This window comes from Ceratotherium simum, chromosome 15, assembly GCF_057802395.1.
Source record: "Ceratotherium simum simum isolate JZ-2026a chromosome 15, ASM5780239v1, whole genome shotgun sequence".
Lineage (NCBI taxonomy): Eukaryota > Metazoa > Chordata > Mammalia > Perissodactyla > Rhinocerotidae > Ceratotherium > Ceratotherium simum.
The window spans coordinates 16234072-16480791 of NC_141914.1; the positions used below are offsets into that span (position 1 = coordinate 16234072).

General features: G+C 39.5%; 4 protein-coding genes and 1 pseudogene across 18 annotated transcripts; 4 read left to right on the forward strand and 1 right to left on the reverse strand.

The window, feature by feature from the left end:
• Window positions 1–28017: 28017 nt before the first annotated feature.
• Window positions 28018–122302, forward strand: GRAMD1C (GRAM domain containing 1C). Of its 8 annotated transcripts, XM_087439614.1 has the most exons (19): window positions 28018–28051; window positions 30185–30334; window positions 49298–49382; window positions 58003–58106; window positions 58697–58792; window positions 64154–64234; window positions 80031–80149; window positions 90755–90887; window positions 94223–94385; window positions 95554–95586; window positions 101218–101355; window positions 107633–107751; window positions 109449–109591; window positions 110374–110477; window positions 111816–111992; window positions 113393–113450; window positions 115141–115251; window positions 115478–115583; window positions 120583–122302. In XM_087439614.1, exons 1-19 carry the CDS (start codon window positions 28025–28027, stop codon window positions 120661–120663), a joined length of 2028 nt encoding a protein of 675 aa, XP_087295740.1. In that variant the 5' UTR covers window positions 28018–28024; the 3' UTR covers window positions 120664–122302. The 8 variants fall into 8 exon arrangements, with proteins under 8 accessions (XP_087295740.1, XP_014647725.2, XP_087295735.1 ...); XM_014792239.2 differs by lacking the exon at window positions 95554–95586; XM_087439609.1 differs by lacking the exons at window positions 58697–58792; window positions 95554–95586.
• A 756-nt stretch (window positions 122303–123058) lies between these two features.
• On the forward strand, window positions 123059–135644 carry ZDHHC23 (zDHHC palmitoyltransferase 23). Of its 5 annotated transcripts, XR_015554432.1 has the most exons (6): window positions 123059–123225; window positions 123751–124021; window positions 126442–127152; window positions 128973–129140; window positions 130466–130725; window positions 131019–131120. XR_015554432.1 is itself a non-coding variant. In XM_087439619.1 (5 exons), exons 2-5 carry the CDS (start codon window positions 123879–123881, stop codon window positions 131284–131286), a joined length of 1281 nt encoding a protein of 426 aa, XP_087295745.1. In that variant the 5' UTR covers window positions 123061–123225; window positions 123751–123878; the 3' UTR covers window positions 131287–135644. The 5 variants fall into 5 exon arrangements, 4 of the variants coding, with proteins under 4 accessions (XP_087295745.1, XP_087295742.1, XP_087295743.1 ...); XM_087439619.1 differs by lacking the exon at window positions 130466–130725 and having other exon boundaries at window positions 123061–123225; window positions 128982–129140; window positions 131019–135644; XM_087439616.1 differs by lacking the exon at window positions 130466–130725 and having other exon boundaries at window positions 123062–123225; window positions 131019–135644.
• Window positions 135645–136217: 573 nt separating this feature from the next.
• Window positions 136218–207850, reverse strand: CCDC191 (coiled-coil domain containing 191). 2 transcript variants are annotated; one of them, XM_004436616.3, is made up of 17 exons: window positions 207708–207850; window positions 205606–205644; window positions 201454–201595; window positions 197078–197221; window positions 193608–193786; window positions 191917–192140; window positions 188816–188969; window positions 177345–177535; window positions 169356–169605; window positions 165326–165783; window positions 164443–164555; window positions 162398–162480; window positions 161561–161662; window positions 145465–145608; window positions 141383–141535; window positions 140294–140439; window positions 136218–137931 (listed from the first exon to the last, which is right to left on the reverse strand). In XM_004436616.3, exons 1-17 carry the CDS (start codon window positions 207795–207797, stop codon window positions 137787–137789), a joined length of 2757 nt encoding a protein of 918 aa, XP_004436673.2. In that variant the 5' UTR covers window positions 207798–207850; the 3' UTR covers window positions 136218–137786. The 2 variants fall into 2 exon arrangements, with proteins under 2 accessions (XP_004436673.2, XP_087295741.1); XM_087439615.1 differs by lacking the exon at window positions 197078–197221.
• LOC106802836 (ATP synthase peripheral stalk subunit b, mitochondrial pseudogene) lies at window positions 145856–151114 on the forward strand (annotated as a pseudogene).
• A 234-nt stretch (window positions 207851–208084) lies between the features above and the next one.
• On the forward strand, window positions 208085–232080 carry QTRT2 (queuine tRNA-ribosyltransferase accessory subunit 2). Of its 3 annotated transcripts, none has more exons than XM_087439621.1 (9): window positions 208085–208181; window positions 213895–214115; window positions 214878–214933; window positions 216846–216922; window positions 218495–218707; window positions 223744–223943; window positions 226056–226207; window positions 228632–228749; window positions 230422–232080. In XM_087439621.1, exons 2-9 carry the CDS (start codon window positions 213916–213918, stop codon window positions 230651–230653), a joined length of 1248 nt encoding a protein of 415 aa, XP_087295747.1. In that variant the 5' UTR covers window positions 208085–208181; window positions 213895–213915; the 3' UTR covers window positions 230654–232080. The 3 variants fall into 3 exon arrangements, with proteins under 3 accessions (XP_087295747.1, XP_087295749.1, XP_087295748.1); XM_087439622.1 differs by lacking the exon at window positions 208085–208181 and adding an exon at window positions 208191–211991; XM_087439623.1 differs by lacking the exon at window positions 213895–214115 and having other exon boundaries at window positions 208099–208181.
• The last annotated feature ends 14640 nt before the right edge of the window (window positions 232081–246720 follow it).

Genomic DNA, 246720 nt, shown 5'->3' on the forward strand with positions numbered 1-246720 from the left:
TATCCCAATATCTTCAGGTTATTAGTTTTAATGTATTGCTACAATATAAGAGCACAAAGAAAGGTGCCAACTTTCCCAAGCGGAGCGTGATAAAATGCCACTGACGTTGTTCTATGGGCTTCCTCTGAGTTTGAGTTCCCCCAGAAGTTTACTCTAAGACAAGTGTTAGAGTGCAGGCAGTTTATTTGGGATGTGATCCTAGGAAACACGAGTAGAGGAGTAGAGAATTGAAGGAAGCCGATGAAAATGTTCATTATCAAGCAAGTCAACACTTTGGACTATGGAGCACAATGCTGCGGGGGGGTTCTGGGAGCAATTGAAAAATGTGCACCTCAATTATCCCAGGGTGCAAGGGAACTAGAGTACTGTATCAGTCATTGACAACCAGCTCCTGTCAATCATCGCTTGAAGGCTGTTCCCACAAAGACAGGGAGAGTCAATGCCCAGCACATGCATGGAGGTGAATCAGGCACTGGTGGCCACAGAAAACCGTCTGCAAAGAGATTCAGGTGTGGGCCTTCGGGAGGTCAGGCTGCACTGAAATGATCGTCATGGCCAAGAGATTTAGATGGGCACTACCAGCAACTGCTTCAGGCTTCTTAAGAACCCCGGGGAAAAAAGAAGATCATTCGATCAGTAACTGAAAAACCATTGTTACGCAAAATAAGGAAGCACTCTGTAAAAGGATCAGGATGCTCTTTGAAAAGAGTTTTTTAAAGAGAATCTCTTTTTCAAGAGAAGGTGTTTTTTTAAAGAGCAGATAGTATGCATAACAATTCTGGTTATAAATAGGCAGATGTGGGGTTTAATACTCCCGAAAGTAAAGCAGCTTCTTAGATTAATGGGGATTTTGATTATTCCAACCCCCTCATTAATACAGAAGAGGAAATCAAAGTCCAGAGAAGTCGCTCAGTGTCACACAGCTGCTTAATATCAGAGTCCAGTCCTCATGATTCTAGTGTCTCTCTGCAGTAAATGATACTGTAGGTCTTTTCCTTAGGTAGGCACTTTTCACTCAGAACCAGGAAGTTGGGTTGAATGAATGTGAGATAAAGTAACCAGAAGAAAAGTAAGGAGAAATGACTGGTTAGACAAGGTGGTCATGGGCAGTGTGATGACTTATTTATTTTAAGAAGGAAAACAAGACTGAGAAACAGAGTTTGAGCCAAAGTTTAAGAAGATGAGTCTAGAAATAGATAACCATTTTTACCAAAATTACATAGAAGTCTTCAAAATGGGTAGGAACAAAAATATAAACACTAATAAATATCTTGCAAAAGACTTGTATCCAGAATATATAAGGAACTCCTACAAGTCAAAAAAAAAAAAAATGACAGATCTTAATAGATAAATGGGTAAAAGACTCGGACAGGCACCTAACAAAATGGCCAACTAATATAGGAAAAAGGTGCTCAGCATCTAGTCATCAGGGAAATGCAAATTAAAATTACAGTATTATACCATTTCATACTCACCAGAAGGACTAAAATGGAAAGGACAGAGAATACCAAGTGTTGGTGAGGATGTGGAGCAACTGGAACTGTCAGACATTTTTGGTGGGAGTGTAAATTTGTACAACCACATTGGAAAACTATTCTGGTAGTATCTACAAAGTTGAATTAGGAATACCTAATCATGTATGAATCCCATTCCTAGGTCTATGCACAACAGAAATGCATACCTACATGTTCACTAAAAGACACACACCAAAATGTTCATAGCAGCACTATTTATAGTAGTCCCAAACTGGAAACTACCTAGATGATAGTTTAGAAGAATGGATAAGTAAATTGTAAAATACTGTAGAGAAATGAGAGTTAATGCAACAACATGCATGAATCTCACGAACATAATATTTAAAGAAGCCAAACAAAAGGAGACATACTGTATGATTCCATTTCTATAGAATTCAAAAACATAAAGCTAATATATGGTTTTTTAAGTCAGGATACCAGTTGTACATGGTGGGGAAGGGGAGGTTAACAACAGGAGGGTGGCACATGGGGGGACTTCTGGAGTGTTGGGAATGTTCTGAGTCTTGATGTGGGTCCTGCTTACATGAGTGTGTTCATTTTGAAAAAATTCACATGATTCAAGCATGTTTCTGTATGTGTGTCATACTTAAATAAAAGTTTACCCCCCCAAAAATAATAGTAATGATTACACTGAAGAGACTTCTGTTCACTTACAGTAGTTTTGCACTAAGAACTGTACAGTGGTGATTTTAAAATGCTTTTAAATTTTAGCTAATAATAAAATGATCACGTTTTTATTTGTTTGATTTTTAGACCTGTACTTTTCTAGCAGTGATGATAGAGTTGAATTTTTCAATTCAGGAACTCTCAGTTCTCTTTGCAACCAACAGCTTTGTCACACAGCTGACCAGGATTTGGAGAATAGTCTGTTCTTGGAACAGAGTGAAGCTAAGCAGACCACACATTCAGAATGCTGTTGCCTCATTACCAGTGCCCGAGCCAGGCGCATACAAATGTGTCTTCAGGCGTCCATGACTACGTATCACAGTCCTCAAAGCAGCAGTGGATGACAGGTAAAAGAAGGTTTGATGTTTCAAATAATTGTACATATCTTAATTAGCCGTTTCCCAAACTTGTCTGAATATAAGAAACATATGGGACTGCGTTAATGATACAGATTCCCAGGCCTGAACAAAACCAACTGAATTGGAACCTCTATTCTAGGGGAAGGATGTGGGAGTCAGTTTAACAAACATATCAGATAATCCTTACCATGGGGCAAGTTTTAGGAAACAAGTATCTTTATTCAATGCTTAGATATGAGAGATGACACAGGAGACTTAAGTTTAAATAAGTATTCAGAGGAATGTTAACTCGTTTTACCACAATCTCAGTATTATAAGATTTTGCTGAACCATTTATCCTTTAAGACATCCCTTGTTACTGCCTTTAAACAGCGCTCTGCTGAGTCACACGTATTCTGACTTAGATTCAGTATAGTCTGGCAGTAAGACAAAGTTTTTCCAAATCATGAAATGTGAAGCAGTAATCATTGTTATCCCTATGCATTTCAAACAAGACACTGTTACAGTAGTTTCAGGTGTTTACAGAATGGACCAGCCGTTTCTCTTCTGCCCATTTCTTTATTTTTTTAATTTTTTGTGAGGAAGATCAGCCCTGAGCTAACATCCTTGCCAATTCTCCTCTTTTTGCTGAGGAAGACTGGCCCTGACCTAACATCTATTGCCAATCCTCCTCCTTTTTTTCCCTTTTTCTCCCCGAAGCCCAGTAGATAGTTGTATGTCATAGTTGCACATCCTTCTAATTGCTGTATGTGGGACGCCGCCTCAGCATGGCCAGACAAGCGGTGCATCGGTGCGCACCTGGGATCTGAACCCCGGGCAGCTAGTAGCAGAGCGTGCGCACTTAACCGCTAAGCCACGGGGCCGGCCCCATCTCTTCTGCCCATTTCTTTATACGCAGGAGATTTCAAAAAGGAATCAAAATTCTGTGATGTATTTGATTTTGTCACACACAGGCTTAGCTTGCGAATGTAGTTATAAAAGATTATAATTGAGTTCCATTTTTTAAAAATAGCATTTGTCCTGGAATTTAAAATTCCTTTTTCTTTAAGCCATTAAGATAATTTTTAAGCATGATTTCAGCCATCATCTGAATAGTTCTTGTGTTGTTGTAACTTCCAAATAGCTAGTGCATCTAGCATTTATGAGAGGACTTAAAATTGCACTAAGAGTTTTGGACACCTTGTATAAAAGCCAACTTGCCTTCAATCACATAAAATCCTATTCACTGCCTTTATTTTTAAATTGCATGCTTTATTTTAAAGTCTTTATAAAGACCTATTGACACTTGTCCTAAAAAAATGATTTAGGAGAGTACTTCCTCAAGCATGGTGTTGCAGGTTGGGCTCTTTGGAAACAGATGCTGAGATGGAGATGGGGGTACAAGTTGTTTATTTGGAATCAACACTCAAGAAGGGAAGGTGACAAAGCAGCACTGGGCATGGAGGAAGTCAAAATACAAAGCAGGCCTGACAAAGACTTGGCCACTCCAGGGGGGAAGCTCTGGAGCAAATATTGCTGATCAGAGTTGACATGCAGCAGGCTGAAATGGCCCGGCCTTATTACCCCTGCCTCTCTCAGAATCCAGGTTCAGGCCGCCCCGTGAGGAGGTAACCTCAGGTGAGATGGCCTTGGCAGACCTGACCTAGAAGGAGCTGACAGCTGGAGGCTGTCTGCTGACCACCCTCCTGTCATCTGGGCATCAAGTCTTTCCTTGAACGGGGATCTGCACAGCACAGCTCTGTGGCCATGAGGTGGTTTTCAGAGAGAGACAGATGATTTAAGGTATAGAGGCAAACATTTAGTGCTTTATATCCAAGATTTCAAGGATGTGCTTGGGGAGGAGGCCAAACTAGTAAATATTTTTTAAGTGAGTCGTTTTTAAAGGAAAATATTAAGTACAGAAAATTACAGGCAATAAGAAGATACAGCAAAAATCATGAAGGCAGTCATGAAACCAGAAATTTTAGCAACTCTGGTTGTAAGTTAAAAGTTGGACAGATTGTTTTAGTGCCTGTTAAAATGTAAGTGCTTACTGAATACTTTTAAAAGGCCCCCAGGTAAATGCTGGCCTGATTCCATAGAGAAACTCATCATCAAATGCAAAACTCTTCAGGATGTGAGTAATTCAAAAATAATAAAACATATTTCTTGACAGTTGAATCATGTGACTGTTACCTAGTCAAAAAATTAAAATTAAAAATTAAATCAAATAGAAAAAACTGACCAGACACCTTTTCAAATATATTTCTTTCCTGTAGCAGCACCTATTGGATTACTTTGATTAAACCACTGCCAGGTAAGCTTGAGAATTCACTCTTACTATGTATGCTCTTTTGTGATAACTATAATTAAATAAATCCCTGTTGTTCATAGAGTTGCTCAAGTAAGAAATAACACAATGTACCTCTGTAGCTGCCTTGTTTCTTTGAGGTGTCTTTCAGGCTTCCCAAAAGGAATTTGGCCACATTGCCTGTGTTTTATCCCAAATTCAGTGACCAACTTATTTGAGACCTCCATTCATTAGATTATAACTTTAATTACAATTCTTTGCCCATAAAAAAACGGCCTATCTCATAGAAGAGTCGCCTATTCCATATCCTCAAAATGTATTTTCATGAGAAAATTAAACTAAACTCCAGAAACTTTGTAAACAGAAACACGGACTATTGAGTCTATATATTAAGCAGAAGAGGAAACATGCACCTTGATTTTACAGCAAAATGGGTTGAAATATAAGCAATAGCAATTTAAATATTATGAACTGAAGATTTTAAAATTACATTTCATTAAAATAACTTATTCCATAAACAAGACAGAAACAAGCAAAAAAGATGAGTTTGCTCTTTTGGAAAAGAATTCCTGAATTACAGTTACATACTATGTTTAACTAAATGTGTACATATATGTGTGTGTATTTCTTTCTAGAGCTTTAAAACATAGGTGTTCTCATTACCATCTCCATCATCTCCCGAGAACTTTGCTCCAACAGTTATCTCCTACTTAACATATCATCAATTGCTCCTGTTCCAGTAGGTTCTTATTTTTTTTTTTAGATTTTACAGTTTGGCTTCTTTTTTTTGCTTTTGTTCTTTTGTTTTGTTTTGTTTTGTTTTTGAGGAAGATTGGCCCTGCACTAACATCTGTTGCCAATCTTCCTCCTTTCTTCTCTTTTTTCTCCCCAAAGCCCCGGTAGATAGTTGTATATCATAGTTGTACATCCTTCTAGTTGCTATCCCATAGTTTCTTACCCCTTTATTTATTTATTTATTTTGTGTGTGTGTGTGTGAGGAAGATCAGCCCTGAACTAACATCCATGCCAATCCTCCTCTTTTTTGCTAAGGAAGATTGGCCCTGGGCTAACATCTGTGCCCACTTTCCTCCACTTTATATGGAACGACGCCACAGCATGGTCTGACAAGTAGTGCATCGGTGCACACCGGGATCCGAACCTGGGCCGTCAGCAGCGGAGCGCGCGCACTTAACCGCTCCACCACGGGGCTGGCCCCTCTTACCCCTTTATTTAATAGGGACAAAATATCATGGTCGGTAAGAGAATAAAGTCTTAAGTTAGAGTATCCAGTTTCAAATCCCAGCTCTGCTACTTATTAGCTGTACAACCTTGAGCAATCAACTTAACCTCCCAGCTTTCTCATCTGTAAAATAGGGATGATAAAAATATCGACTTGTTTCAGTTGGAATTAGGTTCAGCTTGAGTGACAGAAATCCAAAATAATGTGGTTAAAATAAGGTTGAAGTTTATTTCTTTCATATAAGTAAGCATTTCAGGTAAGGTGGATGATGATCTTCAGGTACCCAAGTTTGTTTGTTTGTTCTTCTCCATCCTCAGTACATGTCTTCCATCTTCTAGTCCAAGATGGCTGCTCCAGCTCCTGCCATCAAGCCTACACAGCATGTTCCAAACATCAGGAATAAGAAGAACAGGTCCTTTCCCTTTAGGGGCATTTCTGCTAACACACATTCGGCCAGTACTCAGTTACAAGGCCATGCTTATCTGCAAGGGAAATTGGGAGATGTAGCGTTTCTTCCAGGCAGCCATGAACCACGACAAAGATCAGGATTTCTCAATGATGGTGGCATCATCCCTAGGGGTTTTGGAAATTTATGAAGGTCTTTAAAATTTGTCACAATGAGTGTGTGTGTGTGTGTGAGTGGGGAGTTCTTTGCCAGTGATATTTAGTGGGTGGGGCCAAAGATGCTAGATATTTTGAAATGTGAAGGAATGAAGAATCACCCTGTATCCTCCATGAATTTCACATATTCTCCCAGACATTTTCATAGACTAAATACTTGTTTATAATTATCTGTACCTACATGAATAGAAGTCCTAAATTTTAATATCGTCAAATTTATCCCTCCTTCATGATTGATACTTTTTTGTGTCTTGTTTTGAAAATCCTGGAATTCATGAAGATATTCTCTAATATTATCTTCTAAAATGCATATTATTTGTCTTTCACATTTAGGTGTGATGGAAGGTAGAAGAATCCAGTTTCATTTTTCCACATGAATGCCCTATATTCTCAGAATCAGTTACTGTGAAGTCCACCCTTCCCTAATGGCTATGCAGTACCACTTCTGTCATAAATCAAGTGTTCATATAAGTGGGGAATTTCTGGGTTTCCTGTTATTCTTCATTGGTCATATTTGTCTATCCCTGTAATATTACTACTCAGTCTTTGTTACTATACTCTTATAATAAGTTTTGATATATAGTAGGACAAATCTTACCTCTGTGTTGTTCTTCTTCAAAATTATCTTGGCTGTTTTTTGCAATTTTATATAAATTTTAGAACAAGATTGCAATTTTAATTAGAATCACATTGAATCTAAATTTGAGAGCTATTTGACATTTTTTAAAAATTTATTTATTTTATTTATTTAGTGTGTTTGTGTGTGTGTGAGGAAGATCAGCCCGGAGCTAACATCCATGCCAATCCTCCTCTTTTTGCTGAGAAAGACTGGCCCTGAGCTAACATCCGTGCCCATCTTCCTCAACTTTATATGGGACGCCGCCATAGCGTGGCCTGACCAGCGGTGTGTTGGTGCCCACCCGGGATCTGAACTGGGGCCGCCAGCAGCGGAGCGCATGCACTTAACCACTACACCACAGGGCTGGCCCCTTGACATTTTAAAATATTGAATATTTCAACCTATGAACATGGTACATCACTCCATTTATTTTTATCTTCTTTAAAGTCTCTTAATATTGATTTACAAAATTTTTAAAAAAAAAGAAGCCTGGTACAACTCTTGGTAGATTTAGTCTTTTTTTTTTTTTTTTTTTTGCTGAGGAAGACTGGCCCTGGGCTAACATCTGTGCCCATCTTCCTCCACTTTATATGGGACGCCACCACAGCATCGCCTGACAAGCACTTAATTTTTTATAAGCAATGCATATATTTATTTATCTATTTAAAAATATATATTTTTAAACAGGCATAAGGAACAGAGACGAACAGATATTTGTACACCCATGTTCATAGCAGCATTATTCACAATCACCAAAAGATGGAAGCAGCTCAAGTGTCCTTTGATGGATGAACAGATAAATAAAATGTGGTATATATAAATATATATACAATGGAATATTAGTCATCCTTAAAAACAAAGGAAATGCTGACACTTGTTACAACGTGGATGAACCTTGAAGACATTATGCTAAGTGAAATAAGCCAGTCACAAAAGGACGAATACTGTGTGATTCCACTTACATGAGGTTCCTATAGTAGTCAAATTCATAGAATAGTAGTCAAATTCAAAGTATAATGATGGTTGTCAGGAGCTGCGGGGAAGAGGTATGGGGAATTATTGTTTAATGGGTATGGAGTTTCAGTTTGGGAAGATGAGAAAATTTCTGGAGATGGATGGTGGTAATGGTTGTACAACAATGTGAATGCACTTAATGCCACTGCATTGTATACTTAAAAATAGTTAAAATGGTAAATTTTATGTAATGTATATTTTACCATAATAAAATTCAAAAATGAAAATAAAAAACTAGCACAAGGTATACTCCACAGAGGTGACTATTTTTGTTTGTTTATACTTCTGGAAATCTCCCATACACACAAATATATACTTAAAAGCACTCAGAAGCATAACATACATGGTATTCTATATCTGGTTTCTTTTTTACTTAACAATATATGTTGGAGAGCTAACCATTTAGCTGCATAAATTTCTATATCATTCCTTATAAAGGCCAAGTAATGTTACATTATTTGGCTATGTCACTGTTTATTTTATTTTTATTTTAATTTTTAATTAAATTTTCTTTGAGATAATTGTAGATTTACATACACTTGTAAGAAATAATACAGAGATAACACGTACCCTTTATTCAGTTTCCCCCAATAGTAACGTCTTGCAAAACTTTAGTATAATATCACAACAAAGATAATGTTATTGATACAATTCACCAGTCTCATTCAGATTTCACCAGATTTACTTCTGCTGTGGTGTGTGTGTGTGCATCTAGTTCTTTGCAATATGATCACATATGTGCTTCAGGTATTGACCACCAGTCAAGATACAGAACAGTTCCATCACCACAAAGATCCCTGCTGCCGACCCTCTGTAACCACACCTCCCTCCCTCCTACCATCGTCTTGCCTCCCAACCCATCCCTAACCCCTTGTAACCACAAATCTTAATTTTTACAAAATTTTTATCATGAAAAATTTCAAATATACAAAAAAGTGGAGATAATAGTATAATGAACCCAAATACGCCAATTAACTAGATTGAACAATTATTAATATTTTGCCGCTTTTATTTACTATTTTTGCTGGACTATTTTAAAGTAAACCATACATATCATGACATTTCTCTGTTAAATATTTCAAAATCCATCTGGAAAAACTAAGGGCCTGTTTTTTTACATAACCACAATACCTAACAATTACATAACCACATAACCACAATTATCATACATAACAAAAATAGTGCCTTAATATTATTTAATACACAGGTGGTGTTCAAATTTCCCCAATTGTTTTTAAACAAATTCTTGGATTTGTTTTTTCCAGTCAGAATCCAAATGAGATCCAAACATCACATTTTGTTGTTACGTCTCAAGTTTTTTTAAATCTAGAGTAGACCTCCCTTTTGTTGATGTCATTGATTTGTTAAAGAAACTGGTCCTGTGTCCTGAAGGAAGCCCATATTCTGGATCTAATTACTTCATCATGGTTTTGTTTATTTTCTTACTTCATCTACTTTATATTATGTGTTAGTATATATGGTATCTCCTTCAGCAAATGTCTTTTGTTGAAATGTAACGTACAAACAGAAAAGCGCACAAATCTTTTGTGTGCAGCTTGAATTTTCACAAAATGAATACCCATGAGTAAACAACAACCAGATTTACAATTAGATCATTAAGGACACCCACAAGACCCTCCTAGTCACTAACCCACCCCAAAGGTAACCACAATACTGCGGTCTAATGACATGGCATGTATATTTGAATCTGTGTGTGTGTGTGTGTGTGTTTGTGAGGAAGCTTGGCTTTAACATCTGTTGCCAATCTTCCCTTTTTTTTTGCTTGAGGAAGACTGTCACTGAGCTAACATCTGTGCCAATCTTCCTCTCTTTTGTATGTGGAACACCGCCACAGCACGGCTTAATGAGTCGTGCATAGGTCTGCGCCGAGGATTGGAACCCATGAACCTGGGCTGCTGAAACAGAGCATGCAAAGTTAACCACTATGCCACCAGGCTGGCCCCTTTATTTGAATTTTTTATGAGTAGGATTATAAGAATGTTTCCCTTTTATCTGGCTTCTTTGATTCTGAATTATATTTGTGAGAACCATCGATGTTTTTGCATGTAGCAGTTGTTATTTTATTTTCATCAATCTATATATTCAATTGTGTGGCTGTATCATTATTTGTCAGTTTACTGATGCTAAATATTTGAGTTGGTTCAATTTGGGGGCTATTGCAAATAATATTGCTATGAATATTCTTTTGCGCACTTGCGTCTTTGGCGCACATTTGAATGCATATTTAGCCCAAAGAGTGAAAACGCTATGTCATGGGTATGCTTATGTTCCACTTCAGTAGATATTGACAGTTTTCCAAGTGTTTGTACCAATTTACCCTCCCAACAACAGCAAATGAGACTACCAGTTCTCTACATCCCCATCAACACTTGGTATTGTCAATCTTTTTAATCTAAGCCAGCTGTGGGTGGGTGATGACATATTGTTTTAATTTGTGTTTTTCTGATGGTTAATGGGATTGAGCACAATTCACAATGTTACTTGGATATATGAAACACCTGTTCAAATATTTTGGCCATTTTAAAATTGAGTTGTCTTGCTTTTTCGTGTTGACTTGTAGTTGTTTTAGATTATGGATGCAAGTCCTATGATGGTTATATGTGTTTAAAAAACAGTGTGTGTGTGTGTGTGTGTGTGTGTGTGTATTAAAACTGATCATAGGTTTAAATGTTGTCAGCCAATCCATCCACTTGAACGTCTTCAAATTTCATCTAATGGTTTTAGCAGCCGTTGATGATCATTGTCTTGACCAGGGCTGCCCAGCAGAACTTCGAGTTGATGGAAATATTCTAAATCTGTGCTGTCAATACGGCAGCCACTAATAAATTGAGCACTTGAAATGTGGTAGTGTGACTGAGGAACTGAATTTTAATTAATTTAAATTTAAATAGCAAATTGTGGTTAGTGGTTACTACATTGGAGAGTACAAGTCTAGATCCATTATTTCATACTCGTGATATCCAATTTTATCATTCCTTCTATATTTATTAGCTGGGATTCTTCTGTAAAAAAGGACTTCCAGGATAGTTTTGAACTAAATTCACAGCTTGAAGTTTCTTTGGACCGTCTAGGTAGTGTGAATATGGTCCGCAAAGCAGCATAGTGGCTGATTTATAACTACAAATTTTCAGGTATGTGCTCCCCAACCCACCTTCTACTCTCTTGTAGGTGAGAGTGTGGGATGGGCTTTCTTCAAGTTCACTCCCGGCTTTATGGGGAGGTAGTTTCCCATTAGACTCTCCACGTTGGGACTTTGTCTTCTGTCATTCTCCTTACCAGGCCTGGAAAACTAAACCTTAGGGTTTGGACAGATTTACGGCAAAAGCAAGTTTATTACTTCACTCATTTTTTTGGGTTTCTTGGACATTGGCCTGATAATTGTTACTATCTTGTCAGCTCTCTGATGATTTATAGATTTTTGAAAAATATTTGACAAAGCATTTTTAGCGGGAAGGTTGGTCCAATTACGTGGCCCACTCTACTGTCAGAAAGAGAAGTGGGGGGCCAGCCCTGTGGCTTAGTGGTTAAGTGCACGCGCTCCGCTACTGGTGGCCCGGGTTCGGATCTGGACGTGCACTGACGCACTGCCTCTCCGGCCATGCTGAGGCCACGTCCCACATACGGCAACTGGAAGGATGTGCGACTATGACATACAACTATCTGCTGGGGCTTTGGGGGAAAAAAAAAGGAGGAGGATTGGCAATAGATGTTAGCTCAGAGCTGGTCTTCCTCAGCAAAAAGAGGAGGATTAGCATGGATGTTAGCTCAGGGCTGATCTTCCTCAGCAAAAAAAAGAGGAGGATTAGCATGGATGTTAGCTCAGGGCTGATCTTCCTCACAAAAAAAAAAAAAAAGAAAGAAAGAGAAATGGAACTCTATCACGTATTCTTTAAACCTCATAACAACTCTAAGAAGGGGTTACTATTGTTACTCCTCTTTTTTCCAGATGAAGAAGCAGATGAGACACGTAGAAGAGACTAGCACACAATCATAAAGCTAGTGAGCACTGGAGCCAGAACTTAAATCCACTTCTATTTTACCCAAAGCCTTTTCCCTTAACCACCCAATCATATGCCTTATTTAGACTGAAGATTTTCAGTGACTTTTTTGAAAAGTAACTTAACCTTTTTATTTTGCTTTTTGAAAGTATTGGATAACAATGAACCCAGATGATAAATAAAAAGATGTTTAAATATTAGAATCCAGTTTCATTTTTAACATATTAATGGCTACTATCAAAAATGTTCTGGAGTCAAAACTTTCAACTAAAGTACATGGTGAGGTTTTAGCATAAAAGAAAAGAGAACACAAATAAAAATATTACCTGTACTTGACCCTGCCAGTGAACTGCCCACAGCCTGTTTACCAGGCCAGTCACATCCTCCAATTGAGTGTTGACTGCGAAGAATTCAGAGCAGCACATTTGTACTGAAACTTGCCCTCAACCGACAGGAGGTGCCACATCTGGAAGGTTAAGCACTGTGTGTCTGCTCCCCCACCCCACTCTGTCAGCGGTCCCAAGTCAATATGAGAATATCAAAGACCAACCTTCTTGCCTCAAGGTGAGACCAGTCTGTGAGGACAGTCAGGCTCTAGAGCTCCCGGTGGGATCAGGCTGAGGATAAACTTTAGCCGCGCCCACATCAGCATCTACTTCCTCTCTCCTTTCCTGTCTCCGTCACTCCCTTGTAAGTTTCAGCTGCCTGCACTCCCTCAATAAGTCACTTTCACAGGAATCTCTTTCTCAGGCTCAAGTTCTAGGGAACTGAACTAAACACATTACTTTTCATTTATTCCCTTGGTATCATTTTGTCTTCCACAGAAATCCTCATTGAGTAGAAATAATTACTATGATTCTTCCAGCCATGTTGAACATGGTCAGACGAGCTTGGTGTTCTGAGAAGTTTTCGCTAAAGGAAGGCTTTAATTTTTTTATTTATTTTTTTCCCCAAAGCCCCAGTAGATAGTTGTACGTCATAGTTGCACATCCTTCTAGTTGCACGTCATAGTGGGACGTGGCCTCTGCATGGCCAGAGAAGCGGTGCCTTGGTGCGCACCCGGGATCCAAACCTGGGCCGCCAGCAGTGGAGCGCGTGCACTTAACTGCTAAGCCACGGGGCAGGCCCATAAAAGAAGGCTTTCAAATTCTGGCCTTCATGTTGAAAGAATTGAGAATTCAAGTCCACATCTTTTTCTTCTGTGTCTTTCTTCTGTTCTGGGATCTGAATCTCGTACAGATGCTGTTTTCCAGGGGTTGTACTTACTTTCAAACACACTGTTGTGTGGTCCAAGGTAAGATACTCACTGATACTAGTATTCTCTTCTCTGTTTCCAACAAACATAGCTACACAAAAAAATACTACATATTTTACAACTTATATATATTTAACATTGGGTTCTAATCATAATGAGCACAATTTCTATTCTTATCTTTAGTAGTCAGAATTAACACTTATCCATGAATTATAACTGCTAAATTGCTAATGATCTCACTAGAGATTTAAAAGAAATAATACTCCAGCAGCCTGTTAGATTCAATAAAAGAGACAGTATAGTTTCTAAATATGTCTAATTTCCAGGAAGAGTATTATATAAAGGAAAACGTTGTCTCAACATGTTTGCTGACCTCCGAGTTTAATTACGGTATCAATAGTCTGTTAGAAAACACTTCCTTATATCTATGTAAAAGCAAAACATTTCTACTTAAAAGCAATGCTAAAATTGTGAGGTTAATAGATATTAAAACAAAGGAATAGGAGAGGGGTGTGAGACAGCAGGTCAAATTCAGGTATATTTATTTATTTAACACCATAGGTTATAATGCTGCGTTAGATAACATAAGGCATCCCTACTCAGAAATTGCCTTAAGGTGGATTTAAATAATTCACAGTTTAATGAAATGAAATCTAGAAACCCAATACCTTTAGTAAGTGGCGTAGGAACTCTCTCAGCTTGCACTTCTCTCTCTAAAACCCCATTGCCAGCTTCAACTTCGCACGTATCCTTGGCTTTTACCAGTCTCTGAAGTTGTTCTGTCCAATGGATCTCATCCTACTGTCCCAGGAAATGTTATCTTTTTCTCTATCTTAAACCCCTTTTTATCTATTGGTTCTTTCCTATTAGATTAAAAATATATTCCAGCCACTGGCATCTGACAAAAACTATTCAAATCAAAGCCAAAATCTTTCCATCAATCCAACATTCAACAAGCAACATTTAAATAAAAAGATGATTATTTTTGTCTGATTATTTTGATTATTTTATTTACTTAAAAATACTATGAAATGTATCATGCATACAGAAGGATATATGATATTTACATGGGCAGTTCTAAAAATAACATAAATATGTGTGTGCCCATTACTCAGATTAAGAAATAGAACATTCAAGTAACATGGAAACCCTCTGTGTCCCTCCTCAATTGCATCATCTTCCTCTCCCCAAAGTTAAATTTTGCTCTGACTTCTGTGTTAATCAGTCTCTTGTTTCAATCTATAGATTTACCACCCACACGTGTATTCCTAAATAGTATATTCCTTAGTTCAAAAAGAAAGAAAAGAAGGGCCAGCCCAGCGGCACAGTGGTTAAGTGTGCGCGCTCCGCTTTGGTGGCCTGGGGTTCCCAGGTTCAGATCCTGGGCGCAGACCACGCACCACTTGTCAAGCCATGCTGTGGTGGCGTCCCATACAAAGTAGAGGAAGATGGACACGGATGTTAGCCCAGGGCCAATCTTCCCCAGTAAAAAAAAAAAAAAAAGGAGGATTGGCATTGGATGTTAGCTCAGGGCTGATCTTCCTCACAAAAAAAAAAAAAAAACAAGAAAAGCTGAGTAGCAAGCACCAATCTTCCTGTGTACAGAAAGGGCGATGTTGCCACTATCAGATAACGGCTTCTAGGAGAAAACAAACTGAACAGTCGATGGTCATGATTTGGAGTCAGGTTCTCTGAGCATTTATGAGAATCTCTTCTAGGGAAGTCAGTGGGCAAGGGCCTTACGGAGTCCTGGCAAGCAGAGGGCTCACCATAGCTGGGGCTCCTGGACCAGATACTAGACATTTAGCAAAAATATGGTCAGAGAGAGTGGACCATAGGCAGAAAGCTGTGGAGCGGAGCCACAGAGCATGGAGGGAGAAGAGGAACTTCACAAGCTGAGTATGGAAAAGAATCTGAGCAAGGCCCATGGGGGGATTCTGTCCTCAGCTGGAAAGAAGGCAAATGACAACAGGGATCCTGAAGAACACAGCGCTCAGTCGGTTTGTCTGAGTTACACTGCCCCTATCTAAACTGGTGGCCTTCTGTACCTCGTCCCAGCTGTCATTCTGGGATCTGCCTTCAGCATCCTCTTGGGGATTCCCCTCATCTCTCTCCTGGTTCCATTTCCTGTTTTTCTGTATCCCACGTTTTGTCTTTCCTGGTTTCCTTTTTTGTGTGTGAGGAAGATCAGCCCTGATTGGCCATGCCAATCCTCCTCTTTTTGCTGAGGAAGACCGGCTCTGAGCTAATATCCATTGCCAATCCCCCTCCTTTTTTTTTCCCCAAAGCCCCAGTAGGTAGTTGTATGTCACAGTTGCACAACCTTCTAGTTGCTGTATGTGGGACGCGGTCTCAGCATGGCCGGAGAAGCGGTGCGTCGGTGCGCGCCTGGGATCCGAACCCGGGCCACCAGTAGTGGAGCACGCACTTAACCGCTAAGCCACGGAGCCGGCCCTTTCCTGGTTTCTCCATGAGCAGTTTCTCCAGTAGCTTCTTTCTCCAGTAGGGTGGTAAACTTTGTGAGACCTTGCACAGCTTAAAATCACACAGTTGCCTAGCAGCCTAGGGTGCAGAGGTGATCTAGGGATACAACTGCTTCTCAAACAACTTAGACCCTCGTCCTCCTTATTTTAGCTACTCTTCACTCCTCTCCCCTTCTTATTTATCACCAGTTCCGAGGGTATTTGGTGCTGCCAATGCTCCTGTCTTTTCAGGATTCTGTGGTATCAGTTAGATCAATCCTCAGTTTCCCCCACTGTCAGTTTAGGACTTGGCTTTCTCAGTTTTTAATTCAGTTCCCACTTGGTCCACTGGTTTCTAGCTGAGAAAGTTCCTTGCTCTTGTGTCCTTGTTCCTTGCTCTTGTGTCCTTGCCTGTTCTCCTTCTCTGTCCACAACTCCTCTTATTGTAGTTTTGGTGGGTTTCGGGAAGGAACAAAATCAGATACATACATAGAGATATGTTAACTCACCATTTATGCATTAGCGGCACTAGAAAAAAGCGATAAAAATTGAGTGGTATTTTCCAAGGATCTGTGCTAAAACCAGTCATACGGAACATTAAAAAAATTTGAAAGAATGAAGTTTGTAAACTCCTTAAAACTCTTTTTAATAATAAAATGTAAGTGAGAGAATTATACTTCAGGAAAATTTCACTTAGCAAAGGGGCAAAAAGTGGCATACATTTTTTCTTTCTTTTTTTGGCTTGGCCTATAGGGCTGAGTGGGAAGGAATGGGGAGGTGGCCCCAGGACCACCAGTATGTGCTCCTGGCAGTACCCATCTCTATTTCCTTAACACTTATATTGTCACTGCAACCTCAAAGTCATTGTGATGGTTAATTTTATGTGTCAACTTGGCTGCATCACGAGGTGCCCAGATATTTGGCTAAACATTATTTCTGGGTGTGTCTGTGAAGGTATTTTCAGATGAGATCAGCTTTTGAATCTGTAGACTGAGTAAAGCAGATTGCCCTCTTCAATATGGGTGGGCATCGTTCAGTCTGTTGAGGGCCTGAATAGAACAAAAGGCAGAGGAAGGGAGAATTTGCTCTCTCTGCCTGAAGGCTTGAGTTGGAACATCAGTCTTCTCTTGCCCTTGGACTGGGACTTACACCATCAGCCCTCTAATTCTAAGAACTATATCATTGGCTTTCCTGGTTATCTAGTTTGCAAAAGGCAGATTGTGGGAATTCGCAGCTTCCATAGTGACATAAACCAATTCCTTATGATAAATCTCTCTCTACTGTGTATATATATAATCGGTTCTGTTTCTCTGGAGAACCCTGAGTAATACAGTCATCAAGACTAATCTTGTTATGTCTTATAGTTATTTGTATCAGTCAATATAAGAAACCCAAGGCTTCCAGGTGATCCCTCATTCCCGTTCCCCCGACCCCCAAACTCTCATCACCAGTCAGCTCTCTCCATCCTCTTGTCTAATTCCATCTCCCCCATCGCCAACTCTCAAATTCCCTCTTGGTGTGCTGTGGAATTCAAGATCAGATATAACAAAACCCCCTATATCCTAAATTCTTGGAGTTCTCTCTGAAAATTCTCTAAAATTTCTCTTCATTTTGCTCTAACTGAAACCTGGCTTTCCCCTAAAGATGCCGCTTTCCCCACAGCCCTCTCAAGTGGTGGCTCTTTTCTCTCCCACGCTTTTGTACCATTTGTGGTAGCTATCCTCCCAGAAGGTCTGCAATGATCCTGGCCTTCTGGGACTCATGCGCTGTGCAGTTCCTCCCACACTGAATCAGAGCTGACCCTTGAACGCAATAGAGGGTGGTGTAAGTAACGGTGTGTAACTTCCAAGGCTAGGTTGGTCTTAAAAGGCAATGCAACTTTCACCTTGGTCTCTTGTAGCAACACGCTCTGAGGAGAGGCACTGCCATGCCATAAGAACTCAAGCAGCTTCTTGGAAAGGCCCATGTGGAGAGGACCTGAGAACCCACACCAACAGCCAGCACCAGGTTGCCAGCCATGTAAGAGGATGTAAAATGGATCCTCCAGCCTCAGTCAGGCCTTTTGATGACTGGAGCCCCATATGACTACTGAGGGCAACCTCATGAGAGACTGTGAGCCAGGAGCGCCCAGCACAAATCTGCTATTGAACCCTTCTAGTGAATTTTTCATTTCAGTTATTGTACTTTCCAAATCCAGGAGTCCTGTGTGGTTCTTTTGTAATTTCTTTACTGACATTTTCTATTTGGTGAGACATGGTTTTCATGGTTTGCATTTTTGTACATGGTTTCCTTAGCTCTTAAGCTATATAAAATATACGCTGATTTAAAGTTTTGCCTGTCCAATGTCTAGGCTTCATTAGGGACAGTTTCTATTAATTTTTCTCCGTATATGGGCCATACTTTCTTGTTTCTTTCAAGCTTTGTAATTTTTTGTTGAAAACTGGACATTTTGGGGGCCAGCCTGGTGGCGCAAGTGGTTAAGTGCGCGCGCTCCGCTGCGGCGGCCTGGGGTTCGCCGGTTCGGATCCGGGCGTGCACAGACGTACCGCTTGTCAAGCCATGCTGTGGCAGTGTCCCATATAAAGTGGAGGAGGATGGGCACGGATGTTAGCCCAGGGCCAGTCTTCCTCACCAAAAAAATAAAAGAGGAGGATTGGCAGATGTTAGCTCAGGGCTGATCTTCCTCACAAAAAAATAAATAAATAAAAAGAAAACTGGACATTTTGAATATTATAATTCGGCAACTCTGGAAATCAGATTGTCCCCCTCCCCAGGGTTTGTTGTTGCTGCTTGTTCTAGTACTTGTTGGTTTGTTTAGTGACTTTTATGTTCTTTGTTTTGTTTAGTGACTTTTAGTACTTTGTCTAATGACTTTTATGAACTATTTTTTCTTATTGTGGTAAAATACACATAAGGTAAAATTTACCATTTTATTCATTTTAAGTGTACAGTTCAGTAGCATTAAGTGCGTATTGCTGTGCAGCCATCAATGTCATCTACCTTCAGAACTTTTTCACCATCCCAAAGTGAAACTTCACACCCATTTAACAATAGCTTCCCTTTCTGCCCTCCCCCAGCCCTTGAAACCACCATTCTACTTTCTGTCTCTATGAATTTGACTACTCTACGTGCCCCGTAAGCTGAACTAATTTGGTAAAGATTGTTACCAAATCTTTGCACATTGCACATTGCACAAAGAGCACATTGCAACGTGCTCTTTGTCATGTATGGCCACAGAAATCTCTGTTCTGTTAGCTTAGTGATCAGCTTGCGATTTGACAGAGATTTCCTTAAACTCTTGGAACCAAAAAGAAAGAAAGAAAGAAAAAAGACCTCCCAGTCTTTGCAGATGGGCTGTGTGTGTGTGTTTTGGCATGCTTTCAACACTCAGCCAGAGAGTTTACAACTCTGCCTTAGCTTTCCCTTCCTGCTTGCACAGAGCTTGAGGTCAGCTAGAGGGGAGAGCTGAGGGCTTTCTTGGGTCTTTGCTGTGCATGCTCCCAGCTCTGGGCATGCTTGTGGCTTTCTAGATTCTCAGGAATTTGTGGGAGATTTTCAAAGCCCTTATTCCCCAAAGCATCTCATTCCCCAGCCTTTCCTCCCAAAGTTTTCAGATTGTCTATTTTTTGCCTCAACTGTTAACCCTTGCCCCAAGTAGTAGTGGCTAATACATTTGCCTTCGATTTTTTCAACAAATGCTGCCCTCCTCCCCTGCTTTAGGTAGCTGTCCCCTCCCTGGGAGAGTTCTGAGCTAGGTGAAATAAAGGCAAATCCTTGAGCTGGTCCTTCAGGGAGCAAGCAGACGGGTCAAAGCAAACAACCACAATTCTTTAATAAGTTCTGTGCTACTCCTTTCAATACCAGAAACCAGTACCAGGAAAGTGGGCTATTGTGGCATGGAGGATGGTGCCATGGTGAATTAAAATGTCACAAAGCTCTCTAACTGAGACTCAACTGTTTTTTTCTTAATTAAGCATTCCCCTGATTATTGCAAGCTCTTGGTTGGATTCCAGAGTTCCAAATAAGTTGGTCCTGACACGTCTTGCCAGCTTATTTGTTGCTTTTGTAGAGGCACGGACTTTCAGAGTTCTCTACTCTGCCATTCTTGTTGATGTCATGCCCTATTACTCTTTTTTTTTTTTTTTAAAATATTCAACATGGAATTCCAATGGATGGAGGTATGCACATAGTTTATTTAGTGAGGCCTTCATTGATGAACATGTGTTTCCAATGTTTGCTAATGCTAACAATTGTTCAATGAATAATTTTACATATTATTTTGCATGTGTGCAATTAAATCCACAGAAAAATCCCAGTAGTGGAATTTCTGTAAGAGTATACGCATTTTATAATTGTTATAGCTATTGCCAAAGTGCTATATCACTTGACACTCCCTTCACAAAAGTTACTGTCTCCCTAGTCTTGTCAACAGAACGTGTTATCAAACTTCTGTACTTCTGTCAATCTAATAGGTGAAAAATGGTATTTCAGTGTGCTTTTCATTTCTATTTATTTGGTTCTGAGTGAAATTGAGCCTCTTTTTATACTTTTAAAGAGACATTTGTGTTTCATTTCCTGTGAACTTTCTGACATATACTTTATTAATTTTTTACTTGATTGTGGTTTTTCCATATCAATTTCTAGAAGCTCTTTATATATTAGTGTGATCTCACTTTAAATACATGACCATGAATCTCAGTTAGGCATTTGTGTAGCCCAGTCAGTCTACTCTTTCCCTAATTCATTAGTCATTCATTTTCCTGTGCTCCCAAGTAAGTATTTCATAATTTCTCCTTTCTCCTCAAACTTCCAACAACTTGTCCTCCATATTGACTTTCGGCCTAGTGTTTTATTTCACTGAGGAATATCAATGCCCTTCACTAAAGACCACCAGGAACACACGTGTAGTTGAACAGCTTTGAGTTTATTGACTCATTGCAACGAGGGAGAAAACAGACCAAGGAGAACCATGAGGACATCTCAGTAAAAGGGTGTTAGAAAGGATTTACTATAGGATTTGGGTTTGTGTTAGGTCATTTTTGGGGGAGGACTCAAGAAATAGGGCTTTTCCCCGGATTAGATGTTGTCAAAAGCTGTGGTACTTCTATGATTGGGTATCTTAATAAATCTTATCTGGAAGGTGGGAGGAACAAAGTGAAGCTAAAGCCGTGATTGGGAAAGAAGCCACATCACACATATTAGCCAGTATTGGGGATATTTGGTTATTTTTGTGGTTTGAACCACGTCTACATTTTTGTCTGGGTTTAGACATGATTATGGAGTGGCCTTGTTTCTGTCTTGCTCTATCGTGGTCACAGAGCAGCTCTGATTAACATTGGTGTTCTGTGAAATTTTTTTATGTTCAGTAGAACACTATGGCCTTGCCACACATACTCGCCTTGCCACATCGATTCACTTACCTGCACCTGTGCCCATCTAGTCTTTCTTGATACTAAGGATGAACCGTCCACATTCCTATCCAGGCCACCCGTCCACCTGTGCACTAGATCCAACCCCTTCACCTGTTCAAGGGCTTCACCCAGCAGTTCTCCCTCTCTTGTGTCAGTAATTTACTCTCTGTTGGGTCACTCTCATGTGTATTCAAACATGCTGTTATTGTTCCCATCTTAAAAAACATACCAAAAAAAAAAGCAGAACAACAAACCTTCCTTGACCCCAAATCCCCCTCTAGCTGCCATCCCATTTCCCTGCCCCATTTAGAGCACAGCTCTTCCAATTAGTTGTTTATACATGCTGCCTTCTACTCCTTTCTTTTTCTCTTGAATCTGCTTTTTACTGAAATTGTTCTTCTCAAGGTCACTAACACCTCCAGGTTGCTAAATACAGAGCAATACAGAACTATTCTCAGTTCTCATGTTACATGATCTGTTAGCAATATTTGACCTCTTTGATTTTTCCATCCTCCTTGAAATGCTTTCTTTTTGGCTTCAGGGTGAAGTCCTCTACCTCACTGACCATTCCTTCTCAGAGTCTTTGCTGTTTCCTCTCCATCTCTGCAACTTCTGAATCTTGGAGTTTTCCAGGAACAAGTCATTGGATGTTTTTACTATCTATTTCACTCACTTGGTGATCTCACCCACTTTCATAGCTTTAAAAACCATTGGTATTCTGAAAATTCTCAGATTTATATCCTCTGAACTTCAGGCTTACATACACAACTTCCTCCTCCACATTTCCACCTGCATGTCTAATTGGCATCTCAAACTTACCATGTTTAAAACTAAACTCATAGTTCCCCAAATTGTTCTTCTCTTAGGTTTTCTTATCTCAGTAAATAGCTGCTCCATGCTTTCAGTTGTTCAGGCCAATAGCTTTAGAGTTGTCCTTGACTTCTCTCTCTCATACTATACAACCAATCCACCAGAAAATCATTTTAATTCTTCCTTCACAATACCGTGCATGCAGAATCTGACCATTTCTCACCACTACTGCCACTACCACACTGGTTCAAGTCATCACGTCTCATCTGAGTTATTGCCGTAGCCATCTAATTGGCCTCTTTGATTCTGTCATTGTCCCTTCATCAGCCCTGCCCCTGACATTTGTGGAGATTGGGGCAAGACTATAAATGGATGCCCATATTTGCATAAATTTTTAAGTATTATAAATCAATAACTTAAATCTCTTCCACTTCCTGTGTTGACAAATATTCCTCTACAAAGACCTGAAAGACCAGTTTGCATTTAGAATTCTTGAGCTCCTCAGAATTTTATGCTAGAAAGTAAGTGATGTGGAGATAACTATTTCCTGGCTATTAGCTTGCAACTGGCCCTTCTTCTATTCCCTGCTCTGGCTCCATTCCCTACTGCAAGGAGCATTGTGTTCATGCATATGGACACCCCAGTCTACACGTCCAAGCTCCATCCACACCCATTACAAACAGCCACCCCTGGGTAACTCCACAGGCCTAGGGTGTGCACAGCTGTGATGTCATCCATTCTTGGAAGAACAGACCCATGGAGGAGGCATTGGCAGTTCTTGGAAGTGGACGTGGGGCAGTTTGGGCAAGGAATTCCAGAGTTATGGCTATTTGGAGTGTGGTCTAGAAAGGGAGGAATGTAGCCAGAGGAAGCCTAGAGTAGAGCCCTCTAAAGTTCAAGGCGGGGGCCCTTCATATCTGGATATCAGGTCAGACTCCGCTTTACAGTCTATGAGGGGAAAGGACAGAAGCTAGGAGACCAGTCAGGAGACTAAAGTAGCCAGAGTGGCCCTTTTATAAAGTAAGTCAGATCATGACCCTCTTATTCTTGAAACCCTCCACTCGCTTCCACCTCATACAAAGGAAACACTAGAGTCTTTACAATGCCTAAAGGCTCTATGAGATCTGACTTGTCCTCATCTACCTGCCTGACTGATCTCCTTTTCTCTACTCTTCCCCTTGTTTCTTGCTTCTGTTCACACTGGCCTCTCTCATCATTCCTCAGACAGGACAGGCATCCACCAGCTCCAGAGACCTTTGAGCTCACTCATCCCTCTGTCTAGAACCCCCTTGTCCCAGATATCCCCTCTTCCCTCCTGCTTTTATTCAAACATCGCCTTCTCACTGAAGCTCTCCGTGACCTCCATATTCAACATCTTTCTGTCTTTTCCCTGTTCTATTTGCCTCCACAGCCATTATCACCAACTGACATAGGTACAATTTTACCTGTCATCTGTCTCCCCGCTTTAGAATATAAGATCCACGAGGACTTGGATTTTTATCTATTTTATTTATTTATGAACCCCCAGCTCTCAGAATAGTGCCTGGCCCTTACAAGGGGCTTAATGTATACCTATTGAATTAATGATTACAAGCCATTTTACATCTTTTTATTTCAATACAGTGGTGCATAGAGACCAAAAGTAAAATGTGTCACAACTTATTGATATAGTACCAATTTTGTGCTTGATTAAACAGAAATAAATTAGCGTGCATTCAAGCTTAGTCCTATAATAAACTCAGTCTTGTATTTTATGTGAACGCCAATCTCCATTTCTATATTTTAAGTTTAGGAAACTTAAGTCATTAATTCTGCCAAAACCAAATATAGTGCCTTACATATGGTAGGCTCTTCAGAAATCTGTTTGAAACAAATAATGGCTTCATAAGTTTCCACTAAGTCAATATACTATAATTTACTTAAGACTATTCCCATTTTATTATTTTTTTGGATGTTTACTTTTTAATATTTCACAAGTATAAGAAATGGTGCAAAGAATGTCTTGGTGAAGGAAGGATTATTTCTTGAGTATAGATTTCCAGGAAAGGACGTATTAAGTACCAATTTATGCTATCGCACAATTGAGATATAAAAATGGTTTCTCACTTTAAATATGCATTTCTTTGGGGCAGGCCCGAAGGCATAGTGATTAGGCTTGCACGCTCTGCTTCGGCAGCCCAGGGTTCCTGGGTTCGGATCCCAGGTGCGGACCTGCGCACTGCTTGTCAAGCCATGCTGTGATGGCGTCCCATACATAAAGTAGAGGAACATGGGCACAGATATTAGCTCAGAGCCAATCTTCCTCACCAGAAAAAAAAAAAAGGAAATGCATTTCTTTGATTATCATATACTAAGAAGAGCAAATATTAATTGAAAATTTACTGTGTGCGAGAGGCTGTGCTATTTAAATAGATCATCACGTTTGAGCCCACTATGACTTGGTACTTGTAATGGACTGACTGTTTGTGTCCCCCTAAAATTAATATGTTGAAGTGCTAACCCCCGGTGTGGCTGTATTTGAGGACTTAGCAAGAAGGTGCCGTTTGCCAGCCAGGAAGAGAGTTCTCACCAGAAACTGAATCGACTGGAACCTGGGTCTTGGTCTTCTAGCCTCCAAACTGTAAGAGAATAAATTTCTGTCATTTAAGACCCCCAGTCTGTGGTATTTTGTTAGGGCAGTCGAGCAGTCTAATACAGTACTGTTGCTATTTCTTTATAACAAGTGAGGACAGAGGCCACAAGAGATTAGGTGAGTAGCTAATATGTAGTGGAGTCAAAATTTGAACGCAGATAATTTTTACTTTGGGGCCAGCCATTTTTCCTGTCCAGCCAACGGGACCATCACTTACGTCCTTTGTTCATTTTATCAATGAAGGGTCTATTTTTAAAAATTACTGTTATTGACCATTGAGTAGATAGAATAATTATATAATAGAACATATATGAAACATATGTAAGGTATCCAGAACGACTATAAACAATTTTATATCCATGGTCCAGTTTGAAGTTCCCTGTGTACCTGCCTGGTTCTGTCCCCATTCCTTCCCTCTTAAAGTGAAATTTGTGTTTATCATCTTCCTGCTTCTCTTTAGTGTTTTATTATATTTGTGTCCTTTGTGTAATGTTTGGTTTTATATGTTTTGAAATTCTATAAACTGAATCTTACTGTAAGTATTTTTCTGTAACTCGTTTCTGTTGCTTAATGTTGTGTTTTTGAGATTCATCTATGTTATTGTGTCTCTTAATGTTAATAAATTTGTGTCTCTTAATAAATTTCTACGTATCAAGATATCAGGTCTTTGTCTTTTGAAAATATGTACTTTTCCACCTTTGGAATTTTACATTTTAGTGGAAATTATTAAATTTTCTCTTATGATATCCTCCATTGTTTTTAACATAAACAATCTTTACTCTTTAAGAGATTTGATATTCACTTTTATTTTCCTCTTCTTTTTTTAAAAATTAGATTTTAAAAAATTATGTCATTCGTTTTAAATTGGGTCTAAAACCTGAATAGTGATTTGTTCAGCCCAACCTCAGGATCTTCCTTTATTAGGTTATTTTCATTTTTTCAGCTTTTACAAATAGTTTAAACTCCTTAGTGGGAATGGCACTGCGTAGGGTTTTAGTACCTGAGCAGAGAGAGGAGAGTGTAGGATGCTGTGACCGTGATGGCTGGGCAAGTGGTGTTAGGCTGGGATGCACGAGGAGGGAGTCTGTGCAGGGGGCATGTTTCCCACTGCACATTGAAGGAGATGTGGCAACTAATTGTAACACATGAATTGGGGCTAGATTCTTTTGCTATAAAGGACATTATTGGGACAATTGGTGGAACTCTAATGGGGTGTGAGAATTAGAAGGTAATAATGTAATGTTAATTTCCCAATTTTCTTGGCCATATTATGATTGTTTAGGAGAATGTCCTTGTATGTAGGAAATATTCACTACAGTATTCAGAGTTGATAGGGGACAGTGTTGATAGTTTGCTCTCAAATGGCTCAGGGAAAAGTTTATTGGAACATATTTGCAAATTTTCTGTAAGTTTGAAATTGTTTCAAAATTAAAAAAAATTTTAAACAGTTTTAAAATACTTTACGTAATGACCACATTCATCTTGTACCTTTAAAAAAATACTAGCAATATTAAACTCTTTCCATCCAAAGTAGAATTCTTGGTGTGGCTTCTGGTTCAAAGAATAGGTAGTCATTTTTCCTTCAGCCTATTCTTATACACAACACTGAAGGAAAACACAGCTTATGCTAAATTTTGCAGGACAAGGACAAGAACCTATCCTTTCTTGATTATCTTATTAGGCAATTTTTCCTTCAGCATTTAATAGATATTTTAAAAATACACTCAATATCTGACTTTTTGTGGAACTGGATTTGACTTTTCCCCCCTCCTCAACTTGACATTATGATTATTTTCAAACATACAGAAATAGAAAAAGAATCACTGAACAGTGGTATACCCTCCACATAGATGCAATGATTGTTAACATTTTGCTATTTTGCTCTCTATTTATCCATTGTCTTAGTCTATTCAGGCTCTTATGACCGAAATACCATAGGCTGGAATGGCTTAAACAACAAACATTTATTTTTCATGGTTCTGGAGTCTGAAAAGTACAAGATCAAGACACGGGCAGGGCCGGCCCCGTGGCTTAGCGGTTAGTGCGCGCTCTGCTGCTGGCGGCCCGGGTTCGGATCCTGGGCGCACACCGACGCACTGCTTCTCCGGCCATGCTGAAGCCGCGTCCCACATACAGCAACTAGAAGGATGTGCAGCTATGACATACAACTATCTACTGGGGCTTTGGGGAAAAAAAAAAAAAAAAAAGACACGGGCAGATTTGGTGTCTGGTAAGACTACACATCCTGTTCATAGACCCCAGTCTTCTCACGGCATCCTCACATGGCAGAAGGGCATTATGTATCAACATATGAATTTGGGTGGGGAACACATTCAGTCTATGGCGTGTATCTTTGTTGAAGCATTTGAAATCAAGTTGCAGGCATCATGATGCTTCACTCCCACACATACTTGAGCACGAATTTTCTAATAATAAAGACATTTTCCAACATAACCACAAAGTATTAATTATCCATAAGGGAATAGCAATAAACTTATCCATAAATCATTATTATTCTATAACACCAACTGTAATACACATTTCATATTCAGTCTCCCCCAACTGTTCTACAACGTCTTTTACAGCTGTTTTTTAGGGAACCAGGATCTGCAACACTCAATAGCTTTTAATCAGTAACTTCAATCCCTTATTGGAAGGAGCAAGATTTGCTACGCAATTCACTTTTTCTCACTTTGGAGCAGGGTATATTTTGTGAGAAGCAGAGGGGGAACTTTGAGGGGTGACTTGTGCCGAGAAGCCATTTCACGGTAGGCACAGGAGTTTGAGGTTGGGAGGACAGGGTAATGAGAGGGGCTCATCCTGATCCCTAGTAAAGACTGGCCTCCGGGCTAACAAATCAACATTACTGTACTTTCTTGAATTATCCAAAGGCAGGGGTCCTCAACTGCCGCCAGAGGGCGCAAGGCGCGCGGGCAGGACCCGAGGTGGCCCTCGGACGGCGAGCTGGCGAGGCGCGCGGGACCCGGAGCCCGGAGCGCGCGCCGGAGGTGGGCGCAGGGCGCGCGCCTGGCCGCCCCCTCCCCGCGGCGGGGCGCGCGTGCGCAGTACGGCGGCGGCGGAGGGAGCCGCGATGGAGGGTCTTCCGACTCTCCGCCAGGTAAGTGGCCCCCGCTGGGGCGGGTTCCCAAGCGGTGGCTTCACCTGGTAGTTTTCTTGACGATGGTTGCTGGAACCCTCTCAGTTTATGATAATGAATTCCCCCCCTCCTTTTTCTTGGTGCTCCTTGGAGTAATTTGGAAAGTTGTCAGCGAGGAAACGGTTCCTGTGCTTCCTGCGAGCTTCCCCTCGCTGGGCGATGCGGGGAACGGCTGCTTCTGTGTGGGCGCCCAGTGCTGGAATTTGGTCCTGAAATGCCCTATTCCAAGATGTCTCAGCTCAGGCCCCATTGACTCAGGCTCCATTGTCAGGATTCTGACCCGATTTCACGTTGACCCAGTCTCACCCCCGCCCTTACCTATCAGCTCTTGATTAAAGGGCTCAGAACTCTAGATAGTGTAAATCACTGTGCTGTCCACCAAGCTTTTGGTTTCAACTAGTGTTATTACTCGTTTACTATCTTATTTGATAAACGGAAGAACTTACTGATTAATCTTCGGGGCGAAAGCCTACTATTCTCATTAATTTTACATTGGCTATGTAGTATGTATTTTACTTTTAGAGAATTGCAATCAGTGTAATACCTTTTATTTGAGTAGCATTTTACAGTTTGCAAAACTGTAGAGGCACTCAGATAATTGTTGAATGAACCAGTGAATGAATGTCCTATTTCAGTTGATTCTCAAACCATTACTGTGAAATAGGCAAGATAGCTATTCAGGAACCCAGTCAGTCATTCATTCATATGTCCCTGGCACTGGGTGTTTGGGATAAGATGGTGAGTGACACAGACATGATCCCTGCTCTCAAGAAGCTTATTGTCTAGACTAGAAAGAATTATTACCCCTACTGTAGAGTGGAGAAAACAGATTGAGTGACTGCCAGTGAGCGCACAACTAATGAGTGAGAGAGAAGGGATTGTGATGTAGCCACTCTACAAAGCCAGAATAGACCCCCTCCCAAAATTTGATTTGGATATAGAAACTGATGATGCCCCCCACACACCATGAAGGTATGAAACGTTTTATTACTTATATATAAAGGTTTATTACTTATATACTTACATAATGTGGGAAGAGCAGGGCAGGCTTCTCAAGCAGATCTGAAATGACTTGAAAGGGCAAGGAAAGGCGGCTGGCTCTGGGCTTTTATTGTAGTTAGGGGTGGGGGCAGGGGGAGGGTTTCTGTGTGTGGACGGGGGCTTGCTTGGTTTGACTCTCCCACGCACACCAAAGGAGGGACCACCCAAACTTTCTTACCAGCTTGCCAGTTTGAGGGACTTTATAAAAACTTTATAGAGTTTAAAAACCCCAAGCCAAGGTTGAGTTAGACTATCCCCTTTGCTGTGCCACACGGGTGCCATGGGTGCTTTTCCCTGTAACCCTGAGGATCAGGATTTTTGTTACAACAGAGGCACAGGTGGCAGCAGCAGCAGAGGTATTTAGGGTCCTGGTGAGCTGTGTGCTCTGATAATAGCTGCTCCTCCTCCCCACACACCCCCCTTTTCTCTCTTCTTTTTTTAACTCCATAGTGACTGCTCTTCTGTATCTTGCACAGGGTATAATCTTTCCCCTCAGGGCTCTATGGATCGTGGGCCGATGCCTGGTTGAGACATCTGATTTATTTTAGCTCCATTGTTTGTATAAATCAGAATTAATTTACCAATTTCCCCACCAATGGACAGTAAGGTTGTTTCAACTTTCTTAGTATTACAAACATTGTTGACTCCACTTGCACATTAAATTGCTGAGTTGTAGTACATACCCATCTTAGACCCTACTAGGCGTTGCTAATTATTCTCCAAAGAGGTTGTCACTCCCATTACATTGTATTTTTTACAGTTTAACTGTTCCTCTAGCTGACTGTGAACTTCTGAAGGCTAAAGACTTTGTTTTATTCATTTTTGAATCTCTAGTGCCGACTAAACTATCTAAGAAATAGTAGTACTTGGAAAATATTTGTTGCATGTGTAAACGTATGAACTATGGAAGCAAAAACATACTAATTGCTGTTTTCTAAAAGCTTAAATATTGTCCTTTTCAAGTTAATTTATGTATTTTGAACATTAACTCTTTTCTTTTTGAAATGGGCATTTCTCAATAATTGATTTATGTTGTTTGATACTTGTTTCCAGGTAATAAATGAAGGGGACTCAAGCTTTGCCACCGAGTCAAAGGAAGAGTTAGAGGAAAATCCTAGTCCCGTTGTGGATGAGAATAACGTAGTGTCAGCTAAAAAACAGGGGCCAAATTTACATAACTGGAGTGGTGACTGGAGCTTTTGGGTAATATTTTTCCTTTCTCATATCTTCATTTTAATCTTAAATGCAAATTTTCTTTGTCGACAGCAATTCATATAATATTTGTAATATTTTCTTATTAGCTTCTAGATTTTAGTTTTAAGTTTTAGTCCAGAGTCTCAGACCTCTCTGATTATACTCTCCTTTGGCCGCTAGAATGCGCTGTTGTCTGGTTTGATGGAGTGGAATTGTCTGCTTGCGTTTCCCTGGGAGAAAAGTGCACCACAGAACTGGATTCCACTTACAGTGTTGTTCTGTTTGGCAGGAGACTAACGTTATACAGAAACCATTTTTCTAAATGTTACTGAGAAGCCAGCTATTTGACAATTTTGATTTAAAGAATTGGTTTCCGTACCTCAAAGGAAGTTTAACGACGTTTGAGCTGTGATGTATGGTGATTATAAGAAAGGTTTTACAGTGAGGAGTTTCGTATTCTGTTTGCATTGTGCTCACGTGGTCACATAACCTGGCTGTGCTCCAGGTTTCCCCACTGTAAAATGAGACCACTGCCTGTTGATTAGGTGCATGGAGTCTTTTGGTAAGAACAACATTTCTGTTACCACGTGAATGCTGGCATTTGTTGTATTAAAGGGCTCATTCTAAATCTAGCAATTCCTATGAGAGTTATGAGTCTACGATTCTATGAGATAGAATCTGAGATAATGCAACTCTAAGTGAAATTTATATAAGATTATAAGGCATACACAGTTCCAATATTAATTCATTAGAAACCTGATCTCTTGACGATTAGGTATACTTGGTAGCAGAATTTCTTGTAATTTTAAAGTAGACTAAAAAAACCAATATTAACAGGTTATAAAGATTAGTACAAGTACCATCATTCTGTTCATAATTAGCAGCTCAGTTATTGAATGTTACTGAATCTTAAGATGAATAACAGGTTCTTTCTTCCTATTAAGAAAGTTAACATGATTTTTTTAAAACCATATCCTAAGGAAAATATTTAATTGCTAAAAATTATACCAAAATAACCACACATCCTAAAAATTGTGTCATCTATATTGATTATGTTCTTTTTGGTCACAGTTAGAGAAAGTTTATGACTATTGTAGTGTTTTGACCCTTCTGCATTGTGGTTTTTATAGCTTGTTATAGATTGGAAAACCTTTATAGTTCCAAGGGCCATCTACAGGGCTAAACAGTCACTGTGGTTATTCTTGGCAGACTTAAAGCAAGAAAAAGGATAAAACAAGGAAAGGAAAAAGCAAGAGAATGCGGATTTAGAAATAGGAGAGAGAGAAAAAAGAGATATGTGTTCTAGAGCTTTGCTCTCGAAGTGTAGTATTTGGGGCCAGCAGACTTGGCGTCACCTGTCAGCTGATTAGAAATGCAGAATCTTGGGCCCAAGCTCAGACCTACTGAACCAGACTCTTCGTTGTCACAAGATTTCCAGATGATTTGTGTGCACATTCAAGTTTGAGAAGCACTGGTTTAGAGTGTTGAAGGTCTGCTTCGGCTCAGTTTAGGTCTCTATGCTGATTGCAAGCACTTTATTTTGAGGAATTTTTACATGAAATCACATGGAATAGACTTAAAGACAAAAACAACACCTCAGAAGTTTTACTGACTTTTGCAGAGGTCACTGACCCAGAAACCAGAACTATTAGAACTCAGAAGCAAACAAAAGAAGAGCCTGAATAGCTAAATGAAAATTCACGCTGATATGTCCTGTAAGAGGAGAATTCCTCAAGTCTTCATTTGGAATTTCTTTAATATCTTTTCGACATATATTTTGTAAGCCTAAATAAATTGGTTTCCATTTGTAGTTGAATGGGATATCAGAGATAGGGGAGTTACTTGGTGACAACACATGGACAATAGCAAGAAATGACAGCAGAAGCTCAAAAAGTGTAGCAACCTGGGCCTCTTAATGTGCAGGCCAAAGGCCCATGCAGATAAGTTGGCTCTGAGGTAGTACCATAGCTGGTAGAAATGGTGGTTAAGAAGTTTGGGAAATAATTCACTTTTTCTCTGCCATTTTAAATCCATCTGCTTCTACCGCCGACTCCACCGTGTTGCTATTTTCACATTCTCCTGGCAGTAAAGTAGGAATTGAATGAGTACGGTAAGATGGCAGAGTTCACTGAGGGATCCAAAATCAACACAAGGAAGACCGGTAGCAAAACAGGAAAATATTCAGGAGGCATGTGACCTGGTCGTTGAGCAAAGAATTAAAAGAGTGTCACAGCCATTTCACTAGAACATCCAAGAAATCTGGATTTGTGCCTTTTCACTTTGGAACATTTCTACTAAAAGGGACTGATAACTTTATAAAGTTTTGGTATTTAAAGAGTTAAGCTTCAGAGATCTGGAAAATTCACTAACGTAGGATAACTCATATATCTTGGCCAAGTGAACTCACTTGTTCCACAGTTGTGAATTTAGAGGGCAGCATGATATAATTGAAGGAATTGGAGATTGGGAACAAAGCATCTGGGATAGAGTGTATGCTCTGTCCCTGGTGACTTCACCGTGTGGTGCTCTTGAGTATGTTGTTCAACCTGTCAGGCCTCAGGTGCCTCACTTGTAAAAGTAGAGATTGGGGCACAGTATTGCAACACTGGTATGTCTTGAGTCAACAGGAGAAACAAAGGGGGGTGGTTATAGCTATCAAGCACTCAATGTTTACAGTCCTGGTAGCAACATATCAGTCATAAAAAACTCTGGGCATACTCAATGGGAGTGTCATATGGGGAACACCTTTCCTTAAGATTGTCCCAGTGGTAAAAAGGTTGAAAAGTGCTAGATAAGAGGACCTACTATTTGTAATATCATAAAAAGTATTTTAAATTAAAAAAAAATTGTGAAAACTTAGCAGAAAGATACAAGGAAGTGAACCAAAGTTTATTGAAGTCTTTTGTTGCCTTTTTTTTTTGCTGAAGTTAATTTCTTTCAGACCCTATCAATTTAATCTTGTGCTGCTCAACAAACTGGCTAGTAAGTGTCTTTCTGACAGTAGGATTTTAATTTAGAGGAGTATGATTAAATCCGCATAGCAATTGATAGTGAGACCAACAGCTGCAGATTTTCTGTTTCAATCCTGTAATATAAAGATAGGAATGTTAATTGTTATATTTGTTTTATTTTTTATTTTAAAATGAAAATATTTAATCCTAGTATGTGGGAAATGGGTTTTACTATTAACTTTAAATCCTCATATAACAATAAAAATTATGTGAAATAAAGAAATGAAATTTAAAATAAAGCTAATGGCAAATAAATATTTATGATTTTGTCCTTTAACTGTTAGTAAAAATACATAGCAAAAGAAAAAAATCCCAAAAGAAAAAACTGTTTTTCCCACTTAAAATAATGGTATATTGCAGGTGGATTAAGGTCTCAGAGGAAAAGCATACAGAGATCTGTAGCTGATGCATTTATTTAATGTAACTTCTCTTAGTGAGGTAGAGCTAGCAACTATTGGGAGTAGAAAAAAGCCTTTGAGATTTTCTGTTGAGTATGTTTAGAAGATGACATATTTACTTGGATCTTTTCTAGAAGTAATAGTGCTTTGGGTAAAGTACTTAATGTTAACCATATTTTTCTACCTGGGTATTTCGTTAATATTAAGTTCCTTTAAAAATATTTGTCATTTGTATATACTTATTTCCTTAGTAGCTGATTTAGTTGATAATTGCATTTTAAAAGGGGGAGGGATTTATGGTTTTCTGAATTGTAAACTAAAATTAATATTAAGTTTGTTTAGGATGTGTTTTTCTTTGAATAATTGTGTATTTGAAAATCTTTTTTTTTTTTTTTTAAAGATTTTATTTATTTATTTTTTTTTCCCCCAAAGCCCCAGTAGATAGTTATATGTCATAGCTGCACATCCTTCTAGTTGCTGTATGTGGGACTCGGCCTCAGCATGGCTGGAGAAGCGGTGCCTCAGTGCACACCCGGGATCCGAACCCGGGCTGCCAGCAGCGGAGCGAGCGCACTTAACCACGAAGCCACGGGGCCGGCCCTGAAAATCTTGACAAATATACATAGAATAAAAAAGATATGAAATCTCAGATCCCTCAGATCTTTGATTTAGGAAGGGAAATAGGAAAAAGGAAAGATGGAGTAGGAGAATTTTAAAAGAGGCTGGAGTTCACATTTGTCATTTCTTTTATGTATTTGTTCTAAAACATTTTAAGAATAAAACAAATCTAGGTTTTGAAACAGTATCTATACATGTACAAACAATAACTAGTATACTTATGTTTTAATAGAAAATAGATTTGAATTTTTCTAGATAATAATCAAGTTTTTTCTAATTGTACAAGAAATCAGAAGTCTTGACTCTGTGCTTTATCATTGTCTTATAGCATGATCATAGTCATTATTCACAGGTAAGCTTTTTTGCTTGTAAGTGGGGGATAAAACTTGCCACAAACCTGATTTAGAGGCATATAACGAGGATTAATTAATGTTGCACTGTTATATTAAAAAAAAAAAGCCCAAGAGGATTAATTAGTATGTTTGTAACATACTTTGGCAACTTTGGAGAAGAGGTTTCCTGTAATCATGTGTTGTTCTCCACAACGTATCTTGGATTTATTCAAGCTAAAAAATATATTTCAGATTTTGACTTCAGTAACTGATGAAAAAGAATGAACTAATTTTCCAATTTCTGTTGGATTAAAAAATGTATTTTATCCAATTAAATTAATTATAGATAGATATTGTTTGAAAACCTAGATATCTTATAATGCTTTTAGATTTAATTATAAAGCAATAGGAACTAACATTTCTGGCAATATGGAGAGAGGACTGTTTAACTTAAAAGCTCTTCTGCTACAAAGTACCTAGAAATGCTGGATGAAATGTTAAAAACATCTTTTTAAAATGCATATCTGGGCTCACAAAATCGCAAGGAAAATACTTAAGGGCTAAAAAAGAAGTGGGAGCTGTTTACCACAGTTGTAAGCACAGAGCTAATGCTGGGACAGCCCTGAGGAGTTATTAGTCTCAGTAACTAAAGCTTTAATGGCCACACTGGGATAGGAGATGAGGCCGTGGACTTGTGTGAATTGGAACTGAGAACTCTTTATAAAGCCACGACTCTTGAAGAGTTATACCCTCTGTGAAAGGTAGACTAGGAACAAAATCCACCTACATCTGCAGGTTGAAGATGAGGAAGCTTATCTGTTTAAACTTGGGCTTGGAGTGTGGGGGGAGGGAAGTCTTCCTGAGAGTACATAATGGTCGTCTGTTTCTCAGGAAGTTTTGGGACTTGAATTTAATACTTTATGAGTGAACAGAAGGAGATTCAATAAATAGCATATTAGACCCTCCAAAACTTCAGATAAAACTACCAGATAAAGACTGTAAAACAATCACTTGATATTATTAAAGACGTAATAGAAGGGATTAAAAATATGATAAATGGATAAGACATGCTCAAAAACACCTAGCAGATTTGGAAAAAAACCAAATACAACTTATAGAAATGAAAAATTTGGCCATTGAAATAATAATTAAGAAATTCAGTGGACATGGAAAATGGCAGCTAAAGAAAAAATGAGTAAGCTGAAAGATGTATATGAGGAAATTATTCAGACTGTACCGCTGGAAGATAAAGAGAAAATTTGAAAGAGTGGTTTAAGATATAAGGAGGAAAGTAGAAAAGTCCATTGTGAATCTAATAGGGGTTTCAGAAGATGAACATAGAGAATGAGCAAGGGGCAATATTCAAAGAGAATATGCATGAAAAATTTCCACTCTTGATGAAAGACTTCAGACTCAGGAAGTACAGTGAGTCTCTCACAGGATAAATTAAAAGAGTAGTGAGGAGAGACATTATTATCATAGAAGTGGCAAAGGCAGATATATGTGAATTAAGATAGGAATATTCTTTTTTAAAAAAATTATGTTACTGAGGTCATATTGGTTTATAACATTGTGTAATTTCAGGTGAACATTATTATATATCAGTTTCTGTATAGACTGCATCTTGCTCACCACCAATAGTCTAGTTTTTATCCATCACCGTATGTATGTGCCCCTTTACCCTTTTTGCCTACCCCCCCACCCGCTTCCTCTCTGGTAATCACTAATCTGTTCTCTTTATCCATGTGTTTATCTAAGACAGGGATATTCTTATTAGTTCATTTGAGTGTCTTCTATGCACCAGACTGTTCTAAGTGAACAGGACGGTGTCTCTTCCATTTTGGAGCTGGCAGTCCAGAATGGGAGATGGATAGTATACAAATAAGCTAATGTGTGATATTGTGTCAGGTAGTGATAGAAGCTCTGAAGACAATAAGAGAATGTAAGGGTGTAGAGAATCACATAGAGGGAGTAGCATTTTTAGTTAGGATGGTCAGGGAAAGTTTCCATGAGGACGTGCCATTTGAGAGGGCCCTATATGGGGGGCGGGGGGCAAAGAAAGAACACAAGTAAATCATATGAGGAAGGGGAACCGTGTTCTAGGGAAAGGCCCGAGGGAGGAATGAGATTGGCTTGTTCGACAGACAGCTTGCTGATAGGATCAGATGTGAGTGAGGGAAATAAAAGGTCAAGGATAATCATTCCTAGGTTTCTGATCAGTGCAGCTGGGTACATGGAAGCCCCGTTTAGGAGAAGAGAAAGACTCGGGGAGAAGTAGGCTTTGGGAGTTGGGAAATCAAGAGTTTTTTTGGTTAAGTTGGAGCTGCATGTTTGATATACAAATAGAAAGGTCTAGTAGGCTATTGGATATATGACTTGAATCTCAGGGGAGAGATTGAAGCTGGAAGTAGATTTGGGAGACTTTGAACATGGATGGTATTTAAAGACATTTATAAAGATTGGATGAGATCACTTAGGGAAAAAATATGGACAGAGAAGAGCAGTGGACTCTCCAGTGTTTAGACCCTCAGGTGCTAGATTGGGAACTAGCAAAAGAAACTGAGATTTGGCTAATGAGATAAAAGAAAATCTTAGAAAGTGTGGTATCCTCAAAGGCAAGTCATAGAAGTTTTTAAGGACAGAGTGACTTGCATCCTAAGTATATCCTTTTGATTATCTAGAGCAATGAGAAATTTTAAATATTTCATAAATAACAAATCTCAGATAATACAAAAATTGTAGCTCAGCATTCTCTATCTGCCTTTCCAAAAAACTTTTTATTAGATATGAGATGTGAACTCAGAAGTAATGACCTTGAGCCCATGAGCCACATAGGAGAGTAAGGTTCTATTACTCTAGTCACATTTTGCTCAACAATTAAATTAAATTAAATTGTTTTAATTGTGTTAGTTCTCTGGTGAAGATGTAATAAGTAGTAAAATGGCCCAAAGATAGGCAGTTGGAGGGAGGACAAAGAAGACTATGGAGTATTGAACTCTGAATCAGCTTTAAAAGCATTTTAAACATTTCCTCCTCTTATGTACAATTAACACATTTATTTTAATCCTACCAACTTCCTCCTTATTTTACTCTTTTTTAACTTTTAGTTTGAGATAATTTTAGATTCACATGCAGTTGTAAGAAATAATAGAGACACTCTGTACCCTTTTAAACAGTTTCCCCAATGGTAACATCTTGCAAAACTATAATACAATATCACAACTAGCATATTGACATTGATAAAGTTAAGATACAGAACATTTCCATCACAACAAGAATCCTTTTTACAGACACAGCCACTTTCTTCCAGCCCTTCCCCCTACTTAACCCTTGGCAACTACTAATTTGTTCTCCATTTCTATAATTATGTCATTTCAAGAATATTATATAAATGGAATCTTACAGTATGTAACCTTTTATATCGGCTATTTTCACTCATCGTAATTCCCTGGAGATCCATCTATTTTGTGTACCAATCAATAGTCTACTCCTTTTTAATACTGACTAGTATTCCATGATATGGGTGCACTGCAAATGGATAACCATTTATCCATTGAAGAACATCTGGGCTGTTTCCAGTTTTGGGCTGTGATGAATACAACTGCTATAAATATTCATGTACAGGTTCTTATATGAACATAAGTTTTCTTCTCTGGGGTAAATGCCCAGGAGTGCAATTGCTGGGTCATCTGATAGTTGCATGTTTAGTTTTTAATAAACTACCAAACTATTTGCCAGAGTTTTTGAGCTATTATAAATGATATTGTATTTTTTATTTTTGGAATCCATGTATTCATTGCTAGTATATAGAAATACAGTTGATTTTTGTATGTTTATCTTGATCCTGCAACCTTTCTGAACTCACTTATTGGTTCTAGGAGGTGTTTTTGTAGACTCCTTAGGATTTTCTGTTTAGATGATTATGTCATATGTAAACAGGGATGGTTTTACTTCTCCCTTTCTGATCTGTATATGTTTTATTTCTTTTTCTTACCTTATTGCGCTAGCTAGAACTTCCAGCACTATGTTGAATAACAGTGGTGAGAATGGACATTCCTGGTTTTTTTCTGATCTTAGGGAGAAAACGTTAAGTCTTTTACCATTAAGGTATTTTATTAACTATAGGTATTTTGTAGATGGTCTTTTTAAAGTTGAGAAAGTTTCCCTGTATTCCTATTTTTCTGAGAGTTTTTATCACAAATGGACATTGAATTTTATAAAATATTATTTTTGTATCAAGTGATATGGTAATATGATTTTTCTTTTTTAACAGGTTAATATGGTAGATCACATTGATTTTTGAGTATTGAACCAGCCTTGGATTCCTAGAATAAACTCCAGTTGGTCATGTTGTATAATTTTTGTGTGTTGCTGAATTATATTTGCTAATATTTTGTTGAAGATTTTGCATCTATATTTATGAGTGATCTTGTTAAGTAATTTTATTTTATTTTTTGTACTGTCTTTATCTTGTTTTGGCATCAGGGTAATAATAGCTTCGTAAAAAGAATAGGGAAGGGCTCCCTCCCCTTCCATTTTTTAGAAGAGATTGTGTAGAATTAGAGTTAATTTTTTAAATGTTTTATAGAATTCTCCAGTGAAACCATCTGGGCCTGGAGATTTCTTCCTTAAGAGATTTTAAATTATGAATTCAATTTCTTTAATGGTTGTAGGTCTATTCAAATTATCTATTTCATATTGAATGAGTTGTGGTAGTTTGTGTTTTTTGAGAATCAGTCCATTTCATCTAAGTTATCATATTTATATGTGTAGAGTTGTTCATAATATTCTCTTATTTCCTTTTGAGGTCCGTAGGGTCTGTAGTGCTATACTCTGTTTTATTCCTGATATTGAGAATTTGTTCCTTCTCTCTTTTTTCTTTGTCAGTCTTGCTAGAGGTTTGTCAATTTCATTGATTATTTTTAAAGAATCAGCTTAAAAATTTTTTTTCAATGATATTCTCTATTGTTTTTGTGTTTCAATTTCATTGATTTCTGCTCTTATCTTTATTATTTACTTCTTTTTGCTCGTGTTAGGTTTATTTGCTCATCCTCTTCTAAGTTCTTAAGTTGGACACCTAGTTATTTATGTCAGATTTTCCTCTTTTCTAATGTGTGCATTTAGAGCTATAAATTTCTCTCTCAGCTTTAGCTATGTCTCACAGTTTTGGTGTGTTTTATTTTTATTTTCATTTAGTGCAGTGTGTTTTTTGATTTCCTTTGAGACTTCCTCTTTGTCTCATGTATTACTTAAAAGTATGTTGTTTAATGTCCAAGTATTTGGAGATTTTTGCGCTATCTTTCTGTTATTGATTTCTAGATTGATTTCATTGTGGTCAGAAAACACACTCGGTATTTCATTTCTCTTAAATGTGTTGAGGTATGGCCAATTATATAGTCTATCTTGGTATATGTTCCAGTACACTTGATATTATCAGTCTTTAATTTTTTGCTATCCTCATGCATTTGAAATAGTACCTTAGAGAACCTAGATGAACTAGACAAATTCCTCGGAAAACACAAACTACTGAAACTGACTCAAGAAGAATTAGAAAGTCTGAATATATAATAAGGAAAGGGATTAAATCAGTTAAAAAAAAAAAAAAAAAGCCAAAACAAGAAAACTTCACAGAGAAAAGCTCAGTACAAGGTGGCTTCACTGGCAGATTCTACCAAATGTTTACAGAAGAATTAACACAAATCTTTCAAAAATAAAAAAGGAGGGAACACTTCCTAAATCATTCCATGAGGCTAGTATTACCTGATTCTAAAACCAAAATTGATTGAAAATTTATACACTAGCAGTAAACAAATTGAAAATGAAATTTTAAAAAATTTTATTTGTAGTAGCCTCAAAATTGAGAATCAAGTACTTAGGGACAAATTTAACAAAAGAAATTTAAGACTTGTGTATTGAAAACTACAAAACCTCACTGAAAGAAATTTTAAAAGATATAAACAAATGGAAAGATATCCCATGTTCATGGATTGGAAAATTTAATATTGTTAAGATGGCAATACTCCCCAAATTGATCTACAAATTTAGTGCCATCCCTATCAAAATCCCAACTGGCCTTTTTTGTGGCAATTTACAAGCTGAATCTAAGTTCATATGGAAATGCAAGGGGCCCAGAATATCCAAGAAAATCTTGAAAAAAAGCAAAGTTGGAAGATACACGTTTCCCTATTTCAGAACTTACTACAAAGCTACAGTAATCAAGACAGTGTGGCCTTGACATATGACTAGACATGTAGATTAATGGAATAGAATTGACAGTCCAGACGTAAACTCTTACATTTATGGTCAATTGATTTTTGACAAGGATGCCAAAACAATTTAATGGGGGAAAGAATAGTCTTTTCAACAAATGGTCCTGGGACAACTAGATATCTACATGCAAAGGAATGGATTTGGACCTCTACTATACACCTTATACAAAAATAAACTCAAAATGGATTATAGACCTAAATGTAAGAGCTAAAATTATAAAACTCTTAGAAGAAAACAGGTTTAAATTTTCATGACCTTTGGATTAGGCAATAGTTTCTAAGATATGACACCAAAAGCTCAAGTGGCAAAAGGAAAATTAGTTAAATGATATATCATCAAAATTATAAACTTTTGTAATTCAAGGAATCCATTAAGAAAATGAAAAGACAACCCATAGAATATGAGAATATATTTGCAAATCACATATCTGATAAGAGACTTGTACTAGAATACATAAAGAACTCTGATAGCTCAATAATAAAAAGACAAATAACCCAATTAAAATGGGCAAAACTTGAATAGATGTTTCTCCAAAGATATACAAATGGCCAATAAGCACATGAGAAGATGTTCAACATCAATAGTCATTAGGTAAACGCAAATCAAATTATTGTAGGAATGGGATACCATTTCATATCCTCTAGGATGACCATAATAAAAAAGACAGACATTAAGTCTTGGTGAGGATGTGGTGAAATAGTAATCCTCATACATTACTGGTGAAAATGTAAAATGGTGCAGCCAATTTGGAAAATAGTTTGGCAGTTCCTCAAAATGTTAAACATAGAGATACCATATGATCCAGCAATTCCACTCTTAGGTGAAATTGAAACATGTTCACACAAAAAATTGTACATGAATATTCATAGTGGCAGTGTTCATAATAGCCAAAAAATGGAAACAACCCAAATGTCCATCAGCTGATGAATACGTAGATAAAATATGGCATATTCATAAAGTAAAATAGTATTCATCCATAAACAGGAATGAAGTAATGCTTCATGCTGCAACATGGATGAACCTTAAATACATATGCTAAATGATAGAACACAGATACAAAGACCACAATGTTGCATGTTTCCATTTATATGAAATTTTCAGAATAAGCAAAGCTATAGAGACAGAAAGTAGATTAGTGGTTGATAGGGGCTGGGTTGAGGGGGAAATGCAGAGTGACTGCTAAATGGTATGGGCTTTCTTTTTGGGGTGATAAAAGCTTTGTGGAATTAAATAGTAGTGATAGTTGCACAGCTTTGTGAGTATACCAAAACCACTGAACTGTACATTGTAAATGAGTGAATTTTATGGTATGTGAATGATTTCTCTGTTTTCAAAAGTGAATGCCTTGTTGGCATGGAGCTCTAAGTGAATATTTTCTTCTGCATCTAATGGGGATTGCTTTGGGAGAAAGGGGCTCTTCCGGACAGATTCATTACCTCTTCAGTAGTATAATGACTCTTGACTTAGCCAATTAAGTAAATTTAAGTAACCATTAATTCTATTCATCAGTATTTTTGTTTCTTTTCCTTCTGGGCCCATGGTAGATATGTGCTTCCCCATGCTCCTGAAGTAAGTGTGGCAATGTGACAATGTTTTTGTGAGTGAAAGGTGAATAAAACGGTGTGTGTCATTTCCAGGTGGAAGCTCTTAGAATTGGAACACTATTTGCCATGTTCCTGTCCCAGACGGTGGAGGCTTTATTAGCATATATCCCTGAGTTAGGACAGCATGGAGCTAAGCCTCTTGCCAACCTACAATGTACGTGTAGTGCGAGTGAGAAATAAGCCACTGTTCTTGTAAGCACTGAGATTTGGTGATTGCTTATTTCCATGACATCATCTAGCCTTTTACGACTGCTGTACCAAGTTAATTTACTCTTAACTTTTTCACTTTCTCTTATTCCAGTCTGCTACCAAAACTCATAAAAAATCTGCTCGTGAAGTTATGGAGTGTGCTACAGATACTGAGTCACTGAGCCTCTCTAGATTATTTTTGATTAGCTAGTTGCCAACTGTTAGGATTTTTAGACTGCAAGATGATGGTTTATTGAATTTTACTGTGTTCACATGTATAGATATTCACCAAAAAGTGCTGGAATCATTTAGAGCAAGAAGATTGTTATTTTTGAAATTGATTTCAGAGAACTACAGGGAAAGAAGAAATTGAGGCCTTTAAGGACAGAAACTTAAAATGTTTAACTAATTTTGTCTTCTTGAGAGCATTATGCTAAGTGAGATAAGTCAGACAGAGAAAGACAGATACATACTGTTTGATATCACTTATACGTAGAATCTGAAAAAGCCGAACTCATAGAAACAGAGTAGAATGTGGTTACCAGGAGTTGGGGGATGGCAGAACTGGAGAGATGTTGGTCAAAGGGTACAAACTTGTACTTAGAAGGTAAATAAATTCTGACTATGATCAGCCTAGTGATTATAGTCAATAATACTGTATTACATACTTCAGAGTTGCTAAGCAACTAGATCTTAAATGTTCTCACCATGAAAAAAGAAATGATAATTATGGGACAAGATGGAGGTATTAGGTAATGGAACGGTGGTCCTTATATTGCAATATATAAATGTATCAGAGCAACACATTGTATACCTTAAACTTACACAATGTCATATGTCATTTATATCTCAATAAAATTTTTTTTTAAATGGAGAAAGACTAAATGTTTTCTCCCTACAATCAGAAAAAAAACTTTTACCTTTAGTATAAAAGTAGAATGAAATAATTTTGAATAAATTGTAATGTTTCCAAACTGCAGAACTTAAAGTTGTAATTTAATTTTTTGTATGATTTCAATTTTTATAAATTTTATGAATTCTTTTAAATTCAGAAATTGGAAAAATATATAAAGAAGAAAAGTAAGATTACTTTTGTTCCCACCAACCAGAGAAAACTATTTGAGATATTTCCTTTTCATGTTTTCTGTGTATGTGTATGAATTTTTTTCTTTGGCATACTTGGAATCAATATGTCTATAAATATTTATATTTCCTTTTTCTTTAACCTATTGAGCTTTTCCTCAGGCCATTAAAAATTCTTCAGGATCTTGAGTTTTACTGAAAGTTTTATGCACCATCATATTAATGTTTCCAAATTTATTTAACTAGTCTCTTTTTTCCTAGACATTTAGTTTCCAAATTTTTATCATCATAAGCATTGCATTGAGCATTTTTGATTCTCTGTCTAAATGTTTATTTCTTTAGAATAGATTACTATAAGTGGAATTACTTGATTAAAATCAATGTATTATTTGTCTTTTGATAATGTATTGCAAACTTGTTTTTAAGAAAAAGTGTATCAATTTATACACCTGGCTGTATTTGAGAGTATATACTAAACTCATTACACTTTATCCTCATGATGTAATTTTAAAATAAATTTGAAATCTTCATTTTAGTGAAAATCTTTCTAAAATTAGATTATCCTTGATGAAACATGTCATCTTTATGAACACTAATTATTAGGGTTGTTATTCTGTTGTTGCACATAAATGCTTCTTAGAGCATAGGTTGATTTATAAAAATAGAATTAATTCTTTTTTTTAATGAATGGTGAAAAGGATTGATTGCTTTGTTGCCCACAACCACGTACTCACAGTTTACTGAGAGACAGACCTTGGTGTAGGTCAGTATCTCACTTTCTCTAGTTTAGGTGAGGAGTTCTTGACACATTCACAGTAGCACCAATGGTATTCTTCGGTGAGATGTTTCTCAGATAACGCTGATAGATCGTCATCTCTAGAATTTTTGCTTAGAGGCAGTTTTTTGTATACATTTCCTTTGAGTCAGTTTTCTTGAAGTATTCAACAAAATAATATGCATAGTAATTTTTAACTTTCAGGATTCTTTTATTTTTTTGTATTTATTTATTTATTTATTTATTTATTTATTTATTTTTATTGCGGTAACATTGGTTTATAACATTACATAAATTTCAGGTGTACATCATTGTATTTTGATTTCTATGCAGTCATGTTCACCACCCAAACTCTAATTACAGTCCATCACCACACACGTGCCTAATCGTTTCCTTCGCCGTCCTCCCTCCCCTCTTCCCCTCTGGTAAACACCAATCCAGTCTCTGTCTCTATGTGATTGTTTGTTGTTGTTTTTATCTTCTACTTATGAGTGAGATCATACGGTATTTGACTTTCTCCCTCTGACTTATTTTGTTTAGCATAATACCCTTAAGGTCCATCCATATTGTCACAGATGGCTGGGTTTCATCGTTTCTTGTGGCTGAGTAGTATTCAACTTTCAGGATTCTTTACGGCGTTTCTTAAGCCATTCTGGCCAATGAATATAACTCATATCCTTTAACTTATTATTGCTCTCTGTTTATCTTGCTTGGGGTTTATAGGGATCCTTGAACATATTTTGTCTTTCATCAGATTTGCAAAGTTTGTAGCCATTGTTGCTTCAAATATTACATCTACCTCATTCTATCTCCCTTCCTAGGACTCCAGATTCTGTGTGTTAGACCTGCTCACTGTATCCTCAGACTCATCTCTTTTCTTTTCTACTTTCTATCATTTTTGTAGAAACATTTTGAGTCCTAGAGTAATGCTGTCTTCTTCCAGAGGGTATTTTCATATACTCTGTCAAGCAGTCTAAGAACACCTTACACCATTTTTAAGGACTAAGATGACTTGAAACTGGGCTCTAGTCCTTGTGTTGTTGATCTGTAGTTTTAGTCTATTGTTGACAGAGAACATACTTTGTATGGTTCAATACTTTTAAATTTATTGAAACTTGTTTTGTGGTCTAGCATATTTTTTATCCTGGAGAATGTTCCATGTGTGCTTGAAAACAATGTGTATTCTGCACTTATTGAATGAAGTGTTTTATAAGTGCCAGTCAGGTATTGTTGATGGAAATGTTTTTTCCCCCTAGTTTTATTAAGGTATAATTGAAAGAAATGTAAGCTATTTAAAGTGTGCATTGTGCTGATTTGATGTATATATACATTGTGAAAGGATACCTCCCATCTAGTTAATTAACACATCCATCACCTCACATATTAATCTTTTTTTTGTGAGAACGTTAAGTTCTACTCTCTTAGCAAATTTCAGTTTTAATTATACAATACAGTGTTATCAACTATATTCATCATGTCCTACATTAGATCCTACATTATGTCCTACATCATGTCCTACATTAGGTCCATCCATGTTGTCACAAATGGCTGAATAATGTTGTTAAAGTCTATATACTTGCTGATCTTCTGTCTAGTCATTCAATCAGTTATTGAGAATGGGTTATTGATGTCTCTAACTTACGTTGAATGGTCTGTTTTTTCAATTGTGTCATGTCAATTTTTGCTTCATGTATTTTGGGGCTTTGTTGTTTGTTGTTTATACATTTATTATTGTTGATTTTTCCTCATATATTGACTTTTTTATCATGATGAAAGTATCTCCTAGTGTCTGGTAATATTTTTTGTTTAAAGTCTATTTCAGCTGATAGCAATATAGCCACTCAAGTTCTCTGTGATTACTGTTCACATGGTATATCTTTTCCCATTCCTCCACTTTCAGCCTCTTTGTGTGTTTGGATCTAGGTGTGACAGCATATAGTTGGATCTAATTTTATCCAGTTTGACAATCTCTGTGTTTAGTCCATTTATATTTAATGAAGTTATAATATGGTTGTATTTACAAATAGCCATTTTACTGTTTTCTCTATGTTTTATATCTTTTTTGTTCCTCTGATCCCCCTTAACTCTTTCTTTATGTGTCAAATATTTTTTAGGATACCATTTTAATTCCCCTTGATTTTAAAAAAATGTATTTGAGAGGTTTTTTTAGTAATTGCTTGACGGCTTACAGTATACCCCTTAACTTCTCACAGTATACTTCAGATTACTAACTTAATTCTGCTAAAATATTGAACCCTTACTCCACCTGGATCCATTACTTCTCCCCTCCTTTGTGCTATTATTGGCATATGTATTACACCTATATATCTCATAAACTCAACATTACAGTATTATAATTATTGCTTTATAGACTCCCAGGTCGTCTTTTTTCTTTTTTTGTGAGGAAGATTGGCCCTGAGCTAACATCTGCCAATCCTCCTCTTTTTGCTGAGGAAGACTGGCCCTGGGCTAACATCCATGCTCATCTTCCTCCACTTTATATGGGACGCCGCCACAGCATGGCCTGACAAGTGGTGCATCGCTGTGCGCCCGGGATCCGAACCAGTGAACCCCGGGCCGCCACAGCGGAGTGCTCGCACTTAACCGCTTGCGCCACCGGGCTGGCCCCTCCCAGGTCTTTTAAAAATGTTGAGAGAGAAACTGGAAAATAGATTTATATACTCTTTTATAGTTACTCACATATTTCAACTTCTGGTGCCCTTCATTTCTTCATGTAAATTTGAGTTACTATGTTGTGTCATTTTTTGCAGCCTGAAGGACTTCCTTTAGTATTTCTTTAAGGCAGATCTGCTATCTCCATTGTTTATGATGAGGTCAGCCATTAATCATACTGTTTTTTTACCTGTATGTATGAGTCATTTTTCTCTTGCTGCTTTCAAGGTCTCCTTTGTCTTTCAGCAATTTCACTGTGTTATGTCTGTGTATGAAACTTTTTGATCCTACTTGGAGTTCATTGCACCTCTTTGATCTATAGATTAATGTTTTTCATCAGATTTTGAAAGTTTTGACCATTATTTCTTCAAATATATTCTGCCTCCCCTTTTCCTTCTGATACTCCCATTACATTATTTTGAATCTCTTAATGTTATCCCACAGGTCTCTGAGTCTGTTCATTTTCTATAATCTTTTTCATCTCTGTTCTTCAAATAAGATAATTTTTACTAATCTATCTTTAAGTTCACTGATTATTTCTCTGCCATTTTGAATCTTTTGTTGAGCCCCTCTAGTGAATTTCTTATTTCAGTGATTGTAGTTTTCAACTTCAGAATGTCCTATTTTTTTCTTAAAAATTAAAAAAAAAATCTATTTGTTGAGATTCTCTACTTGTTGAATCACTGTTGTCATACTTTCCTTTAATTCTTTAAGCATGGTTCTCTTTAGTTCTTTGAACATATTTTTAATAACTGCTTTGGGAAATGTCTTTGCTAAATTCACTATCTGGGGACCCTAAAGACTCTATTGCCTGATTTTTTCTTTTTTCGTATGAGTCACATTTTTCTGTTTCTTTGCATGTTTCACAATTTTTGTTGAAAATTGTACAATTTAGATAATATATTATAGCAACTGTGGATTATGATTGCATCCACTCTGCCCCTAAAGCTTGTCATTGCTGATTTTTGTTTGTCTAATAACTTAATAGAGTAAATCTGTGAAATCCTTTTCTCCTGTGGCGTGTGGGAATGAATGTTTCTGCTCAGTTTAGTGTTATTGTTTTTAAGGTTGCTTTCCCAGTGGTTACTCCTTATGTCAGCCAGTGATTGGTGAGAAATTGTGCTCAAAAACATAGAGAGCCAGTGAGGCTTTTCCCTTCTGCTGATAGATCTGTGTGTAGATTGGGAAATGCATTCAAATACAAAGAATTTTCAAATTTGCCTCAGTTTTATGTTCCCCTGAGACTTCTTGTGTCTCCAGCCAGGACTATGTGGATAGTTTGGGGTCTTGCTAGTCTCTGCTGCCCACGCATACAGCCTCTGTTTAGCCAGGAATACATGGAGAGTTTATCAAGTTCATCTATGGCTGGCTGTCCTCCGAAATCTCTTTGTTAAGTCTCCTAGTAATCTGCCGGGTTGCTTGTTTCTTGCCCCAATTTGGACTGCAACCTCACAGTTACTTGGGTAGCTTCAGAATTTTCCCTTTCACTTCTGGACATAGGTTTTCTATTTTCAGCTCCGAATCAACTCAACCCCCTCTCTCACCATAGCTGCTAGTTTTCATGGCCTGTTCTATCCTCGTAGAACGACCATACTGACTTAACTGATGGGGAGGAAGAGTAATGGGAGCTGGCCAAGGAAACAGTGCCACAGACTTCCGCTGTTCCCCAGTTCAGTAGAGTTTCATGAACAAACACTTCTCAGTTTATTGTCTGCCTTTGGTCAGTTTCTCATAATCTGAGATGATTGTTTTTGACAGTTTTTTCCCAGCTATATATGTGCTTTTGCAGAGAGGATTTGCCAGACTCCTCACTCCATCACGCTGGAAGCTTCTTTTGCTTCTTTTTGGTGTTTTTTTGAAATGTTTATGTTTTTTCATGCAAAGACCTACAAAATATTGCATAAAAAGCATATTACTTTAAAGTCCATTTTAAATTTATTTTCTAAGGCACTAATTTCAGTCCATCTCATGAAGATTATAATTAATAATGACAGAAATTAAATCTTTTGATTGTTGCAGATTTCGAGTTCCACCTATAAAGACAGGAATGAGGAATACAAAAGACAGTTCACACATCTACCTGACACAGAGAAGTTGATAGCAGGTAAAAAACACAGGAAGTTGCCAAAAAAACAATTTGACCACCTCGTTATCAAAATAGAACTGACGAGTGACAATATTTGTGGGAAATTTAAGCCTTTGTGCTAGACAGAAAATATTTTTTCAGATAAGCAACATGTTATCATTTCTGATTAGACGATGTAAAACTAAGTTGTAATTTGGGGAGGAGTGATTTCTGACTAATTAAAAATATTAAATACTACCTAAGAAAATAGAACTAAAAGGAAATGATTTGTCATAATTTCTTCCAGTGTTTGTTTCATATGGTTTTGTAGGGAAAATTTAAATTTGATGTTCCCCAGAACCTTTATATGACCTTTCCCCAGAAAAAATTACTCCTTAATGGAGTATAGAGCAATTTTATAAAATTTTCTAGGGCTGTGTCATTACTCATGTACTCTTTCAGATAGATTATTTTTGAAATAGACTGTAAGAGGAAAAATTTAGTCATTTTTCTTACAAAAGTGCTTTCTTTATTTTTTTATTGAAGTATAGTTGACATACAATTAGCTTCAAGTTTACAACATAGTGATTCAATATTTATATATATTATGAAATGATGACCACGGCAAGTCAAGTTACCATCTGTCACCATACAAAGTATTACAATATTATTGACTGTATTCCCTATGCTGTACATAAAAGTGCTTTATTTTTTTTATTTTTGGTGAGGAAGATCAGGCCTGAACTAACATCCATGCCAATCCTCCTCTTTTTGCTGAGGAAGACTGGCCCTGGGCTAACATCCATGCCCATCTTCCTCCACTTTATATGGGATGCCGCCACAGCATGGCTTGATGAGCGGTGCGTTGGTGTGCGCCCGGGATCTGAACCCGGGCCGCCAGCAGCAGAGTGCGTGCACCTAACCACTACACCACGGGTCTGGCCCCCCAAAAGTGCTTTATTTTTGATATAGGCTTAACATAGATTCTTTACAATCAAAGTATAGAACTAGGTTTTAGTTTTAATATATATTTCGTTTAAACCATTTATTCATAGAAATTTCTCAGGTTTATGGTACTGTTGGGCAATATTCAATACAACGTAACTGAATTTCTAGATGGTTCAGCTCAGTACTTTAAATATCATAATAATGAATTAAAACAGCTTTTATGAACATTTGAAAGTAACACATTCTCATGATAAAATGTTCAAATACTACATAAGAGCATATAGTGAAAAGTGAGTGGTCCTCCCAACCAAGACCACTGCAACATTCTTCCTGGGCGATAACCACTTTTGGTAATTTCTTATGTATATTTCCAGAAATTTTCTTTATGTATTTCAAGGAGAATATACATATATTCCTAACAGAACTTAAATGGGAGCACACTGTGCTTACTGTTTGAGTCTTGTTTAGAGCTCTTTCTATTAGCACTACCATGGATCCACTTCATTCTTTTAATGGCTGCCTAGTACTCAATTGAATGAATTTTGTACCTTAATTTATTTAACAAATTCCCTATTGAGGGACATTTTGATTGCTTCCTGTCTTTTACTATTACTACTAATGTTACACTAAACCTGCTTGTACGTTTGTTTTGGCACATATGTGCACACATATTATAGGATAAATTCCATGAAGTGGGATTGTGCCAAAAAGGTAATGAGATTTTAAAAGGTTACTGATGCCAAGTTACCCTCCAAAAAGGCTGCACAAGTTTTCATTCTCATCCACAGCATACGTAAGTACTTGTTTTTGAGACTAGTATTACCTAAATACCAAAACCAGACAAAAACATTGTAAGAAAAGAAAACTAAAGACCAATATCTCTCATGAACGTAGACATGAAAAGCTGAAACAAACTATTAGCAAATCAAATTGAGCAATTTATAAAAAGGATAATTGATCATAACCAAATGAGAGTCATTCCAGGGATGCAAGGCTAGTTCAACACTCAAAAGCAATGTCATTCGCTGTAGCAACAGACTAAATATGAAAAGCCATGTGATCACCTCAATAGATGCAGAAAAAGCATTTCACAAAATTTGACATCTATTTTTAATAAAAATTCTCAGCAAGCTAGGGATGGAAGGGAAACTTCTTCAGTTTCCTTAGAAGCAACTATGAAAAACCTACAGCCAACATCATACTTAATGATGAGAGTGAACGCATTCCACGTAAAATTAGGAACCAGGCAAACATGTCCTCTCTAATCACTCCTTCTCAACATTGTACTAGAAGTTGTTAAGTGTAATATACTTGAAAAGGAAATAAAAGGCATACAGATTAGAAAAGAAAAACCAACTTTATTGGCAGAAAACATCATTCATGTAGAAAATTTCAGATAATCTACAAAAAACCTAGATTGAATGAGTGAGTTTAGTAAGGTCACAGAATTGAAAGTTAATTGAAGGTAAAAGAAAGAGTCAAATTATATATACTATCAATGAACAACTGGAATTTGAATTTTCAAAATACCATTTGTGTCAGACCCTCCCAATGATGAAGTGCTCAGGTGTAAATCTAACAATCGTGCAGGCTCTATATGCTGACAACTGTAAAACGTTGATGGAAGAAGATCTAAATAAATATCTATGGATCAGAAGACTCAATATTGTTGAGATCTCAATGTCCTCAAATGAAAATCCTGGCAAGCTTTTTCACAGATATTAAGGTGATTCTAAAATTTATATGGAAAAGCAAAGGAATGAGGATAGCCAGAACAATTCTGAAAGAGAAGAACAAAGCTAGAGGACACACTACTCGATTTTAAGACTTATGAAGCTAGAATAATCAAGACAGTATGAGATTTTCCAAAGAAGAGTTACACCAATGGAACAGAAAGAAAAGCCCATGTATAAATTCATACAAATATTGTGAGCTGATTTTTGACAAAGCTGCAAATTCAATGGAGAAGAGTTAATCTTTTCAACAAAGGGTGCTGGAACAATTAGAAGTCCATGTGCAAAACAATGCACCTTGATGCATACCACACACTTTATACAGAAATTAACTCAAAATGGATCATAGACCTAAATGTAAAATGTAAAACTGTAAAACTTCTAGAAGAAAATATCTGTGTTTTTCTAGAGAAAATCTCTGTGACCTTGGTTTTGACAATGAATTTTTAGATGCAACACCAAAAGCATGATTCATACAAGAAAAAAATTGATTTTTTTTTTTTTTTTTTTTAAAGATTTTGTTTATTTTTATTTTTTCCCCCCAAAGCCCCAGTGGATAGTTGTGTGTCGTAGCTGCACATCCTTCTAGTTGCTGTATGTGGGACTCGGCCTCAGGATGAACAGAGAAGTGGTGCCTCGATGCGCACCCGGGATCCGAACCCGGGCCACCAGCATCGCAGCGCGCGCACTTAACCGCCAAGCCACAGGGCCGGCCCAAGAAAAAAATTGATTAACTGGACTTTATCAAAATTAAAATCTGTTGCTATGCAAAGGTACTGTTTAGAGAGTGAAAATACAAGCCACGGACTGGGACAAAATAATTGATAATCATGTATCTGATTAAAATATATAAAACATATTTATATATATATTTATATTTTTATTTCATTCAATATATTTTTATATATATATTTATAAAAATAAATATAAACTATTCTTAGAAGTCAACAATAAGAACAGAAACAACCCAATTTAAATGGACAGACACTTTACCAAAGATATATGGATGGCAAATAAGTATATGAAAAAATGCTCAACATCAATTGTCATAGGGAAATGCAAATTAAAAGCACAATTAAACTACATTGCTAAAATTAAAAACAATAACACCAACAAAACGACTGACCACACCAAATGATGATGAGGATGCAAAACTACAGGAACTCTCATCCATTGGTGGTGGGAATGCAAAATGGCACAGCTGCTTTGGACGACAGGTCGGCAGTTTCTTGTAAGTTAAACATACGCTTAACCGTATGATGCAGGAATCCTAGTTATTTACTCAAGTGAACTGTAAACTTATGTTCACAAAAGTCCTGTACATGAGTGTTTATAGCAGCTCTATTAACAATTGGAAATAACCGAGATATCATTCCACTGGTGAATGAATAAACGAATTGTGTTCCATCTATACAATGGGATGCTATTCAGCAGTAAAAAGGAACAAGCTATTAATACGCACGGCAACGCGGATGAATCTTCAATGTATTTTTCTAAGTGGAAAAAAGCAGAAGTCAAAAGGCTACATATTTTATGATTCCATTTATATAACATTCCAGCAAATACAAATATATAGGGATGGAAAACAGATCTGTGGTCCCTAGAAGGGCAGAGTGGCTTCACAAGGGAATTTTTAGGGTGTTGGAACGGTTCTATATGGTACTGGGGTGGTGGTTACATAACTCTGTGTATTTGTTAAACCTTTACAGAGGAAACTTTATTGTATAAAAATTTAAAAATCAACCAGCATATATTGGGAGATCCCAGGATGCAATGCTGAGTGTAAGAAAACACTCTAACGGTATTACAAATGAATGACATAACTGCATTCAAGCATGGGGTACTATATATACATCTATTCTCTAGCTGTGTCTGCTGAGATGGCCTAGAAACAGTGATGCTCCAGTAGCAATGAGCACGTTCAGAACCCAGATCTTGGTCTCTAAATACCATTCTCCAATGAAAGGAATGAGAACTCCTTGAAGAAATGGTCTATTCTAGGGCTGGAGCAGTGAAAATACAAGATGAGTGACTGGAGTCTCTTATAGTGCCAGAAAATAAAGAAGTGCTAAAAAAAAGACAGGAGCTAACTTGAAAGAGCTCCCAAAGGTCAAAGAATAATTTGAGCAACAAAATAAATAATGATAATATTGGATTATATCCTGAAGAATAAAATAAATATCCCTGAGTCCATACTGATATAAATAAATGCTTGAATAATTAAATAAATGGAGAAGAAGACACAAATCTTCCTCCGGTAGTATCCCCAGTAATTTATATACACATTAAAGTTGGAGACGCTCTGATCTAGGAAATAACACCTAAGTGCCCTGCCTCAGGGTGAAAGCCTTACTTGGTTCTTTTACTCTCTGTACATATAATAATGATGAAGAGAGTCTCTAAAATATTTTAACCAATCCAGGTATATTGATACAACCAATTTCACCAATGTGATCCCATGTCTAGCATCCAATATGCTGATAAGCAAGCCACTGCTTCACTAATGAAAACCCTCTTCTAATGTGTATATACTAATTAGCCAAACATTTGTTGTTGAACAGTGATAGACAGCTGAAGGGCTTATAGTAGCCCCTGATGGGATGTAGTCCTAATTAAGTTGTTAGCTGACCCATCCCAAGTGTGAATCCCTGAGTAGGGCAACTAACTATCCCTACAATATTTCTAAACATCTACTTTAGCTGGAGTATATATGCCCACTTTTTCACTCTTCATATTCATTTGTGCCTTCTCTTTTTTCTTGCTTAATCTTGGCCAAAGAAAATGTTGCGTTGGGGAAATAGAATTAAAAGCAAAATATACTACCAACCCAGAAAACCTCTCCATGAAAGTAGAAGAGAAAGAAACAGTTTTATTAGTAAGCATTAAACTGGAATGTGCTGTGCATCACAGGTAAATTGTAAAAGAGATTGTAAAGACAGAAAGAAATCTCGCCCTTTCATATAGCCAAGAGGATACCACCCTTTACACATGCCGTAAGGATAAAGGATAACTAGTCCTCAAGTAAGAGGGCTGGACAGCACCATTTGTCACACATAGTTCCTCCTAAATTCACCTGTAATTGGGGTGACTATCTGTGTTAGCTAATTGGGCTTATGCAAAGAAAAAATAAACTCATCTTTATGACAAGAATTAGTTTTCCATCTTGGAGTAAGATGCCCACCGAAGTTAGGCTCCTGCCCTCTCAGAGAGAGACTGGGGTGTTACCTCCCTTGATGTTTATATTTCAAAGCTCCCAGGTCCTTGAGAAAACATTCCTGGGTTGTAAAACTGGCTTATTTTGCTTTTAAAAAGATTCACATACATCTCAAAGGGACTGAGAATTTACTTTTGTTTTCTAAAGAAAATTCCCTAAGAAAAGGGAGGTGGGGGTCTTTTCCCCTTTTTGCACCAGACAAAATTAGTTTTTTTCTTTTTCAATTTGTATTAACCCTTACAGTTGTCTGAGGTAAAACGCAAACAAAATAACACACACACAAATGTAAAGTATAAAAAATGAGAATGGTTATCTTTTGTAATTTAAATACTAAATCTGAAAGCAGTCCTAAAAATGTTCCAAAGAATCCTCTTAAAGTAGTGTTAACGTTATTGGGCTCCCAAAGTTGATTACTGCTAGAAAAGAATGCTTTGGGATGTGTATTTCCTGACATGATTGTTTAAAAACACATTCTTTTAATTCACTGTCATCTCCCTTATGGATAGATATGCCTAAATTCTTTGGTAAAACTAAATAGTACATCTTGTTTATTTAAATATGTGTATACTACTTATTGTGCAAGCTTACTCTAGAAGTGTATGGTGCTGATTCACTCCATCTGTATTCCCACAACACTTCGTACATATTTGCACTGTATCCTTTGTTATATTATAGTTATTAAAATAAATCTTAAAGAGGTGGAGCCTTAATTGTGCCAAAATTGATCATGTAATAGCTAGTAAGTTGATGTTAATACACGCATCACAGTGACCTTTGTTGCTTGGTTAGTTTTCTTAATGTTGTTCTAACATTCTAGTAACCAATCATAAAGTTATAAAATCATAAAACAATTTTTGATAAACATTATTTTCGTATTCCATTCTAGATGAATCAGATTGTTAATATGACTCAAATCAGGTAGAATATTGCCTTCTGAAATGCTCATAATTACGTGTTTGCTTCTCAGTAGGGAAACTGGGAGCCAAAAAAAAAAAAGTAAAATCTCTTTGCTTTTTAAAAAAATTTTCCATTTCTTGCATAGGACATATTGCTGGGAAGCCATTTTATAAACAATAAATTCTATTGAGGTATAAGTTTATTGCAATAAAATACACCTGTTTTAGGGAAACCTTTTTTTTTAAAACCACTGAAAAAAGTCAGTCAATCTATATCAAATAGTCTTCAGTTAAAATAATCCAGGTGGTTCTATAGCTTTGCACGAAGTCAATGTAAAATGGTGCAGTGGTTCCCGTGGTGTGGTCCACAGACTAGCGATGTGGCCATCACCTGGGAGCTTGTTAGGCGTGCAGACTCTTCCCCTCAACACGTTCCATCAGAAACTCGGGAGGACGGGCTAGCAATCTGTATTTTAATAAGTCTGCCAGGTATTTCTGATCTGAAATTTGAGAAGCATTAAATTAATAAAATGTTTCAGTGGTTTAGATAAAAATTTCAGGACACCTCAAGTTGACCTTTAGCCCAATTCATGGCTTAGAGATGCGTACTAGTAAATTAGTAACTCAATCTGCTTAATAACTTACTAGGATGTTTTATTTGGGGGCATCTCAGTTTTGTCTTGCTGAAGGAAGCATTCTAAAGACTGAATTACTTTGCTCAATTTTTAGTATTTGCTTAGAAATTTCACGTGACTGAATTTAAATATTTTGAGGTTCACACCTCAATAACTTTTTCCTAAAATTGCTAATCACTTTATAGTTTTTAAATTTATTAAACTAAATCTCCTCGTAGCAGGTCTTTATATCTTGTATTATTAATAATTTAGCAATACTATTTACATTAGCCAAAGAGCCAGATCTTAATCTTAGAGGCATGGTATTAACTTGTTGGTAGGCAGTGATGTTTACCAGAAGACTCTTGATTTTGCTGGATTTTAGTGCTGAGGTAGAGAAGATCAACTCTGAAACTAAAAATACGTACAATATTTGGAGTCATCCTTGTCCCCTCCCTCACCCTTGTTCAACATCTAATTAATCCCCAATTCCCCATCAGTACTACCTCTTAAATATCTCTGAATCTAACTACTTCTTTCTCTTAATACTGTCATCTCCTGGTCTGAATCACTATCAGTTTTCCCTTGGACTTCTAACAGATTTATCTGAATCCAATCTCACAGTGTGAATTAAGTGGTCTTTAATAATACACATCTAATCATGTCCCTTCCACTTAAAACTCATCAATGGCTTCTCATAAAGTCCACAGTCTACCATGGCCTGTGAGACTTTACATGATGTAGCTTCTCCAGTGTCTCTAGCCCAGACAGAGATCTATGTTTGTGTAGTTGCTCAAATGTGCTATGTTTCTTTCTACCACAGGGCCTTTGCACATGCTGTTCCCGCATGGTTCAGCTGGCCCTTCATTGATCTTTAGATCTCAGTTTAAAGATCACTTTTTCTGAGGAACTTTCCCTGATAGATTCTCTCCTTGCTCCATCCCCCATACCTGTATACACCTTGTTATATTCTCTCATAGCTTTCTCTACACTTTGGTCATTATACTTCTTTTCGTATTTGTTTGTTTACTGTATGCCTTCCCCTCTAGACTGTGTTCCATGAGGGCAAGGTCCATTTCTGATAACTGTAGTGCCTAGCTGGTGTATGGGGCCCAAACTATATGAGCGAGTGAATGAACAAATGAATGAATGAACTAATGAACAGTGGCGGCTTTCCACGTGTTAAAGTAGTATAAGATTTATTAAGTTGCTGGATTTTTGTGAACAAGCTGTTCTTTGTTTTTGTGTGTGTAGATTATGCTTGTGCTCTTCAGAGGGACATTTTGCTTCAGGGACGACTCTACCTTTCAGAAAACTGGCTGTGTTTCTATAGCAACATCTTCAGATGGGAAACTACAGTAAGACCTATTCTGATTTGATTTGTTGATACAAATAATCGCATAGATAGAAATGTATACGGTCCTCCTGAAAACAACGTATTTAGATTCCAAAGTGAATTTATATGTATTTGTATATCTTTACGTGTATACATGTAAATATATTTATGTGCTGTAGAAGTGTATAATATATTTTTCTTAATACATTGAGCTACATTTGCACATATTTAATGCAGTTGGAGAGAGATTTCAGGTTGAAAAAAGCTTGAACATACTTCCTTTTGACTGCAAAAATCATGTCTTACGTGACAGACTGTCTGAATGTTGTGTGTGTGTGTGTGTGTTAATGTGAACATGAACGCCCACATGTCTTTTCACGCTGTATCCTAATGTTAGAGACAGAAGCCGATGAAGGACATGACTGAAGGGAAGGATGTCTGACTGCTTACCATGTTTTTCTTAGAGAACACAAGCATGTGCTTGTTATTATTAATGTCTTCAGATTCTTCAGCTGAATATTCAGGATTAGACTGATGTGACACTTTGTATCTTGTGCTGTATACGTTTTGGAAAAATCCATTTTGCAATTTTTCATTCTTTTGTATGTTTAGATTTCTATTGCTTTAAAGAATATAACCTTCATGACCAAGGAGAAAACCGCTCGACTCATCCCCAATGCTATCCAGATTGTTACAGAGGGTGAAAAGGTGAAACACCGTTCTACCTGTGCTTTTTTACATACTGTGGAGAGAATCTGCCGCATACTGATCATCAGTGTTGGGAATATAGGCAGTTCTTGGAGTTAGGAATATCTAATAGAGATACCTTATATTTAATACTGGATTTCTATATAGTACTTAAATACTTATTGATAATTAACTTTAAATAACTGCTATCATTTTTTGTACTTTATAGTTTACAGAGAACTTTCTCCCATATTTTTCATTTCTTCATTGTAAGATGTCGGTAGGGTCAGCATTAGCAAAACATTCTTATTATTTCTAAATACCCTAATAATTCCATGTTTGTTGTTTAGTCAATAATACCTGAACAATAGCAACTGATAGAAAACAAATGGTTCTGGAGAACAGAGATTTGGGTAGCATACAAGTAAACACATAATCATTATAATATTTTTTTAGGGTAGCAATTATCTTTAACTGCCATCATTTTTATTATCCACCTATAATATCCACCATTTCTTAGTGGGGATACATGAAGTATCTTTCTTTGCCCACCTGGAAAATTGATTAGGGCTCTGTGTGTGACATTAGAAGCATAATGCTGAGAAAGAAAAAGAAATAAGGAAGGAAGGAAAGGAAGGAAGGTATGGAAGGGAACAAGGGGGAAGGAGGGAGGAAGGAAGGAAATGAAAGAAAGTAAAAAGGAGCAAGAAGAAAGAGAGAGAAGGGGGGAGAGAAACACTATCATGACGTTGAATTATTGTACTGATACCTTTTAATCTTACAGTTCCTTTCAAATGCACTTTAAGTTCTATTTTTATTTTTAAATAATCTCCTCCTTACAGAACACTTCCAAGTACAATACAAATAACTTTTCCCCTCTGAGCTGTCTGAGAGTGAGCTGTCACTCTGAAGCCTCATCACCCCAGACATCACCCCAGATATTCTAGCGTGTATTTCCAACAAAGACATTCTCCTACATGACCACAACATAATCATCAAGATCAAGAAATTAACATTGATCATCACCACTGTTCAACCCTCAAACCCTCTTCCATTTCCCTAACTATCCCAGTAATATCCTTTATAGCAAAAAGACCCAGTTCAGAAATACATATTACATTTAGTTGTCATGCTCTGTAATTTCCTTATTCAGGAATAGTCTCTTAGTCTTCCCTTGACTTTTGTGCCCTTGACACTTTTAAAGATTACAGGTCGGTTATTTTGTAATATCTCTCAGTTGTGTTTGTTTGATACTTCTGTGTGATTAAATTTAGGTTATGCAGTTTTGGCAGAAATAACACAGAAGCGATGCTCTGTTCTTTGCATTGCATGCTATCAGATGGCACGTGATTTCACTTTCTACCATTTCTGGTGATCTTCACTTTGATCACCTAATTAAGGTGGTGGCTCCCAGACTTTACCGTAAAGTTAGTCTGTTTTCCTTTGTAATAATATTTTGTGGCAAGCTTCTTTGCAACTATGTGAATATACTATTTCTCATCAAACTTTAAATTTATTCATTCATTTAATTCTGTCAATATGACCTCATAGTTTCCTGTTTTATTCAATGAGTTACAATCCATTACTATTATTATTTATTTTGATGCTCAAATTGTCCCAAATTGGGCCAGTGGGAGCCCCCTCAAGCTAGCTCTGGTGTCCTTTTGACTATTTCAGCATTGTTTGAACATTTCCTTGCTTTCTGGCACAAGATGTTACAGGCTTTCCCTGCCTCAGCCATGGAATCAGTCATTTCTCCAAAGAGTGCTGGTTTCTTTTAGGGGAGACTGATATTTAGAAGCCAGTGTGTTCATTGCTACTGGGGTGTCACTCTTCCTGAGCCCTCTGAGTGGGCAGAACAAGGGTATATATAATGTATGTATAATTAAAGACCCATATGCATACACACACACATATATATCCACTTGTACATCAGTGTTTATTTCTCTATCATCTGTCTATCTATGATAAACCACGACTTCACACCAATACCTCTAATTCCTATCCAACACCACAGAGTTCAGTTTCGTTCTCTCCTTTTCATATTGGTAACTCCCTTCACTGACTGTGAGAGACCAGGCTCCCATTATCCTTAAAATATTTACTTATTTGATCTGGTGGCCCATATGTAACCGATCTTCATCTCCTCTGCCACTCCTTGCCCACATGGATGCCCTTTCACGGGACTTGGTTTCCGACACTTCAGGTCAGGCTGCTGCCCATCCCACCACGACGTAGGTGCTGTCACCATGTACAAGCTCTCCTCACCTTGCTCGGGTGGACACCCCATGCCAAGCACCTTCCCTCTGTTCACTCTGCCCTGCGCCAGGCCACCCCTCCACAGGGATGCCCCCCATTCCCTGCTTGTGCTCTGACATTCTGTGCCAGTCTGTCACTGTGTGTGGTCGCCTTCCTCACCCTGTTCAGAGTCTGACTCCCCAGCATAAAACCACCCTCATCGACTTCGTCACACTGCCGGCCTCACCTGCTCTGGCTCTGACGTGCCTTGTAGGCTGCCCCTGTGCATGGCCACACTCTTCACCATGCTTGGGCTGGGCCACCCAAGCCAGGCTACCCCTTTACATGCTCACCCTCCTTGGGCTCTGACTCGTGGCTCTCATCCGTTCTTGTTCTGACACCGTGCTCCAGCTCACCCTGTATGTGGAGGCCCTCCTTACCCACTTGGGCTCTGACACTCCGCACAGGGCAGCCCTTCTGTGTGGACGACCTCTTCGTTCTTTTCTGGTTCTGACATGCTGCTTTGGGCTCCCGCAGCTCCTCTGCCCCAGCCTCACCTCCAGTGTTGATGCCTGCTTTCCTCTGTTCCGCCAGCTGCTTTAGGGCTGAACTGTTGAGGAAGGGAAGAAGAGCTAAAATAAACTATTCTTCATTTTACGGTTAATACATGTATACGTTGCATTGCTTAACAAAATCATTAAACAGTTCCAAAACTAACATCTTCCTTTCATGCCTGTAATCCCCAATCCCATTGCTTTTTTAGAGGCAAACACTGTTATCATTTTGGTATGTATCTTTTCAGGCCTTTCAGACCTTCTTCCTTTGTATTTATATATATATGCATATATATATAAACATATAGTTTTGCTTTGTTTTTAAGGAAATGCTATCTTATACGTGTTGTTCTTCAGTCCTCCTTTCTTAAAAAAGAACTTAACGTTATCTCTTGGAGTCACAGGTTAGCACATATAGATAGAACTATCTCTGTTTATTAAAGTGCTGGATAGTGTTTCATAGAATGGATTTACCATGGTTTCCTTGACCATGAGTTCATCTCCAATGTGTTGTTATTACTAACAGTGCTGCAATGAGCAGCCTGACCATGCCTTCTTAAACTCACGTGTGACTGTTTCTCACATGCTTGATTTCAGGATCAAGCGTTTTAATTTTAATAATGATAACAACTAGCATTTGCTGACCATACTTTTTCTAGACACTCTTTTAAGTTCTTTACATATATTTTCTCATTTCGTTCTCACAAAAATTTGCTACTCTAATTGTTCTCATTTTGCAGATGGAGAAACTAAAGAAAAGTGACCTAAAGTCATAGAACAAGTGGGAGAGCCAGGACATGAACCAGGCAGTTTATTTGCAGAGACCCTGGTCCTAACCACCTCAGTGATCTCTTTTTCCATCATCATGGGGGAAAATCTACACTATTAGATATCCATCCCTCCCATGTACTCTATGACTAAAGGAAGGCTAATCATGGTACTTTTGGTTGTTTTAGGTTCTAGCATATGTTCTTTGCCCCAGCAGCTTAGAGATATCATTATCCAGAACACCTCCCAAATTAAGGTTATTAATGAACCAAGATTTATTAATAAATTTTTGAAGTTGGATATTGAGCAAAGAATAAAATAAGATGGTAATTTACGTAGATTATCCAGAAGGATGGGCGTGTTAAGTAGTTGAGAATGTGGTGGTTGTATACAAGAGTGGATAAAGTTGATAACAAGGTATTTAGTTTAAGAAGTGAGAATTAGTCAGCCTAGCACAGTGGTGAAAAAGAGATGGACTAGGAGATTTTTCTTATCTACATATCTGAACACAGGGTTGTAAGACCATTACAATACAAAAAGCAAAACAATTTGGTCTAAGAAAAGGAAATAGGGGATAGTAAGTAGTGATTATTAGGTCACATATTACGTATGTGATTCTATTTGGAAGAGCTCCTAGATATATCCTTGTTATAAGAAGTTTTGCTTTATGAAGACTATTATATAGCAAGATTTCAATCTATTAATTGGAAATTAGCACTTTAAAAATCTTTCTATGAAAAGTGTAAACTCTCACAATATTATTTGTTTGACATTTTACTTAATAAATCAAACATAGAACTGAACTTTCTCATTCCTAAAAATAACCACGCAATCATGAAAATTCACTAACTAGAGGATTGGAAGAAATGATACACTGAGACTGTTTTTAGTGCTGCCACTTGTCAGATTTTGTCATAAAAGCCTATTTTAAAATATGACTTTGCAAAAATTAGTTAAATGCAGAGGAAGAGATAGGGCTAAAAGCAAACATAGAATTATAGATCGAAACATGCTGTTTTTCTTCTACAACATTCAAAGCAAAGTTTAGTGTTAACATGGGTGCTTTATATCTATAATTAGTAGAGATTAGGTATGCCTGTATTTTTTAGACGACTATGAAAGATGATATAATTTTAAATTAAGATCCTCAAAATAAACCTCTCTCTAACATCCACTTGTATTCTTTTCTTATTCTTTCTGTATACTTGGCTCAAATGGCTACCAAACATATCTCTGCAAAGTTAATAAATGAAATTTTAATTTTCTAATAAGTTTTAGATTAATTTTAATAGTTGAACTATGATGAACATAAATAGCTACCTATTTCAAGCTCCTTTGTCTAGTACATATTGATAAAATTGTATTTGTTGTAAGATACAGTTGTTTTTTTTTTTTTTTTTGTGAGGGAGATCGGCCCTGAGCTAACATCTGCCAATCCTCCTCTTTTTGCCAAGGAAGACTGGCCCTGGGCTATCATCTGTGCCCATCTTCCTCCACTTTATGTGGGATGCCACCACAGCATGGCTTGCCAAGTGGTGCGCGTCCGGGATCCAGACCAGCAAACCGTGGGCCGCCGCAGCGGAGCGCATGCACTTAACCGCTTGTGCCACCGGGCCAGCCCCAAGATACAGTTTTTAAAGACACTTGTTCATGCACCAGTTACCTGTTTTTTTCCTATTGTTAAAGAAAAATAGTATATAAAGTAGGCAGTAGTGACCTACTAGTTAGCTTTGATCATAGCAAGTGCCAGCAGACCTTTGTGACAGATTCTTTCCTCGTTTTTTCCATGACACTAAAATTGTCCTATTATTTTTCTTTGCAGTTTTTCTTTACATCTTTTGGTGCCAGGGATAGAAGTTACCTCAGTATTTTTCGGTTGTGGCAGAATGTACTATTAGACAAGGTAAGTGTTCATACCAGGGGCAGGTGTTTGTTATAATAGCAACTTCCCAATGTGTCCCTCAACAGTTTTGTGAGTTGAAAAGCTTCTTTTTATTTTTCTGGAGTTAGTTTTGATTAGACTATTCATATTCCAAGAAGAAACTTGAAGACAAAATCCATAGTTATAAGTTAAGATGTTAATTATAATCAGGGTAACCACCAAGAAAATAACTTAAAAAATATAGTAAGAGAAACATCAAGGGAATTAAAATGGTACACTAGAACTATCTGTTTAACACATAAGAAGGCAGTAATGGAGGAACACAGGGACAGAAAAGACATAAGACATACAAAAAACAAATAGCAAAATGACAGATTACATTAAATCATTAAGCATAAATGGATTAAACACTTCAATCAGAAGGCAAAGAAAGGCAGAAATGAATGAAAAAAACATGATCCAACTACATGCTGTCCATAAGAGACACATTAGATTTAAAGACACAAATAGATGGAAAGTAAAAGGATGGAAAAAGATATACCATGCAAACAATAACCAAAAGAGATCTGAAGTGACTATAGTAATATTAGATAGAATAAACTTTAAGACAAAAATTAATAGAGATAAGGAAGAATGTTTTATAATAAAAGGGTCAATCCATCTGGAATTCATAACAATTATAAACTTATATGTACCTAATAACACAGCCGTAAAATACATGAAACAAAAACTGGCAGAATTGAAGAGAGAAACAGACAATTCAACAATAATAGTTAGAGATTTCAATACCCCACTTTCAATGATGGATAGAGCAGCCAGACAGAAGATAAATAAGGAAATAGAAGACATGAACAGAACTATAAACTAACTAGAACTAGAAGACATCTGTGGGACACTCCACTCAAAACAGAATACACATCCTTCTCAAGTACATGTGGAACATTCTCCAGAACAAACCACATGCTAGGTCATAAAACAAGCCTTAATGAATTCAAAAGGATTGAAATAATACAAAATATATTCTCTGACCACAATGGAATGAATTAGAAATAAATAACAGAAGGAAATTTGGGAAATTCACAAAAAGTGGATATTAAACAGAACACTCCTAATTAATATGAGATACAGCTAAAGCAGTGCTTAGAGGGGAATTTATAAACACCTATATTAAAAAAGAAGAATGATCTCAAACCAATAACCTAACTTTCCAGGACCTTAAGAAATTAGAAAAAGGTGAGCAAACTAAACTCAAAGCAAGTAGAAGCAAGGAAATCATAAAGATTAGAACAGAAATAGAAAAAGAGAAAAAAAAATAGAATAGAAAAAGAGAATAGAAAAATAGAAACAATCAACAGAATCAGAAGTTCTTTCTTTGAAAAGCCCAATAAAATTGACAAACCTTTAGCTAGATTGACCAAGAAAAAAAGGGAGAAGATTAAAATTATTAAATTCAGGGGCTGGCCCTGTGGTGTAGTGGTTAAGTTTGGCAGCCTGGGCGTGCAGGTTCGGGTCCTCGACGTGGACTTACACCATTCATCAGCCATGCTGTGGCAGCAACCCACATACAAAATAAAGGAGGATTGGCACAGATGTTAGCTCAGGGCTAATCTTCCTCAAGCAAAAAAAAGGAAGATAGGCAACAGATGTTAGCTCAGGGCGAATCTTCCTCAGCAAAAAAATAAATAAAAGAAGAAAAAAAATTTTTTAAATCATTAAATTCAGAAGTGAGAGTGGTAACATTACTACTGACTTTACAGAAATAAAAAGCATTCATACTAGGAACAATTGTATGCCGACAAATTAGTTAACCTAAACGAAAATGACAAATGCCTATAAAGTCACAAACTATTGAAACTGACTCAAGTAGAAATAGAAAATCTGAATAGACCTATAACAAGAAAAGAGATTGAATTAGTAATCAAAAATCTACACACAAAAGCCCAGGCTCAGATGGTTTCAGTGGTGAATTCTGCCAAATATTTACAGTAGAATTAACACCAGTTCTTCACAAAATATTCCAAAAAATAGAAGAGGAGGGAACACTTCCCAACTCACTCTATGAGGCCAGTATTATCTTGATACCAAAACCAGACAAAGAACATCACAATAGAACTACAGATCAGTATTTATGTTCGTTGCATCTGTGTTCATTGTGTCTATGACTATAGACACAAAAATCCTTAACAAAATATTAGCAAACCACATCCAGTAACATATAAAAAAGATTATATGCCATGACTAAGTGGGATTTATACAAGGTTGATTCAACATATGAAAATCAATCAATGTAATTCACTCTATTAGTTGGATAGAGGACAGAAACCACATGATCATCTCAATCAATACAGAAAAAGCATTTGACAAAATCCAACATCCTTCATGATGAAAAACAAAACAAACTAGGACTAGCAGGAAGTTTCTTTGACTCAATAAGGCTCACAGAGAACATATTTAATGGTGAAAGAATAATGCTTTCGCCTTAAGGTCAGGAACAAGACAAGGATATCCTTTCTTGCCACTTCTATTCAACATTATATTGAAGGTTCTAGCCAGGGAAATTGGCAAGAAAAAGAAGTAAAAGACATCCAGATTAAAAATGAAGAAATAAAACTGTTTCCATTGGCAAATGACATGTTTTTGTATATGTAAAATTCTAAGGAAGCCAGTAAAAACCTATTAGTACTAATAAGTTCAGAAAGGCTGCAGAATACATGATCAAAATACAACAATCAATTATATTTCTATACATTGACAATGAACAATCTGAAAATAATATTTAAAAAAACCAGTTTATTCACAATACCATTGAAAAGAATAAAATACTTGGGAATAAATTTAACAAAAGAACTCTAAGACATACACTGAAAGTTATTCAACATTGTTGAAAGAAATTAAAGAAGACTTAAGTAAATTAAAAGAATCTCATACTCAGATTGGAAGACTTAATATTAAGATGGCAATGCTCCCCAAATTGATGTGCAGATTTAATGTAGTTCCTATCAAAATACCAACTGGCATTTTTTTTTTAGAAACTGACAAGCACATCCTAAAATTCACATGGAAATGCTAAGTACCCGGAATAGCCAAAACAATCTTGAAAGAGAAGAACAAAGTTGAATGAATTAGCCTGTTAGGGCTGCCATAACAAAATACCACAGACTGGGTGGCTTAAACAACAGAAATTTCTTTTCTCACAGTCCTGGAGGCTGAAAGTCCAAGACCATGGTGCTGGCAGGGTGAATTTCTGGTGAGACCTCTCTTGTTGGCTTGCAGCCTTCTCACTGTGTCCTCAGATGGCATTTCCTTTGTTTGTGCACACTCCTCGTGTCTCTTCACCTTCTTATATGAACACCAGTCCCATTGGATTAGGGCCCCACCCTTATAACCTCTATCGTAGTCAGCTCAGGCTGCCGTAACAAAATGCCATAGACTGAGTGGCTTAAACAACAGAAATTTATTTTCTCATAGCTCTGGAGGCTGGAAGTCTGAGATCAGAATGCCAACATGGTTGGGTTTTGTTGAGAACACTTCCTGGCTTGCCTATGGCTGCTTTCTTACTGTGTCCTGACATGGTGGAGAGTGAGAGGGCAAACTCTCTGGTGTCTTTTCTTATAAGGGCACTAATCTTATAATGAGGGCCTCACCCTCATCACCTCATTTAAACCTAATTATCTCCCAAAGGCTCCATCTCCAAATACCATCACATTGGGAGTTAGGGCATCAACATATGAATTTTGGGGGGACCACAATTCAGTCCATAGCAACCTCATTTAACCTTAATTTCCTCCTTAAAGTTCCTGTCTCCAAATTTAGTCACATTGGGGGTTAGGCCTTCAACATATGAATTTTAGAGGGATACAATTCAGTCCAGTAACATTGGAGGACTTGTACTTCCTGATTTCAGTGTTTACTACAAAGCTGCAATAATCAAGGCAGTGGACTTACTGGCATAAGTCTAGACATACAGATTAATGGAATAGAATTGAGAGTCCAGAAATAAAATCTTACACTTATCGACCATAAATGATTTTTGATAAGGGTGCCAAAATATTTGATGGGGAAAGAATAGTCTTTTCACCAAATGGTGCTGGAACAACTAGACGTCCACATGCTTAAGAATGAATTTTGACCCCTACTTCGTACCATATACAAAAATTAACTCCAAATGGATCATAGACCTAAATGTAAGATCTACATGTATACAACTCTCAGAAGAAACTGTAGGTATAAATCCTCATGATCTTTGGATTAGACAATGGCTTCTTAGAATGACACCTAAAGCTCAAGTGACAAAAGAGAAAAACAATACATTGGACTTCATCAAAATTAAAAACTTTTGGGACCAGCCCCTGTGGCCTAGTGGTTAAGTTTGGTGTGCTCTGCTTAGGTGGCCCAGGTTCGGTTCCCGGGTGCAGACCTATACCACTTGTCTGTCAGTGGCCATGCTGTGACAGTGGCTCACATAAAAAAAAAAAAAAAAGGAGAAAAAGGGGAAGATTGGCAACAGATGTTACCTCAGGGCAAATCTTCCTCACCAAAAAAAACAAAAAAAAAAACCAAAAAACTTTTGTGCTTGAAGGAGTCCAATCAAGAAAATGAGAAGACAACTCATGGATTAGGAGAAAATATTTGCAAGTTACATATCTGATAAGGTATTTGTATCCCGAATATGTAAAGAGCACTTCCAATTCAACAAGAAAAAGACAACCCATTAAAAAATGGGCAAAGGATTTGAATAGTCATTTTCTCCAAAGAAGATATACAAATGGCTAATAAGCACGTGCAATGATGCTTAATGTCATTAGCCATTAGGGAAATGTAAATCAAAACCACAACGAGATACCACTTCACACCCACTGGGATGGCTAAAATAAAAAGATAGACATTAACAAATGTTGAGGATATAGAGAAACTGGAGCCTTCATACATTGCTGATGGGATTGTAAAACTTTGAAAAACAGTGGTAGTTTCTCAAAATGTTAAACATAGAGTTACCGTATGACCCAGAAATTCCACTCCTATGTTTATAGGCAAGAGAATTGAAAGTGTATGTTCACACGGAATCTTGCACTCAACTGTTCATAGCATTATTCATAATAGCTAAGAAGTGGAAACATCCCAAATGCCCAACAGCTGATGAATGGATAAACCAAATGTGTATCCATAAAATGGAATATTATTCAGCAACAAAAAGGACTGAAGTACTGATACATATTACAACATAGATGAACCTTGCAGCATTATGCTGTGGGGAAAAAAGCCAGTCCCCAAAGAACACATATTGTATGATTCTGTTTTTATGAAATGTCCAGAATAGGCAAATTCAGAGACATAGAAAGTAAATTTGTTGCCGGGGAGAGGGAGGAATGAGGAGTGACTGCTAATGGATTTGGGTATCTTTTGGGTAGATGAAAATGTTCTAAAATTAGTGGTGATAGTTGTACAACTCTGGATATGCTAAAAGCTTCTGAATTGTACACTTTAAGTGAATTTTATGGTATGTGAATTATAACTCAATAAAGCTGTAATTTATAAAAAAGTCTTGGGGGGAAGAATAACGATTTCCAGCTGATAAGAAAGGCTCCTTTGCAGCGGGAGCTTAAACACCACAGGCCCAGGCCGGAACTTCCCCTTCTCTCTTCCCCACTCACCAGCTAAGCCCCTCCCAGGAGCGGACAAATTTTGGCCTCTGGGGTTCTTTGGGTTGAAGGCTTTCCAACTTTCGGGCAGCTGCTGAGGACAGCGTCGTCCAGACAGTGCCCTACGCACATGCTGTCCGATTCCTGGAGTCCGGAGGACGTGAAGTGGCCTGGGAGTCCCGAGGCGGAGAGGAGAGAGGAGAGAGGCGGGTGGGGGTGAGGGGGCTTGCCGAGCCCAACCCCTCCTCCCTCTCTAAGGGAATAGACAAGGCTTGGCGGGGAGCCAAGTCCAAGCTCCCCCTGCCCCCATGAGTCTTTCTGGGCGTTTGGGCTCCCTGCCTTTCCGGAGCCCCGTGCCCATGCTCCTGCCCGGGGCGCTGCTCCGGGCGGCGGGCCCGCGGGTGCCGGGTCCAGCGGCGCGCGGCAGCCACCTGCGCGAGTGCGGAGCGGCTGCGCAAAGGCGTGCGGCCCCACAGCTCCACGCCGCCCTTCCAGGTCCGGCGCGGGAAGGCTGCTTCCCTTCCCGCCACGGTCGGATGCACCGTCATAATTACAGTGGGCTGCTCTTACTGGCACGGGCTGAAAGCTCTAGGGTTGCCCAAGGGACCTGGATAACCCAACCCCCAAATGCCGAGTGTTTTAAGTGCTCTGGGAATCCCCCAGGTGCATTTCCTCATTGTAACGGGTAACCAGACTGCCACTGCAGCCTACATTTGGCCATGCACTGGATCTGTGTCCTCCCCAAATCACATTTGTGCATGTGAGTTCGGATACATTCTTAGGAAAACAGATACCTCCAGGAAAGTGATCAAGTTCAGATTTACAGATGAGCCAAGGGAGAAACAGATCTGAACTTGAATGAAAAAAGAGAAAAGCTCTTTAAAGTGGGAGGGAAGAAAGGGAATTCCAGGATACTTCTGAGGCCACCAAAGGCCAGAAGTGCAGCATCTGCTGGCTGGGAATAAAATCCAACCCTTTTTGCAAAGATCCTAATGTCACCTGCGTTCTTAATGTGAGCACCAGGAGTGTCACCGTCTTTACTGTAGTTACACCTTGCAAATCTTTGGATTATTTCGTTATCTTGAACACTGAACATGGCACCTCTTGATTTCAAGTGGACACTATATTCTCATTTTAATAAACAGAATGGTGACCATTTCTGCTCTCTACTAAGACAAAAATCAATGTTTAAGCATAAATTATGTAAGTACTATACAGAACTTAGTGAAAGTTGAAAGTGAGATCTCAGTTTTAAAACTGTCTTAACTGGAATTTTAAACATTGTAGAGTTGACCCAGAAAAGGAACTAGAAAACAAAAACAAAAACAAAACTACCCTTCCTGTATTCTCCTAGTGATCTTTGAAGGACAGTTTTTTTTTTTTTTAACGTACTAATATCTGTGACAATAATAGCAGCTCCCATTTAGGAGGTAGTAGGGGCCATGTGCTTGGTACAGTTTCAGTATTGGCTGTAATTTCAGAAGCCTCAGTTGCCTTCCAGTTTTTTAAAGTGATAAAGCCACATTGGTTAGATTTCTTTTGTAAAAGAATCTATTTGTAATACTATTTTAAAAAAAAGAAGAAAAAACAAAATCCTAAAATATACAACATAACTACAAAATTCTATAAAACAATGTAATTTGAATAATAGATTTTACATATATTCAAAATATTTTTAGAGAATTTAAGTTCAGAATATTATATTTATGTTTATTTGTAATTAGGGAATCTGAGAGTAAAAGTATGTCTTACCTTGCTTTTTTCTTGCATGAAAAGTGCTTAAAAACAAATTGACCTAGAAAAAGTATTATTCAGTTACGGTAAATACAGCAAAATGATTTTAAAGTCATCTGTGTGTATGTTCTGTTTATTTCTCCAATAAAATAAATCCACAAAAGGGGAAAAAAGGCTGAAGGCAAATATGGGGCCTTTGAGAAAGAATGCATTTAAAAGTACATTTTTTTCATTGTACTCAGAAAGAACAGTTGATTTCAGGTATTTGACTTACTTAATGTAAGTCCTCAATGTTTAGACATGTGTATAAACTGTCACTGTGGTCATTCGTGCGGTAATTTATAGCCCTTCAGCTTGGTTCACACCCTTTGCATTTAGCACCCTCTTTCTAGGCAGCGGGTTGAGTACCTGGGAAACGTGGGGCTAGAGGACAGTGGCAGCTCCATTCTTTGAAACAGACAATTGATGTTTTCTGTCTTTCGTAAAGAACTGTGGAACCATGGTTTAAGACAAGTCCCTAGGCCCTTCCCCACCCTACCCCCCAGCTACTTCATTTAGTTTAAGCCCCTCCCCCTTCAGGTTCTTTGGAGGAGCCAGACAGACGGTCTTGTCACCTGTTTTTATATGGTCTGCAAAGTAGGAAAGGTTTTATGTTTCTAAATGGTTCTTTAAAAAATCAAAAGAATAATAATATTTCATGACATGATTGTATGAAATTCAAATTTCAGTGTCCATTAATAAAGTTTTATTGAAACACAGCCATGCGCATTTGTTCTGCCTTGTCTGTGGCTGCTTTCACTCTATTGAAGCAGAGTTGAGTAGTTGCAACAGAGACCGAATGGCCCACAAAGCCTAAAATATTTACTGTATGGCCTTTTACAGAAACAGTTTTTCAGCCTCTGAACAATACTACAGCCAAATTTATGTTTTTTTTTTCATTGTATACCTGCTAATATTAACTTCCTGCTTAATACCCATTTTCTTTGGAATAAAAATCTAAAATTTTATTTGGGGACCACATGATCTGGTCCCAGCCCACCACCACTCCAGCATCATGTCACTACACCCTCCCTGTTCTTGTCTTCTTCAATGTTCTGCTTTTTTTTTTTTTTTTTTTCCTGCACTAGGTCTTCAAACACCATCTTTCTGCCTGGTTCTTTCCCACTCCTAGTTCTAACTGAAACTCATTAATAAAACCGAAGTCAGGTGCATTCTTTCACCTTCCTATAACATCTTGCACTTCTCTTTTATAACACTCATTACTGTTATAATTATTTGTTCTACTTCTGTTCTCCTTGCTTCACTATAAACACCTTGAGGCTGAGGACTGTGTCTGTCTTGTTCATTGTTGTGTGTCCAGTGACAAGCTCAGAGTTTACCGTGTAGCTGGTTCGGCATACACCTCGGTTTACCCAGTATAGTCTGGGACCCTCTGGGTTTAAGCCTCTGTCAATGTAAATATTAATAGCGCCCCCTTTAGTCTCAAAAGTATGCCAGTTTGGACAATAAGATATAGGGTTATGTTACACATAGCCAATGCTCCATATATATTTTTTGAGTGACTCAATTTAGTAGAATCTCAATGATTTAGATTTCAGATAATCATTACACAAGACATTTTCAATTCCTTGCTCAAGGAAAAGGCAAAGGATAAGAAAAAAATACAGATAGAAATTTAGTTGCAGAAACAACATTCAGGGTATGCTCTAGGTTCAATGTTCATTTAACTTAATTTCTTAAACCTGTATGTGCTGTGAGAACAAATGATTACCTTGAAACACTAAAGTATCCTCAATTGCCAAAGTTAATAATAATATAGGCAGGATGTGTATAGACTCAAAGTATTCTTTTTGCACTATTTTTCTCTCAGAGAGATAATAGTGGTCCCTCTTGCCAGCACACGGGGGCTACTGGGAAGCTAGCTCTCCATGGAAATTTAAGAGTACATTTTGAGAGTGAATATTTAAATCCAGGGCCTAATAGAGCAGAAATCTGTTCTTATTTTAAATTCTAAGGCTTAAAGAGACAGAATGGCTCTCAGACTTATTCCCTGAGGGCAGAAGGAGGGGACATGTGTCAGAATTAGGGATAAGGTGATCAGGGGACCTTTTTCAATGTATACAGACCCACTCTCTCCAATTCTTTTTTTTTTTTTTTTTTGTGAGGAAGATCAGCCCTGAGCTAACATCCATGCTAATCCTCCTCTTTTTGCTGAGGAAGACTGGCTCTGAGCTAACATCTATTGCCAATCCTCCTCCTTTTTTTCCCCCAGAGCCCCAGTAGATAGTTGTACGTCATAGTTGCACATCCTTCTAGTTGCTGTATGTGGGACGCGGCCTCAGCATGGCCGGAGAAGCGGTGCGTCGGTGCGCGCCTGGGATCCGAACCCGGGCCACCAGTAGTGGAGCGTGTGCACCTAACTGCTAAGCCACCGGGCCGGCCCCTCTCCAATTCTGATATATGTCACTCCTACTTCTATTTTGAGAATTGCTAGTTGAAGGATGACAGAAAAGTGTCCTATTTCTCAAGTGTGTGGGGGGAAAAAAGGGTTTTAAAACAGTCGATTGATTGTATTAGTGTATATAAAGAAAGAGTATGTTAGTCTGAAGGGGGCTTGGCCAGAGTTATGCCAAGAATTTAGGAATTAAGACAGAAACGTAGAGTCACAGAGGCAGATTTTGATCACTAGAGAAATGTACAGACATGAATCATCAGGCCCCACCAACGTCACAGTAAATTATCCCTTAAACTGTCTACCCTTGCTCTGGTTCCATGCTTATCATGAAAATTTCTGATTACTAATATCTGACTTCCAAGGTATTCAGGCACCCCGGATGGTAGAATGAAAGATTTCTGATAACTAGAAAGGACTGTTCCCCTTCTATGCATTAGCATATTTACCGCTGAGCGAGTATATGCTGTTTGTGAGTGTGGCTTGTTTAAGTGAGCCATTCTGAGTGCGCCTCCAGGCCGCTGACGGTGCTGAGGCCATTCTCCAAAGAGTGGTCAGTTTCTGAAGTTAATGTCACCTTCTGAGACCTTTTGGAAGAGTGTCATCCACCTTCTCCTGCAGACTCCTCAGCCTTGTCAGATCCTCTTCTTCTTCCTTATGCTCCTCTCCAATGATCATGCCTTTTGGAGTTACTTGGAAATTTAGAAGTTTTCCAGTAGTGCTATAAATCTAACATGTGCAACATTCAAACCTACCTGGAAAAGATAAATGCACAGTTGCAACTATTTTAGTCACATTTTTTATATAACAGCCTGGCAATGTAGAAGTTTTTGTATTCTTCTATCCCTCTTTTTCACCTTTTTGGTTGGCGAGACTTTCACCTATTTCCGTTTGGTCAGTGAAGTGTATCTTCTCCTACCTAGTCACCAAGCTGGAAACCTGGATGTATCCTTGCTTCTTACCTCTTTGCCAGCCAGGTCATGTTGGTCACCAAGGCCCTCATCAGGTCTAGCTTGAACCATTACAATAGTCTCCTGACTCTTTTTGACACTCTAATCTGTCCTTTAGGTTGTTACCAAAGTAGTAGTAGTTTCAAAAGTGTATCTTTTAAAAACACAATTCTGAACTTTTTGCTTTTCTAGTTTTCTATCTAAAATTAGTAGGTGGCTTTTTATATTTTGACAATGTAAACCACATATTCTTTAGCATGGTGGACAAGGCTCTTCCTGAGCTGGCTGCTTCCCCCTCCCGCACTGACTCTTTCCTTCTCCCTGCCCTCCTTCCCCCCGCCACCATGCCAGTCGTGGGGACTGGCTTGTCAGGCTGCTTCACTGCTCTGCACGCTTGCCTTTGCCCTCCCGGTGCTTATCTCACTTGATCTTTCAGCAGTATTTCACGCCATTGCGCACTCCCTCCATTTCGAAGCACCTTCTTCCCTTGGTTTCCATGACATCATTCTTTCTGGACTTTCCTCTTACCTCTCTGGTATTTTCCTCATTCTTTTTTGCTGGCCACTCTTCTACTCAGTCTTTCAATGCCAGGCCTTCTTGGGGCTCAGTCTTAGGTTTATTTTCCCTCTTAAGCCTACTAAATTTAGCTTTGCTCTGTATACCAATGGTTTACTATAAGGATTGTTATATTCAGCAAAAGTATGTAAAAATCATTTACAGTATAGTTAATGTATACTTTTTTCATATTTGACTATTTGGTTACCATAGTAGAGTAAGGATAGCTATCTACAGTTTCGGTCAATGAGAAATACCATAATGTCAAAAGCACTAGTTTTTAGACCGTGGAAGCTAGCCTCCACTGTGTGCTTTCTTCAGTTTGAGTGAGTGGTTTTCTCCAGTGTCACTCTGGTGCCTCATTGTGCTCTTGTATGAAATGAGTAGATTTTAGCAACCCCCCGAAATGTTGATCCTTATAGTTCATCAAGTAGCATTTGACATGTCTGCACACCTTACTAACTTAAATGGAACGACTAGGTAGAAATTAGGGTAAGCTTTGATTTTTCATTTAAAAGAAAATTTTTCTTCTGGAAAATAAATTGGAATTGGTCAATGAGACTATAAGTGTTTCTTATAGTCCAGGTCCCTGCCAGGAAATTTTTCTGAATAAAGTCAAGAATATTTTTAAACGAAAGAATTATTGAGAGGGGCCGGCCTGGTGGCGCAAGCGGTTAAGTACACATGCTCCGCTTCGGCAGCCAGGGGGTCCCAGGTTTGGATCCCGGGCGTGCACTGATGCACCATTTGTCAAGCCATGCTGTGGCAGCGTCCCATATAAAGTAGAGGAAGATGGGCACGGATGTTAGCCCAGGGCCAATCTTCCCCGGTAAAAAAAAAAAAAAAGAGGAAGATTGCCATTGGATGTTAGCTCAGGGCTGATCTTCCTCACCAAAAAAAAAAAAAAAAAACCACACACGCACAAAAAAAGAATTGTTGAGAAATTGAGATATAAACTTTTCAGTGATGAAAGATGTGCTGAGGGCTTGGTGGAATTGCTCCACCTGAATAGCTCACTCTTCCTGCTGTTTCCTGACATTCCATTTACAATACTCAAGAGATACCATCTTGGATGGTTGTAGAGGGTTAATGCGTCAGTACTGAAGAAGTGGTATATGAAGAAGTAATAATGACATTGCCATTGAATAGAAAGTATTAGCATGGAGAAGAAAATTTAACTCTTAATATATTTAATTTTTACAATGAGATTAAAATAATATTGCAATAGACATTTTACATAACTGAGCATAAGCAAGATATTTTCATTTGCATTTTATTGTTTCTAATCTGTGTGTAGGACAGAAGAAATTGGGAACTGTCCCTTTAAGAAAACCCTGTTTACCTACCCTCTTTTCTAGTAGGCGTGGCTTAGGAACCTGTAGAGTGAGGTATAACTTCCAATTCTGCATTCTGACCTGCAACCTTGGAAAGAGTGCGATACGACAAACCAGGAAGTGACAAATAATGTGCTTTAAACTACAATAGAGCTTGTCTTTTATAACAAAAACCTTCTCATAACAAAACTCAAAGATTGAAGCAGTGGTTTTACATAGGTGTCATTAAATATTTGGAACTCTGCTGCAGTTCAAGACTGTGTATCTTAGAATACAAAGCTTTCTGGGCCAGAAATTGATCTTCTGACTTTTGAGTCTTATCTGATTACTGCTCAGTTCATCTTTATTTTGTTCAAGTACTCTGCTGGCCGGAATGGGGAGACTCTCTGTTGTTTGCAGGTAGGTGGTCAGCCTTTGTTTAAAATTTAGGTTGTGTTTTAAGGTTACTTAACCCTGGTTCTGCTGCTGATTATTGAAAGAATTATGAATATCAGTCTGGGTATATGTTTTAGTGTTTGAATGTTCAGCATGGCCGTAAATAACCACATTTTTGTGACTTCTGGTCAACTTTGTAGAAAAAGTCATTTCTAACAAATTAGTAAATCTATAAGATGGTGAATTAAGTGAGTTCTGTTTTGTTTACCATTAACCTTTTATATATATCTATATGTTTTTAACTAATAGATTAAAGTATATTGAAATTACCCTCTTACTATCCTGATAATATTTGATGATATATTTAAAACATTTATTTATGTAGTCAAATAAAATTGTCTTTTTGTTGTTAATATTTTACTAAGTTTCATTTCTTTCACTCTTAGGAAGCTGTCTGAATATTTATTATTGGTTTATCTAATTGCTTTAGTCTGTTTTTGGATTAGTTTGATATCTATTATTTCAGAAAAGTTTTTATAAAAGGTTAATCTTCCACAAGTATATTGAAATAGTGCTTGTTTCTCTTTATGAAGTTAACTATCCATTTATGAAACTAAAAGTATTTCAAAGATTATGTCTTTGGAAGATTGAGTTAATTAATCTTATGAGCTAATTGCTACTGTGAAAAAAAGTTCACAAATGCCTCTTCTGGAGTGGGAGTCAGAAAAGAAATGAGTGGGGTACCTTTAACTTTCTCTACCTCTAGTGATCCTTTTATTTTTCTTGTCAGGACACTATGCTTCAGAAGACTTTTTGTCGACCAAATAAGTGGTATATATTAAATAATAAAATGTTAGAACATTATTGTTTGTTAGACATACGTTATTTCCAATGAGAGTTTCTTATCAGCCTGCGATAACCATTCTAGGCTAATATAATTCAGCCCCAAACAAAGAGGCCTGACATTTTGCTGAGCTTGAATAACTTTCATGTAGGTAACTGGATAGTTTTGACTTTTTGAAATACTGATAATAATATCTGAATTTCCATCTACTACTCTTGTGGAATCCCAGGAGTCTGGGCATGGCAAATGGGAAACTAGTGGTCTAAAGTGCAGAAATTTTGTTCTTAATCTCTTTGAGGTTCCATGAAATATAATGAAGGTCATCTAGTATAATATAACAAACAAAGATACTGTAGCTACTAGACAGAAGAAACAAGGAGAAAGGAAAAAGGAAGTGGGAGGGAGTATCGGGGGGAATTCAAGGCCTCTGTAGGTTTTGGCCCCATTGAATCTCTCTATATTTATCCCTACTATTCCCAACTTAAATTTTTTACTCCAGTTGGGCTGATAAACTATTAACTGACTTCAAAACAGATATTACTTACATCCTTCATGTATTCATTCTGTATGTGTATGTTGGTTTCCTTCTCCCAAAATTTCCTCATTTCTCCATTTCCCCCATTCATGTCCTTCCTTCAGCTCAGCTGAAGACCCTTCTCCAATGTGAAACCTTATCTGATCACCCCAATCCACAGTAATATTTCTTTCCTTTAGACTTTTGTATCATGTTGATTCCACCAGCACTTTAGTACATAGTAATATTATAGCTTGTCATATTTAACTTAACTCAAAAGTCTCTCACGTTTCTTCAGCTATAAGTTGTTTGAGAGTGAGAAGCTTAACTTGTGCATCATTTTTATCCTCCTTAGCATCTAGTGCAGTGGTACACATTTGGTAGGTTCTAAATAAATATCTGTTGAATGAATGAGAAAAATAATCTTGCCAACAGTTGCTTCAAATGTTATGCTGCCTCCCTCCATCTTGCTTAATCATGTAATTAACCATCTATAATGTTTCTAGAAATCAGATCATTGGTTACCATACTTTTATTGTGTTTGTTTTGCTATGTAATGCATGAGTTTTTTGCATGGGATGATTTTAACACTATGATACCTACAAAGAAAGAACAAGCTGGACTTTATTGAAAATAAATCAAAGGAAATATTCTGAATTCCAGCCTCTTGCATTTTATATTTACAATTTAAAGTTTCCTCATATATAAGGTTTTAAAAATTGTTAAAATATTCAGATACATTATGGATTAAGAGGATAGGTTCTGAATTTATGATTAGAACCCTGAATGGTGATCCATGGTCATGGTCACAGTAGACAGGTTGGATTGCAGAACTTAAATTGCAGATTAGTAATTGCCAGAAACTATGAACAAAATATTTTATAAAAAGATTTTAAACGTCTTACCTCCCATTTACAGTAGTTATTTTATTTTATTTTTTGTGAGGAAGATCAGCCCTGAGCTAACATCCATGCCAATCCTCCTCTTTTTGCTGAGGAAGACTGGCCCTGAGCTAACATCCATGCCCATCTTCCTCCACTTTATGTGGGACGCCGCCACAGCATGGCCTGACAAGTGGTGCCTCAGTGCGCACCCGGGATCCGAACCCGGGCCACCAGCAGCGGAGCACGTGCACTTAACCGCTACGCCACGGGGCCGGCCCCTACAGTAGTTATTAAATAATGCACTTTAAAATCATCATTTTATTTTTTCCCAGTATCAACTCTGTCAGATAAGTTTTGTTAACCCAATTTTTTATAGATACAGAAAACTGACATCTAGAAAAGTCAACTAACTACCAAAGTCACACACCTGGGAGCTGCACAATAGGTCATTTTGACTTCAAAATACATGTTTTGAATCACTATATTATACTATGTTATATTTCCCAATACTCAGTGTAATTTTTCTGTCGCTTTAGAGCTTGACCAGGCAGGAATTCTGGCAGCTGCTCCGGCAGAACTACGGTACTGAGCTGGGCTTAAATGCTGAAGAGATGGAGAACTTGTCCCTGTCGATGGACGATAATCTGCAGCCAAGGTACAGCAAAATGTTTTGAAATGTCAAGTTTTATTAATCATTAATCAAAGCAGAATTATTTTAGACTTTACTAATTCAGAATTTCTGTTAATGTACCCTTGGGTAAAATTTGCCTGTTTTTTTCTCTAGTGGAATGCAGTGAAAGGTGAGGACAGTGAATAGTTTGCTAAATTGGTAAGCAAATAAAGGACATTTAAGGAAATGTTAACTTTGTAACTCTGTCACCTAGGATTTGCTTAAAATGTGGTTTTATTTTTATTTTTTTTAAGAACTGATGATCCTTTTTTTTCTGAGAAAGATTGGCCCTGAGCTAACATCAGTTGCCAATCTTCCTCTTTTTCTTTTTTCTCCCCAAAGCCCCAGTACATAGTTGTATATCCTAGTTGTAGGTCCTTCTAGTTCTTCTATGTGGGATGTCACCTCAGCATGGCTTCATGAGCGGTGAGTAGGTCTGCGCACAGGATTCAAACCAGCGAACCCCAGGCTGCTGAAGTGGAACGTGCGAACGTAACCGCTACGCCGCAGGGCTGGCCCCTAAAGCGTGGTTTTACTAAACCTTTTTATTAAGGATCTGGAGAAGTACCTAGTAAAATCTCTATGCTTATAGATAAGAATAAAGTAAATTAGCTGGTAGGTATTTTGAGGGATACAAAGATAATGTGACTTTTCTTCAGGGATACCCTAGCATAGTGCTTGGCATGTGGTTGGCACTCCATAAATATTGAATGCATTAATGAAAGGAGCTTATAGTACTATGGGGAATGCAAATAATTATGATACAAGGTTGAAAACGATAAGGGCCGAAAGGAGCATGAGATAATGTGATAAAGACATTCAGAGTAGAGAGAGATTATTTTTGACTGATAGGAATTCATTTGGAAGAGTGAACCTGTTTTTATTAACGTGTACAAGTAAAAGTGCATTTTGTCCAATGGTAGCGGAGGTCATAGCAATAAAAACTAAGGATAATACATTAAAATTCTACAGCAAACATTATGCTGAGTGAAAGAAGCCAGTCACAAAAGACCACATATTGTATGATTCCATTTATATGAAGTGGAGTCCAGAATCAGTAAATGCATAGAGACAGAAAGTAGATTAGTAGTTGCCGGGAACTAGGAGGAAGGGAGAATGGGGAATGATTGCTAATGGGTATGGGGTTTCTTTTTGGGGTGATGAAAATGTTCTAAAATTAGATAGTGGGGATGGCGGCACAACCCCATAAACCACTGTATCATACACTTTAAATGGGATGAATTTCATGGTATGTGAATTATATCTTAATAAAACAGTTATTAAAACATTCTATAGCAAATAAATCTTAAAATGTCAGTCTTTCGAAAGTCTCAATGTGTGTACAAAAGTTTTACTGTAAGTCAGTCTTCTAGTTAGCCTGATTCTATTTGTATTGTTTCAGTTCAGCATCAATATTTTACAGTTTTTTTTACAGGGTCGTACATGCATATTTGATTAGTTTTCTGTAAAGTTAAAAATTTTCAGTGTACTGCTCTTCTTGTAAAGTTTACAGGCCTCTCAGGTACTGGAGTTGGGTAGAAAAACAATTGATAGATACTAAGAGCCTTGGATAGTGGGAAAGAAGATCCATATTCTAGTCTGGACTTTGCCAGCAAGTAGCTGAGCAACCTCAAGCAAATTTCTTAGCCTTTCTCAGTTTACTGAAAATCCTCAGTTTACTCATCTGTGAAATGGGGCAGTTACAGTAGGTGATCGCCAAGGTCCCTGCCAACTCAAAAAGTTTCTAGTCTTTGAAGAAGGAAAGAGTAGATATTTGTGACCAGCTGCTTTATCCACTCTAACGTCCAGCTTTTTGAAGTCACCAGAGAAGCTGCTCTTCTCTTCTGGTGATTGAGTGCCGTCTAAGAAGAGCTGAGGCGGGATCCGCGTTCCCTCCTGCTCCTTGGCCCGTTCTTCCCGCCTCTGAAAGCAGCACGTCTGTCTGGAACCTCTCTTTCCTCAGCTCTGCCATCTTCTTGCTCTTCACTTTCAATCTCGCCTTCACTCTCCCTCCTCATTTCTTCTCTGTTTCTCCACAGCTCACCTCCGTCCTTAAAATCCTCACGTGCAGACACTCAGCTTGTGGGCGAGTCTCCAGGAGCCATGTTTCTAGTTTGGTCCCCTCAGAGCCCTGCCATTCTGCCTGGCATGGAGTGACTTGGTCGTGGACCTCAGTCTCATCTGGGGGGAGTAGAACAGGGCTGAAAAGTCCTGTAGCTTTTCTATTCCTTCCTCAGGATAATGTGGCTTAAGGTGCAGGCTGCTGCTTCATTTTAGGAGAGCTTGAAGTCTACACGTAGCAGTGATTACATGGGGATAATAATTGCCCAATAAGGTCGAGCACTGGAAATTAGATCAGTTGTGCTCCTTTTATAAGACTTTCCTTTCTTTTTTCTTTTTTTTTTTTTTTTTGGTGAGAAAGATTGGCCCTGAGGTAACATCTCTGCCCATCTTCATCTATTTTGTATGTGGGACACCACCACAGCATGGCTTGATGACCAGTGTGTAGGTCCGTGCCTGGGATCCGAACCCGAAAACCCTGGGCTGCTGAAGCGGAGCACGCAAACTTAACCACTACACCACCAAGCCGGCCCAGACATTCCTTTCTTTTTTTTTTTTTTTTGTCTTCACTTTATGTTTTTTTTTTTTTTTAATTTTATTTATTTATTTCCCCCCAAAGCCCCGGTAGATAGTTGTATGTCATAGCTGCACATCCTTCTAGTTGCTGTATGTGGGACGCGGCCTCAGCATGGCCAGAGAAGCGGTGCGTCAGTGCGCGCCCGGGATCCGAACCCGGGCCGCCAGCAGCTGAGCGCGCGCACTTAACCGCTAAGCCACGGGGCCGGCCCTATGTTTTTTTTTTTTTAATTTTTTGTTTATTGCAGTAACGTTGGTCTATAACATTGTATAAATTTCAGGTGTACCTCATTATACTTCTATTTCTGCATGGATTACATCAGGTTCTCATGTTCACCACCCAAATACTAATTACAATCCATCACCACACATATGTGCCTAATTATCCCTTTTGCCCTCCTCCCTCCCTCCTTCCTCTCTGGTAACCACCAATCCAATCTCTGTCTCTATGTGTTTGTTTATTGTTGTTATTATCTACTACTTAATGAGTGAGATCATACGGTATTTGACCTTCTCCCTTTGACTTATTTCACTTTGCATAATACCCTCAATGTCCATCCATGTTGTCACAAATGGCTGGATTTCATCGTTTCTTATGGCTGAGTAGTATTCCATTGTGTATATATACCACAGCTTCTTTATCCATTCGTCCCTTGGTGGGCACTTAGGTTGCTTCCAAGTCTTGGCTATTGTGAATAATGCTGCAATGAACACAGGGGTGCATGTATCTTTATGCATTGGTGTTTTCAAGTTCTTTGGATAAATACCCAGCAGTGGAATAGCTGGATCATATGGTAGTTCTATCCTTGATTTTTTGAGGAATCTCCATCCTGTTTTCCATAGTGGCTGCACCAGTTTGCACTCCCACCAGCAGTGTATGAGAGTTCCCTTCTCTCCACATCCTCTCCAACACATGTTGTTTCCTGTCTTGTTAATTATAGCCATTCTGACGGGCGTGAGGTGATATCTCATTGTAGTTTTGATTTGCATTTCCCTGATAGTTAATGATGTTGAACATCTTTTCATGTGTCTGTTGGCCATCTGTATATCTTCTTTGGAGAAATGTCTGTTCAGGTCTTTTGCCCATTTTTTAATTGGGTTGTTAGTTTTTTTGTTGTTGAGATGCATGAGTTCTTTTTTTTTTTTTTTTTAAAGATTTTATTTATTTTATTTTTTGCCCCCAAAGCCCCAGTAGATAGTTGTATGTCATAGCTGCACACCCTTCTAGTTGCTGTATGTGGGACTCGGCCCCAGGATGGACAGAGAAGTGGTGCCTCAATGCGCACCCGGGATCCGAACCCGGGCTGCTAGCATCGCAGCGCGCGCACTTAACCACCAAGCCACAGGGCCGGCCCCATGAGTTCTTTATATATTTTGGAGATTAACCCCTTAGCAGATGTATGGTTTGCAAACATCTTCTCCCAATTGTTAGGTTGTCTTTTCGTTTTGTTGATGGTTTCCTTTGCTGTGCGGAAGCTTTTTAGTTTGATGAAGTCCCATTTGTTTATTTTTTCTATTGTTTCTCTTGCCCGGTCAGACATGGTGCTTGAAAAGATGTTGCTAAGACCGATGTCGAAGAGCGTACTGCCTATGTTTTCTTCTAGAAGTTTCATGGTTTCAGGTCTTACATTCAAGTCTTTAATCCATTTCGAGTTATTTTTTGTGTGTGGTGTAAGGTAAGGGTCTACTTTCATTTTTTTGCATGTGGCTGTCCAGTTTTCCCAACACCATTTGTTGAAGAGACTTTCTTTTCTCCATTGTATGTTCTTGGCTCCTTTGTTGAAGATTAGCTGTCCATAGATGTGTGGGTTTATTTCTGGGCTTTCCATTCTATTCCATTGATCTATGTGTCGGTTTTTGTGCCAGTACCATGCTGTTTTGGTTACTATAGCTTTGTAGTATATTTTGAAATCAGTGAGCGTGATACCTCCAGGTTTGTTCTTTTTTCTCAGGATTCCTTTAGCTATTCGGGGTCTTTTGTTGTTCCATATAAATTTTAGAATTCTTTGTTCTATTTCTGTGAAAAATGTTGGAACTTTGATAGGGATTGCATTGAATCTGTAGATTGCTTTAGGAAGTATGGACATCTTAACTATGTTAATTCTTCCCATCCAAGAGCACGGAATATCTTTCCATTTCTTTGTGTCTTCTTCAGTTTCTTTCAGCAATGTTTTATAGTTTTAGATGTACAGATCTTTCACCTCTTTGGTTAAGTTTATTCCTAGGTATTGTATTGTTTTGTTGCAATTGTAAATGGGATTGTATTCTTAATTTCTCTTTCTGCTACTTCGTTGTTAGTGTATAGAAATGCAACTGATTTTTGTATGTTGATTTTGTATCCTGCAACTTTACTGTATTCATTCATTACTTCTAAGAGTTTTCTGGTGGATTCTTTAAGGTTTTCTATATCTAAAATCATGTCATCTGCAAATAGTGACAGTTTCACTTCTTCCTTTCCAGTTTGTATCCCTTTTATTTCTTTTTCTTACCTGATTGCTCTGACTAGGACTTCCAATACTATATTAAATAGGAGTGGTGAGAGTGGGCATCCTTGTCTGGTTCCTGTTCTTAGAGGGATAGCTTTCAGTTTTTCACCATTGAGGATGATATTAGCTGTGGGTTTGTCATATATGGCCTTTATTATGTTGAGATACTTTCCTTCTATACCCATTTTATTCAGAGTTTTGATCATAAATGGATGCTGTATCTTGTCAAATGCTTTCTCTGCATCTATTGAGATGATCATGTGATTTTTATTCTTCATTTTATTAATGTGGTGTATCATGTTGTTGGATTTGCAAATGTGGAACCATCCCTGCATACCTGGAATAAATCCCACTTGATCATGGTGTATAATCTTTTTAATGTATTGTTGTAGGCGATTTGCTAATATTTTGGTGAGGATTTTTGCATCGATATTCATTAGTGATATTGGCCTGTAATTTTCTTTTTTTGTGTTGTCCTTGTCTGGTTTTGGTATCAGGGTAATGTCAGCTTCGTAGAATGAGTTAGGGAGCTTCCCCCCTCCTCAATTTTTTGGAAGAGTTTGAGAAGGACAGGTATTAAGTCTTCTTTGAGTGTTTTGTAGAATTCACCAGGGAAGCCATCTGGTCCTGGACTTTTATTTTTGGTGAGGTTTTTGATTACTGTTTCGATCTCCTTACTGGTGATTGGTCTATTCAAATTCTCTATTTCTTCTTGATCCAGTTTTGGAAGGTTGTATGAGTCTAAGAATTGATCCATTTCTTCCAGATTGTCGAATTTGTTGGCATATAGCTTTTCATAGTATTCTCTTATAATCTTTTGTATTTCTGAGGTGTCTGTTGTAATTTCTCCTCTTTCATTTCTGATTTTACTTATTTGAGCCTCCTCTCTTTTTTTCTTGGTGAGTCTAGCTAAAGGTTTGTCAATTTTGTTTGTCTTTTTGAAGAACCAGCTCTTGGTTTTATTAATTTTTCTATTGTTTTTTTAGTCTCTATTTCATTTATTTCTGCTCTGACTTGTATTATTTCCCTTCTTCTACTGATTTTGGGCTTTGTTTCTTCTTCTTTTTCCAGTTCCTCTAGGTGCATTGTTAGACTGTTTATTTGAGATTTTTCTTGTTTGTTGAGATAGGCCTGTATGGCTGTAAACTTCCCTCTTAGAACCGCTTTTGCTGTATCCCATAAATTCTGGCATGTTGTATTTTCATTTTCATTTGTCTCCAGGTACTTTTTGATTTCTCCTTTGATTTCTTCATTGACCAAGTCGTTGTTCAGTAGCATTTTGTTTAATCTCCACATATTTGTGGCTTTTCTGAATTTCTTCCTATAGTTGATTTCTAGTTTCATACCGTTGTGGTCAGAAAAGATACTTGGTATAATTTCAATCTTCTTAAATTCATGGAGACTTGTTTTTTGGCCTAATATGTGATCAGTCCTGGAGAATGTTCCATGTGCATTTGAAAAGAACGTGTATTCTTTGGTTTTTGGATGGAATGTTCTGTATATATCTACTAGGTCCATCTGTTCTAGTGTGTCATTTAAGGCCAATGTTTCCTCATTGATCTTCTGCTTGGATGATCTATCCGTTGGTGTAAGTGGAGTATTAAAGTCCCCTACTATTATTGTGTTACTGTCTATTTCTCTTTTTATGTCTGTTAATAATTGCTTTATATATTTAGGTGTTCCTATGTTGGGTGCATAGATATTTACAAGTGTTATATCCTCTTGTTAGATTGTTCCTTTGATCATTATGTAATGCCCTTCTTTGTTTCTTTTTACAGTTTTTGTTTTAAAGTCTGTTTTGTCTGATATGAGTATTGCTACCCTAGCTTTCTTTCATTGCCATTTGTGTGGAGTATCTTTTTCCATCCCTTCACTTTCAGTTTGTGAATGTCTTTAGGTCTGAAGTGTGTCTCTTGTATGCAGCATATATATGGGTCTTGTTTTTTTATCCAATCAGCCACCCTATGCCTTTTAATTGGAGCATTTAGTCCATTGACGTTTAAAGTAGCTATTGATAAGTATGCACTTACTGCCATTTTTTAACTTTTTTTTTCTCAGTGTTTTAGTAGTCCTTCTCTGTTCCTTTCTTCTTCTCTTGCTCTCTTGCCTTGTGGTTTGATGGCTTTCTTTAGTATTATGTTTCAGTTCCTTTCTCTTAGTTTTTGTGTATTTATTATAGGTTTCTGGTTTGTGATTACCATGGGGTCCATATACAGAATTGATCATCTCTTTAGTTTGACCTCTGTCTGAAAGCTCTACTCTTTAACTCCCCTCCTCCCACATTTTATGTTTTTGATATCATATCTAACCTCTTTTTTGTGCATTTGTATCCATTACCCACTTATCAGGGAAATAGATAATTTTTCCTATTTGTGGTCTTCTCTTTTCCCCTTAAATAAGTCCCTTTAGCATTTCTTGTAGTACTGGTTTCTTGGTAACAACCTCCTTTAATTTTTGCTTGTCTCGGAAACTTTTTATCTCTCCTTCCATTTTGAATGATAACCTTGCTGGGTAGGATATTCTTGGCTGTAAGTTTTTTCCTTTTAGCACTTTAACTATATCATGCCACTCTCTTCTAGCCTGTAAGGTTTCTGCTGAGAAGTCAGCTGATAGACTTATGGGGTTTCCTTTGTATGTAACTTGTCTTTCTCTTGTGGCTTTTAGGATTCTCTCTTTATCTTTAATTCTGGACATTTTAATTATGATGTGTCTTGATGTGGGCCTCTTTGGGTTTATCTTGTTTGGTGCTCTCTGTGCTTCCTGTACCTGGATGTCTGTTTCCTTCCTTAGGTTAGGGAGGTTTTCATCTATTATTTCTTCAAATAGATTCTCTGCCCCTTTGTCTCGCTCTTCTCCTTCTGGGACACCTATAATACGGATGTTAGTGCGCTTGATGTTGTCCCAGAGGTCCCTTAGACTGTCCTCAGTCTTTTAAATTCTTTTTTCTTTTACCTTTTCAGCTTGGGTGATTTATTCTAGTCTTTCATCCAGCTCACAGGTCCGTTCTTCTGTATCCACTACTCTGCTTGTGAGTCCCTCTACTGAATTTTTCATTTCCAGTATTGTATTCTTCATTTCTGATTGGTTCTTTTTTATATCTTCCATTTCTTTGTTGACATTCTCACTGAGTTCATCCATTCTTCTCCCACAATCAGTGAGCATCCTTAACACCCTTCATTTGAACTCTCTGTCAGGTAGGTTGCTCATTTCTGTTTCACTTAGTTCCTTTTCTGGGGTTTTGTCCTGTTCCCTTACTTGGAATGTATTCCTTTGCCTCCTCATTTTGCTTCTTTCCCTGTGCTTGTGTCTACGTATTAGGCAGGTTAGCTACGTCTCCTGCTCTTGGATCGGTGACCTTATATAAGTGATGCCTTATGAGGCCTGCAGTGTGCCTCCCTCAGTTCTGAATGTTCCAGGAGTCACCCCTATGTGGGCTACATGTGTCCTTCTGTTGTGGCTTGTTTGTTCTTTCTCTAGGTGTCCAGGGAGGCTGAGCTATGCTCCCGGCCAGCTGTTGTAATGCTCAATTGCTTGTAGTTGTTGTGGGCCCTTCAGTCTCTTTCCTGGGTGTTGGGAGCCCCAGCACAGTTGGCTGCAAGTTCTAATAGCACATTTGTGTTGCAGTATTTCTTTTAAGTGAGTAGGCCCCCAGCTTGGCAGGTTGTTAGGCTCAGGGGCTTACAATTGCTATAAGCCTCCAGCCTTTAGGGCTCACGTCAGCTCTCTGAGGATTGTAGCTGGGTGGGGCGGGCCTCAGGCTCAGGAGCACCCAATTGTTTCAGGCTTTGGAAGGTGGGACAAACCCCCATGTGGGTCTTTGAGAAGCACAAGTCTTCTGCAGCTGACAAGCCCTGCTGCCCACAGGTCCACACACACAGTGTACACAGTCCTGCCCCCTGCGCACATCCCAACCTCCTGAAGTGGACCCAGTCTCTCCACGGGGGGAGCCCCACACACTCCACCACTGCCCCATACTCTCCACTCGCTCCTTGTGCGCACCCTGCCCCAGTGAAGTGGGCCCAGTCGCTAGGCTGCAGAGAATCCACTCACCAGTCTATTGCAGGGCCACAAGTTGCCTGAGGGCTTGTTGTCTGGTGGGGCCAGTCCCTAGGGTGGGCTGCCTGCCTTGCCTGAGCTGGATTAAATCGGTGCTCTAGTGGGTGGGGCAGACCCTGGGCTAGCAGGCCCCAGGGAGAACTCCAATGGTGTCTGCCAGTGTCTGTGTCAGCACGCCCACACCAGGCCACAACAATGGCCACCACTAATGTCCCAGTCCCTGGAGGGGTCTCACTTCTCACTGAGATGCACTCAGACCCTATCAGGTGAGTCTCTTTTCACCAAAGCACTGTGCACCTTTCTTTCTTGTGATTTTAGGTTGCTTTCTCAAACGGGTGAATTTGTGCATGGGCCCTTTAAGAGCCGGTTTTAATTTCTTTGTGAGCCAGCTTTTCTGGGGGTACTCCCCAATGTTTTAGTAGCAGGCAAAGTCAGATATTATGCCACTTGCCTCGATTGTGCTGGGTCCACACAATGCTCCCTGGCTCAGGGCCCCACTCCTCCAGGGAGGGCTGCGGACCTGTGGGCTGCTCCCAGGCAGCCGTGAGGTGCTGCGGCTTGTGAAGGCGGCATTTTTTCTCTCCAGAAGGGAGTTTCTGCCTCTTCCACCTCAATTAGGATTGTCGTTTGTTGCAGGAGTTCCTCTCATCCAGTTTTCAGTTCTCTCTCAGGGGTAATTTTTCCGTGAGTAGTTGTAAGTTGGCTGTGTCCGCGGGACGAGGTGAGTTCAGAGTCTGCCTACACCACCATCTTGACTTCTCTCTCTCTCCTTTCTTTTTGATCCTTGAGAGAGGAAAGGCAGGTCCCAGACATTTCTTGTAATCTTGTCCCTGTGACCATTTGAAAGCTGTTCCTTAAACCTTGTTGTTGGGAATGGGAAGAGCAGGAAGGTGGGCATGGACTGATCAGTGGGCTCTGTGCTCAGACATTGAGAGGTTCCACTTCCAGGAGGGGCTCACCGTCTCAGCTGGGACCGAATCAGAAGGAAGGAGATCTAAAACTGCCTTCTGGTGCTGACTGGCATCTGAGTCAGACACCCACCCTGTACCTTACCAACCTTCGTGGTTGTCCACAACTGAAATTTAAACAAGCAATATCCATTTTATTAGTTGCTGTTACAGCCACTAGTACTTGGTTAATTTCTTAATGGTTTCTAGAATTTATAAAATCTCATATGAACATATCTTATTTTCAGAAATAAAGTCAATTTGTGTGTGATTTAAGAAGATAGCCTTGTTATAAGTAGAGGCATATTTGTTACATTACAGAAAACCATTTGTTGTCAAAGGCTTTATATTGGAAAATATTGGAATATATTGGAAAATATATTGGACCTCAGTGAGGAGACTAAATCACTTATTTGTGTGTAAGTGGCCTTGTTTATGTTTCTGTGATGATGTGTTTGTTACAGAATTCCAGGAAGAAGCAGCTTGGATGACTGTGGGGAGAGAGATGAAAAATTATCCAAGTCAATCAGTTTCACCCGTGAATCAATTAGTCGGCTTTCAGAAACAGAGTCAATCGATGGAAATTCACCAGAAAGGGTTAGTGTATGATATCCCTTTTAAAATATACTTGATGCCACCATGTGTTAATCATAACGTAAGATCAGATAAAAATACAGTATACAAAACGTTTAAAAACTTAAGATGTCAGACTGCTCCTTTATTTTAGGAGAAGAATTTGAAGTCTATAAGTAGCAGAGGTTATATGAGATAATACGTGGTTCTGTTATGAGCTGGATAGGTGCAGAGCTCCCAGACAGTTAGTTCCCTGAGCATCAGTGTATAAGAGGCATGGACATCATTAAAAATACAATAAGATGGAGGAATTCGTAGTTAGCAGAATTTTTCCCAGAGTAGGTAGTGTGTGTGGTGGACAGAATCTGTTTTGAAGGGAGAAATGAGAACCCCCAGCAGCACGGTTGAGGAACAATAGACACTTCTTAGGCAGACCACTAACACAGGCCGATCCAGTTAATTACTGAGCTTCATAGTTAGTTAGTTAGTTTCTTCCTTTATTCTTTCAAGTATCATTATAAGCCCATCAATTTTTTTTGTTTCAATGAGTTTCTATCACTTGGAGTCATTATTTTTTTTAATATTCAGTTTGTCCCCTCTGCCAGCGGGAGCCCCTTCAGGTTCGCTACTTTGTCCCTCTGAAATGATCAGTAATCTTTGATGGTGTCCTTTCTTTCTGGTACAATGATGTGTCCCAGGCACATTTGGTACACTTTCTGTCACAGACTTAGTATCAGCCATTTTCCTAATGAGCCACAGTTCTTAGTGAAGAACGTGAGACCACATTCTGAGTGTTGAGTGCCCCCACTGTAGCGCTTTTGTTCTGCTGATTGGGGATGCAAGTCTGGGCCGAAGCTGAATTTCTTGGTTTAGTGGCTTCAAATTCTACCTCTGCTACTTGCTAACTGTGTGACCTTAAATTAATTAACTTAATTACTTAACCTTTCTATGCCTTTGTTTTCTCAGCTATATGATGAGGACAGTAATACCCTTTAGGGTTTTTTATAAGCATTAAATGGATTAACATATGTGAAAGTGCTTTGAACAGTCCCTGGCACACGTTAAGCTGTCAATAACCGTAAGCGATTATAATTGAAGGTGAATTTGTGTGTGGCCAGCAATGGACCTTTTCTGCCTTCTTCCATGGAGCTCCCAACATCTCCTGTGGATAAATGTTGGGAAAACATGGAAACAAAATATATTTATGTGAAAGGCCACCAAGTTATCAGCTTGTTTCAGGCAACCACCATGCAACTATCTCAGTCTGATTTTGTGTTGTGGATTTCTTTCTTTCTTTTTTTTTTCCCTGAGGAAGAGTCACCCTGAGCTAACATAAATGTTGCCAGTCTTCCTCTATTTTGTTTGTGGGTTGCCACCACAGCATGGCCACTGACAAGTGATGTAGGTCCACGCCTAGGAACTGAACCTGCGAACCCAGGCTGCCGAAGCAGAGTGCTCCAAACTTAACCACTAGTTCACCGGGCTGGCCCCTGTTTTGTGGATTTCTTGCAAAACTTATTCATCATAGAGACTCTTAGGAACTGATCACTGGTGCAGGGGACGTGATTCTGGATGCTCATCTCTTTGTATGTTCTCACTGATAAGACTAAACCACTCAATTTTGGGGAGGTAACAGGACAAGGAATCTCTTACAGTCTCCTTATCCTTTTACAAAAGTCTAACTTTGAGGACTGGGTCCTCAGAACTACTAATGTTAGTTGAGTCCTTTCTGTAGCCTCCTTGACGATGCCTTCTGTACCTGCTCTTGCAATAGTTAACCCATTGGTTCTTGCTTCTAGTTTTATCCCTAAAGGAAGTCATATTTTCTCTAAGGAAAGAGAATGGAATGTAGAGGAATAATTTTATGTTTTAAGATTGATCATTCATTCATTGCTGTGTAGTAGAGATGTTTTCAGGTTGTGGAATACAAGCAATAGAGAAGTTCAGTCCTTTGTTCCCTTTTGCATTCAAGAGCGGTATGGTGAGATAGATTCTCAGATGTCAGCAAATATCATATGTCACCTACTTTCTTTCATTTTTACTTCCAAGAAAGTTGGAAATAGCAAAAAGTCAGAAATAACATTTTTCCAAGATGAAAATAAGTTTTTAAGTTATAAAATTAATACCCTTCTTAAAAATTCAGGAAATAGAGAAAAGTATACAAAGAAATAAAAATTGTTCAGATGCCAACCACTCAAAGATAGTGACTGTTACTTTTCCTATACGTATCTATCTATGTTTTTTATAATAGAGACTCTATCTCAATTAGAAACAACAGGAGAAATATGTGTGGAAACTTACTGTACTTAGCATCGGTTAGGAGGCCCTGGGTCAGCTAAGTAAGCATGTTGCTTTATACTGTGGAACTCCCCAATAAGTCAAGTCTTGATTTTAGCAGTAATCTCTGCCTGAAGAATCAGTCCTCTGACGAGGATAGTTCATCCTTTAATGAATTGTGTCCTGGGTCCCAGTTATTCTGCTTTCTGAGTGGCCACTGGAAACCTGTATCCTCCCTGGGGCTTCTTCTTCTGTTCAGTGCTGCCCAAAGATGTCGTGGGGCAGGAAGTTTAAGGACTGCGTATATGCTTTTTGCTCTCTTTCATCTGCTTACACACAGACTATGCAAGAAAGTACTTTGCTATATAGTTTATTTTTCACAGTGTTCTATTAAGCCTGTAATACCACTCTACTTGAATACTAACATAGCAATAGCATTCATACTTTAATGCCTAACATTAAATTTATCATACAAACATGTGTTTATTAAACTGTTCCCAGAAAGTATCATATAAAGCATCATATAGTGACTGTATATTAATGCCCAATGCCTTGGTCCCTTAATAGCAAAGCCAACTGTCTTCTTACGAGTTTGCTGTGAAATTAATTTTCCCTTTTAATCCTCTCTCCACCACTGTACTCTTATGTGACTCTTATCTCTCTGTTTTCTTTCCCTTTCCCCTTTAGTTTCTGGTCTTGAGAGATGGGTGAGTTCTCTTCCTTGAGATGATGGGGCAGGTACTGTGGGGAAACTAATGGGGTTTGACTCCTCTCCCTTGCCCACCCCGAAGAACTGGCTGTCCCATTACTTTTGTCCTCTTCACCCTTTCCCTTCTGCGTAAGTGATTCACGTGATGTTAAGTTTCTGTGAGTTCATAAATTTATTGTTCATTACTGTGTACCAAGATAACTTTAGAGTGGTGTATATTATTTACCAATATTTTATGGACTGAATTGGAAAGGTGAGGCAAACAAGAAATTTTTCAAAGAACAGTATTTCAAAGCATCTTTATTATTAAAGATCTCACTGTAAAATCTAAGCCTATAATCTGTTTTTTTAAACTGGATTGTTTGCCTTCTAGGGGTTAGGGAAAGAGGAACCCCAAAGTGAGAAACAGATCAATAAGAGTCCTTTACTAGCTTCAGAGAAGAGGTTAAGTAGAGTGCCATCAAAGTCACTGGACTTGAATAAAAATGAATATCTTTCTCTGGACAAAAGCAGCACTTCAGATTCTGTTGATGAAGGTAAAGAATTTCTTATAAATTTTAATAGAATTTCTGCTGTTTTTTTTAATGTTTGATCTTTGTATTAGATGTGTGCAGATTGAGAATTTAGTTGCATCAGATACAGTCTTACTCTATAAAGAACCAAAAAAGGATGGAAGTTGATAGAAAATAGAGGAAAGAGGCTGCTAACTCTAATCCATCTCCACTTTTCAGAAGCCTGGGATTTGAAAATCTCTATAACATTTAGGTTTTAAAAGTCCAAGCCTTAAGTCACTGGAGATGGAGCAGTAGCAGTGGAAAAGCAAATCTGAAGAAAAATCTGGATAATGTTATAGATGCTATAATTGTGCTACTTTCTTTTAACCACCACCAAAAAAAAGAGAGGTATATAGAGATGCATAAGTAGAGAATATAATAAAAATAAAAAGCAGTTGCTTAAATGAAACTTTATAGCAAATCGTGTTCTCTCTACTCTCTCCAAGTTAATAGCAACAAGCTGGGGCTTGTCATACTTATTAAGTGGGCATTTTAAGGAATCTTTTTTTTTTTTTACCTGTAAGATGATTGACATTGAAGTCAGTGAAGAGGGGACACACTGGGAAAGATCCAGGGTAGTGACGACTTTCAAATTTCAGGAAAGGGAACAATGCCGGTGGATTTTTGCTGTACCGGCCTTCCTTCTAGCAGTGCTCAGAATATTGGTGATGGGGACAGTGGTTTGGATCTGTAGGACATGATTGTATTTTCAGGTTAGACCTGGTTTGGGAACCCCTGAAGTCTTTTAGTATAGTGAAAACCAAATCCATGGAAACCAAAACTAAATCCAAGTTAAATCTAAATAAAATCCAAATCAAGTCCAAATCTAAAACCAAACCAAACCAAGACCAAATCCATGGAAACCAAATCCAAAGTAGGTTAGCCTTTGGTTTGGGAGCATTGAAGTATCTTTAATGAAAGCTAAATCCACACTCTTAAAAACATAAATAAAAATCCACCAGTTGCTAAAAATCATAGAATGCATTAAGAAGACAGTTGTTGAGTTCTTCTGAAAAGGTAGTTGAGAGGAAGCTTTTTAAAAGGATCGAGCCACATGAATGACTAGACTCTCTTAGTGTCCTTTCATTCCTGCTTTGGCGTGCAGCTGGTATGACTTAGTTACCCTGCCTGGCTGAACCTCTGACTTTAGGAAGATCTACTCTGGCACCCAGTGGCCACATAGGTAAGTGACACAAAAACAAGGATTTTTTTCCCCTCTTTCTCACCTGCTCTGTTATAAGAATGGTCTTTAAAAAGTAGTTTCCTTATTGAGTTCCTATAAAATTAACATTAATGATAAGTTATATAAAGGATAACATTAAAACTCATATAAGCTGTGTTCATATCTAGAAATAAAGAAAGAATGATAGCGGTGTAGTTTCTGTATTGCTGGTGAGTCCTGATCATCTTTTGCTCCTTGCTTGTGCCCCTTTGAAGACCATTTGGCTTTACAGCCCTAAGACCTTACATGTAACATTCAGGCTTCTGTTTCTGGAGGTTTTCTTTAAGGTGTATGGGATGACTCTTTTTTCTTATTAGATCATCATTAGATAACAAATCAAGTACTCCTATTGCTTTCCCTAAGCAGGTTCCAAAATCTCGGGCTTATCATATGCATTAATTGGGTATTATAATGAATCTATTTTTTATTTTCTTAAAGTTATGAGATTATGAAGACACTTGAAGTCAGTGGACTGGGAAGACAATAGGAAAGGTCAAAAGAAGTAAACCCTCCCAGGAAATCTGGAAATGTATGTGTGGATTTAGAGGGAGCTAGGTAGATCACAGATTACTTTAAACCAAACATTATTTTATTTAACATGATAGTATTTTCATCTACCGTTGTGAGCAGGCTGAGTGAGAAAATGAGAGGATTTCTTTTTTCTCTTTTCTGCCACCTGTAGACTGTAACCTTTGGGAGGAGGCACTGGACTCTTTTGATGTACACCGGGTCTAGAGTCTAGACCTGTGTATCCCTCTAGACCCGTGTATCCTCGAGAGGAATCAACAAAGGAGAGCATCATGAAATTCTCACGGAGGGACCTGAAATAACTTCTAGCACAGTCCCTTCGATGTGGAGTTTAACTGAAGCCCAGATAGGTACAGTTAGCCTAGAATCTGCTTTGACTGGCTCTTTCTTAATGCTCTAACTCTACAGTAGGCAGTTTAGAACCCACCAAGATTGAAGGGTGCCCTTTTTAGGGATATTTCTGTATTTCCAGAAATGGGCTATGGGTGTCCAGTTGCTGAACAAAATGCTAAGCATTGTGTTTTAATCTATTAAAGCATATTATTAACTTAAAACTTTGATATATAATAATTCACAGAGTAAGCTACAGAACTTTGTTTATCTAGAGGGTTGCTGCTGATAGACTTTCTCAGCTTATTAACTACCTCCCTGGTTTTGGGGAGGAGTTCAGAGCATCTGAGAAGATGCTGGGAGTTTCCTGGCAGATGAAGATGAGTTGACACAATGTATCCACGTCCACAAGTACAAGGAAAGTATGGCTGTGTTTTCAAGGATGCAATATTTCCGTTCCTGTCAAGATTTGCTTCTTCCACCTGCCCTGCTCTATCATGTCATGGATAGTCTGTGAAACATTTGCCCCAGGAAGTAGAGCCTTGACTGGAAGCTGACAGTCTGGCTGGTGGCATGAGGCACCTGGGCTGTGTCATGATGACAGAGGTTAAATTTAGTTTTGTATAGCTGGGGTTAGAACTTGCTGTGACAGGGTTCCCTCACCAAAGTCACTGTGCTGGGAATGGAAGCTAAGTCAGACGAAGATTAGGCTGGGGGAGGGGCACAACAGAAGAGCAACATTGGATTCTGTGATCCGTAGCTGAAAGAACACAATGAATTAGAGGCAAAGCCATGCAAAGAGAAACTGGAATCAGAATATCAGTGATGCTTATTAATTAATAAAGGTGAGGACAAGTAGACCTCTAGGGAAAGCCAGAGAAAAAGCCATGAAATAGTCTAGCATTTCAAGGAAGCAGCTAGGAGACTAAAACAGGTAACCCTGACACAGTTACGTGAGTCAGGTGTTTCAACAGCATTCTTAAATTGAACTTGGTTTTTCAGGTGTAAAGAAAGCCCTCAATCTGAGTCAAGAAGACAGCAGGTCACCAGTTTTTAGAAAATGGAAGATATAACAAATTGTGTGTCCTTAGTTACTCACACTCCAAATTACCTGCTTTTCCTGTGTACCTACCTAGTACTTTTTTCATACACCCTCAAAACATTGTCAACTTATGGTTTCAGTTTTATTCATGTCCATGCCCCTCTCATATTTATCTGTCTCACTTTTCCCACCATTTCCATAGGCCACTTTCAAACTGATATGTTTGAAATACTATTTCTTCTTTATTGGAAATAGTTAGTAATCTGTCACCAGGTTGAGCAGTGTTCCTTTCCCCATTTAAAATACCACCCTTTCCCCATTTAAAATACTAGCTTAATATGTTACAGCAGTACCATTGGTAATGCTACTTGGATAGAAGGCTTTAAAGTACCATGAATTTCATAAATAAATAATAAACAGTTTATTTCATGTCCTTACTTCCTGGGACCAATTTACATACAAAAGGTATTATTGTTAATTTCCAGTAGTTGATACCACAAATTCTATTTTGATCAGTCATAATAGAGAACAATTTATCTAAGAGTGGTGTTTAAATGAAATATGAAAATATTATATTGAAATACCTATATGCATGTAATTTGTTTTCTTCTTAAATGTGAACAAGAAACTTACTTTTGAAAAATTATAGTCCCAGGGCTCCTTAGAGAAATGACTGCTTCTAGGGTTAGGGTGGGGAATATACAAACTGAGCCTGGAACACCTTGCAGTGCCAGAAAATGTAGAAGTTCCAAAAAAACAAAAAAAGAGGCATGTCAAAGGACATAGGAGTCAACTTGAAAGAGCTCCTGATGGCCAAATGAAAAAATCTGAGCAACAAAATAAATAATGATAGTATTGGAGTATAGCCTGAAGTATAAAATAACTATTCATGGGTCTGTATTGATATAAATGATTGAATAACTATATAAAGGAGGGAGAAAGCACAAGTCTTCTTAGAGTTCCAAATAATCTATGTAGATGCTCCCCCTTCCAGGAGGTGAGCTTAATTCACCTCCCCTTAAGTGTGGGCTGAACTTAGTGACTCATTTCTAACACAAAATATGGAAAGGGGAAAACAGAAACTTTGCAGTTGAGGAACCTGCCACACACCATCTTAATTTAGTGATCAAGGTGAACATCATCATAAATCGTGGTTTTTTTTTGTTTTGTTTTGTTTTTTGTTTTTTGTGAGGAAGATCAGCCCTGAGCTAACATCCATGCTAATCCTCCTCTTTTTGCTGAGGAAGACCGGCTCTGAGCTAACATCTATTGCCAATCCTCCTCCTTTTTTTTCTTTTTTTTCCCCAAAGGCCCAGTAGATAGTTGTATGTCATAGTTGCACATCCTTCTAGTTGCTGTATGTGGGACGCGGCCTCAGTATGGCTGGACAAGCGGTGCATCGGTGCGTGCCTGGGATCCGAACCCGGGCCGCCAGTAGCGGAGTGCGCGCACTTAACTGCTAAGCCACAGAGCCGGCCCCATAAATCGTGTTGATATGTGTGCCCCCTGAGTTTGATGAGAGGGCACTTCACCTTTGTGATGTTCCTCCCAAAAATCTGTAACCCCAGTCTAATCATGAAACAACCTCAGATGAACCCAAATTGAGAGACATTCTACAAAATCCCTGACCAGTACTCTTCAAATGTGTAAGGCCATTAAAAAACAAGGAGAGAATGAGGGACTGTCCTAGATTGGAGGAGGTATAACAACTAAATGCAACGTGGTATTTTGGGTGGGATCCTTGTATAGAAAAGGACATTACTGGGAAAAAAATAGTAATAAAGCCTAGTTTTACTTAATTGTACATCTAAAATTCTTCCAAAATAAAAAGTTAAAAAATATGATTGCAAATTCAAAATCCTATAAATAAAAATAGACCCTAAATATTTTTAGCATTTTCAATAGTCATTATTCATTCAAAAATAGTTATTTAACACTTATGGTTTGTCAAGCACATAATGTACATAGGTGTTGAAAATCAACATGGTCGCTACTCACATGGAACTTAGCGTTTAGTGCAGGAGAGATACAATAAATAGGGCAGTAAGCCAATAAACATATAATTACCAGGATAAGTTCTGTGAAGGAAATGAACAGGATCAGTAGAATCACCTATACTTGTTTGCTTTCTTTGTGAATATATGAATTATTTTTACAATGAACATGTATTACTTCTGTGTCAGAAAAAAGCTATTTTTCCAGCCTAATTGGGACGTTACCTCACAGAACCTTAGCAAATTGCCTAGTTTCAATGATTCATTTCTATGCTGAGGGAGCCATTACTTGAAATTGCAGCGAATAGAATAGCTCTTGGCTACAGAGAGTGTTGTTGCAGAAAGAAGGTAAATCCGTCTCTACCTGATGTCCCTGAGTTCTCTGCACCTGTAGCAAAATAGAGGGACACAAGTCGTTTAATGAGGAGAAAAGCTACAGGTGGGTGGAGGCAGAGCTGGGAGAGTGTTTCTGATTCTTAGCCCCCTGCCTTGTGCTCACCAGACTGCCTCCCATGGCTTAATATCGACAGATGCTCTACACTGATCATGCTGAGAGCTTGAGTTCTGAAATAGGGGAGCTTCTGCCACAGTTTTCATTCTGAATTGATGGGGCATAATCCTTGAAATAATCGATAATCCCAGTCGTAAAATCATTAAAATTCCATATTGGATTGCTTTATACTGTTTCCTTTACTCTACCAGGCTCCCTGGCTGGTTCCGCCCCCCTTTCTTTTTGATTCGTCTAAGTTAAACTCCAGGCAGTATACAACAGAGGTTAAGTCTGTGTGCTCTGGAGCTGGAGTGAATTCAGAGTCCAGTTCAGTCACTCACTAGCCACGGGGCTTTGGCAATCCTCTCGTGCCTCAGTTTCCTCACCTATACAGTGGAGGTGATGATGATGATACCACTGACCTCCTGAGACTGCTGTGAGGATACGATGAGTTAATACCCCAGGTGCACAAGCACAGTGCCTGACCTAGAGTAAGCACCACGGAAGCGTGGGCTACTTTATACAATGTTTCCAGGGAACAGAAGACGCAAGCAGATGACGCGTCTTCATTTGCTACCAGCAGTTTTCAACATCGTTATCATTATCAGAAAAATGTGATATACTATTGGGCATTATTTAGCTTTCAAGAATACTTTTCAGAAGGATTTCTTAGTTCTTTTAATGTGTAGTATTGAGAATATGTTGTGAGTACAATGATACTTGTATTGGGGGTGTCTGCTTTAAGTCAAGTTTGAAACATTATTCGGGCGCAAGGGAGTGAGCGCAGCAGATAGTAGAGCCACTGATGACTTCTTCACTGACCGTACGAGCATTCGGAAGTAGGACCTGCTAATTGCTGTGGTAGATACCACCCTATGTGTCTCAGTATTGCCCTTGTCACGTCTGAAATATTCTTTTGAGTGATATATTATGGGAGTTTGATATCATTGAAGTTAAATATTTCTATATCATTTGGGTTGTGACAACTGAAATAGTGATCATATGGAGTTTAGTTAACTATATATTATTATGTATAGTTACATATAGTAGTTAAGTATATAATTTCAATTTAGAGTTTGAATAGTGTCCTGGAATGTGCTGATCATTGTAATCACCTTTAAAAACCATTCTGTGCCAAATACAAGCAAACAAAACAAAACTTTGAAATGACCTTCCCTTTTGGTTCTGTGTTTTTTTCGTTTCCCCAGAAAATATTCCTGTGAAAGATCTTCATGGAAGACTTTACATCAACCGTGTTTTTCATATCAGTGCTGAGAAAATGTTTGAATTGCTCTTCACCAGTTCACGCTTTATGCAGAGATTTACCAATTCTAGAAATATAATAGGTTGGTCTTGTGTTCCTATCTAATGATAAGTTTGGGAGAATTTTATTATCCTTAGAGGGTTGAGCCTATATAAATTGATTTATGTTGACAGGGAGAAAAATTAGGCAGGCTTTGATTTTACTTTGGTGATATATAAACTAGTATTTAAGTGTTTAGGTTAAATTCAATGTAAACAGTATTAGTCAGGTCCTACCTATGATTAAATTCAGACCCTTTGAAAACTAAAACTCTGTTTATTTATAAATGTAGCAGTTCGATTGGGTTGAACCCTGTTTAAAAGGGTTCCATTGTGGAAAAACCGGATGCTACTAGAGGGTAAATTGGTACAATCACTTTGCAAAATGGTTTGGCAGAATCTACTAAAGCTGAACATAAGCATTCTCTGTGACTTATCAGTTCTTCTACTAGACATACATCTTCCGAAATGGGTACATGTGTTCTCTGGATGACGTGCTACGGTGTTCATAGCAGCATTATTTATAATGGCCCCCAAACTCAAAACAGCTGAAACATCCACTAGTAATAGAAGGGATAAACAAATTTCACACAAAAGAATACTATAAAGCAATGAAAAAGCAAACCGCTGCTACTTAATAACAATTGAGTCAATCTCACAAATATAATGTGAAGCAAAAGAGTACCTATTGTGATTCCTAATTTAAATAAAAAACAGGCAAAACTAATTTATGAACATAAAATCAGCATAGTAGTTACCATTGTGGAGAGTCGGGTGGGTGAAGGCTGGGAGGGAGCTTCCGGGATGCTGGTCAAGTTCTCTGTCTTGATCTGGGTAGTGGTACATGCGTGTGTTTTCTTTGTGAAAATTCCTGGAGTTATACACTTGAGATTGCAGTGTCTGTGGTATACCTCAATGAAAATACCAAAAAAAGTTCCAGTTAGGAAATTAGTTACACTCATATAAAGGATTTCATTGATTGTCTTAGAAGTTTTATTTTGGTAAACATCTCAAATAAGCTTATAGTTAGTTTGAAACTCAATTTATCCTAAATATTTCAAGATATTTTATAAACTTTGGGAGCACATGGTTTAGCTTGCTATACAAGGTTAGAAGACAGCAGCAGCAGAGATTTACATAAGGTGAGTCATTTGACATAGTCCAAGAGAGAGTTATTCTACAATTTAAATACAGTTTATAATCTAGCCATTTTATTAACCATTAGATGTTATTCCTTTATTAAAAACTTTTATGTAAACATAATTACATATTCATAGATTATATCATTGATATGGATTCTAGATACAAAAATAATTTTTCTTATTCATAGTAGAGTAGCAAAGCGATTTCTAATTGATAGCTATTGAGTCTTGTGATTAGATTAAGAATTTCATAGTTTTAAAAAATCATTTTTTTTTCTGTTCTCCCAGTTTTAAGATTTTATTTATTTATTTTTTTCCCCCAAAGCCCCAGTAGATAGTTGTATGTCATAGCTGCACATTCTTCTAGTTGCTGTATGTGGGACACGGCCTCAGCATGGCCAGAGAAGCGGTGTGTCGATGCGCGCCCAGGATCCGAACCCGGGCCGCCAGCAGCAAAGCGCACGCACTTAACCGCTAAGCCACGGGGCCGGCCCCTCTGTTCTCCCAGTTTTAAAAAGGTGGAATATCTGAGGGATATAAATCTTCCTTTTCACTCAGTGGCTTATATTTAACTTACTATATCTGTTCTGAATCTATTTTGTTTTTTCTTGCTATTCATGTCTACCTGGAGAACTTGATATTTCATAAGAGTTGGATACATTATTTCTCTTAATTTTCTAAGATGATGGCCTGTTGATATTGCATTGCCATTTTTATGGCTGCAAAGGCCCACGAGGAACTAGCATGTTATTCCACGCTGATATTAAATGAACTTTGTCTTTTGAATCACAACTGCATTTGGTGTCTGATATCGTATCTAGCTTCAATATGGATGAATACATTTGCTGTCTGATGTTATAAATGGCTTTGGGAAGCAAAGGCTTCTGGCTGATTTTAAATATAAATAGTTATAAGCATATTGCTGTTTAGACCTAGAATTAGTCAAAAGGTTTTCCCCAAAAGAGATAATCTGCTATGATTGCACACCATTCTGCTATCTTCTGACCTTGTTACCTGGTAATAAAAGTTGTATTTCTTGAGAATGGGTTTCAAAGCCTTCTTTTTAAAAATGTTAAGAATTTAATGAAAAATTTTTGTATAGTGAATTATTTGTAGATTTAATCTAATTTCAGCACTAAAATGGCTACTACCGGATCTAATTTTTTTTTTTTTAATTAGGGAGCTTTTAAATAGATATTCTTGTAAATCTTTGTTTACAGCTTTATGACACCACTTTCGTAATTCAAAACTTAGTTTTAAGTCTTTTTATTCAACTTTTTTTTTTTTTTTTTTTGGTGAGGGAGATTGGCCGTGAGCTAACCTCCATTGCCAATCTTCTTCTTTTTGCTGAAGAAGATTGGCCCTGAGCAAACATCTGTGCCCATCTTCCTCTATTTTATATATGGGATGCCACCACAGCATGGCTTTATGAGCATGTGCTTAGGTCCGCGCCTGGGATCTGAACCTGCGAACCCTGGGCCACCAAGGTGGAGTGCGCGAACTTAACCACTACGCCACCGGGCTAGCCCCTATTCAACATTTTAATTTTGAAAATATGTAAACCTTCAGAAAAGTTGCATGAATAGTATAATAAAACCCATATACCCATCACCTAGATTCACCAACTTTTTTTCATTGTGGTAAAATGTATACATAACATGAAATTTACCATTTTAACCATTTTTAAGTGTACAATTAAGTGGCACTAAGTACATTCATATTGTTGTGCAACCATCACCACCATCCATTTCTGGAATTGTTTCATCTTCTCAAACTGAAACTCTGTACCTATTAAACAGTAACTCTCCATTTCCCCCTCCTCACAACTCTGGATGACCACCATTCTACTGGCTGTCTCTATGAATTTGGCTACTCTAAGTACCTCATATAAGTGGAATCATACAATATTTGTCCCTTTGTGACTGGCTTATTTAACTTAGCATAATGTCTTCAAAGTTTTTCCATGTTGTAGCATGTGTCAGAATTTCATGCCTTATTAAGGCTGAATAATATTCTATTGTATGTATATACCACATTTTGTTTATTCATATGTCGATGGAGTTTTGAGTTGTTTCCACTTTTTGGTTATTGTGAATAATGCACTGATGTGAACACTGATGTGCAATATCTATTTGAGTCCCTGCTTTCAATTCCTTGTATATACCTAGAAGTGGAATTGCTGGGTCGTAAGGTAATTCTGTGTTTAATTTTTTGAGGAACTGCCATCCTGCCATACATTTTACATTCCCACCAGCAATGCACTAAGGTTCCAGTTTCTCCACATCCTCGCCAACACTTGTTATCTTCAGTTTTTTGTGAAAATAGCCATCCTAATGGGTGTGACCATTCATCAATTTTAAAACTTTATTACATCAAAGGATTCTTAAACTATTGGTTCCGCAATTCCTGCTTTTTATTATTTCAAATCAATACATCAAAATGGCTCACATGTCTTTTTGTTTACTATTGCCATTTTTCTTATAATTTCATCCCCAATTTTTTATATCATGATGAGCTTTACTTAGGTATTGGGGCTTGACTATTCCAAGATATTGTTACTTAGATGATGTTCTAGCACAAGATATTCAGTAGGCTTTTTGGTAACACTGGTGAAAATAGAAATGGAAAACAGATACTTTTATCCTTGTTGATAGTTGCTTTGTTGAATAGTTTTCAGTTTTTTTTTTTTTTTTTTGCTGAGGAAGATTAGCCCTGAGCTACCATCGGCTGCCAGTCTTCCTCATTGTTTTTTTTTCTTGAGGAAGATATTAGCCCTGAGCCAACATCCACACCAATCTTCCGCTACTTTTTATACGTGGGTTGCCACCACAATGTGGTTGATGAGTGGTGTAGGTCTGCGCCCGGGATCCGAAACTGGAAACCCGGGCCACTGAAGCGGAGCATGCCGCACTTAACCACTAGGCCATGGGCTGGCCCTGAATAGTGTGCAGTTTTTTGTGTGTGTATGTGTGAGGAAGATCAGCCCTGAGCTAACATCCATGCCAATCCTCCTCTTTTTTTGCTGAGGAAGACTGGCCCTAAGCTAATATCTTTTGCTAATCTTCCTCCTTTTTTTCCCTTTTTCTCCCCAAAGCCCCAGTAGATAGTTGTATGTTATAGTTGCACATCCTTCTAGTTGCTGTATGTGGGACGTGGCCTCAGCATGGCCAGACAAGCGGTGCGTCGGTGTGCACCCGGGATCCGAACCCTGGCCGCCAGTAGCAGAGCGCACGCACTTAACTGCTACCCCACGGGGCCGGCCCCAGTGTGCAGTTTTAACAGCAGGATTCAATGATATCTTTAAATTCTGTTGCTGATTAACAATGGATTATTTGTACAGACTGTCCTCCTTCGACTTATGATGGTTTGATTTAGGATTTTTTGACTTTATGATGGTGCGAAAATGAAACGCATTCAGTAGAAACCATACTTCGAATTTTGAATTTTGCTCTTTTCCTGGGCTAGCAATATGCAGTGCGATGCTCTCTCGTGATACTAGGCAGTGGCAGTGAGCCCCAGCTGCTAGTCAGCCACGTGATCATGAGGGTAACAACTGATGCATGTACAACCATGCTGTCCCCATACAGCCATTCTGTTTTTCACTTTTAGGACAGTATTCAATAAATTACATGAGTTAGTCAACACTTTATTATAAAATATGCTTTGTGTTAGATGGTTTTGCCCAACTGTAGGCTAGTGTAAGTGTTCTGAGCATGTTTAAGGTAGGCTAGGCTAAGCTATGATGTTCTGTAGGTTGGGTGTATTAAATGCATTTTTGACATAATATTTTCAACTTATGATGGGTTTGTCCAGCTGAGGAGGAAGATCTGTATAATTTTTCTGAAACAGGCTGGCATTGACCAAAGTAATCTTTTGAAAAGTATTTTAGAATTAATTTTATATCTTCTCTCATGTACACCTAAATAAATCATTTTACAGGAAATTCTGGATGATAGATTCCACAGTTTGTGATGTTGCCTTTTTAATTTAGTTGTAAGATTTTTCCAGATACTCAAAAGGCAGCTTCAGGATCCCTCATTAAATCCCTAGGCCAGGGCCGGCCCCGTGGCTTAGCGGTTAAGTGCGCGCGCTCCGCTGCTGGCGGCTCGGGTTCGGATCCCTGGCGCTCACCGAAGCACAGCTTCTCCAGCCATGCTGAGGCCGCGTCCCACATACAGCAACTAGAAGGATGTGCAACTATGACATACAACTATCTACTGGGGCTTTGGGAAGAAAATAAATAAAAATTATAAAAAAAAAAAAAAAATCCCTAGGCCAGTAAAACTGGATATATCCTAAAGCCTTGCTTGATTCCTTTGATGATGGTAATGGGTGAGAGAAGGGCTCCTACATTTTAGGATGCTGGTGAATAGCAGCCAAACATACCGATTGCCTAAGTCCACGTGTGCTGACAGCATCAGGTGATTCAGTCAGATCTTTGAATAGAGTTCATGCTGCTGTTACCCATGCTTTCCTAGTCTTTTTAGCTTGTAAAATGACCTTCACTGTATAGTGCTATGTTCTAAAGATATATTTCTGTTCAAAGTGTGTTTCTACTCACTGTGTTACTGCTAAACAAATGAAAGAGAATTCTGATCAAGAACTTGCTATAAATACAGAGAGATTACCCTACATGGGTTTCTTAAATATAGAAGAGGTTATATGGTTATTTATATTCCATTGCCCCCTCCTTGATTAAAGATTTGGCAGATAAGCCCTTAACATTACATGATTTCTCCAAGTTGGGATCAAGGTCATGTTGTTGCATAATGACAAATGGCTTTCAAGGTTTTGTCCTCAAAGATGGGAGTGTCGAAGTGTTGTTCTGTCTCTGTTAAGGCTGGCATGATTACTTCTCTTCATAGGTACTGGGGACTTTAAAAAAGAAGCCTACAAGTGAACCAACTTTTAATTTTATCTTTAAAGAAAAGTAAAAGTGTATTAATAGACAACAGTTTAGAAGTCAGTGGATCAGCGATGGGGAATATGTCACATATAAGATGAGTGCCTAACATTTAATTTTCCTTTTCTTTAATGTTAACTAACACACAGTGTTAAGGAAGTTAGGACTGGTCAAAAATAAAAATTTAAATAATTCAAAAACTACCTCTTTGATTTCATTTTAAGTCATACCCTTCAAATTTCTAGAATTAACTCATTTTATGTTTGCTGTGATTAGATGTAGTATCTACCCCTTGGAATGTAGAACCTGGAGGTGATCAGCTGAGAACCATGACCTACACAATAATCCTTAACAATCCACTTACTGGAAAATGCACCACTGCCACTGAAAAGCAGGTATGTCTGCTCTGTCAGTATTCCCAAAGAGTCATGTGTGTAGGAAGAGAGAAGATGCCTGTCACAGTCACCAATTTACAAAACAATTTCAACAAATAAATGGCAAGTAAAAAAGGGAGGAGAAACCGTTACAGGTTAAAAGAGACTTAAGAAGCAAATCAACCATATCAACCCAATCCTAATTGAAACAAACCAACTGTAAAAAGGTATTTATGAGATTTAAGGAATTGTTAATTTTTTGTATGTAATAATGATATTGTAGCTGTATTTTAAAGAGAATAATATTTATCTTTTAAAGGGACATACTGAAGAATTTATAAAGAGATAGAATTTATAAAGACTGACGTGTTTATGGATGAAATTATATTGATGTCTGGGATATCCTTTAAGAGTAATCTGGCCAGGCAGAGGATGGCGGTGGGGGGAGGGAACGAGGGAGGGGTACAGATGAAACAGGCCTGGACAGGAATTAATGTTGTTGAAGCTGGTTGATGACTTGATGAGTGTTCATTATACTTCATTTCTTTTTTTTTTTTTTTTTTGGTGAGGAAGATCAGCTCTGAGCTAACATCCATACCAATCCTCCTCTTTTTGCTGAGGAAGACTGGCCCTGGGCTAACATCGATGCCCATCTTCCTCCACTTTATGTGGGATGCCGCCACAGCATGGCCTGACAAGTGGTGTGTAGGTGCGCGCCCGGGATCCGAACCTGGGCTGCCAGCAGCGGAGCATGTGCACTTAACCGCTACACCACGGGGCCGGCCCCTATACTTCATTTCTACTCTTGTTGTCTGTTGGAACTTTTTCATAATAAATGGTTTAAAAAAAAAACATTACTGGAATCTGATTTATGGGATCATGTCAAAGGTTAGGGCCAAATAACTAGACGGCTACTGTGACATATAGAGAAGAGATGACATGATATTTAATGCTCTACTCTGTGACCAGTGTGGCATTGTCTTACTATGGGGTTCGTGTTTGGCCAATTTGTGTTGAAGTATAGTGTATCTGTCTGTTCTGCAAATAGTTTGAAAATATCTAGTAACATCTGAACTAGTTATGCGACTGTAGTTTTTGTCCATCGGTGTTAAAATTAGAGACTTAAAAAAAATTTTTTTTCAAAAGATTTTCAAACATTTAAGAAAAGTTTGGTATTTTGGTATTGCAGAGTCTGAGAACCTTAGAGGACAGGTAGAGAAGGGGTGGTTAAAATGAGGAAGGTTTGGCCAGCGACCACTTCAAATCCTGTTTAGGGAAAGTGGTGTTTTGTCTGGTTTTCCTCTTCCTTCACATTTTTGGTGAAGGGTGGATTTGTTAAACTTTGATGAATTTTGGGGTGGGGTCCTTGCTTTGTTCAGTTGAATTTTTCCCCTATCAGGAACATTTAAAATTCTTTATAAACTAATAATACACACAAGAGATTATATGATTCCTTTCTCCTCTTCATGCCTAAAAGAAAGAAAAATATAATTATACAATGAAATGACAGGGAGGCAGCAAATACTATTTTTGCAGGTCCCTTCTCCTCAATTTAAAGATAACACAGCCAACATGGAGGCTCTTCTGGCTTTGTATATAGGCTTCTGATGTCTTTTGTAATTTGTGGGAAGGAATTCTAGTAGATATGTTCTAAATTGGCAAGGAACTCGATATATTAAACATGTATATGCAAAAACTTTTTCATCTTATTTTGGCAGACACTGTATAAAGAAAGTCAGGATGCACAGTTTTATTTGGTAGATGCAGAAGTACTGACACACGATGTTCCCTACCATGATTACTTCTATACCGTGAACAGATACCACATCATCCGGTCCTCGAAACAGAAATGCCGGCTGAGGTGAGCTGTCCTCAAGGAGTGTTTTAGTCAGGGTAGGCTAGATTATGCTCCAGTAACATATTAATCCTAAAATTTTTGTAGTAGCTTTACACAACACGGCATTATTTCTTGCTCAAATTACATGTCCCCCAGCGGTCAGCAGAGAGGTGGGACTCCTCACCCAGTGCCCCACACTGATGACCGCTTTGCCATCCGAGAGCTGCACAATCCAGAACGTGTGTCACTTCGGTGTGTACAGAAAGAGAGAGCTGTAGAATTGTGCTCACAGTCCAGTGGGCAGAACGAGTCACAGGACCCTGGTTAATGGCAGGGGGCTGGGAGTTCTCCAGGAGCCCATGGTGGGCAGTAAACCACTCTAGTGCCATGGGGAATGAAAAATGTCGGTGCATTTAAGATAGTGATGGGCCATTATATGCTTGGCCTAGTCTTAGCTAATGTAGTTATTTTCATAGAATGACCACTAGAGATTTTTTAGACAAGGCATTTAGGAAATTCAGAATTTATTTTGAGCCTTTATTGCTATTTAAGTAAAGAAAATTCAGGGCTAGAGAAAGGAAAGAAAAAATGCCACGTACTTAGAGGGAAAATTTGATGGAATTACTAGCAGCACACAGTCATTTTTTAAAGAAGTCTTTATCAGGAACAGATTTTCTTTTATAATCTTAATGACTTTGAATCCTTTTGGCTTTCCATGGAATTCAATCTTACATTTAATTACAACGTTAATATAACTAAATTCTGTCCTTTAAATAAATATTCTTCTTTCCTCCTTATCCTATTAGAGTTTCCGCAGATTTGAAATACAGGAAACAACCATGGTCCATTGTCAAATCTTTAATTGAGAAGAATTCCTGGAGTTCACTGGAGGACTATTTCAAACAGCTTGGTTTGTAAACTTCTTGATTTATCTATTTTTGTAAAGACAGCATTTATTAACAAAATGGGTTGATTCTTCACTTGGATTCATAGCAGGAACTGGTAGATGATGTTGGAATGACTCCCACTGAAGTGGTTCCAACTACCCCACTTGGAATTTCAAAACTGTAAATTTTCATTGGTTTAACAGACACACATATAATGCTTATTACATGCCAGACGTTGTTCTACGTGCTTTATAAATATCAACTCATTACAGCCCTGTGAGGTAGGTACTATTATTTTTTTTCCATTTTACTAAAAAAGAAATTTTGAACCACAGAGACAGGTTAAGTGACTTGTTCAAGATCACACTGTTAGGGGCTGTCACGTGCACTGCCTCTGCGAGGAGCCACGGAGGCTGACTGTAGTGAGGGGCTGCAAAACTCAGTCATAAACATGCCCTTGTGTTTGCTAAGGTCTGGGGAGCCCTCGGGCCCTCCCTTAGCAGCCCAGCTTTTCTGGATTTATGCAGGGCCACTTAGCAATGGATCATGCACACGTATGGATTACTAGACTGAGGGAAGTCATACAGTTGTTCTGTTTGGATATTCCTTAAAATACACATGAGGAAAAAAATACACATACATGAGCATAATTAATTTCAGTTCAAGAAAAGCTGGTGGGCAGTCAGCTCAGGTAATTTAAGGCTTCATCATCTAGTTTGTTGGTTATTTATTTTCCTTGCTTTTCTGTCTTCGGCTATTTCATTATTAAGCTCCTTTTCAGGAGCAAAGAAAATGCAAGTCAAAAATTAGTTTGGCTACTGGATAACGGGCTTCTTAATAAAAATCTGGTGAAGGAAAAGGTTGAAACAAATGACAAAAATGAGGTTTTTAGGTTGTCTGCAGATTTTCTTTACTAGTGCTTCCTTTTTTGCAAACTCTCATTGTAAATTAGAACTATTATATGCTACGCCTTCCTTTGAGATTGACAATCACGTACTATAATCTATCTTGGAAATCTTTCTAATGATCCACTAGAGGTGGGTAGCCTGTTGTTTCCATAACTTAACTCATTACATTAATATTTAATATAGCACATGGCGAATTTGCTCTGATGATCCCATCATTTATTAATACAGTTCTTTTTCCTGGAATAACGAAGCCTCATGATGGGATAACCGTACTCTCTAAAACTTTTCATTAAGAGTAAGGTTTGAATCTTGGCCATAAGAACCTAAGTAATAGTTAAAGAAAGTTACCAAGGCTTAAAAAAACAAACTGAGAACAAAATAACAACCAGACCCTGTGTATGTTATAGTTGAGAAGCTTTCTCCACTATCTAAAGAGTTTTTTTTTCTTCTTAGAATCAGATTTGTTAATGGAAGAAACTGTGTTAAATCAGTCCATTGAAGACCCTGGAAAACTTAGTGGCCTACGAAGGAGAAGGCGAACGTTCAACCGAACAACAGAAATGGTTCCTAAGCTTTCCTCTCAGCGTTCTTCTGGAGACGCAGGCCTAGATGCCAAAGGAGATGTTACAGGTAGCTGTTAGCTGGTACACAGAGATAAAAGATTTTAGTTTACTTATGTGAAGGAGAATATTCCTCTTGTTTATACGACACATCAGTTAGGGTGTCTCCCTTTCTTCTTTCCTTTTCTGATAATGTTTATCAAACTCTGAGTTCCTTAAAGATAATTAATATATAGGTAAAAAGGAGCAGTTGCAAAATGGCTGGCATATGGCCAGTAGAAGTATTTTATTGGGCCTACATGGTATTTTAAAAATTGGACATTTTTATATAAAAACTCAGATCTGACGGCCCTGGACCCAAATCCCTTCATAGCAACAGTCGGTTGGAGCTTAGTGGTAGCTGCCCCATTGGTGGTGTGTGTGTGCTCCCCAGGTCACCATCCCCACCACTGACCCCAGCTGCTGGACGCTTTGCTCATTAATTTCCCGCCCAGCATTTACAGATATCTGATTTGTACTCTGGAATGTACTACAAGGATTATATGCTTTTAGTCCTTATGTCAGGGCCAGTCCAGTAAAACTGCAAAGGTGGAATTTGACTTTCATTATCTCCACTCTCAATTTTGAAGACATCTTGCCTCTACTAATTGTTACTACCTCCCTCTCAGACCTACAAAACTGTCATTCCTTCTCTTCTTTCTATATTATCAAATCCTCTTCTAATGCTTATATCTTAGTGTGAATGTGTTTAGCTACCATTTAAACTTAATGGCTCTTTAATTTTGGAATTTAAAAGTTGGGGCAACAGAGAACAGGTGAGGATGATTAAAAAAAATTTTTTTTTTAAGGAGGGAAGCACTGTACATGAACCCAGCTCAAATATTATTGCCGAGATGGAGCTTAGCTAGAGATGGTACATGATGTATTGAATTGCTTATTTAATTTTAGAGTAAATTAATTTGTAATATAGGCCAAATTTGCAGGATGGATGTAGGTTTTCTTTTTGTAGATTTGTTTTATATTACTCAGGATATCAGACATCAAAATAGGGGTGCAGGGAATTCACCCTAAATCACTTTGTCTTTACAAATAATTTTTTATTTTTATTTTTTTTGTGAGGAAGATTAGCCCTGAGCTAACATCCATTGCCAATCCTCCTCTTTTTGCTGAGGAGGATTGGCCCTGGGCTAACAGGCATGCCCATCTTTCTCTACTTTATATGGGACGCTGCCACAGCATGGCTTGACAAGCGGTGCATCGGTTCACACCCGGGATCCGAACCTGTGAACCCCGGGCCACCGAAGTGGAGCATGTGAACTTAACCACTAAGCCACCGGGCCGGTCCCTACAAATAATTTTTTAAATTTCTGTTTCCAGTTCTTTCAAATGAAATTGATTTTTACCAGTTGTAATCACAATCCTGATTCTAATGCAGCCTTTTGTGTGTGTGTGTGTGTGTGTGATCTGCAGGAAAGAAGAAGGACATGGAAAGCTGTAACACCACCCTTATCGTGGTGATGAGTATTTTGTAAGTAGTTGCTTTGAATGCTTATTTTGCTTGTGTCTTATCTTTTAACAGTTTTCAAAGGGATTTGAATGCATTTATATATTATTGTGTAGAAATTGCCACTATTTGACCAATTTTGACCTACAAAAACAGTAGTTTTGTATGCTTCAGTCTGATAGTTTTTGATGTATGATTTTCAGAAGAATTATTAAATTTCAGGGAATATCAAGTACACATTCATAAATGTTTTTATTTTTTAAACTAATCTGATTTATTTCTACCATCATAGGTTTTTATGGGAAGTTCCATAAACTTAAGGGGAATATTTACATATGCAGGCTGGTGAAATCCCAAAAGTGCTATTTGATTAGACCAGGGTCCTTACCCTTTACTGTGCATAAGAATCACTTGCTAAAATGCAGCTTTCTCAGACCCAATCTCAGAGATTGAGTTAATAGGTCTTGAGTAGGGATGGGGAATCAGTATTTTAAAATGCACACTCACATGGTGAGAAATACTGGGGCAATTAGTCTGAATCTCAGCGTAATCTATGGGAATCTACTCAGCTAGTCACAGTTAGACTATTATCTACATGGCTCATCTTGAATCTTGAGGTAGTCCATTATATTTAAATGAATTGGTTCTAACTGGGTGATATACTCTGGGTGAATATTTTTTGGAATGAGGTTCTTTGATCAGGTGTTTTCTTTAATGAGAGATTTCAGAACATAGAAAATGTTTGTTGTGCCTTGGAGTTTTATAAAAGGTTTTCATATTCTAAGTTGGTTTGCTATGACAATTTTGAATAGTAAATATTATCAGTGATCTTCTGCATTACTTTGCAGAAAATTTATGGTCAAATGTTGAAATGCTGATCTATGTACTATTTCAGTGCCACAATAGTTTCATAGATTTGATTTTTTTGCCACTACTTTAGTTTTTACTTTTTAAAAAATCCTCTTCTGGACAGGTAAAGGTGAATACTGTATATTTCAAGGGCAAGTCAATATTTTAACAGAAAAATAAGAGCGAGATGATGCCACCTATATATTTGCATATATGTGTAAAAGAAATATATGCATTCAGTTGAAAGGCTGCTGTGAGAACTAACAGAGTAAGCTCATTTAGCAGGTAACATTTTATATATGACACCATTAATGTATATTTGGGATTTGATACTTCCTTTGTCTAAGTTGAACTAGAAATTTTTGCTGAATGGTAATTTTTAAAATTAGTTTTGGCTTCCCCTGGGAATAAGAGGTACATCATGCTTTACCTAAGATCAAGTCCATATTGATCTTCATTTCCTGTTTGAAGTGCAGCATTATGGGTGTATAATTGCTTAAGCCAAAAGCACCCAAAAATAGATCTTGAAAGCTTCCCTGGTAGATTTCTAAGCTGGTGGCCGCTTATCAACACTGGCTGGGATTCCTGGCAGAAAGAGGAGATGTCAGGGACAATCCCAACCTGCTTTATTTGAGGACTTTACTGTCACTCTAGTTACCTGCCAACTTTTTTCTCAATGTCTACTTAATACTTAAAAGTAATTATTTCATACAAAAAAATAGAGATAATTGATTTAAGTAATAGCAATGATTGGAAACTAATCTAGATGATATACATTTTTGAAGCTTTGCATGTGTATTCTGCATTAGCAGTGCTTCAGGTCTGGATAAGGGTGGATTAACCAGGTATGATTTGCTCTGCCTAGTTTGCTGTTGCTAGTTTTGTTGAATGTGACTCTGTTTCTGAAGCTGTCAAAGATAGAACATGCGGCTCAGTCCTTTTACCGTCTCCACCTGCAAGAAGAGAAATCTTTAAAGTAAGTATCCCCCCACCCCAATCTGTTATTATTTCGATTCTTTAGTTGCAGAAAATTTAATTCCAGTTTTAGAGATTTGGGTCTGCTAACTATTCTGTAGTCATAAACTTTTTTTTGTTTGTTTAATTTTTTGTTTTGTTTGCAAATTTATGGGGCATGGAGGATTTCTAGAAATGAAAGATTAAAAGCTATTCCCTTGGTTATTAAGATGGTATTTTCCTTTCAGTTTAGCCTCTGATATGATGTCAAGAGCAGAAAATATTCAGAAGAACAAAGATCAGGCCCATCGTTTAAAAGGAGTGCTCCGAGACTCCATCGTGATGCTTGAACAGGTGGGCATCTGCGTGCACCGCAGTACCGGGGACTCTTGCACCAGGATGAATCATTGCTCCTCTGGTTGTGGGAGAATATTGGCTATACCATTATTTGAAGAAGTCTCCCTCCTAGAGGCAACTATCCTTGCCAGTTTCTGCATTATGGATATTATGTACATAGTCACTTGTACTGTTTTTACAAAATGGGAGCATACTATACACACCATTGCCTACCCTCTTTTTTCAATTAGTAATATATTTTGAAGATGTTTCCATATTAGCATGTATATATCTACCTCATTCTTATTGATCTTTCTATATACAATTTTATGCTTAATATTAACTCTTTTTATAGAAATGGTAGATACTGTATATACTGTTCATTATTTTGTTTTTATCTATTAACCATGTATCTTGGAGATACTTCTATATCAGCATATAAAGCACTTCCTTTTCTTTTAACAGCTGCATAGACGTCAACTGTATAAATGTGCCATAATTATTTTACCAGTTCTCCAGTGAAGAATGAACATTTAGCTTATTTTGGTGTTTTGTTATAAACATCTCTTGGACATAGTGTCATCAATATGTGCTGCTCAATTCCATGAACCAAAACTTAGGACTCCCTTTGAAAAATAAAGATTAATATTTCCATTATAATACAAGCTTACTTTTCAAAATTGAAAAATAAAGAATAGTAGAAGAGAAGAAAATCTATAGTTGTAGCATTCACACGTAATCACTGTTAAGTCTTTATTTCCTTCCATCCTTTTCTTGTATGCATTGATTTGTTTTTTAGAATATTCAGTTCTTGAGCATTTCTTAGGCTATCACGCAAGGCACTGAAGATTACAACTTAAACTCAGCACTCTTCAGACGCACAGTATCTACAGTTCCATAATAGCTTTCTCCCCCAGTCTCAGCAAGGAGTCTACCATATTCTCACTTTTCTCCTCATCCTCTCCTCCCATTTCCCCCCAGTCACTCTCGACTGATGACCATGCTTCAAGGACAAAAGAGACATTCCCTCTGCTTCCATAAACAAATCTCCAAACCTTCCTATCGCTGCTCCCCTGTCCTCTTCTCCACTCCCGTTAGAGCATCCCTCTGCCTGTGGGAGGCAATCTCCACACGTTAGCAGGAGACTCCGTCCATCACCACTCTAGCTTCCCCATTTTCATCTCCCTCATTGAACTGGATCTTCACCATCAGCACATCACTCTGCTCGGCTATCTCCTACATTAAAGAGCCCACATCATCCACATCCTTCTCTCTCTACTTGTCTCTCTCCACTCCCTTCCACAGTCACCCTCTTTCAGAGCGGCCTGCTCTGGCTGTCACACTGCTTTATCCTTCATAACCATTCACTTTTTCAAGGTTTTATTTTCACCAAAATCACTTGTTCTCATAAAGAGTTAACTTGTTCTACAAGGTTTGTTCAGAAAAATAGCAACGCCAGCACCCTCCTCTCTATTTCTTTCCCAAAGACAACAATCTTTTAACTCTTTTAGTTTATTCTTCTGGTGTTTACTTCCATATTTATAAACAACAAGCATGTATCGATACTTCTTGATTTTTCTGTTTTAGACATTATCGTTTGACTTCTTTTATGAAAGACAAGGATTTTGTTTTCTTTTACTTCTTCTTGTGCCCATTTCTAATTTCCCCATCCTCCCAAGGAAGTTACAATTTTGGTTAGATCAATATTCAGCGTTTGCTTTGTTCTGACTAAGTTTGCTATTTTGAGCTGAGCCAGAGAATAAGCCATGACTACTTTTTCTTTTCTGTGCTTTTTCTTATCCCTGAAATTTTCTTATTACAGTTGATTAGTATTTCATCCCCGAATGCTCTGTCTGTTGTATGAATCTCCTTTCATAATCCTCATTCACTGCAGGAATTCTATCAGTGGAGCCCCTGACGGGCTCCTCTCAGGACGGGTGGCCCTCCTCGTGGGTGCACAGCTGTCGTCCTGGGGATTCCTATTGTCCATTGCCTTTGTTTCCTTTACCCCCTCCTTTTAATGGAGCATATCTTCTAGTCTTTCCTGAGAAAGACAGTATGGAGCTAAATATTTTAAGACTTCAACTGCCTGAAAACTTCTTATTCTGTCCTTCCCCTTGATTAATAGTTTGGCTGGGGATAGAATTCTGGTGTGGATATAGTGTTCTTTCAGAACATTTACGGCACTGCTCCATTTTCTTTTGTTTCTAGTTTTGATCCCGAGAATTCCGAGGCTGTTAGCATTCCTAATCCTTTAATCTGGAAACTCATGCCCTTTAGGTCTGGGAAGTAGTGAGTTATATAGTTATTTCCTCCCCCCGATTCTCTCTGACTTCCGACAGCTCCTGTAATTCAGATGTCGGCCTTCTATTGACTGGTTGTCTAATCTTCTTACCTTTTCTTTCCAGCTTCTGTTTCTTTGCCTTTTTGTTCTGCTTCCTCAGAGATTTCTTCAACTTCATCTTCAAATTCTTCTATTGAGTTTTTCAATTTTTGCTAACAAGTTTTTAATTTCAAAGAGCTATTATTTCTCTGAATTTTCTTTTTTTATGGCAATGTGATCTTTTTAAATGGCTGTAATATCTGTATCTTTGACCATATTACTGATAGTTAAAAAAATTTTGCTTTCCTTTTTCTTGCATACTCACTTTCCATCAAGATCTTCCTTCCTTGTTCTGATTTCTGTCCTTCAGGTTAGAGGATTTCTTTAGATGTCTGTAGTCCTTGGTTGCCTGCTTGTATGGATCAGAAGCTCTTAACATGTGAGTCGGGCTGGTCTACCCTGAACTTCTCTGTAGATCTGGCTGGGCTGTTGGTTGAGAAATCCTGATATCAGTATCTTTAGGTCTTTCCTCCTGGATTGGTCAGTTTCCACAGAGAAGACTCTCCTACCTGAAGGATTAAGGGCTGGCTGCCAGTGTTTTAGGAGCTGAGTGAAAGAAGAGAGATGGGGCTGGGGGGCAGGGCAGAGGGGATGGTCTCAACATTCAGTATATACTCTTTCGTATAATCCCCATTTTTGGTATGGTACCACTGTCTTTACCGACGTCTTGATGTCCACCCCAGCCAGATAGCCAGAGACCCTCTGTTTTATCCTCTCCAGAAAATAAAATTTTAGACTTTTGCCTAGGTTGTAGGAGAGGTCAGATGCCCAAAGTTTCAGCCAATCCTTCTTATTTTAGCCCCTTCCTTTTTATTCCCACTTCCAGAGATTCCTGGCCATCAGTTCCTGAGGCTTTTGAGGATTCTTGAGGGTAAATTTGGTTGGTTCTCAGCTTTCTTTACTGTTAGCTTAGGATTCAGCTTTTTTAGGCCTGCTAAATAGTTCATCTGCTTTTGAGTTTCTGAAGTTGTGTTGCTGTTGTTACCTTTTCTGTTCTCCCCACCCTTGTGGATTTCTGCCTTTTAAAAAAAAATCCCTTTGCCATGCTTTTAGTGGGGTTTCAAGAGGGAGCTAAATTGGATGCCTGTATTTAATCCACTCATTCGCTCTTCAGCTCATTCCTGCCTTGTTTTCTTCCCCCATACCTTCCACTGAGATTGCTCCAGCTAAGGTCCCCAGTGACCTCTGGCTTTTAAAATTAATGTACCTGTTTTTAGTTTTCATCTCACAGTGTCAGCATTTGACAGAGCTGACCACTCCTTTCTTGAAACATATCTAATCTTGCCTTCTTTAAAACCATGAAAAAAATCCAGCTTCACTGTGATATAACTCTATCAAATTTACCCTTTTAAAGAATTTTTAGTATATTCACAAGGTTGTGCAACCTTCACCACTATCTAATTCCAGAGCATTTTTATCTCCCCCAAAAGAAACCCCATACCCATTAGCAGTCACTCGCCATCCCTCACTCTCTCAGCTCTTGGCAATCACTGATCTCCTTTCTGTTTCTATGGGTTTGCCCTATTCTGGACATTTCCTATAAATGGACTCATACAATATACGGTCTTTTGTGACTGGCTTCTTTCACTTTAGCATAATGTAAAACTACTTTCTGCTGGTTAAAAGCATTCCTCTACCCGACCCCTTCTGTCCAGTGCTCTGGGCTCCATGTTAGATTCTCTTCTGTCTCTACTGTCCCTTTAGGTGAGCCCATCCGCTCCCTTCTGGAACACCACATGTGCCAATGACTCCCCATCCATCTCTCTCACCTGGATGCCAAGAGGCATCCCAGCTGATCATGTCCAAAACAGAATTCAGTTTTCGCCCTAAGTCAAACCTAATTCTCCTCTAGTTGACCTAATTTCAGGAAATGATACTACCTTCCTCCAGTTGCTCAAGTCAAAAACAATACAGTATGTAAGTCTGTGTTTACGCATGTGAGCATTCGTTTGAGTTCCGTATCCCTCACTAGTCTGTAAGCTCCATGAAGGCAGGGACAGTGCCTGTTTGGCTCACCATTGTATACCCAGTGCTTAGCACACTGCCCAGCACAGAAGAGATAAGCAATACATATTTGTTGAACGAATGAATACAAAAAAGCATAAGACGTAATTCTTGCTATCAAGTTGCCTACAATTTATTAGAGAAATCAGATGTCCATGTGTATTGTTAAGTGTCAAAGTAAGCAGTGATGCTTTGAGAGTTGAGAGGCAGGATGATTAGGGAAAAGTAGCTGGAGACAGTGGGGATGGGTAAGTGTCAGATCGTGAAGACAAACGTGCGCATGATAGCAAGCAAAGGCTGGAAGCGGAACTTGAATTGTTTAGGGGAGGGTGAGGAGAGCCCTGCAACTTCAGAAACCGTTTAAGAAGCACGCCTTTCCCTCTGGATAATGAGATTAATGGAGATTCATACACAGCAGTACACTGTAGGCAGAAGCGCAGCACTACAGCAAATGGGAAGAACTGAGGAGCAGTCACGCTGACAGACACCCTGAGGAATCAGGTGTTTTATAGTCAGTCTTTTATTTGGGCATTAGTATAAACAAAATTACATTAAATGTGAATGTAAACTTTTGGCATAAAAATAATAAGATTTAAGCATTCTGATTTTGAAAATTAATTTTGTTTGCAGTTGAAGAGCTCACTCATTATGCTTCAGAGAACCTTTGATCTCCTAAATAAGAACAAGACGGGCATGACTGTCGGAAGCTAGTGATCTTAAGGACTGAAATTTAGCAATACTTGGAACTAAAAGAAAACAATGTGAAGAAAACCAGAGGATGAAGGATTTTAATTGTCACAGGAACATTTCCATATTTTCTCATTTATTGGTAGTTCTAGTATGAATATTCTCTTTAATAACATTTGTTTGATAATGAATCTCTGATGGCCTGATACATGTAGATATGTATACTTCTTAAACCTAAGTCTGTGTAAAAAATTATGTATAAGCTGTGAATTCTCCAGTGAAGTGTGAAATATATTGTGGATTTGAGTTTCTATGATACAAAAAGAAAATGAGACACTCTGAATTGAATGGTATGACCTCATTTTTCAGTGAGGTTTGAAGTTTGCTGCCTTAAATTGATCTGTTAGCACAGAATGAGTATGTGTCTAATAGGCTGCTCTCACAGTTGAGACACATTCAAGAGGCTCAAGACGACAATATAAGAAACCTCTAAACTGCTCCTCCTTTTGAAGCATCAGTTTTCAGGCATATATTATAACATTTCTAGGTTTTTGTACTGTAAGTATTACAATGTCTTCATTTATTTAGCATGCAAATTCAATAGACAAACCTTTTGAATCTGCATGTTGATGATGATTATCTGCAAAGTTCTTCATCCATATGGTGTCTTGATGAAAGAAATAGGTGTTTCTTCTTCAGGTAGCTATCAGAGGTGAGATTATCTTGCCTCTTCATATGTCAAATGGCAGAAGAGTCCATTTCGGAAAAGGAAACATGTAGGATACCAATACTCAAAAACGAAGAACCATGCTCTGAGTTTTAAAAACCGGAAGATTATGTTAAAATCTGGGCATTTACTGACAGATCAACTGAATACTTGAACTAAGCTTGGCTTCAGCTTAGCACTCTTTCATGGTGGAAGTGAGCCATCTGGTTGAAAATAATTTGTGGATTAGTTTTCAGTAGCCACGGATGGCTTCATTTATTCATGCATGTGTGTGGCTTGTTTTAGTCAGTAAATTATAAGCCAGACACCAACTTTACCTCTTTAATAAAAAACTTTTGGAGGCGTTATCTCTCAATACAAGTGCACCGACTGAAGTTCTAAGTCTGATACAAGGTTTGGCTCTTTTCATAAAAAGTTTTTAGGCCTATATATCTCAATACAAGTGACGCCTCTGGAACAACTGTTTGAACAACTATGGCCTTTACTTAAATGTTTCTTTTTTTCCCCACAGTCACCAAAGCCACATGGGATTGCTAGAGTTATTTTTGAGATGCCTATAGAGAATGAAAGTATTGACTCCATTAGAGGGAAAATAAGTTTCTCTGGGTGAATTCCAACTAACCTCCCTTGGGGCACCCGTGTACCTACCTGGGGGTTTTTTGATAAGGATTTATGAAGTGTCTGCCTGTGAGCAAGAGTGACTGGATTATAAACTTGAAACCTTGTTCTCTGTTAAATTCACAAAAATGATCAGTGACAAGCTGAATATTTTTGTGATGTTTCTTTAAAACTTGTACTTCATAACATACCTCAAAGAAAATTACCGAAGTAAGTTGGTTTATAAATTACAACTAAATATATATGTGTGCAGAATTCAATTAATTGTATTTAAGACTGTTATGTAAACTGAGTTATCAATAAAAACCCAAAATCTGAGTTGTAGTTTTTCTCCTTCTGTTTAAAAAGCCAAAAATACTAGAAAGCCTTCTGTAGGAAAAACATGTACATGGGCCTACACTCTTTAAATTTTTTAAATAAAATGCAAAAATAAAACCCAAAGAGGATTCTCATCTTAGGGCAATTTCATTTCAAATATGCAGACTGCTGGAACAAAAGTACCAGATAGGCCTGCTGGTCTAACGTAGAGACTGCACGCCAGAAATCATGAAAATGAACAAGCTGGATAAATTGACAGACAGGGCAGGAATGGGCCTTTAAGGGAAGGTTAGCAAATTTGGGGGCGGTGCCTGGGGAACATCTTGCGGTGGAGATCTCCCCACGCCCGTTGCGGCGTCGGAATGAAGGCTGCCCGGGCCACGGGGCTCACGTACTTTGGAAATCCTGCGGGCGCCCGGGGTTCCCGCACTTCCGTCTCGGCCCCTCCCCCGGCCCGAGGGCTTTGGAGCTGCCCCGCCCACGCGCCGCCCGCAGGCACCGGCGGGGCGGGACTGGGGTGCGGGCCGGCCCTGCGCCCGGCCGCCGGGACCCGCGCCCGGGAGCGCGTCCTCGGCCCTCGTGTCCTCGGGCGCCGGGGCCGCGGGCGGGGGAGGGGCTCGGCGGGCGGGGATCCCCGGCGCCGGGGGCGGGGCACCCGGAAGCGCGCGCGGACTTGGGGCGCCGAGCCCGGCCGGCCGGGGGCGGAGGGGACGGCGCGGGGAGGCGGGCGCACCGGCCCGGCCGCCGCGGGCTGTGGTCACAGGTGGGCGGGCGGAGCCGGGGGCCCCGAGACTCCCGCCGTCTCGCCGGCAGCCCCGCCGAGCCGAGATCGGGAGACGCGTGCGCGCCTCTGGAGGAGCCGAGCCTTGTCCCCTCCGCTCCTGCCTCTCCGGCTGCGGCCGCACCTCGGCCCCGGAGCGCAGGTAACTTCCCTCCCAAGGTCATTCTTCGGGCGGGGCGGCGCTCGGGCCCGCCCACGGCCTCACGATCGGCAGGGCGGAGAGGCGCGCCCTGCGCGGGGCCGGGGCAGCCGAGCTGGACGGCGACCCCGAGCGCTGCCCGGGCGCCGACTGGCTTCCTGGAGCCGGGGGTCCGGCCCCTGCTGCCGGGCGTGTCCGCCGGCGCAGCGGGCACCCGCTTTGCTCTGCCGGCAGCCCCGAGGGTGAGTTTCCCCCGCGCCCAGGCTTCGGGCGGGGACCGCCCGGCCTCCCCAGCCCGCGCCCGCAGGTGAGCGCCGCCGCCCGCGCCCCGGCTGTCCCGGGCGGCGTGGTCGGCTGTCGCCGTGGGAACGGCGGGTGCCCAGACGGCGCCTGCCCTGGATGGGAAGGGGCGGTGAAGGCGGCTCGGAGCCCCGAGAGCCCCGCAGCTCTCTGTCTGGCCAAGCCGAGCCACAAAAGCCTGGATAAAACGGGACCCCCTCCCCCTCTTTCTCCTCTTTGATTTCTCAGGCGTCGGCGGTTAATCAGAGAGGCGTGGATGTGTTTACAAGATGTGACTTGTGTTCTTTCCACCGTTACCTTCTGAGGGCTCTTACGCCTCATGGTGACAGGTGGATATCGTGACACAGAAAAGCAGTATGAAGCCAGTGAAGAAAAACAAAGCGGAAGACCCTGAATTGGAGCCCCTGTGCTGCTGCGAGTACATAGATCAGAATGGGCAGAAGAACCACGTGGCCGCCTGTTTGTGTGATTGCCAAGATCTGGACGAAGGCTGTGATAGGTAAGAGCTGGGTGTTTCTTGGCCGACCCCTCTGGCCCTTTTGAGAACTGCTGTGTCCACGTTCAGCTTAGCCATCCAGAACGCTAGACTTGGCTCTTGATTCTGTTTCCAAGGGTCTAAAACTGAGAGTTGTCTTGTGTCAAGTGTGAGGATTTTATAAAGATGAATTACTCAGGAGTGCACAACTGTCCAGCTCAGTTTACTAGGACGTTATTATTTTTCATTTAAAGGGAGAAGATGATGGAGAGAACAGGCAGATAAAGGGAGAGTAGGCAAGGTAAATGTAGAAAAAATAAAATGCAGGCCAGCAGAATCTGTAAGTTTAAAATAAACGCGTTAGTACTAGAAAGTTCCTACATTCCCAGTGGCCTCAGCCTTTAGAGACTGACCTCTTGAGACTGGACTGCACCTGGCCACAAAGGGCCTAGAGGGATGAAAGATCGTTTTCCTGTTGTTGGAATTTATCTCACCCCTGGTTTCTGGGGAGGAGATCCAGGCTTCTAGAAGGCACCTCCCTCCCCTGGACTGGCTGTTCTCACCCTGAGCAGCAACACCGTCTTGATTGATGCTATTGTATTTGGCTTTTATTTTCACCATGATCCCAAGAGATGGAAATTACTATCCAAAAAGATAATTTTGTACCAACCGGTACTAACCTGGTTTTTATCCATTTTCTAAATAATTATATATTTAAAAATTATTGTCACATGAAAAGCATAATCCTGGAAGAATAAGGATGTTGGAAACTTGCTTTTCTCAATACCAAAAACTTCTAGTTAAAAAAGTCGTTGCAATGGCAAATTGCAAACTTAGTGCTTGGTGTGTTAATCTAGCCATGAAGAGCATTCTTGGGAACCACTGTAGTCTAGTACCAACCTTGCTTCCTGAAGACCCCATAACACCTTGTAATTCTTCCTTGACAGTGTCTATAGTCTTTTGTACAGGTGTCTTTAAATATAGGTTCTTTAGACTTAGTCTAAAACCCATACTGAGAAAATGGAGCCCTTTGTGCTAATGAATGGAGAAATGATGGTGTTTCCATAACCTCTATCACTCAAGACCAAAGGTCGTCTTTAACCTTCTAATGCATCCTCCCTCCCAGCCCTTGAGACCTGGGCTGTCCCTGTCTCTGCTCTCTCCATACCCTTCTCTGGAGATAGACTCCCAGCATTGCCACTGTCTGACTGGTCTGTATGACTTCCATATGGTTATCTCCCACTCACTTCCAAGTTCTAGCCCAACTATTTTATTTTTCTTTTGCTGAGGAAGAGTCGCCCTGAGCTAACATCTGTTGCCAATCTTCCTCTTTTTGTATGTGAGCCGCCCCCACAACATGGCCGCTAACAGACGAGTGATGTAGGTCCGAAGGGGAACTGAACCTGGGCCGCCGAACTTAACCAGAAGGCCATTGGTGCTGGCCCTAGCCCTACTTTTTTAAAGATTTTATTTATTTTATTTTTTTCCCCCCAAAGCCCCAGTGGATAGTTGTATGTCGTAGCTGCACATCCTTCTAGTTGCTGTATGCGGGACTCGGCCTCAGGATGAACGGAGAAGTGGTGCCTCAATGCGCACCCGGGATCCGAACCCGGGCCACCAGCATCGCAGCGCGCGCACTTAACCACCAAGCCACAGGGCCGGCCCTACTTTTTTAAATTGTCTAAAATCAATGTTATCATTCCTTAAACCATTCCTTTCCTTACTAGCATAATTGTGCAAAAAAGAGAGCAATACCACGTGTTCACCAAGCTCAGCCATTTGATTCATGCTGGTTTGATCTCCACTCTTCCTTGCGCAGACCCCTGCCCCTGCCGACCTGGTTTACTCCCTGGGCACAGGACAGCTTTTGTGCTGCACACCTGTGTCTCCACTGGAACACCTGCCTCCCTTTCTCTCCAGCCATACAAGTACTAGCCAGCCATCGAGGTCGAGCACAGATCCCACCTTTCCCACAATGACCCCTCTAATGACTTCCCCCGGAAGTGTTCACTCTCCTCTGAGCACGCCTCGTGGTGTTTGACCATAATAGTTCATTGGGTGGTTTTGCTGCTTTGTCACACCTAGTATTTCTTGAATTCCCATGTTGTGTTGTCTTCACGACTAGATTATGGATTTTTTTGAGAATCTTATGTCTGTACACCTACCCAAGTCTAAACAGTACTTGTGTGGAATATGTGTGTATTCCTGTGTGTTTGTTTTGTGGAGGAATAGTTTTAACTGTTCAATTTCTAAACATTATCTTCTCATTTGTATTAAAAAATGATATATGAACCTGAAAAACTTGTGTTTAGCAGTGAGAAAGTAGAATGCTTGGCCCTTGGCCTCTTCTGTCATTTATCCTGCTGTTTGGCCTACAGTGTTCAGTGGTTTTGAGTTCCACAAACCCACATGAAGTGTCTTCTCTTTGTGCTCTTTTTGGATAGATGGATTACGTGTAAATCTGTGCAGCCAGAGACTTGTGAAAGAATCATGGCTACCATCTCTGATCGCCTCCGAGTTCCTTGGCTTAGGGGAGCAAAAAAAGTTAACATTAGCATCATCCCCCCGCTCATCCTCCTGCCCGTCCTTCTCTGTGTGGCTTCCTGGCACTTCCTCCTGGGGGTGGTGGTGTTGACTTCCCTCCCTGTGCTGGCTCTGTGGTACTACTACCTCACTCACAGAAGGAAAGAACAGACTCTGTTTTTCCTGAGCCTCGGACTGTTCTCTCTGGGCTACATGTACTATGTGTTCCTGCAAGAAGTGGTCCCCAAAGGGCGTGTGAGGCCCACTCAGCTGGGTCTTCTTACCTGCGGGTTATTGCTGATACTCTTAGCCTTGTACAGAGCCAAGAAGAATCCAGGCTACCTCAGACGTCCAGCAAGCAATGACAGATCTCTAAGCAGCAGCCAGATGGAGTGCCTGAACACAAAAGGGCAGGAGAAGACCAAAGGGTCCCCTGGGCCAGAGTCGTCGGGCGGTCTCAACAACCGCACGCCCAAGGATGACCTTAAGGGCTCTTCCCGGATGTTGGCAGGAAGCCCCACCAAGGTGAAGGAAGACTGGTGTGCCAAGTGCCAGCTGGTGCGGCCAGCCCGGGCGTGGCATTGCCGGATCTGTGGCATCTGTGTGAGGAGAATGGATCATCATTGCGTCTGGTATGTTGGAGAAATTTTGAGGCTCGCAAAGTGTAAATTCACGTGAGACTCTAGCTGTGTTTGATCCTGGTGCCATCCTGAAATTTCTCTCCTTCCCAGCTTTACACCTTGTAGATATTTGTGGGCTGCTGTGATGTTCCCACTTAGTCATCAGGTTTTCGGGTTTCACAAATTTAGTTCTTCAGTCATTTCCTGAAGGGGTTTTTTTTTTTTTTTCTTTTGGCTGTTTTGCTTTTCTCTTTTGAGCTGCTCCTCATTTATCTTCTCCTTTCTAAAAGAAAAGTATCTACAGTTGAATGATTTTTAATTGATCAGAATCAGTATAGGCGTATTTCCCTGTGCTGTTCCTTTTGAACACAGAGCTCAAGAAAGTGTCCCTGTATTTTTAGGTGACTCTTTTGTCCTCTCACCATATGTCCTTGATCATTTTGATGCTACCAGTGGTTTCTAGTCTACATTACTGAATTAAGGGCCTGCCAGATAACTCCCTATTTGGTTATTTGCAGAGAGATGGGCTTTTTTGGTAGCCCCCAGCTGGCCAGTGACAAATGAGGACACGTAAGGCCCATGAGATATGAAGTGCAACTTTTAAAAATAATGTTGCTAATTTACTGAGTAAATCTATAAACTAAGGGAGGTGTAGTTAATTTGGATATGAATGCTGTAAGTCGTATGTTTGCAACTGTATTGCTCTGAAGGCAGTCGGGTCAATGAATTATGCTTTTTATGGCGAGGATTCTGGTCCTGGAGCGTACCCTCTCCTCAGAAGGGGACGTGGGAGAGGGTGAGGGTGCAGAAAGGCCAGGAGGGCATCGGAGTGGGCCTCAAGTGCAGGGCTCAAGTATAGGGACAGCTTTTTCCTGGGGTAAACAGGTATTTTCCTTTTTAGATTTCCCACTTCTGTGTCTTCGTCATTTATTCACGCGTGCGAGCGTGTGTGGGTGCGCGTGCACGTGTGGTGGCCCATTTACAAGTGCGGGTTTGCAGAGGCCCTGACAGCCCCGTCTAAAAGATCGCTGCCCGCTGGGGCCTCCCTGTGTGCAGTGGGCAGAAGGGCCACCTGTACATCCTGCCCTACAAATGGCCGTGACACAGACCTCTTTTTACCTGATAGGTAGTCAGCATATTATCGGGTTCCACATACACACCGTGTTTCTAATCTCTTTGGGTCTTTTTATTAATACATATATTTAACATAGATTTTCCCATACTGAAATACTTCTGATTTAGCTTTTTTTAATTAAGGTCATACTGGCTTATCACGTGTAAATTTCAGGTGTACATTGTTATATTTCAGTTTCTGTGTAGACTGCACTGTGCTCACCACCAATAGTCTAGTTTTTATCCGTCACCATACATATGTGCCCCTTTATCCCTTTCGCCCTCCCCCGATCCCCTTCTCCTCTGATAACCACTAATCTGTTCTCCTTATCTATGTGTTTATCTTCCACATCGTTTTTAAGTTTTCATAACTCTGACATCACTCTTTCCTTATTGTGGTGATTACAGTGTTAATGCTCTTCATAGTTGGGTAATAGACTTCACTTACCTCTATTTAGAAAGATTTCTTAGCCAGGTTCTGCTTTTTACTTAATCTAGTCCTTAAACTAATGATCTGATTTCACTTTGGAAAGAGCAGAGAATACAAGACTATATCTCCCAGCGGACAAGTTTTTAATTCCCTAAAATTGAAAAATAAGAGAACTTTGTAATAAGTGAAATTCACACTCCCTGTTTTAAAAGCTTTCTGTATTATGTGAGTTACAGAGAGACCTTTTTAAAACGTGTTTGCTTTTTTCTTCCCCCCGTGCTGTTTTGAGGATAAATAGCTGTGTCGGCGAATCAAATCATCAAGCATTTATACTTGCTCTTTTGGTCTTCTTGCTCACCTCGGTGTACGGGATAACGCTGACACTGGACACCATTTGTAGAGACAGAAGTGTCTTCACAGCTCTCTTCTATTGTCCTGGAGTTTATGCAAATCACAGGTGAGATGTGGGTACCACAGCGCCGGGGCCCGCAGAAGAGGGAATGGATGTTGCCGTTAATGTAAGGGGCTATGATTTGCTGCTAGGGTAGGAGTTCTCAACCAAAACACGGGACAGGCTATGGGGCTGCCAACAAAAATTGTGCGGTGGATAGGTGTACTTTTCTAGGGTGATGTCCAAAGGATCGTTGACCCTTAAAAAGTGAAGAACTAGTACTCTACAAGTAGGACCAGGCTTAGTGAGGGACTTCCAAGGTCAGATGACTGTCCCATGCCCTAGGTAGCAACAGTGAAACTAAAACAGTCAACTAGCCGTCCCTGGGTGTGGATGTGGTGGAACTCCTCACTTTATAGCTGCTTTCTGGTGCTTTTTAGCCCAATCTTAATTGACTGTTTCTGACTGTTGTGAAGTGCTCACAATCTCTATAACCTCTCTTTTCTTTTCAACCTCCATGGATTTTTCCTGTTCTACTTCTTTTTAATCACGACTCGTGATTACTATGGTATCTGGGTCAGAATTTCCTTCAGCCTCGTTAGGTTGGGGCACATCTATATCGTGAAGCTCTCCAGGTTTTGGCAGAAGCTGGGATTTTCCAGCTTTGGCCCCGGCCACCACCCCTGCCCCCCGAATGCCACGGGCGCCCCTGCCTGTTCCTTGATCCTTCTCCTCTATGGTTTTCCTGTGATGTGGGTGCTCTGTGGTCCCCAGTCTGAGCTGGGGCAGCTCTGCCCCTGTGATCCTTTTCTTCTCACTCTTCGTTTTCAGAGCAATCCCTGCTTTATCTACATAGTACCCTGTGCAGGTGATCTGTGAGTCTGTGGGCGGTTCTCCCCACTGCCATTATAGATCTAGACACTGATAGGCATTATGAGAATAGATTGGTCCTCCTCCTTGGGATAAATTCATTTTCTCTCTGTATTGAGAGTCTTAGTAGTTGTGAGATTCTTCAGTAACACCGTGGGTGATAAATGTCTTAGAGCATGTCTGTACGTGACTAAGCAGGAGTGTTGTGAACTTTCTGTGGGCCTCATAAACGACATGAGGAACACAGTCCTGCCGTTGCTTCTCACCGCGCTGCCCAGTACAGGCAATTCACGCCTCCTCGCTGGGCCTTGACTTTCCTCATCTTTATGGTGACTTAATCATCTCTGAGGTCCCTTTCAACTTAACAAATGAAGATTCTGAATGAATTTATTTCCAGCTAACTCATTTGCAAATGTTTGAATGAAAATAACCAATTGGCAGACATTAATCACAGCCTCTCCTCACAGTCTTATTAATAAGCTGAAAGCTTTGTTGTTCTGTGTGATTCTGTTTGGCTTTAGGAAGCTGAATTTGAAATGTGATGGTGCTCCTACATATCTTATATGTAAAGGGCTTCCAGTATTGGGGGTTGTCTTGTGTTCATCGGCACTGGACTGAAGAGAACGGAGATGAATAATTGTAGCGCGGTTCCTGGGTTCCCACCCACAGCTGCCTTGAAGACATTTATAGAAATCTCATGGCACCTGCATTTCTCCTATGAAGAACGGTTTAGGAATTATTCATTCATTCAACAAACAGATTTTGAATGCTATTGTGTCAGGTACTCTGTTGGTTCTGTGGGGGATGCAAAATGCCAAAAACAGTCACTGCTGTCCTAGTATAACATACTAGAAAAAGAGGTACCGATAATTATAAAATGAAACAGAACATATTAAGAGTCAGAAGTTAAGCAGGTTATTGGCATTCCAAGGATAGAAAAGTATCTCCCAGTTGGGATGGGGAAGGTGCCAAAGTCCTTAGTAATAAGTACCACATGCGTAAAATGTAGAATGGTGACAGCCTTCTGAATGTGAAAAAATCAGCAGCCCTGACCGGCCGTTTCTCCCCTCCCAGTTCGGCTCTGTCCTTCACCTGCGTGTGGTACTCTGTGATCATCACTGCGGGCATGGCCTACATCTTCCTGATCCAGCTGATAAACATCAGTTACAATGTGACCGAGAGGGAAGTCCAGCAGGCCCTTCGACAGAAGACGGGGCGCCGGCTCCTCTGTGGGCTCATCGTGGACACAGGCCAGTACAATAGGGGCTTTCTGCGGAACTGGCTCCAGTTCTCCACCCTGGGCACTCACCCGTTCCATCACCCTGCTGAGGACATTGTCTGAAGTGCCTTCTGCGCGGCCCTGAGGGGTAGCCCTCCCTCTGCTCCCTCCCGCTGTACACTTCAGTGTCCACGCAGGATGTCGTTTGTATCCCGTTTCTTAAAGGCATTATAGGGCCATGCTCAGGGTTGGAGACTGGACTGGGGAGAAGTTAATATTTCTGATTTCACAACTTAAGAGATTTTTATATCGAAGCAGTACAAGGAGAGCCATTCTTTTCCAGTCACCTTGTTAACTCAGTCACCTGAAGCTGGAAAGGATGTGGATTGCTAATGCACACATTGATAGAAGCAGCTCTGTCCCTTAGTATGGGAGGAAGGCTTTGGATTAGGATGGGTTCTAGTCTGTCTTTGAATTCCTGATAGCCATGTGACCCTTAGTCATGTCACTTCCCCGAGTCTCAGGTTCACCTGGAAAGTGGGGTACTGATGCCTGCCCTGGCTGCCTCACAGAGCGGCTGTGAGGATCACGTGAGGGATGAGGGATATGGAAAGCACTGACGAACAACTAAAGCACCTGAGAGGTATGAAGTATTATTAGGAAAATCCTAAGACTGAGAAAAATGTTTGTGAGTCAGAACATCGAAGCCAATATTAGAGTAATCCGTTCTCAGCATTTCAGAGTGAAAAACAGATCCCCAAATAACGTGTTGTACAGTTAGGGGAATTTCACTCTCTGAAGTATTAGACATTAACTACTCAAACAGGGTAGAAGATGACCAGATGGATTTCCGCTATCATCTAACCTTGAAAGGACAGTTGATGACAATTTAAAGATAATTATTGCTAGTATAATATACAGTGGTCATGAGTTTAGGTGATGAGTTCTTTAACTTACTTCTTACATATTTATTCTGTTTGGATTTCTGTAAACTCTAGTAGGCATTAATGTTTCCCCTCTTCCTATGACTCATGTGGTAAGGTGCTAGCACACTGGTAACTGGCTGGAAGAGGAGAAGAGACACTCCTCTGTGGAGTTTGACTCTCTTTCCTGGGTAGGGTGGCTGCTAAATATCAAGGGCTTGATTTTTTTGTTTGTGTAAGTAATTCAAATGCTGTCAGGGTACTAAGTTGCAAATACCAGTCTTCTGGCATTCACGTTATTCTGGCATGAACTCTTTGAGGAGATGATTGACATCTTCCCACTTACCTTGCACATTACTTCCATTCACCTTCCCCTGGATAAAAGTATCTCCCTAGGAGAGAAAAAGCAGGGTACTGAGGTTTCCACTCATTAATGGATTACTGTTCTTCCCTAGCTCTTCCTAAAATATCAAATGGTTTCTTTAATCATATCTCAAAACTGAAAATGTATAAAGGATTAAATATTTATATAGAAGGGTCTATTCTGCCATAGAATTAAGATGAGGCAATTTCAGATGGGGAAAATACCCTCTTGAAATATTTGGTTTTGTACATGTACTTTTTTTTTGCAATCCCAAAGATAATTCACGAGTCCTTAAATTTGCCTTGGCTTATAGCTTAATATAGGGAAAATATTGCCAGCTTTTTGGGACTTTCTCTGCATGCTGCTGTAGCAAGAATGTTGAGAGGAAATATTGCTACTTCCTGCAACTCTACCCTCTGCAGCTGGCACCGTCCCTAGTCCTGCTATTAATCGAGGCTATCCTTGAGACGGGCACCACCTTTTTATACAGGCTTGTCGTTGGTCTCCCCAGAGATGGATTGTTGAATGAGCGATAGGCTCTTCCACTGGGCTGAGCCAAAGAGCCAGTGTGGGGATGTGAGCAGAGGCTGTGGTTTCTACAGGGAAGCCCTTGCCCTAGCCCAGAGTCGAGCAGTCATTTGGAATTAACATTGGATCTGATATAACTAACTCCTTTCTGTATAGGTTTGAGATAAGAGAGAGAGTAATAATGCCAGGGACAGCACATGTAGCCAGAAATCCCTAGCTGTAGTCTCTTGAATGTCGGATGTACAGCCAACTCTTTCTAGCAATTGATAATAAAATTCATAGAAACATTAGTACAGTCAGTAATTTTAGCCTCTTGCCAAATCTTTACAATCAAAATGTGATGTGATGAAGATGAATGGTACCCAGAAGACCAGAGTCATCTGGGAGCATTAGGAATGATCACCATCTTTATAACAACACACCCCTAATAGGCTTACCTCGATGTGGCAACTCCGTTTCCCTCACTTGGATAAGGACTCTTGATATATTATTCCGGCTTACTGGAATTGAGGGGCTTGTTTTAAGTTCCTTGAGAACTTCATGATTGGCAGTTTACAGAAGAAAGCTCAAACCTTTGAAAAGCTCAGGGGTTTCGTGGGGGTAAATGCCTACTGACGTATTTGCACCAAAAGGAGCAGCAGACAAGGGGCTCTCTGTGAGCGGTGTGTCCATAGGCTCCGGGACGTCCTTGGCCTAGACTCCTAGACTCTTAAGCCTTTTTATGATCTGTAGCTGTTTGAAGGATTTTGTCCTTTTAAAAGCCAAGGCATCTGTGAACAAATGAGTCCCAGAGAAACATTTGGTGGTGGCAGCCATGGGGAACTGCCCTGCAAACCTATAAACTGGCAGTCTCTTGGTCATAGGAGCAACCCCTCCCCCGCCCCCCCAACACTGTTCTAGACAAGTGGGTCGCTTTCTCTCCCCAGCATCTTCAGCCTCTGTTAAGAAACATACTGGATGTGGAACTTAGTAAATGACCTACTATATTCTGACCACTGACATTACTGTCATGCCAGTGTGTACTATTCCTGGGGAAGAGAAATGCTCCATTTGACAGATTCAAGGGAGAAATAGTTAAGGATCAGGATTTCATGAAAAGAGAAAAACCCTTCAATATTTAAAATGTTTCTTATGATACCCCAAGAGGCCTTTGTGGTTATAGCTGGGTCCACCCGAAACGAACTGACTATTAAAGCGCCTCTTTGGGAGGTTTCCCTGATGCTGCTGGCGTCAAGCCTTAAATGTGCTTTAGGGACACTGCTCCTCTCTCACCTCGGCCGCCTGTGTGTCTGTTTAGGATACTGTCAATCTTGGCTCTCCAGGTAGTGTTTTCCTTTGGTGAATGAAGTAATTGTTGTCTTCCACTGTACCATCTGCCTCGCAGAAACACTGCTACAAACTTTCTCTTATGCAATAGTCCTTGGTACTTCTAATATTTTTAGCAAGAGAAAATTTTCTATACTAGAATCTTCCACTGCCAGAAAACACAATGCCAGTAAGGTTCTTCATGATACTGACCATCTGCTTAATAGACTATATTTCCTTTGGGTAGGACATTAGCTTTTTATTATAAACCTCAACTAATATAAGCCAAAATGTGACATCTGGAAGCACAGTTTTAACCAGGATGTTTAAAAATTGATATTTTGTGAGGGTAAGGGTCTCTTTAGGTAAGTAGGTTTATATGACTTGCCTTCATTTTAGCCATATTTTGGTACCCTGCATGTTAACAAGGAGAATTTCCTCAAACAAGCAGTGGGTGAGAGAGCTTTGCTTGAGGCACTTGTTTGGAATGCGGTTTTCCCCTCAGCAGCTTGACAGATGTGCCATTTTATATTCAACATGGCAAAGGTGATGCAGGGGGCGAAGGAGAGCTCTGCTTAACTGAATGCTGAACACAATCCAGTGTGTTCTTGTGGATGTTTGCTGTGATGGATACAGACCTTTTGCAAAATCAGCTCAACTGAATCCTGTGGCTGGTGGACAATGATCCCCACTTCAGCTGGCGCTAAGTGTTGCACCGGAGCGTCGGCAGCAGGCCCAAGACTGAACAGTTAACGGAGACAGATTTGTCGGGGGTTATGGCTGTTTCCGAGTTGGGCTTGTGACTTGTTACTGGTCTAGCCTTCCTGATTGCGCCTCTCACTTCTAGAAAATTCCTACTTTAAAGGCAATGCTTTAAAACCAGAGCTAGTCTGTTCTAGTTATTGATGCAGCTAAAATTCTCTGTCTTCAGATGGAGCCACTGAGAAGATGCCACGTTAGAACTTGCTCAGCTCGTGACCCTGTGGTCTGGGTGATCTGATGGTGTGAGTGTTAGGGCTTTTGAGCCTTTTCATTTGATTACATTTCTGGGTCTGGTGTTAGACTAACGGAAACCCAGGAATAGTTATTTAAGACTAAATTTAATGGAACAGGCCCAGCAACGTGAAAGGGGATTTCTGAAGCCAACTCTGGAGGCTGTGGGCTAAACATTTTGCACTCTTTTTATACTTGTATTCATATCCTCTTATCACCTCAGACTTGTATTCATATCCTCTTATCACCTCAGACTCAGACACGGGCCTTTTAAATGGAGGGTTTAAAAAATTACTGCCACTTATGTAAAATAATGTACTGTGACCAAGTTGTTTAAATGGAAAATAAAGTGCTTTCTTGAAGGAAAATAGTTGGTGTTTCTTGGTGTGTTTCCTGAACTCTTTTGCTTTAAGGAAATCCTGCATTTAGCTGGGCTGCCCCTTCTGCCACCTAGATGTCCCCCCCGCCCCATGACCTATGCTGTCCCTGGCCTGAAACCGCCCTTTTCCCGGTGGTTACTTTTCCAGTTTTGTAGGCCAAGGATGCTGCTTATTTGGGCATTCTGTTAGCAGTAACGTTTCAAATCATGCCTTTAAGATGGTCAAGCAATAAACATAGGTCATTTACTAACTTATTCTCCTATGTCTGTCTCTTTAGAAGGTTCTGTCAGTAGATAAAACGTTCTTGCTGGCCCAATCAGAACATGGACTGCTAAAGACTCAGTTTCTAATTGATGCTGGAGGTGAAATAAAAATAAAAGGAAGCTTAAGAGAGAAAACTTAAACTTTATGGGCTTTATTTAGGCCCTTGGCCTGTTCACTTAAGCGATTTACCCTTCCTTATACAGGCTTGGCATTGAAATAAAATTGGTATTTGATTTCTGGGTGCTAATATCAGCAAATATTCTGTAACTGTATTACAGTTAAGTATAAATAGTGATTTAGATGGAAGAAGATTAAATATGAATTATTTTTAGTCCCATTTTCTTTAGTGGCTATTAGTCTTAAAAAGAGTTTTTTTTTTAAACTTTATTTATTTATTTATTTCTCCCCCAAAGCCCCAGTAGATAGTTGTATGTCATAGCTGCACATCCTTCTAGTTGCTGTATGTGGGACGCGGCCTCAGCATGCCCGGAGAAGCGGTGTGTCAGTGCGCGCCCGGGATCCGAACCCAGGCCGCCAGCAGCAGAGCGCACGCACTTAACCACTAAGCCACGGGGCCGGCCCTTAAAAAGAGTTTTTAGGTGACAACTGTATAATTATATTAGAGGAAAAACGTGTGGGGACAGGAACACTGTAGAGGAATGAAGTTCCATTAGGGTGTTTGTTTTGTCATATCTGAATAAATCATCACACATCTTCCACAGAAGAAGGATGTAAGTCATTTTGCAGGTGGTGTAGCTGGATAGCCCTTCTGGGAAGTAAGAGACAATAACAGAATTTACTGAACAACAACACACAGAATTTTATTTTACCAACTCAAATTTTCAACTTCCCAAATAATAGTAGTTACCTCAGGGCTGCAAGGGACTTTCTCATTTTGCAGGGTGCACTCGTCGGCTACTTGAATTTGTTGTAATAAACATGTATTTTGTAATGAAAATTTTTTTTTCTAGCAGCTAATTCTCTGAGACAATTCACAGAAGGGAGCATTTTGTCTGTCAGTCTTTAACACCTTAAAGATTGAAACATTCTTTGAATTCAAGATAAGTACCTCAATATGTAGATCACACTGACCTGAGCACATGAAGACAGACAGACGGAGTGTATTGTTTAGAAGCTGCGACTGGGAGCATGGGCTGACATTTTAGCGAATTGCTGGACTGCCTTGGACAGTCATTAGTTTTTGGGACCCCTTCCTGCTTGTCAGGTGCACTGAGGAGGAGGGTCTTTGGTGCCGCAGTTTCTCTGAGACCAGGCCGTGCTGCTGCCCTTTCAGCAGCTGTGCACTGTACCTTTTGATCCGTGGTTTTCCATCAGCAGTGGACACCAAGGTTGGGGTCTGGCAGAGGCTGAGGGACTAGAAGACTGACCACTTAGGACTCCTTTTGTAAGTACTCACTACTTTTCATTTCTATTTGATTAAAGTTACATTTGTCAGCAATGCACATTGAGCTCTGAGGACACATATTTTCCTTCACAGCCTCAGGCAAGCAAACACTTGTCCTTTTTAAAGTTTACGAGGCTAAAAATACATAGGATACACTGGAACAGTAGAGCTCTAGACTGTTCCTTTGGATGATCCCGCTGTGATAAATGCTCTAGTGAACTGAGCAGCAATCCAAGAGAAATCAAAAAAGGAAGTACAAATTCTCCAAATAATTCCTTTGATCCAAGAAGTATACGACAGAACATAAACCAGGGATATGCACGTCTAGGTGGGTGGAGATAACACACATATTATGGACCAATCGAGAGTCCCATCATACACACTGCACTGGTCTGTGCTCACTGCACACCCAGGACTCCTCTTACACAAGGGCCGAGTATATGACTGCTGGTACGACTGAGTCACGGTGGGGCGAGCAGCTGGAAGTCTGGAAGAATTTCAGCTACCTTCCTCCGGAGTTGCTCTCGCCTTTCTTCTTTGACTCTTTCCTCTTTCATAAATTTTACAAACTTCTTCCATGTCTGAAATGTGATCCGGAGAATCCTCCTTTATTAATAAAGAGGAAAAAAGTGAAATACTAAGGAAAAGTTGACTTTCCATCTGAAGTACATTAAAAACTTCATAAGAATAATCCTTACGTGAATAAAACGTTATAGTATGGAAATCACAATTGGGATTCAGACGGTGAGAAATGCTGTGAAGAAAATAAAGCAACAGAAGAGGACGGGAGTGACTAGTAGGCTATTTCTGTTTTCCCTCAGGGCGTCAGGGAAACCCTCTGTGAGGAGGGGACATCTGAGCAGCACCCAGTGGCCTCTGAGAAGCAGGCCACCAGACAGACTCCTCAGGTGATCTGATCGCAGCCTGTGCCTGTGCCCAGCACAGGACCGAGGGAGCCAGGGCTCCAGCAGCAAAGCCCTCAAGGCAAAGAAATGTGTTGTTAGGCAATTTCGTCGTTGTGCGAACATCATAACGTGTACTTACACAAAGGCAGATGGTATAACATACTCACACCCAGGCTATATGGTGCTAATCTTATGGGACCACTGTCATATATATGGTCTGTCGTTGACTGAAATGTTATTACGTGGCACATGACTGCAGTGTATTTTATAGTTTACAAATGAGATTGAATTAGAATAATGGAGAAGGCTGATAAAGCAAGAAGAGAATGGTTTGGAGTCAGAAAATCTGATTCAGAGTCTAGACTCCACCAAACATTTGTATACCTTGAGCAACTCACGCACCTGCTTGTAGCTTCAGTCTCCTTGCCTGAAAAGGGAAATCCTAACCTGTGCTCCCTCCCCTCTGGCTTACACTGCGCTCAGATGAGACGGTGGTATGAAAGCCCTCTCTAACTGTCCTCTGCCACATCAGGCAGCTGCCCCAATCAATCTCTCAGTCTGTATATGGCAGCTGAGAAACAGAAAGAAAACCGAGGCAGACAGAAAGGATGTTTAATAATAATACATTTAGTAAACAAAAAATAGCTATTGTTTTGGGCCAAGCACTGCATTAAGTGAGGTACTGTTACCTTGTTTAGTCTTCCCGACAAGCCCATATGACAGGTTCTGTGTTATCCTCATTCTACAAAAGAGGGACGGGGAGGCTTCGAAAGGTTAAGTTCTGTGTCCAGGGTCACACAGATACTGAGTCCTAAACTTCAAACTTGAAAGCGCAAGCATTTATTCAAAGGCAAGTCCTCTGAAGACCCTCACTCATTGCCTATTTATTTTATTTTAGACAAAATTAGAATTCACTTGTTTATGTTTTCCCAGCCCACAGATTTGAGTACCTGTGAATTAAACCAGGATGAGCAGGTTTTGCTGGAGGTGGGCACCCTACTGGCAACAAGAATGGAACGCTTTTATAAAAAACAGACACACACACACACACGCACATACACACAAATGAAAAAGCAACCACAAATGAATCTGCGTGTAGTGAGAAAAGGGACACTTCTACACCTACACAACAGTCTTCACACTTCAGAACCTGGAGGCATATGCTCACCACATTCTGCTCATAAGGAAGACACCCAATCACCAAAAAAGGACAGATCATTTGTTTACTCTCAAAGGGAAGTGCATAACGAAATTTAGAACGTTTCTATTCAAAATGCTTAAAATTAGAAAACAAAGAAAAAACTTACTTATATGGAATACCTTATTCCCCAAGGATGCTAGATTAAATAAGACATCACTATATTGTAAATATTAATATGGCATACAGTATGATTTGCTTATATAAAGTTCCAGTCCAGGCAAAACTAAACCATAGCCTTGAAGGCTGCATACTTAGGAGGTAAAAGCAAGAAGCAATGTAATGAATGTTCATCACAGAAGACAGGAGAGCAGTTTACCTTTGTGGGGAAGGGCAGGACTTGTGAATGGGAAGGAGCCTGTACGGACTTCTAGGGGCCAGTAATGTCCCACTTCTTGACCTTGGTGGTGGTGACATGGGTGTCTACTGTAGAGTAATTCATTAAGCTGTATTTGTATGATTTAAGCACTTGCCTATATTTGTGTTATATTTCACAATGAATGTTAAAAAAATTGAACTTAAAAGATAAACCTATAGACTAATAAAGAATACAGTACATTGGCTCAGGTGTGTGCCATGTATTTCACATCATTTTATTCCCTTGCCAGTCCCTATGAGGTAGAGAGGGCAGCCTCCTCCTCTGGCACATTTGACAGATGGTGACCCTGGAGTTCCAGGGGATCACCAGCTTGCCTTCACCCCCGTGGTCAGTAGGTAAGCCGGGACTCCCACCCCTGCCTGGGATCTCCCAGTGCCGGCTCTCCTAGCCTCCATCACGTCTTTTCAGACAGATTCTAGGCACAGAATACATTGCAGAGCAATTGTAAAGTCAGTGAGTGCATTTCCATAGAGATGGAAACCTCACCTGTCACTGTGCTCCACTGCAGTCTCGTGCTTGCTCTGAGCATCCATCTTGGCCTCCTTGACCAGGTTAAACCAGGCCCTGAAAATCTTCTTCTGAAGAAAATGTACCCATAGTTTTTGTACTTCTTCCGCCAGATCGGTCAGGTACTGGGGGTGAGGACAGGAAAAGAAGTGAGACAAATAATATCACAGACAAAGACTTAGAGCAAATAAACTGTACAAAAGAGAGAGAATCGACACAAACACAAAAGAGAGGAACCAAGGACCCTGGAGGCATAAAGAGAAAAAGGTAATGTGGCCATTAAGATAATATCCTCTGTAATGTAGTAAAATAAAATAATGGAACCGAGGGAGTAGAAACAGTTATAGACTGTGGGGGTAGGTTTCTAGTAAAATCACTTGAGCAATTGTGGGACAAGAAACAAGAAGTGAGTATAAAAACAAAAGCTGATGCAATGATACATTACAGTTTATAGAGATGAACACTTTCTGTGTGAAAAGAAACAAGCTTAAGATTTTATACTAACAAAAAATTGATTCGCGCAGCAATACTCACTATAGCCAAGACATGGAAGCAACCCAAGTGTCCCTTGACTGATGATTGGATAAAGAAGATGTGATATATATACCATGGAATACCACTCAGCCATAAAAAAGACAAAATCGTCCCATTTGCAACAACATGGATGAACCTGGAGGGTATTATGTTACGCAAAACATAAGCCAGAAAGAGCAAGACAAACACCTCATGATTTCACTCATATGTGGAAGATAAACCAACAAATGGACAGATAGAACTGTTTGGTGGTTACCAGGGGCAAGGGGGGTGAGGGGTGGGCACAAGGGGTGGAGGGATGCATTTATATGGTGACTGACAAACCATAATGTACAACAAAAATTTGACAATAAAAAAAGTAAAAAAAAGTTGATTTGACATTTTCATATTCATTTTGAAGCAATGAATTGGATTGACTATTCTATATTGTTCCTGAAAAAACATACTGACTATGGACATTCTGGAGTGCGTCTAATTTCCTTATGTGGGGTTGAGCAGAGAATGTATTTACAGCTCCCTTCCCTGTGGCCTCACCTGCACCCAGCTCCGGATGACTCTCCTAAGCAACATTTGGGAATAAAGTTGATCAGCCTGGGCCGTCTTCCTAGCCAGGCTTTCCTGACTAAACCGGAACCAGGTCAGCAGGCATTTCCTCTGTAGGGCCAAAGAGTGATGTTCTTCGGCCACCTGGACAGTTTTTCAAATGAGAAAAGGAAGTTATTCCTTATATCTTAAACCATTTAAGGAAACACACATCACTTTGGCAAACGATGCTGTAAACGACATGTAGGCAGTTACTAGAAAGGACAATCTTAAGGACGTTCAGCCTCCATCCTAAAAGCTTTGACTACTCACCCTCTTATATGGGGCTTTTAGCTTCACATCATGCACAGCCTTTCAGTGCTGACTCCCTGAAGACCACAGTGACTGGCTGGTTATTAGGGAAATGGAATAAACCACCTCCACAGCCATGAGTTCACTTGCACCATGTTTTGAAGTGGGTGGCTGGCAACATTCTCAGTTTGTTCTCCTGCAGCTTGGACAGCAACTCCATCACAAACTCCTCTTTATTATGTACTTAACCACTTTCTAATTGAGGAAATGCCAATCCTTTCAATTAGTTTTGTAGAATGAGCTGTCACCAGCATTGAAATTTAGACATTATCAATAAACTGTAAAACCATTTGATAGAAAAATAACACGATGAATAATTTAATGTCTTACCAACTTAAAAGGCTCAGAGCATCATTCTATCAAAATAAACATAGAACTCAGGGTTCCTAGATTTAAAAAAGTAACTGTTAAATTCTTTCAAGAGGTAGGAGGGAGGAACCGTTCTCTCTCAGTCCTCTCCAGACAACTACACATTTTTCTAAGACCTGTCTAGCTACCCAACACTGTGAATTGATTGACCCAAGCGAATCTCTTGGCAGTCACACTTACTGGCCACAATGACCATCACAGGAGGTCTCTGTGGCACTGAGACCGCTGCCTGTCCTGACTCAATCCCAGCCTGGGAGCCAAAAGGCGAGAGGAGAGGGAAGCACACGGCCTCCTGCCCTCCCTGCTCTCTGTCCTCTGAGAAAAGGGAGAGAACCAGGAAGTAAAAGAGAGATTATCACAAGGTCCCTAAGAAGTTCTGACAATGGTTGCTGGAATAAATGGCATATAGCACATGTGAGTTTAAGAGAATGAATTTAAGGGAAAATGCTAAATAACTCTTCTGAAAAAATGTTATAAACAAGCCAGGAACTGTTTAACTGGACGCTTCTTCTTTCTTAATTTTTTCTACCCCTTCCTGGAAGCCAACTCTGATGGGTGAAGAAGCTACCTCTTCCTCTTACTGTCCCCAGAACTCTTTCTTTTACTTCTTTTTATTTTTTTACTTTCAACTGGTGGTTGGCATCTACACACACCTCTGTTTCCTACACAGCTCAAAGGCATGCCAGAACCCCAGGATTCTGGGAGGAGGGGGTGCTGAGCTCCATTCTAGCTTTGTAACCAATGCGCTGTGTGACCTTAAGCCAGTCAGTTCTCTCTAGGGCTCAGTTCCCTTATCAACAAATTGAAAGAGATGGAGAGGAGTGCTAATGTTCTAAAATTCTATTACCCTGTTTTGCTGGCTGAATAGTGGCCCCTCAGGGATGGCCATGTCTTCATCCCTGGAACCTGTAAATGTTACTTTACATGGTAAAAGGGATTCTGTAAATGTGATTAAGTGAAGGATCTTAAAATAGGGAGATTATCTTGGATTATATGAGAGAGCTTTAAATGTAGTCACGAGGGTCCCTATCAGAGGGAGGCAGGAGGATCAGCTGATATCAGTATGATATGTGAGGGTGAAAGCACGAGGTGAGAGTGGTTCGAGGAAGGGGCGGTGAGCAATAGAATGCAGGCAGCCACTAGAGGCTGAAAAGGACAAGGAAACAGATTCTCCCCTCGGAACCACCAGAAGGAGCTTGCCTTGCTGACACTCTGACCTTAGCCCAACAAGTCTGGTTTTGGACTTCTGACCCCCAGAATTTTAAGATAATAAATTTGTGTTGTTTTAAGCCACTAAGTTTGTAGTAATTCGTTATTATAACAGCAATAGGAAACTAATACACTTGTTATAAACTAGAGAGATGATTTTCAAAATGTGGTGCTCAGACCACTTGTGTCAGAATCCCCTGGGCTACTTTTAAAAAATGCAGATTCCCTGACAACCCCCCAACCCCACCCCCATCCCCCACTCAACAACTCAGACCTACTGAGAATACCTGGAGGTGGGACCAGGAATGCGCATTTTTATAAGTGCTCCAGATGGTTTTATGAATAGGAAAGTTTGAAAATGCTGGTTTCAGATCTGTGTCTTCCTGTTTTTATTTTAATTGGGTTTTTCTATATCTAAAGCCTATAATTATCATTTTGAGCCCAAATTCTTATTTCTACTTTTACATTCTTATGAATACATTTTTAAAAATTTAATTTGGTTATTTACCCATAGATTCTATTTTGTTTCTAAATTTTATACCTTTCTTGATTTTACTCAGTCAAAAACAAGGACCAAAAAAGAGGAGGTGATAAGAATATAGTGTCTTTCCAATGCCTGTCTGCTCTTCCTTTGCGTATTAATAATTAAAAACAAACAAAAATATACACAAAAGCCAGATAAAACAAAATAAAACTAGGAGCATTCAACTGGACAGCAAACTATCTGATATGACCAGTCTTAGTGGTAGTATATTGTAAGAAGCAAATTTCAAATTTCATTTCCAGATTCATTTATTCAGGGGACTAAGGAGTCAGCCCTCCCATCTCATTACTAGGAAAAAGCCAAAGCAAATGGCTTGGGGCACGGATGGGTCCAGGCCTCCAAACAGGGTGGATCCTGTTGCCCTTAGGCCTGACCACCACAAATCAACTTCCTCAGTTGGTTTGGAATACTCAATAGTTCCAGAACCACTGGTAAGGAGACTAAGGACAAAAAATCAGAGACAGAGAAAAAAGAGTGAGAAGGGCATTTAGGGAAGATGAAAAGAAGGAAAGAAAGTGTGAAAATAGGAAGAGAACAAAGATAATGAAGGGCGAACAGACTGGCTAGGGAGGACAAAAGCAGCCTAAGTCACATTCACAGAGGAATAACCTGTAGCATTACTCAATTTAGCGGGACTCTTATGATACGAAGCATTATTATTCATCTTTAATCTCGGTTTTCATAACCAAAAATGCTAGTCTTACTTTTCAGTATTAACCTGGCCAAATGTGTAAATAACAGTGGTCATAACTGGTATACATTACTGAACTAATTATTAAATAGAATTCTAAATATAACATTTTATCTATTTTGAGCTTCTTGATCATTTAGTTGAATGCCCTGTTGTGTGCACTGGATAAATCTGAATTTCCATGGTATTTGATTTCACATATCTCCACGTGGTAGAGTGGATTACTCTCCCCTGTAATAGGATTATACACCCTTGTGATTTCATAGTGCCTCCCAGGTGGGGCTCTTTCTCCTCTCAATGGCCCTGAGTTTGGCCCCATGACTTGCTTTGGCCAAGGGAATGTTAGTGGACAGGACACAACCACAGGTTTCATATGGGTTTACGTAATTGGGTTTGGCCTTTGTGCCTCAGACATTTGCCAGGTGAAAAGTATGCCCTGGATAACTGCTGGAGTCAGAAAGAGAGGCTGTGGAGGGACCTGAACCCAGTCCACAACTGGCTCACAGACACGAGAGTGAGAAACAAATGCCTCAGTTGTAAGCCCCTGACGTTTGGAGGCTGTTTGTTATGCAGCTTTATTGCAGGAGCAACCTGACTAATATACTCATGGTAATTATTTTTCTCTTTATTAAACACTGCTGAAATTGAGAGAGGCCTCTATTCAACTTACCTTGGAGGTCTCTAACCAAAAATTTACTCTAGTTTTTTTCCAACCTATTCAATTACAGAAGTCTTTCTCTACCTTGGAAGACCAAATCTAAGTTCTTATCCAAAACAAATAAATGCACACACTCAATTCATTTATCTTTCTGGCTTTTAAGTCACCAAACAACCCCAAAGCCCAACTGGGTGTTTACCCTATTTGAAAAGTCCATCTCTAATTGTGGGGATTAGAGTGTGACACTATACCTGGATGTTTTGCTTGCTTTGCATTCTCAACCTCTTCCAAGGCTCCAGACCTTTTTTTCTTAGCAAGATCCTTTCATAATGTTCTTTGGCTATTGCTTCCAGCTGCTGGTTCCTCTTAATTCTCTTCTGCTTCTCTAGTTCCTTCTGGAAAAAATAAAAACGTAAAAATGCTGAGGAGGGACCAAGATGGCGACATAGGAGGCTCCTGAACTTTCCTCCTCTCACAGATGCCCTGAATGTACAGCTACGCAGGAAGCACAATGAGCTATCACCTCACACCTGTTAGGATGTGTATTATCAAAAAGATAACAGATAAGAAATGCTGGCAAGGATGTGGAGAAAAGAGAACCCTTGTACACTGTTGGTGGGAACGTAAATTGGTACAGCCACTATGGAAAACAGTATGGGGGGTCCTCAAGATTATTAAAAATGGAACTACCATATGATCCAGCTATTTCACTTCTGAGTATATATCCATAGGAAACAAAATCACTATCTCAAAGAGATATCTGTACTCTCATGTTTATTGCAGCATTATTCACAATAGCCAAGGTATGGAAACAACCTAAGTATCCACTGATGGATGACAGATCAAGAAAATGTGGTATAAATATACAAAGGAATATTAGTCTGCCTTAAAAAAGAAGGAAATCCTGCCATTTTTGACAACATGGATGAATCTTTAGGGCATTACGCTAAGTAAAATAAGACAGAGAAAAACAAATACTGGGTGGTATCACTTACATGTGGAATCTTTAAAAAAAAAGAAGTTTGAACTCAGAAACAGAGAGTAGAATGGTGGTTGCCAGTGGCTGAGGGGTGTGAGACATAGGGAGAGCCTGGAAAAAGGGTACAAACTTTCAGTTATAACATGAATAAGGTCTGAGGACCTAACATATAACATGATGATTATGGTTGATAAAACTGTATTGCATAAGTGAAATTTACCAAGAGAGGAGAACTTCAGTGTTCTCTCACACACATATGCACAAAAGGTAAATATGTGAGGTGATGGATGTGTTAATTAACTCAATGGTGGGAATCCTTTTACAATGCATACATATATCAAATTATCATGTTGTACAATTTTGTCAATTATACTTCAATAAGGCTGAAAAAAAAGAAGTAAAAATGCCATGACCAAACAACTATGAATTTCATTTCAACAAATACCTAATCAATTTAATTTGAATATGTAACCACTAAACAGAACTCTGGAGCATTAAAAAAAAAAAAGAGACAATTCTCCCAAGGGGGTGAGGAAAAGTTGGTCATGAGTCCTACAAGAATCAGGACTATGCATTTTCTTGGATTTATTCAGTATTGTTCACAGAAATGATTTACATCTCGCCAAGTTACTAAAAAGTAAAACATCCAGTTAGGAGAGCAATCAGTATTATTTTTCCCTCATTATTATGGAAAACCTAGCAATATGGCCCCTTCATTCAGATTATGGGGTAGAGAGTTATATATAAATAACCCTATTTAAATTTAAAGGTACTCCATACTCCATTAAAAGTCTAGAAGAATATTCTTACACTGAGCTGTTTTTTTAAAGTAATCAACAGTAAGTCCAGAGAAGAGTTAAAATATTTGATCATCATTAAATGACCCTCCCTCCTCTGAGGAGGAGAAAGATTAACCACCCCTGGTGATGCACTCAGAAAACACACCCCCAAGCCCCTCAAAGAAGAACTGCACCTCTGAGGGACTCCCTGAGAAAGATGACATCATACAGATGTCATGATTTCTTTTATTTCTTTTTCTCTTTTTAGTGAAAATAGGATATAATAAAAGTGAGAGGGGGGCCGGACCCGTGGCTTAGCGGTTAAGTACGCACGCTCTGCTGCTGGCGGCCCGGGGTTCGGATCCTGGGCGCGCACCGATGCACCGCTTGTCAGGCCATGCTGTGGTGGCGTCCCATATAAAGTGGAGGAAGATGGACACAGATGTTAGCCCAGGGCCAGTTTTCCTCAGCAAAAAAGAGGAGGATTGGCATGGATGTTAGCTCAAGGCTGATCTCCCTCACTATATATATATATATATATATATATATATATATATATTTATATATTTATATAAATAAATAAATAAATAAATAAATAAATAAATAAATAAATAAATAAAAAAAAAGTGAGAGGAAAAAACTACCTAAAAAGGATGACAACGGGTAGCAAGCGACACCCATTACGAAAGTTACAAGAGCAAAGGCGAAGACTTCAGACTGCCTTCACAGTAGTTGTCATCCATGTAGCATAAACACAAAAACATTTAATTTAAGCTTCTTTTTCTTTACTTCCCACAGTTTCACTTCAGGAAAAGCATTGGGGTGAATTGGCCGATTCTGACAAGTTACTTAATTGCCTGAGCCTTCTGTGAGAAAAAAATAAAGAGAGTGAGCACTGGAACATTTCCAACATGGAAGAGAGATTTGCTCTGATCTTCTAATCTAAACTAACTGTGTCTGTACAAACTCTTCAAAGTAAAATGTCCCTCTTCTCTAAAGTGTTAAATCAAAATTATAGTCTTTATTCCAGACACTTGAAATGTTGAATTGAATGGTCAGAAATAAAAATTATTTCCAAGAATTTTCTTATGAGTAACAAGAGGAAACCAAGGGTTATGTGGGGGAGGAAAACAGAAACTGGCCATTGTCACATCCACTGAAATGTCCCCGTAGCATTGAGGCAGCAGCTGCAACTTGCAGACAGGAGTCTAACACAGACAGTAAGCCTTTGAAGAAGCCCTCAGGCTTGGCCAACCCTGTTCACACACCCAACTAAGTTACAGTGTAACTACCTTCCTGGAATTACAACTCTATGGCTGGTGTTTTAGGCTCCAAAGAAAAACCATTTTCAGATGGATTGTGGGGAAAAAGAGCCTTTTTTTTTTTGGTGAGGGAGGTCAGCCCTGAGTAACATCTGTTGCCAATCTTCCTCTTTTTTGCTTGAGGAAGATTGGCCCTGAGCTAACATCTGTGCCAGTCTTCCTTTATTTTGTACGTGGGTCACCGCCATAGCATGGCTTGAGAGCAGTGTGTAGGTCCACACCCAGGATCCGAACCTGCGAACCCCCGGCCACCGAAGCAGAGCACGTGAACCTACCCACTACGCCACTGGGCTGGCCTCTTTAAAGAGGCCTTTTTTAAAGTCTACTTTCCCGTGGAAAAATAGAAAGAAAAACATTTAATAAATTAGAGATCTGCTTGAGCCAAAATTTTGTATTCTTACATAGCAATTTAATTTAAATGTGTATTTCATCCCTTGATTAAGGATTCTGCAATAGAGTTGGTTGTATTTAAGTAATATTACCATATTTTCCATTTCCTGGTATATAAAATGTCTCTAGTCACACCTGCATCCAAAATTACATGAAATGCTGCTGTCTGCTTTGAGATGGCACTTATGTTGGAGATCTGTGCAGCTAGGGTTCCATAGAGCATAGGTCACTCAGGCTAAAAAGGGATAAATCAGGGTATCTTTTTGATTTAAATTATTCAACAAATGACATGCAAAAAGTCAGATTCATTTCAATGTCTATATCCACAACTAATGCTTTAGAGAAAGACGAGGAATTACAGCAAGAATTAAGAGGAGTACAGGGCAGTCGACCCCACCCCCAAACTCTCTGCCTTCCATCCATTATAAGCCACCCTTTCATTGTGCTCTGGAACGTATTCCCACTTAGGCACTCCTGTAGGTTATACCTTCTGCTCATATCATGAATTTCTCCCTCGCAACTGGATCATTCTCATCAACATACAAATATGTGCTGGTATCTCCCATCTTTAAAAAACAAAATAAAACCAAAAAAACAATCACCAACAGAAAAAAATCCTTTGATCCCATGTGACCCCTATTATACTCCAAGTCTCTATTTCCTCACCTCTTATTCTCTCCTCAACTCACTGGAATTGGGCCCCTTCCCAGCACTGCACTGAAAATTCTCTTGATCATGAATGATCTCCATGTAGCCAAATCAAAGAGTCACTTGTCTGTCCTGCTTTTAATTGAACTCAGCAGCATTTAGCCCAGTTAACCATCACCCACTTGCAGAAATACTTTCTTCTCTTAGCTTCTCAACAAAAAATTCTCTGGTTCTCTTTCTACCTCACTAGCTCCTCATCTTCTGATTAATTATTCATACATCCTAGGACTTGGTCCTGGACCCTCATACTTCTTCTCTATCCAGACAATCTCCCAAGTTGATTTTATTCACTTCCAGAGCACTAAAAACACTGAAATGTTTTCGACTCCCAGATTCCTTACTATAATCTTGATGTTAGGTTTATATACTTAACTGCCTATTGACACGTTCATAGGCATCTCACATTTAACATGTCCCTAGTGGACCCTACATCCAGCAGCTCAAATACCACCTCCTCAGAGAGGCCTTTCCCATCTTGCTTCTCCCATTACAACTCTCCCTCCCTACTTCTGTAGTTGTTAACTTGTTTATGGCCTGTTGTCCCCAACTAGCATATAAGCTTTGTGAGGGCAGGGCTGTTGTCTGTCTTCTCATTGCTCTATTCTAACCCCTACAACAATGCATGTAGTAGATGCGCTACAGATATGTGTTGAATGAACAAATGTGCTTGTTAAGCAATTATGGGAGACCTCAAATCTTGCCTGGTCTTCTCTGATAAATTTATCTTTTCAACCACAAACTTCATCAACTGTCTATCAATCAAAAGAATATTAATACAGCCATACAAGTTATTGCTTGATAAGACAATTATCATTATTAATGATACAGTTACCATTATTATTACTAGAAAGTATGCTTTTAATAAAAATAGAGCAAAAGGATATTAAGAGGAGTTTAGAATTTTATTTTCAAAAGGTCACTGTGTGAGACCTGTGTGTGGCCACCTTACTGCTGCACTTGAGGGACTACGCCTTCGGAATCACAGGGACACTAAGCCACCATTTGGACCACCACTGACCACGCTGTCCCAGGTGGTACTTCCTTCCAGCACTACAGTAGCCCCCTTCCTGAAGAATGTAGCACTTCTAAGTCCCGGGGAATTGCAAGTAACAAGAGTCTTTCACAGAGGGCAGCCATGTCCTGACTCTGAACCATTTCTTCCTGAATAGACGGGACACATTTATCATAGGCTTATCCATGAGGAATTCTTCCAGTTCCTTTATCCTAAAACTGTTGTCACAGGACTTATCTTGTATTTTCTATCCAAAGAAATATAGGTGATTGCCCTAGAGACCTTCTTTACCATATTAACAGTTGGGTTGCTCATCTGTGTAATTAGAAAATATGGTACCTCTGTTGGACAATCTGCCGATCAACTTAATGAGCAAAAAAGTGCCCAACTAGAAGAGGTGAAGCAGGCTTCCGTCAAACACATCCAGGAGGCAAATGATTCAGAGAAGTCACAGCAGGCACTGGGTCAGAAGTGTCATTCTCTCTTTGGTGTCCAGAGGAATCACACTGCTTACTAGGAAGAGCTATACAAAGTATACAAGGAGGTAAAGAATGGCCTGTGCAGAATATGATGCATCAAAAGGAGTAAAACCACATGAGAAACTGGGTGGAGAAACACACTGTGCAGAGCATCTTTGCCCAGAAGCAAGAGGAGACAGTTGCCAAGTGCATTTTAGATCTAAAGCTGCTTGCAAAGAAAGCTCAAACATAATCAGATCTGTAAATGCATCTATCTCAAGTGAGACAGCTGTGAATAGCTGATTTACTAAATGGAAACTAGTCTATGTGACAAAATCTTTTTGTCTATTGTTGTGGATTGAAGTTACATTTTACCCTTCCTAAAAATGAAAGATTTAGGCTTGGTATAGTGAAAGAGATAAAACAACCTATTGGCCAGTAGTGTATTTCTCATCTTTCTTGCTTTGCATAAGCAGTTTGCTTCCAGCAAGAAAATAGCTGGACAGGCACCTTCTGGGAGACACAGGACCCCAGCATTTGCTTACCTGCAGCAGAAGCCACCACACACCATGTGAGCCAGTAAGATAATTAAACTAGAAATTTTGGTGAATTGCTGGAGGCCAAGGATGGGACAGCATGAGAAGGGTGAAGCTCCTGAGGGACACAGTCATAGGGAGGTTCCCACCTCTTTGCAGGCTTTTGCTCTAGGAACTCCACCAGGCTCTCCCAGAAAGGATCAGGGAGAACCCAGATAAAGTTCCCACCATGATGCTGGCTGGGGGAGAGGAATAGCAACCAATGCAAAATCTGCCCAGACCATTCTCCCTTAGGAAACAAAAGGCTTCATCTGCAAGCAGCACCACCTGAGGGCACTAGTGGAATGCCACTGAAGCTGGGGGAAGGGGACTCTGCCCAGACCAGCCCCCTATCTCACCTAAGTGGAGGCGGAACCTCACAGAGGGAAGGGCTTTAAGGTCACAGACTGAGCCAGCAGATACTGAAAGAAGGGAACAGAGAAGCAGGGAAAAGCTCTACTCCTAGAGCAGGAGCAGAAATTCTTCTGAGTCCCAATACTGTGCACTCCAAAGACTGAGATTTAATCAGAATGTTAGAGAATGCTCCCTGTCATCCACACCCCACCAGTACGCTAACAAACCTCCAGTAATAAGGGTGGAGTACAACTGGGAGAGCTGCAAGAGACAGACTCTCTCTGGGGAAGAGCACAAAGGGAAGACCTAAAGCCAAGAGAGGAGACAAAAACAAAGTCACTAGAGCCAATTGAAGTCTATGGTGCCCATAGCAACAACAAACCTCAGCAATGGTAACCATAGCAACAACAAGCTTCAAACATAGCCCAACTCCTGGCTAGATTAACAGAAATCTCCAAACTAAATGCCCATTTATCTCGAGTTTCTGTTTCCCTGTACAACATGTCTGGCTTTCAACAACCAAAAAATATAAGACATACCAAAAGAAAAGAAATAAACACAGTCTGAAAAGATAAAGCAATCATATGACAGAGATGTTGGAACTAACAGAAAGAGAATTTTAAATAACGATAATATTAAAGGCTCTAATGGAAAAGGTAGTCATCATTCAAGATCAGATAGCTAGTTTTAGCAGAGACATGGAAACTACAATAAAGAGTCAAATAAAAATGCTAGAAATCAAAAACACATGGTAATAGAAATGAAGAGGGCCTTCAATGGGCTCATTGTCAGACTTGACATAGCCGAGGAAAGAATCATGTAACTTGAAATTAGGGTAATAGAAATTACACAAACTGAAAGGCAAAAAGAAAAAAGAGTGAAAAAAACAACAGAGTATCCACGAGCTGTGGGACAATATCAAACAATGTAACACAAGCATAACTGGAATCCCAGCAGGATAAGAAAAAGAATGCAAAAGGTGAAATATTTGAAGAAATAACGGGTAAACATACTCCAAAATTCCTGACAGACACAAAACTACATATCTACAAAACTCTGAGACCACCAAGCAGGGAAAACAAACAAACAAATCACACCTACGTTGACATTCAAACTGCTGAAAACCAAAGACAGAAAAAATTTAGAAGGCAGCTGGGGAAAAAAACCCCACCTCACCTACTGTTATGGACTGAATGTTTGTGCCCTCTCAGATTCATATGTTGAAGATCTAACCCCGGGTGTGACTGTATTTGGATGGGGCCTTTAAGGAAGAAATTAAGCTAAAATGAGGTCCTACGGGTAGGATTAGTGTCCTTATAAGAAGGTATATGTAACAGAGCTCATGCGGTCTCTGTGTGTGCATGCACTGAGGAAAGGCCAGGGGAGGACACAGTGAGAAGGCAGCCGTCTACAAGCCAGGAAGAGAGCCCTCACCAGAAACCAACTATGCTGCCTCCCTGGTCTTGGATGTCCAGCTTCCAGAACTGTGAGAAAATTAATTTCTGTTGTTTAAGCCACCTACTCTGTGGTATTTTGTTATGGCAGCCGAGCAGACTAAGACACTTACAAGAGAACAAGGATAAGAATTACAGCAAACTTCTTGTCAGAAACCAGGCAGGGAAACAGAAAACTGAGTGACATCTTTAAGTGTTAGAAAGAAAAAACTGTCAACCTAGAATTCCATATCCAGGAAAAAATACCCTTCAAACATGAAGGAGAAATGAAGACCTTCTGAGACAAACAAAAACTAAGGGAATTCACTACCAGGAGACCTACTTGACAAGAAATGTTAAAAGAAGTTCCTCAGGCAGAAGAAATATGATATAAGTTAAAAACTTAGATCTACACAAAGAAATAAGGAGCATCAGAAATGGAAGAAATGAAGGTAAAATATAATCTTCAGCTTATTTTTAATTACACCAAAAAGTAACTGTTTAAAGCAATAAAGCAAAGTAAACCAATAACAAGGAACTGCGTATTTATAGTATATATAAAAGTAAAATATATGACAATAATGGTGAGAGACTGAATCTTCCCCATGAGATGTGGAACAAGGCAAGGATGTCTTCTCTCACTACTCCTATTCGACCTTGCACTGGAAGTCCTAGCTAGTGCAATGAGGCAAGAAAAAGAAATAAAAGGCATACATATTGGAAAGAAAAAATAAAAACTGCTTTTATTGGCAGACAACATGGTTGTCTATGTAGAAAATTCCAAAGAATCTACAAAAAAAAACCTCCTAGAATGAGTAAATGAGTTTAGCAAGTTGCAGGATTCAAGGTCAACATACAAAAATTAACTGTGTTCCTATATAGCAATGAATAAATGGAATCTGAAATTTTAAAAAGATACCATTTATAATAACACCAAAAAAAGAAGTACTTAGGTATAAATCTAACAAAATATACACAACATCTGTGGAAAGCTATAAAACATTCAGGAAACAAATCAAAGATCTAAATAAATGGAGAGATACACTAGGTTCATAGATTAAAGACTAAACGTTGGGGCCGGCCCCGTGGCTTGGTGGTTAAGTGCGCGCGCTCCACTGCTGGCGGCCCGGGTTCGGATCCTGGGCTCGCACCGACGCGCTGCTTCTCCGGCCATGCTGAGGCCGCGTCCCACATACAGCAACTAGAGGGATGTGCAGCTATGACACACAACTATCTACTGGGGCTTTGGGGGGAAAAAATAAATAAATAAAATCTTTAAAAAAAAAAAAAAAAAAGACTAAACGTTGTTAAGATGTCAATTCTCCCAATTTGATCTACAGATTCCATATGATCTCAATCAAAATCTTAGCAAGATTTTTTTGTACATATTGACAAGATTAGTCTAAAATTTATATAGAAAGGCAAAGGAACTAGAATAGCCAAAACATTTTGAAAAAGAAGAATAAAGTGGAAAAATTCATACTACCTAATTTCAAGATTTACTATAAAGCTATAGCAATCAAAGACAGTATGGTATTGGCAAAGCCATATACATAAGATAAATAGAACAGAATAGAGAACCCTGAAATAGACCCACACAAATATAGTCAACTGATTTTTGACAAATGTATAATCAATGGAGGTATCAATGGAGAAAAGACAGCCTTCTCAACAAATGACACTGGAACAACTGGATGTCTATAATGCAAAAAAATGAACTTGGCACATACTTTACACCTGATGCAAAAATTAACTCCAAATGGCCAACAGGCCTAAATATAAAATATAAAACTTCTTAAAGAAAATATAAGAGAAAATCTGAGTGACCTTTGGTTTGGTGATTAGTTTTTGGATACAACACCAAAAGCACATCCAAGAAAGAAAAAATTGATCAAGTGGACTTTATCAAAATTAAAAACTTTTCCTCTGTGAAAGACACTGTTAAGAGAATTAAAATACAAGCCACAAACTGGGAGAAAATAATTGCAAATCATATATCTAATAAAGGATTTGGTCCAGAATATATAAAGAACTCTTAAAACCTAGCAATAAGAAAAACACTCAACTGAAAAATAAGCAAAAGATCTGAACAGACACTTCACCAAAGAAGACATATAGATGGCAAGTAAACAAACGAAAAGATGCTCAATATTATTTGTTGTTTGGAAAATGCAAATAAACCCCACAATGAGATACTACACACCTATTGGAATGGCTAAAACCCAAGAAACATACAATAACAAATGCTGACGAGGATGTGGGACAAAAGGAACTTTCTGGTGAGAATGCAAAATGGTACAGCCATTTTGGAAAAGAATTTGGCAATTACCTATAGAGTTAAATATAGACTTAGCATACTGCCCAGCAATCACACTCCGAGGTATTTACCTAAGTGACCTGAAAATTATGTCCAAACAAAAACCTATATGTGAATGTTTAAAGCAGTATTCATAAATGCTAAAAACTGGAACCAATATCAACAGTGAAAACGGACAACTAACTATGGCATATCCGGATGGAATACTATTGGAATTTGGTGATAAAAAGGACTGAGCCTTTGATTCATGCAACAACATGGACGAATCATAAATGCATTTTACAAGTGAAAGAAGCCATATTCTAGGAATCCATTCATATGACATTCTGGAAAAGGCAAAACTCTAGGGATGGAAAACAAATCAGTGATTGCCAGGGGTTGGAGGCTGGGAAAAGTGGTTCATGACAAAAGGGATGCACAGGAGAACTTTTAGCCCAAAGGAACTTCTCTGTATACTACTGAGTTATGGATACACAACTCTATGCAATTGTTAAAAACCATAGCACTGTACATCACAAAGAGTGAACTTTAATGTAGGCAAACAAAATCAACTAGGATCTCAGATTCCAGAATGGAATGTACCCCATGACAAATGAATCTAATTGTATTACAAATGACACAACTGCACTCCAGGAGGTGGAAAAAAATAGGAGCTGACCTAAGTAACTAGAAAACCAAGTTTTAATTGGAAACTGTAAGGTTAAAGACAAAAGGAACTGTATAAATACTGTACTCTAGTTGGTAAATTTTCTCATGGGGGTATGGTTAACAGTTCTGAAACTGCTTTACACGTATACTGGAATTGAACAAATTGAGTAAACGGATGGTGGATCGTGGGAGCCAGGTTTCACACTGTCAGAGAGGGAAGTTACAGGTAAGCAAGAAGGGAAGGGAAAAATAAACCCTCTGGTGCTGGATTAGAGTCGGAGACATCAGTATGAACTCATGTTTAGCTTAATATGTTTATCTAGATGGATAGATACAGAAACAATACATGTGCACATACGTGGTTTAGTATACATATGTATATACCTAGCTCTGTCTGCTGAGGTGCTAGACTCAATGACACCCCAGTAGCAATGAGCACCCTCATTGTCCAGATATTGCTTTCCAAATACCATTTAGAACCAGGGCACCTTGGAGAAACGGCTAATTCTAGGGCTGGGGCAGTGAAAATACAAGATGAACAGTGTTGGGAAGTAAAATGCTAAAAAAACAAAAAAAGATGGGGGCATGTCAAAGAGACACAGGAGCCAACCTTAAAGAGCTCCCAGTGGCCAAAGTGGGAACAATTTGAGGAACAAAATAAATAATGTTTTTTATAACTCAAAGTATAAAATAAATATACATGAATTCACACTAATATAAATGATTGAATAAGTAAATAAATGGAGGAAGAGAAATAAATCTTCCTTACAGAAGAATTCCAAATAATATATGTAGATAGTCCTCCCTTCAGGAGATGGAGCTTAATATCCACTCTTCCCTACATTGAGAGTGGACCAGAGTTAATGAATTGCCTCTGAAGAATAGAGCATGAGAAGGGAAACATGGTAACTTCACAGTGGAGAAACCTGTCAAACACTGCCTTAACCAAGTCATCAAGGTTAACATCACCAGAGATAAGGCACCTTGATATCACGTATCCCCTGCTATGATATGATTAGGGGGGGTACTTCACTTCAGTGGCATCTCAAGAAAAAAACCCATTACTCCAGAATAATTATAAGAAAAACATCTGACCAACACAAATTGAAGGACATTCTATAAAGTACCTGATCAGTACTCCTCAAAATTGTCAAGGTCATGATAAACAAGAAAAGACTAAGTGCTATGGTCTGAATGTGTCCCAAAATTCATCTGTTGAAATCCTGACACCTAGTGTGACAGTACTAGAGGGGGTCCTTTGGGAGGTGCTTAGGTCGTGAGGGGGGAGCCCTCCTGGCTGAGATCAGTGCTACAATAAGAGGCCCTGTAGAGCTCCCTTGCCCCTTCCACCATGCAAGGACACAGGGAGAAGTCAGCAGTCTGCAACTCAGAAGAGGGTCTTTACCAGAACCTGACCATGCTGGCACCCTGATCTAGGTCTTCCAGTCTCCAGAAGTATGAGAAATAAATTTCTGTTGCTTATAAGCTACCGAGTCTGTGATATTTTCTTATATTCCCAAACAGACTAAGACCCCAAGAAACTGTCACACACTAGAGGACACTAAGGAAACATAACAACCAAATGCAGTGTGGTATCCTGGTTTGGATCCTGAACATTAATGGAAAAACTGGTGAAATCTGATAAAGTCTGGAGTTAACAGTAATGTACTGACATTGGTTTCTTAGTTCTGAGAAATGTGCCATGGCAACGTAAGATGATAACATTAGGGGAGACTGAAACTGAGTGAGGGGTATATGGAAACTCCCTGTCCTACCTTTGCAACTTTTCTCTAAATCTAAATTATCCCAAAATAAAAAGCCTATTTAAAAAAAATGACCTTCAACATATAGAGATTTTGAAGTATTCTGAATGACAAGTGAAAATACTCATGATAGAATCTTAAAGGAAAAAAGCAGCTTAAAAACTATATACACCCCCAAACACACAAATTATCAACCTAACTACTAAAGAGAGAGATGCATAGAGAAAAAGAAGAGAAGTAGATATTCTAAGATATTAAGAGTAGTTACCTTAGTGCTGAGCTCAGAGATTTTTTCCCCATACTTTCGGTGTTTCTCAAATGTTCTAGAATGAACAGACATGAGAGGGGAAATATTTGATACTGTGTCTTTTTTAAATCGTCTCAGTGCTTTACAGTAGCATGAGCCCAAAGAGCTCTTCCACGAGCTGGTACTGGGTGCTCCGTAAAAAAGGGGTTCTGTGGCCAGATATATGTGACTCCTTGGTACACTGTGTCCCTCTTCTGGAGACTCATGCCTGTTAGGATGTTTAAGTTTCTGAGAAGTCAACTAATAAAGAAATGTGTTTAACTTTAATCAGCATTTACTAAATTTTTTTGACCACAGAACTTATATTTTCTCAAAGCAATTTAATATTTCAGGAAGCACTAGGATTATGGAACATATGTCAGGGAAATGCTACTCTAGAATCCCTCAAGTAGTTTTTAAGGGAGGTAACTGAGCTGTTTCTAGAGGTTTCTTAGGCTGACTTAGCAAAGGATGAATTTAATATCTCTTTTGCTCCATGAACAAGATGACCCATTCTGTGGATACCAGTCAGCCTCTTTGCCCAGCCATTCCTGTCATTGCCCAACGGGCTCATGAACAAAGTGGCCATGGTGGCAGGGATGGAGCCTATGCATGGGCTCAGTAACATAGACTTCCACTCACCAAGGCCGACTGGCTATGGCCACTGCTAAGTGGCCAGTCTGCCAGCAGCAGAGACTAACACTAAGTCACTGATATGGCACCATTCTCTGGGTTGATCAGCCAGCTATCAGGTGGCAGGTTGATTATATTGGACTGTTTCCATCATGGAAAGGGCAGCATTTTGTTCTTCATGGGATAGATGCTTACTCTGGATACAGATTTGCCTTTCCTAAATACAATGCTCCTGCCAAAACTACCATCTGTGGACTTACAGACCATCCATGGACTTACAGAATGCCTTATCCACCATCATGGTATTCGACACAGCATTGCTTCTGATCATGGAACTCACTTCACAGCAAAAGAAGTGCAGAAATGGGCCCATATGCATGGAATTTTCTGGTCTTACCATGTTCCCCACCATCCTGAAGCAGCTGGCTTGACATAACAGTGGCATGGCCTTTTGAAGACTCAGCTGCAGTGCCATCTAAGTGGCAATATCTTGCAGGTCTGGGGTAAGGCTCTCTAGAAGGCAGTATATGCTCTGAATCAGCATCTAATATATGGTACCGTTTCTCCCATAGCCAGGATTCATGGGTCCAGGAATCAAGGGGTGGAAGTGAGAGTGGCATCACTCATTATTACCTCCAATGACCCACTAGCAAAAGTTTTGCTTCCTGTTCCCAAGACTTTATGTTCTGCTGGCCTAGAACAGAAGGTTCCAAAGAGGGGAATGCTTCTACCAGGAGACACAACAATGATTCCATTGAACTGGAAGTTAAGAATGCCACCCAGCCACTTTGGGCTCCTCATGCCTCTGAATCAGCAGGCAAAGAAAGGAGTGATGGCTGACTACCAAGGGGAAATTGGACTCCTATTCCACAATGGAGGTAAGGAAGAGTATGTCTGGAATATAGGAGACCCCTTAGGGCATCTTTTAGTATTACCATGCCCCGTGATTAAGGTCAAAGGAAAATTACAACCCAATCCAGGTTGGACTACTAATCACCCAGCCTCTTCAGAAATGAAGGCTTGGGTCATCCCACCAGATAAAGAACCACAACCAGCAGAGGTGCTTGCTGAAGGCAAAGGGAACAAAAGTGAGTAGTGGAAGAAGGTAGTTATAAATACTAGCTACAACCACATGACCAGTTACAGAAATGAGGACTCTAACTGTCATGAATATTCTCTTCTTATTTTGCTATGAATATATCTGTTTGAATATATATCTGTTTTATTTCCTCTTACTCCCTTATCACGTTAACATAAGGTGTATTGACTTTATATCATGGTATTTAAGTACTGTTAATTTTACATTATAGTAGTTAGGTTATGGGATATCAAGGAGAAGAGTAAACATTACTCGAGGACTTTACCTCCTCTCCTGGGGAAGAGGTTAGTGCGTTTTTGGTTGTACACAGGATAGTTGCATTATATTAGGCAGAATTATGATCTTGTTATTGTCTTTATTTGGAAATTAAGTATGGTTTAAGGAGATACATAGTGGTGCCAAGTTGACAAGGGGTAGACTTATAATGGTTAATTTTGTTTGTCAACTTGATTGTGCCACAGAGTGCCCAGATTAAACATTCTTTCTGGGTGTGTCTGTGAGGATGTTTCTGGATAAGATTAGCATTTGAATCAGTGGACTCAGTAAAGTAGACTGCCCTCCCAAATGTGGGTGGCATCATCCAATCCTTTGAGGGCCAGATTAGAACAAAAAGCCAGAAGAAGGAAGAGTTTGCCCCTGTTTTCTTCCTGCCCGCCTGCCTGAGCTGGGACATTGGTCTTCTCCTGCCCTTGAACGGGGATTTATACCACTGGCTCCCCCAGTTTCAGGCCTGTGGACTCAGACTGGAATTACATCGCCAGCTTTCCTGGGTCTCCAGCTTGCAGATGGCAGATCATGGGACTTCTCAGCCTCCAAAAGCATGTGAGCCAATTCCTCAGAATAAATCACTTCCTATACATATATCTTATTGGTTCTGTTTCTCTGAAGAAGCTTGACTAATACAATTTACAATTCAAATCTATTTTCCATAAAAATGCCTCTAATTTCTCTAAAATCTTCATGGATCTTACCTTGTTTGACTCTCTTGATCTCTTTTGATCTGTGAGGCAAAAGACAGCATATGCTGTACTAAATTGTCTCTGACAGGTGTATATTTTTCGGCCTTATCTTTACAGCTAGAATTTAATAATGTTGAAAGCAAGAGCTTTGTCTCTTATTTCTTCTGTGTATCTTTTCTTCCATTTTTTCATTGTTTTTTCATTCACTTATTCACTCATTCAACACATTTGCTGGGTTCCTCCTATACGTGAGGTACACTGCTAGCCAATACAACAGTGAGCAATATCAGACTGTTCCCTTTACTCTTATGGAGACTGCAGTTTAGTCGGGGATGTAGAAATGAGTAAAGCAACCACAAAACAGATGCATAATTGTAAGCCCTGTAACACTCTAAGAGAAGTATACTTCAGAGACCATAAGGGGGACCTAACCTAACCCTGGGTGGAGAGGAGGCTAATCTGGAAGTCATATTTGAGTTCAGATCTGAAGAATGAGCAGGTTTGCATTAAATAAGGGAGAGAAAAAGGGTGGAGGTGAGAGAGGAGTGTTCTAGACAGAAGTTCTGGGGTGGGGAAGGTGCACAGGGCCACAGTATTGCACACAACAGACTGACCAAACAGATGCTACTAACCAGTTTCTTCAGTCTCTTCTCTTCTCGTTTTTTCTCAAGCTGAGCCTCCTTTTCTTCTGCCTCCCTCTTCTGACGCTCCTCCTCTTGGGCCTTTAACTGGGCCTGATCAAGATTAGAAATCATAAAAATCAGAACCATCTATTTGTACGGAAATAAGATCTTTTACGTCGAGGAAAGTCAGGTATCTACCACAGTGCCCACCCGTCTCGGAAGGAAGCCTGCACTCTGTGATAGAAGGGAAAACCTGAACAACAGGAAGCCAGTTGTGTAACTTAAAACGTCCTCCAAAACAATCCTCTTCTACTTGGGAGGGTGAGATTAAGCATGAAAAAGACCATTAATTTTTCATCATAAAATGATTAATTTTTAGTTCTTATTTTTATCTGTGAAATACTAAGTCCAAACTATATACAGTGTGGGAAAAAATTTTCTTTCATTTCACCAAAACCACCCCAAAATTGTCAGAACTGTTTATTTTTTCTTAGTAGGTGCAAAATTTACTTCTATCAGTCTAAGTCAAAACTTTGGAAGATAAAAACTATCCACCTTTGCAAACTCAGCAAGTGGGACATCTACCTATAACACATTAGTCTTGGTTTTGTGTAAATCTTCCAATTTGCTAGCTCCCATCAACTTTTGTAACATTTCCTTCCTACTAGACTAACCATGTCCATGTTTTTTCCCTTTATTTTCCTAAAATTGTAACAGAGTTCAGGCTAGTAGGCAAAAAGCCATTTCCAAAGTTGGTGTAACTTCTTGTCTCAACAAGCATCATTTCTAAATAAAGACCTATACAAATCTTTTTTCTTGCCTCAGTTTGCATTCCTGATTTATTACCAATTTCTCTTCTTCTTGTTTTTTCTTCCTCTCTGTCAAGATGCGCCTACGTTCAGCTCGCTGAACTGCTCTTTCTTCCATGGCTAGAAAATAGTTAACCGAGTTCTAATACCAAAAATGTAAGGAACACTGTAAAAGAAATGTTTCTATTTTACAGTAAAATTTAGTGTTATTGTTAAGGTTTTCTTGTAAATGTTCACAATCTCAGAAATATATATATGTATGTATAAAATTTATATAAAAATATAAATATATAAATTGTAAGTGTATATACATATACCCCCTACAGGTTAAAGATCTACAATCCCATCCTCAGCAATGATGAACAATTTGTAGATTATGTTTTTGTTTACATTTCTATTAGAATAACTGTTACTGGTTTAAATAAGATAATGTGCCGTGATGATACTTTTAGTATGTGAAACCCAGAAACCAGAATTTCAATTTGATAATTCCTTTAATGAATGTAGAAAACTTTAATTACATCTAATAAATACTTTGAGAACAGAATCACTTCTCAAATCCCATTGAGTCTGCTCATTTTTCCAAAGTCACTATATATATGTCCATATATGAAACAACAATAACAGACTAACTAAAGTTTAGGGTCACAATGACTAACATTTTAATCTAGTTTTAAGGCCTGGATATCCAGATGGGCAGGAAATGGAATTGTACTAGGCATTTGGAGAACTGGCATCTGAACGAAATCAAGTGTCAGACTCCTGTTCTTGACAGTCTATTAAATATCGATCCAAAAGAAGCAAATGTGCAAGATGGTCTGATAATATGACTCTGTCATCAGTTGGGGCTTTTACAGGAAGAGGGGCATGGGGGGAGGAGTATCAAGTTCTGTTCACCTAAGTCGGCCAATAATTACTTTCAGTTTCTTGTGCCATGTTATAGAGAAGAAAATTTAAGTCCAACTTTTAAGAATTAATAAACAAAAAACTCACCAGGCTATTTCTTACAGATATTAAGTGCCTGCTTTGCTGGAAAACGAATAATGCGGCTGCCACAGATGGCAGGAGTGAGACTGTCTTTAAGGAGGCAGAAAGAGACTGGAGGATTAAGTGAGAGAGCCCTGAGAAGCAGTATCTCTGGTCATTTGCCCTTTCCTCATCTTTTCTAGAGCTAATAATTAAAGACTACTTGAAAAGTAGCCTGGGGTTCTAATATGCTAACTCCTGATCAAAAAATAATTTTTAAAAAATAATCACACAGAACTGCGTACTTTCTGATCATCCTCAGTGGTGGACAAAGATGGCATACACTGCTGTCCTCTAATGCAAAGACTGCTAATTGCTTCATTAATAGAAACTGACTTTAGGCACAGTGTCCTTCAGATGACATCACTTCTTGTTAGGGCAGCAATCTTGCCACAGGTGAAAAATCAGATTTACAAACCACAATATAATTATCCAAGTGCCTATCTCCATACACAAACATGTACAGTGTGTGACTAAGTATATAACAAAAACAATCAGCAGATTCACTAGGCAGGTTCTAGGGAATGCTTCCCTTCTCACAGTATTGTTTGGTTTAAATGAGGATTTCTATGTGCATCAAAAATGTTATTAAACTAAAATGTCTGGTTTGTAGATTTCATTACTAAAAGCCTGTCATCATGGCACAACTCATTATAAAATGATGTAATAACTTGATGTGGATTGCTGTAAACTGATCAATATTTTAACATTAACAAAGTACAACAATACATGATCTTTATCAATGTTTATCCTTAGTAGCTACTCAGACTTTTCTTATTTGTATCATTGCCCCATTTTCTTTTCACAATCCAAATTTCAACCTTACAGCAATGTGTTTTTGTGTTGGCTGGGAAGGCCAAAAAGTTTGGCAGAAGAGGCAGGAAAAAAGTTGTGGAGCTCTCTCGTGCATTCCACTCCTCACGTGCCTACCCACCTCAGACTTTGACCAGGTTCTGCCAAGTCTCAAAACCCAGGAGTTGCCAGGATTCAATCCCAGCACATTCTACTCCAAGAGGACAGATCACCACCACCAAGGCCCCCCCAAGACAGCCCTGCCTTTTAGGATGGGATGGGGTGTCATCAGCTGCCTTGGGTTCCTTCTGGGTCCAGAAAGAGAATTTCGGGAGTCACTTCTACTACCTTCAGTCCCAGAGGAAGCAACAGGCGAACTAGGGGGGAAAGAAAAGGAAAAGAATTCAGACCATTAACCAGCCTCCTTCAAAGCCCTTTCATCTGAGGAACTCAAAGCATTTTACAAACTTTAATTAATCCTTACTCACTGAGACACCCACTTGATAATTGGTGTACTGAGGTATGGACAGGCTGAGTGACTGGCCTGAGTCTACAATGTGAGGCAGGTGCTCTGACTCCCAGCCCAGTGCCTCAAATCAACAGCTATCACCTACTTCTTACCCTACCAGTTATCACATGTATGGAGTAGGTCTCAAGCATGTCTGAAACCATCTTAAATTGCTTTTGAGAAACTTGGACTCTTATCCTAGGCTCAAAGATGTTTACTTTCATCCAAAACAACTACAAATTTAAGCCAGGTAATTAGCCAGCCCCAGGGGCTGCTCCTGATATTGTCTGACCTGGCTTCTTAGCACGAAACATAACCAGAAACACAGAAATCAAGTTAGAGCAAGTAAGCCTTCTTCTCTTGTACTGGTATAGCAACAGAGCTCTTCAGACAAAGGCAGCCACACTACAAATGCCAACTGTATAACTATATCCTTATAGGCAGCCACTTGCCCTCAGTACCTATCTGTACCTGTCATGTACCAATCACAGTGGTCAGGGCTTCTTTGCTTTGAGAGTGCACAATAAAAGGAGAGATATGGAGTCCAGAAGCTGGGCAAGGAAGTTCAGGAGCTTTTCTACCACAGAGTGAAAAGCCCAGATAATGAGTCCAGAGAGTGTTCTGACACAATGGACATACTTTGGAAGCACCTGGCAGGTTCTTTTTGGTTCTTCTTCTCTGGGGTTTGACAGCTGGCGGCTCTGTGCATCCGTGACTGCTGCGGCACGTTCTGCTATCAACCGAGCCTCCACTAGCCGCTGGTTTTTCTTTAGCTCCAGAATTGTTTTCTGCTGTTCCTGAAGTTTCTTCTTTTGCCTTTCAATCAGCTGTTGCTGGAAGACATGGCGGGTGTGGAAATGACCCAAGCAAATGGGTGCTGCTTTCCGGCTGGTAGTTCTGAGCTTCTTGTTGCTGCCAGGTTGTTCGGAGGGTTCCACATTCAGGGTTTTATGCTGCTTATTGTCAGATGTGTTCAGAGGGACATTCTGGAGGGGAACCTGCAAGTTGCTCTTTGTTCGTCTTCCTAGGTGGGGGCTGGGCATAAAACCACTGCTGCCTGAGGGAAGCTTTTCCCACAAAGCGGGCACGGCAGTCACCTGGGAGAGAAGAAACATGTTTTAGTTCAGCTGTTTAAAGGACTGTGCTGATGAGATCAGTCTTGTTCTGTTCAATGGCACATCTGCCTTGCACCCCAGCCAGAGCTGTCCTGTACTCCTGGCCTGGCTGTCTCGGAGGCCACCAGCCGTAGCTCTGCGAGCCACTCTTAGAACGTGCACTGCTGCTCACCATGGAAACTGGGTGGGAGAGTGGCCACAGCTGTACAAACCACTGACATGGGCCAGGACATCTGCAATAAGAAAAACGTGCTCGTATAAATTTCTAATTTAGATAGTTCATTTGTGAATTAGGCAAGATTACTCCAGACATATATTACAGGAATGTTAACCTGCATGAATTGACTCTGAATTTTGCAGAAATTTGAAAACTAAAGAATACCTTTACAAATCAATAATAGCTCTGTTCTTTCAATGCCTCTCTCTTGCCATTAGTAAATTAATCACAGGGCATTTATTTACTTCAGGATCAAGGTCTGGATTAAAACTCACAATCTCAGTCTTCAGCTATTCCCAAACTATTTGTGGGAAGTATATGCAAGCCCAGGATCACTGGGCAAATGTCTACATTACATAAGAATAATGTTACCTAATAACATTTTGTATTAGCATACAGCTTAATGGCTTTAAAAGCTTTATCATACAAATCTCATTTAACAGACTGAGGTATCATACTCAACTATAAGTTCTATACAGAGGGGAAGGAAACAGAATTCTTAATCAGAAAAACTTGTCCTGGCCAAAATAATGTCATAGTTAAAATGTCTCTTCTAGAATGGTTAGATTCCATGGTTGAGGGTCTAACCAGTTTTTGATTCTGCCATCTGTAGTGATACAAAGAGAAAAGTACTATGAACTATCTCATATCTTAGAAGCTTCTAGCTCTAACAGGGTGACATACTAAGGTACTCAGAAATATTTTTTATGATGATGGAAATATTTTCTATAGACCCAGCTGAAGTGAAAGATGTGATGTATGGAAACTCTGACATGTTAAAGACTTTTAAAAATAACTTTCTATTTCAGAAATGTCGGTGGACATTTATTCATGAGAACACCTGCTTAAGTAACTTAGCATCAAGCAGGGTATACGTTTTAGGCCCTTTTAAACTTTGTAGTAATGATACATTATTAACCCAGCAGGACTGGAAAAGCCTTGAGTACAGCAGCAAGATTTCTTTTAGATCATGGTAACTTTTTAAGGTGAAAATAAAAGAATGAAAGAAAAGCTCAATGGTACAGATTGTACTTAATAGAACAGGACTGAACAGTCTGGCTTAACTAGAGAAAATCACCTATTAGCTAACATAATTTTGAAAAATTTCAAGGTATAATATATGCATTCATGGTACATGAGTTCCTATGATTGTATAATTAATGAGCATCTAACTAAAGATTTCATATTTTCATTTGTTCATGTTATACTCTACCCTCTGGAAAAGATTCAAGTTTATCTAATAATCTACAGAGTCATTATAACCCTTTATTTTCATTTGCTCTATTTTTTTACAATATTCTCCTTTCTTGATAAAATCTTTTGTTCTTGATTTCAGAAATTTAGAGGTTTTTTAAATTAAATCTAAATATATATATATTTAGTAATTTTTATGTTTTATGCAGGTAAAAAAATACTTTCTGTTGACTTTTTCTGCATTTAAAGATAATAACAGTGGAACTTTGTAAGATAAAAGGTCTCACACAGCCATTTCCCAAGATAGAAGACTCTCTTGGGTCTCAAGGAAAACAAAATTACCTAAGTGACATAAAGGTAGATAAATTGCCTAGAGGAAGGGGCCAAAATGTTACCTAAGTCCTGATAAGCATCCTCCTGATCCCCCGTTGCTGAGAGATTAACCTTAAATTAAAACCAGCCTACCTGCTAGCAGTGATCAGGGTAAAAAGCAAGACTGGGGACCCTCCAGTGCCTGATTTCACTCCACAGGTCTGGGTCAAGCACTTAACAGCATTCTGTGGAGGCATGGAGGAGTCTGGGGAGCAGGTGAAGGGAGAGAGGACCTTCTCCAAAAGGCTTTCAAACATGACAAGCACAATTATGAATGAAAAACTGATAGGATTGACTTTATGAAAACTTACCTGTGTATAGTACCAAATGCCATAAATAAACCAAAAAGATAAACGACAAAATGAAAAAAATATTTGCAAAATATAAAATAATAAAGTATCATTAGTCTTAAAGATATAAATAAGGAAAAGATATATAATCAAGTAGAAAAATGGACAAAGGGTATGAAGAGACAGGTCACTATATATCTCTTTCTATATCCACTTTCATATACATATATATGTAATTGGTCAATATAAAAAATGTTTAACCTCACTAGTAATCAAAGAAATGCAAATGTTGAAGCAATAAAAGATGAAAATATTTTACCTGTCAACTTGGCAAAAATGAAAAAAATGTTATCAGATGGGAAAATAGGCACTTCTTCGGTACAACTTTTCTAGAAGGGTAATTTGTACTAGTCTTTAAAAATGTGCATTCTATTTTTAGGTATTTATCCTAAGTAAAGCACTGTGGATGTGTACAAAGATTTCACTACAAGGATGTTCACTGAGGCACTGTTTACAACAGCAGCACACTTGACACAACTTAAACGTCCAGCATGAGAGAAGGATAGAATATCACGAAGCCATTACAAATGATGGCACAGGATGGTAGTCCTTAACCAGGGGTATGCATCAGGTTCGCCTGTGGAACTTTAAAAAAAATACAGATGCCCTATGCCCATAAATACTGATTTGGTAGGTCTGATTCTGCTTTCTACTCTCATTTGAAAACTACTGTTGCAGAAGCAGATTTAGTGACACACAAAATTCTCATATTAAATTGTGAAAATGCAAAAAAAAAAAAATTAGAAAAACAGAATAATTACATTATTATTAAGAAGAAAAAAAAAATGGCCTTCCTTTTCCTATAGTGTCAGACTAGATATCCTCAATGACTTGACTGAAGAAAATTTAAAAGCTAAATAAAATATTAAATAGAAAAATTTGCATATGTCTGAATAAAGACTAGACGGCTATCCTTCAAAAAGTTACTGGCAGTTATCTCCAGATGATGGAACTGTAGGCTATTTTTCTTTCTCCTCTGTCATTTTCTCCTACCAAATTGCTACAATTAATATATAAGACTTTTCTCATTAGACAAATAAAAACTTAAACATTCTCCTAAGTCATAAGCGTATTTAGAAAGGAAATGTCTGATTGATCAAACAAGAGTTGTAAACAATGCTTCAGATATCTGTTCCTGAAGGAGTCTTGCACTTAGCGGTTTTCAATTTCCTCTCTATATTATGTCCCTACTAAGTTGCAACTATACTCAAGTTTATATGTGATTATAAAAAGAAGATTCAGTTCAAGAAAATCAATGCTGACTGAAAGGTAACCTTTGTGCATTGTAGCAGCTCTCAGCTTTTACACAGCCTAGGCAAGGCAATCTGACAATGGTGAACAGAGCCCAGGCTATACAAGTGCAAAGTTCAAATGCAAGTGTTTAAAATGCAGGAAGACCAAGCAAAGGAAGAACAATGTACCTCTCCATTTTTTGCAGGTGGATCCACCACGGCTGGTGCCTCCTCAGGTAGACTGATGCCTGATGACCTGTTTGCACTGAGTTTCCCTAGCGATGCCGCCTTCAGCACCTCATTGATTTTCTTCCTAGTTTCCTCCTTTGTCAGAGCCAGCTCTCTCTTTAGGATCTCTGCACGATGCCAATGCTGCCATTCCGTAAAGCAGTGTCGGAGAACTTGTTTCTGGTTATACTCAGTGGCCAGTTGTTGTTTTCTAAGCAACAAAGCACTTTCATTACAAAAAAGAAGCCATTTACAGCTGGTTAGTTGATAATATAAATGAAACACAAGTCCAAAGGAGTCCCAGAAATGCTCCATCTTATGCTTTTATTTAAGCTGAATGGAATCACTTTATAAAATTCCCTGGTGCAAAGGGTCTGCTCATAGAAGGTGCTGGCACCTCAAGACATCACCTCAGAAGAAAGAGTGACTGTTCTGTTCTATCATGTCACAAAGACATATTACATTTTTTGATTACCATAAAATAGTTTCTGAGAGGTTTGGAGGGGAAGGAGCAAAAAGAATAGGTATATAAATAACTACTTTAAAAAATATGAATGCATGAGGAAGATATTCAGCCATGCTTGGAAATCTAAAGAAGACAGAGGTTTGGGAGAAAGGGAAAGGAATAAAACTTAACAAGTGAATTATCAATAATTAATTAAGTATAAGACTTACAAAAGTCAACAGGAAACCACGAGGGTGGATCTTGTGAAAAAAGGCCTTGGTCAGGGAAAGGATCTCTAAAAAAGGGACTCATTTACCAAACCCTTAAACTGAATGAATGAGGGACTGCCTCGTGAAGATACTTGCTAAACACTAGAAACGTGTGAAACTTGCTCTCATGGAATTCATTCATAGTCTCGCAGGGGGTCCAGTTCATTCTTTTCCTAAGGAAGAGCTCCTCTGGATTCCTGGAAACTTCATGAAGATTAGGGGACATGACTGAGTGGACTTAGGAACTGCCAGCTACATTCCCTTCCCAAAGGGAATCTCCATTAGGAGACACTTCAGTGGCAGCCAAGTCAGAATTCAGAGCATAGAGGTCTCTGAGATCTATCTATAAGCGGATTATTGTCCCTGAAGAAGCGAGCTGTAGAGCTTGGAACTTAATATGCTGCACCAGGGATCAGTTTTGAGATTTAAATCTAATATTGTTTAGACACTTACTTGATTTTATCTTACAAAGGTGACAAGTTCTCTATAACACTATTTGCACATCCATTTCTGTTAAGCATACATAATGCTTACAAAACAGTGCCCCCTGGACTTTTTGGGGTTATATCAAAAAAATCAAAAAGTTCTGAAGTCAATGAGTCAGGAGAACATTTCTACAGTTCTTAACTGTAGAAAGACTGCACCTACAGTATCTTGAGTCACAAGATATAAGTTTACGTGTGTATGTGTGTCTAAAACAAAAGTATATATAACTGAAACAAAAGTTTCACCAAATAATATTTATCCTTACTACCAGAGATACACTCTGATATTTCTTTTCTAATCTCTATTATTTCCTTAAAAAATTCAGCTCATCTTGAGTCTGATTTCAGGACCCATTAATGGGTTAAAACCCTTAGATTGAAAAAGACGACTTTAGAGTCAGATAATTTAACCTATGTCAGAGGAGTGAGACGAAACAACCAATTAGTGAGAGCAGAGTCGACTGAAATAGTGAATTTCAGGATAAACACTAACTCTGCCAACAGCATATTTCATTATATTTAATTGCTTCCTTCTAATGCATTAATGATTGTTAATAAATACTTGGTGATTGACTGACTGATGGCTTGTAACAAAAGTACAATATAGGTGGTAGTAAACATTTATATATAGTATTTTACTTTGATGGAAATAAATTAAGTATCTAATACAAGACTGAATAACCTTGAAGGAAAAATTTTAGAAGAAATAATGATAACAAATCAGGTAGCAACACAGGTCCAGAACAAAGCTCCAAAAATATCAATGGATAAATAGTGAAACAAAAAAGCTTTTAGCAAAAACCATTATTTACTCAAGTAAGTGAAAATCATAAATGTCCACAGGATAGAAGATGTACATTGCTCTGTCTGCTTAATGTGAAATTCGGTTTACATCAATCTGCTCAGGAAGGGGGAGTGTGAAATTTACCTGATGTGTTAATTTCATGTGTTTACAGCATAAACAGGCAAAAGCAGCACTGGGGTTTTGACTGTCAGGGAGGAGATTATTTGGACAATATGAAAAGGCAAAGAGAAAAATATTTCTGTAAATATAAGAAAAAGACGAGATAGTAAGAAAATGAGTAAAAAATGCATGTTCACTCTAGTGCTTGGAGCCCTCTCTATAATGGTTTTGCAGGGAAGTTGAAAATGTATTTACAGTATCTGTTTGTGGGTTGAGGTGGAAGGGTGGAAATGCAGAAGCTAGGGGTCCAGAGACAAGGCCGGCTCTACTCCTGCTCCCTTGCAATGCACTTCAGCAGAGTGCCAATATTCCAGTTTGGCCAATCTCCATAGTTGTAAAAAGATGACACTAAAAACATACATATTTCTGAAAGTGAAAAATCACTTAAATATCTCCAAAGCTCAATCAGATGTGATTTACTTGGGTATGCTAACCTAAAGAACTGGTTTCAGAAACAGTTCCCAGATAATCATAAAATGAAGAACAGAGTTCCCTTATAGAAAACATCCTGTTCCAATATGCTTCCAAGCTGAAATCAGGGAATTTCTGGCAAGAGTATAAAAACTGATCATCACAATTATATAACTGCATGCAGAGAAAGGCTGTCTCTGTAGACCTAAGAATATAAAGTATAAAAGGTTTAAATAGGAATTTAAATATGAACCATGCTGCTTAGAGTTGACACCTCAAATGATGTTTAGTGATTGGGGCATATTCTAGAGCCTAGAAGTCAGAAGAACACTAACTAGACACGGGACACTGGGCAAGCAACTGGAAGTTTCTAAGCCTCAGATTCCTCCTCAAAAATGGTGTCACTCAAAAAAAAAAAAAAAAGCCCTACACTGCTTATCCTGTAGGAATTTTGTTTCAAGATCTAATTAAATAAAAAAAGAACCTGAAACTATAAGATAAATTCACATGTAAGGTAATAACACTATCTTAGGGCAAGACTACTAGATATCTAAAAACTGTCTTGAATTTTTTAAAAGGAAATGAGAAATGATAAATAAATAACCACATAGTAGTGATCTGATGAAGTGCCGAAATCTGATGCAGAACATAAAAATAGCAATGATGCACACAGCTGCATTTCAGATGAGCAGGTTCAGCAGAAATAGGAATAAATAAGCTAATGCACTCAATAATGCACCAGGTAGCCCCCAGGGAAAAAATGGAAGATAACACAAATCTGTTTTAAAGTGAGCCAGGCAATGCAGGTCTGGTCCTCCTGCCTCTCTGACAGCCCTGTCAGGAGCTTCCACAGCTTCAGATGCCATGCGGTGTCTGGTCTCTCCCCTGGATACCCAGGTGAGCACGGAGGGAGTGGCAATCGAACATGATTAGCAGAGGTGCTCCATAAACGACTGCCCTCACGCATGCTGAAGTCAGGAGTACTGGGACTGGGGAACACCCGACAGGCTATTTTCCATTCTGCCTCCCTACTTCTAGGCTGGCCTGGCGGGTTCACCCAGCCGGTTCCCACATAAGCTACCTATGTGCTGGTGTACAAGTTTGTCCCCAAACTAACAAAATACCTTCTTCTACTTAGCCACCATCTGTCTCTCTCAGAAGATGGGGCCCAAGAATTCCTATTTTTAAAAAGCTCCTCAAGGGACTGTAATGCATGATAGCCAAGTCTATGTCACTCCTCAGTATTTATCTTATGGTGGCTTCTGTTGCAGTTATTTTTAGCATTTGGGTACAGTAATTTTTAACTTCTCCACTTGGATTGAAAACTCCTAGAAGGCAAGAATTTGTAACACATTTTTAGTCCCCCCTGGTACTTAAGAGAGAGTCTAGCACACGGCAAGTGTCAGTAAAGCTGGTTGACTGAATGAATACATGCTATCAAACAGAATAAAGAATGAGTGAATGAATGAATGCCATGCTCTGAGGGATGTCAAAGGGCCAGTTCTTCCGCTGGCCTACCACAGTACCCTCAGATCCCCATCACTTACATTTTGGGCTCTGTTTCCGGACAACGCCTGTTAAAGTGGACTAAGTTTGCTGGGAGGGATAACGTCAATTGAGGATTACAGTGACAAAGCGTGAGGGGCTTGAGGGACAAAGGGAAGAGACAAAAGCATGTTCCAGGAAAGGCCCAGAGCCCTGGTGCAAGAAAGGCAGGATTAAGGTGATGTGGAGGTTATTAAGCGAAGGACAGAGAAGCTTCCCAGGAAAGAACTGAGAAATCAGGGCAGTGGGGCCCAGGAAGGGCATGTGGAGGATGTTGAAAACAAACCCCGCTTCTTCCCAATTTGTCTAGGGCTGGCCACAAATTTAGGGAGGAAGGGAGAGGGAAGGAATGTTAGATCTGGGGCCAAAAAAGTGAATATGCTAAGGAAATTAAAAACAGTTCAAATTCTAATACCACCATGTCAAAGGGTCTAACTGAATGTGTGTACCACAATTTTGTCGCATTACCTAAGTGAGGGAATTCTTAGTTAGGATTTGGGAATATTTGTTAACGTTGAAATTGTATTACAATATTGCATTGAAATTTTCTAACACCATTACCACAACTACTTTTCAAAGAAAAGAGATCAACAAAAATAGAGTGACCAGAATTCCTATTAGGGACAGCAAGGTGCATCTTTAGAAGACACCCATGGATGAGCCCCTGGAGTGGAGGGGAGACTCTGAGCACAGGCTCAGTAAGAGAAGACAGTGGCTAAATCATGAAGAAGAAGAAAGGGATCTGTTGTTGCTCCAGAGAGAAAGTGGGAAGAACAAAAATGAAAGAAGGAAAAGAAAGAAGTCCGAAAGGCTGGGCCCCACCTGGGGGACAGGTGAGTGAGGGGAAACCTCAGGTGGCACAAACAAATGTAGATGGAAGAGCTGGAGGATGAGGACACAGACGACATTAGAGAAATGGACACAGCAAAGGATTTCCACATCCAGGTGGATGGGCCACAGACGCATCTGTGTTTTGTTAACCTGCTAAGAGTTTAGTTTCTGCAAGGAGTGACCCACTATAATAAATGCTTTCTATCCCTTGGGCTCACTATTTATAGAAAAAAATGCTTGAAAATGCTATCAAGTTAAATTGCAAGAGAGGAAGCAACTGAGCCCTTCATTCATCCACTGACTCACTTTTATTCAACAAATATGTATTCGGCGTCCACTGAGGTACCAGGAGACACCCCGATGGGCATGGTAAGAGGGTCCCAGCCCTCCTGACACCCTCAACCCCACTGACATTTCTTGGTTTCTGCTTGCAGTAGCTACCTTTGAGCTTTCTTCTCCACCTGTAATATCCCAACCTTCTTTGATCAAAACCACTCAACTTAATTTCCTAAACCAATCTCTAGAACAAAGAACAACACGCAGAGGAGCCAGGGATTTGGAGGAAAGCTGCACAATGGACAGTTTGTGTCTAATGGCTCCTTTCTTCTCATGTTTCTAGCATGACCTGTCACTTGTTAATTACTGCTCTTCTTTTCATCTGCATCTAAAGTAAATTGCAATATAATTGGAAAACATGGCTGTCTTAGGGAACCATCACCCAGATGCTATTTAACATAGAAGGAGTGAGGTATAGGAAAAGCATCTGACTCAGAAGCAAAAAGACCAGGCTGTAGTCCCGGACTAGCTGCTCGTAACCTGACGACCTTGCGAGAGTCGTTTACCCTTTCTGGGCCTTACTTTTATTATCTGTAAAATGAGAGATTGGATCAGATGATCCCTGAGGTGCCTTCCTGCTCTCAGATTTTTTTTGCTTTAAAGTTTTATAGTACAAAAATTATTACAAGTTAAATATTTTCTAACTCTGGCAGTTGAAAAAAATGTAGTACCCATTCTGAACATTTAAAAATAGGCACCTGAAAATAATTCACAGACACGAGACATAAAGTTCTGAGAAGATCTTTAAAAAAATTGGCACATAATGCTATTACGAAATCCCCATTTAGTGCTTTTATATTTAAACTGTTTAATTGGAATGCAATCTCAAGTTCTTCAGATTTTTCTTTGACAAGTTTCTTCCAGCATGTACATTTCACGGGCCACTTCTAACTTGAGCATCTCGGTTTCCACTCCCTTCATACCCTCACTCGCGTTGCTTCCCCTTGACAACACCTCCAGCTTCCCTTCTTCAGCCAAGAATCCTGCCAGCCACTCTTTCTTCAGTAAGCTATCATTCCAATTCCTGAGACCAATCACTAGGTCTTGAGAATTTAAAAACAAATTATGGAAGAGTTTTTTACGAGGACGTTTTTTTTCACTGCAGATTTCCCCCAGCACACTGTAGGAAAGGGAAATTGACTCGGTCACCCTCCTACTTAAAAACCTTCAAGAATTTACCTTTATTTACCAAGGAAAACCTAACCTTCTTGTCCTGGCATTCAAGGCCTTTCACAAATGGATGAACTTGACAACCACGTGCTTGATGATCCTCAATCTGGATGGCTACACTTCATGCCATCACCTGTCTCTCCATCTCCACCTAGGAACATCCTACTTGTTGTGCAGAGCCCAGCTCAAGACCCATCCTCTTCTTTTTTTTTTTTTTTGTGGGGAGGAAGATTAGTCCTGAGCTAACATCTGTTGCTAATCCTCTTCTTTTTGCTGAGGAAGATTGGTCCTGGGCTAACATCCGTGCCCATCTTCCTCTACTTTATAATTGGGATGCCTGCCACAGCATGGCTTGATAAGCAGTGTGTAGGTCTGCACCCAGGATCTGAACCGACAAACCCTGGGCTGCCAAAGTGGAGCACGCAAATTTAACCACTACACCACCAGGCCGGCCCCTTCTTGATAAAGCCTTTCCCGGCACCCTGTAGGAGCCTCCTCAGTCACAGTGATGCTTCCTTCTGCTAAGTTCTCAGCAGCAGAAGGGGATGCATTATGAAGTTTATAATGCCACTCACACCTGTACTGTTTTTAGATCTTGTTTTCCCCACAAAGCTGTGAGTTCTGTGAGGACAAGGCACCGTGCATCAGGCTCCTATGTATCCTCCCCAGGGCCTGATGCTGTCACAGGACTGCACAACTCTAGAGGGCGCCATTCCCTCCTACATAACAATGCTTTCACATATCCTTCACTCAATTTTTCACCCTGAATGAGTAACAGAGTCACTGGTAGAGAAGTGATTACACACAGGAACATGAACTGCTCCCCTCCCCCCAAACAAACAAATCGTTCCTTCTACATCTATGATTTTGGTTCAAGAATGCAAAGTTGAACTTGGAAATGAAAAGAAGAAAATGTATTTAATTCTAAGATGATGGAACAAAGAAAGTTTTATTTGAAGACAAAGTTTTGTCATTCTCAAGCCTAAAAGGGAGCTGATATAAAGGTGTCAAAAACCTCTAAATAAAGTGTGGAACAAAAGATGGGGGAGGGGGAGGAATCACTCTTGGCAGGTCTGCCCTCCCCGATGGATGCTCCCTGTGTCCCTAATATGAACATTCTAGGTGCAGACAGTGGTTTCTATTAACGAGAATTACTGGCATATAAACCAAACTCTGTCTTCTGAATGGTAAGACAGTCCAAGGTGCAATGCTACTGCATCAGAGGACAGGGGAAAAGCATAATATTTGCTTCCTTTAAAAAAGGAAAGCATGTACGTTAGTATATTTTAATCACATAATTTTTTTGCTTATAATTTTCAGTTAAGTTTTTCTAGTTTAGGATGTAACACAGAAAAACAGTGATCACCACTGTTTTATAAGTGGTGAGATGATTGCAGTGAACAGCATTTTTAGAGTTTATTTCTAGAGTCTTCAGGAGGAAAGACGTCCTAGATAAACAAACTAGAAGGATTTTCATGGTACAAATAACAGTACCTGTTTTCTTCCCTGAGGTCATTTTCCATGGCTTGTGTCTCCCGCTCCAACTTCCGGGATCTTGTGTAGTCTCTCCAGGCCCGCAGAACCTTTAGTTGAAGCTTCCAGTCGGACAGGGTCCCAGCTTTCCCCAGCTTAATCCTGTGATCAAGAATCAGCTTGTGCCAGGCAGAGAAATACCGTTTTTGACACTGCAATGGAAACATTTGGAAAATCACCACTGATCAGCACTAGTGTTTTTAGTATCTAATAGCGAGAGCCCTCTCTTCGGATTTCCCCCTCACATCTTTTCTAACAAATCTAGAAACTGTCGTCTTGATGGAAGGGGCACAAAGCACAGTTGCTTTAGGCAAATAATGGCAAGAAATATTCAAGTCACGCAACTGAGGCACACACAGCCTCATGACTTAAACTAAAATACTTAATTCTCATTGTAAGGCACCAGTCCTATGGGGAGTTGGCGTAACAGTCAGATCTAAGGTCTCAGTTAAGGGGCTTATTTGAGAGGCTTGAAAGACCTGCTTCCAACAGGATCTCCCCTGCCAGGCTGTCCTGGAGTTTGAAATACCAACCATTTAATTCATTCCTGTTACTAACACCACTGTCCTGCACAGATGAACATAGGAGATCCCATAAGGATAGAATGGGTTCTTGGGTCCCTGGGTCCCTAAAAACAATAGCTTCAGCTGGGCCACCACTGGCCATGTTAAGGCTTTGGTGAGCAGGCCTAGAAAGACTATATGCACTTGACGTATAGACACTGCTTGCAATCTTCCACTATATGCATTTGACCACAAATTGGACAAGGTCTACTCACCCTAAGGATGTCCCCAGAGAAGTAGTTGTGGTCCTAGTCTAAGAAAATCTCTCAGATCCAATCCTTGCCTACATCTTCTAACTTCCCAGCAAGCTGTTAAGTTCCTACTACATCAAATTACTTTCAGCTCTTGCCTTACACCAACCATATTGTTTCACACCTTCCTATCTATAGTCATACTAATTTCTCCATCCTTTTCTGCTCTCTCTGCTTGACTACTTCAGGAGTCACCTCTCTCAGGAAGCCCTCCTATTACCAACCCCTCTCCCCAAATGTAAGTGCCCTTCCACAGTGTTCCCAGAGCAACCTATGTTTTCTTCAGTCAAAAAGCTTATCACACTGTATTATAATCACCTATTTACCGACTGCCACTAGACTGTGAGCCTCCAGAAGGAAGAGACTGGGTTCCATAAATGGGAATGGCAAATCTGAGAGTGGTACCAGTGCGGGGTGCACTAAACCAGAAAGTAACCTCATAGGAAGTGACTTTGTGGGAAGTACGAGGGATGCCTGATGACCAGCTTCAAGAACTTGGTAGCCTTGGCAGGGTCAGCCCTATTGACTGCTTCTGTCTCTATAAAAATACTTACCTTTTACTATTTAAACATTTAGTAAGCACCTGCCACTATGTTTGAATTTGGAAACTCTGAACAAAGTTGTTTAAGATACAATCTCCACTTTTGAGAGGTTACAATGAGAGAGAATATATAAATTAAAAGACCAATACCATAAGGGAGCATATGCTAGAATTCTTAGAAATAGCCCATTTGGCCAGAAAGGTTTTCTACATAGGAAACCAGTTATATTCCCATTTAGACAAACTACAAAATCTTCCTTATTATAATTTCTTATTGGGAGAAATCATGGCAAACTTGAAAAAGCCCTTGTTCCCTTTCCATTATGTCAAACAAGGGCACATTTTCTAGACTTTGACCTTAGATCCCATGGAAAGAAGGAAGGGAAGGAGGGAGAGAGGGAGGGAAGAAAGTAGGAAGAGGGGGTGGAGAAAGACAGATTTTCTGAATATAGGATATGCCTTCAGTCATAACAAGGAAAAGACACACAGCTGCCAGGTTGAGGGGGTATGCTTTTTGAATTATTATATGCTTATCTATCCCACAAAATACAGCATGAAAAAAAAGTGTTACCTTGTGTGCTATAGTCAAAAGAAAATACTCTGTGTTTATTTACTAGATTCATTTAAGACATTTCTCTTGAATGACTTGATAAAATATTCTATATATAGCTATCTCTAATTTTAACTCCTGGAATATTTCTAATGATGAAATAGTAGAAACACAGTCCACAGCCACAATAATACACTATTAATAATGTCCTTGGATTTCCACATTCCTTCTCTGTGAAGTGCAAAGCACCTTATATCTACTAGTTTATCAATTCGTAGATCATCAATACAAAATAGAGAGACTGCAGATATTATGATTTACCTTACCAAGCTACACTTCAAGTAGAGAAGGGTTAATAACTCAGTTTACAAAGTGAAGAGACAGTGGTACACCTAAGGCTAAAACGGACACATTCTGGCATCTGATGACCCAATGTACTGGGCAATAAATCTCTCCTAAAAAGGAAGGGCAAATTCTTTGCTGCTTTTATACTGAAAGAGAAAGAACTCAATACATAACTTTCTACAGCACAAAAGCACTGCTAGAACATATCTGAATTTAAGAGGGGAAAATTTGAGTTTATAAATGCTATAGTCAATATATGTCTTTAAAATACTGAAGTTTAGACTTGGAGAGCAAAATGGTCAGTTTTAAAGGTCTATAATTCAGGTTCACTGCACAGAAGTTAACAGCAGCGAAGTGAGAGACTTCTACAGCAACTGCTTTCTTGAAATCGACCTGCTATTGTTTTTTTTCCTGCCTTCTCAAAAAAGCGATTTCACTGAAATTTAAACAAAAAAATAAAAGTATGAATCAAGAATAGCCACTTAGTTATTCTTGATTCACAGCAAACATTACTCAGGCAAACAGGAGTGCCATAAATGTGCTGGGAGGAAAATATTTGGGAAAGGAAAATACTCTCAGTCCTGTCTTCTCTGGGAGAGGATGCCAGCACTCCGCTTTTATTTAGAAGGGAGGAGAAGTGGCACACTTCCCTACTCGTGATCTATCTGTTCTTTCTATCACCCCTCCTCACCGCTGAGTCCCCGCTGCCCCCAGGCCTGCCTCTCCTCTTCAGTTCTACACTGGAAACACACTAGTGCTCCATCCCTTTGCTCTCTGAAACAAGAACTGTCATTTACAACCACGATTGGGTTGGAAGAGGAATACATTCTGTGCAAGCCAGAAGAACTTAATGTTTTAACTAGCCAGGCAACTACTCGGACCTCCTTCCATTTCTTACCTAGTTCATTTATTTATGCACCAAGTTTTTATTTTTGATAGATTTTCAAATATAGTCATGCATTCTTTTACTAACTCCCACCATCCCTTTATCATAGGTGTTAATTAAGGTGTGATACAGGTAAATAAAATACAAAAAATCATTGTGGGAAGAACTGTTCCTAAGCACATATCTATAAGAATTTTTGAAAATAAAATACTACAAAGTGAAATTTAGAAACTTTTTAAATGAAATGCTTTTCTTCTCTCAAACTCTTCCACAAGACATCATTCAATTGTTAAGGATTCCACTCAAGAGGAGAAATGACAGCTCGCCCTGCTAAATTTATTACCTGCACTGGAGTTGCCCTCATTTTGTTGGCAAGAAAAGCTCTTCCCTGAAGTGTAATCACACTGCTGTCACTGGGAATGATTGACGTTAGGTGGAACAGTAATTTGCTATCTAATCTTCATTGTAATTCCAACCCTGTCACTGGAGATGCTTGTTCTGATTAATGAAGTGGGTAACTCATCAAAATTCCTCAGCTATTTCCCTTTTGTCAGAAAGCTCAGTGATAATTGCATCAAAATTCTCAGTCATGGAAAAATAAACAATGAATTGTAAAGAGGACAAAAATGTCAACAAGTTTACCATTTATTTCTGCTGAATAGAACTAACTGTGGTGCAACTAGTGGTCTAGGGGAGTGGGCCAAGGCTGGAATGTTAGGAATATAGCTACACTCCCAGCAGAGCCCCAACTGACTCCTTGCTGCTCCCAGGCCAAAAAGAACAGACACCTTATTGCTACTGTCGGGGCGAAGGAAAATCCCCTGCTTCCCTTCTTACGTTTTTATGGCTGGACTAATAGTAAAACTGACACAAGACCAGATTAACAGGAGAAAAACCCTGTTTAATATATATGTATGGGAGATAATAGAGAAATGATGCTCAGAGAATGAACCAAGTAGGCAGTATATATGTCTTTTACACAAAGAAACATAAATTTGTGAAAAATTGACAGGACAAAGAAACTTAGGTTTGGGGTATGGAATTAGTGAGGAATTTAAGCGGTTTAGGCTTAAGGTAGTAAATTAGCAAGGTTTGTCTATGCAGGCTTCTTGGCCCTGAATTCCCCGGCTCTGGTGATAAGGATGCAGGGAAAGCACCTTTCACAGGGGAGATTTATTTCCTGCTCTCAGGGGGAACAGAGACAGGAGGGTCAGAATGCCCTTTTTGCTTCTCGAGTAACTTTAATTCAAAATAATCAGTATGCTATTGTGGGGTATTTTGGGGTGGCCTGCCCTGGGCCCCAACACTACACAAGGAAGCAGTCCCCAACATTTTTTCCTTTTGGGGGCCACTATAGCTAGGAAAAGACCCCACAGACCCTGTGAATTGCCTGGATGTTGGGGAGAGGAGGATCTTTCATGGCAAAATAAATGCCCCAGGGAAGGAAGAGCACTGAAAAGCAGTACCCTGTGACCCATTCACTGCTGATTTTCATAGTTTTGCCTCAAAGAAAAGAGAGGACATCATTATGTCCCCTATCCCAAAGCATACATACTCCTAAACTAATTATACTGGAGAAAATATAATCAGTTCCCAGCACACAGTGATGAGACCTGGACTTGCTTTTGGGTTCCGTGGAAAGCCCAGAGGCCTAAACTTTGACAACCACTGCTGTGTGAAATGCTACCATCGGCTATAGACAAAAAGCTACTTTTGTTATATCCTGGGAGAGGTGAGGCTCGTTTTACTCTTGTATTTAAATTTTTTTCTCTTTCCTTTTTTAAACTTAAAAAAAAAACCCTCATTACAGAAAATTTAACAAACATACCCAAAAGTAGAATAGAAGAATAAACCCCTCACCCAGCTTCAGAAATTATCAACATTTTGCTAATTTTGTTTCGTCTCTCCTCCACCCACTTTTTTTCCTAGAGTATTTAAAAATAAATCCCAGACATCAGACATTATATCATTTCACCCACAAATGAGTCAATAGGTATGGCTAACATAAGGACATTTTGTAAAATCTTCTTAATTCTGCTAAGAAGTTTCAGTCAATAATATTGTTGTAATTACCTAAGTCTGCTTCATTCCAGAAACAGTACAATTTCAGAAAGCAATTGCTTAGTCTCACCATATAGTAAATTCTTAACCAACAAAAACTCTCTGAGATCTTTGGAAGAAGAATGACCATAAGACAGCCCATAACCTGACTATCCATTAGGACAGTGCTCCTTCCCCAGTGCAGCCTGGACCAGCACTCATCACCTCACGTCTTTAAAAGGGAAGGCAGACCTACCGCTCCCCATCACCATCTCTTTCCCTTCCTTTCTTCTCCTTCTAGACCTCATTCCCCTTCCCACCAATCCTCACTCCCTGCCCACTGTCCCCCACCCCCAGTCACACACACACCCACACCCACCCACCCACACACACACACACACACACACAAATGCCAAAAGTACAGCTTACTTCAGAATATATTAGACAAACGCTTGATTCACCTCTAGGGTAGTCTGACAGTAAGACGATGTGATGTTGTTTGTTCCTCACCCATATGGTTCTCAAGATCCTTATAAATATTCACCTGAAATGTCTATTGTTTAGAGGACAAGGTATTCTACTCTGTACAATTTTAGAGAACGGGCTTCATTTACTTTGGTTCTTAATTTTTTTTCAAAGCAGAATTTAATACTTTTTTTTTATAAAATAGTTTTATTTACATTTCAGATTAGCTGATTTGTTTGAAGAACTTTTTTTTTATTGAGGTCATAATAGTTTATAACATTGTGAGATTCTAGTTGTACATTATTATTTGTCAGTCACCATACAAATGCATCCCCTCACCCCTTGTGCCCACCCCTCAACTCCCTTCTCCTGGTAACCACCGAACTGTTGTCTCTGTCTGTGTGTTAGTTTATATTCCACATATGAGTGAAGTCATACAGTGTTTATCTTTCTCTGTCTGGCTTATTTCACTTAACATAATACCCTCAAGGTCCATCCATGTTGTTCCAAATGGGACGATTAATACTTTTTTAAAAGACAGAAAAAAAATCATTTGCAAATGAATTGGAACCTCTGGGATCAAAAAAAGCTTCACGTATTTTGAAAAGCAAAACACCAGTGCAATGTTTTGGTAAACTGGCCCTCATTGTCCCTTCTGTGAGAATGGGAAACCTGGGTTACTCACAGGATAAGGGTAAGGAAGACTATCATAAAATAAACAAACAACCTCCTTACCAATACTGATAAAATTTTACTTGGAAATTTTCCACAGAGTTAGCTGTATGAAGTAATACATAACAATGCTTCAAAACCCCTCCTGAAATGTATACCACATGTCCTTGGCAGTAGGCTTAGAGGGGAGAGTTACAGGAATCCCAACATTCTTCATGTGTGTGCCTAACATTTCTCTTTCTCTGCAGTGTTATTTGCAAAGAGGCTTTCCCTTCATTTCCTTTCCCAAACATAAGACAACATTGCTGAGAGTCCGGTTGCTGTTTCAGCTCAGAAACGGTTTTACTTCAGTGGTGTGTGGGCAGTCCTGATAAAACTAAGATCTTTGGGAAGGAATCATGCTATATAAATGAGGTACTTAACTACAGTTTTCATCATCTCATCAGCAAAAAAAAATCCAGGCTTCTTTTCCATATTTCTCCACATTCCCTTGGCTTAGTTTGGGGTGGCCTTCTGGAAGGCGCTATGCCACAAACCTAACATTAACAATGACTCCTTTGGGTCATTATTATCTTACTCTCTAACGGAAAAACCCAATCAAATAAGCAAACCAAAACCCTTGCCCACAGAATTAATATTTAGGTTAGTATCAACCCATCTTGCATTGTTCTCTTCAACTTCCACAAGCAGGAACGATCACAGACTTTCTTATCTTATTAAGAAAACATAAAAGGTATTTCAGAACAGGGTGAGAATTAACAAGGCCATTTTCCAAATAGCATAAGAATTTCATAGTTAATCCCTTGTTGTTTCTGCTAATTAGCAAGGACGTGTGGATTGCTAAATCTCCCCAAGAGATTTCACTGCGAGATCAAAGAGAAAATAGGATAGGATGGAGGTAGAAAGTTTCTACACAAAAACAGATGTTTTGGATAAAACAAAGAGACCTGGCAATGAAATGTGTGGGAAAGATGCATGGATAGCACTGCACCTGAACTTGTGTTTGGATAAGAGAGCCTGCTCCATTTCTCTCAGAAAGTCTCCTATTGAATAACGTGGGCCAAATGTGATGTTAACAGACTGTTTGGGGGAACAAATACAATCCAGAGTCAAAGAACGAAGAATACAGGAATTAAAGGAGCCTGAACTAGAGCAACTCCTAGAAACAGATTCTTCAAGGTCTTCCCGCAAATACTCTATATGGCTTGCTATTGGGTTTGCGCCAGTGAACCACTGTGAAGGCGCTGACACGAGCTTCCTGCTGTCTAGCCACTCGCTGCAAGCCAGCTAGGCATTTTCCCTCTTCATCCTGTGGTCTATTTAGAATGCTGAGTATCCAAGTTTCATGAGCCAAGGGCAGCTTCAGGATCCTTCAGAACCAGGCCAGGAATGTGGACTGGAACCCAGATGATGAGCCCAAGGGCCTGCTACTCCAGTGGCATTTATCCGAGGACTGTCCTGTCTCCAGCCAAGTCTATGCACAAGTCTGAGGAGTCCGGCAGGTGCGTTTCCCCATGTCTCAGTCACACCCATATGCCCTAAATCGGGTTCACTAACAATATCACAAATGAATAACAGAATCACAAGGAAGGGGAAGAAGAGAACCCACCTAAGTAACAATATTTTGGCTGAATAAGGCTGAAAACAAAAATAACTGTATAAATATTGTACTCTAGTTAGGAAATTTGTTTCCATAGCAGTATGGGTTAGCAATTCTGAAACTACTTTTATAGTAACTAGGATTAGACAAATAAGTAAATATGTTTTAGATAAGGAGCTCCAGGTTTCTCACTGTCAGAGAAAGAAGTTATAAACAAGCAAGGGGGAAAGGCGACACTGAAGTCTGTGGTGCTGGGTCAGGGTTGAAGTTATCATTATGAACTCACGATTATTTTAATATATATACAGATAGATACAGAAGTAAGGTACAAATAAGGAAGGGGGAAGGATAGCATGAGCCCTGTGTTGCTGCACTGGAATTGGAGGTATCAGCATGAACTCCTGGATTTTAATATGTATACAGGTAGACCCAGAAATAAATATAACGTGTGTATGTGTGGGTTACTATACATACATGTATTTCCAAGCTCTGCCTGCTGAGAGGACCCAGAAACAATGACAGCCCAGTAGCAGTGAGAACACCTAGTATCTAGATCTCGATCTCTAAATACGATTCTCCAGTAAAAGGAACCAAAGGTCTGCGTAGAAGCGGCTGATTCTAGGACTGGGGCAATGAAAGTACAACATGAGCCTGGAACATCTTGTGGTGCCAGAAAGAAAGAAGTGCCCCAAAAAGGATGGAGCATTTTGAAAGGGCAAAGGAGTCAGCCTGAAAGCTTTCCCTATGGCCAAAGTTAGAACAATTGAGTAACAAAGTAAACAATGATAATATTAGATTATAACCCATAGAATAAAATAAATACCCATGAGCTTATATTGATACAAATAAATAACGGAATAGACGAATGAATAAATAAACCCAGGAGAAGGGACAGCGTTTCCTTCTAGAAGAATTTCAATTAATAAATGGAGAAGAAATGAGGGAAATACAAAATCATCATTAGACAAATACCACATTAATAACTGTTGCAGGCAAAATCCACCAACGGATGCTAAAATTAATAGGTGAAAGTTTAAGGAGAAACATAATATTTGCACAGTTTCACAACATCTCCTCTAAGACATTTATGAATTATAAAGGGAAAAACAGTAACTTTACAGTGGAGCAGCCCAGCAGACACACTCTTAAGTGACCAAGGTTAACATCAACAGTATAAGACATATCAACATTATGTACCCCCTAATTTGATATACTGAGAAGTGCAGGGCATCACTTGTATTCTTACCAAAAATGCATAATCTCAATCTAAGCAGAAGAAAACATCAGAAAACCCAAACTGAGAGACATTCTACAAAACACCTGACCAGTACTCTTCAAAAATGTCAAGGTCATAAGAGACAAGGAAAGACTGTGGAACTGTCACAAACTGGAGGAGACTAAGGAGACATGACAACTAAATGCTGCAGGGAATTAAGGATTGAGTCCCGGAACAGAAAAAGGACCTTACTGGGAAAACTGGTGACCTTCTAATAAGGTCTATAGTTTAGTTAGTGGTATTGTACCAATGTTAATTTCCTAGTTTTGATAATTATTCTATGCTTATGGAAGATGTCAACATCAGGAAAAGCTGGGTGAAGGTATTCAAGAACTCTGTGTACTATTTTTGCAACTTTTCTGTTTGTCTAAAATTATTTCAAAATAAAAACTTAAAAACAATAAAGTAGAAGCTCAAAGCAAGCAGAATTTGTGGCAAAGTGGAAATAATTTATTCATGATCTCTCATTTTTAAATATACTGGCTGGTCCTTTTAAAACTGAGTAATCTGTTTTAGTAGGCCATTAATTTTGTAAAACTCTTTATATGTGTCTAAAAGTCATGCTAGCACTTCTATCTAAAACATACATTATTTCTTTTTGTACAGTGGAGTTGAATAAAATTTAAAAGTTGATCTCACTGAGAACACACGTCTTATTCATCTCTCATTGGTTGGGTAACATATCATGACACTTTTTCCTTATGCCTTCTCAAGATGGCCCCCTAAGTACTCACTTGCCTTCCTATTTTCTTTTAGAAATCTGAACTGTTATTGCTGGAGGACATACTAACACCATCTGTCTTATGAAGGATGCAGCATCTACGAGTCTTGGCTAATCTTTCTCAAAATGTTAAGCCCAACTCTTAACATTCCCTCCTACCACACTTCCCTCTGTGTTCCTAAGCCAAAACTCTGAGCAAGCTCTTGTTTTACGTCTGAATAATTATGACTTCTTGCCCATCAGTACAAAACACTGCCATTGAACGTGTCCAGCTTTTTAAAAAAATCGCTTTGACTATTTTACTTTTTTCCTCATATCTTAGTTACCCATATCATATACAAATTCCTGTTACTGACTTCCAGGGCCTTTGTGGTCTATCCTACATTTATCAAGCTCCCTCAATATTTTCCTGACATTCTCTTTTCTCTTGTTGAATCCATTCATTCATCCATTCATTCCACTAACCTTCACTGAATTTCAGCAATGCCTAAGGCCTTGGAGTGGGTATTTATGGAAGGAGATATAAAAATACACAGATTTATCTTTCCTCATTCTGACTTCTCATTTACAAATCTTCCCAAGAACTCCTTGCAAGTAACTCTGAAAGGTTATAAGCCCCAAATTCATGCTGTTATCAATCCTACTTATTGAAAAAAAACTTCTGCTTAAGTGGCCTGGGGAGGATGCTCATTTGTCAATAAAAAATTGGCCAGTTAATTTTTTTTTTTTTTGTGAAGAAGATCAGCCCTGAGCTAACATCCATGCTAATCCTCCTCTTTTTGCTGAGAAAGACCGGCTCTGAGCTAACATCTATTGCCAATCCTCCTCCTGTTTTTTCCCCAAAGCCCCACTACATAGTTGTATGTCATAGTTGCACATCCTTCTAGTTGCTGCATGTGGGACGCGGCCTCAGCATGGCCGGACAAGCGGTGCGTCGGTGCGCGCCCAGATCCGAACCTGGGCCACCAGTAGCGGAGCACGCGCACTTAACCGCTAAGCCACGGGGCCAGTCCAGGCCAGTTAATTTTACAAAAAGTAAAAGTAAAAGAGAGGGAGAGAAGAGTAAAATAAAATGCAGACCGTTAAAACGAGAAGCACAAACCTAAGTATATCATTGCTTGAAGATCTGAGCTTCCAAAAGGCAAGTGACTTTCTGAATAATCCAGAACACAGCAGTCCATAAGACTGTCAAAGTGGAAGCCAAGCTTTCAAAAACTGTCTGAGATCTACATCAGTAGTTAAATGCCATTCTGAAAAGGGTAATTTAGGAAGACATGCCAAATCTGTCCCCCGATTTCCCAGGGTCACACGGAGTATATAAGAAGAGCCCCTGAACAGGGGACGGGAGCACTGCCCTGTGCACCAGCCCAGCGGGGCAGCAGGAATAGAACAAACGGTGTGGGCAATTGTGGTATCTGTGACGAGGCTCAGGTGGACTTAGTGTTACTCTGTCCCATCTCTGATGGAGCCCTTTGTCATTTATGCTACAGAATGCTGAATAAAGAGACATTACAATTCCCACCTGGTGATCTTCCTTGTAAGTTTGGATTAATAACTCTTTCAGTTTCTTCTTTCTTTCCTTTGCCATTTTTTCTTCATCCTGAAGAATATGAACACTTTGAAACATGCCTTTTTCCGGATTTTTTTGAGAATTTTCTTCTTGCTTTTTCTTCTCTCTATTAATAACAATTTAAAAATACATGTATGAATAATAGACTTAACAATGAGTAATTACAACCTACCATAGTGGAATGAACACTGAATTTTCCATCAGAAGACACAGATTTTTAGATCTGGCTCTAAAACTACATAGTAGGGTGATTTTCTTTTTCTAACCTTAGTTTATTCTTTTATAAAGCACAGATTAAATGAAATAAAATTGTTATACTCTGAAAAGTAGAAATCCACATAGATATTTTAGTAAAGTACTTTTATTGAGTTTAAGATTGAGCGATACTTTGATCAAAATTTGAAAGTTAACTACTAGGTATTCTCTAATGTAGACATAAGTCCTCTCTCTTCTTATAAGAGGGGACAAAAAGGACCCTCAGGTAAGAAAAGAATGAATTTTTACCACAAGGCTTTTACAAAGTTTCTAGGGAGGAAAATAATAATAAAACAATCAGGTGTTACTGAGTAAGGAGAGAATGGAATTTGTATTAATTCTAAAATAGCTGAAAAGAGAAAAAGTAGAACTTAACAACAATAAGGAAAAGGCCTTTAAGCTAGTAATAAGAATCTCTGAGTAACTCTGTTGCTTATCTTTCTGGCCATCACCCACCAACCTATTCTTTCTCATCCAGGCCATCTGTCTTACACTCATCAATCCAAGCAAGCTCATAGCCACTGCCTTCTTACTGGAGTGGACTGAACTACATGGGTACGTGTATGTATATAAAGTATATATACTATCAGTGATGTAGTAAAGATAGCGCCTAGTCAAGAATCAGGATTCAGGGGCTCTGACCACAAACCAGCTGTGAAAACTCAGCCAAGTTATCTAGTCTTTCTGAATTTCACTTTACAGTTGTGGAAACTCAAACTGAGAGAGAGATGCCAGAATACTCTATTGACATTCTCTCATTAATTCTCATATATCATATAGCGGGCACACAATGTTCTATCTTATTGCTGGTGATATTAACCATCACTTGGTTAAGGCGGCTTCTCCAGTGTAACGTTGCTATTTTTCCCTTTGTAATTAATAAATCTCTTGGAGGAGATGCTTTGAAACTATGCAATGAAGAGATTTAGGATACCTTACAAATAAATTAAAAAGCCCTACCAACAAAAAAATTTTACTGATTCTTTCCAAACTTACTGATGCCATAACAACGTTATACTATATGGATTTACGTAGATCATAGTGGGCATTTAAAGAAATACAGTTCTAATACCATGGGTCCGATTTTTTAAAATAACATTAAAATATGTATCTGTTAGGAAAGTAATATCTACTCATTGAAAAAATTGGAAAGGTATAAAAGCCATCCATATTTCCACCCAGAAAAAAACACTGATAGCGTGTCAGTGTTTTTTGAGTGCACAACCATTCTTTATTAATGTCTGTTATTATAAATAATATTACTTTAATTATCTTTGTCTGGATTTCTGATCATTTTCTCAGGGCAATTTTCCTAGGACTGGAATTCCCAGATCAAGTGATAATACTATTTTTATGGCTCTTGCTGTTTATTGCCAAATTGCTTTCTGGAACGTTTAAATCAGTTCATCCACCTAGAAGTACAGCACATTATCTGTCTCACTGTAACGTGGATAAGATTTTAACTTTTAAAAGAAATGAGTGGTCAGTGAACGTTTGCTGAGTGCCCCACTGTGAGCAGAGCATCCTGCTACCATCAAATGTTACTTGTTTTCACAATTTATTTTAGGTCAGCCTAGATTTTTCAGGGCCTGAGAGCAATCTGAAAAGCAAGGTTGACCTTAGCAAGAACTCACTAAAACACTGGTGATTGCTTTCTGAAAGGAATGGAGTCTGGAGGAGGCCTGAGCCTGGCACTTGAAAGAGTGAAGTGCACGTCCACTGCCAAGCTGTTTTAAATTGGGTAGAATAAGAGCAATCAAGAACACAAGGGGAAAAGCTGTGTGAGCTGACGGGGGTGGAAGGGATTATCTAAGAGGTCTTTCTGGCCTCTCAGTTTGAGTGTTCAGTCACTTCAGGCACGTTGTTCCAAGGCTTTTGCAGTTCACGCATCAGTGCTGTTTCTCCGAATAAATACATTAGTTATTTCATTTATGAAGCTAATTTTGTGCATGAGGATACATAATAGTACTACATCCTGTGAGGACTATTTTGATTTTCCACTTATGTCAGATATTCTTTTTCTTTATCAGTGGCAGTAAAGCAGTGGTGACTCTCTGTGTGATTATCAGAAAATAAGACACTGACACAAACCACAATAGGACAAGGCACAATTAGTGAACGTGCATAAGGAGACAGCGTCAACCTTAAAAACGTTCCCGTAACCAAAGACATGCAAACCAATCAATACAATACCTATTAAAAAGTGCAAAAATATTGAAAATGATGACACTCCCCAATGCTGAGAAGAGTGAGGTAAACTGGCCCACTGCCAGCAACAGTGTAAATAAGTACAAGCCATTTAGAAAGTAATTTGGCAATGTTTCAAGAGTCATAAAAAGGCCTATACCATTTAACTCAGTAATTACACTCCTAAGACTATAACTTAAAAGAATGAAAAAGCTCTATGCTTAAAGATGCTCACTGTGCTATTGGTAAAAAATCTAAAATAGATGAAATGCTTACCAGAATAGGGAGGGGAGGTCATTGCATAAATTATACTACAGGAATTCAACGATGTAATATACAGACCTCAGGACTCCGGGCAATGTGTTAATTACAACAAGAGGAATAACAAATTAAATGTACTTTATGGTTGCAATTAAGTAGGTAAAGGGACCAACACCAGGAGGAAACATGGAAAAAGGAAAATAGTTCATTGTTAAGATGGTGGAATAATGGGTGATTTCTTTTTTGTGTTTTGTTATTGCAATGTTTGTGCATTTTAAAAAACTTTAGAGGACTTCCAAAATGACTTGCTTAAACAACACACTTCACGCTGCTCATGACGGCAGGCTTACGTTTTCCATGCTTCTTCCACTGTGCGTCTCCTGTCAATGATCTCCCTCCGCAGCTTTACCATCTCCCTTTGAATCTCCTCTTCCTCCCTCTTGGCCTCCAGAGCCTTCCTTTTCTTCTCTTCTTGCACCAGATACTGAGCCTCTAGGAAGGCCGATTTTTTCAGGGTCTTTTCAATTCTCTGGCGCTCCAGTTCTCTCTCACGTCTTAAGCGATTTTCTTTTACCTTAAAGAGAATACAAGAAAGGTGAACGCAGCCTTTCGAGTAGAAAGGGATATGCAAACCTTAGAACATACTCTGAAGTTCAGACTCCAGTTTGAAACATTCTGGCCCAGAACCTCACTGTTTATCAGAAGAACAGGGGGAATTCATTTGTTTACTGGGTAAGGGCCAATACAAAATTTTGGATGAAGTCAGGTGGTAAGATGACTCCCAAACAATCTGGGAATGATCTGCACCGTGGAAAAGCTGAAAATCTAATGGTCACATGCCAAGTTCTGGATTCTTATTTAGTCATGATCTCCCACCCATAAGATTTTCCAAGGAGTACATTACTGCTATTAATGTAGGCCCTGTCTGCATGCTAATTATAATTTAAGAAAGAATAAGGATATTTTTGGGAGGCTACATTGTAAAGAATAGAACAATGATTTACTGCCTTAAGGAACACCACAACCCTTTATTGATTTCTATCATTATTTAAATATATAAATGATTCTGGATCATATTTGGAAATCAAAACCATGAACTTCACAGATATTTCTGAATAAGCATGTCATTTTTTTCAAACTATTTATTCTTTAGAGGCTTGACTAGCTACAAGTTAAGGAGTGTTCCTCTCCCTCCTGCTTTACTTAACTCTACCCTTATCTTACTCTCCAGTTATGATAAGACTTCTAGATGATGGCTATCTCTTACTGAACCCTCGTTCCTCCCTTTCAGCATAAATCCAAACCAGGATCATAATTCTACCCCAATTTCTCTAACATCCCCAGTGCTAATTAGGCACATCTTAATGATTTAAAGCAAGCAGAAATTCAGTCTTATAAAAAGATAGCACACACATATAGAGACATTAATTCTAGTTCGGCCGTAGTTCTGGACATGTGGCAAAGACTTGGTCATTCTGATTCCCTGAAGCTCCTCTACAAAGTATTGAGATGCATGTTTTTCCTATAACCTACCATTCCCTTTGGAGAAAAGAAAGTTCCCATATGCCTTTCTAATTCAAAACAGCTGAACTAGGTTTAATTCAGATCTGTCCTTCCTTTCAAATTATAATCACAAAATGAGTGAATTTTTCAGTTGTCTAGAGAAGAATTATCATTATAACATTCACCAGAATATTCATGATATTAATATATTGATGTCACAATTCAAAAACCAAATTCAAGCAAGACCCAATCTACATATTTATAAAAGGAAGTATCATATCCAAACTAATAAACTTTAGCTCACCAATTTATTGGTCAAATCAATTATTCCTTTTTTGATTTTCTTAAATAGTTTCCTATCCTCAATTTATGAGCATTATTTTTCTTCTGAAGTTCTATTTTATTTTTATTCTTTCTAACCAAACCACAGATGGCACCCTTTTTCATAATAAAGCCTAAGTCTTTATTTAAGCTTATTAAATGTGTTACACAAAGACTGCTTCCTGTTATCCATTTTAATTTTGTTTTTCCCTCCCACCTGCTTATGTCTCATCTCCATGGTAAGACGAGGATCCTTCTGCTGTTTCTTGTCTAGGTTTCCATTCATTCCAAGATCTTCCAACATCCCAGAAGCCACCACATCTTTATGGAGCAGATGGTCTATAAATTTTTGAACGGTGGTACTTTCTTCTTCTTCCTCCAAATAGCCACATAAATCTGGGAGAAACAAAACAATAACAAAAAAGGAAAATTTTAATTTCAGTATAATTTCCATATTTATGTAAATAATCTTAGTACAATGAAAATCTAAAGCTGTGAGTGTTCAATAAATAGTAACTGATAATGCCAATTGGCTGAGTATAGCCCTCAGCAATTACCTTCAACTAAGAGGAAAAATCCTCTACTCATAAGGAATTGCCCTCACTCAAGTCACTGAAGGCTCCCTCAATGCCAAACTTAAAAAAGATATTACTTCAATCTAAACATTCTTGAGGACCCCATTGTCTTTTTTTAAAAATGGCTTTATTGTGGTATAATTGACATAAACTGTAAATATTTAAAGTCTACAATAAGTTTTAACATTTACATATACCAGTAAAACCATCACTACAATCAAGATAATGAACATGTCTGTCAGTCCCACAAGGGTCCTCATGCTGATCTGCAATCTCTTCTTCCCACTCCTGCCCATGCTCTCTGCTCTATCCCAGGAAACCACAGACCTGCTTTCTGTTACTATAGATTAGTTTACATCTTCTAGAATTTTATATCAATTAAATCATACACTATGTACTCTTTTTTTGGTCAGGCTTCTTTTGCTCAGCATAATTATTCTGAGATTCATCCATGTTGTTTATCCTTTTTTATTGCTGAGTAGTATTCCACTGTATGGGTATACCACAATTTGTTCATTCATTCATCTGTGGATAGACATTCAGGTTGTTTCCAGATTTTGGCTATTACAAATAAAGTTGTTATGAACATATGTGTACGAGTCTTTGTATGAACACATGCTTTCTTTTCTCTTGGGAAAATGCCTAGGAGTCGAATGGTTGGATCATATGATAAGTATATGTTTAACTTTTTAAGGAACTGTCAAATTGTTTTCTAAAGTGGTCGTATGACTTTACACTCTCATCAGCAGCGTAGGAGTGTTCCGGTGCCTCCACATCCTCACCAATATTTGGCATGGTCAGTCTTTTAATTTAAGCCATTTTACTAGGTATGTAGTAACCACTCATGGTTACTCATGGTAATTTTAATTTGCATTTTCCAAATGACTAATGTTATTGAACATCTCCCTTGTTAATGTTCTGTTTAATTCCATACATTATTTAAAAAGGGGTATTGAAGTCTCTAACAGTTATTGTTGAATTATCTATTTCTTCCTTCAATCCTGTCAGTTTTCGCATGTTTCTTGGGGCACTTTTGTTAGGTGTATATATGCTTATACTTGTTATGTTTTCTTGATGGATTGACACTTTTATCATTATAAAATGCTCTTCTTTGTCTCTAGTAACAATTTTTTATCTTAAAGTCTATTTTTTCTGATATTAGTAAGATGCTTTCACTCTCTTTTGGTTACCATTTGCATAGTATACCTTTTTCCATCCTTTTACTCTCAGCCTATTTGTGTCTTTGAATCTAAATTGTGCTTTTGTAGACAGCATATAGTTAGGTCATATTTTTAAATTCATTCTGCCAATCTCTATCTTTTGATTGGAGTGTTTGATCCACTTAGATTTAATTTAATTCCTGATAAAGTAGGATTTACATTTTTCATTTTTGTATTTTTTTCTATATGTTTTATGTAAATGTCCTTTGTCAGGTTAAGGAATTTACCTTCTATTACTAGTTTGCTGAGAGTTTTTATCAAGAATGAATGTTAGATTTTGTCAAGTACTTTTTCTGTGTCTACTGAGATAACCATGTTAATCAACATTTTTGGTAAACATCTTTTTTAATGGCTACATAATATTTTGTTCAATGTTTTGATCAAAAAAAAACTCCACAAGTATAAGATGAATGAAGCCTGTTTTACAATATAGTTTCACAATATTCCATATATGCTTCAGAATAAATGTGAAGTACTGAAATGCCTCACTTTAATAATGGCATTAGAAAATATCCAGAAGGTGGCAACCAGGATGATAACATCTAGAAACAATGTAATACAAAGAACTGTTGAGAATACTGGTGCTATTTAATCTAGGAACATTGAAGTATATGAGGGATCAGATATGATTACAACTCCCACAAAAAATAAAAAGACTGTTCTTGAGAGAGACAACATGATATTATTTTCTGTTGCACTAAAGGGCAAAAGTTACTGAGGACAAAACCCTAATTCTCCTAAATAAGAGAGAGTGCCATAAGATTAGAGCCTCACAACAGCTGAATGGCCTCTTCCCAAAGTGCAGGCTCCCTATCCTAGGAGGTGTTCAGGCAGAGATTATGTCACCTCATGTTAGGGCTACCATAGGAGGATCTCCATCTGAGAGGGTGAAGCGGGTAGATCAGACCAGGTGATCTTGAAGGATCCCTCTAACTTTAAGAGCTGATGACTTTGTGATTCCTGATCTGGGGATTTCGTAGAATCCTAAACAAGGGGAATGCTGCCAGGTGAGTTCACCAAGGATGTCTGAGTTGCACATGAGGAGCTGCCACCACCATCACCATGCCTACCCTTATGCTCAGGGAAAAAGCCTCACACTCTTTGGGCACATTTGAGGACTCACAAGTTAGCTATTTAACTTTCCTGACACTAGCTCTGTGTACAAGTAATAACCTTCCTTATAAAGATATATGAAGCATTTTGTAAATATAAAATGATATATGAATGTTTAAATGTAGTCCCCATCAAAGCAAATACTCAAAATATATGGGAACAATTAGTCCAACAATGTATGGGAAAAGGTACTCAAACAGCATGAACTGCTATTATAGTCATAAGAAGAACTACAAATAACAGAATTTTTTTTTTTAATATTTTTATTATTATTATTATTTTTTTGTGAGGAAGATGAGCCCTGAGCTAACATCCATGCTAATCCTCCTCTTTTTGCTGAGGAAGACCGGGTCTGAGCTAACATCTATTGCCAATCCTCCTCCTGTTTTTTCCCCAAAGCCCCACTAGATAGTTGTATGTCATAGTTGCACATGCTTCTAGTTGCTGTATGTGGGACGCAGCCTCAGCATGGCCGGACAAGCGGTGTGTCAGGGCGCGCCCGGGATCCGAACCCGGGCCACCAGTAGCGGAGTGCGCGCACTTAACCGCTAAGCCACGGGGCCGGCCGAGCAGAATATTTTAATTTAAAAAACACCATGAACTTATTGAGATATAGAAAGTAATTTAAATTGAATCAAGAAAAATTAAAGCCAATTATAAAACTAAGCAAAACACAAAAAAGTCAAATAATATATCATTTATTATTCAAAAAAATTAAAAAGACTTCTTAGACACATTTATTGGATGTTAAAGCTTAGAACAATCAGACAAGTCCTTACCATCAAACTTGTCATATTTCAAATGACCATTGGCTTCTGGCACAGGAGGGATACTCGACATAGCGTCTTCAGCATCACCTTCCCCATCACTTGCTAGTTCTTGCTTAAGTTTGGTGTCTAACCAGTCATTGACCAGCTCCTGAGCTATTAATAAAATAAACACATCTTTTTTAATATTTCAGTTACTTCAGAGACCTTCTTCATTCACTGTTTTCATGCATTCATATAATATTAATTGAGCACCTATCATGTGTCAAGTACTGTTCTAGATGCTGGGAATACAGTAATGCACAAAACAGGAAAAATAAAACCTACCACCATGAAGCTTACATTCTAACTGGGGAAGAGAGACCATAAACAAGTCAGTCAGAAAAAGAGAGCAGGGGAAGGAGAAATGGCGTACAAGAAATGGAAGACAGGTGTTGATAGTTTTAAAGTGGGTGGTCAAAAGAGGCTTCACTGAGAAGACAATATCTATCTGAGCAAAGAAGGGAAGGAAGTGTGAGAGTGAGCGATAGGCCTATGTAAGGGGATATTTCTCCATGCAGAGGGAAAGCAAGTGCAAAGGCCCTAAGGCAGGAGAGCGTCAGGCGTGTTGGAGAAACAGCAAGGAGGCAGGGTGGCTGGAGAGGAGTGAGTGAAGGGGGAACAGTAGCAGATGGGGTGGAAGCGGTAACGTGGGGATCAGGTTTAGAGCAATGGTTCTAGACTGGGGGTGGTCTTGCCCCCCAGCGGACATCTGGCAACGCCTGGAGCTGTTTTTGGTCATCACCACTGGGGGAAATGAAACTAGCATCTAGTGAGTAGAGGCCAGGTATGCTGCTAAACACCCTACAACGCACAGGAGAGCTCCCTCCCCCTTCCCCCCCCAAAATTATCTGGCCCAAATGTCAGTAGTGCTGAGGTTGAAAATCCTTGTTTAGAGTCTTGACACCATTCTAGGTACTCTGGCTTTTACTCTGAATGCAATGGGAAGCTACAGGAGGGCTGTGAGCAAAGAGGTGACATACTTTAAGAGGATCACTCTGACTACCATGTTAAAATAGATTACAGGGGGACAAGTACTGAATCAGGGGACACCAACCGGGAGACAAATGCAACAATCCAGGAGAGAGATGATAGTGGCCTGTCTCTGCAATAGAGGTATTAAAAATGGTCAGATTCTGGGGCTGGCCCGGTGGCACAAGTGGTTAAGTGTGCGTGCTCTGCTTCGACGGCCCAGAGTTTGCAGGTTCGGATCCTGGGCACGCACCGACACACCACTTGTCATAGCCACGCTTTGGTGGCGTCCCACACAAAGTGGAGGAAGATGAGCACAGATGTTAGCTCAGGGCCAACCTTCCTTGGCAAAAAGAAGAGGAGGATTGGCATTGGATGTTAGCTCAGGGCTGATCTTCCTCACATACACACACACACACAAAAATGTCAGATTCTAGGGGCCAGCCTGTGGCATAGTGGTTAAGCCCACAGGCTCCACTTCGGTGGCCCGGGGTTCATGGGTTCAGATCTTGGGCCTAGACCTACACAACGCTTGTCAAGCCATGCTGTGGTGGCGTCCCACATATATAATAGAGGAAAACTGGCACAGATGTTAGCTCAGGGACAATCTTCCTCAAGCAAAAAACGGAGGATTGGCAATAGATGTTAGCTCAGGGCCAGTCTTCCTCACTAAAAAAAAAAGGTCAGATTCTAGAAATTAATGTTTTGAGGTGGAGTTGACATGATTTGCTGATGGACTGAATATGGGATGTGAGAGAAAGAAATCTACAAGGTTTTTTGCCTTAGCAACTGCAAGAATGGAGATGCCCTTTAGTGAGACAGAGAAGGCCAATGGAACAGCTGGTGTGGAGGGAAGATCAGGAGTTGAGTTTCAGACTAGATAGGTTTAAGATGCTTATGAGACATCCAAACAGGGATGGATGGCGAGTGAGTATTGGCTATACCACTCTGGAATTCAGGGGAAAGATCCAAGCTGAAGAAATAAATGTGGGTGTTGTCAGCATACAGATAGTATTTTAAGCCATAGAAGTGGATGAGATCACCAAAGGAGGAAGGTGGCTAGAAAAGTGGTTCAAGGACTAAGCCTTGAGGAACTCCAGTATTTAGGGGCTGAAGAGATAAGGCAGAACCAGGAAAGCAGACTAGGAGGGAGAGGCCATTGAGGTAGGAGGAAAATCAGAGTGTGATATACTGGAAGCCAACCTCCATTTGGATTTCTTTCTTAGTGATATTCAGAAAATCTTCTCAAATATATACATATGGGAGAATATATCTACTTTCGCAACACCTTCATCATTATTATCATCATTAAAAAATAACTCTTATGGGTAGGGCATGGGGGTTTCAAAGAAAAAAATGTGTATTTCAGCATTCTCTTCATCATCACTATTATTATTATCACATAGCTCTGAGGGAATGAAGTGTTTCTATATAGTACATGATGCCAAAAGGTATTTAATACAGATAGAAATGCATGATATATAAAACAGAAAAAAATGAATCAAGGTAGTAGAAACTAAGTGTAAAAAGTATACTAGCAACAGATACTACTATCAGCTTTCAGACGAAGGTAGAGAAAGGGAGCAGATATTCATTGAGTACCCTGTGTAAGAGAATTCAGACATTTATGTGTATAATAACTTATGTGTAGAATAATTCAGATCTACCAAACACCATTCACTGGTAGTTTATTCATTGGTAGTAAATAGTAGTTTACTATGAAGTGCCCCAAAAGAACAAAGAAAGGGAACTTCTCTTGGAGTTCAACTGTAGGAATACCACATGTTGGATCAGAGGAGGAGTATACAAGGCTTCCTTAAAGCAGAATTTCTCAAAGTTAGCTCCTCAGAACACCAGTTCTTACAGAATATTAATAGATGGTTGATGAGAGGAGAAAAAAGTACATAAACCTTTGAAAACCATGTACTATCCACACACTAGTATTTCCTAATGTGGATCACTAGTTTCTCAAGATATTAACGTGTATGTCAGGATAAAAAGAGTTTCATGGTCTAAGAAACCTGGGAAATGGGTAAGTAAACATTTTTGTTTTAATTGCAGGACTTCTCAGAAACCTTAAGAGGCTCAAGTACACTGTATTTTCCTCTTTATGGGGTGGGAGGTGGGGCGGGCAAGACACAGCCTTGTCAGTTCAGAATCAATCCCCTTTCTCCAATACCAGTACTAGCAACCACCCAAGACCAAGAGCCATTACTGCTCACCCAGGTCACTGCAATAGCCTCCAACTGATCTCCCTTTTCCCTTTTTTTCTCCCCTATAATCCATTCTTCATATATTTAAAAAATTGTCCTATTACACCTCTGCTTAAAACCCTTCAGTGATGTCTCATCATACTCAGAATAAAATCTAAATTCTTTTCCCAGTCCTGTGAGGCCCTGTGTGACATGTCTCCTGCTCACTCCTGCAAGCTCTTCTCCACTGGGAAGCTCCAGCCATGCTGGTCTTGCTTCAGTTCCACAAGCACACCAAGCTTGCCCCTACTTCAGTTCTTGATGCCACCCCTCCCTGTGCCTGGAATGCTCTTCCTCCACCACTGCTCAGCCGCCTCCTTCTTCTTATTCAGGTCCAAATTCAAATGACTTACCATTATCTGACCATTTCTCTTTAACTTTCTTTATTCCCACACTAGAATATATACTCCATGAAAGCAAGGGCTTTGCCTCTCTTTTTCATAACCTGTTCTTCCAGTGCCTAAAATAGTACCTCGCACAGAGTAATAATTATATATATATACAGAATGAATGAAAAAATAAACTGAATAACTGTAGATGTCAAAAACCCAAATGGAAGCTGGCTTCCAGGACATGGCACTCGGACTTTCTTCCTACCTCGGTAGCCTCTCCTTCCCTGTCTTCTTTGCTGGTCCCTCCTGATCTCTTCATCCCTAAATGGTCGAGTTCCTCAGGGCATCAGTAACTAAAATACTAAATTACAGAGGAGTAAATGCTTTTGGGAGATAGGAAGGTTAGATCAGTTTTAGACTCTCTTCATAAGGAACAAAATTGATTTATGAACTAGTGGTCAAATTATCTGCAGGATACTAGGTCAAATTAGCAAGCTGTCCTCTGTGCTACAGGACTAATACCTACAATACTCCCCAGTTAACCGTGCTATGTCAAACTGCCTCTGGATGTGGTTCTATTTCAGGAGACAAAACGGGCCTTAAATACAGCCTTACTTGTAATATTGGGGTTAACTCCAGAGTAAATGAGCTTCAGGGCAGTAGAAGGAAACGAAAATTAAGAAGAAAAGAAAGAGAAGCTTCCATTCTGTACTTTGAAGTGCATTATGAGTTATGCTTTAATAAGTTGTACTCCAAAGAATTGTTAATTGCAGCAAAAAATGTATTCTCTCACCTTCTGCATAGACTTCATCATGATCCTCTGTTGGCTCAGATGTTTCCAAATCTATGATTTGGCCCCAAAGCTTTCCGGGTAAGTCTGAATTTCCAGCAGAAAATGCTTTTGAAACTGCAAATTCTGAGGCTTTCTCCACTCTCTTGAATATAATGGGAAAAAAAAAATCCATTAAGATGACAACAACTTTGTTTAGGGTTAGAGAATTTTTCTCCAGTTCAGGAATCTGATTTTCTACCAACTACTAAGATACTTTCATTTTTCCATTTTTGAAGGAACTCTGAGGTTTAAACATCTACCGCAGATAACTGTTTGGTTTCATATATAACATGAAACGATTTGCAGTATTTTACAGGAGGAGGAAGACTGATTTGGGTACTAAAGAAGGACGGAGCCTGGCACTGACAAGGAAGGGAGTACAGAGAAATGTCTGCTTGCCTCTAGCAAAGCAAATATTTGGGATACCATTTAAAGACTTTGGAAAAAAAATAGTAGGTGATACTAAGGATTAGAAATCACCTCTGTACTTCCTTGTTGTAAAATATTACATCCTTACCATATTTTTTCAAAATAAATACGTAAGAGATAAGAGATGTCTACCTTAAATTATATTTCAATAAAAGAAACATTGTGTTGACTTAACAACTTATTCTTCAAGCAACTTGACTGAAAGCTAGCTCTGTTCCCAGCACTGTAGTGGACATTAAGGAGAAAACAGAAGTAAAAGCTTCTGTTCTAAAAGAGTTTAGTTTTTTTTGTTTGTTTCATATGCCACGTGTGTAATAACTCAAGAACAGTTCTAAAATAATATGGGGTGATTAAAAAAACTGAATACCTTCAAAAGTCCATTACTCAGTAACTATGTTATATACAAGTATACAATTTGAAATTATCTCAGTTATTTCCATCATCTTATAAATGCTCAATACAGGCTCCTCACGTCCCACAGCACACACCAACCCCACTGTCCACTCGACGGCAGAAACAGCAGCTACAATGCACTCCTTCATTTCCTCAAGGCTGGGAGGTATAAACATGAGTTTCTTGACATACTCTCAGGTGCAGAGTGCATGCTCATACATGATAGTTTTGTGAGTAATATATTTTTGAAAGTGCTCTATTCTTTTTAAATCACTCTGTATATAAGCAAATGCTTGATCCTGTATCTGTTGTGCATGAAGGCCAAAACAGTTCCAAGGAGAAGAGTATTAGAAGACAGGATTAGATGGTTGAGGTGGGTGGGGGGGCTGTTTCCTGAGAGGCACATCCCAAGCTGAGCTTTAAGGGAAGGATCTGGATTGGCCTCCCAGAGAGGAAGGGTATTCTAGGCTGGGGAATCAACATGAGTCAAAGCAAAGGGAAGACTGATCTGATGGAGGGGAAGGAGACTGGCCGGACAGGAGTCACAGAGTATCAGTAAAAGGTCTGTTACAGGTGGACTGATATTACACGTAGCTTAACAGAGGGCCTTAAATGCCCATCTGGAATTTACAGAGTTTCATCTGATGGCATGCAGAATCACTGAAAGTTCAAGAGCAGAGAACTGACATGATGAAAATGTTTAGAAAGCTCAAAGCAGCAGAAAGCACTGGAGTAAGAAGATAAGTCAGTTTATCAACTCAGGATGAGGATGAACCGTAAATTGTGGTGGACTGTCGCATTTTGGGTGAGCTGCCCCAGGACTCATGGTTCTACCAAGGACCTGTCTGATTCTAAGTGACTTCAGCATCCCTGAGGATGACTCACCAACACTTCAGCCTCAAGGTTTGCCTGATCTCCCATATGCCAACAGACTTCCCTTCATCTGCACTTCAGCAACTCATGACACGGGCATCATGAACCAGATCACACAGAATTTTCCATTGTTCAAACCAAATGCTGATAACGAATCCCCTTTGCAACATCAGCCTCCTACCTATCTCCCCTTTCATTCCCCTGCTCCACTACATTGGCGTTGCACCTAACCAAGCCCTCTGGTCACCAAATGCCTCCTCCTTCTCCCCATCTACGAGTCCTGGCAAGGGACCCTTCCTTTCCTACTCTGCATGGATACTCAGCTACTATCTTACATGAGCCTCAAATCTCTTGTTCCTTTGCCTTTTCAACGAAAACCTTCAAGCCTGGCTCCATCGATCTACCAATTTTGGTACCACAAAAATTATGGTTACCTGCTCCAGCCAAGTCTCGAGTGCTGCTGGCTGATCTTCCTTTTCTGTTCTGAAGAAAGACCCTCCTCCACCCTCATCATCTCCACAGCCTTTCCACATGCCTCCTCCCTCTTCCCTTAACAAGGTCGTAGCTGATTTGGAGAGGGTGGTCCACGCAAGTGGATTTGGAAGTCTTAGGTCCAGAGGTTATAACTGTTTAGGGCACCCAAAGTTGGGAAATATTAGGGAGCAAACTCAGAAAAGAAGACAGAGAAGTGAACAGAGAGGTAGTAGGAGAAGCAAGAGAAAACAGTGTTATAAAAAGACAATGGGGGAGAGGATTTCTAGATTAAAAAAGTGATAACTATATCAAACTAACCTTAAAAAGTTTGAGGATGAAGAAGAGACCACTGGATTTGGTCAGGAAGTCATTTATGACAACAGTTTCTGTGGAGTGGTAAGAAATAGAAACTGGAGGAAAATAACTGTGGACACGAGAGGACAATAAAAATACAAAGGCAAGGAGTCCAGATTATACATCCAAAGATGTTGGATAAGAAGAAACTGTACGGCAATCAGAATGGACTGCAGGGTCAAATGAGGACTTACTGACTTTCTTCACGACAGGGGAGATTTGAAGGTATAATGGAGAAAGAGCTACTGTAGAAATTTTAGAGCAACGATAAAAATCTGAGTCAAGACAACTGACAACTGCATGAGAGAGGAAAATGGTGCAGACAAATCAGGGCAGAATTTTATCCTTCTGTTTTACTTCAATCTTCCCCTCTGGAAGAGACGGTACTAAATGTGCACCTAAGCCCCGCAGGGGTGTGGCACAGGGTCTCTCCACACTGGCAGGTAAGTTAGACTTAATGGAGGCTGAAGGGTGGCCTTCTCAGAGGCTAGCCTCTAAGTCGGTGATCCATAGTAGTCGTCTTCTAAGTCAGGCCTTCTGCAGGAGCCAGGAAGCCTTCCGTGGCCCCATCTATATTACTGCCCTCCACCACATGCTTCCAGTAGACCATTAATGCTCCCATCAGCTTTAAGTAAGCTGTTTAACCCCCAATGGACTATGAACTCTGTGAAGGCAGGGACTGTACCCGCCCCTGCACTGTTTTATCTTCAGTGCCCAACATAGTAGGCTAGTACTTAGTAGGCACTTAATAAACACAGGCTGGCTAAATAAATGGTTAACAATTATTACATCCTGCCTAGGTTCCATCTGGCCTGGTGCTGTCAACTTAGGTAGGTAAGACCTCTTCAAAATACTACCAGGCAAAAGGATATTTTCCCAGGAAAATGCTGCATGATTTTGAAACATGTGGTGCACAAACGAGTATGGCAAGTGGCCAAATTGACACTCAGAGGCATGCACTCGAAGTGGTTTAACAGCATTTTCAACTTAAATGGTACAAAAATATACATCTCAGGCCTGGAAGAGATCTCAGAGGTTATCTAACCCAATCCCCCTCTCATTGAATGCTCAAACATATTCCTCACTAGCCCTAACATTAAGGGACCATTTAGAATCCACTTGAATACCTTCAGCGACAGAAAACACATTTCTTTATGAGAATGCCCGCTCCATTTCTGGATTGCTCTAGTCAATAGAAAATTCTTACTCTTGATGCATGCATAGCTTTGACCTATTGCATTGGTCCCACAGGTCAATGCAACTAGAGTACAGTCTTTCCAATTATCTGAGGAAGGCCACAGGGTCCTCTCCTAAGGCTTTTCCTCCCCTCCTCCTTTAATCCTCTTCATGTGATCCTCATGGCAATCGAAAGGGCATGTCTACACCTGTCTTCTTGTCATTCATACTCTCACGAGAAGCAACAAAACCATGAAAAAAATAGTAGAGTATAAAACTAAGGCAACATATATAGTCACATAGGAACAAAAATAGCAAAATATGTGCAAAATGGAAACCTATTAGTACTCCTTTTCCATCTGATTGTGTCTGACTCTTAATTCTCTTTCTATCTTAATTGTGAAATATCCTTACCTTAATCCAGTGTTCCACATTGTCAGCGTCAAAAGTAGGCTGTGGATAATATATACAGAATATTAATACACAGAAATATCTTTGTCAACTTTGCCATTTTAATCAGTCCTTCTGACTAAAGCACATGGAAAAGTGTCCTTTATTCTTTCCCCAAAGCATTTCATTAGAAAGTTCAGCAACAAAAGAACAAAGAACGATGGCAGGAGGAAGAAACATGAAGGCTCCTGGGGGACATCCTCTGACTGGTTTTCTCTCTTACCTAGACCCACCTGGAGATTCTGATTTAACTGGTCTGCAGTAGGGCCTAGGCATCAGTATTTTTTCAAAGCTCCCCAGGATTAAGAGCCAAGGGAGAGGAATGCTAGATATAATACTCCTTATAAAAACCCAAACAAGCACTGATTAACTAGCCAGATTATTCAAGTGTCGTAGAAGCAAATCTGCTTGGAAAAGCAGTAGTAACCTGTAGCAAGAGGCTTTCATTACCTAGAGCAGGGATATTGTTTGGTCCAATAAGAACTGGGTGGTGGGGTAAGGGATAATCAAACTTTTACTGTTTTACAAAGCAGAAAATGAGGTAGAAATCACATAAATTTCTACGCAGGTCAGCCAGAGACTAATCTGAAATTAGAAACCAGACCAGTAGGACACCTCCTCTCTTCACTCTCCGTAACTCTCAGAAGCTTGCAGAATTCCCTCCAATAGTCACTCAACAAATCCAGGTATTTGCTTTGCTAATAATTCAGATGAGTTTTTAAATAAATAAGGGAATATCTAACTAGCATACTGACACATGGAGGAGAGGAAGATATAATACTCTTTCACTTACATAACACTTCCCCTTCAAAGCACCTTACAGATAACTAATTAATGCAGCTGTACTGCTGAGTAATTTTGTCATTGCAACAAAGAAAGAGCTGATCCTAGAAAAACACAACTGAACTTCAAGGAGCTCTTGTGTTTTCACCTTTGCATCCCCTAGGCAATAACAATGAGCACCAGCAGCAAAAATCTTTCCTTTTGGAGTCCTAAGAAGTTGTCCCAAATTTTTACCTTTCATCATCAAGTCTACACTCATAACCTATTTTGGATCCAGTCCATTATAGAACTGGTACGTTACAACAGGAGCGGACTCTTGTTTCCAAGTCTCTCCCCTGTTCCAGTATGCACCCTCCATTACTGGGGAAAGATATTCACCAAGTGGAATATGTCCAGTGCATTATCTAGCTGGTATATTTAGAATAAACTGGGAGCACAATTGCCTAGGGCCCTCAGAAAGGCCACATGTCTGTAGACTATTTTTTTGAGAATGTAACTTAAGGGTGAAAACAGCTGGTGAAACGGCTCTGGAGCTGAAAGCTGAGAAGCCGCTCCATTTTGGTGCGCACTTACATTTAAAGCATTTATTTTGGTGACTGTTAAAAAGGTAGTCTGTGGAAAGCACACACCGTGTGACCGTGACTTTGCACATGTCATTTACATATGGTTCAAGTTGAAAATGGGGTTATCAGTTTTCCCTGTCTTGGGATGCTAATGCATCAAAAGAGGTAACAAATATGAAGAGGAGCTATTTTTTGAATGTTGGTGGAATTTAGAGATTTTCAAGTGAATCAAATATTGATATATTCAATACCCACTTGCATTCCTGAGTTCATTTTAGATACTTTATGTAAAACTAGAAGGGGAGGGTATGAGGCAAAGGACTTAACGTGAAGATCTTCCCCTCCAATAAAGATCAGTTCCTTATGATTTGCAAAACATAAAAAAAAAAAAAAAACCGAAATGTGCCGGAACTTCCCTAAAACAGGAGGGTAGGGTGGGAAAGGGGGGTAGTTCGCAAATTCTCTTCACCGGGATGGGAAATACCAGATCTCTCCGGATTGAGAAAAACGTTAGGTAGAAACAGTTCTTCCACGATGCTGCCCACCAAAGCCGTAAGGTACCCAGACCCGAAGGTTTCGAGGCCCCCTTCCAATGCTGGCTCTGGGGGGCCCCAGGCACGGGCCGGCCAGGTGAGGATGCCCTTGGGGAAGAGGGAGGAAGCGCAGGCTTGGCTGCGGCGGGCATCGGGCCTCCCAGAGCTCGCGATTGGGACGCATCACCTTGGGACTCGGCTTCCTTGTAAACTGTTTCCAGCGACTCAGCCCGGTCCTCTTCCTGGAGGAGGACCTCTCCTGGCGCGCCGGCAGCATTTTCCAGGTTCAGGCCCGGACCTCGGCCAAAGCTGGAACAACCCCTCCTTTGCCCAGGCTGCTTCCGGCTCTCCCTGGGAGTTGTAGTTCCTCCGCCCGCAAGGAAGGCAGGTATGGGGCGCCGCAGAACCACCACTCCCAGGAGGCTTTGCGCAGGCGGTACGCGTTAGCTCAGTTACCCATGGCAACAGCAGCGGTCCCTCGACCTCGCGGTCACCTGCGCTCGCTTTGATATTACCTTTGCTTTTCGCCGGCGCCCGGTGATGACGCAGTGCTCCCTGATTGGCTCTGCATCCGAAGCGGTGGTTTAGGGGTCGAGATTTCCGCTAGCCGGACACGTGGTAGCGAACGCCGAGGAGTTTAAGGGGTCGCAAGGCGAAAAAGGTGAGAGGTTTGCAGGCAAGTGCCCCCTTTCCCTGATGGTGTGGGGGCTGCTCGGGGTGGATGAATCGCGTCGCGCCCAGACGCTTCCTGACTGTGTTGCAGTAACTGTCATTGTAGTCCTGCCGTGTCTCTCTTTCCTTTTTCTGGCTATCCTGGTGGATCTTGGCTTCTGTAAGTCTAGATTCGCCCAAATCATGGGGGCTTCACCGCATCTCTGAGAGAAGAGGGCTTCCTTTCGCCTGGCCTCTGCTCAAGGGTCAAGTTCTGAGCCGGAAGTGTTTTCAGGACTGCCAGAATTCTAGGGAGGGTTGGGACGATCTCTGATACCTGGGCTACGCGGGTCTGGGGTCCCTGGAGATGGTCCATGGAGTGAAGATAAATCCCTGGAGATGGTCCATGGAGTGAAGATAAATCCATCCCTATTGACTGAACCTAGATGTTGCCGGGTCAGTCCATTCTGGAATACATGCGTTCAAAAGGCAGGGTAGAGATTTAGAGCGGGAGCTTTGGACCCAGCAACTTTGTGGCTGTAGGACCTTAGGCACCTTGTTTAATAACTCTCTGCAAAATGGGGGCGATAGTAACTAAATCATTGGAGTGTTGTAACGATGAAAAATCAATGTATGTATAGATCTCTGCCAGGAAACGTAAACTAAAGTAGATTTGAGATTGGTGAAAATGAGATCAGGGAAGCCCTGCCCTCAGACTATTGCAGAGATTATAGAACTGGCTCTGTAACCCTGAGTGTCCATCAGCAGGGTGATGGTTGAGTAAATTGTGTGTTACATCCAAACTATGCAGTATGGTAAAGTAGTTATTTTAAAAGGGTAAATTAGCTCTGTGTCTCTTCTTCAGGAAAGATATCTATTGTGTATTCCTGGGAGAAAAGCAAATTGCAGAGATGTGCATTCAGCGTAGTATGTTTACATTTTTTGTAAAAAACACCTCTTCCCATATACTGGTGTGTTTAAATGTTTGTATGAGTATGGAGAAAGGTTGTAGAGGCTGGGAGGATGGATAGAGGCAGAGAGGGAGATAAGGGAAAACAAGAAAAATAATAAGAACATTATAGCAAAATGGAAAATATGACTAAAATTATATCTTAACATTACAGTTATTATGTTAACATTGCATATGCTTATAGACAAGATGGGACTTCTAACAGGCTACTAGCCTATTGGAATATAGCCTCTAAAGCCACACTTCTGTGATTTAAGTCCTAGCTCTGCCACTTCTCAACTGGTGACTTTATTAGCCTCAGTTTTCTCATGTGTAAAATGCACATAATAATAGCATGTGTCTTATGAGGTTGATATGATGATACGTATTAGCAGAGTTAATATGTAAAGAACAGTACTTGATTCATAGTAAATGCCCAATGAATGTTAGTTGCTACTGTTGTCGTTATGTCTTTAAATAGTGAAATTAATTTGTTAACTTTTATTGTGGTTACTGACATATCTGGACTTACTTCTACCGTCTTATTTTGTATTTTCTACTTTCGGCATGCTTTTTGGTGTCTTTTTCTCTCTTGCCTTTTATTGTGTTAACCAATTTTTCTTTATCCTTCTCCACTGCTCCCCAACGGGTTTGGGAATTATGCATTCTGTCATTAATTTTTTAATGGTTACTTTAAAACTTTTAACACACATACTTAACAAAGTTTGACATTATTCGTTATCTCTCTCCTCCTCCCAAATAGTGTAAGGATTTTAGAACACTCTGCCTTCGAATAGTCTCCTTCTCATCTTCTGTTACTGTTTTCTGGAATTTTAGAGTCCATCATTTCTATGTGTCTTTCTGAGTCAGCTCAGTGCACCATATTGTTTAGAAGTCCCTCAGACTTTTTTCTATGTATATACAAATATTGTAGAGTGTGTGTGTATTTATAAATATACACATACAGTTTTTCTTTCACAGAAAATATATTCACCTAAGCTTGCTCTTTTCCTTTAGCATATTGTGGTCATCTTTCCATGATGGTCTGTAGAGAATCCATCTAAAAATCCCTTCTCTCTCGAGGGAATAGTTGGAGGATGGGGGAAGAAATGTGTGGCACTGGAGGTGTTAGGACGGGTACAGTGCTGCCAAGGTTAGCCCTTATAAAGGCACAAATCCACTGATGGCCTGTCACTTGTCCTTAAAGTGATAAAGGTTTTTCCATTACCCATTCATTTCCAAATGGCTTTTCTAATGGTTTTTCCTTAAAACTTTCCCAGAAGTTTTATAGAAGTGAAGTGTGAATGTGTATTTAGAAAAAGACAACACCAGAAACCTTAGAAGCGACTCACAAGTGAAAGGAGAACAGGTGGTGATGAAGGCAGATAAAAGCCAGTTGATATTTTAGAGACTGTTGATTTGTTTCTTGAGAACTTTGCTTGCATTAGCAGATTATATCACTCCCAAAGCATGTTTTAAAAAATATGTACATGAAGATGTGTATGTGTGTGTATTATATTTACATTACTTCATAATAAAAACTTCTGTATTTGAGCCCCTAGAAAAAAGGTGCAATTATAAAAACATTAACCATAAACTGAACAGTAATGGAGAAAGGAAAGCTTGGTTCTTCTAGCTCTGGACAAAGTTGCATGTTATTTTTTTTAATGTTGATTTCCAGCCAAAGTGCATTCTCTGATGCTTTCCTCAGATTTCTTAATGTTTATATTTATCCCCACAATACAGAGAATCACTGACAATAGCAATTTATCCATTATACTTTTTCTTAAACACAGTCATCTACTTTTCCTTGCTTACTTTTTCCTTTGGTGACGTGTCAATTTACCGTGATTAGGGTGGGACTCTTAAGAAGCCCCCAACAGCAGAATGTGGGTACATAGCATCAGAGTCCTCCACTGTGGAGAGAGTCAGGTGGGCATTTCTCTCCAGCTGATCTAGTGGGGTCAGTATACCTGTACTGAGCTGAGGATTCTGAATTTCATCTTTAAAGGTATGGAGATTAAACTTTTTTTGTGCACTGTGTCACAGGAGAACCCATCACTGCATCTAAGAACATGGTGGCTGATGTCCTCTAGAGATGCCAAGGACCTGTAATGAAAGACCTTGGGTCAAAAATGAAGAATTCTATTTCTTCACTTGAGGAAAGAGTGGGAAGAGGAGATACACATACACAAACATTGTATTATTATCACTTAAAAGATGTAATAAAAAACGCACAGGCCTCTTGGCAGGAGACCTGGGTTTTAGACTGTCAATGATTACTCTTGCTTAGCCTCAGATTCGTTGTTGTAAAATGGCAGAGAGGAGGATGATGTTCACGAGAAGTTCTCAGGTTGGAGTCTCTGGTAGCAATGGTCAGACTCAACTCTTTTCAGCATTTCTAAAGTCTAACGGCAGTCATACATTACCTGGGTTAAACAGAGGTTGGCTAAAGCATTGGGGTTTGCTGTTTTTACCTGGAATTGAGTTAACTTAGCATGGAAAAGCAGATTATCTCATGCTCATCAGAAGCTTTGATTGTCAATCTTTTATGTTATTTATTAATAAACTGGAAAAATGAAAACATGGGTTTGATGGGGAGAGATAATAAAAATTAGTAGCATTCTAGAATCCTAAACTTCGTTTTTCAAACATACTAGTTTTATCCTATGAAGGCTCTTTCTACCTTTATATGAATTTAATTAAAAAAAATACAGCTCATGTGTGTGTTTAAACTCCTTACAAAACTTAAACAGCTCAGGTGAGACAGAATTTCTGGAGTAAGAGGAGGAACCAGCAAATTCTTGTCTCAAGCTCTTTCTGAAAAAATTCCAGACAATCCAGTTTCTTCCTTTTGGAGATGTGTGTGAGGTAAGAAGTGCCTAAGTTATTGCAGTGTTTGAGAATCCTGGTCCATTACATTTTCATTAGTTCTTATTTGTGTTTCAAAAACCTGTTGTTCCATATTTGGTTGATTTCACTATTGAGTCAGAATAACAAGTGTTGATTCATTAACTTTAAAGTGCGTTTCTCTTCTTTGTGCTTCCCCTCGCTTCGGTTCCCTGGAACTTTCTTAGATTGCAAAGTGCAGTCTTTGACTTTGCTGCAAGTGGCTTCAGAGCTCTGTTAGTTTAAAATATATTTTTATCACTTGAAATCAGAAGGTTATGTGTATTATCTGATAAATCAATAAGGAATATGATTGTGTAAACTAATGACTCGTATTTTCTAGAGTACATTCTTATTAGCCTGTAACTATATTTGTATATTTTTTTGGTATAAACTTTCTTCTTTTATTTTAACAGTTTCAATGTGTCATAACAAAGCTTTTTTAAAAAATAGCTTTTATATTACTCTTTGTTAAAACATAACTTTTTTCCCTTAATAGTCTCCATTTCTGTGGGTTCCAGTGACACTTGTTTTTATGTCTTTCTTTGCGATGACTTGAGATAATGAAGTTAGAGTCATAGAAAATTGACCAGGCTTTCCTCAAACATTTATACTATTTTTTTATAGTTCATATTTAACATGAAATCTCTTATTGGACCATATAGAAAGTAGTTATTCTTATTTCTAAAATTCTAAAGACGTATTGACTATTTCATTTCAATGTAAGAGTTTGTGACTCCCGAAAAAGTAATATTCACGTTCCCGAATATTTTTTAACTAATGATAGAAAATGCTTCTTTGTTTGGGAGCATCTTAAATAGTGGTTGACTTTGAGAGTGTGGTAGAGTATAATGCTGAAGAGGATAGGATCTGAGGTTGGAGCCTCTTGGAGAGCTGTAATAATTTGTCAACTAATAAAACTGGACCTGGCCCAATTGGCAAGGATTCCGGAGGGTATGGTGCTTGCTGTAGAGATACTGGTATTTGTATATCCAGTGACTGGTATATCCAGTGACATTTTGCAAATTATCCACCATGCCTGGTTACCAAGTTTTGTAGTACATTTTAAGAAGTGGGGCCCAGGATTTGCTTCACTGATAATAATTAATTAATGGCATCCAACAAAGTAATTGATAATGTTTTCTGATTTTTTTTCCCTGTGTATCTATGGAAGTTAGAAAGTATATCTTGATTTTTTTTCTTTTATCAAATACTTTCCCTTCCCAGTTATTAAAGTAATGCTAAATTGCTTATGAATTACCTGTATGCTCCGCACAGTTTCTCACCTCTGTTTGGACACACTATAAGAACAAATTGGAAAATAATCCCACCTCTCAGAGATAATGTCTGTTTCTCTTTTGATGTATATTCTTCCATGTATTTTGATAAACATCAGAATGCTGGTTTAGAACCTGTTTTCTTCATTTAACTATGTATTAGGAAAAATTGCTGTGTTGCCAAGTATTCTCTCAAATTAGAGAAAGAAAAAATGGATCAAATCAGTAATTAGTATTTCCTGGGCAGTGTGGCCTTTCTCTATACACATTTTCAAGGCTGAGAGCGAGCATTGGCTTCATAGCACTCTTTTCACGCCTGGTCTTTACTTCAGTCCTTCCATTTGTTTGCTTTTCATCAGCTCAGACAAAAATTCCATGCCTGAATTTAAATGTGGTCGATGTCATCTTATTGCTCTGGGACTTTAGGGAAGGTGTCTTATTCTCTCTTTGTCTTTTCCCATTTCCTATTCCTGATATCTAAGAAAATCCTAGACTGAAAGTATTAATAAACATGCTATCATTTATTTTTTTGTAGGTTGCTTTCTTTGCAAAATGTTTAGCCTTTAGGTGTCATGGAACTCCTGAATTTAATGCTCTTTCCTTATTAGGACCTAGAGCAATCCCTTAGGATGAAGCTGAGTCTGACCACGGTAGTTAATGGCTGTCGCCTAGGAAAAATAAAAAACCTAGGCAAAACAGGAGACCGTACCATGGACATTCCAGGCTGCCTTCTGTACACCAAGACTGGCTCTGCCCCCCACCTGACCCATCACACACTGCATAACATCCACGGGGTTCCCGCCATGGCTCAGCTTACACTGTCATCACTGTAAGTATTAGACCCGACCATTCAAGTGTCATCTCTGGCAGCAGCTTAGTTACCTTGATAAGGTGCAGTAAAAGGAAAGACTTTTTTGCTTATATATGCAAAATTTATAGATTTTTAGGATGAAATCAGAAGAGAGCTATCAAATATTATACATCATCTGGCCCTAATCTGGAAGCCATGGGCCAGACCTGCATGTTAGAGCTGCTTCACTTTTCCTCTGAACCTACGGTCCCATACCGCACTCAATGCCACTGCACCCAGGGTGACAGGGCAGGGAGTCCTCCAGGAGAGCTAAACTTGAAGCCTGCGGGCTGTCTTCATGCACTAGCCTCAAAGTCTTCTCTGTCTCTGCACATCTACTTGCTAGTACTACTTTATGGAAACAACCAATGGAGTCAGATCATTTTGTGTAATGTACGTACCACTTTATTGTTAATTGAAGAACATGCTCTCTGATCAAATAACTCTGCAGTATTGTGTTAATAACAGTGATTTTAAAGGGGCAAGGGGAAGAAGAAAATCCAGTTGATCTTTGCCAGTTTCTCTTCTCACAGAACCACTTGCAAATTGAAGACCTTTACTCTGGCTAATGAACCTAGCCTAGTGAGTTGGGACTCGAATAATGGTGTGCTTTGTTGTTCAAGACTATGTTTATTGTCATGTGGCTTGTTTGGGGGAGGAGAAGAGTTGGCTTCACTTGTTGTATGGAGTATCTGTAGAATGATTCGTTATTATGTTACTTATTTTTCTGTTTGCTTACAGGGCAGAACATCATGAAGTTTTGGCAGAATATAAGGAAGGAGTAGGAAAGTTTATAGGTAAAAATTGTTGTTTGTGTCTGCCTTGTGATGTATTAATTTGGAGTTTGGAAGTGCTGTTTGTTCTTTGATCTTTCATTCATATATTTACGTATCTATTAATTTAATAAGCATTTATTGGGTATCTAAGAACCAGGCATTGGGGATTCAAAGATGAGTAGGAAACGATTGCTGCCCTCATGGAACTCAGAGCCTAGCTGGGATAAAGAGAAACAGGTGACTTTAGTGGAGTGTGGTGACTGTATTTGCAGGATTAGGGATGTGTACGTGTGTCATGAGAACCAGAGGGAGGAGCACGTGACCTGTTGTAGGGCACTTGTGGAAGGAGGTCAGAGCAAAGAAAGTGTTCTCGAGGGGGCCCCTTAGCTGGGTCAAGGAAGAGTAGGAGTTAGCCAGGTCAGGAGGTACGTGCAGTGGTGGTGGTAGACGGGTGTGGGTAGACACTCCAGGCATGGAGCGGAGACCCAGTGGTGAGAAACTGCATGGGCTGTAGCTAAGATCCAAGGCCGTCTTGTCATGTTTGAGCCCAACACATAAGAGAGAAGATGAAGAATTTATATACAGCCATATTCTGATGTGTTATATCTTTTGTTCTAGAAATAGGATTTTAAATGTAGTTGTACATGTCCATTTATTTATAGGAAAAGCTTAGCAGTGATAGCTAGAGGCCAATTCTTCTGTAGACCACTCTCTCCTGAAGCTTTTCCCAATATCTAGGATTCACTTCAGTGAATGAAAATTCTGTTTCCCTTGGTTAGTTAGTCCGCTGCTTCTGAGGGAAGCTGCATAGTGACTTCATTGTCACAGGCCCTGTATTTCAGTGGAGGAATTTATATAATATCGTTTTCCTTGATCTGAGACCAATTTTAATAACCAGCTTTAAAGTATACAAGTATATAATTAGGTGAACATAGCTAATATAAGCTTTCTGGAGATAATTGTACTAATTGAAATTGTGGAAAGTAAGGTGGAGAACTGTAGAGTTTTTTTTTTTTTTTTTAATTTGCTTTTTTTAGGTGTTTTTTTCAGTGAAACCATATTTTTTTTTCTTATGAAAATGCAGGATAGCATATGAAATTTAAGCACATATGGTTTACTAAACATTTTTTTGGATTTTTTTCTTTTAAAACGACTATCTTTTTGACTAAAGAACCTAAGAAACTGTCGTCTTGAATCAATGAAACTTACTGAAGATGAGGTCCATTGCAGTATCCTACTGTAATTCTGCCCCTAGGGACCCATGCTGTGGGATGGCTTTATTATTAATGAGATTACCTTTTGACCACATCATTTCATCTTTCCAGTAGCTAATTCTCCTTGGATGGTACCTAGAATGAACATATTCGATATTAGATTCTTCTTCAAAGCAGATCAAGTAGGGTCAGTATGTCATTAAACACTTTAATTATATCTCATACTTTAAGATACATCTTTTTTTTTTTTTTTTAATTTTTTTATTTATTTATTTTTTTCCCCCAAAGCCCCCGTAGATAGTTGTATGTCATAGTTGCACATCCTTCTAGTTGCTGCATGTGGGACTCGGCCTCAGCATGGCCGGAGAAGCGGTGCGTTGGTGCACGCCCGGGATCCGAACCCGGGCCGCCAGCAGCGGAGCGCGTGCACTTAACCGCTAAGCCATGGGGCCGGCCCTAAGATACATCTTTCCTTTGTAGCAACCCACTATGTCATTAGACATGAACTTTGCATTTAATTCTTCTTTTAGATTAGTAAGTTTCAAAGTAGTCTTTTCATTCACGTTGACAGGCTCCTGTAATTCTAAGATCAGGTATGAGCCGTTTACTGTGTTCCGAGTTGCTTTATCCAGCAGTACCCGTTAGGAGCTGCTCTCTGTTGCAGCACAGTGTAGTTGTCGATGTCACTGCTTTCAGAGGTTCTTTTTATGTTTACACAGGCATGCCAGAATCGCTCTTGTACTGCGCCCTGCATGATCCAGTCAGCCCCTGCCCAGCTGGCTATGTGACTAACAAGGTGCGTTCACAGAAGGTCCTCCAAGGCTGCAGCTTTGTCCCAGGAAGTCAGTCTGTATCCCTCAGATGCTAGGATCCCACTGCCTGGGATGCTAGCCCATTCCTGACCCCTCATGCCTTCTCTTTATTTCTGTGAGTATAGTGGGATGGGGTGGTTTATAGGAATTAGAGTAGGGCTGCCTGAGGATGCCGTTAAGGTGAGAAATGTGTCCTCAGCTTTTTCACTGTCACAAAAAATTTGGGAGTAGAGAAGGGTCAGGTACATGCCAAAAAAAAACAATTGCTATGATGGTAGAAAACACTGGTCTTTTGATGCCACACTTTATTTGCGGTTCTGAGAAGCTCAGGAAGAGTAGAGAAGGTTGCTGATGAGTGTTATCACGCGGATAACTATATATCATAGAACCTCAGCATCATACTGCTTGCTTTTAGAACAGAATTTGAAAAAGCCAGAGGTTTTAGCTAGTGAAGAACGGTCTCAAAAGGACTTCATTAGAATTTTCACCTGAGATGTGGCCCCTTGCGTTGTCCCCGGGGACAGCCTTCTGGCGAGACTTCAGTCTGTACTGCTGCTTTACAGACGCAGCTGCATTCCCTGCACCCGCTTGACTGTTGTCAACAATATCCACTAATCTTGCTTAAGGTAACTTTTAAATCATTCTTCTGCTTTAAACTTCTTTTTATTTTGTAATCTGAATTCAAAAGAAAATATCTGACCTCAGTTATCTACCCCGTTTATAAGGGAGAGAGGATTCATTTAAACAGCGTTGTTATGCCAGAATAAAAGAACTGTATGTAGCCTCCCCTCTACATCCTTGTCGATCTCTTCCAAGAAGAGAGATGCTGTAGGGGAAGGAGGAACCGGAGGAACATACAGAGTTTCTCGTGTACTGTGGAATTTGTGTCTTTGCACATAATTCTGTTTCTAACTCAACCTAATAAACACTTATTAAACATTAATAATGTGTGAGGCCCTAGACTGTGCCTTTGGGGCACAAATGTGGACTGGGATACCCTCGTCAGACAAATCTACAATGCTGTGCTATGGGCTATCTTTTCTATAAGAGAAAAAGTACAAATTGCTGGAGGAGCTTAGAAGAGTGAGTGAACGACTATGCCTAGGAAAGTTTGGGGAACACGTTAGAGATGATGTTTGAACTCTCCATCTTGAAGGATGCATAGTATTTTACCCGGCAAAGAAGTTGGGGAAGGGCATTTCAGTCGAAAGGAACAATGTGATCAAAGGCAGAATAATCAGGGTCTGTGGTGTATTCAGGAACAGCATGGGTGAGAATGGAAGACTGGGCTTCTAGAAAGTATAACCAAGAATTCTTGGGTGCCAGCTCAGAAGTGGGCTTGTATGGCCTTTGAAGGATTCTCCATGAGCTATAAGGTCCTTAGAGAATTTAGAAATTGTATAGGACACCTATTTTACCCACCATAGCTAGGATATTGAATACCACCATCTCTCCAGTTATAAAGAAGAATTCAATTCAGAATTGCTGTATCATTTTATTTTGTTTTTATTCGCACTTTACTCTCGCTAATTTCTCATCGTCTTGTTCCATGGCAGTCTGTGTCTGTGTGGGGTGTTGGAGGACGAGTGGAAATGACTGTTTCCAAGTTCATGGCAATCCAGCAGGCCCTTCAGCCCGACTGGTTCCAGTGCCTCTCAGATGGAGAGGCATCTTGTGCGGAAGCATCTTCCATAAAAAGAGCCAGGAAGTCTGTTGACCGATCGCTTCTCTTCCTGGATAATTGTCTGCGGCTACAGGAAGAGTCCGAGGTAAGGCAGTACCGCTCACCACTCCCTTCTCTTTAAAGCTCTTGCTAATTTACATTCCATGATGCTGCCTTTACTGTCCTCCTCCTACTTCTCTGCTCCTCACTTCTGGTCTCTTTTACTCTCTCTCGTTTTTCTCCTGAGCCGTTAATAATCCCCTTATTGCCCTCAAGGATTCTGTCTGAGACTGTCTTTTCATCCCACTCTATATGTGCTCCCTGGGCAGCCTCCTCTTAGTTGTAATTGCTGGATAATTCTAAAATTATGTGTATAATCAAGATCACTCTGCTTGGCTTCAGAATTACATAGCTACAGGGCTTTAGCTAGGTTCTATCACTAGAATATCCCTCACATGCACCTCAAACTCAGAGGTAACCAAACTCAGTATCCTGTTACCTCAAACTTGTTCTTCCTTTTGCTCTCCCTCAATATTCTTGCCACAATTCATGGCAGCCACAAAGTTCCTCAGCCTGGAAATTTGAGTCTTTCAAGACCCCTTTTACTGTCCAGTTTAGTATCTATTTGTTCACTCCTCCTTGATTCCATCTCCCTAAATATATCTAGAATCTACCCACTCCTCACCCTTCTTATATCACGTTAAGGCATAATAACCTCATCACCTCTTGTGTAGACAGTTACCTTTTAATTATTCTCTCTGTCTCTATTCTCATTTCTATCCAATCCATCTTCAGCCCTGCTATCTGAGAGATCTTTGTAAAGCACAAAATTGAACCCATTGTTCACTTCCCTAGAAGAATTTAGTGACTCTCCACTTCAACTCTTTTTTTTTTTTTTTGTGAGGAAGATCAGCCCTGAGCTAACATCCATGCTAATCCTCCTCTTTTTGCTGAGGAAGAGCGGCTCTGAGCTAACATCTATTGCCAATCCTCCTCCTTTTTTTTCCCCAAAGCCCCAGTAGATAGTTGTATGTCATAGTGCACATCCTCCTAGTTGCTGTATGTGGGACGTGGCCTCAGTATGGCCAGAGAGCGGTGCGCCGGTGCGTGCCCGGGATCCGAACCCGGGCCGCCAGTAGCGGAGCACGCGGACTTAACCGCTAAGCCACAGGGCCGGCCCTCCACTTCAACTCTTACATGGCATGGACGACCTGCTGTGACCAGGCCTCTGTCTGCTCCTCCAGCTCAGTGCTGGCTGCTTTCTCCGGTGGTTGGCACTGGCTCTTCTGAGTTACCTGCAGTTCCCTGAGGCGTTATCCTGTTTCATTTCACTGTGCCTGTCCACAGACTTCCTTCTGACTGGTTCTTCTTTTCTTATCTCCAGCCATGTTCCTTCTCTTGCTTCCAAAGCTGGCTCATTTCATTCCATTCATCATTCTAGGAAACTGTTCCTGACCCTTCCAGGAGGTTCTGTTCATCCTTTGCCACCGCTTTAATTTGTATGTAGCTATATTGTAGCCCCAATCGTATTGTACTGCAATGATTTCCTTATGTGTTTGTCTTTATTAGACGGTGTCATTTTTGTATCTTCATCATGTAGCAGAATGCCTGACACATAGTAAGCCCTCAGTAAATGTTTGCTGATGGTGAATGGTTAGGAGTGGGGAAGATGAAGCTGTGGTGGTAAATAAGGGATCCTGATAGCAGAGTTGATGAAGTTGGAAAAGGATGCATTCACTAAGAAAGAGCAGAGGAGGTAGGAGAACAGAAGATAGTGATCGGAGGGGAGAATTTCAGTGTCTGTGATAATTTATGTGGAGTAATCCTAAGCAGTGATGAGGTCCTACTATGGCAAAACACATTCAGTTTGAGGAACATCGTTATTTTGAGTTTACCAATAAAAACGTAATTTGGCTAATAAAGTTAATATATATGAAATAGAGGAAACTTAGTTATCATTCTGAATAGAACTCAGCGTCTATCAATAGGAGCTCAGTGTGGGGACATTGCTGTGGGTCTGAATTGTTAGTGTTCCTCACTAGCAGTTGTTTTGGGCTGGTAATTGTCCTTGTAGGACGAGTAGTGTTTGGAGGAGTAGAAAGGAGGACAGGGACTATGACAGAGCGTGATTATTAGAAAGGCCAGATGAGCCTCAAGTCCCTCTTCTGTGTTACAGTCAGCCTCACCATTTCACACTATGTCTGTGTGTTGGTCAAATGCTGGGGTGTCTCTCTGTACCCCTTATGCTTATGCTGTTGTCTTGATATGATTATTAATAGTGCCCCCTTTTACTCTTAAATGTGTTCCATTTTAGACAATTAATTATGTGATCATACTTCTTACACCCATGAAAAGGAGTTTCCCAGATAGGGCTGTACCAGTCATGTAGAGGGACAGGCCTGTGTAAGTGTCTGCTTTGTATGTCTGCATACGTCTTTTCCTTTCCTATGATTCCTGCCCCTCTTATTCACTGGATCCTCTTATTCTGAATGCCCTTAAATATTGAAGCTCCCCAAGGTATTGTTGTTGGCTTTCTTTTCTTTTTCATATATTCTCTAGGCCAGGGATGGCAAATGGGTTTCATCGCAGTGTGCTTGGAGCTGTACCCGGGTGCAGCAGGAAGAGAGGAGTCTATTAGCCACGTCTGCCTTGGAAGCTAGAGTGGGGAACGGTAGCACTGTGCCAGACATCTAACATTCTAGCCTGGGCAATCACATTTCTATCACACGTGTCCATAACTTTAGGACCACATATTCAGTGGCTGAATTTGTACGGCCCTCTGATACCTCAAACACAGAATACACAAAACAGAATGATCATCTTGTCTCAACCTCCACTGTTTTTCTAGGCTTCCCTGTCTTTGCTCTTTTCACTGTCTCCCTGGACTTCCCAAAGGAGCCAGGAGGCATCCTAGACTGTCTTCATCCTCTCCTTCCATCAGACAAGTTGTGTTGATCGTACCTCCTGATGAGGTTTCAAATCCTATCTCTCCTCTTCACCCCACTGCCCATGCCTTAGTCCACATCCTCTTCATCTTTTACCTGGAATATTAAAGTTGTCTCTTACCCCATCCTTTAGCCATATTCACCCTTAGTTCATTCTCCACACAGCATCCAAAGTGTTCTTTCTAGAGGAATAGTCTGTGTCCCTCCTGCTTAAACTAAGAAGTGGGATTCCCTCTTCACAGCCTGCCAGGCTCCCTCCGCATTCCTCTCTTCTACCAGAGAGCCACTGTTGATTTGTGTATTTCCTTGCAAACCTTATTTTTTACAGTTACATACACATAATTATTACATATATATGCATATCTATATGTGGTTTTTATTACATGAATATGATCATATGTTCAGAAATTTCTTGGTTTAATAGTGTCTTGAAACTCTTTCCCTGTCAATGATATATTACTCTATCTGCTGCATTCTTTTTAAAACAGCTGCAGAGGAAACCATACTATGAATATATCATATTTTATTTAGGCCTTTACTCTACTGATGGATATTTAGGTTATATTTCATTAATCTAAACATCTTTGTAAATATACCTTGGTGCATATGAGTGAATATATTTGCAGGAGAGATTCTTAGAAGTGGAATTTTAGCATATAGAGATAAAAGCGTTGGCATTTTGATAAGTGTTTCTACTTGCCCTCCCATGAGGCTGATCTAATTTTCACTCTCTGGTTATCAGGGTGTATAACAGCCATTTCTCTGACACCTTCACCTCTACTGTGTTGCTGTCTTTTAACTTTTTGTCTGTGTGATGGGCAAAAATGGTATCTAATTGTTTCCAATTTGCATGTCCTTACTGGTGAGGTTTAGCTCGCTTTCCATATGTCTACAGGACATTCACATTTATTTTTCTGAAGTTGATATTCACATATCTGCCTAGATTTTTATGGGGTTTTCATTTCCTTGGAGGATTTGTTGGAGCTTTTTCTATGGTGTAGATATTTATTTATTTTTTTATTTTATTTTATTTTATAAATTCTAATCATTAGTTACTATTTCTTTTATTTATTTATTTATTTTTCCCCCAAAGCCCCAGTAGATAGTTGTATGTCGTAGTTGCACATCTTCTAGTTGCTGTATGTGGGATGTGGCCTCACATGGCCAGAGAAGTGGTGCATCGGTGCGTGCCCGGGATCCGAACCCGGGCCGCCAACAGCGGAGCGTGCGCACTTAACCACTAAGCCACGGGGCCGGCCCTGGTGTAGATATTTACCTATTCCTCCAAAGAGTAAGTTCTCCTTTGCCTTTGTTATAGAATATTTCACTAGAGAAGTTTTAATGTTTTTGTATTCAAATATGTCAGCCTTTTCCTGGAAGCTTTAGGTTGCTTAGGAAGGCCTTCCTTATCCCAAGATTATAAAAATATTCAGTATATTCTTCTGATACTTGTATAACTATATTTTTTATGTTTAGATCTTAGGGCCAATAAATCTTGTGGAATTTATTTTTGAGGATGTGCAGTGTAGTTTTTTTTTTTTTTAATAATTTTATTTATTTATTTTTCCCCCAAAGCCCCAGTAGATAGTTGTATGTCATAGTTGCACATCCTTCTAGTTGCTGTATGTGGGATGCGGTCTCAGCATGGCCGGACAAGCGGTGCGTCGGTGCGCCCCCGGGATCCGAACCTGGGCCGCCAGTAGCGGAGCGCGCGCACTTAACCGCTAAGCCACGGGGCCAGCCCTGCAGTGTAGTTTTTATTTTATTTTTTTCCAAAAGGATAGTCAGTTGTCCCAACTGGTTTCAAAGTTCCTAAAGTTATCTATAACTAAGAGGCTTGGTGGTGGCCTAAAGCAGGCCTGGATAGTCACTTAAACAAATTAAAACTCTTCCTTTTGTCCTTTTCCTCTTGTACCTGCTAAGTTTGTCTTTAATTTAATCTAAGGTAAAGCATGACTACATATGTTGATTGCCTCAGTTTCTCCTCGGTCTTTTCTTGCCTATTTGGGTGGCTTTCAAATTGTGTTCTCTGGAGCCCTGAGGTTCTCGGGGACGAGGAAGCACCATCCTTCTGCAGGCTTCCACTGCAGCAGCTCCCCTGGTCTCGTCCGTCCATTGGGCTTCTGTGTAAGGTTCCTTTAAACAGGGGTCTGCACTATTGGAAATGGCTAAAAGCATTCATGCTTTCTTGCCTTAGGTCCTTCAGAGAAGTACGATCATTGGAGTGATTGAAGGTGGAGACGTAATGGAGGAGAGGCTGAGGTCAGCGCGAGAGACAGCCAAGCGGCCCGTAGGTGGCTTCCTGCTGGATGGCTTTCAAGGGAATCCAATGACCCTGGAGACTAGACTGCACTTGCTGTCGTCAGTCACTGCGGAGCTGCCAGAGGACAAACCGAGGCTAGTGTTCAGTTAGGATGCAGGTCAAGCCTCGTGGGCTGCAGGGCAGGAGTGCTGGGGACTGTGTGTTATGCAGTCTGTACATGGGCGTGTCTTCTGATGTTTTGATTATGTCCTTTCTGGGCTGAGTCTCCTGAGACAGACTGAGGGGGGGCAGGTTCCATCAAGGCTGTCCTGTCCTTGATTTCAGAATGTAGACCATAGGACCATTGCTGTGCGAATTAGTTTATTTGATCCTCGTAATAAGTGAGGGAAAGTGTTATACTATTTCCCCTCATTCTTGTGCCAAAAACAAATATTATTCTTTATTCATTAGAACATGGTGCATGGGGACAGGTATAAAATCAGGTGGGCCTCTGGCCTTAATCAAGGCAAGTAAAGGACAGATCTGGGATGCCTGGTGGAATGGAGATGGGCCCTACTAATAGAGACATTTAAGAGAGGGATGTCATTTTTTGAAATCAACGGGACTAGCAACACCATTGGCGTTGGTTCTTTCCATAAATCGCAGGATTCACTATGTACTAGTGAGAAGACATGATCTGTAAGATTCAAAGCTAAAAATCCCAGGTTTTTGAGTGCAGCTGATGTTTCATTAGACTACTCCAATTTTTTTCTCTTTTCTTTATTTAAAAAAAAAGACTAGTCTTTTATCCCACTTGGTGTGAATATTCATGCTTTTTTCCTGAAGATATAGTAAGAGGTTTGATTATGAGGTGCTGTTTTATACCCCTTGGGATGTTGGATAGTATATAGTATATGTAATTTTACCACTTTAAAAAAAATCCAGGTGTAACTTGCAGTAAAGTGTGTGAGTCTTACGTACAGCTCGATGAATTTTCACACGTGTGTACTTGTGTAAACACCAGCCAGAACAAGACATTTTCCTCACCCCAGCCAGCATTTGCTCCCCAGTTTTAACCTAGTTCCAGTGTTCGTTGCTCCCCCTCCTGTGCTCATTTCTCTGGTGCAGATGACAATTCCGCACTAGGATTTCTAGTCATCTCCTGGACTTCTTTGAGTTAAGTGCTCACAGATGTCTGTCACTGGATTTGAAAGCTGGGATTGTTTTTCTTTCTATAAGTGTGTAGAAATGCCAGCTTCAGTTGGAGAGGAGTTCTAGAACATTACATTACTTGAAGGAAACTGTAGTCAGAGAAACTGGCATATATGTAAGGGCTCTGGTTGTTTAATATTACATAAACCTTTTTTTGGACTTCTTTTAGAAACTGGGGAGTCTGCAAGCTTTTCTCTGCCAGTTCATAAAAAGGACTATGGGTAGAAAAACAAACATAAAAATTAGCAGCCAGCCCTGCTCTAGTGCATCTCCCCGTCTCGTTTTAGTGGCAAAACCTGGTTGAGTAATATTAACACTCGGAATGCCTTACCCATTTCCTCTGAAAATACCATCTCATTCCACCGGGCAGACTTTATTAATGGAGAAAATAAAAAGAAGCACAAAGAAAGCCAACTAGATTCTTAGATCCTCTGGGCAGAGTTGACATTCTGAGAGCAAGGGTTACTTTGTAAGTGAACCTATGAAGAATATAGAAGATAAAAATGTCTTTCTAGAGCCAATTATAAAAAAGAATTATAGACATGGAAAGTGTTTGAGGGGGAAATAAAGCACACGGCTTTGTGCTCGTAAAAAATCTACATAGTACATAGATAGGCTATAAAGTTCAGTCTAAGACCAGGGAAGTTGTTCAGACAGGATGAGAGGGGAAAGGAAACTAACTTTTATTGACCTTCTCTTTGGGGCCAGAAACTACATATGTACTTTTTCAAATATCTCATTAATCCTCACAACAATTCTGTGAGGTATGTATTATTGCTCTTGTTTTTAAAATGAGAAAACTAAAACTCAGAGAGGTTAAGAAACTTTCCTAAAGAAACAGAGCAAGTAAATAAATGGCAGAGCTGGGTTTCTAGCCCAGGTCTCTGCCTCCAAAGCCCTATGTTCTTTCCACCACACCTTGTTATCTGTTGCCTGCCATGCTAACTGTGATTGGTGATTTTCATTATTATTACTTTTAATGCCCTCTGGAAAGACTCTCTGATTTCATTCCTGGCATTGTCCTCATGTCACTGTTCTGATTGTTGTTTTCACAGGCTCATCTGTGGTGTTAGCCGGCCAGATGAGGTGCTCGAGTGTATTGAGAGAGGAGTGGACTTATTTGAGAGTTTTTTCCCTTATCAAGTGACGGAGCGGGGATGTGCCCTGGCTTTCAGCTTTGATTACCAGCCGAATCCTGAAGAGACATGTAGGTCTTTTGAAGTTAATCTCTGTGTTATCCTTAAATTTCTTCTATTTCCTGTGAATTTTTGGCTTGAGTCACAAGCCAGAAATATGTGCAGGCTGTAAAGCCAGGCTTTTATAAAACTACATCTTTGTTTCTTATCTGTTCACCCCGGCGTGTTGGCACACATAACCAGGTACTTAATACTATACACGTAACTCATCGATATTAGGAAGTGATTTGTAATGAGCAGAACCAAGAAAAACAAAACCTCTTCTTAACAACCTGAAAAAAGAACATTCCGAGTGAACAGTGATGAAAATCTAAGAAAAGAAAACCTTTGAACTGCTTGGTGCAAGTTAATTCGTTTTTTTCACAGAAGAGTTCTTGTCTGCTTTTTGCAAACCTCATGCTGTTAAAATACAGAGAGTCTCACCCCTTCTGATCCCAGTGTTACTTTTATTTTTTGGTGTTTTTTTTTTTTTACACACTGAGATGTGAAAGCTGTTTTCCTTTGAAGCACTGCCATTTTCTTTGATTGCTTAGTTATTCAGAAGTCAAGAAAATCAGTTTCAGCTTCTGACATTTACCTGGCAATAGAGAAGGAACTGGGACACAGGCTGTGGGCTGGGGTCCCTTGAAGCATCTACCTGGTGTTTCAGGAGAATGTCGCCTGCCCGGTTGTCCCTCGGCCTTCGGAGGTGGGCTATGCTTCCCTCGTCCTGCTGTGCTTTGAACTCTTCCTCTGTCACCGCCACCCTTAAATTTGAGTAGGGCCAGAGACTTCTTTAAAGGTTCTTTTTATTCCCCACAAGTGATTAAAATTTCATTCAGAAGATGTTACACTTTTTTTTTACTGAGGTTTTAATAGTTTATAGCATTGTGAGATTCCAGTTGTACATTATTATTTGTCAGTCACCATATAAATGTGCCTCTTCATCCCTTGTACCCACCCCCCAACCCCCTTCCCCTGGTAACCGCCAAACTGTTCTCTCTGTTAGTTCTCTCTGTGTGTTAGTTTATATTACACATATGAGTGAAGTCATACAGTGTTTATCTGTCTGACTGGCTTATTTCACTTAACATAATACCTTCAAGGTCCATCCATGTTGTGGCAAATGGGATGATGTTGTCTTTTTTTATGGCTGAGTAGTATTCCACTGTAGAAGATGTTACACTTTTATAAAGCAACTTAACCGTTAATCTAAGTCGAATTACTTTTGGAAATAAAATAAGTTGGTTTGATCAAATTCTTATCTATAGGAGGTCAATTTTACTGTCCTTTAGACAGACCAGAACTTAATGTTTGTGGATAGGTGTACCATAAACACTTTATAAATGTTCATGACTTCATTTACAGGCTAAATTATTTCTACCAGGACATAGGTAGCTGTTAGTCATTTCGTACCAGAAGATGCAGAACTCTACAAAGAACCTGCTATTGCATTCTCTGGAATAAACAAGTTCCTTTTCGGCCAGAGAAAGCCAAGTTTCTTCATGATTAGGAAAACTGAAATAGTATGAACATTTTTATTAAAATATTATTATTAATCATGTTTGTGTGTGTGTGTATAGTAAATTAAAGTTCTTTGCCAATTACAAAGTGAAAATTCCAAAGGAATGAGTTGCCTAATATAGGTAGCAATTCCCCCTAGTGACAAGGACTTTGCAAAAAGCCAGGGCTTTGTTATGGTATAGCAGCCCTGTGCTCAATGCTCAGGTCACTTTTCTTTTTCCCTTAACCTGGACAAAATTACCTTTTTAGGACTGTCTGCCTATTCTCCTTGGGCCAACCCTGAGACTGTTATTACTCGTTCCCGGCAATGCTTCTCTACTTGGCCCTGTTCAAGGCAGCTGGTTCTTTGCATAGTAACTGGTATTGCTCTTACAATTCCGGGAATGTTCTTTCTTAATGCAAAGAGTTCAAGGGAACATTTAATTCTGGATAATCTGAGTTCCCTGGAGGGCCAGAGTCTCCATACAGAACACATAAATTAAAACCATATTTTACTTTTCATCTATTTGGAACATAGGCAGTCACAAAGACCAATTAATTTGCATGTATATTATGATGAGACATAACTCCGGCACACGTACACACGTACACACACATACACGTTTATTTTCTCTCTCTCTTACAAACATACACACATACCCCAACTGGTTTTTTAAAATCATCCCTTGACAGTAAGATTGTATGTTATATAGTTGTAACCATAATTTGCTTAGACATTGCTGAGTCTCCAAGTTTTGATATTATAGATAATAGGTCAGTCATCATCTTGGTACATAGGGCTATTTTTCTTTACTTGTTTCATTTCCTTGGGATAAATTCTCAAGAGGGAATTACAGGGTCAAAGTGCATGAAGTAGTAACTAAAATAAAATTCTCCCAAGGCCACTCCTTATCTGATCTTCATTCAAGACTTTCTGTTGGTTTGTCCTTCAGTATTACAACAGAATGGGACACAGGAAGAAATAAAATATGTGCATCAAACAAAGAAAATTAAAACAACCCATTGCAACCAAGAAATGACATCATTTGAAATTAATCTGAAGGAAAAAAAGTAAGGAATTTTTTTAAGTTGGGATTTTGATTTCTGATTTTTTAATTTCAGTCTGTTTTAAAAGTTTATGTAACTGTTCCCTTTTCAGTTTATGACTTCATATAAAATTTATAGTTGGGTATTATTTGGACCTTCTCAAATTCAGTTCCAAAAAAACTTTATTTCTGCAGATGAATTTGTGTACTTTGTCTTGTCAGAAAACTGAGGCTGGATAACTATTGTTTTAGAAGAGCTATCAGAAAGATTAGACCAAATCCATTGTTTGATGTGTTTACTCCTTCCAGTTACTTTAAATAATGACAGAACAAAATAAGGATTTCAAGATAAAACACAACAAAGTTTTTAAATTTTAGGGAACTTAAGTCATCTTGGTTATATACAGATTATAAATCTCAAATAAAATATTTGCCTCTATAAAGAATGGACTAAGATATCTTGTAACTTTGTATTTGGCCAAAAGTGCTAATAATCAGTGACCCAGAGAGTGGTTTTCCTATGAGTTTGGTTCACTCTTTAGTGCTGGGTGTGCTTGGTCTTGTGTAAAAGGATGTTACAGGGATTCAGACTTAGACTTATGTCTTTCTAGTAATAGTACAGACTTGAAAAGTTATGAAAGAATATGAAATTCCTAGTTCTTATCTATATTCTCTAGGGTCCTGTTGATTGTAGGTCTGAAATGGTGGTGTTTACCACATTTAACTTCTTGAAAAATAGCCAAGGAGATTCATTTCTGTTTTTAAAGTGCTAGGTTAATATAAATGGTTACTACCAAAATTCCCTCTACATTATCGATTGAACTGGAAATTGTAATGTTCTTACTATCAGCACTAGACCTGAATGAAGTCTTGGAGATTGGGAGTTCAGATCCTAGCACTGCTCATGACTATGTGACTTTGGTCAAGTCATTTAACTTCTGTTTAATAGCTGATCAAAGGTAACACATGTGTAGTGCTTAGTATGTGCCCAGCAGTGTCCAACCCCTTTACTATATTAACTCGTTTACTCCTTGTAACAACTCTAACGGTAGGCACTGTTATGACCCTTATTACCGTTACAGATGAGAAAACGAAGACACAGAGGGAGGGTAAGTGACTTGCCCCAGTGAGTCGTGAGCCAGGAGTCCAACCCAGGTGTTGTGGCTCCAGAGCCCTCCCTCTTAGCCCCCTTAGTAGTCTTCATCAGTAAGATGACAATAAAAATGCCCATCTCCAAGGGGGGTTGCAGAGATTAAATGAGACAATGTATGTAAAATGCTTTGTAAACTGCAAAAAGCTGTGCAAGTGAAAGGTCGTGGCATGTCTTTTGATACTAGTTCTGGTGGCAAATGGGAGAAAAGTGTCGTCCATCAGAACAGCATTTCGTAACATTGTATGCCTTTACAGTGTGACTAACAGTGCCCAGCATGAGAGAGTGACCACACGACTGTCTCTCAGTGCTCCTTGGTAAGCCTCAGTCCAGGAGGCCGTATCCATCGGAGGAAGACTCCTGAGTCTCCTGGCTCATTGTGCTTTGTTGACTTTGGGCCACACTGCCATCTTAAGCAGGTGCCCAGCACTATATTTCCCAGTGATGTTATTAATTATTGGTTATGCACCAGCAGAATAGATAGCCTAGGTTGTGGATTTCTTGTATTCTTCCCTTTCTGAAATATCACTGTAACTTCCTTTCTCAGGTACCAGGAGGACTTTGAGCCGCTTGTGAGAGGGTGTTCCTGTTACTGCTGTCAGAATCATACTCGTGCGTACATCCACCATCTGCTGGTGACCAACGAGCTGTTGGCTGGGGTCCTGCTTATGATGCACAACTTTGAACACTACTTTGGATTTTTCCACTCCATCCGGGAAGCGCTGAAAAGTGGCAGACTAGCACAGTTGAAAGAGCTCATCCATAGGCAGGCATCTTGAGACCTGGCATACACAGTCTGAATCTGCACCTTGAGCCTGTACCGCTATTGTAATTTGGGGAGAAGAGAACAAGAAAGGATCTTAGCTTTAATATTTATGTTTGAGAATAAGGTCTGCTCAAATAAGGAACGTCTGTACCGAACTCTGCCCACTTGAGGCTCAAGAGATTTCTTCTAAAGACTTAAATGACCTGGGTTGATCAGAAAGAATTGAGCCATGACCTTTAATGTTTCTGTGCTAACTCTAATAGAGATTTGTTTAGTCAAAGACAAAAGCTTTAGATGTGAAGGGACAGCCGTGAAGTGGGGGTGATGAGATTCTGAGGGTTCACTGAGCTGGATTGGAGCTTGAAGGGAGATGATTGGTCATGAGTAGCATGACTTCTGTGGACACATGTCTGTTGACTGGAGAAGGAATCTGGCTGATTCAAGAGTTTTCTTTATTTTAATCCTTATCGTCTCAGGGACCTCTTATGGACATTTCTGCCTTCCACACTGCCCCGGCAGTGCAGTTCAGTCAGAAATGGCTCTTGTGACTTAAGCAGGCTCCCGTCTCTATGGAAGGTGGGGCTCACACATCGCCCCTATGATCGGTTGGCCCAGGCACACTCCTTCATTTGACCACATGGTCTGTTTGTGACTTGTCCCCCTAGAGCCAATGCAGTTGCCTGTTAGGAGCCGAAACTTGCTGAGCTGCTTTCATCTGATCACAGAGATCCACTGTGATCTGTCCCTCAGGCTCATTAATAGTCTAACCACATAATAACTGTAGCCCCATCACTTGAGGCTACACATTCCGTGTGTCCACTTGGACAGAGCCCTGGCCTGGCAGTTAGAGGATCAGGTTTCAATTCTACTCAGTTGTGACAACTGGGCAACTCAACCTCTCCATAGCTGTTTCCTCTTGAAAAAATGGGGACAGGTACAGTGCATAGGACTAAATGTACTTCTAAGATTCCATCTGGCCCTAATATTTGGGGACCAAGAAGTTTTAGATTAGAGTCATAGCCTTCCTTGTGTCCTTGTTTATTGATCACTCTTGGCCTGTTGAAAAATGCCGTGGTGCCAGGAGCCAGGCAACAGTACAGATATTTGAGAGCCTAAAAAAGAGATTTGGCCTGTGGATTTTGAAGTGGTTGGTGAATTGGCATCAGCAGATCCTGAGGCTGGGAAGAGCTTCTTGCATTGTCTCTGATTCTATGAGTTTTGTTTTTGCTCTCACCAAAGGAGTGACATTTGTGTTGAAGGTGTGACAGGTGATTTTAATTTTCTTTGTGCTTTTCTATATTTGTCAAGTTTTTCCTAAGAATACACATACATGTACGTGTACGCACATAGTTTCTGTAAAAACAACAATAGAACCAAAAAGATGCCTTTGTTTTGTTTGTAGGTGTGTGAAATATATTTTTTTCACATTCTTGTGCTATATTTTGCTGTTTGTTCATTTTAGCGGGCATTATTGAACATTATTTTTAATTATTATGTGGTTACTGTATTTTTTTTATGCTGAGGAAGATTACCCCTGAGCTAACATCTGTTGCCAGTCTTCCTTGTTTTTTGCTTGAGGAAGATTAACCCTGAGCTAACGCCAATCTTCCTCTACGTTATGTGGGTCACTGCCACAGAGTGGCTGACAAATGGTGTATGTCTGCGCCCAGGATCTGAACCCACGAACGTGGGCTGCCGAAGAAGACCACGCCAAACCCAACCACTATGCCGTGGGGCTGGCCCCTGGTTAACTGTATTTTTATGTGCCCATCTATATGGTTTTCTTTTATTAGTGGTTTAAGAATGTCCATGAATTCTAAAATTCATGAATTCTGGAATTCATGGACATTCCTATAACCTCTCCTCCATGAATGACAAGGGTACTTATGAAAGGCAGAGTTTCTGTTTTCAAGGATCTGTTTTGAAATATATTGGATTGGTCTTGTTCATATGTTTATATTCCCACTCAATGCCAAACCCATTGTTGGAGGAGTGTTAATAAATATCCCAGAATCCATATAAAATTTATGACTTTTTATTTATGTTCAAAACACTGAAAATTCTGCCCAACATTGTCTATTTTTCTGGGTCTTGTTCTTATTAGCACATTTGAAAAAATGTGTCTTTAATGTAAATCTATTAAAGTCAATAGCCAATAAACATTTTTAATTAAAAAAATAGACTGTCTTGTTTCCTATAAATAGTAGTGAGTCTATTAAACAAAATATTAAATTTCCATGGTACCAGAAATGTTCTCCATTGGAAAAAAAGTTTTCTTCATTTGTTCCATCTGTAGTCATTGTTTTAAGTGCACTCACACTAAATGGAGAATCCAAGAAGGAGATTCAGTGATAGACCTGTCTCTATATAATTAGGGGCCTGGAGGCCAGACTAGCACATAATAAAAATAATAATAACCACAGTCTGTGGAGCATTTTTAATGTGCCGGGCACCTTAGTAAATGCTTTCCGTACATGTCTCATTGACCCTTACAGCATGGCTGTGAGGTGTTGATATTATTCCTATGTTAAGAACTGAGTTTCAGGAAGGTTGAGTGTCCTGCCTGAGGGCCTACCGGGAATTTCTGGAAGGTTGAGCAGTTTGCCTAAGGGCCTACCACTAGTCAGTTTGTGGCTTAGACTTGAGCTCCATCTGACTAAAACTCAACAGTTAACCATTGCACTAAATAGCTTCTTGTGACGTGCTCCTGGGTTGAAGGGGCTAAGAGAAGCAGGACTGAACAGAGGGGCCTTCTGGCCCTGAGGTATAGGGTGCCTCTGGAGCTTTGCTGTAGCTCCGTCCTGGCTCCCAGTCCTCCAATGGGGAATAGCTGGCACTGGCATGTGTAGCCCACGGAACCATTCTGGCACCTGTAGGTCTGTAGGTACTCAATGTGAGTTGCCATTCCATGTCCCCAAATCCCTCCCATCCCAGTTTGGGGACTGTAATCACACCCTGAATAGTGTTGAAAGGGTTTGGGTCTGTGATCAGTTCAAGTGGCCTCAGGTAATCAATAGAGGTCTGAGGTTTCCTATATGCCTCGGGGGAGAGAGATTTTATTATTCTCTGGGAATAAGGGAAAAGATTCATTTAAAACATTTTTTAAACCAAATACTTGTGTAATTAAAGCATTTTAATAAAAATTTCACACAAAGACCATCAAAAGGTCAAGATTAGAGTGTGTAAGCAACTATCTTATCCAGGATGTTTTTTTCTGTTGAGGCAGCTTGGAGCTCACTGAGAAATTACAGAGTTAAATAATTATTCTGTGCCTTCCTGATTAGGAACAGTCTGCTCTCTGCAGTTTGATTAGTCTCACTGGTAGCTACGGGATTACAGCTTATTAAAACTGACAGTGCTGTGTAGGGCAGGGAGCCAGGAAGGTCAAACTTACACGCTGAGCCAGCCACCAGCAAGGCTCTGCCTTTACCTGAAGGTTTGGTGTAATTGGCATTCATTTTAATATTCTTTTTCATTTCCTTCCTTTTTCTCAACTTTCAGGTTTCTTCCTCATTTTACACCTTTTCTCTCTCTTTTTCCTCATGAGAATCCCTGACTTATGACCACATAACTCAAATAACAGTGGGCAGAGAAGGACAAAGCAAGCCCAGTGTAAGCCCTGTGAATTAGGGTAACCATACATCTTCATTGCCCACAACAAACCTGGTTTATGTCTGTGGTCCAGGCATAATTACTAATAGCACCCTGTCTTACTCTCAAAAGTGCCCTAGTGTGGACAACAAGTTATATAGTCACCCTAGTGTGAGTGGTAGAGGTGGTCACACTAGAGAGCAGGTGCCCCTTCTCAATGGGACAGCTGCTACTCACCTCTCGCTAATTGCCACTGTGGGTCCAGTGCTGTCAGATCTCCCAGTCTCTCAGAGAAGCCAACAGTCTGGATTTTCAGGTGAAATCTTACAATTTTTAAATACTGGATCAATTTTTTAAAAATATTCTGCTAGCCAAACGGAATCTAGCTGTGCCTAGTTTTTGCAGCCTTTGGTTTAGAATCTGGATGGAAGGCTTTGGCATCTCTAGCATTTGAAAATTTCTCAATGGCTCATCAGAATATACAGAAAAAGCACCTATAGTTTCTAGGTCCTGCAGCTGGTTACAGGGTCCCACATTAAGCGATCCCCATGTTGTCCCAACTCCACGGTGTGAGCAGATATCTCTCAGAACCATTCTACATCTGCCCGAAGGGAAGGTGCAACTCATCTCGTTCAACATCTCTTACGGATGAGAACTGCTAGGCCTGGTGAAGAAAGACTAGCAGTCGCTGTGTCTTGCTTCTTAAGGAGTTTAAACAGACACGTATTTCTTTGCAGTTACCACTTCGGCTCTCCTACATCTTACCCTATTGTTACCGCACCAGGTCCATTTTTGCCTGCTGCCCAGAAAGCCAAACACTAAGATGACAAGATTGCAGCAGAGAGAGAGGGTTTAATAATCACAAGGCAGCCAAGTGAGGAAACGGGAGAATGAATCTCAAATCCGCTTCCCCGAAATAGGGGCTCAGGGATATTTATGGGGTAGGGGGCAAGTCGGTCTGAAATGATTGGAGGTGAGGAGAGATGAGGTAATTGATGATCTCTGCAAATGTTGTCAGACTTCATGCCTCTTCGTAGGATGCATGTTCACAGAATGATGGCGTTAGCATCCCCTGAGGTTGGGGTTTTAACCTCTTGACGTCAAAATGTCGCTTATTGGACATATGTCTGTGTGGGCCCAGTTGACGGGTTGGTGGTCTCAACCGGGCTAAAGTGGGCAAGGGGTTCCAACTCCTGAAAAAATAGCTCAAACACCCATTACCATGGTGACCCAGGCTTCCAGGGAGATGTCATCTGTAGGAACCCCGTGAGAGTCAGATAGCATATTGCCTAAATAGCACAGTTAACAATGGGTAAGTTTAGCATGTAGATTTAAGTCTTCACCTTCCATTCTGATAAGTTTCTAGGTAAGGCCATCGCCACCCCCCACCCTTCCTGGTACAGGGAAGAAGACACTTTTAAAAATGGAGATTTCCTTTACAAATGTAAATGTCTCTTACAAAGGGTAATCAGAAGCAAGACAGGTCTTAGCAAGGACCCTCCCAGATACCTGGAGATGTCCATGGTGATGGCCTGTTCTGGGGGCAGGCCTCCCAACCCAAGCACTTTTGGTCAGTTAGTGGGGGTGGGGATCAAAGTGTCTTTCAGGCAGAGACATATTTTAAGGTGGCCAATTTCTATCCCCCAAAGTTACTAACTGCTTAATCATCAATGGCTAACTGTTTGCTGGTTTCACTATTGTCTGCTGGGCTGTGCCCTTCCAGGGTCAGCAGCGATTTCCCAGTACTCACTTTCCAGTGATCCATTCTGACTCACTAAACCAGTTGGTACAAGGACATAAGGGCTCCCATTGCACCCTGCAGCACTAACAGCTATAGTCCTGGCTGACACCTTGAGAGCCCAATTACTGTTTGTCAAGCGAACGAACATTGTCAGAGCAGTTGAGGCATTATCTTCAGATTTTAGCCAGCTGAGCACTGGTTAGAAGTGACTTGCACAGCAATATGGGGTAGGACCTCGGCTGAACATCTTGTCAGTGGTGATTTTATCTCACTTTATGCTGGGCAAGCTCCCAGTGACCTGACATTTTTTTCTTCTTTTACTCGGTTCTGCTTTCTACCATTAACATCTTCTAGTGCTGGCCTCAAAGCAATTTCCCCTGCTCTGATGAGAGGAACTCAGAGTGAACTTTTCTTTTGTCCTCATTCCCCCAATCCACTTGGAGACCAGGCTGAAGTTGCCAAGGAGTTCAAACGGGCTGTGCTTCCACCAGTATGATTCAGAGGGATCAGCACGTCCTCTCGGCACACTCTCCCTAATGGTCGCCTCTTTCCCTGAACTGCTGTCCCCTGCTGTCTGCTCCTTTGTCTGAGAAACACATTTTCTCTTATTATCACCTTGTTCCCTGCCTGTTTCGGATGGCTTCGGCTTGCCTCTTAACAAAATCAAGATGTTGCTATTAATGGTCGTCTCTTTCTTAACAGCTTAGAGTCACTTCCTTTTATTTAGTCCTTTCCCCTTCCTTCCCAAACCACGTAATCATCTCTGCTTCAAATACACGTTTCATAACCACTTCATAACTACTGCTCTATAGTTGCTATCAATAAGGCACAAGAGGACAGAGATAAAAGTTAGGAGAGAGAAACTGAAAGGTGTGGGAATGAGGGATACTCCAATAACTGAGAGACGGGGCAAGCATCTGTCTTCAGGACTCTTCTTTTATGAAGAAATTAGGTAAAATGAGCCCTCAAGACTGAACATTACAAGCCCAGTGGTCTGGTGAAGCTTTCCTCTAATTTTCACAGATGGAATGGGAAGATGGTCTCCCCTCTGAGAATCTATTTTCCTTCTAAATAATTAAAATATGGCTTAGAATCATCAGAGTTTCATTTATGTTAGTCACAGGTTCCTTCATAGAATCCAATTACATGATAGGTATATTTCAAATCACACCTCTAAAAAGCTAAAATATTGATCCACATTTTCCATTTCCTACTTCTTTATTTATTTATTTTGGTTTAATAAACTTATATAACACTTCCATCACCATTCCATCCGAAGAAAATACAAACTATGCAAATATACTCATTCCTCACATAGTAATTATACATCAAAAGAGAAGAGAGTGACAGAATATGTTCAATTTTTTTTTTTTTTTACCCTGCATCTGATTTTGGTTAGACTCTCCAATTTCATGTTGTTTGAATAGAAAAGTCACTTTCAGTCATGTTGAAAAAGTTAATCCAACTTTACTTTTCCACTTGAACTTTCAGTTATTACCACAAATCCAACATAACAAAAACCAGATTTATTATCTATCTTCAGTCAAACTAGTTCTCCACTTCAACTTCCTTGCCTTTATCAGTGGTGCTTGTCTTCCAGTCAATCCAACTGGAAAACTTATTCTTTGGATGGATGAAGTAACTCATAGAAGGGATGGGCATAAGATATTTCAAGAGAGATCAACAAGACTTGATGACTAGCTCGGAGGATGCAGTTGAAGCATGACTGAAGGAAGATTACCACCCATCCTGTCCTCATCCCCTTCTTGTCCTCTCCTACACCTCTCTTACTCCTTTAGTTTTCCCATTCACTGCTTTTAGGCTAAGCTGTCGTAAATATTATCTTCACTGGGATACTCCTTGACTAAAAACCTTCAATGGCTCCCCAATGCCATCCAGAGCAAGGCTAACCTGGCTAATGAATTTCTATGCCTCCTGTCATAATCTGACCCTATCCAATCACCATGGGCTTTTCCACTTTTTTACAATGGTCATATTCTAATCCTACCACTCTTCAAGGTCCAAATCGTCCATAAAAGCCTACTTTTCTAGAACCCTAGACTCTCAAGATTGGAAGAGAAGGGGCTTCGATTCTGGCTTCCCTTGTTCATAAAGGCATCAACAACCAGTGCTCTAGGCATTTGGTTTGCTCAGCCCTTCAATTCTGTAAGCCTCATCTCCCAACCACACTGCAGCTCTGTGAGGGAAGGATAATTCCTCAATATTTTCCCATTTTGCACCCCCTACTCCTGCCCCAGCTTGCAACGTATGTGTCCACTGAAATAAAGAGGGACTGTGTGACTAGCTTTCTTCCCATCACATGCCTATAGTATGCTCTCTGCTATCTTTAACATACCACTTGTCTCATTCCTCTTGTCATTATAATTTGTTTAATAATATCTATGCTTTAGCACGTTACCTTTTACTGCTCTTGGCAAACCTCTGAAGTTGATATTCTCTCATTTACAGAGAAGAAACTGAGGCTCAGAGAGGTTAAGTGACTTGCTCAAGGACACAAAGTAGGAGATGCAGGATTTGAACTGGGTGCTACAACTCTGAAGCCCAGGATTTTACAGTTTCGCTCCCTGACCTCCCTAAATTGTGTTTTTCTCATACAGAACAGCTGCTCTCCTTCAAGGACAAAGGCTGGAGATAGGTGGAGGCCTGTGCCCAACAAAATTTCCTTGTGTGAGCACCTCTCTTGGTTACCCTACCGGCCACCCCCATAATTACTCCCTGGTACTCTAGGACTGGTAAGTCAGGATGACTTAGTAACTGTTTTCTTTTCCCTTTTTGGTCCCAGAAATCTGCAGCTGTATTTTAATGAAGAGAAGGCTGAGGAGTGACCCAGAGATGGTAATTTTGTTTTGGTCAAAGACTCATACATTTACATATAAATGAAAAGCAAAAGGACATTTAAATTGTAGAAAGGGGAAAAGAAATTAGCTTAGCCTTTCTCCTTATCAGAAAGAGGATTCTTTGGTGACACAGAGAATATAATTTTAGAGCCAGGAGGAATGTTACAGATCATTTATCCAACCCCGTCATTTTATAGAGGCGGATGGAACCCAGGCTCAGACAGAGAGCGTGACTAACCCATGGTCCAACAGGAAATGAGAGCCAAGGCTGGAACAGGAGTGTATGCTTCCTTTCTCGGCCCCAGCCCTTCTCCACATCCTTATCTTATGTTCTGCCTCCATGCAGCCTCAGTACTCTAAAGCAGCTCCTATGTTATATACTAGGTGCATGTGATGGTTAATTTTGTTTGTCACCTTGACTGGGTAAGTGATGCCCAGATAGCTGGTAAAACATTATTTCTGTGCTTGTCTGTGAGGGTGTTTTGGGAAGAGATTAGCATTTGAATCAGTAGACTGAGTATAGAAGATGCCCTCACCAATGTGGTGGGCATCATCCAATCCCTTGAGGGCCTGAGTAGAACGAGAATGTGGAGGAAGGATGAATTTGCTCCCTTGCCTGAGTTGGGACATCCATCTTCTCCTGTCCCCTGGACATCAATGATCTTGGTCCTTGGGCCTTCGGACTTGGATTGGAACTTACACTATTGGCTCCCCTGGTTCTCAGGACTTTGGGTTTGGACTTGAACTATACCTCCAGTTTCTCTGGGCCTCCAGCTTGCAGATGGCAGATCAGATCGTGGGACTTCTCGGCCTCCATAATCTTGTGAGTCAATTCCTATAATGAATCTCTCCTACCCATATCTATCATCTATCTATCTACCTATCTACCTACCTATCTATCTATCTATCTATCTATCTATCTATCTATCTATCTATCTATCTATCTATCCATCCATCTATCTATCCATCTCTATCTATCTATCATCATCTATCTATCTATAGCCTATTGGTTCTGCTTCTCTGGAGAACCCAGACAGACATTATTTTACCACTCTGGCAGTGGCTATAGTCTCCCTATCTGCTGGGATAATAATGATTCTTGAACACAGAAGTCCTTCTGTTTGTAGATACATTTTTAGGATGCTTCATTGACCTCATTATGACTGTGGGCATCATGGGAGTTGGCAAAGACGTCTCAAGCCCAGTTCAGAAAGATCATGTAGACCAAGCCCTTTCCAATATATTAAGCCATTTATAATCCCCTCTCTGGCCTATGCCCCTCCCATAATTATAAAGGGCCCCACTGCTTTTTGTGGGTTGCTGGTTTGTATCAGGAGAGGGGAAGGAGTGAGCAATGGTTTTTGTCTTCTAGGGCTCCATCAGGTGATTCTATCTTTTTAACTTGGGTCCTTGATGGTCTATGGAATTCAGTCCAACCATTCAGTACATAAAAACCAACATCTTGATTAGGCACTTCCCATATTTTGGCACCAGGGATGTTGCTCCTTCACATACATCCTCCTCATCCTAATTCTCGCCAATACCTAGTATTCATTCATTCATCCAGTCAAGAAAAACTTATCCACATCCAACTAAGTGTCAGGCACACTCGACACTTGGGATTCAATGACAAACATCCCACAGAGAACACCTGCCTTCTTGGAACTAATAGACCAGGAACGAGCTCCAAAATTTCATATATATTCTACAGTTAGAAAGCTTCACTTTGCTCATATAATCTATCAAATCATATCCTAGCCACAAAAGAAGACTATTAAACTGTTCTAATAGATAAGAGAATATGGAAAATCCCTAGATGACAATATCTTTAAGGAAAATCAAAATGTTAGAGCTTTTTACCATTAATTATCGAAGGAATAGAACTGCAGGCCAAACCAATGAGCTGAGTCTGCCTCTTAGCTGGCAGCCTGGATCAGCTCACACTGATTCAGTTTGAGTGGTCTTCATTTTAAGGTTCCCAACGAATCTGTAATCCCTCAAAAAAGTATAATTGTTCCCATTTTATATTTGAGGAAACAGGCCAGGAGCAATCGAATAACTGCTAACAATTACCTTGATTTCAGGAAAATCTGGTTGTGGAGCCTGAGCTATTGTTTCTGTCCTCACTGCCTTCTCACTCACTGGCACTGGGCCCAGGGGAAGGCACTGCAATGGAGGTCAAGACAATACAACCTGTCTACTCTTAATAAATGTGTTTCTACAGAGCCGTGCCACTGATTTCTTTAAGCAGAATTTTGAAAAAAGTGATTTAATCTTGATGTCTAAGAAGATAACCATGGGAGTAGAGACCTTTTCTAATGACTCTGCAATTACTTAAAACCTTTTTGGAGCAATATTTGGAAATAGAGTTTGGGAAAGGAGTTCAGACTGAAAAGCACATTCAGTTGAGTATTCATAGATAGCATTGTATATGTGCTTTACACTTTAGAAAATAATGAAAGGTCATTTAAATCCATATCTCATGAGAAGGTCAAGCTAACCAATTCAGGTTATGATTTTTTAAAAGGGCGTGGGTATATGGGTTACAGTGGCTGATACCGGTTTTCTTGTGTGATTTTGAAGTCAAGAACAAGATCCTAGCTACAAAGCCACAGTTGGAGTGTTCATTTGTAGATTAAAAAATTAAAGGAGTTGCTGTTTCATACTATTAACCTGTTTGGATGTTCAGTCATTTTTCTTGACGGATGATTTCCATCAATCTATTGCTTGCTTCTATGTCCCACCTTTGTTGGCTGCTGGAGATTCAAAGGTGAAAATGTCAGTTTTTACTTTTGAAATCACAGCTTAGTGGAGAAAATAAAAACTTCCTTGAAAAAGAGCACAGTAATCACTTTGCTAGTGGGATCTACAAAGTGCTGTGGTGTGAAAGTGTGAAAGTTTTTCTCACCATGTTTTCTGAACCAAAATAAGAACATGTAGTTTGACGCATGTGAATCTACTTATGGGGGCAATAGGAGAAATAGTTGTCTTGGTAATTTTAAAAAGGACGTGTAGACTTTCACCAAGGGAAGAATATTCCAGGCCACCAATGAAGTGGTCTGAGAATTCCTCCCAGATTTGCCTTTCCACAACGGCATGTTGCCTCTGCTTGTTCTTCCAATAGTCATCACTCACTCACCCAATCATAATTTGCTGACCGACTAGGCAGGCAATGTAAGTGAGACAAAAGGAAGGAGCATTGCCTCCTTTGATCAAACAAAACCCAGAACCTCCAAAGTTGAGCACTGGAAGGAAGATGATGTTCCTTGTAGGGGTGGTTAACTGACTCTAGTAGCTGCAGTATTCTCCCTCTGAGACTTAGCTACCCTATGGAGACTTCATATTTGAGTTAGTGCTGTCTCCATCATGCAAACTTCTCCTGGAGGAACACACTGGCTTAAGCTGGATTTGAAACATTTGTTTCCTTCCTGGAGAGCAGTTGAAATTTCTTCATTTTTTTTTTTTTTTCACATAGTGGAGCAGATTTAGACCCACAATCTTTTTTTTTCTTCAGCATTGGGGGTGATGTAGGATGGCAGAGGGAACATGGGGGAGATACTGCCCACAATTGAGTGTCTGCTTCAAAGCCAGGGGAGGTGTTTTGGCCACTATTATAACCTCTCCTGGAGTTCGAAGTGATTGACGTAATAACTGCTAATCCTAAATCCATTATCTCCTTTGCAATGAGTTCAATAAACGCGACCCTCTCCACTCTTCGATATGAACATTAAACAGCAAGCTGGTGCCATTTTCTTAGCGTCAATCAATCAGCATACGGCCAATTTTGTTTTTTGTACATTCTTATCCACTCTCCTTACTCCCACCTGGATTATTTTGAAACAAGTCCCAGACATTTTATAATTTCACTTGTAAATATTTCAATAAGTATCTTTAAAATATAAGGACTCTTTAAAAAAACTAAACACAGTCCTACTATTCCACTTAAAAATGAATAATACCTCACTATAACCAAACTCCTAGACAGTATTCAAATTTCCTCCATCATCTGGTCATTTTTACTGTTGGTTTGTTTGAATCAGCCTCCATGTAGCTATTGAGTGCTTGAAATATGGCTAGTCTGAATTGTGATATGCTTAAAATGTAAAATACACAAGAGATCTCAAACTTAGCACATAAAAAAGATGTAAAGCATTAATAATTTTTACATTGATAATAGGCTTCAATAATATTTTTATATACTGAGATAAATAAAAAATATTATTAAAATTAATTTCACCTGTTTATTTTTACTTTTGTAATGTGGCTAGTGGAAAATTTTAAATTACATATGTGGTTTACATTATATTTGTGTTGGATAATGCTGATCTAGAGGCTTGATCATGCTCAGATTCAACTTTTTTGGCAAGACTGTTTCATAGGTGGTGGCATGTCCTTGCATGTGGAGGAAGTAATAGTTGGCTCACTTCTTGTGCTGTTAAGATTGATCTGTGGTCCTGGGATTGCAGCCTGATTCATCTATATCTGGTACACCATCAGCTTTTCACCTAACGGTTCTAGCAGCCATCAATGATCATTTCCCAGATCCACTATTTCATTAGGGGGTGCTATGGACTGAAAGCTTGTATCTCCCCAAAATTCATGTTGAAACCCTAATCCAAATGTGATGGTAATAGGAGATGGGACCTTTAGAAGGTAATTAATATTAGATGAAGTCGTAAGGGTGGAGACCTCATGAATGGGATTAACGATTTTATAAGATTCACAAAAGAGCTTGCTTCCCCTCTCTCCTCTGCTATGTGAGGACATAGGGGGAAGTCAGCAGTCTGCCACCCAGAAGAGGGCTCTCAGCAGAACTCAACCATGCTGGCACCCTGATCTGGGGCTTCCAGCCTCCAGAACTATAAGAAATAAATTTCTGTTGGTTATAAGCCACTCAGTCTGTGGTATTTTTGTTATAGCAGCCTGAACATGACAATGTATGTGTGTGTGTGTGTGCGTGCGTGTATTTATTCAGAACACATATGTGTGATATGTGTGTGTGTTTATTTATTTCAGTTAAGAAACATGAAGGATAGATTGAAAGGTTCCAACATTCTGGTATATCTAATAGGAGTTTTATTGTAGAAGGTATTGGTAGCAGCACACCCAATCACTATTGCCATTTCTTCACTCTTAATAGCAAAACCTTGATGTTTTTCAGAGAGGAAATGTGCCTATTAAAAATTCTTGATTTCCAGCTCTCCCTTGCAACTAAGGTAGTCGTGTGACCAGTTCTGGACAGTGAGATATCAACAGAAATTCTCAGGTAGGCCATTCTTTTCTTAAGAGAAAGCTCTTCATCCCATAGCATTTCTCCCACTACTGTTTACTAGTAGACAAAAGTCCCAGTTGATTTTTACAGAGTAATTTAACAAACTTTCAAAGAACAGGTAATCCCTACCTTTTGAAAAAAACGGTAAGGGAAAGCTACGTAACTCATTTTATAAGGTTATTATATCCTTGATAATAAAGCCATTTAAGAAAAAAAAATCAATCTCACTTGTGAAAACAGATGTAAACATCCTAACAAAATAAAAATTAATTTAATGTATATATGTGTGTGTGTATATATATATATATATATATATATATGCCAGACCAAGATGAATTCACCCCAAGAATGCAAAATGATTTCACATCAGAAAATCTGTTAATATAATATACCACACAACCAATAAAAAGGAAAAAAACCCATATGATCAAATTAATAGATACAGAAAAAAGAAAGCACATTTGATAAAAGTAAACATTCAGACATTCTCTTATTAATTTATTTAAAGGAAAAAAAAGTGGCAGAATAAGACTGAGGAGTTGAGAGTTGCTATTTTGTATAAAGTGTGCCTTTTATAGATGATATTTGAGTAGAGACCTGAAGGAAGTGAGGGAGTGAGCCATGTTGATATCTGGGGGAAGAATATTAGGGATATGGACTTTGAGATGGAAACACGTGTAGTGCTTTTTAAGTCACAAAGACACAAACAACTGAACTCTTAGCACCTAAGGGTAGAAGGAAACCCCTTTAATTGGTCAAAAGGTAATTATCAAAATCTCGCAGAAAGTTAATGAGGAAAATTTAATAAACTGTACTCCCACTTTTATTCCACATTCTGCTGGACATTGTAGACAACGCAATAAAAATGAGAAAAAGAATAAGAGGTACAAAAATCACAAAGAAGTTCCAAAATAGATCTTATTTTCAGCCAACATATTTGATAACATAGGAAATCTAAGAAAATCTATAAACTATAGGAGTTAATCAGAGAGTCATTGAAGGTTGCTCGATACAAGATTAATGTAAAAAGATCAATTGTATTTCTATATTCCAGTAATAAGCAAATTACAGTTGCAATAGAAAACATCTCATCAACAATAGCAATAAAACTGTAAAGTGTCTAAGAAAAAATAATAGTCCTTAGATTAGCATATTCAATAGTTAACAACTCAAAGGATTGGAAAGAATGTGAATAAGTGAGAACTCTCATACACTAAGGATGGGGAAGTAAATTAATACAACCACTTTGGAGAAAAAGTTGATACTATGTACTAAAGTGGAAGATGTGCAAATCTTTCTACCAATAGTTTCTCTTGTAGGTTTATATCCTAGATAAAATTCTGTTCATATGTGAAAGAATATATGTATAAAAATGTTAATTATAGCTTTGCAAAACAATAAAGATTTGAGAACAAGCTAAATGATTATCAACAAGAGAATAGTATGTTTTTACAGCAGTTAAAATGAATGAACTAACTGAACCTGCACGTATCAACTTATGTAAAAAAGGAATTTTCAGAGAATAGTACTTATATACACTTTGGAAGCATGAAATTCAATACAATATGGATATATGCATGTGTAGCAAAGCATAAAACATGATGACAATGATAAACATTTAATGCCAGATAGTGATTCCTTCTGGGCATGGAAGGAGGAAAATAATATAAGGATGATTACTTTAAGTGTATTTGTAAGGCATTCTTTCTTTTAAAAGATCTGAAATAAATATGGCAAAATGTTAACATCTAATAAAGCTATTCAGTGCAATATTATTCTCTAAGGTTTTCTGAGTGATACATTTTATAATATTTTCAAAAGTGAAATAAATCATCTAAGGAGACAACATTTTTAATTTCATGGGCCTCTCCCAAGGCTGCAGAGTTTAGTGTTTCCCCCAGTTGGGTATTCCAACTCCTCTCTCAGCTGTCCATCCGCTCTTTAGGAGTTAGTATGAGGTCATGTTTGTGTAACCACCAGGGCAGCCCAACAAGAACCAACTATTTGTTCTCCCTATGGTGTTATCCTGATGGGAATGAAAACTCATTCTGATTTCCACCCCCATGACGTTGCTCATCAATCGACATAAGTAAAGGAATAATTTACGAACTTTGAAGTTTCTCCCACATTTCCTCAGAATGAAACCTCATAAATGTTGAAGGTGAGGGGCTGACCTGGTGGCGCAAGTGGTTAAGTGTGTGCGCTCTGCTGCAGCGGCCTGGGGTTCCTGGGTTCGGATCCTGGGGGCGCACCCACGCACTGCTTGTCAAGCCATGTTGTGGCGGCGTCCCATATAAAGTAGAGGAAGATGGCCAGGGATGTTAGCCCAAGGCCAATCTTCCTCAGTAAAAAGAGGAGGATTGGCAGAGGTTAGCTCAGGGCTGATCTTCCTCACCAAAAAAAAAAAAAAAAAGATTGAAGGTGATAGTGGTGGGTGTGAGTGGAAACGTGGGTGGGATGGAGTTAACCAGACAAGCTTTTGTTTTCTTCTTCATTGAAAGGAATTTACTCTTCCTAGCTTTCTAGCTTTTTCTAGCTTCTCACTGAATTCTTTATTTCAGACTAACATACCTCCCAGCTTTCCTCTCTTTTTTCTAAGCCATAATCTAATTTATTTT

Bases quoted from the DNA above. Each gene is read 5' to 3' on its own strand.
- GRAMD1C (XM_087439614.1), top strand. From the start codon at position 28,025: ATGGAGGGTCTTCCGACTCTCCGCCAG. The intron at 64,235-80,030 runs GTAAGTGTTCAT...CTGTCGCTTTAG, and splicing joins AGAATGTACTATTAGACAAG to AGCTTGACCAGGCAGGAATT. The intron at 90,888-94,222 runs GTTAGTGTATGA...TTTGCCTTCTAG, and splicing joins ATGGAAATTCACCAGAAAGG to GGGTTAGGGAAAGAGGAACC.
- ZDHHC23 (XM_087439616.1), top strand. From the start codon at position 123,879: ATGAAGCCAGTGAAGAAAAACAAAGCGGAAGACCCTGAATTGGAGCCC. The intron at 124,022-126,441 runs GTAAGAGCTGGG...CTTTTTGGATAG, and splicing joins CTGGACGAAGGCTGTGATAG to ATGGATTACGTGTAAATCTG. The intron at 129,141-131,018 runs GTGAGATGTGGG...CTCCCCTCCCAG, and splicing joins GGAGTTTATGCAAATCACAG to TTCGGCTCTGTCCTTCACCT.
- CCDC191 (XM_004436616.3), bottom strand. From the start codon at position 207,797: ATGCTGCCGGCGCGCCAGGAGAGGTCCTCCTCCAGGAAGAGGACCGGG. The intron at 193,787-197,077 runs GTAAGGACTTGT...TGTTTCTCCCAG, and splicing joins GAAATATGACAAGTTTGATG to ATTTATGTGGCTATTTGGAG. The intron at 145,609-161,560 runs GTTAGTAGCATC...TATTTTTTCCAG, and splicing joins AGAAGAGACTGAAGAAACTG to AAGGAACTAGAGAAGCAGAA.
- QTRT2 (XM_087439621.1), top strand. From the start codon at position 213,916: ATGAAGCTGAGTCTGACCACGGTAGTTAATGGCTGTCGCCTAGGAAAA. The intron at 214,116-214,877 runs GTAAGTATTAGA...GTTTGCTTACAG, and splicing joins CAGCTTACACTGTCATCACT to GGCAGAACATCATGAAGTTT. The intron at 223,944-226,055 runs GCTAGTGTTCAG...TTGTTTTCACAG, and splicing joins CTGCCAGAGGACAAACCGAG to GCTCATCTGTGGTGTTAGCC.